Genomic DNA, 271,560 nt, shown 5'->3' with positions numbered 1-271,560 from the left:
GTCTTCAGTGTTTCACTATAAGCCTTCATTTAAAACTCTAATGTAGCTTTTGTTTGTGTTCACAGCCTTCAGCAGAGCCAAAGCCTCATGGGTTGCGGGCAGGACTAGACATTAAAGGGGTGGTATAATGCCCTTTTCACAAGATGTAAAATATGTCTTTGATGTCCCCAGAGTGTGTATGTGAAGTTTTAGCTCAAATACCCCACAGATATTTGTATATAGCATGTTAAATTTGTCACTTTTTGAGGGTAAGCAAAAACGCACCGTTTTGTGTCCCTTTAAATGCAAATGAGCTGCTGCTCCCGGCACAGAGGGTGGAGCTACAACAGCTTGTGTCATTTTACCTCACAAAGACATGCACTGAAAATTTCAAAAACTTTTAGCCTTTTATGTTCAAACCAGAGTCAGACAAAGATGGAGAGACTCAAGAAGAAGTGACAACAGAAGCAACAGGACATTTCTGAATGGTTAGTTGATGAATTTATGCATCTTATGTGTAGTTATCTTCTAGTTATAGATTAGCATTTTCTGTCTTGATAATCTATAAATCGTGTTCAGGGGGCGGGGTTTATGTAAATTTTAGGATTAGTGATGTCACTAACCCGGGAGGAATGTCCTGTAGTCCCAACCAGCCGTTTGTTGTAGTCCTTAAAAAGCAATTTATTTAAAAGCAAATATCTCCCTTTGCTTTGAACTTTGAGCGTTGTAACTTTGCAGATGTTGTTTATGCTCAAACAGCAACATTACACACTAACTAAAGTTAGAAAAGTGAAATCATAATCAACCACCCCTTTAAATTTTTGGTCACCAGGCGCTGTCGCTAGTGGTTGTTACTAGCCACATTTCACTGGCCACAATTTTGACATTGATACCATGGGGAAAAACTGCCATATAGATATTTTTAATATTAAATGGCAGCAGGTATATTAGGTTGCTGTCACTTTAAGACCTGACGCACAGATCCATTATACTGTTACTGTTACGAACTGCTCCGAGACAAGGTTGAGGATCCAAATGCAGTTTATTTAAAGGGTTATCCAGAATCGTAATCAAACACAAGCAGAGGGTCAAGCACAGGAAGGCAGTCCAAACAAACTAACAGGCAGGCAGGAAAAAGGGAATCCGAGAAACAGGCGAAAATCCAAGAACCAAGAGACAATGAAATCAGGGAGAATGCTCAGAGATGCAGCGCAACAACATACAAAACTATGCAGTGAGTGATGGGGTGAACCAGGCTTATATGGGGTGAACTAAACAAGATAATGAGACACAGGTGAATGTGATAATGAGTGCTGAAGAGTCCAGGCAGAGAATTATGGGAGATGTAGTTTTTGAGTGAAACAAGATAGTCTGCTGTGGAGTGCCCTCAGGTAGCTCTCAAGGGCACGCCAGCTGATGACCGTTACAGTTACAGATGCTTTTTCTTTCGCAACTATTTACGTTCACTTAAAACTGAGTGTGTTAACTTGAATACTCGCCAAGACCGGCATTTTGACATTATTTGAGTATTTGACTGTTTAAGCACAAAAATAACTCAATTTAGTACTGAGAGGTGGCTTTATGTGCCCGCACTTTGGGTGCGAGCACAAAATCTGCGGGAATGAGTAAAATTATGCGCAATACGAGCAATCCCACGTCGAAATTCAAGCCCTGTAACGCCAACAATATTCACCCGGAGCAAATGAAACGAGTGAGTGAAGGGAGGCGGGTTTGTGTGTCCCACGCTGTTGGAGAAATTAGAGAGCGAGAGAGTGCAGCTCGTATCGTGAATCTATTCTGTTGAAAATGAGTATTGGAAGTGTTTCAGATATCGAGATATGTCAGTATCGATATTTATTGAAAAATCTATATTTTGGACAACACTACATTGCACTTAGTTTATTATTTCAGATGCTTTTTTAAAAGACTACAACTGAAAAATATATATATATTATATAAAATTCAACCTGTGCTGCCATAGTGGCTAGTAAGAGTGACTGCGTTATACTCCTATGGTGATATCCACCCGCATTTGTTAGGTCGGCGGGTGTTAATGTCAAGCTCTGGCTGCGGGGTCCTTTAGGCAAATGAGAAATGCTCATGTGGCCTATCTGCTACTGAAAATAAACAGTAGTTCTGTACAGCAGCCCACACAGGTTCAGATACAGACAAATCAATGCAAATTCAACTAAAATGAAAGGCTTTTTATGATCTACTGTTTTTTTTAAAGTATTTTTAGGGCCCGAGCACCAATGGTGAGAGCACCGATGGTGAGAGGTAATTTAAATTATGTTTTATATATAATTTAAAAATAGGCCATTATTCTCAGTCGGAAAAGGGTGGCTTGCCCACTTCAGGTTGGTGGAGAGTTCCTGCCTCAAGTGGAGGAGTTCGAGTATCTTGGGGTCTTGTTCACAAGTGAGGGAAGGATGGAACGGGAGATTGACAGACGGATCGGTGCAGCTTCTGCAGTAACGCGGTCGATGCAAGGTGAAGCTCTCGATTTACCGGTCGATCTACGTTCCTACTGTCACCTATGGTCATGAGCTGTGGGTCATGACCGAAAGGACAAGATCCCGGATACAGGCGGCCGAAATGAGCTTTGTCCTCAGGGTGGCTGGGCGATCCCTTAGAGATAGGGTGAGAAGCTCGGTCAACCCCTTGTAAGACGCAACCAACAAATGCATTGACTACCGCTGTCATGGGAAATCTCGTTAACTGTTAAAAGATATCACTTTCCTCTGCAGACATTTAAAGTGATTTTTTTAAATCATGAATATCAAGATTGACCTGAAGAATATCAGATGCAGGTAATACACTTGCTTAGCCGATATCTATTCATAAGCTTTCGTGCCTATGACCTAATCACAACCATATAGTGCCATATCACACTCTTACTCGTGTGACGTTGCATGGGGAATTTCTGAAGAAGTGGACGTGCCTGTTATCTAATTGTAGTTATGCAGGTTTTAATGTCAGGATCGTGCAATGCCCTTGCTCACTTTAATCCCTCATTTTAAATGAATGGCTCAAGTCCAAACGTCACACACCTACGCTCCTTAAATACAGGTAATCTGTAAGCCTTCTAAGAAGAGGCTTTCCAAAGGAGGCCAGTTCCTACTGCTCATAAGGAGAATTACCTTACTAACCAGCTATATAATCATTCAGACTGCCATTTTATTATTTCAAACAATTTATAGCAGTGTTTACTTGCAGTGGATTAGGAGTGTTTGTGACAACATGTGGTTGTCATTGGCAGTTAGGCAATTAGCACATCAAAATGATATCTAAAATATTTTACACCGGGATAAACTCATGGTTTACAAAGAGGTGCGAAAAGTTGAACGACTAAGTGATTATATTATGTAAGAGGGCAACACCATCATACTTTGTATGAACAGGTTGTCCAGTATATGCAATTTGCAACATATTCTACATACACACTATTATTAAAACATACAATAAACTGAACATGAGCCAGTAATGCTAATTTCTAATATTGTATGCGAAAATCAAACTCATCCTGATGCTCATTATGAAACACTGCAGTTCATCTATGGACGGCAAACTAATCCAGGCACATTACGCAGTAAGGATTACATGACAGCATACAGACGACAGATGAAGGGAAAGATAGAACACTGTGTGGTGTCTGAGGATGAGTGAACATAAATAGATTAGCCAATGAGAACTGGGCTAGAGAAGAAACACGGCTTGGCAAAAGTGATAAACACACCCAGAATTCATAAGACTTGTCATTAGTGTATTTAGGACACCAAACGAATTAACACAACTCGGTTGTCCAGCAATTTTCCCTCCTCTTTTGGCTCCAACTCATCGAGAGGCACTGGATCGGCTTCGGAAGACCAGGAAGAGGAGTTCGAGGAACAGTAGGAGACTAAAGCGGAGGATTCGGGTCGCCATGAGAACTGCCAGGCGGGCCAGCACCATGGAGGTGCCCTCATTCCTGCGGCAGCTAGTGAAGGAAACCGAGAAGATGGTAACCTTCTTCTTCAAGGGTGGGCGACGGGAGTCGGGAGCTGATGATGACTACTTTGAGAATGAAGAGGACATAGGTAGACCCTACCTAGAAAGGCCCATTTTGGCGAAAGATATGGCAGAAGGGGGTTCAAAATGGGGCATTAACTACGCCATGGCCAGTATGCAGGGCTGGCGTGCCCAAATGGAAGATTCCCACACTTGCATGCCAGAGATGACAGAGGCCTTGCCAGACTGGAGCTATTTTGCCGTGTTCGATGGACATGCGGGGAGAATGGTGGCTCAGTACTGCTCCAAACACCTGCTGGATTTTATACTCGACACAGGTACTCACCGATTTAAGTATTACTGTCTGGAAGATAAGGGATGAAATTTGTACATGCAAAGAGTTAGTGCTGATGTGCTTTTATTCAAAGACGAAAACGTAACTGCCACCACAATATAGGAATTTGCCTGATGACTTTCCAGCTGTTGATGTTTATTTGTTTAGCCATATCTACGGTTTTCTAGAGGGTTTACTCTAAAGTAAAGTGCATGTTGTAATAATATTCATTACTTATTTGTATATTACATGGTAACAAAGACTAAATAAAGTGTAACCAATATTATTTTTTATTATACGTAAAACATGAAAAATCTGCCAGTGCAGTAAGACCAAATACAAAGATACTGTCTCTGAAAACAAGCCTTAATATCTTACGCAGTGTTAAGAAAATGTATGAGCAATCTTAATAGTGATGCTTACTGTAGCTAATTGAATAGCCATTTTTGTATTTTCAGCATGATAAATGTTATTATGATGATATTAATAAAACATATTTAAACAAACAAACTATAATTTTCAGCTTTTTAATACTGGGTGAATATATTTTTTTCTGGGAGAAATACAAAAATACAAAATAGTACTTTGAAGAGGCTTAGTTTTCTTCTAAAGCTAGTTTTGTGGGTTTTTCCAATGATAAAAACTTTTTTTTTTAACATTAAAGCACCTAAAGATTTTTTTTTTTAAATCGAGCATATCAAACAAAAAATTAAAACAGTGCATATCATCTTAACATGGAAAATTTTGGCCAATTAATAGGCCAATCCAATATATATTGGATCAAACAAACTAATGTAAGATTTTACAAGCGGAGCTCAGAGAGAAAAGTTCAAAGAAAGATTGTGAAAAAGTATATAAATTTAATAAGTTATTCTAAGCATTGTGTGTTACATAAATAATTTGATTCTTTTGAATGATAAAAATTGTCAACTTAATAGATAGTTTTTAGACAAAGTTTTACACACATTTAGGCCTATATTTTTATCCTTCACCGTATAAATGAGTTGGTGTATATATTAGCTATTATATTTTTGGGAATATTTTAAATATTAAAAAAAATTAATATTTTTATTAAATGGAAGTGAAAGAAATGTAAAAAAAATTTCCAATTGTCACAAGCTTTGCTCAAGTAGGGTAAAAGGCACTGCACTGGGCAAATAGAAAGACCTTGTTTAGATATTCCTGTGCTTGACCCTGTTCTATGATTGTATAATCAGGCTGTGTGACGGTGGACGAGGATGTAGAACATGTCAAAGATGGCATCAGAGATGGCTTCCTTGGCATCGACCGCCACATGCACACCCAGGTCCGCAATGAGAACTGGGACAACAGCGGATCCACAGCAACCGCTGTCATGATGTCTCCAAAAAACATCTACTTCATCAACTGCGGCGATTCCCGGACATTCCTTTGCCGTAACAGCCAGGTGGTCTTCTACACGGAGGACCACAAACCCTTCAACCCACGAGAGAAAGAGCGCATCCAGAACGCCGGCGGCTCCGTCACCCTGCAGCGCATCAACGGTTCACTGGCCGTGTCCCGCGCCCTTGGCGACTTTGACTTTAAGGAGGTTGAATGGAGGACTCAGACTGAACAGCTGGTGTCGCCTGAACCAGAGGTGTACGAGCTGGAGCGAACGCCAGAAGATGAGTTCCTGGTAGTGGCATGTGATGGTGTCTGGGACGCCATCAGTAATGAGGAGCTGTGTGCGTTTGTGCGCAACCGCCTGCAGGTCTGCGATGATCTGAGGGAGATCTGCTCTCAGGTCATTGACGTCTGCCTCTATAAGGTTGGTATCAGCACTGACAGGATCCCATTGGGTTGCCTAATGGCCAAATTTCGAGTTCCAGTCAGATTGCCTGATATCCTGGTGTTAGGGTGCACATGTTTTTATTTTTTAGCAAGGTACAGTACCAGCATACTAATGGATGTTCCGAGGAAGTTCGCAATTGGATAGGAAAAACATTTCAAATAATAGTATGCTTCATTGTTGACCAAATTAGATTGCATTGAAAATACACTCTTAAAAACAAAGGTTATTTTTTTGGCATTGATGTTCCATGAAGAACTTTCCATTACACAAAAGGTTCTTTATAGTGAATATAAAGGTTCTTTGGAGTTTTTAAAGGGATTGTTCGCCCCAAAATGAAGTTGTTCCAAATCTGTATGAATTTCTTTCTTCTGCTGAACAAAAAAGATTTTTTGAAGAATATTGGTAACCACACAGTTGATGAGCCCCATTGACTTCCATAGTATTTTTCAATGGTTTTCAAAATCAATGTCAACTGTTTGGTTACCCATATTCTTCAAAATATCTTAATATCTATTTTGTTTTCAGCAGAAGAAAGAGATTCATACAGGTTTGGAATAACTTGAGGGTGAGTAAATGATGACTGAATTAACATGTTTGGATGAACTATCCCTTTAAATGTTCTTCATATGAAGAAATGTTTTTTTCCTTTTAAGAACTGTTCACTGAAAGGCTCTTTGGCAAACCAAAAGGGTCTTCTAAAAACTTATTTTTGAAACTTTATTTTTAGTAATGTTCAGTTGTATCTCACAAATAAAAACTGTTTTTTTTAATCAGTGATCATTGATTTCAGATTTACCTGCCCCTAAATGTACACTAAAAACAACACAGACTGTAGTGGTCGCTTTAAATGTTTCTCGAGTGGGTGATTCTGGGTGAGAATAATGTACACTGGTCAACTTTAAAGTAAACTGGACTCTATGTCAATAGTCAAAAGTCTGGTTCTGTGAAACCAATCAGATGGAACATAAAACTAAGTACTCAACCAAAATATATCTCACATTATGAGAATCACTGCATCAATATGCTTTTACTTTATGCTAGTCATTAGCCCATGACGTCAATAACTCTTGACGAGTACGTCAGTAAGTCTGATGTCACGTCAATGTTGCCAGAAATACTGTCACCTTCTAAAACATTTAACTAGTTTAGGACAGCTTTGTTATTTAAAATGATTGAAGGCACTTGGGTTATGTAATATTATATAATGAGATGCCGCGAGGAAGGTTACACACAGATTCAGCTTGACCTGTTCAATGAAGATACTGTTCTTTAAATAGAATGATTACAAGGAAGACAAGAAGAGAGCGAGAGAGGATTACGAGTGACTCAGACTTCAGGTTAAGGGATATTCAGGGTTACAAACCAGCTGCTCGATCAGGCCAAGAGGTCCTTTGGTTTATAACTAATATTAGCTATCTGTGAACATTTATATGCATTGCATTATATGCATTTATGTGTATTAGTGTGTTTTAGTATTATTGATCTACTCTAATATCATTTTTATATTAGATTATATTATAAGGGTTTTAAATTCTTAAATGTCTTCGCATCTTTCAGGGAAGTTTAGACAACATGAGCATTATCATCATCTGCTTCGACAGCGCCCCCAAGGTGACACCAGAGGCACTGCAACAGGAGGCAGAGCTAGAGCAGCTCATCGAGCAAAAAGTGGCAGGTAATTTGACCAATTCATTCGATGTAAAATGTTTTACACTATATAAATAAGAGGCAATTATATTAGATTAGATGAAATAGCCATCTTAAAAGTCAAACGTTTTTATATAAAAGTATATTTTCTCTCACATTACCTAGAGATCATTAATGTGATCAGATCTAAAGATCAGGAACCTGACCTGCTATATGTGATGAAATTCCTGGCATCTGAAGGTATTCCCGGCCTCCCACCAGGAGGAGGAATCTCATGCAAGTGAGTATTACTGGACAGTAATATATGATATTAGGCCTACTATACGTTAAAAAAAAAAGTAAAAAAATTAAAGGGATTTTTCACCGCTAGAAAGTAATATCCTTTGTATTTAAAGTGGGTCATTTATGTTGTAGAAATGTGAAATTATTTTAGAAGTTGGTGCCTTCTAGACTGAGAAAAGACAGAAAATGTATTTTTGGCTCATGTGGATGAAAGACAACAACTCCCAGAATGCACTTGCTTTGCTGCCCTACGAGGCCACTCCCAAGCCACGCCTACCGGTTACAGAGGGCAGTATCGGAAGAAATGATACAACTAGGCTACTAGTCGACTCGAAACTGAAAAGACGCCGTTTTATCGTGAGATCCCCCTAATCCCCCTATGGGCGGGTTGAAAACATGCGGAACGAGCTCCTCCTACTGGCTGTAGTCTCTCGCCTCTGGACAAAAAAACCTCCGATGACACTAAATGACGATTTTTGTGTCATCAGAGGTTTTTTTCCAGACACACAATACAGAAATCTCTCGTCTCAGGGGGACATGAGGGAGGGAAGCACGGTCATTTGAAAATACTACCAGGTTTCTTCTGATACAAAGCTTAATGCTAATCGGTGAAGTATCCCTTTAAGTGAGTTTTTGCTTAAAACATGACATAATGGCCTGGTTTCACAGACAGGGTTTAGATTAAGCCAGGATTAGGCCTTAGTTCAATTAGGACATTTAAGGCTTTTATAAACATGCCTTGGAAAAAAAAACATTACTTGTGTGTGCATTTTGAGACGAAACAATGGCACTGATATATTTTAAGATATGTTAGTGCAAGTTACTTTCAGTTAAAACAGCATAACTATGCTTTTTAGTCTGGAACTAAGCTTGAGCCTCATCTGTGAAAACAGGGGATAATCTACCAATGGGGTCAGAAAAACAATCTTGTTTTCCGTTTGAATTAAGTTTATTTTTATGAACCCATTGACAGATATTTGTTCTTGTTTAAGCACAATTTTTTTCCCCCCGAAAATAAGACTTTATTCATTAAAGGGATAGTTAATCAATTACTCATCCTCATGTTGTTCCAAACCTGTAAGACTTTCTTTCATCTTTTGAACACATAAATGAAGATCTTTTTAATGAAATCTGAGAGATTTCTGTCCCTCCGTTGACAGCTTCGCATCTACCACTTTGACATTTCAAAAAGTTTCATAAAGAGATCGTAAAGAGAACATTTTAGTTGTGGTAAATGGAAGCTCAAGTATGTTCGCGTGACGTGCGAAAACCAATGAGGTTCATTCTCGTGTTACGCGGCACATTTGAGCTCCAGCAAGAACCAATGAGGTTTTTTTAACCAAAAAAAACTAAATTCAATCTGTTCATCATATAAATTGATTGTGTCTCTTCAGAAAATTTGGACTAAACCACTCTATTCATATGTATTAGTTTTACAATCTCTTTATATACTTTTTAAAGTGTCGAAATGGTAGTTGCGTAGCTGTCAATGGAGTGACAGAAATCTCAGATTTCATCAAAATGAGCCTTTTGTGTTTTGAAGATGAATGAAAGTCTTACGGGTTTGGAACGACATGAGGGTGAGTAATTAATGACAGAATTTTCATTTTAAGTCATTTTAACCCTTTGGGCCCTATCATACACCTGACGCAATGTGGCGAAAGGCGCGACGCAAGTGTTTTTTGCTAGTTTCAGCCCGACGCAGTTATCATTTTCACGTCCTGCGCCATGTTGTTTAAATAGCAAATGCATTTGCGCCTATTTGTGCGCCCATGGCCGTGCTGGTCTGAAAACTGAAACCTGGTCTAATATTTTTTTTTGTTATTTAAAGAGCGCGTTAGGAATGTGCGCCAATAGGTGGGTGCACAACGCGAGTACACTCTGCTTATTACACACATAGGGACGCGCAGCGGCACACAAACATGCCAAATATTAAAACCAAAAGAATTACAATGTAAAAGATTAATATTGTGTACATAAAGATATGGTGGAATCCGCTCTGTAAATTCCGCCATGTAAATAGCGAATCCGCCATGGCGCGAGCGCAACTGGCTGTTAAAGAGAATGGGAGATGAGACTCTGATTGGTTTATTGTACGTTACGCCCAAAACACACCGATTACTCATTAAGAGAACAGGGACAACCCTTTTAGACCATTTTCCCAGTCATTAAACTAGCAAAAGTGGATTCAGACATGCCCAACGTGCACTTTCGCCGTGCGCTTTAGACCATGCGCTTAGATCCTTAAAATAGGGCTGTTAAGTCATTTAGCTTCTTAGGTAAATGTTTGATTTAAGAAAGTTTCGATATTTTAATAGAAAACAAGTCAAAAATTCTAAGTAAGAAAATCTTTTTTTGCAATGTAGGAGAGATATGTGTGTGTTTGTGTTTCTCAATCTCTGTTTTTTTGCCTTTTTTTCTATATTGCAGGAGAGATTGCATAATTGCCGCATATCAGAAATATGCAGCAGCCTTTAGACCTCTTGACCCAATGGTATGTGTTTGAAATGCATACATATGTTTTAGCCGTACTAAATAAATTATTAATTCTCCAACATTTTATTTGATATGATTTTAGGTGTCTAAATATAAAAGGTTCATGTTCATTTTACAACCATCAATATAAATGCTGATATTCTCAAATACTCTTTCATCATTTAAGGATATTGCCGGTTCTGATGACTCCACCTAGTGGCCGTTACCCTGAAGATGGAATCAAGCCTTGAATCTCTGTAGATATAATCATTCATGGGAGGACGATATTTGTGTGCCACTTGCTTTACAGAGGTCAAACTGTTTAGCCAAACTGTTCCATTTTTAAATCAATGTTGTATATTGTACACACTGAAAAAGAAACAGGAAGAAGAGGTGTATATATCAAATGCTTTCATAAAAGGGGCTTTCGTACCAGAGGAACGTTTTCATAACTATTGCCGGAAAATTACCCCTGGGCAAAATTTAGTTCTTGGGAGACCCTGGTGGCTAGTTTCTATATCGGAGTCAAAACTACCCAGTGCAAAAGCCCATAAAGGAAAAGCACTTAACATTGACACCATGGAAAGGTTCTAGTGAAAAATATCAAGATTTCCCTTTTTTTAAAGGTGAAGTGTAATTTATATGCCTCTTATATGTAATTTAATGCCTCTCGCAACACCAAAGATAATGATGATTTTAAACAAGGTAATTAAACACTTCCCTCATTGCCATTGGTCAAACAAATAGATTTCCCCGCCCTAAAATTATGCCACTGGTTGAACCACTGTTGTCGTGTAAGACTATTGAACAAGTCAGCATGAAACGGAAGTTGCAACCATCTTTTCTTCCCTATTGTGACATATATCCAGGCTTAAAGCAACTAAAGCGGCTTCTCACATACGAAAAACAATGTAGGTCGGGCCTTGATGTTGTCCATCGGGAATTGATTGGATCGTTAGATCATTATCATTTGATATTGCAAGAGCACATGACTTAAGAATAATGTGCATAGATGAATCATTAATGATAAACACTTAAGCATTCCATAATATGGCTTTAAAATGCCACAGAAATAAAATATAAAATAATAAATAAATCCACTTGTAGCTGGGATAAGAGAAAGCATTACCATTTAAAAAAAATGACACAGATCATCTTTTAATAAATATACTGTTACTTTTTTAAATCTACAAATAAATCATTTTATGTAACATTGCAGTTGTAGGTCGTTTCACGATTAACTTCACAATTTACATAATATTTACAAACTACATATGTTTGTAAATATTATGTCAATTGTGAAGTTAATCGTGAAACAACCTACTGAAGATACTTCAATGTATAATTGTATTATACATATTTTTTCTTGTATTTATTTATGGATGTTAAGCTTTGTACTTACAGAGAACATGGACTTACATAACCGAACTTGTACACAGCAGCAGTAAAACTAACATCTGTAAAACTTTATAAAGGGTACTTGAACTATAAATTCAATCGTCTCATTTTATTTTTATTAAGTGCACCTCTGTCATTTTATGAGTCTATATTGTTATGAAATAATGATTGTTATGAGAATGTTTCTTCTAGGGCTGTCAAACGATTAATCGCGATTAATCGCATCCAAAATAAAAGTTTGTTTTTACATAATACATGTGTGTGTACGGTGTATAATTATTTTCTATATATAAATACACACACATGCATGTATATATTTAAGATATATTTGCATGTATATACTGTGTATATATATTTATATTATATATAATTTATATTATATATAAATATTTTATATATAAATAACACATTTTCTTAAATATATATATGCATGTGTGTGTATTTATATATAGAAAATAATTATACACCGTACACACACATGTATTATGTAAAAACAAACTTTTATTTTGGATGCGATTAATCGCGATTAATCGTTTGACAGCCCTAGTTTCTTCATAATGTCTGGATCTCTATGTGCAAAGGTTTGAGAAGTCTGGACTTTGAACACTCAATTCGATCCACTTTCAACAACGTTTTTCAAAAATCGCTTACTGCACCTTTAAAGCACTTTTGTAGCCAATCAGCAGTAGGGGGCGTATCCACTCAAGATTTACTAAAACATTATGAAAATCAAAAGTTGTATCTGATAATATGATGTTATGTACCTGAAGTAATATGAACTAACAATGAACAGTTGCATTTGAATTAAAGGGATATTTCACCGCTGGAAAGATGAATGTGTATTTAAATTGGGTCATTTTTTATGTAGTAGAAATGTGAAATTATTTTAGAAGTTGGTGCCTTCTAGACTGAGAAAAGCCAGAAAATGTATTTTTGGCTCATGTGGATGAAAGACAAAAACTCCCAGAATGCACTTGCTTTGCTGCCCTACGAGGCCATTCCCAAGCCACGCCTACCGGTTACAGAGGGCAGGATCGGAAGAAATTATACAACTAGGCTTTTAGTTGACTCGAAACTGAAAAGACGCCGTTTTATCGTGAGATCCCTCTAATCCCCCTATGGGCGGGTTGAAAACATGCGGAACGAGCTCCTCCTACTGGCTGTAGTCTCTCGCCTCTGGACAAAAAAGCCTCCGATGACGCAAAATTACGATTTTTGTGTCATCAGAGTTTTTTTTCCAGACACACAATACAGAAATCTCTCGTCTCAGGGGGACATGAGGGAGGGAAGCACGGTCATTTGAAAATACCACCGGGTTTCTACTGATACAAAGCTTAATGCTAATCGGTGAAGTATCCCTTTAAAGTTAACAAAGATCAGTATACTGTAACAAATGCTCATAGATAGTTAAAGGTGCAGGAATCGATTTCTGAGAAACGCTGTTAAAAGTGGATCGGACCGAGCAGCACAACACGCTTGTAGCCAATCAGCAGTTGGCATCCACTCATGATGGGGGAGGAGAGAGAGGGGGAGATTTGAAGAAAGACTGTAGAAAGAAAGATGGCTGAGAGACATTACAAAAGAGAAAAGCTCAGAGGAATATCACTGGGAAAAGAAGGGTTATGATCAGGCAAGAGCTTTAGGACACGCGTTAATTTATGAAAATAGAGGCCGAAGCGGTAGGCTAAGGCCTGAAAATGGACACAGAGAATGCATGTTTCTTCTCCATATGATACGTGTGAATAACATTGGTTTTGCTGTTTCACAGAAACAAGATATGCTGTTGTGCTGTAATGTTAGCTGTAGTAACAGGACAGTTTTGAGGGCCATTTGTCTGGAGCTGCTGACTAACAACCAACTCTTGCTTGTACTCTTGTGTGTATGTTCATTTTTTGTGCTTCCTTGTCATTTTCGCTTTATTATTCGCAAAGCAATATTTTGCTTCGCTTCAGCAATGATAAAAAGACATCCACTCTATATTCAAACGCACATAACTATTGAACCCGTTCTTAATGCGCATCTGAACGCCATCAGCGTTTCTCACAGGTTCGCGTTTAAAGTCTGTGTAGAGAGAATGGTGTCGTCTTGGCGGCCCTAATTTCATAACAAATGATCGTTGCGACGGAAGCGAATCAATCAAAACCAACTTTAGCTGGAAAATAACTTTATTAAAGAACCGCTATAAAGCCAAAACAATCTTACGTTAAATTATACATTTATCTCTGTAAAGCTGCTTTGAGACAATCTAAATTGTTAAAAGCGCTATATAAATGAAGATGACTTGACTTGACTTGACTCTTGCATTGCGTGTTTGTGCATTTTGGGGGCGGAGCAATGAAGGGAGGGGTGTGTTTGATTGTGCTGATTTAAAAAAACAGTGTTCAACAATGATTCTCGGAAATGGCATACTGCACCTTTAAGTGAACGTAAACAGCTGGGAAAGAACACTGAAGTGTAAATTAGATCTTGTTTGTGTGTGTGTGTGTGTGTGTGTGTGTGTGTGTGTGTGTGTGTGTGGGGTGTGGGGGGTTGGGGGAGGGGGATGTTTGAGGGGGAGCGGGTGGCCATCATGTACTTTGTGTCCGAAGGGAACTTTGAAAATCCATGCTGTAGAATGTGTTACTGAAGTGTTATGGATGGACCATGACACCTCTATACTAATTACTTAAACCTCATCTTTGGTGTTACTGTCAGTTTAATGTTCAAAGAGAGATAAAAACAAGAAGGTCAAGCTCAAGCGCACTGAAGTTTAACCTGTTTTTCAATGCAACAACCAGGGCAATGCTAATGGTGTGTTTACCATAACAATAAACTGAAAACTGAAACAAAAAGAACCACCAGAGCCTGAGAGAACTCATACTCTGCCAGACGTTCCCAACAGGTAAGTTCAACAGCCAAATATTTTAGCATGTGTGACTAGATTTCACGATTTTGTACAGTGTTCATCTTACAGTGTCATTAACAAGAAATGCTAATAAATAACCGTGTGAAATATACGTAACACTTTTTTAACGTTAGAAAAATGTTGTTAAATTTACTGACATGAGGACTAAGGTTGTAGCATAAAATAACATGCATTAATAACTATTACATTTGTGCTAATGAGTCATGAATCTGTTCTTCTGTTCTGAAACTTTAACCATTTCAAAGCTTTTGTCAAAGTAAAAAATAGCATTCCCAGTTTAAAATTTTTATTAAAATAATTTGGAAATAGGTATTGAAAATATTTGAATGCTACAAAAAATTTTTTTCTGTATTCATTTTGATATAAGTTAAAGGTTTAGCCATTTTTGTTGCATTTCTGTCATTTTTAAAATGTCGATATAGTTTATATTAAGTTTTAGTTTTTAATTTGAGTTTATTTAATATTAGTTTTTTTTTTAGTTCTTTAACTTAATCTAATCGGAAATGAAAAATGTGTTGGTAACTAGCAGTTATAGAAGTAATGACCTTTTGGTTTTAGTTACGATAATTACGATAATAACTTATAGTTATGGGAACCAGTCAATAAATATTATGTTCGTACGATTATGAAAATGTATATTCTGCATATACTTACAGTACTATTACTAATATTAATATTGCATAAATGTGTTTATAATTATATTTGTCTGTGTAAAATTAACGTTTATTTATTCACTCTTGATGTCTGTACCAACCAAGCAACCATGCAAGTCAAACACAAATGTAATCATTATTTAACTAATGAGGAACACCACACTGCATTGATTTTTTGCGGAAGAACATTGTTTTGGTTGTGCTTTGGCTACGACTGTGCGGATGAATATGGCTATCCCTACTGCTCATAAAACATTCACTCCTATAGGCTATAATCAGTTAAGATGGAAAGGATCTCAAGCTGACAAGCTGAAGACATGAAACTTTACCTATTAATAGACACGGTAACATTACTTCATTGAAAATAAAATTGTAGCACAACTACAACAACCATAATGAAACGACCCTTCACAATAGTCCTTTACAACTCTGTCAGAGAGCTACATATGACAATTTATCTGTTCAGTAAAAGACCTCTTACCTGATGAGTAATAAAAACGCCATTTACGCATCGTTTTTATAATATTTTAAATCCATCAGTTCTCTCCATCTCCGAAGCGCCAAGCCACTGAAGCCAGTTCTGATTCTTGTCTTATTACAAGCTCTGTCAGGTTCTCTTTTTGCCAGGAGACTTTCCTAAACGGGTGATTCCCCGGAGGTTTGAGATTTAACTGCACCATGTCAACCTTTCTCGATCGTTGTGACAACTAACCCCTGTCACTCACACCACGCGTCAAAGTAGCCGGAGCACCTTTTCTCTATTTACGGATATGACGAGACACGCACGGACGAGTGACGTATGTGCAATTTCCCGCGAAAACAATCCTGCCCAGTCTAAAATATAAACACTTATAACAGGATTTCCATAGTGGTAAGATAAAACACGTTTTGAAGAAGGACTAATGATGTATTGATTCTTTATTATGTTGTTAATTTTGAACAAAAAGCAAGTTCTAGACCTTTAATTAAGAAATATTTTATGATGTTGGTTTTGTTTGTTTTGCCCTGTAATTAAGTTTTCAATTGCACTTAGCATTTATTACACCAGGGATATTCAACAAAGAATGAAAAGTATACCAATCCTGGTCTCCTCTATACATCATATAACTATTGTACACTGATGGAGACATGTGAAATATGTGATAGTTTTAGGGATTCTCATCAGCAACAAAAATCAGAAATATTTTAAATTTGATGAAATTAGATAAGATATGGTGCTGCGGTTGTTTCTGTTGATATTTCTAACACACATCACATGCATAACTTAGTTTTGTTCAAATTGTTTTACATTTCAATGGCTCCTAACATTACCCAGTGAGACCAGATGACACTGAAGGTCGAAGGTGATCCAGGCTATGGCAGCGCTTCTGCTAGAGCTCCATTCACAGATCTGGAGGGGTCAGAGACCGTACCTCTCCTTATCCCAGAAGATCAGCCCCAGCAGTACACCTGGAAACCCCTGAGCAGAGAGGAACTGGAGAAGTGCGCAGGAGGACCGGAATGGAACAAGTTTCGTTCTCGTCTGGTACTTTGCTTCTGGATTGTTTGGCTGATAATGCTTGGCACTGCTATCGCAATAATCATTCAAAGCCCACGGACAGTGTCTCCTTCACTACACTGGTGGCAGAAGGATGTGTTTTACCGTCTGCAACCAGCACTCTTCATGGTTGCAGACAGTGACGAGGTCAGCCCCATCAGCAGTAAGTTAATAAAAACATCATTTACAGCAGTAACAATAATGCTAGATTGCATCTCAAAACATTCAATCCACTTATCCACCATCCTGGAGCCTAAAATTACACCCACATGTCAAAGTCTAAGTCAGTGTTGTGTTAATGAAATATCTCCACAAACCACATCACAGAACATTTAGCACATGTTGTGGCAATGTCTAGTAGACGGTAAATCAGACAATAAACACAAGGGTCAATCACAGGAAAATGTACAGTTTGTGTGGCATATTATGTGCTTTTTATTTTTAGGCTCAGGAACAATACATAACTGGTACTTTGTAAGGCTCTGACCACAAACGAATGGCTAGTTTAATAATCAGCCACAATTTCAACAATATTGTGTGGAAAGCATTTGCATTTGGTGGTAGTGTGAGATGGGAAAATATTCTTTCAATAATGTTAAAGTATGATGATAAATTATAGTCAATCTTTGTGTCAGCAGCACAGAATGTACTGTATAGTGCCTACATGTAAACTTGCAGTAGTGAAGGCCATCATGATGGTGTATGTCTCACATTCAGGGGTGTCCGAGCGGCTGCCGTATCTGAGGTCACTGGGGGCTGGGACAGTGATCCTGGAGGGATTCTTCCGGCATGACAGATCCCCAGCCAACCTGACAGAGATTGACCAAAGTCTGGGCACGCTTCCACAATTCACACAGCTTATCATAGAAAGCCGGAAAGCAGGCAGGTGCATTTTTATTATTAAAAAAAGTGTATTTCACAAGTGTATACACTGTATTTCAGTGTATTTGTCATTCACCCTATTATAAAAATGAAAAGTTTTCATTAAATATTGTCTCTGCATGCAGTTGGATCAGGACTGTGCTAACCTCGGTATTCAATAGATGGTGCTGTTTAACCATATTGCATTAGACTCACACACTGGACTCACTTAAAGGATTAGTTCACTTCAAAATGAAAATTCTGTCATCATTTACTCCCCCTCAAGTCGTTTCAAACCTGTATGAATTTCTTTCTTCTGCTGAACAATAAAGAAGATATTTTGAAGGATGTCGGTAACCAAACAGTTGATGGACCCCATTGACTTCCATAGTATTTTTTTTCCCTACTGTGGAAGTCAATGGGATCAATCAATTGTCCACTTTCTCTAAAATATCTTCCTTTTTTGTTCAGCAGAAGAAAGAAATTCATACAGGTTTGAAACGACTAGAGGGTGAGTAAATGATGACAGAATTTTCATTTTGAAGTGAACTAATCCTTTAAGCCATGTCTGAAAATCATTGCATTTAAATATATCAAAGATATTAATCACTTAAACTATGGACATGTTCCATGTTTGACAAGCATGTCCACATGCGTTTTGTCTTGATGTTGCACAGTATTTATTTTGTTTTATAATTTAAAACCTATCAAATATCTTTCGTTAAATGTTTGTACTTGAAATGTGTGCTTGGTTTACCATTTTACATTTTTTCAGCTGTGTCCAAATACTGCAAATGCACATGTGCTTGTGAAACAGCGGTAGTGTGAAAACAAATTGAAGTCGAATTTTTGTGTGCAAAAATTGTAGGCAATAGTAACTGATCCAAAGGATTTTCCATATGGTTCAGGTGTGAGAGTGATGCTGGACCTTTGTGAGCTGGATCTGTTTGAGCAGGAGTCGGATAATGACACTAAAGTTTGGTCTGGTTCATCAGAGAACATTCAGGTAATGAATCTTATTCTCAGTATGGGGGACTAAATCAGCAACTGCATGTATTTTTTCAACATTGGGAAAAGCGTGCCTCTACCTACAATTTTGCAAACCTCCAAACGTACCAACACATACGATTCACGGCATCTGGAATGAACAGAGGCAGTAAATCACCAATGACTTTTGTTAGGGGTTAACAGTTTAGGACCCAAGGACCAGATGTTTGAAAGAAGACCCGGAGTCAGAATTATAAATAACTGAAGAAAAGTTTTACTGAAGATAGTTTGCAGGTTCATCAGCAGAAGTCAGCTTCAAGACTCACACAGGAGTTCGTAGGCCGCCCTGATTACACTTACAAAGATCACAGCAGTTATACCATTTCCAAGGTCTAAGCTACGTCATTGCTTACAGGTTGAATGATTCTCATTGGCTAAGAAATAGATAAACATAGTAATTTTCCACACATATACAGATAGACTGAAGCATATCTCCATCTGATTATGCAGCTGACACTCGGACCCTGAAGTTAGGCACGTCCTGACCTTCCAGGTCGCAGATTTGGGTTGCTGGTTGCCAGCATGATTCGAACAACAACTCAGTCAATCTCCAATAATGCCAGTGGTTCCTTTACCTGTAACCAAGAAGACTAACACACACCCCAACACACAGCCATTTCCATGGTTGGATTTGGCCAGGCTCTAACTATAAACAGGAGTCTCGTCTCAAAACATCAAGATAATGCGTTCTTTCTCTCAAGGATAGGAAACTTTAGTCTAAATGGAAAGCAAGGCTTTAACTGAGAAATGGTCCCTTAAACTATAGACTTCAATGACCCCTATGTGTTTTAACACGTTGAAGACCTTTCTCAAGCACAACACCATTTCCCTATTTCATTTTCATTTCTTGAAGCCAGGTTAAATGAGCAAGCACTGTTACTGCATTCAGATATCAAATACTGACATTAAAGAATACACGAAAAGAACATTTCAGTAATCACACTGGTAACTTCTATAATAAAGTAAAATCTCCAGAGAAGTCATTCAACTCATACAATATTTAGAAGGAAAAATATTGATTAATACCTTGATTATAATCACTCATTACTCATTACATATACATTGAAGCAGCAGTGGATTCCAATCCACCCCCTTCACTTTTATTTCTTTTCACACAAATTATGATCACAGGAGCAGATTATTGATTAGCATATTTCCGTGCAGTTCCCTGCACAATTACTGTTATTATCTCATAACACTTTCGCCATAGTGCATGATTTGTAAACTAAAACAGTTTGACGTTTGCATCAGATATAATCAGCTCCATATGTTACCTTTTTTGATGTAATTACCTTGTTCAGTAGCTCACATGATACAGCACTGCACTTGTGATGTGGTAATTCCCGTGATGCATGAGTCATGATTAAAGAGCTCAAAGACTTGCGGAAGGAAAATAAAATGCTAAAATGAAACTAGTTGCTTTAGCGAATGTGTTTTATCAGCATCATAGTGTCGGCCCTGATCCGGCCCACATCTGGTACGTGTGGAATCCACATGTACCAGATGTGGGCCGGATCTGGGCCGACCCGCTTTTGCTGTCTGGGACCTTTGGCTTTGTTAACACGATCTGTTCGTTTTAGGGTAGGGTTAGTTGGGCACGTTGTTTTCAGCCGCGATAGAGCATTAACCTTTTAGGATATTTTATTTCTGAACTGCTGTGATTTGTACAACAACCAATTCAAATAAAACAGCGGCTGATTCATGGTCATTTGTTTTGGATAAAACTGAACATGATTTCGCTTTAAACGTGTCTCAAAACAGTGCAAGAAGCAATGTAAAAACATTTAACTGAAATGTCGCCACAGAAATATTTTGCAATGAACTTGGGTTGATTTTTTTTTATATATATATATATATATTACTTGAGATCATGCATACTCATTCATTTCTCTGAAGGAATCAAGTAGCCTAAATGAAACATGCATGGTTCCTCAATCATTCCACAGCAAATGTGCTGGGTAGATTACTTACAAATTGTAGTCCATTACTGAATATAGATTACATGATGAAAACTGTAGTTAGTAACGTAATCTATTACATCACCATTGATTACTTTTAGGTTACTTTTGACATTACTTTTAGCCTTAAATTGTTTTATTACATAGATTAGAATAGGATAATATTGGACTATAATGATATAAAATACAAAGAGGGGAAAAAATATGTTGAATGAAATTTGAAAATGAAGTGCATTAAACATTACATTAAGCCAGGGTTTGTGAAGGAACTGCCATTCACTTTTGTCTACTTGCACAAAACTGAGACTTTCTGAACATACATAAACAATAGGCTGTTTTAAAAGGGCAATTTAAAAGTAGGGCTGTCAAACGATTAATCGCGATTAATCGCATCCAAAATAAAAGTTTGTGTTTACATAATATATGTGTGTGTATGGAGTATAATTATTTTCTATATATAAATACACACACATGCATATATATTTAAGAAAAAATTGTTATTTATATGTAAAATATTTATATATAATATAAATTATATATAATATAAATATATATACACAGTATAAACATGCAAATATTTCTTAAATATATACATGCATGTGTGTGTATTTATATATAGAAAATAATTATACACCGTACACACACACATATTATGTAAAAACAAACTTTTATTTTGGATGCGATTAATCGTTTGACAGCCCTATTTAAAAGATAAGAAAAGAAGAATTAGTGAGAATAAATAAAAAATCTGAATCATTTTGTGAATATTAAGTAATCATGTAATCAATAAAAATTAAACTGTGGTCTGATTATGAGTATTATAAAACATAATATAATCTAATTACAAGTATAGGCCTATAATATTTGGAATCTGATTACGTAATCCAGATTACATATCAGTTACTACCCACCCAACACTGCAAATATAATTTTTGTATTCCCATTTGCTCCAATATCAAAAGAAAAAATCCATGATAGTGTTCTCACACGACTTTCCAAAAGATGGAAAAAATTATCGAGAGATTGATTATCTCAGTCATCTGACGCCACTGCTCATGTGTCCTTCATTTTTGGTTGAACTGTGTAAATGAATTATTTTCATTATTTATCATTTAAACGTTATTGTGTAAACAATTGCGGAGCGAAAATTTGGCAGCGTTAATACCAGTATATTTTGAACTTGCGTACCATACCGGTGTGGAAAGTTTTGATATTGTGGCAGGTCTAACTGTCACTAGATGAACAAAAGATGAATGTGGGAAGGATTATTGTTTAATGTCAATATTTCTATCTACCTCTTGTTTATTATTGCTCATGTGATATTATTTCCCCCTCCAGTACTCATTAAGGTATTGGCTGGAGTACGGTGTGTCAGGGTTTGGGATCTGTGATACAGACGCAGCCTTCTCAGCAAAGGTAAAACTGTCTGAAAATACACTGACGTGTCTTGTTTTGTGGAAAGAGTGTGTGGGTTTTTGATGATGCGGTGCAGGTGGTTAGAGGCCATACGCAGTGCCTGGATAAAATTATTGTGTATTTATGATTCACAGACCCTAATGGAGTGGAACGTGCTGATGCACGAGTTCAGTTCACAAGATGACGAAAGGTATCAAGTTTTTCAAAGTCAATTCCTGAAGGACAAACTCAAGTCTTGGTAAAAAAAAAATAAAAAAAAAACCTTAAAATGGGTTGCGAAAACCCTTTCATGTTGACTTTAAGGCCCTGTACCAAATGGCACCCTAAACACTCGCAGTCTTCCTCTGAGTCCGCACTTTTGTGACGTAATGCCACTTTGACTGTCGGGAAGAAGTCTGCTGCGGAGTCGCTTCAGTGCGGCTTTGGCAAAAGTGACACGTGGCAGCCATTATAAGTCCACAAGATGGAAAGTGCATATAAAGTGTGCCATTTGGGACAGGGCCTAACTCTATTTTCAATGTGAGCCTGTGCATTGAACTTGACAAATGTCTATTAACCTGTTAACTGCCACTCTCCCTTCCCCCCCGCCTTGAACATAGACATGGAAAATTAAATGACCTTTGGAAAGTTAAAGTTTGTACTGTACTGAACATCTCATTTTATATAAAATATATATTTTACAAAATAATTTGCAGTCTAAAACTGCTATAAAATCAAAGCCAAAAGTCAAACCAAGTTGAGTTCCAAATTTGAAGTTGATATCACAAAATTAAGGTAGCTTAATACCTTAAATTTAGGTATTACCTAAATATATACCAAAATATACCAAAAATATATGGGTGACACATTCCATTCATGTTTTTTAAATGTGCTCTCCAGTCACAAATTAATACATTTCTGTCACAATATCACTTCTATCACAAAACAGCAACCAAATCCGGAACCTTGAATCCTTTTCCAATGATATGTGTTTTGTCAATATTACAAAAAGATTTGATTATAAAATAGAGCTGTACTGTAAAATTTGAAACATGACACTGCCCATTAGAGGAGAAGCATTTTTATGGTAAAGCAATGTCCAATTTCAAAGGGTTTTCACAGGATACATTTTTAAGCTTTTGAATTACATCTAATTTATGATGATAACTAAAATATGTGATATGGGGGAAAAAGGCAATGTGTCAGTGTGCCAAGTGTCCCAGTACTGGGACAGTGACCGTTAACAAGTTTATTAATTTGTTAAGTCATGGTGACATAAATCAGGTCTTATTATCTCATTCTTGTAGAATATTGATGGTGAGGCAAACAAGCAACAGTCTTCCAGCGCTAAAGGTGTCCAACATCACTGTTAATGGTTCACTGGTGGAGCTGGTTACTAAGTCAGTGATCCCCCCATCACACCACCCGTTGTCTGCTGCTGAGGTGGCTGAGGCCATGGAGGCCAGTCTGCAGATGCCACAGGAACACTGGCCGAGCTGGACTGTGAGTGGGCATTACACAGAACTGACTTTAACAGTTTATCAATGGCAAAATCCACAAACGGCTTACAATATGATCAAAGTAAACATTTCTCTCTTTAGTGTTTTGACTTTGAGTTAGCATGCAAACATGTTTGACTAGTAAGCTAACATCCCATCATATTACTCTATAGTTAGCATGCTAGTCTGGTAAGCTATCATACCTAGTGCAAGTTACTTCATGGAATCATATGGCGTTGAAGGAGGAATGCCATATGATTCCAGTAAAGAATTTCTTAAAAATAAGAAAATTTAATTTTTTATTTAAAGTATTTATCCGTGCACATCATTATTTTTATTTTTATTTTATTTTTTTTAATTAATGTGCCTCATAATCTTTAATCAAAATAATTTCCCCTCCCTTCAGGGACATCTCTTTAATGATGTGTCTACCGGCATGAGGGCGGGACAACCTGTCACTCACATGAGATCGACCAATAGCAAACCACAACCATCCAATCAATTCCCCATGGACAAAATCAAGTCCCATGCTATATTTTTTTCTTGTTTAAGAAGCCGTTTTAACTCGGATATATATAACGTTAGGGAAGAAAAGACTATCCTAACTTCTGTTTCTTTCCGACTTTAATGATTCCCAAAACATACGCCGGATTGCTGGCCCTTAAAAAAATGTACTTTTATTTTTTATTATGGTAAACAGTCGTGACTAGCTAGTTAATTTTTCCAATGTTGCACTGTGGTTAAGCAGGGAGCTAAGTTTTTATTTAGGAAACAATGTTTACTCATGTTTGCTGTTTTTAGAGGGGTTTTGGGCCTGAACCATCTTAATACCAGCTTGGCTGGTTTTAGCTATTTGTTTAGCAGTGATTTGGAAATCACTAGACTGCAAGAGAATGTTCAAATAGACAATAGACACACTTTATTAGGAAATAAAACTGTGAGGTTGGCGACATACAGGAATCGAAATATAAGAATATAGGAAATCTGACAAAAACATGATCAGGGTCTCTTTTTTTTTTTTTTTTTTTGTCACTCATCAAACTGGAACACTTTCATTACAGTAAATAACCCTAAGGCAAAACATGACATCAGCAGCATTAATTAACTACAGAAAAAACAACTGTTGTTGGCAACCACTGGAGTTTGATTTATGGTTTAGTGAACTATGATAATATTTTCACACAGAGAGAAATGTTGTATTTCTACATGGTCATTAACAAAGTAAAAAAAAAACAAAACAAAAAAAACATTAAACCCAAGGTTTCACAGTGATGGAAACCTTGGAAATACCGGTGGAGATTTCAGTTGTGATTTCCAGGTCATGGACATTTAAAAAAGCTCCATATGTTTTACTTGATATGCTCATCCAGCAATTACAAACAAGAGGAGAAGCCATGAAAAAGTTATGGAAAGTAATTCATTCCCACTAAAAGTTTACTCTTGGAATTCTTGCACCCGGAATCAATACAAGTCACCTTTGTAACTAGGGGTGTAACAATATATCGCAAAACAAAACTGCAACATGTATCGTGGATACTGACAATCTGTATTTTGTAGTCCACCCAAAAAAAAAAAATTATTGTGTGAGAAAAAAAATCAAGTTTACAGAGTTTTAGTGGCCGGCATTATTTTAAACATATGTGTGCAAGCATATTCGTCTAAAATAATTCAGTTTTCAGCTTCAGAATCATTCATATTTTTATTTTGGTGTCACCATTGTCCTGTGCATTGGGTTATCAGCACCAAGTCAAAACCTATTTATTTACACCCCCAATGTAATACCAAAGTAGCATTTTAATCAACAGTACATTTTTTGTTAACCTTTTACCAAACTGTATGTCTTGGAGTATCGCTATAATATCGTATCGTGAGCGAATCGTGACATGAGGGTATCGTTACACCCCTAATTGTAACTAAAGTTTGATAAGTAGTATTTCCTACTAAAGCAAAGCAGTATTTGACTCTGGTCAAGCGTATCCATAGCAGACTGGTGTGACTGGCCTTGAACAGCAACATGCCCAGTGCATTATGGGTGTTGAAGTTTTTCTACATATTTGGCAAAAGGGAAGACGATAGCCTTTTTTCCCTCTGTTTTCTCTAATCAAGTTGCACCGATTTAAAAACAACGCCTTTCTACTTCATAGGCAGCCAAGTTTTATTGAAAGCTCATTTTGACATTGAAAGTCAAAATAAGGCAGTCTTGGTTGAATTGAAGTTTCTGAGAATCCTGTATGCTCTATGCAATGTCACAAGTGTTTGCACCATTCACAGGTGGGTGGACGAGTCCCGTGGGAGCTACAGAGAGCCATTCTTGTCCTGATCATGACTTTACCTGGGACACCCGTCATCAAATACGGAGATGAGGTCAATCCGATTCAGGTGAGATGACAAAACCATCCTCAACACACCATTGCTGTGGTCACAGTTTGAAATTTTTCGAATCTGTTTGATTGTTATGGGTCGTGACATTTCTATTAATCTGATCAAAAATACAGGAACAGCTGAATCAACCGCTAGCCCTCTTCCAGTCTCTGATTCAGTCGCGTGCTCGTGAAGAGGCTCTCCACTTTGGCAGATTCACTTTCCTTCCCTTCAATGACAGCATGCCATCCTCTGGCCTCAATTCTACAGTCACGCCTCCTTTAGCTTTCCTGCGCTCATGGGGCTGCGTTCACTTCCTGGTCTTGTTTAATTTGGGATCTGAACCTCACACTCTGGACCCAGACTGGGCTCCCAGCCTACCTGAAGGTGGGGTGTTTGTTATCAGCACAGGTCTCGACCGATTCGGCCCCGTGTCTCTACGGTCAATAAAAATGCAGCCACATGAGGCCATTGTCATAAAACTGTTTGAATCTGACAAATCTTCCTAAACAAAAGGCTTGTGTTAGCTTATTATTGCAACTAAGATCTGAATATGTTAAATATTGGTCAGTTGTAACTGAGAGCAAGTATTTACTAAAACTAAATTCATTGTTTTTAAAATAATAAATATTTGCAGTGGGACTGGAGTGCACTTTGTTTGGTTGCAAATAATCTAATAAAGAGAAACCAATGCAAATTTAAATGAGGTTGTTTTTTCCCCAAATAATGGGCACTTTTATCTCCTAGGGCTGGATTCTTATTAAAAACAGATTTGTTTATTTTTATACAGTATGAAATGGGAAACGTCTTACCATCTTACCTATTTTTTGCTACTTTCTAAAATGCCTTTTATGTTTCGATTTTTTTTTTTACTTTCAATGGGTCTCATTCATGAAACACGAGCAGAACGAATTTTTGTGTAAATCGGTTCTGGCGTAAATTTTCGGATTCATTAAAATGTTCGTATTTTCCAAATGTTAGTTGGTACATAAGAAATCTACACCTGCTCCCAGCCACGCGTAAATAGTGCGTTTAACATCCGAACGTTTTGCTCATTAATAAGGCTGCATTTTAATTCACCTTAATCGGGTACATATTTACACAGCATTTTGAAAAAATATTATATATAGTAATTACATACGTTTTTTCTTTTTACTTTTATTATGAGAGCCAGTAATAGCTCTCATTTATGAAAATAAAATGTGGCGTTTTGAATGAACTTCTGATAATAAAACTTCAATTTCTGCATCTAAGAAATTTCTCTTTTTCATTCGCTTTTGAGAAGGCATGTTGAAATCCTTCATTTGGTGTCATAATATGCCCATATATAGTTGTCAGTCGGATTTAATGGGCGGGATTTATGGTAATTGAGAATGAGCGTGCACGCGCGTCCCATTTACGACTGATTGGAATTCATTAACACACACACACATTTCACTATCACATCTGACGTTTACGAAGTATTTGTGAATCAGGAGAAGAGTTTTCGGGAAGGTCTCTTTACGCGCAAATCACTCACATATTTACTCGTATATTTACGAATGTTTCATGAATGAGACCCAATATTCTTACTTTCATATGTAAAAATAGATTATTACAATATTAATACATTTGTAAAAGTAAACAAAGAGTGAAATATAAACCTCTTCAATATTTATTGTGTGAAAATTTTTACATACGAGGCATGTCAGTGAAAAACAAGAAATATATGATTTGTAGGAGAGCAATCACAAGTTTATTATCTAAAATCAAAATAAAACTCTGGTTCTCCGTTGCTCTTACATCAACATCTTTATTCTATCAACAGGTCCCTCCCTAGACATTTTGTAACTCTAGATGTGTTTTCATGACCTCGCATATTATTTATGTGCAAATAGCCAACTATGTTCATTTTTACGGTAACATTGGTAATATGAGATTAAAATTGGTTGCATAAAAAAAATACAGTTGTTGTCTTGCATATTTCTTTTATTTGGGGTTTCTCAGTAACTGTCCCCTTGACAGGTGGTTCATGCTCGGAAATAATCAAATCAAATGTTCATAAATCAAATGTTGTAGCGGGAAGCAATTCCTCTGTGAGACAGTCATCAGCAGATGATTACAGACAGATTTCAAGGCTGAGAAACAGCGTACATTCATCTGATTGTAATGAATAAGAAACCTCTCCAGGGTGATACAAGACCCTAGTGTGAAATTATCCAATTTTTTTATGCAGCATCTTACCAAATAAGTAAAAAATTTAACACAAAGTATTAATTTGACAAATTCATCACCTAATTTTGATTCACAGTACCCCCTTGAGTGATGGCACGATTGAAGAATCAGAATTGTGTATTGCAGGGTGCCGTGTAAACATATGAATGATGCATGGTTCTGCGCTAAGCATGAACAAGTTTGTGAAAGGACTACCAATGTCAAGTAAACATAAAGCAGACGATGAATCTACTTAAAATGTCACAACTACCAAACAATGTGTCTACACCAGCTACCGACACGACAAAAGCAAATGAAAGCAGCGGCACTAAGTGAAAATAGCAGTGTTTTCTTTGCAATAAGTGTGATTTGTATAAATTATTATATTTATTAAAATTATTAAATGAATGCCACCTTATTGGGACAACAAAGCCCTCCTTACGCCTACCCCTAATCGCTAAATTATTAAACGCACATTAGACACTTTATTTACACTTTTTAAAATATTTTCTTATTTTTTTAATTGAAAATAAATGCCTTTCCAAACTGATATGTGATGGGAAAAGGGAGTAGAGTAGATTCGAACTTGGGTCGATTTGAGTCAAAACTTTCTGCTACGCGTCCTACCCTACTCTATTGATGCTGTTGACAAGTCAGCGTCTTCCATAGTTAGTGTAAATAGCCTCTGCCAACAAGGTGGGCTATTTGCACTTAGTGTAAAAGACACTCCGTAATTGGCATCAGTGATGCTGTCTACACTGGATGAAATGCACACAATGAGACACAACACGACAAATTCCTGACAGCAAACTGTCCCCCGTACTTATACCCCGTACTCCAAGCGCTCAAGCATTTCTGACACAAAGGACAAATGGATTTGCAATGTTAGCTTTGTCGCGTTCACAAGTACAACATTTCCACTTGGACTTACATGAAGAACACAAAGAAAAGCCAGCTGAAGTTGTAGTACTGTATTCATTATGTTTCAAATAAATCCTATAGAATTGTGCAAGCAAGGTCAGTCTGAGTGTCTTTATGTGGGTGCATGTATGTGGGGGGTGAAAACATTTTTTTCTAAAAAAAAGGGGGACAAGGCAGAAAAAGTTTGGGAACCCATAATGTGAATGTAGTTGCTCAGCTTTACAGTCACTGAACACACACGTTCTGACATGTTGTGTATTAAGTGCTCAGTGAGATCCGTTTGCAATTATTCCTGCACTCTGCCGATCCAGACCAAACATCAATCCAGATTTTCCTTGTAAATCAGTATTCCTTTGAAATGAAACATTTGTTTGTTTCGAAATGTTTCCAGATTCTCCGATTTTACTGACCCATCCCTAAACCAATGCGCTTCCTTATTATTCTTTCAAATGGCAATTTGTTTGCAATGTTTCAAATATGCTGAAACATATTTGGTCAGTTAGTGTAATCCTCCTGTGACCCAGATGATTGGTGTGTGTTTTTTTTTTTTTTTTTTTTTTTGTTCTCTTTATTTCTCTGAGAAGATACATGCAAGCTATGAGTGAATATTAAAGAGGACATCAGATGCTTGCCAAATGATTGGAAGAATATTCCTATGTAAAACATTCTTGTAAAATATTAGATATGAAACTTTGACAAGTCAATCATATCTTTATTACAATATATTTTGCATTACAATTGGGCCTATTAGATATATGTAACATTTTTGCACTGTACTCAGAAACCTTTTTAAAATGTTACAAATGCTACGTTTCATCTTCTTTTTTAATATTCAAATGGGTTGAGCATGAAAAATGTCTACAAAGTTCCAAAACACAAAGTCACTCAAAAAGCAGTTATTCTCTATATCAGTAACACTGTTTCTGAACTCCCTGAAACGCCTCCATTGTAGTTTTTAGTTTTCTTCTGGGAACGAAAACGTCACAATATTCCTCATTTAAATAATTCCTGTCAAAGGCGTATACACAAAAAAAGGGGTGAGGGTTGAGTTGCATTAGTAAAACTCATGGTAAGGGGAATAGCATTTTTTTAAAACATGCTCAAAGCGGTTGACCAATCACAACACTCTGGTCCAGCTGACCAATCAGAGCACAGTGTGCTTTTCAGAAGGAGGGGCTTCATAGAGACTGAAACTAAACAGGGGTTTGTTTCCAAAACGCATCGTTAGCAAACTATGCTTGCAAGTCACCATCATCACCAAAATAGAAATTCTGAAACCAAAATTTCAGAAATCATAGTTCCAACGAATACTCGCAAACAGCGTCATAAACAGCGTCATGTGGTTGGAACAATGGTGCTGCAACAATGTAAACAAATAATATTTTTCAAATAATTAAAGATAGAAACCTATTCTAGTCGACCTCCAAAACAAAATCAAGACTATAAAAAAAGACATAATAGGTCCCCTTTAAACAGCTATAACTGCCCATTTTTTGCTAAAAAGAAAAATAGCTATGGACATTGGACTATGGACAAAGTTTAACATTTTCATCTAAACATTTTGTTTCTTGGTTTTTCATCTAAACACATTCAGCTTTCGAGACGAAGCCAAACAGCATGACAAGCTATTGGGAAGGAAGAGTAATGACTTGCACTTTCATGCCTGTTATATTCTTTCCAATAAAGTTGGACACATACAAAAGAATGAGAAAATGAGCAATCTGGATTGTTGTGTCATTGACAGTGATGATTATTGTTGGCTCTCTACATGTTCCCAAACAATGAGACTGATCTATGATCCACATCCTAAAACTGTTTTCAATTACTTATTTGAAGAGAGTTAACAGCTTATTGAATGAGATAATGCACATGTTCAGGAAAGTTCATTTCAGCCAAAACAGAGCAATAAATCATATTGTTCACAGTGGAATTTTAATTACAGTAGCATTTTTTTTATTCAGATGGCAAGATATTGTAAATCTGTTTTTTAGGGGGAAAAAAACATTTGTCTCAGTCAGTACCAAAGAAAAGATAATATATAAATATATAAAGTAAATATTTGCATGCTGAAGAAATCTTCCATTAATCTGCACCTCATGAACGAAACACAGAAGCTGATGAGGCCTGTCTGAACATAACCAAGAGTTTGTATGACACTTGCCTTCAGTGTGTTACTAATACAGTGTCATGCATTTTCCCCTCTGAGATTTTCTCATTCATATCCGCTTTGCCAAATCAATTTTGAGCTTACTATTCTGCCCACAGAAAGACATTTCCATAAAGGCTTTAAGGTGAAGCCATGAAGAGACTGACAGCTTAATCCTAGATTTTTAGGACTGCTGAGATAAAAGTCCTAAGATCAAGCCATATGCTTGTGCATTAAGGTTAATTGCAAGGTTCCAGATATTCTGTTCTTTGCTGTTTTGTTCTGGTATGGTTACCAAGCAAACTGGAATCTGGTTTGTCAGTGCTTAAGCAGAAAGTCGGCTCAAGGATGAGGAGCCGTTGAGGGAAGCAAGGTTTTTTTTAAAAGTTAAACATTCCAATAAAAAGAATGAGAGAAAATGGAATCTTTTATGCACAATTTACTCCAAACATTCCAATACTGTTTAAAGAAATGAAACTTTAGTTACTTAGAAAGAGATTGTTTGGATTATTGTGAAATGAGATATATAGAGCCAAGGAACTGTCACCTCAAAAATATTTACCTTTCATTTTTGCAGTGACGTGCAGTCAGACTCTTATTCAATCCTCTGAGAGAAGAGGTGACAAAAATCGTGATAGCAAAAAATAACATGCATTAAATAAATTAATAAAATATGCTTTGCTACCTCAAATGTCATTCCGGAAAGTGCCCACACACTAGTTTCAACGTCATCCGATTGCTGTTCTTTTCCACACTACACAAGTCTCATTTTCAGTCACGCACGCAAACAAGCACTGTTTGCCTCTGATTTCTGGCTTTTGTCAATGATACATTAACTGACGGCGAGACTGAGTCAGAGCTAAAATTGTCTAGTGCACAGATATTGGTCTGTAATAACCAGCCGTGAACCATGCCTGCATGTTCACAAAATATTCAGAAGCTGTCATTTTGTCTGTTTTTGCTCCACCAATGAAAATAATAAGTCACTGCGTAATAAACCGGTATGTTTGTTTCCGAGCGACACATAGTGGTGTTTTGTTTTTAAAAGGATCTGTATTAAAATTTTGGTTGAATGAATGATTCAGTGACTCATAACGCCATTGTATTTTTTCCTCAGGCATTTCCTTAAAGTTGAAATATGTTTTTAAAAAACATGTTAAAATGCATTCTCTTAAACCGATTTATTGCGCAACAGTATATAAGAATGAATGGGTTATTTACTGTAATATTTAATGTTACCCAGGATCCTATCAGAGCTTTCGGAGTGCTGACTGCTGCTCTTCTGTTTATTTACAAGGGGTGGTTGATTATGATTTCACTTTTCTAACTTTAGTTAGTGTGTAATGTCGCTGTTTGAGCATAAATAACGTCTGCAAAGTTACAACGCTCAAAGTTCAAAGCAAAGGGAGATATTTGCTTTTAAAGAAATTGCTTTTTAAGGACTACAAAGGGACTACACGACATTCCTCCCAGCTTAGTGACATCACAAACCCTAAAATTTACATAAACCCCGCCCCCGGGAACGCAATTTATAGATTATCAAGACAGAATATGCTAATCAATGACTTGAAGACAACTACACATAACATAAGCTACATAACTTGATCAACTTACCATTCAGAAATGTTGTCTACATGTTGTCACTTCTTCTTTAGTCTCTCCATCTTTGTCTGACTCCGGTTTGAACATAAAAGGCTAAATGTTTTTTAAATTCTCAGTGCATGTCTGTGTGATGTAATCGAAGCTGCTAAGAACAAGCTGTTAAAGCTCCGCCCTCTGTGCCGGGAGCAGCAGCTCATTTGCATTTAAAGGGACACACAAAAACGGCGCATTTTTGAGCGCCCTCAAAAAGAGACAACTTTAACATGCTATATAAAAATATCTGTGGGGTATTTTGAGCTAAAACTTCACATACACACTCTGGGGACATCAAAAACATCTTTTACATCTTGTTAGCATTTTAAAGGGCATTATACCACCCCTTTAAAATGCTCACAGTGTTTTAGTTTGTGAAGCATGTTCTGGTAAAGTGAGCTAAGTGGATTCTGAATGCACCTTTAAAAAAAAAAAGAAGAAGAAGAAAAAAGAAGACAATGATGCAGTCTGTCTGGATTAATCATCATTCTTTTTCCACCTGAAAACTGTTAATGCTTTCCCAATAAAATGTGTTTGATTAGGCCTATTCACTGCAAATTCCTCAGAGATCAATCATAACACCTCCAAATGTGCATATGCTTTGCTAAGAGCAGTCTGGCAACAATAGTCATCTGAACTGCAGTGTTTTGTGAGTATGACGAGACGAAATTCCAGCCACATGTCTGTCGGGTTTAAACAGAAAAAAGAGAGATACATGCAGCAAAAGCAATGTGAATCAGCACCTGAAAGTGACTCAGTCTGTTAGACACATGCTTGATCTTAACAGCTGTGTTGGAACAGATGTTGTAAACTGTGGAAAAGTCCTCATTATTTGAAATTTTTAATTTTTTAATATTCTTAATAGGTAACAAGAAAAACAAGATTTAAGCAGATTTATTTATGGCCCCACTTAATATTAGGTGTATTTACTATACAATATATACTATTACAGCTGTAATTAATTTCTGTGATTACAATTAATACAATTAAGCACACTCACACTTGAAACAAACAATAAGATAGAAAACAGTAAAGAAAAGTAAAGAACAATACAAATGGAAAACCTATGAACTAAGGTTAAAAAACAAAAACAAATCATGATATATTAAAAGCAATTGAGAAAACACACACACACACACACACACACACACACTGCTAAGCCACAACAGAAGCACCAAAACATGATCTAATTTCACACTTGGAGAGTGGTTTTCAGTTGCATTAATGGATGATAATACAGTCTGCATGCTGCATATAGATCATGCAGACAAAAATGGAAAGCATGTGAGTTTGATGTAGGCTACTTCATTTGATTTCAGACCACAATCAGGCCGGTTATTTCAGTGGATATCCTTTTGCATAGCAGAGCCACACGTACCACAGGCCCATTGAAGCAGTTTACAAGCAAATCTTGGTAAAGTTGAGGAAAACAATATGATTCTTTCCCCTTCTACTTTCTTAAAAATAACAGTTCCATTCAGAATAAGGGTTTCACAGCCTGATATCACAGCCAAACAAAATTACCACAAAGAGCTTTTTATTTTCTAGTCTTATTATAAAACCATGTAGCCTATGTAGCCTATAACCAGTATGCTAATCTAAAAAACCTACAATAACATCAATAGATAGATAGATAGATAGATAGATAGATAGATAGATAGATAGATAGATAGATAGATAGATAGATAGATAGATAGATAGATAGATAGATAGATTAGCATCTCATTTTATTTTTAAAATTATTATTTAAAATGATTTTGAAGGTAGGCTATATTATAAAAATGATCTATTTCATGTATTCTATATACTTAACTCTTAATTATAATTAACATCTGTTTTCATGATCTTCATTTTTGTGCTGAATAATTGTCAAATGTTTCAATTTATTTTTTCCAAATAACATATTCGACGACGCGTCATCCTTATATAGCCTACATTTTAAACTCAAACTTAAATATTTGACTCTTTTTTTTTAGTAAATGCACTTTATTACACATCTATGCGTTTGATCTGTAAGTCAGTCAACAGCGATCTTGTCACCCAGACCACTCACGCTGAATAAGTGAGAAGCAGTCAAAGCTGTCTGATGCTCCTCCTATTTTTTCTCACGGCGACTTTTTCAACAGCAGGAGGGAAGTCGTATAAGAAGTCTTACTCTTACTAGTCCACCTTCACAACAACGAGTGTGAGGAATGAAGAAAGTCAACGCTTTTTCTTTTTTACTGTTTTGTTTGGTTTCAGGCGTAATTAACTAGTCTGAAGTTAGTTTGCGCGTTAAATTCAGTGGTTGGCCAGAACTGGATAGACTAACTAAACTAACAACAGTTTATGAATTAAAAGAGAACAAACGACCGAAGATACGGAAGCTCGAAGATATACCATATCGACGTCGCTTTGAAATATTATGTTTGGAGAGTCAGAAATACATATTTGTTGTTCAGTGAGTGATGTGGCTGGAAGGAATGGCCGCGCGCTGCAGTGATGGACACTCCGCGGACAGGTGCGTACTGACTGATGATTCAAATTGATGCTTTTTTTGCCATGACTACTTCGTTGTTGTGAAATTATTAAAGTGAGAAACAGCTGTCCAGCAAAGGAACATCTGTTATGAGCTGTCATAAAACATGACTAACGCTTAATAAATTAAAATCATACAAATGCACTCATTTGAGTCTGGAAGTAGACATACGGTTGTGCATTGGGCTTCATAAGTCTGAAATCACATGTGAAAAAGCAGAGCAGTTTGAGTGAAAAGTTGCATTGAAAAATTGACATGATTTCAGAATCTGTTAGTATTTGGTTTGTCCCTCTTTCTTCAACTTGACATGTTTGCACAAAACCTGATGATCATGTTCTCCAGCATGATTTGAGAAAACGGCATATATGCTTCAGTTGAAACAAATACCGTCTTTGAGAAGCTGTTTAATATCACAGATTTACCCATTTTTATTAATAACATAGAAATAGTACTAAATCCATATAATTTGTTTACCTCCAGGTCTAAATTAAAAAAATCTTTAAAATCCACTTTTTTTTCATAGACATTTGCACCTCTCCATACTTAAAATACAACAAAAACATAATGTAGATAATCACTGCATACAATAGGCCTTCTAAAATTGTGCCGTTGTTACCTTAAGGATCTAGTTCTATATAGTTTTCTATAAGAATGTGCTGAGGTTTATTCAGTCACATGAAAATATATTTGAATATGCACATTTTGTCTAATAACACTCTAAAATGTGAAACCACTCTGTGTAAATTAATCCACTTACCACTAACAATTGATAGCAAACCGATAACTATGATTCATGGTTGTGTGAAACAAAAGCCTACTGACTATTTGAAAACAATAAACCATTAGACATACAGTATCCTGCCACAATGTCCTGTTCCAGCAGGAAGTTTTTATGTGCTGCGGTTTATATGAAAATATATTTGAATATGCAAATTTTTGTCTAATAACAGGCACTCTAAAATGTGAAAACCACATGTGTATATCCACTTACCACAAACAATTGATAGCAAACAGATAATTATGATTAATGGCTGTGTGATATAAATAAAAGCCTACTGGCTTTTTAAAAACAACAAACCATTAGACTTACGTTATCCTGCCACAATGTCCTGTTCCAATGGGAAGTTGAAAACAGTGCTCATCAGCGTATTTCATGGGGTAGTTAAGCAACTATGGGTGGGATCTAGCATGAGACGTATTGATTCTGAAGAAATACTTTCTATTTTTAACAGATCCTCCAAGAGAAGGAACTACAAGTCTTTCACGTTAGACAAAATTGCCATTGCCCGATCCCTGTGTCTGGGCTCGGGGTTTAAGGGCAGGTCCGTCTGAACATGCTTTCAAACAAGTCATGCGAGAACATCACCAGAATCGATGTGAACGGGAATCCGGTGATGAGCACCGTGATGTTCATCGCCGGGGTGGTTGGCAACCTCATGGCTCTGGCTATCCTGGGTGTCCACCAGAAAGAGCGTCGAACCAAGTCCTCAGTTTTCTGCATTCTCGTGACAGGCCTGGCTCTGACAGATCTGCTGGGAACGTGTTTACTCAGTCCACCAGTTTTCATTTGCTATTCCCAGAGCAAATCTCTGGTGGGTCTGACTGGAGATCGGTGGCTGTGCGGACTCTTCGCCTTCGCCATGACGTTCTTCGGCCTGGCCTCTATGCTCATCCTCTGTGCTATGGCGGTGGAGCGGTGCCTCGCCATCAGTCACCCGTATTTCTACTCCAAACATGTACGCCGCAGCTTCGCTAAGATCGTCCTCTTCCTCATCTATCTCTTTACCTTCGTATTCTGCTTGCTGCCTTTCTTTGGCTACGGGCGGCACAAGCAGTATTGCCCAGGCACGTGGTGTTTCATCAAGATGGAGGCAGAAGGAGAGAGCGAGGATGAGGAGAGGAGAACACTGACCTTCTCGCTGTCCTACGCCGTGCTCATGGCACTGCTCATCGCTATAGTGTTCTTGTGCAACGGTTCGGTCATCGTCAGCCTCTGCCGCATGCACCGGAGCCAGCTGACACGTCGGGGATCGGTGGTGTCGGCTGGGCGCAAGAGGAGGCTGAGCACCTGGTTTGGACAGGGAGAGGAGGAAATGGACCATTTACTGCTGCTGGCCTGCATGACCTTCATCTTCGTCATTTGCTCCTTGCCACTGACTGTGAGTAGCATACATTTTCTATTGTTTTATGTCACCCTGAAGTGTTCTAGTACAATGTTTTCCAGCTTGTTTACTTAAAGGGATACTTCAGGATTTTGCATTAAGCTTTGTATTAGTAGAAAACCTGTAGTATTTTCAAATTACCGTGCTTTCCACCCTCATATCCCCCTGAGAGGAGAGATTTATGTATTTTTTGTCTGGAAAAAATCCTCCGATGACGCAAAAATCGTCATTTTGCGTCATCGGAGGATTTTCTGGCCAGAGGCTAAAGACTACAGCCAGTAGATGGCGTTGTTCCGCATATTTTCAACCCGCCCATAGAGGGTGGGATCTCACTCACAAAATGTACACAATGTCAGCCTGGAAGCTAATCTATCAGGCTCTTGTTCTGTGGAGAAAGCTGAGTAGTAGGAGAAAACTGAGTAGTAGGAGTTACCATCCTCCTTTTCCCGGACTTGTCCGGCGGGCGAGATTGTTCAAAATGTCCGGGATTCGGCTTTTGCGTTCTGCGGTCGCCATTCATTGTTTACATGCACTTTTGTTTCAGTCTAACTGAATTCATTCCGACTGGTGAATCTGAATGTAGTGTTTACATGAACGCTAAACAAGTAATCGGTTGATGTGCGTTTTACCATTGCTAAGAAAATTCCCGCTCCTCCGTGAGAGATGCGAGACCCGGCGCGTCTCAGTAATGACGCCACCGGCCTCGCGCCGTTCTCCCACGGCCCTCAGCCTCGTCCTGCTCGCCACAGTAAACACATAATGAATGGCGACTGTAGAACGCAAAAGCCGAATCCCGGACATTTTGGGCGATCTCGAAATCCAGGGCAAACTCGTCACGGAGACTCACTAAGTTAGTAGCCTAACCTTCTTGTTGTTTTCAACTGCCTAGGGCAGCGAAGCAAGTGCATTCTGGGAGTTGTTGTCTTTCATCCACATAAGCCAAAAATACATTTTCTGGCTTTTCTCAGTCTAGAAAGCTCCAAATTCAAAAATTTCTTCACATTTCTTCTACATAAATTACCTATTTTAAATACACATTCATCTTTCCAGAGGTGAAGTATCCCTTTAAGATGAGGATGTTGATGAGATTTTACAACAGTTAGTTCTGCTCCTGTGGTCAAGTGCTTCTCAAGAGCGCTGATCTTTTGTATAACTATCCAGACAAGAGTTTGTGAGTGGTCAGCGTTTTAGGAAACCTGTCTGTCCTGTGAGGCTTTACCGCTCTCATATAGGCATGCCAGAAAAGTAGATGGTGGCATTGTGCCATAAAGCATGTCAAAAACTACAGAAGAACATTTTGGGCTTGCTTTTCCTGATGTCAAACAACAATACAATGGTGAAACAGCTTTTAAAAACTTTTAAGGGATATCAGGCATATCAACTTCGCTCCTGGGGGTCCACTGGGAGCTCCATCCCTAATTAAACACACCTGAAATTTCTAACCAAAAGTCTTCAGGATTGCTTGAAAATTACAGGCAGGTGTGTTTGATTAGGGGTGGAACTAAATTCTCCAGGACGGTGGCCCTCCAGGACCAGGAATTTTTGAAATAGTTCAAAACCAATGTTCGAACCAGTTTAAAGCCTTGTTTGCTGAAATCATGTGACTTGGTGGTTTTGAAACAAACTCCAAATCACTGATTAAAAACAAGATTTGTAAATGTCTTAAAGCTTCATGAAACATGAGCGCCCTTCACTACAAAACAGAGGTGCATACTCATTTATGTTGACAGATTGCGAGGTAGAATAAGCACTTGTTAACCCATTTGATGTAGAATAACCCAATATCTATAAACAACTGTTTCCATGTTGCTGCTCATTTGCATAAAATGTAGCCTACATAAAATTGAGCTTTGCTCAACTTTGTTGCATCACCCACAGTCTGTGTCATGTGTGGCGCTGAAAATCAGACACTCATTAAAAACGATGTCTGGTTTCTTTGTTTCCCCTGATGAAAAATCCAGAAGAAAACAGCTGTAAACAGCATAACCCAGCCTGGACCAGCATGCAATTCCTGCTGGTTTATGCTGGATTTTCCTTTTAAACAGATGCGATATACTGGAAATAGCCCTGCTTGAACTGTAATTGCTCTTAAAACAAATGATTCGGCTTTAAAAGGGCATGGAGGTTGTCTTTACAATTTGGTGGCAAATTATTCACAGTTGTTTAGTCTAAGATCAGATCAAAATCTTTTGCCTTTAAATTGCCTCCTGCTAACACATACTTGCGGGTTTATTTACGTGATTGACTAAACATGAAGTCTGCATTTTACAAATCAGCCAGCCTCGGTGAAAAGCAGCACATATTTACCTTCTTCAACCCATTCAGTGGGCTGTAGGTGAGGTTTAGTTGTAGTTCTTTGAGTTCACTGGGCGTGTACAGTATGTGCTGTGGGAGAGCTGGGGTATGATGTATTGCATAACAAAGGCTATTCTTTTTGCATTGTAATCCCAAATGCCAGTTGATGTGTTATTTTACCAGTTTGTCTGTGTTAGAGCTTTTAATTTAGAAGCACGTTACAAACATGACAACCCTGGAAGACTGGATAGATGAGCCCTGTTTTTCCTCTACCCCTTTAAAATTGGTTTCTAAGTAGATCAGTTCAGTTCGAAAAACTGTTTTTTTCTGTTTTTGAACATACTAAAATCACTTTAAAAGATTCTACAAGTGTAGAAGTTGATCTAAATCCTTTTAGGAATAATAGCCCATTTTGTGTATTTTAATTAGCGATACTAAGCCTAGTTACTACTTAAAACAAATGACGATATTGCTCAAACTTTGGTTAAAGTTTTGAAAAAGGTTTTGTTAGTAACAAAAGTTATAACTAAGGCTATCAATCAATGGAAGATTTTAGGTTAGGGTAGGCTATATGATTAAATGTGTTTTTATTGTGTTTTCATAATTAATCACACTAATGCATCAAGCTCTCTCCATATTTCTCTCTTGTCTCTCGCTCTTGCTTATTTTTCCTCCCGTTTTTTACCATGACCTCTCAGCCGTTTTGTACACTTCACCATGCAGTCTCTACAATATATTGAAAGATGACACTAATGGTATTCCCTTTGTCTCATGAGATACTCTGTTTGTCGCCTGGAAATAAACCCTAGATACTTTAACCAAAGCAAATAGTTTACATAACCAAACCATTGTGATATTCTTTCCATACACACAGACTCAAAATCATGTGCATTTGCACCCACCCAAATGTCATATTTGACCTTTGTAATATTAAACGGTAAGGCACGTCTCCATTCAGAACAGGCACAGGGTACAGCTGGACTTTTAGAGAGGCTGTATGTATGCAGAAGGAGGTAAAGGAGGAAGGAACTATGTCACAATATTGGAAAAGACCTGGTTCTTGTTTTTTTTCTGAGAAGACAAGGGCCTATTTGTATATGATCATATTTCTAGGATTATTATATATCAGAATGTGTAAAACTGCATATGTAGGTGTTTCTCAGCTGCAGATAGACACTTCGGCTATATTTCAGGGGTTGATCGTATGTAAACAAAAAGATTTCAACTTTTTAACATGCCTTTATCATTTATTTTTTACTGTCTTTTATGTAAAGATTTAATAGTTTTTTTCTAGAAATGTGAAAATATTTCAAATATAGATTATTGCAAAATACTAAAAGTATGGTAATGTAATAATTTCAAGGTAGACCGAACTTTTTATTTTTCCGGGTTGTAATGAAGACCGTTGAGTTTGTGTGTGTTTTAATAAACAGTATTATTATAATGATAATAATAATTATTATTACACGGCAGACGTCAGATTTCAATAGCAGCTTTAATATTCACAGACACTAGCCTGTATCGATATCTGATTCATTGTACAGCCCTACTTTTAATTTATTCATCCAAAAATTGCAAAATTTTCAGCTTTATACAGGAAGTTCCATTTGTGACTGGATTCCGAGATTCCATCCGAGTTTTCAAATCAAATGGCTGTACATGGTATTTGCAGTACTAAAAAAAGTTAGTTTTGTGAGTATTTATTGTGTTATAAATTTGTTACCATTTGTGTAAGAAGGGTACTATGCAGTTAATAGAGGTCCGCTCTCAATAGACTCTACAAAGCGCTCTTCATGGTCATTGAATATAGATACAGCAGCTGTTTCAGCTATGCACCTGTATGGCTGTATTTGAAAAATACATATCGATCGTGAAATTGAAACCGGTTTACCGTCCAGCGCTACTAATCAGCAGACCAAACTCATTGTACAGCATCTCAAATATTGGCTCAGTCATTCTAAAATACCTGAGCCATAGTATGTCATCAAAAATGATTTGGTATAAAGACCTCCTAGAAGTGTCTCACATAATAATGTTCCTAAACATGAGGCTTTCAAACGCAAGATAACATGACAGCATTTGTAAATGCATTTCATCTGTGCACTTTGAGACGCAAGTCATTTATCATGTAGAAAAAAAAAGAGCCACAGTGGCTTTCCCGGTTGCAGCAACTTCCATTTTTTATTATTGATACTTTTTTGACAGTTTCCCAGGAAATTACACATTTGTTCTCTTAAGGACATGGGATAGAGACTGTGCTTTATTCTGAAATGTTTTTTTTTTTTTTTCTGTGATAGAAACATATCTAGTGAGGCACTTAGAATGGAAGGGAATATGGTCATTATAAGTGTGTCACTGTTACCCAGAAGAGGGATCAGTGGAAGTGAATATTTGTGGTGATCGACATTATGCCTCAAGTGCTGTCGATTGAGCTGGCATTGAACCAGGAATTTTCCTTTAAGGTCAACATGACATCAAAATTAATTTGATTTACTTTCTTAAAGGGATACTCCACTTTAAAATGAAAATTCTGTCATCATATTCTCACCCTCATGTTGTTTCAAACCTGTATGAATTTCTTTCTTCTGCTGAATAGAAAGGAAGATATTTAGAAGAATGTCAGTAACCAGACAGTTTTTGGTACCATTGACTTCCATAGTATATTTTTTTCCTACTATGGAAGTCAATGGTACCAAAAACTGTCTGGTTACTGACATTCTTCTAAATATCTTCCTTTCTGTTTTTTTCAGAATTTTCATTTTAAAGTGGAGTATCCCTTTAAAGGGATAGTTCCACCAAAAATATAAATTCTGTCGTCATTTACTCACCCTCAAGTTGTTCCAAACCTGTATCAGTTTCTTTCTTCTGGTGAACACAAAAGAAGATATTTTGAAGAATGTCAGTAACCAAACAGACTCAGGACCCAATTGACTTCCATAGTATAAAAAAGGGGCTAATACATGAGGCAGTAACATGTTTGGTTACTGACATTCTTCAAATTATCTTCTTGTGTTCAGCAGAAAAATTAAATTCATACAGGTTTGGAACAACTTGAGGGTGAGTACATTTTCATTTTTGGGTGAATGATCTCTTTAATACTTTTTCAAAGAAGAAAAAAAACATTTGATACCCTGAATTGCCTTATTTTTCTGGCTTTGCTTTTAAGTTATCAAACATGTAAGTTTATTGACAAGCCAACTTGTGTCATACCCAAAAACAGTCCTAACCATACATGGTTTGCAGACACGCATTCAATTTAAGAAAGACAGATTAAGCACATGGCCTTATATTTAATCAAATCAAAGTCGATTATTTTCTCATAAAAGGAAGGGAAATTAAAATAACACTATATAATAAAACGTACACTTGTTTCAGCCAGTTTCAGGCCTCTGCCGGGGGGGTTTAAAACTTATTGGATGAAGGTCAAACAGAGAACTCAAGCAAACACAGTCCGTCTGTTTAACTGTGTGACATTTCTACACGCAATAAGACTGAGACACGCAATAAGACTGATGACTGTCTGTAATAGATGTAAACAATAAAAGTTTTGGGAAAAAACATGTGTTATCCTAAACCTTATAAACAGGTGACAGATTACAGTTACACTGAATTAATAGTGTTGAAATATGGCCAGCAAATGCAATTCAAGGTTAATGTCTATTGAGCAAACACTTACGTCTGACAGCAGTCGTACAATAAATTAAATTCAGATGACAGAGTGATCAAAGACAGCGTGTCATTTCCTGCTCTGTGTGGTGCGCTAGAGATCCAGTGCCATGACTAGGTTATTGTCCAAGCTCGTATATTACAGGCACACTGGCTGTTTCTTCTACTATAGGATCTTTTGGCCCTGTGCACTTTTAAACTCTCTGAAAACACACTTGCACCCTCAGTAGTTTAATTTATCCACTAACAATGTTTATACATGAGTTTATATACATTTTTGGAAACGGGTGTGGAAACGGGGTACTTTTACATTTATTTTATTTTATTATTTTTTATTTATTTATTTATTTTAGAAAATGGTTCTATTTGCTAAGGCTAATATCATAGTTAGAGTCACGTATTCTTCAAAATTACATCTTGATTAATACAAATATTCTATTCTCAAGTACCTTCATTTTTCTTTTGTCTCATACTTTGTCAAGCTCTTTATTTAAACTATTGTCTCCTGGTAACTACTAACTAGTAAAAAAATTGTTTATAAATTCTTTGGCTGGAAATTATGCCATAATTGAGGCACACTTTTTTCACTTAGTAAATGCTAAATTGGTTTCTGATTATTAAAGTAGTAATTAAATTAAAATGAAATTTGATTGCATTTTAAACTAAATTGTTAGCTGATTTAACTGATTTGACTAATTTTTTTTTTTAAATGAATTTGTATTTGTCCTACAATGTTTTTTTTATATTCCCTGTACTCCTGACAGTAAAATAAGCCATAATAAAGGTCCAGTGATATAACGTGAAACCACCAGAATCTAGAAAAAAAACGTGATACAGATTTTTGGTCAAACGTCCGAGCACTACTGGTTAGTCTAGTTATCTTCTGTTGTTAGTCTACATCCTCTGTTGAGTCATGTGAGTTGTTTTGTTGCGCATCGAGGAATTTATCCAGTAAATGTGTCTCCATCGTGCCTCAGTTGAGCACTTTCTTTTTATGCACATTTTGCCGTTTCCATCCAGAGTTTTTTTTATGCAATTTCCCCAAAATGTGCATAAAAATATGTGGATGGAAACAGCTACTGTAGCCCTGTTTTAAAGAAAATAGGGACAAGTGGAAATCATTTGTTTGCGATTAGTCAACATTATGCCTCCAGTGCTGTCGATTGAGCTGAACTTGTATTGAGCCAGGAATACTCGTTATCAAAATGTCATGTTGACCTTAACAAAATATTACTTGTGTATTCCCAATATTTTTAAAGGGTTTAGGCGTTGTTGCCTAAAACCCTATGGTGAGTGTAAAAATGACGAGAACATATACCACTGAGTTTTAACTGAATATTAAGAGGTGTGTGTGTGTGTGTGTGTGTGTGTGTGTGTGTGTGTGTATATATATATATATATATATATATATATATATATATATATATATGAAGCATTTAAAGTGATTTAACTAATCACTGGATGTCCCACTTTAGTTAATTGCTGAACTTACCATTTTTGAAGTCTCTTTGTCTTTTGATTATCTGAGCTAAAGGAAAGTAATGGCCATCATGAAAGCACTGATCAATACTGAGATCAATAGTGAGGTTAGTTTATTCATTACCGAGTCTCCAGAGATGCTGGCCTGGTGTCAGTGAAAAACACAATGTTACCTGAGACTTGCTGCAGTGACCTTTTTAAACTAATTGAGAAATCTAAATCAAATAATAGCGTGCTCAAGCTCACCAAAGAGGGTCATATGAAACCCAAGTTATCAAAGATATTCAACCAGGTCTGAGATGGAACCATTGAACGCAGGCTCAGCGATATGCAGTATTATACAAACCGAAACGAAATTGATCGAAACCTTTGTGGGAAAAGTGACCCAAAGAAAATGATCACATCTCCTTTGGGAAAAGGTCTAGATTTAATAGCCAAACCAACTTGGATTACTTTGTAAGCAGCCCCCTTCAACATAAAGTGTTATTTAGGAGTGCCTATTTTCCACAGGAAGCTAAATGATGGAGAGATTTTGCATGTACACAAGCCAAAATATGCAGATAGCCATTGAGAAATTAATGATGCTGCATGGCTGAATTGGTCTGGGCTTTCCTCTTTATCTCTTCAGGCCTTCAAACCAGCCATTTTCTTAATAATCGATCATTAAAATGCCACAGGTATTAGTTTCCATGAGCTCATCTGACTCCTTCTGGTCTTTTTCACTAGAGATAAAATATATAGTCTTGCATAATTAAGAAACAAGATGATATTCAGATCATACAATATAAAAAGTTAAGTGTACGTAGAACTTTATCCCATGTTTCCTATTAGAAATACTGTACATGTCTGAGAGGAAACTGTCAAATATCCTAAAACTGCAACCATAATTATTCATTCCCCATTGCATGCTGGGAAGAGGGGGAGTGGGACTGAAAGACACAAAACTCTTTTTCAATGTTGGCTTGTTTGAACTCAAACAAAAGCAGCTCACCTGCTGTGTTCCTGAACTTTGTGAGTGGTTGGAACATCCTGTAAGTAAATCAAACAAAAAAGAATCAAGTCTTTTTTTTTTTTTTGTGCATTTATTTGATGAAAAGTCTCCTCACACTACGACAGATGTCAGGTCCAAATTTTTTTTTTTTTTTTTTTACATTGAACATCAACACAATCTCATGCCGAAGGACATATTGTCTGTATACAGATGTTTCCTGTCCTACCAAGCTGAAAGAATCACAAAGTGAACTTTATTGTAATGTATTCTGATTGAATGGGATTTTTCAAATAGTGGCTTGTGGTGTTGTGGCTTTTGTTAATAAATCTCAAAGGATTCATAAAATCTTTGCCAAACCCAGAGCCAACCAAACAAATGCCCAACTCCAGGTCACTTGAGTCTGTGTACATTGTATTTTGATTAGGTACATTGTGTTTGTTGAGCTAAACTTCTTCAAAACTCCAGAGACCTGCGAGTCTGAAGTGAGCAATATAAACAAATTACATTTTCTGTCAAAAAAATTACTATTACTGTCAGAGTATTATAAGACTGTCTGGTTAATATCTGCCAACACCAATTTTGATGCTCCACAGACATTCTCCTGACTATAACTATGAAACTACAACTAGCAGTCACTAGAGTATTAGTAGACTGTCTACTTAAAGGGGTGGTTGATTATGATTTCACTTTTCTAACTTTAGTTAGTGTGTAATGTTGCTGTTTGAGCATAAACAACATCTGCAAAGTTACAACGCTCAAAGTTCAAAGCAAAGGGAGATATTTTCTTTTAAATAAATTGCTTTTTAAGGACTACAACAAACGTCTGGTTGGGACTACACGACATTCCTCCCGGGTTAGTGACGTCACTTCTTCTTGAGTCTCTCCATCTTTGTCTGACTCTGGTTTGAACATAAAAGGCTAAAAGTTTTTGAGATTTTCAGTGCATGTCTGTGTGAGGTAAAAGGACACGCCCTCTGTGCTGGGAGCTGCAGCTCATTTACATTTAAAGGGCATGTTGCAGGTTAGAGTACCCAGTGAGCCAATGTAGAGAAAAATAATGTAGGAACTAGATTTAAATATAAACATATACTTATAAAACGCTATTTAGGCTTCTGGAGTCGTTTTTGTGAGAAAATTTTACTTCTGCATTTGAAAACCGCCGAACCGGAAGTGACGTAACGTGAGGGAGAGCGGTCAAAGTAAACAATAGGAAAGCAATGGAAGAGGGACTTTATAAAGGCTTTGAATTGACCCATTTGGTGACGATGAATAAAATAAATGATCACAATCACAACTGTCTTACTGTATAAAAACTTTATAGGCCTATGTAGAAACAGCCAACACAAACATTAAAGTCGGTTTGTACAGATTGAAAATGAATTATAGAACATAATATTTATAATAATTAATATTTATAATAATAATAAGTGTCGGCTGCAGACTAATAACAAACATATAAATGCATTACATTACAAGTTTATGTAGGATATGTTAATGAATTAAATTAAGACAAGGCACATTTTGTAAAACAGATGTACAATAAGAGATCTCTGACGGATCCGTGAGCGTCATGTTTCCTGCCGGCGGCCGAACCACATGCTGATGACAGACCGGGCGACCCGATGAAGGAGCCGGGACAGTGTGCACATATCGCCGGGATTATAATCATTCGGTCTATAGTGAACGCTACACACTACCGCGTTTTTCAAAGCAGAAGCAGAAGTGAAGTCCCGTCTCTTACCCTGCACAAAACGCACACTGGCACGGAAGATTGCACCGTCCTTTTTCTTATTCGGAAACCTGTGGACTCGATGTCCTGACAGGCCATAATTCACAATCATTTACCACGACGATGATTAATTGAAATACAATAAGCACCGAAAACACACTGAATCATGACCGCTCCAGCTGAATACCAACCTACTCCACACTGAGAGAACGCAGAGCCGGCAAACGACTCCCTCATGTGACGTCATATGACGCGATGGTGAAAAAAAGCGGTTTTTCAACACGGTCAAGGTCACGTTTTCTATTAAATTTGTGCCCTTATGTCTTGCAAAACAATTTTAATCCTGCATTTACTTTTCATATGGTATTTTCATACAAGATTATATTAATTTTGAAAAAAGAAAAAAACCTGCAACATGGGCTTTAAAGGGACATACACAAAAACGGTGCGTTTTTGCTCACCCTCAAAAAGTGATAACCTTAACATGTTATATAAAAATATCTGTGGCGTATTTTGAGCTAAAACTTCACATACACACTCTGGAGACATATTGTAAAAAGGGCATTATACCACCCCTTTAATATCTGCTAACACTTTATTTTTATGGTCCCCAACAGACATTCTCCTGACTTTGCAACTACATGTCAACTTATTCTACTAACCCTAGATTATCATAGCCAGATCTTCAGACTGACGGCAGAAGACCTGGGGCCTCATTTATAAAACTTTGCGTAGGATTTGCGTCAGAAGTGGCGTACGGATGAAACATAGGATGTGCGTACGCACAGAAATATTCTGATTTATAAAACCGTGCGCACGCACATCCTGCGCAGTTTTCCCTTAATAAATCACAATCAATTCTAAATGTAGCGCAGCTTTTGTGGCTTCATGTCACGCCCATAGTTGCCCATAAATAGTCTGTGAAACGCCCACAAGTTAATATTCATCGATTGCGAAATCATGGCAAACACAGAGAGGAAAACCAAGAAACGTAACTTCACTCAATGTGAAGTAGAAATTATCGTTGGCGAGGTAGAAAAGAGGAGTAAAATGTTGTTTGGAGGGCACAGTGTGGGCATTACTAATGCCAAAAAGGCACTTGAGTGGCAAAAGGTTGCAGACGCCGTTAATGCTGCAGCCTCACAACCTCGGACCGTGGCCGAAATAAAAAAGAAATAGTCGGACATCAAAGTCGATGCAAAAAAGCGTCTAGCGCTCCATCGCCAGAGTGTGTCTGCCACGGGTGGGGGAAAGGGGACACCAGAGCTGACCCCTCTTTATGAGAGACTGGCGGCAATTATTGGGGAATCCCTATTAAGTGGAGTGGTGACTGAGGCGGAGGGGGACACTGACGCGCCAGATGCACACACTTTCACATGTTTCTTCCATCTGCCGTCAGTGTCGCCATTTCTCATTTCACCCGTTTTTGTGCGTACGCCTGAGTTCAGTTTGCGTGAAGGACTGCACATTTTCCCGTCAAGTTTGCTTTTTATAAATACCAATTATTGCGTAGAGAGCGGCGTACACCATCTTTTGTGTGTACACAACGTTTATAAATGAGGCCCCTGGACACTATAGCTGCTTTCATTGGCCAAGGACTGTCCAGAAGCATCCAATCACAGTTTTGTTCAGCATCATGTTTAGGGGTGTGAAAATGTAAAGTCAATGGCTGGATCCAAAATCGCATACTTCCCTAGTATAAGGTATAACAGTATGTGACAAAAGAAGTATGTCAGAATTCACAGCACTCATAATAGAGTAGGCAAAAAGTACTCGGATGACCTACTCTGAAGTGTGCATATTTGATGGACACTTTACTATCCCATGAGGCCACAGGAGAGGATTTATGAATGGCAGTGAAGTGACGTAACTGACTCAGGGTAGATTCTCTCAGAGTTCAAAGTGCATTTCTGTGCACGAGTTTCCTAGTACACAGGGAAAAGCAGGTCTGTGGGCCTTGTCTTGAACAAAGATCGTGAGCTGACTCTCATTGTATTTCAAATGATTTACCGAATTAAAAACCAGAGTCTATAGCCAGCAGCCTTGTATATCTAAACAACAGACTTTTCAATAATGTGTGGTCTTTTGTTGAACTGGACCAGCTGTTTTTACAAACCACAACAAAAAAAGAGAGTAATGTGTGCTTGCTGTCTAACATGTTGTTCATGAATTTTGATGAATCTCAAATGTTTGATATTTGTCTTGGATTCTGTAAGGAGGATTAATTCATTTATTTTTAAAATCAATGTGAACATTTTTTGTTTAGTACTCTTTGTGTGGTGTGCTTGACCCTGTAAGATCATGAAAATATCTCATGAAGCTACAAGGGCATTGACTGTTTATACAGTTAATTTTTTTTTTTCTCCTGGGAGTTTCAAACATTTGTTTTGCTTTTCCTGTTTTCATGAATGATATTTTATGGTTTAAAACATAAACAATGGAGACCTATTTTAATGATATATTTTAAAGGTTTGTGATTTTCAGCCCCACATTGATCTCTGACTGAAATATTACCCAAAGCTCAAAATACGCAATACTCCCTGATCTTTATCAGGATGTTATTTTCTTTTCTTTTTTTTTTCTTTTTTTTCAAAATGACAATCTCAGTTCTTTGTAGAAACAAAAATAGACATGAGAAATAATATTGAAAGAGGATGTAAACTTTTTGAACTGCTGGATGTTTCCTTTTCATGTGATAACCTTAGGTGATAACATCTGTAGCAACATTTAAAGATAACCTTTGTTTTTCATGTTGCATCACCTGACCTGAAAACATTTGGGGAATTCCGAGATTTGAAGTTTTTACTGTTTTATACCAATACTTTTATAAGTCCAACAATATATTAATTTCTTATAAAACGTATATCTTTCAGTCTTTCAACTCCCTCACACATGGTTTCTCTTTCCATTGCAGCATGCCTTTCAAAAAACAGTTTCTGTTGGCAGAGCTTCCATCTGTTTTGACCATTATTATAAATGCCTCACAGAGAATGTGACCTTAGAAATTTACCATAAATTAAAATGCCAATGTCCACCATAGCCCCCCCTGTGGCAACACTGGGAACTCAAAGCATTCTTGCATTGCATTATAAATCACACTCTGACACATTTCAGAACACGAGAAGGCATGGAATTGAGAGCTTGTTTCAGGTCAACAGCAACAAACACACATAAATCCTGCAACTGTGGCTGCGTACTTGCTTTGATCTGATGTTTTTGCTGTCCTAAACCGTCTTCAGTGTTCACCATTTAAGACCTTCATACTTCAGGAACAATGATAACAATAAATAAAAAGGAAAGATCGTTTAAACAAACTTTGAATGTTGGCTTGTCTGAATGTTTAGAAAAGCATTAAAGGTTTGTGTGTGTGGTGCAGTATATCTTAGTTTATTTGGTCTTAGAAGCACATGTTTGATGAGAAATATTTATATTGAAATCTCCTTGTTTGACTTCTTGACAGATATGAACACATTTTGAGACATTAGCTATGTTTCCATCCGCTCTTTTTTTTTAATGCAAATTTTGGGTTATCGCATTAAATAAAACTGAATGGAAACACCAAGATGCACATCATTTCTGAAAATGCGCATTAAAAAACGTATGCGCTCGATTGAGGTGAATAAAAAGACATGCACATATTCAACAATGGAAACACGTTTACCGAATAAATCCCTTCATACGCAACAAAAACCCTCATGTGAGTACAGAGGATGTGATTGGATATAGACTAACCAGTGAACCAATTGCATTGCTTTGGTCATTCTGGAACGCTTGTTCTCTTGAACACATGGGATGGAAACCGTGCTTTATTTGCAAATGTTTTATGCAATATTCCTAGGTAAATTTCCAACTTTGTTGCAAACATATCTGTTAAGATCTCTTCTGTAACTCTAGACACAAGTGCATTGCTATCAAGGAGAAACAGTTGAGAGATGTTATTTTAATTTCTTATGGGAACCTTTTCTTTTTTGAGATGTTGAGGGTATATAAAATAATATGAAAATAATGTTTTTTGATTTATTTGGGCATGTGGTCAGTATGTAAAACGACTTCACTGATAAAAAAAATCTGTATAATGTATAAAGAGCACAGTGCGCCTCAGTGCATCCCTAGACATTTGGGGCCTGTGGTATTCTTTCTGCGGAACTTTGAAAAGCTTGTATTTACTGTACATCTGAGAGGAAAAGTTGATCCTCAAAACATATTATAAGATAGTTCTGCCTTTGTTTTCTTGTAAGTGACGAAAGATACTTGGGAATTCAGACTTTTCCAAAATACACTATTTCACCTACAACCTTTTCAGTTGTTGGGGGATTTTTCAAATATGTTTTTGATGAGACAACAGAATACCATGTGAAGTGCTCCAGAGAGGTCAGTCGGCTGCATGAATATTCCCATGCTTTCAGGGTTTGTAGTGACTTCAACTTTTTGACTTGGAAAAAGGAATCATTGATGTACGTCAACTTTGTTTAAAGGTGCAGTATGTAAAATTTACAGATAGTGGTTGAAATGGGCACTGTAGTCCAAATTCAAATGTTGGAGAAGATTGATTTCCCCTCCTCTTCAAACTTGATGCTCACATTGGTTGCCAGATTGAGGACGCGCAACAGGAACGAGCGCAATTGACAATGGAAAGCGACAAGCCTTACACTGTAAGTTGATGTGTTGATTTATCTTTGTTTTATTATGTCTCTGGTCATAGAGCATTTTAAATGGATGCTGGGTTTTTTTTGGTCTGGTAGAATCTGCGATCTCTTACCCAGTTCGTTCGCTGGCTTCCATGGCTACAATACGCTGTGTTTCCCACCAAATGGCAACCTGGGTGAAGTGGCAGTGGGCGAATCACACAGACAAAACAAAAATAGACATTCCGACACAGAACGCACATTTCAAAGTAGAATAACTGGCTGTATAGCATTGTTTTACGGAGAAACAAGTGTGAACTTAGCATGTTTCCTTAACATCTGCAAATGTTTTATGGTATTTTTATGCTTTAGTACAGTCAAAAAATATTACATGCAGCACCTTTAACACGTTTCTCCTAAATAAGAAATGTTCACATTGAGATTTTTGGCACTTTTGATTCCAGACATTTTGGCAAATCTGAGCACAGTCTGAGACATTGTTGAGATCTCTTCTGAATGTCTAGAAGAGACACATGTGAGTCAAGTCAAGTCACCTTTATTTATATAGCGCTTTATACAATGATTGTTTCAAAAGCCGCGCAGTGATAGCAGGAAAATTATGCATTTCGACTGTTGTTTCAGTTCCATTGTAAAGAACATCAATTATTAAATTGAGGCCTTTTTCTGTAACTTTTTCTTGACTGTTAGATTCAATTTCAATTATAACATGTTCAGCATAATGATCGTGTTGTTTTTCTCAAGTTTGTTACTTTTGCAGCTGGCAAGTCATCTTGTCTTGATATGTTGATATGTTTTGATGCTATCACACACAGGGTAAGGTTTCTCCTCTCGTTTGTGCCTGTGTGGTGAGAAACGCTGACTTCTCTCGTGTGTGTATCAGCTGAGAATTTAGGTTGCAGTAAACCTCAGCGCTTAATTCTTTAGTAAAAAAAAAACTGCTTTAGTAATTTCCTGCCTGAACTTTGTGTAGCGTGTCAGAAAATCAATGTCAACTCTTGCCCACATTTGGCAGATATTACAGTGATAATAACAGTCATGTAGCATACTGTACAATTTGTTTTGCATCAAGATAAGAAGCTGTTATATATTTACATTACTTCAAACATGTCAGAAGGTCACAAACTACTGGAAACCTGTTTCCGCTTCAGAGAAAAATAAGGTAATTGCGACCTATATCTTACAATTACGTCTTAATTTGTGACTTTCATTTCTTACAATGTGGCTTTATATCTCACAATGTTATTTTATTTCTCACAGTGTGACTGTATCTAGCAATATGACTAATATAATTTTGATTTTTTTTCTCATAATATCGACTTTTATCTCACAGTCTTAATTTGTGACTTTCATATCCTACAATTAGGGCTGTCAAGAAATTAAATTTTTTGTATATAATTAATTACATGATGTGCCAGTTAATCAATTTAATTAAGCGCACATCAGATTTGCTTTAAATTATTTTAACTCGTTATTTTTCCATAACTAATTAATTCAAATAACGCGTTAATTCAACAGCCCTATTTACAATGCGGCTATATATCTTGCAATGTGACTTTATTTCTTGTAATTGTAATTTTATTTCTCATAACCATGACTTTATATATCACAATGTGCTTTTATCACACAGTGTGCCTTTAAATCTTGCAATTGCGACTTTATCCACCGGTTTCACAGACAAGACTTAAGCTAGTTGGGCGGCAGTGGCTCAGTGGTTCATGTAGATTGTCTACAAACCGGAAGGTTGGTGGTTCAATCCCCGGTTCCACCTGACCAAGTGTCGAGGTGTCCTTGAGCAAGACACCTAACCCCAGCTGCTCCCGACGAGCTGGATCGCCTTGCATGGCTGACACCGCCGTCGGTGTATGAATGAGTGAGTGAATGTGAGGCAATATTGTAAAGCGCTTTGGTGGCCATTGGGTCTGTGAAAGCGCTATATAAATGCAGTCCATTTACCATTTACCATTTAGTTCCAGACTAAAATGCATGTTTGAGCTGTTTTAACTGAAAGCAACTTCCACTAACATATATATATATTAAAATATATCAGTGCTATTAATTTGCCTCAAGATGCACACCAGTAATGTTTTTTTCTAAGGCATGTTTAGAAAAACTACTTAAATATCCTAATTGAACTAAGGCCTAATCCTGGCTTAATCTAAACCCTGTCTGTGAAACCGGGCCTATATGTCTTAGTGTTTCTTTAAATATTGCAGTGTGACAATATCTTGCAATAGGACTTATTTCTTGTAATTGCGATTTATATCTCACAGTGTGACTGTATTTTAAACTTATTTTATTTTTTACTCTGGTAAAAATGGGCTCCCATAATGACCTGTTTTTTTTCTGGTTTCTTCTTATCTTTTAGTTGTTGTCCTGTCAAAACCACTGACATCTTTTAAAGATGTGTGAACTCTTGCAGCTGTCTACTCAGTTACACTGCATGAAATGGTCTTCATTTAAAGTCCTTTCAAGACTCAAGAACAAAGAAACAAACTAGAAATGTGTGTTCAGGTACATGCTAATGAGTAATAGCTATCCAAAACCACTTTCATGGTTGAGGTTTGTTTATTGGCTCCAGGTCTGTTTTGTGGAGATCATTCACTGTGTCGTTTTCTCGTGAAAGATGCATGTTCATTTCAGTCTTTCTTTTTCACACCGATCTCATGAAGACTGATTGATGAAGATAAAGAAATCTACAAATGAGCACATACAGTTTGATCTGCTTGCAGCAATAATTCAGAAGTGCTGGTTTTCCATTCCTGATTTCCATTCTCCAATTATTTTTTTGTTGAAAATATTTGTCGGGCAACGTCTGGCCATTTTTGAGCATAGGCCGACGTAGTTTTTTCAGTATGTTCTGCACCGTTGGCTCCAGTCGGACGCCGTCAGGTTTTTTTGGGCCAATTCGGCATGTAGACCGTCGGTGAGAGAGAGAACTCTGATTGGATGTTCAGCTAGTGAATGAAGTCAATGCACAAAAATAATAGCAAAACAGCACACAAAAATAGAAATATATTTTGTAATGGTGCCAAGAAAGGCTTGGTAGAAAAAAACAGAAGAAACAAAAGAGAAGGAAGAAAAATTGCGCAAGGAGTCGCAGTCAGGGAGGGTTGTTCAAATGAATGGCCATCTCTTTCTTCAATTTTTTTCTTTAGTTTTAAGTGGTCAAACAGGCCTGGGAGGATACCAGTTCCTGTTTTGCCGATGGCTGTTGTTGAGTTTGGTTTGTTGTACGTGTCCATTCCTCCACCTTCATTTGTGATGTATATACCTGAAACCTCACTCAACTCTGCAGTAAACGTCTTTCGACTCATTTAATTCCTTTTATAGTGAAAGACAATCTAATTATCTGACAGAAAAGCTTGATGTGTTATGTTACCCGACCTGCTTATGTAGGGAGCTGTGAGATGCAAACTGTGGGTGAGAAGTTGTGTGTGTGTGCGGTGCACTTCTAGGCAGTATGTAAAGGTTTTGACAGTTAGACAGAAACATGTGGTTTAAGTCATATTGACTTTTACCAGGCAGGCAGTTTCATTTTGTCTGAGGCTTTCCCAGAATAGAATAGTAATACTGAAGCAAAACATGTGCAGTCACTGCACTGGATAGACTGTAATGGATCACCTATATTGTTGGGATTAACAATAATTATAAAATGATTCAATTAAAAGTACATAAAAAGAAATTCTGATGCCCAGCAACCCCAAATGTGATGATCTCCTTGGGATATTATAATCTTTCTAATAAGGATCCCAATATAAAAACTGTTTATAACATAATTAAAATCCCTCACCCTGTATGTTCAAGATTGATAGTGCCTAAACAAGCACTACTGTAAGTGTCTCACTATGAGAGTATATATTACATTATGTCCATCACTCTATATTTTCTGAAAGCATACTGGCATTTTTCATTGTGTGGTGAGGTCAGCTACTGACACGTTTGTAATGAGTCTTGAGAGTACAGGGGAAAGTACACAAATGGCAGCAGGCAGTTGCAGAAGACAATGAAGGAAAATGATGACATCTGAAGCGAGTGATGGAAAAACAGAGGTGTGTGCGATGATGGATGACTATGGAAGGGGTGATGGAGAGTGCTGTGTTTTTTTACAGTATGTGAAGAGGAATTCAAGCATTTAGGGGTTATCTTTAGTAATGCCAATAAGCATGCTAACTTGTAAATTTCCAGTGTTTAGTTCCAGACTAAAATGCATGTTTGAGCTGTTTTAACTGAAAGCAACTTCCACTAACACATCAAATATATCAGTGCTATTATTTTGCCTCAAGATGCACACCAGTAATGTTTTTTTTTCTAAGGCATGTTTATAAAAGCTACTGAAATATCCTAATTGAACTAAGGCCTAATCCTGGCTTAATCTAAACCCTGTCTGTGAAACCGGGCCTATATGTCTTTAAATATTGCAGTGTGACAATATCTTGCAATAGGACTTATTTCTTGTAATTGCGACTTCATTTTCTGTAGTTATGAATACATTTTTTTTTTTCAGAATTGTGAGTTTAAATCTCACAGCTACAACTTTGTATCTCACAGTTTGTCTGTATTTTAAACTTCACCTTTTTTTTTTTTTTTTTTTTTTACTCTGGTAAAAATGGGCCCATAATGACCTGTTTTAGTTTTCTGGTTTCTTCTTATCTTTGTAGTTGTCGTCCTGTCAAAACCACTGATGTCTTTTAAAGATGTGTGAACTCTTGCAGCTGTCTACTCAGTTACACTGCATGAAATGGTCTTCATTTAAAGTCCTCTCAAGACTCAAGAACAAAGAAACAAAATGGAAATGTGTGTTCAGGTACATGCTAATGAGTAATAGCTATCCAAAACCACTTTCATGGTTGAGGTTTGTTTATTGGCTCCAGGAAATTTTTTTTTTTTTTTTTTTTTTTTGGATCATTCACTGTGTGGTTTTCTCGTGAAAGATGCATGTTCATTTCCAGTCTCTTTTTCTAATATTAGTTTCATAGTTAATTCTTCAAGTCTAACAATGCCCACACTTTCAGAACAGCTCATTTGCACTTTAAACTTCAAAAGAAGAGATAATAGATTTACAAACCATAAATATGTTTAAAGTAGGTCATACATAAATAAAACAGGAAATAATCTCTTGTGGGAGTTTTTCGTGGCTTGTCTCAGTGAAAGATGATTCATTTATATATATTTAAGTATATGAATGTGGTACTCACAAAAAACAGTTTTACTAGTTGCAACTCTTTTAAGGTCACGGCTTATGGGAATTCCTAAACAGTCTGTGCACTTCACCATTGTTTTACGCACTGATAAACAGATTTGATGTCGCCACATTCTGCCCTTTCTAAATCTGCACACCAAATACCTGAAACTCAAGTAGCGGATAAATAAATAAATAAATATGGTAACAAAACGCCGCAGAGGAGTAAAACGATGCAGCTGTTAACCTCATGGGTCTGAGAGAGGGCTGTATTTCTTATTATTTGATTCTCTCATGTAAGTGATCTTTGTGCTCAGGGTTTTATATTAATAGTTCAACTAAATATGGAAATCCTGTCATCATTTACTCACTCCGATGTCATGTGTATGACTTTCTTTCTTCCATGGAGCACAAGTTATATTGCAGATTATAATGTTACAATACAAAACATTTCTATTTCAAATAAATGCTGTTCTGTCATGAAAACTCTCTGAGTGTTTGGCAAGGTAATGGATATGACATTGTTGATATGTTTGGTCTTGGCAGAATAGATAATACACAGCTGCTGTTGTTGGTTATTTCTGCTGCTACAGAGCAAGTACGGGACTTGCTACTACGAATACACACACGACACGCTGCTGTGAGCAAGTATGATGCTGCTGCTGTACAATATAGCATACATTAATAATTACAAGTAACAGATCTATACAGGTGGAGCTGGGGAAGGAGGAGGGTTTCTGAAAGCATGTTGCAAACTGCTACAATAAATGCTGACCAAGTATTTGGTATTTGAAAGTTGAGCAGCGAGCTCATTGGCTACTGATACAGCAGGAACCAATCAGCTGTGCCCTATAGAGAATGATGTGATTGCTAGCAAATTGAGTTAAGGACTTATCAGCCTCAGCCATCTAGAGTTTCATGACAACATTTGGTATTTTTTTACTTTCCATCAAAGAATCAAGGCCTGTAGGGCAAGATGCGTCTATGTCGGGGGTCTGCTAATTGACACACCCTGAGTACGGTGGGGAATTTGTAATTTTATGATTGGTCAGTTTGAATGTCTCACATTAGGTTTCAGTCACATGGTCAAGGAAGGAATAAAAGAAGATTGTAACTGTTGCTCTGGCCTTTTTTCTTTGGCTCTTCTTTTCTCTGGGCTTTTCTTTTCTTCTCTCTCTCTCTCTCTCTCTCTCTCTCTCTCTCTCTCTCTCTCTCTCTCTCTCTCTCTCTCTCTCTATCTATCTCTCTCTCTCTCTCTCTCTCTCAGGTAACATTTTCATACATTCTGGGTACAATTTATGGTATATGATTTTATCATATCATACATCTATTTTGTAACTATTTCAAGTGTAACCAAATACAGTTATTAAACTATTTTAATTATAAATGATGTGCTAACCAGTTTTGATTCGGTATTGACAATATAGTCACACTATAGCAATACTCTCCCACATATTTTGCTATTCTTACTGCGCTTATTTCCATCATTGGTTTAAGTAGTAGTGGGTAGTAACAGACAAAAAAAAATGTAGTTTTACACCATCATACATCAACATTTCTTTCGTCATTCGGCAATCCTGCAACACTGTGGAGCAGGGATGGAAATTAGCACCCGCCACCAGCCAAATGCGGGTGATTTTGTGTTGTGGCGGGTAAACTCGCTTCACCTACCGGCCACCGTGGCGGGTAAATAAAGATAGCATACTGTTTCACACGGACGGCGGACACTTTTAGAGGAGGCACACCTTCAAAAAAAAATGTGGCGTTACATCGCAGGCGTTAAGAGGTCTGCAGAGAAAACATCTTTGCATTGACTTAACATTAAAATCACTCGCGCCTGACGCACTATTCACGTCCGGTGTGAACGCACCATTAGACGGGAACGCGACGGTGGAGCGTTTTTAAGATTCCCACTCTGGAGGGTTGTTTCACTTTTTTGCGTTTTTAAGCCCCAAAAACGCCGTCGCCGTCTAAACAAAAGGCACATCTGATAAAATATTTTTACGTTTTCACCCGCGAGCGTTCTCGTGTAAACAGAGCCTAATAGTTTCATTGTTGGGACTAAAAACCTAAAACTGGAAGCCATAAAAGACCACGAATCATCCAAATGCCACATCCAGGTAAAAAAGAGAAATATATATAAGAGAGGAAGAGTGTATAAGAGAGAAAGAGAAAATGTCAGTATTTCATTGACACTTGAGATTAAATAAACTGCTTAAGTATTGTAGATCTTGTAGTATTAATTTTCACATGCAGTTACACATTGTCGGTTAAAAACAAGAAAGTGGCTGGTAAAAACATTGAGTGGCTGGTAGATTTTGAAATTCACCAGCCACAGTGGCCGGTGGACAAAAAAGTTAATTTCCATCCCTGCTGTGGAGAAACCAACCTTACAGTAGTTTGTTTTGTTGTAAATTTCTCTTCTTGTGGACAAAGTAACCATTACTGATTACATATAATTTGCATTTTTTACATGCTCCCGTCTTTGGAGAGCAGCTCACATTCGCACAAACACAAATGTCGCTTTGTGTTTGAAAGGTTTGGGTGGTTAATCCAAAGGACACTTCAACATCACAGTCCAACTGGCGTGTTCTCTCAGACATCAGTCATTGCGTGATTTGTGGCCCACAGTGCTGGAGGACCATATAAGGTCTTAGGGACATGTAGGGGAATGCTATGGGGTGTGTTTGCAGAGGTGTTTTGACAACGAGACATCCAGAGCTGGCGGTTCTGGGTGGCAATTTATGTGCTCGAAGACGTGAAAACCTACCGTGAATTGTTTGACACATCAGTGACAGGGTCATTAGCAGCACTCATGGCTTACTAATGTTTTATATCATAATCGGTGGATGAAGGGCCACAGACAGCAGCCAATGTGCTGATCTATCACGGCACAAATCGTTTTTGGCTCCTTTTGGCTCCTTCAGCATCCAGGACACTTTGTACTTCAGTGTTGAGTCTCAACGTGCCTGTGATGATGGAATATAAACGATGACATCATCACAGCGCTGCAGCTGTGGAACGTGATGGAGAGTTCCTGTAAATACAGAACAGTAGCAGAAACTATGCTGGTCTTGTTCTCAGATCTGGTTTCATGCACTGTATCTGGGATCAGATATGATGTCTGTGAAGAGTTTAGGGCTTTTCACACTCAAAATTGTATAGTGTCATTTTAAACGTAGGGATGCACTGATATTAAAATTCTGGCCGATACGGATACAAGACGACGATTATTTTCATGTTGTGGCTGGGGAGGAAAAAAGATCAAATATTAGTCATTTAAAATTATAAACATTATTAGATTATATTGCAATGTTATTAAATTATTTTAAATTATGAACAACAAACAACAACAACAATGTTTAAAGATTAAGACTAACTTAAAAGGGAGTAGTCACAATTTTATGTATATATATATATATATATATGAGATTTATATGATTTATATATTTATTTAGTATCGGTCAAAAGTTCGGAAACATTTAATGAGCCTGCATTTATTTGATCAAAATTAAAGAGCAAAAAAAAAAAAAAACTGTAATATTGTGAGGATATTACAATTTAAAATAATGGTTTTAATTTGAATATACTTTAAAATATTATTTATTCCTGTGATCAAAGCTGAATATTCAGCATCATCACTCAATCAGTGTTATGATCCTTCAGAAACAGTATATAACAGTATATAGTGCATTTCTTGTTAAATGTCATCCCCTTTTTAAATGTATAAGTGTGAAGCTTTGCATAGCCCTGAGTTAAAAGGGGCCTTAACTTGGGGTCATTAAAGGACTTAACTCAGGATTAAGCATGTATGAGTAGTCACAGGTGTTGCCTGAAGCGCTTATCCGATAAGTGCAAATTTGTCCTGACAAAATGCATCCAGTAGTCATTCACACAGACACTTGCACCTTTAGGAGATCTGGCTGAATATAATGAAGCCCTGAAGCAAGATGTTGTCTCACTAAGAGGAAGGCATGCATTTGGACCACAAATATTAGCTGATACTTTAGTGTCTCTAATCTTGTTTTTTCTTTTCATCAGCACCAAAGCCACATATGGGGAAATTAAATTAATCTTAAATCAGTCTTTTCTTCTTTGGCAAGAAAAGAAAAATTAGCTTTTGTCTTTTTCACAATATGAGATAAATCTGGCCCTTTTGATAGTAATAAGTCGATTATGTCCTGTCAATCATAAGGGGGCAGAAAGAGATGTCAGACAGTTAAAAAGTAATTCAGTGATAAACTCCTACGGCAGAGTTGCAGTTTTCAGCATGAAAAAACAATAAATTATACACAGAAAGTGAATAAAGCACCAATACTAGACTAATAAGCACTTTTATTTTCAATATATCAACTGATCTTTAATTTAATATTGAAGTAATTGAGTTATAGAGAAATATTATAGAATAAACGTGATTAATTTATTAATTGTATTATTTTGAAAGAAAAAAATTAGATTCAGAATAATAATAACAATATTTGGCAACACGTTACTATAAGGTCTCATTTGTTAAAATGTATGTATTAAGTAACATGAACTAACAATATATTTGTTACATTATTTATTAATCTTTGTTAATAAAAATAGTCATTCGTAGTTTGTTCATGTTAGTTCACAGTGCATTAACTATTGTTAAGAAATACAACTTTTGATTATAATGCTGAAATGAACAAACTAAGATTAATAAATGCTGTAGAAGTATTGTTCACCTTTAGTTCATGTTAACTATAGTGTGAAACCTTATTGTAAAGTGTTACCCAATATTTTTATATATAATAATACATTTCAGTTAACAGTGTAATATTTTGTAATTAATGTTTTTAAAAAATAAAGATAACAATCAAACTTTCAGTATTGGTTTCAGCAGATCTTTATTGTTCTATGAATTCAAATCTTGATGTTTTCATATTGAATGTGTATGTGAGGGGTTTACATTTAGTTTGGGGTCATCTGAATTAACAGTAACATTCTAGCATCATGAATGTTGTGCTTGCAGCGAAGGTGTATTTATTAGAAAAGTTGGATGTGAAATTAGATGTAAATTTTATTAAGGAACGAGATCCGAATCCGAAACATGAAAAACACATCAAATTTGAGGAAATGGATCACTTTCACAAGCATTGAATGTAAAAAAAAAACAAGTTCTGTGCCAAAAGTGAAATGGCTTTTTAACATGCAGTGATTAAATTCATATCTGGTGAAATTGTGGGAATCGGAGCTCTTGAGAACAGAGGAACGGGACGCTCCGCATCCGCTGTGTTTCCTCTCATCTACAGCCATAGTGTCAGATTGAGATTTATTCCAAACGCTTGCGACACCGAAAACAAATATGCCAGCAGTCGTGCATTTGCAAAACACAGCCTTAATCACAAAACTGTTAAATATTTATTGCAGAATGTGGAACTAATAATGACACAGTCGTTCAGAGACGTAAATTCTTCAGGGATGTTGTGCTTCTCCTCGAGGTTTCTGTGAGAACTTGTTTTGTCTTGAAATCATGTCCTTTTGACAGTTCCTGACTGCAGAAACTATGCTACAAATAATCTTTGCTTTGTCTTGTTTTCAGCATCCACTCCCTGAAATCATATGGTTATTATTATTATACACAGAGTGCTGTCATTGTGTGATTTTTTTTTTTAAATACAAAATATTTGTAGACTACAATAGTCTGAGACTTTTGCCAACTTCAGCTAGGGAAAATAAGGGACAGTCCATTTCTCCACACCACATACCATTTGAAACGGAAAGAAATGACTGGTGACAGGTGACGATTGACCACACAAAAATAACACGGTACAGTCACAGTGTGTGTCTGTCGGCTATAAAGATGAAATGCAAAAGTCTTTTTTTTTTTTTTTGGACAAATTGACACAACTTCATTTGTTGAATTTTAAAACATAAGTGTCAAACACCATTATGCACACATCAATTTGGCTTTCCCCTATAGGCAAATTATAATCTTAGAGGATTGTGACTGTAAATCAAGTCAATATATACCGTATATTGTAATGAATTGTCCTGTGACAAGGCTTATTTCTATGACACATTTAAAAGCTAGTTGATTTCTTACAGATTTGACACTTGGACAAATTGGACTCGGCACTCTTTTATAAGTCCAACATTCATAATTTGTTTTCAATTCTGATCTGTCATTTTAATCTTTGCCATTTGTGAAATTGGGGTTTCAATTAAATGCTAAAGTGTTCTCAGCTGTTTGGGCGCAAGGCACGATTGGATATAATACTGGATGCAATTATGTTCCTGTATAATATGTGACTGTTGGAGTTCTTGCAAGTGGTTTGTTTATCTCCCACTGTTCTAATCTCTCTCTCTCTCTCTATCCCTCTCTCCCTTACTCAGATCTGTGGCTTTGTGAACGCTATTAGTCCGGTTGGGAATGATCAGCAGAATCTAATGGCTTTCCGCTTCTCTGCATTTAACCCCATCTTGGATCCCTGGATCTTCATCATCTTCCGTAAGGCGGTCTTTAACCACATCCGGGAATTCTTGCACTGCTGCTTCCCCAGAGATGCGGTGAAGACCGCAGCTCAAAGCTCTCTGTCCTTCCCCCTGGAGGCTGGAAACGTCAAGCAAAGCCCCAGCATCAAGAGCCAGATCTACTGCAGCCTCCCTCAGTGAACAACACCGCGCACTACAGTATATGAGATATATCATGAGACTCGGAAGCCTGGAAAGTCTGACTGAATGTGTCAAGTGGTACTAGAACCAAATAGAAAAGCATTGACAAGCAGAGGACCTGTCAAAATGTATGACGTTTCATGGTGATGGAGAGGAAATATTTTGTAAATATGTGAACTAGCGGCCATCGCTAAACAGGCTCTTCCGTGCATGTGGACCACAGAATTTGGGTGAACAACCAGTTGACATAGATGTTGACAAATGAACAGAATGTGAAGGCTCAAATAATAACTAATATTCATTTGGGGAACTGGCACTTACCACAAACCACACACATGTAGAAAACAGACCGTCACTTACATGCTTTCGTTCACCAATTATCACCAACCATAGAACATTTGAACCTTTCAAGCGTTTAAAATCGACACACGGAAATTGCAGTGTTAAAGATGTACAGCGTGACTAGAATGTTACAGGAAGTTGTTTAGCAGCAGAAAACCAATCATAAACTAAAAAGAGCTTGTCTCATTAATGCGCTTTGTACAGTTTCATTCGCTCTGTCTGTTTTCAGAATCTGAGGAGAGCAGTTAAAGCAATCACGTTAACTAAAATCATAAAGCTATTTCCACAGAAGTTATTAAACACTTTATTCATTATTATTAATTTATTTGTATTCAGATGAGCTCATTAGCCCATAGTTCAGAAATGTACAGTTTAAACTATTTCAGAACCCTAACCAGGAAGGGTAACATAACAGGCTATCAATTTCAGTTGTGAGAAGACCATTTGCTACGAACTCATACTAGTTAAAGTTATAATACCTAAATGGCTTTTTAGGGATTGATGTGTTGTAGAAATGTGCATTTATGTGAAAAATGCAAAATTACATTTCACTTTCATGGAGGTACACAAGAATGGATAGTTTAATTTAACTGTAATAACTTAATGTAAATAATACAAAATAAAAGGCATTTGAGCTGCGTTCTATCCAGGTGAGATATGACAGTTTGATCAGTATGATCAGAAGATATCTGGTGTTTAGTGAAAAGATGTTTGGACCGATAAGATTGCACTGTGTACGGGGCTACCCAGCTGCCAAAACTGAAACCAAGCGATCAGGGTTGGGTAAAATCAATTTTACATGGAAGAGATTTTATCTCTTCGCTTTAACACATCGTCTGGTTAGTACAAGGTGCAAGAGGAAAGACTTCTGTGTAGTGTAAATACATTTGACCATATAGTATGTTTACAATTCAGCTGATGTAGAAAGTTCAAACTATCATTACAAAATGCATGTGTGCTTTCTCAAAGCTACTTATATCACCTTAAATGTTTCATTCAAAAACATGGATATCTGTCTTTAAAATACATTTGCTTTTACCATACATATTGGTCATTGTAAAGAAGCATTTATAGACTGTGTTTGACGTTATCTGCAGCTAAAGACTTGATATTGATATCTACTGTAGACAGCAGTCTCATTATATGCTTTACAGGGTCACTGTCAGGAAATATTTCATTTCAAGAGGTTACTGCGAAAAATTCAACATTGGCGGGCCAATTTGGGAGGGTTGTCCCCTTAAATTGGCCCCCCAATGTTTAATTTTGTTGTGGCTTTAAATAAATCATACATTACACTGAGGAAAAAAATAATAACCCATGATTATTATTTTGCTTCAGCCCTGTTACACTGACAATGTTTCAGAGTTAAAATGTGTAATAGTAGCCTTAGCTTACCTAGCAAATATCACTGTACAACACCACATTATCTGCAATGCTTTATGCTAAGAGTAATATTTTTATCCAGGAACAGTTGAACTCTTCTAATCACTTGTTTAAAGGGGTATATTGCAGTGTAACAGGGTTGAACATGTGCAGGAAGAAAGACAAATCAGAAATTATTCTCAGAAAATACAAATAATTTAGCAAAATTATTACGCAGTGAAAGCATGACATTTTAAAAAAGCTTAATTTAAAAAAAAAAAAGTTCTATTAAAAACTAATGGTGTTGAATGGGGACATTCAAATTGGCTGAATTCAAAGCACTTCAAAATAGAATTGTTTAACGAATTACAGACTAAACCTAACAAATAATGTGAACAAATTCAGTATCTTGTCTAAGGATCACATTTTTCCTGAGAATGACCCTCTGACAGTCTGTATAATGTTCTGGAGGATAAGGAAGCTCAATTAACTAAGAAAACTCTTTGTATAGTCTGTGTAAATTCACGTCCCTACCATGTTCGCTTAAAAGCGTGCAGTGTCTGCATGCATGATGTGAATCTGATGCTCTGTCCTGATGTGATGTGATATTTTGTGTATTTATGTTTCTTTGCACAGTGTTGTACAGTCGATACTGCTTTGTGCTCATTGGGTTTGTTCATGCAGTGTTGACTCAAGCTAGAAACAATAGACACTTAGTAAAGAACACAACACCCTGTCCAAACAAACATGTGTCTTTGTCTGTTTCTTCAGGCTGTTATTGGGAGAATCATTATGACTTTCTATATTTAAAAAAAAAACATAGATTGGTGCACATTTTTGAGGTTTATAATACAATACAAGCACTTCTTTGGTTTCATATCACAAGAATAATACTGAAAAATACTGAAATGTCCAAATAAAGCCAAACCTGATATATAGCCTCACCTCTATATAAAGCCAAACCTCAAATAGCAAGGCAAAGATATTGAAGATATGATTTCTTATGAAAAAAAAATAATAATAGATGAGAACAAAATGGATATAGGAAGAAAGCATAATGTTATCATAAAGTTCAAACAGTGTTAAAGTTTAAGCTTACATATTTAAGGTAATTTAAAGTTGACATGAAACGGCTGTTATGACCAACACTACCATATTGTGACATATTTGAATTGAAATGGCTTATCGAACAGTGAAAAACTTCTGCTGCCTTGATTTTATCCATCGTTTTTGATTGGACTGTGGAAAATGGGAGTTGAATACCAGAATTGGCTTAACTCTGGCATGGCTTAAGTTGGTCACACAGATTCGCCGTGTTGAAAGCTGTTTGGTTAGAAAGTGACTTCTGTGGGACCAGTGCTTCATTATTGACAATAGACAATGATCTATGACAGTGGACCATTTTGATGACATTTCGCTAATGTGACTACATCTATAAAATGTCAAGTGAGTCATATAATTAAGACCAAATTATTCCATAGTGATTAATTATGTACTGTATGTACTCAGATTAATTGTTAATTAAGGATATGCACAGAATAATTGTTCACAATAACATGAGTAACATGCATTGAGAAGATAATAGTGTCACTTTTGATATCATGCCGACTTTAACGTAAACCCTACTGATAAGCTTAAATTAAAGGTGCTATAAGCGATGTCACACGTTTTTTGGGCCAGTTTTTTTTTTTTTTTTTGTCACATCCAGCAAACATCTCCTCACTATCTGCTAGCTGCCTGTCCCCTGAACACACTGTAAAAAAAACGCGGTTTGTGTAGACCGCCCAGGCTCCACAAACGGCAAGAAAAACAAACTGGCCCAGCCTGGACCACGAAACATAAACAGTGTTCCAGCCAATAACCGACAAGAATGATTTGGGGTTGGGGGGTTAGTGCGCGTGTACATGAAGGAGGGTGTGGGGAGCGGAGGAGAGAGAAGCATGAAGAGGGAAGTTAGCTACAGGGCGTGCAGAATTATTAGGCACGTTGATTTTCTTATCATTTTTTATTCCCAGGCACAATTTGCCAATTCCAAATCATATTAATCTTAATAACTACTATTAGTTTTGTATTTAATCATGTATAAGTGATATATAATTGTTCATGAAGGCTGGAAATGAAAAATGCCTTTAATTCAGGTGTGCAGAATTATTAGGCATGTTTTCTTTTACAGATAAAACAAGCCAAAAAAGACTGAAAAGTCAAAAATTATTTAAATGCCCATGAGGAGGATACGATACTAATGCAATACTATAAATGGCAGTTGAGGCATGACCATTGGACAGGGTCAGACAAAAACAGGTGGAGAAGAAAATACGCATGTTAACTGCAAAAGAATGAAGAATTAAGTGTGAAACCATCAGGAACCCTTAAGTCTCCAGCGCCACCATTTTCCAGAACTGCAACCAACCTGGAGTCTCCAGAAGTGCAAGCTGTAGGGTCTCAGAGACTTAGGTTAGGTAAAGAATCCTAAAAATGTACCCCCTCTTAATAAGAATCACAAGCTGAAGTGTTGTGAAGACTGTTTTTTTATAGGCTTTATAGACAGACAGATTAGCCGCTTTCCGACCGGAGGAACCTTTTCACAGTTCCTAGAACTATTGGCTAAAGTACCCGGATGTCGGCGTGTTCGCACCGCAGGAACTAGGAACGATTTTAGTTCTAGGAACTCCATTTGGAGGAACTAATTTAGCTCCTACTTCAGGGTCTAAACCAGCACTATAGGAACTACCCGTGACGTTAGTGTACGCTGATTCACCGAACACACGTGGAACACCAGTACCCGCCATTTTTAAAACAGCTAGAATGTAAACACACAGATTATAGCCTATATATTTACTCCATAAACTAACTTCAGGGTTGCCAGATTGGGCGGTTTTGCAATCTATTTTGCGGGCAAAAATGGGTTTGGGCGGGTGGATAAAAGTTGGGCTGGTTTCGGATCAGTTCGGCGGGTTTTTGTTCCCGAAACACCGGCACTTCAGATCCTTATTCCTGCGACCCAATGTTCAGCAGGCAGCAGTCTCTCACTCACTCACTCACACACACACACCTCACAACACTCCCTCCCACTACCTTAAAGTGACGCACGCTTACCAACACAGATTTGAATGTTGCGATATGATTTTGTCAAAGGTTTAATAGACAGACGAAATGGAAGAAGAACGCGTGAGTGTTTGAATCGAGATCACAGACTTTTAAAGAATGGTGCAGCTCTGTAACGACACATTTCATCCTCTGTTGAAACGAAAGTGGCTATAACTTCGGTCAACCTCATCTATAAGCAAGGGCAACAAAAAAAAAAAAAAAAAAAAAGCAATTTAATTTGAATTAATATCTGTAATAAAAAAAAATCGATTTTAAAATCACTACAAAAAAATCGATTTTTTTTCTCCAAGCCCTAATATGCATGTTTTATGTTGCCATTTGAAATAACTGAAATGTTAAAGTAGGTTATTTTTTATGTCCATATCCACTGTTTTTATGTTACTGAATGCTTTTTTCCCAAGTGACTTTTATTGACAATAAAGAGACTCATCGATAAGTTGATCGCATTATTTTCCGTAACATAAGCTTATAGTTTAGTAGAATAGTCTGATTGAGGTCAGTAGCCTACTTTTGCGTTCATTTGATTGAATGTTTCTAAAATTGGATAGGCTAAGTCGAAAAATGGGTCATTTTAAAGCTGGTTAATGATTTTAATGTGTTTAAACGAGAAACAAGCCACACAAAAAATTGGGCGGTTTTTTGGGCGGTTTTTGACGAGGAAAACCTTGCTGGCACCTGGCAACCCTGCTAACTATACAAAGTTTAAACATGGAAAACAGTGATAGATGGGTCTCTAAACCTTTATGCTGAAGAGAAAATCCAACGCAACTTTGAGGGGACCAAGCCAAACATGATTGTTTATCTGCCCAGCTAGCAACACTGGACATCAACCACACGGCATAGGCTAATAACCTTTTTTCATATACTGTCTACTTTCTATAACAGTTCTATCTGATAAGATATTAAACAGTACTGTTAGACAGATTGCTAACTAATAAACACAGAGAATGCGAGCATTGTTTGCTCTGGCGTTCTCAGCGCCGCCAAAATAAAGGTCCGTCGCGCCGTCAAAATTAAAGTCACCGTGCTTGCGTCACTCCCTTACCCCTCCTACCAGTTCCTATGGCCACTTGGCCAGTGCGAACGCAAACAGCAAAACCGAGTTTGGGGGAGAGTAGTTCTTAGAACTGTTTAGAAGTGGACAGTTCCTAGAACTAAGTTCCTGTAACTACTTGGTCGGAAAGCGGCTATTGAGAGTGACTCTTGAAGGACCAGCATCACATCCTCTTCTACCACTGTTTGAAGAATTCATCTTCCAGAATCTGACAGTACGTTTTGGGAGTTCATTTTTAGTCCATCTCTGCAAAATGGACTTCAGGGTAGAAGATGGACTAAAAATTAACTAAATATTAACTCCAAAAACTCACTGAAAGTCCGAAAGTCAACAAGAAGTGACGTCACCCAACATCGCTTAGAGCACCTTTAACTTATACAGTATACAGTAGGACTAATGATGGAACGAGCATCAAAGGCATTTTGGCATTGTGTGTTTATGAGTGCAATGTTTGCTCTGTGCTATCGGTCTAGGGCTAGGCTATTGTAATGCTGCAATGCTTCAGTGGGAGAATAAAGTGAGACAGATTACGACATTTACAGTCCCTGTCTGTAATGAAGTAATGAATGGACAGGCCGACGGCCTGTCGTTAAGGCTCATTAGTTTGAAGAAGCAGCTCGGGTGTCATTAAGCGCTTATAATAAACTAGCAATGAATTAGTTAATGGAAATTAAGCTAAGAAATATAACACTATGTAATCAAGAACTGAACTTTCAGGCAAACCTGACAATGCTACACATTTTAAACGCAGTAATGTTCATGTCCTTACACCTGAAAGATTCAGCCAAGTGAGTCTTGGCAGCAGGAAACATATCCGATTATACTTAATGAGAGACAAATTATAGGAAGTGTGCTATCTGGAATACTAATTAAAGCATGTGATAATTGCAGTTTTATTATGGATCAGTGATTTATTATCTTTGCGAAAGATGTGTTCACGTTTACAGCTAGCTTGAAAGCTGTTGTATTAAATCACACTGCATTTGGCATTATGGTCACTTAGTAACCCCTTACAACCTCAACAACAAAATGATACACAATTATAAAACTCTAGGCAACTAACTCCTGTATATCAGTAAAGCACTCACGCTAAACAAAAGTTCCGCCGTTTTGAGTGGATTCTGACTAAATGAAACATCTGATTGGCACACACTCAACAGATATGTCTGTGATTGGCTACAAAGCTAAATGCTGCAAAAGCACGCTGTAAATAGAAACCTTTGACGCACTACACAAACACTTGATCTGATATGTGATGGGAAAAGAGAAAATAAGTTTGGGAAAAGGTGGATTCGAAGTCGGGTCGGTTGTGTCAAAAGCTAACGCCACCCGCCCGACTCTCCACGCCACTTATTTTGTTGTCAGCAGGATTTCGTTTGTAATTTATCTCAGATAATGGTGGGCGGAATTAGTGTACATAGCATCTGCCATCAATATTTGTAAGACGGGTTCCCCCTTGGATAAAATCCCGGTGTGTGTGTGTGTGTGTGTGTGTGTGGGTCGGGGGGTCGGGGGGGGGTTGTTGTGGGTCACCCTCGGTAGAAATCGCAGGGGCCCCTAGAAACATCACCACTATTCGCTAGTGACGGCCCTGTTCATGATGATTCTGGGAATTGCAGCCCAGGAGTGTAATGCGAATACAACGCCAACCAGTATAAAGTATAAAAAAATCATGCCAGATTAGTGTGGGAATAAAGGGGAAGGGAAAATTGCACAATTCAAGCGAATCATTAACAAAAGTCCAGGAATTTGCATTAAGCAAGTAGGATCATTTTGGCTCCTTGTTGACCTAAATTCTTTATTTATAATGTCATGTTTCCAGCTCCTACATGGCCACATTTCCCACATTGCCAAAGCCTTTAGATTGTAATAATAGTTTAATGTAATGATTTTGTATTATTGTTATATTACATTATTATTTTTATTTCATTTAGTCAGCACAAGTAGCACTGTTTTTCTGAATAAAGATGTGAAAACCACTGATACCGATGCTGAAATGGATGAAAATGAGCCAAATGTTCTTGAGAATCGGTTTCATATTCTTAATCATTTTCTTCATACCAGATTTCATTTTCAAAATTGCAAGATTGTTTCACATAGTTTTTTTCACTGTTCCACATGAAGAAAGGAAAGATGAGTCCAGCGTCAAATGGGGATTTATGATAACAGGGCCTGTTTGATTGGAAGTGAGACACGTCAGGCACACAGCAGATGTTTGGCCTTTATAGAGTCATGAATCAAACTATGTTAACATTTCCACACCAATGACAGCAGCTGGTATTTACAATCGTATTTGTGTACAGTTTTTGAAATCTATGAAAGGTCAGCTAATTCTTTCCAATAGTAAACGATCGGTCCAGGTCAGATGACATGTCTTGGTTGGTTTTGCTTCCTTATGTAGGTATTCTGAAAAGAGAAGTGTTGAATGGGAGCATCAGTGAGGTTAGCTTTCATTTATATCATAATATAAAACAAATGATTTCTAATCCAAATCCTGATTGGATGAGCCATGCTCAAAGCTAATGTGCCAAGTCGCTACATTTCTTAAAAACTACAAATAACCACCATTACAGGCTAGAAAGTGGTTCATTTGAGATAATGACAAGGTAACTACAGTCCACAACATACATGAGTACACCCCCTCTGAATATTAAGATATATTTCTATTTCAAAATGATCACTATTACAAATTCATGGGGAGATGACAAGATTGAATATACTTAAAGTATAGGCCAGTAAAGCAAGTAAACTATGCAGTTTTGCATAAATGAAGGGTCACTGGCCACTGTTCTGGAAGAGGAATGGCTCAACATCCCAATTACCTTTTTTATTGTTTTAATCAGTGGCAGAAACAAGCTTCCATAAGAACAATACCACAGTACAGCAGCCTTATATATGCAATATAAATGTGAGAAAAGGGTTGAGGTTGGACACTGTACTAATAATAGTACAGTACTAGTGTAAATGAGCATCATATGGCCACCAAAACCGCTCCTCAGTTTACAATCAATATTACACACAGTGTGATACAGGGAGAAAGAAAGAAACCAGACGATGTTCTCCTCCATTTGCCAGTGGATCAATAAATACATGTAAGCTCAACACCGTGTGGATCACATACACTTTTTCCACAGGTCAAAGTGGGAGTGCTTTAGATTAACATCACAGTCGTCATCGCTGTTTTTCCATTACGACCCGGAATGATAGTGAACTAGCTTTTCTCATTAACTGCAGTTTTCTTGCTAATGTTGCTCAAGTGTGTATTATCTGCCAGACACATGCGATTTCACAACTGTATACAGGATACATTTTATGTGTATACTAAAGATAATAGTTATGCCTACACCATGCTGCATCATATCTGGAAATAGACCTATACAAGTATCTATGTTATACTTCAGGTAGGCTGATTAAACACATCTGGCACGTGAAAAGGCCGAGTAACAATTAACTGGCCTATCACACTCCTAAAGTTTAATACTTATGGTAAAGATTAGAACAAGCATTAAAACCCAAGTAAAAGCCATTATAGTGATGTCGTGACTAAGCTTAGCAATCAGGAGGACAAAAGGCAGGAAAATGCAGATCTGATAGGTTTCTTTCTTTCATTCTTTACCCTTCTAAAGGTCTGAATTTTTAATTAAGAGTTAAGGTGGAAGAGAAACATATTCAGAATATTTAAGAGTTTTCTTTTTCATTCTGTCAGATTAGTTCAATGTGATTTCTCTTATAAATTCTCAAGTAAATGTTTGTTCACGGAGAGAAATGCAAAATATTGAATAGGTGAAACAACGGCGCCATCTTCTGTCCAGCTTGAATATTTCACTCCCAATCACATCTATTAGCGTTTAGACTCCCAACATTGTCCACAACACTATTCAACACATTCATAGTTTCCGAAAATTAAAAACGTAATCAAAATGATTATGTAAATAATCAATCAAATTCGACGATTCCAGAAGATTTAGTTCCCGCTCATTGTAACCAATGAATTTACATCATAACTTTTCCAGCTGTTTGTGATAAGGTTTATATAAATTTATATATTTTTTTTTGCTCACAAAAATCTACTCGATATTTATAGGTTGGCTTAAATAGTAGGCTATTCGTTATAAAAAATACCCATGGATTGAGTTATACGATTTTACTGAAGTACATGAGTTTTTCAGGGCTAGAAATTCCACTTTTACAATTAGGCTACCTCAGTACTATCAAGGTTTTCCATGACTGTGGGAATCTTGGTTCTTCTTCTGAATAAATAAATAGAATTTCATTAAATACAAATAAAAATCCCACTAATCTAGTGATTCACACCAATACTGCACAAGGCCTCATGTCATATTAAACTTAAGATTCAGCTGCTTTTGACTTGTTCCACACGTTATGAAGCAAGCTGTCTAAAACTCATGCATTTAACAATGAAAGATTTTAAATTAGCCAAAGTGCAAATGAGGTCCTTTAGAGATGCCCTGAGTGAACATGGCAGCAGTGCCGGAGCACATCATTAAAAAGGCAAGTCACTCGGTGTCACACGTCTTATGCAAACGGGAAAAGGAGATGTGTCTCTATTTAACCCCAGATTATTTACAGCTCCATCCAGCACAATCCTTAGAGTTAAACCCAAATATAGGTCAGATTTGACTGAGACCTCTCGGGTGAGTGAGCGGATTAGCTTGGAGCTAATGACAAAACCCATCAAGTCGCAGTTACATCAAACACAGAAGTATGCATAAACATATACATTTATTTTTTTTATTGGAAAACACAGATACATATTTCACATATTATCCATACAGATTTCACATGTTGAGTATTCCCCGTCCTGTCGCTCATTTTCTAACCCAGCCAACATGAAACTCTCAAGACAGTCCAGAATAGAGTAAGATATGCTATGTAAAGCTCTTCCACAGGAGTAATATGTTTTGGCAAGGAAAAAAACCAAAAAAAAAACCATGAGACCAATAGCAAGCCCTTCATAGTCTTAACATAATTCAATACATCATCTGTCCACACCTCAAAATAACTCTCGTTCGACAGTTTCACCTTTATCCGTCGTCTCGCAAGCAGAGCGCAAATGAAATTTGGAGCACTTGACAACAAGAGGTGTGACAAACCCACGAGAGCAGGAGAAAGCAGCAGCAGCAGAGGGTTCTTCTTCTGTGGCTGAATGTATAATCTACACCAAAGTGCAAATATATATAGATATGTGTGTGTGTATATTCACAGATTGATAACATACTTAGTTGACTACAAGATCTCTTGCAAGAAAGTTGAGGCTTACGAGTAATATGGCACATTTCAAGACCATGAATCAAACAAAAGTCACAGACCTAACTAGAATAACAATATGCAATGCAAAGTTTACCAGACGTTAATATTGCAGAACGGTACATTTATAAAGCATAATGATTATCTAAGTAACTATATTTTTACAGTTATGCTATTTGCGTCATTCTGTCACATTCTGCTGTACATACTTTACATCTCCACGCTCCCACAAAGTCTGAAGTCTTCAGAGACGAAACCCACATTAAAATAAAGGTTTAAACCAGCTGACGATAACCACTGGCAACCAAGTACACTCCTTACAGCCCATAAAGACACTCTTCAAGTCGTACGGCGTACAGAGTATGAGTATGACGTCGGGTTTTTACAATATGCACGTCTTCATAAACATCCAGTTTTCGTTCCGTTCCGAGTCTTTAAAAGGAGAAGGCAATACACAAAAGCATGACTTCACCACAGGGGTCACACGCAAAAGTTTCCGCTCAGTTTAGATTGAAGGCAGCACTGTGACCCTGGACTAATTACCACAATGTTTTAGCATTATTATTATTATAGTTTTTTTTTAAAATATTTAGTTACTCTATTTTGGAGCGATGAAAGAACACTCATGAAAGGAGATGTTCTCTGCATTTTAAACGCTGCCGTACTAGGCATGGACTTCAACTCGTGTGCGACTAAAAGAGACGTTCTGTCCTCAAATTTTTTGTCAGGTCTGGAGACGTTTGCTCCAAAAGGGCTCATGCAGTTATGCTTGGTCCATTCACTTCTGCTGGGACAATTCTGCTAGTATATTTCACAAATTGTTTTTTTTTGTTTGTTTTGATTTTTTTGGTAAGAGATCACAGAATTTGACATTCTAATACTCTCTGAAGTAAACTTTAGATTTTTTTTCTTTTTAAAGACAGAGTGATCTTAGTAGGACAAGCAATGTAAGAGAGAAAGAGAGATACAGGATAAGACAATCCTTCACTTTGCAGTCATCATCTGGACAAACTCTGTGAAAAGAGACAGAAAGACAGGTAATAGTAATCTAATGATTCCTGACACTGACTGGATTTTTCTTTCTATTATGAAAGAATGGTTTTAGCAACCTTTGGCCAAACATTTTCTATGTTGCTTTTTTATTTGAAAGTTCATTTTCAAGTTTCTGTAATCACTTGGTAAAAAAAAAAAAAAAAAAAAAAAAAAAAAAATTTACATTTAAAAATTTAAAATACAAAATAATTATACACCGTACACACACATATATTATTAAAAACAAACTTTTATTTTGGATGCGATTAATCGTGATTAATCTTTTGACAGCCCTAATATATATATATATATATATATAACCTTTTTAAATAAATATATAAACACAACAAAAGTAAGATGTTTTAAATGTTTTTGGAAGAAGTCTCTTCTGCTCACCAAGGCTGCATTCATTTGATCAAAAATACAATAAAAACAATAATATTGTGAAATATTATTACAATTTAAAATAACTGTTTTAAATGTGAACACATTTTAAAATGTATTTTTTATGAAATTTATGATTATCAATGTTAAAAGCAGATGTGCTGCTTAATATTTTAGTGTATACCTGAAACATTTTTCAGGGTTCTTTGATGAATTCATCACCCATGTACTGTCACTGAATTACATTACACCATCACATTCTAGAGGTTATGTGTTGAACGTTCAATGCAGGTGTAAAGACAAAACACTTTCTCTGGAAAGCTAATTAAAAAATGAATTCACACAACAGTGAACAACCTCCATCTAAATAAATGAAGTTTGTATAAGTGTCATTCTGGTTACGCAATAAAACGTTCCTGATTGAATGGGAACATGCGCCACAGCTGCTCACCTTCATAGTTGACTTGACCGTCTCCATCGATATCCGCCTCTCGGATCATCTCGTCCACTTCCTCGTCTGTCAACTTCTCGCCCAGATTGGTCATGACGTGACGGAGCTCGGCTGCACTGATGTAGCCGTTTCCATCCTGAGAAGAGAATATTATGCCTCATCACACACCAGGTGCTTTTGTGGTGTACTATAAGTAAGGGCCGTCATGATTCCTCAATTAAATTAGAGTACTCGATTTAAAAAAAATCCTCATTGCAACTTACCCATGTAGAGTAACCGGCAAAATACCGTAAGTGGTGCATTCCACGGACGAGAATCCATGAACCGCATTATTACATGTTTTCTAAGGCTGCATGGTATCTTAAAACCATTTAAAAACCATACTTTAGCATATAAAGCGCATATGTGACCCTGGATCACAAAACCAGTCACAAGTCGCACGGGTATATTTGTAGCAATAGCCAACAATACATTGTATGGGGCAAAATTATTGATTTTTCTTTTATGCCAAAAATCATTAGGATATTAAGTAAAGATCATGTCCCAAGAAGATATTTTGTAAATTTCCTACCGTAAATATATAAAACATTTATTTTTGTGAGTGAATGCAGCACAATCGCGAACATAAATGGACAACTTTAAAGGCGAATTTCTCAATGTTTCGATTTTTTTGCACCCTCTGATTTCAAAGAGTCATATATCGGCCAAATATTGTCCTATCCTAACAAACCATACATCAATGGAAAGCTTATTTATTCAGCTTTCAGATGATGTTTAAATCTCAATTGCGAAAAATTGACCCATGTGACTGGTTTTGTGGTCCAGGGTCACATATATATATTTATATGCGCTTTAATTATTTACATGCGTGTAGGTTACCAGCGTCTCAGGCTACGTCTACATTAATCCAGATACATTTGAAAACTGCATTTTCATTTCAAAACACTTTCTGTCCACACTAGCTTTTTCAAGAGTTTTCCAAAAGTTTCTCGTCCACACAAAAATGTCGGAAAATGCTAAATTCACCTCACTGCGCATGCCTAAATCCTCAAAAAAGCTCACTGAGATGATATGCGCAAAAAGACATAATAAAGTTATCACGCAATTCTTCTGGCAGGATCATTTTATTTAGCAAAATATCTCACCATTCACTGATGCGTCCAGGTCGCACTCAGTCACCATATATTTGGTCTAAAACGCAACTACTCTCATATTTTGTCGCATAACAGCAAATGCGAGTACATTTTCATTCAACTTTGCAAGACTGTGATATGAAGAATGTGCAAAGTAACATATTTTACCAAACTGTGTGAAAGTGAATAGCACATTACGGTCACAATACCGGTATAAACATGAACATCTATTGGCACAATATGCGTCACAAACATGCATCATCGTTTTCAAGAACCTCCGTTTTCACGGTCCACACTACAACGTGAAAACGCCGTTTTCAAATTAGGGTTGGGCCGATAGACGATGCTATCGTCCATCGCGATGGCTGACAGACATCACGATGTTGAGCCGGCTTTATTTTTGATCAAAGCAAGAGGTAAAGCAATCAAGAGAACCTAAGTGCAACTGAAGCCGTTTGAAGCACGCTCTTATGCCAACGGCCTGAAGCAGCCTGAGCCCACATGGTGAATAATCTAACCCACTGTCTGGAAAACACACCTGCACAGTCCTTACGTAACACTCCATACGCTAGCAGCTTACACAGTTTTCCTGGATGATTAGTCCACTTGTCGTTTTTAAGAAAGCCTTGTATGCTGAAACCTGATGCTGCATAACGGCACGTTCTTGTGCTCAAAAGTATCTACCTTGTACATTCATTAAAATTCTTAATGATTACTATTCATGAATCGGTTCAGTGCTTAATCTGGTTTCAACTTCATGGCAGCTGCTGTTAATGGTGACATTTCCTCACCTTGTCAAAGACTCTGAAAGCTTCTCGGATTTCCTCTTCACTGTCCGTGTCCTTCATTTTCCTCGCCATCATGGTTAGGAACTCTGGGAAATCTATAGTTCCGTTGCCTGTGGACAGAAAGTACCATGTTGTTGCTATTTACCACAAGATTAAATAAAAAATAAAAAATAAAAATTTTATGTTCATATCCTTGCACCAGTGCATCTGCTTCAGGCAATACTCTTCAATATCTTTCAAAGTTTCTATGCCATGAGCTTTGCAAACTTTGGCAAGCTTATGTCGAGATCTTCCAAAGAAGTGCTTGTTCTAGAAGCCTGACAACTTCTAAACTAGGGCTAGAACGGCAAGACGACATAATCGATGACAGTCTACCTCCATCGATTTGGAACTTCAAAATGGCATCGGAAATTCCTCAAAGGGGAAGCACTTAAGGAAGTTTGCAAGTGTATGTCTGAAAGTGACATTAAACGCAGCCTTGGACTCACAGGACCATCCTCGCCAATGTTACTCTTCCCTCGTGAGAAAAACACCTAAAGCCCCGTTTCACACCGCCAGCGACACGCAGCGACAAAGTGACACGATCCCATTCATTTCAATGGAGGGCTGGCGGCATCCGGTGACACGAGCGACAGTGACCTGTCGACAGTCTCAGTGAGTTTGATTCATACATTGCTAGTTTGTGTATTGTAATTTTTTGATGCCAGTTTAGCACTGCAGATCATTTTACAGTTTCCCCTGCATTATGTTAAATAGTGGGGACAAGAAAATGTATTATTTGTCAAATTTGAATGACGTTTTAGTAATTTATGACAGTATGAGTGAGTTTAATTTGTTGATTGGTCGATCGTTAATCTAGTTAATGATTTAATCCACTGATCACTGCTGTGGTAATATTAATAACACTCTCCAACAGCATAATGTTACTTTTAATTCTTTTAAGCCTAATTCCAAGTCAAATTAGAATGATATCTTAGTTTTATATATCACTTGTGTTTGTATTTTCAATAGATATGGCCAGACATGCAGTCTACCAATAACATTAGAGCGACAGCACTACGAACGCCCACAAGCAACTCACAGTAGAGTCTAGCAACATGCAGCGACTAAGTCGCTGGCGGTGTGAACAGGGCTTAACACCTGCTTGATCTAGGACAGGGGTGTCCAATCCTGCTCCTGGAGGTCCAACATCCAGCAGAGTTTAGCTCCAACACACTGGCCTGGGAGTTTCTAATAATAATAATAATCCAGAAGACCTTGTTTAGCAGGTTCAGGTGAGTTTGATTAGGATTGGAGCTGAACTCTGCAGGATTGTGGCCCTCCAGGAGCAGGATTGGACACCCTTGATCTGCGAGGGTATTGCAATGTAAATTGATGTAGATGAAAAGCATCTGCTACATAAGAAGCCACATAACTTTAATGGACTAACATAAGGCACTTATCGTATCAAACAGAAAGAACAGCGGGACTGTGGAATGTTACAAAAGTGTTCCTGGTCTTACCATCAGCGTCGACCTCGTTGATCATATCCTGGAGCTCAGCCTCAGTGGGGTTCTGACCCAATGAGCGCATGACTGTGCCCAACTCTTTGGTGGTAATGGTGCCATCGCCATCTTTGTCGAAGAGTGAGAACGCCTCCTTGAACTCTGTTTTGAATGACATACATGGTAAGTACAGTACATGTACACTGCAGTGACAAAGGAGCTTTATTTTTGAAGTCTAACCCTCTTTGCACACTTTGGCAAGTAGGTCATCTTGGCACTCCTTGCATAAAGAAAATTTGCATTCTACCAACAGTATACTGCAAAGAGTGAAAGTAGCATGGTCAAGTGTCAATCAGAACATAATTTACCACTTATCCTCATAGTTACAGCTTACGACTTATGCACAGTTACAGCTTTAAACATATGAACATTAGAGGAGTGCAGAGTCTATTCTGTGCAACCACTGTAAGGTCAGCATCCCACTAGACCAGTGGCTTCGAAGGACAGGATATTTCTGGTACTTCTGCTGTGTTTAACCTTTTTTATAGTTAACAAAAACTACACAAACCAATATATTAAAATTATTAAATAAAATAATTCCAGAAGTTTCAAGAACTGCATGTTCTCCATGGTTCTTATCTTATTTTTATGACTAGTCAATTTACATGATTTTCCCAGTTGTTTCGGGAGACGTTTTTATTTTTTACTCGCAAATAGCAACTTCTCAGCAATTTATACCTAACATATTTCAGAGCTTGACAACTTATAACTTATGAAAATTAGCCTATACATATTAATTACAGAATTTCAGGTCTAGAAATTGTGCTTTTAAAATTCCCTCACATATCCAGGTTTTCCAAGTCTGTGGGAACACTGGTTTGAAATAAAAAAAAAAAATACGTTGCTAAGGGAATTAATTGAAATAAACAATGTCAGTTCATATGAATTTATATCGTTTAGCTTATTTAATATTTGCTTTGTCTTTTTAAAAATTATTTTAAGCCATCTTGCGACCCGGCTCCCTGATCGAAAATAACGGCACTAGACGTTTGTTCAGCTGATATTACTTGAAAATGAATCTCAAGAAAAAAAAAAAAATCAAGGGCAGTGAATTAGTCTGTCAACCCTCTTCCATTCTTAATCAAGTTGCTTGGAGTAGGCTAGTGGGACACCGTCTTAACATGTTCTTCAGGTCAGAGTTATATTTATAATCCCATTTATCAGCACAATCTTTTGCAATATAAGCTTCTATAGGCACGTGATTTGTCTTCTGCTATCTTGTGCGTGCTGATTATGTCGTGTAAGACAGCATTAGTGGCCTTAGTGACCATTTTGAAGATGACTGTCAGAGTTCACTCACCAGCAATCTGTTCCTCGGTCAGCTGATCTGCCTGCAATTAGAAAAGAGAGGAAGAGAAAGTCAATCAGCTCAGTGTCACATCACTACAAGACAAGCTCCAGTTTTGCAGTGCACACACACACCTCCGACTAAATGAGTATAATGAAGGACGTGCATAAAAATACTCTTTTAAAAATATCCACGGAAGTTATAATTAGACAGTGCCACTTAGGGGGTCATGAATGCGACACACTTAAAATGATTGCGCTTCTCTCTGACACGGAGTTCATTATTCAATTATTAAAGACGAGAGGATTCATCGGTGCACGTGCTTCACTCGGCGTGATTCAGCTGTGACTTTTGTGAGACGTGCCATCAGAAGAACATGCTGGCTTGCATTCAAAGACGGGTGATTCATAAAGCTTGGAGCTTAAAATGGACAGGGTGTAAAATGATCTATGAGAATACAGCGGACACGGGTCTGACTCATCCACATGAGGCATTGACTTTAGCTTTAATGCATTTGGCTTACCATTTGTGAGATGAGAAAACAGCTGATATAAATGGTTACCCCAATAACAGGCGCACACAAGCTCTAATCAAATTTTGTACTGTAAAAGCGGAAGAGGAACTAGACTTTTCTGAACACGATGAGTATGAGCTTCCTATGCAAAGCTCAAGTGCTTTATAGATCTCAAATAGGCATAGGGGTTAATGACACGATGCTAATGTTTTAATCTATTAAGCATTTAAAAACATAATAATGACTTAAACACACCTCTTCAATGATGAGCATGTTTTAATTTCTGTGTTTATCCATCTTGATTTCTCATAAATTGTGTGCTTTTTCTAGCAAGTGAGGGTGAACTGCGGTGCTAATAGAGTCTTTCATTAAATAACATAACATTTTGGTTTGTTTTTCACCAAACCCTATCGAATACACCCATGTACACTTGGAATATATGAAATGTCTCGCATGGGATCATTCTGTGATACTTCTGCATCTTTTTTAAAAGCTTGATGCTGGTCACTTATTCATTGCCACTATATGAATGAGCGCGAGAGGGACATTTTTAAATTTCTCCTTTTGTGGTCCGAAAAGGAACGAAGAGAATACTGCATTGGAACGACACTAGGGTGGGGTGAGTAAATGATGAGAGAAAAGTTGCTCCGGCTACTTTGACGCGTGTGTGGTGAGGGTGTGGCACGGGTTAGTTCTCACAACGAGCGAGAAAGGTTGACATGTTAAACATGCAGCCTGTATCAGACCTCAGGTGGACATGTCCTCCAGGACCAGCTACACGATTGGTTAAATGCCTAGTTTGGATGCGGGTGGGCTGCCGTCTCTGTTGCTGCCGGCTAACATATTCTGCGCAACGCTTCTCAGGACTGTTACCGCATTTCAATGACTGCAGCAATTACTGTGGATTAAGTGGAGCATGATGGGACAAATGTTTGTCATGCAACAAGAGTCCTCTCCGAGTTGCTTTCCAATTTGATGAGCAAGAGCGTGCGTGCGTGTGTGTGTGTGTACAAGGGGTGGACTTATTTTGGGGCCCTAAGCAATTCCAGGCATGGGTCTCCAACACACCAACTACGCACAAGTTATTTGACCTTTGTAAAACCTTATTTTGCTCTCTCTTTCTCACAACACTCAACTTTTTTCTACAATTGTAAATTAACCGTACGCCAAATCTTAATGTAATGTAATCTGTAAATGTTGTATTTTCTCAGTGTGAAATAGAATAATGAAAAATAAATTCACAAATTTAAAAAACTAAATTTACAAATGAACAATTAACACAATGCTTAATTCCAAATAGTTTTTCTACAGGCCCGATTGGCCTTGGAAAATTTTCACTGGCCCCCCACAAAAAAGTAATAAATATGTAAATAAATATGTAAATTATGATTATGATTCCAAAGCAAAAACAACTGGCCTAATATAATAATATAAATCTCAAATATTATTAGAGATAAGTAAACAGGCATTAATAAACTAAGAACAAATAATAGCCATAGCATTAATAAATACAAAGGAACAAATTAGATAATCAGTACTTTTCAGGATTTTCAGTGAATGTTGTGATTTCACCAAGTGGAATATGTGCCTAGATCAACATCCTTGTTGATCCTGGAACAACATTCCAATCAACCAATCAGATTTGAAGGACGAGTTTACAGTTAGTTTCAAGTTTAAGCTTATAACAAGGCTTAGGTGCTTCTACACAATTCTTACTCGCCTATCATTTCCCTCTGATTTTAGGGATAGGTTATAGGTAGGGTTAGGTTTAGTGGTGGAATAGAGTTAGGATTATGTTTTGCTACAGGAATGTTGATCCAGGAACATGTCTTGGCAAAATCACGGCGACCATCTAACAGTAGTTTTCAGGTATAGAAATTGAATAAAGTAATTAAATGTAAAATAAATCTGCACTGTATATTATATTTAGCAAAGTTATTCAGTCAAGAGAAGTGAGGGTTTTTTTTTCGATGTCCTTTGTTGTTAAAAACATTAAAAACATAGAGAGCAGCAGGAATATTAAGCTGCTGTCACTTTAAGAGCTAATGTCCATATCGAATATTACAGATGAGTTTTCTTTCTTGACCATTTACGCTCACTTAAGCCATAACCGACTGTTTACTAGGATACTCAGCAAGACGGGCATTTTCACATAAGTTCATGTGAATTTGTCCATTCACGTGTCCATTTCTTTCGTGGCAATGCAGCACTGGCTCGATTGGGTCAGTGACGTCCGTAAATTGTCCTGGGGCGGTCCTTATCGTTGAGCCCTGACCAACTGATTAAATGTCCCTTTCCTAGCTTTCTCAGCCTTAGAAGTCACACCCACTGACTGTTGACTGAGCATCTGATGCATAAGGCACAGACAATGATCAACTCTTTAAGAGTTTCAAAGTCGTCATCTGATTGGTTTAATTATACAGGATTTCCGTGAGACAAACACAACACACAGCAGGCAGTGTTAATGAATGACAACCCTGCTTTCTAGCCGAAACACCTGTCAGACACAGAGCTAGTCTCGCGTAGCCAGACCTTCAGATTGACGGGGAGAAGGTCTGAACTCCATATTAGATTTCGTTGGACAAAGACCCCCCAAGGGGACGTCTGACCGACGTATAAAGCAACCAATAACAGTTTGTTTTGTTCGGCGTCATGTATGAAAATGTAAAGTCAAAGTCCCTACAAAACCCGACCAGGGTCTAAAACTCTTGGACCTATTTTAAAGAGTCTATGTCGTAAACTTCACATACTTTAAAAAATCCAATGCTTAGCTGATCCTGATAAGCGTTATTGTCACAGCTGTAAATTATACAACGGCATTCTTCTTCCATTTGGCGTCATTAAGGCTTTGTTTCCAGGCGGTTCGTTAAAGAACGCGACACACACACACTTCTCCTGTAGAATTAAATCAGATGACGACTTTAAAACTCCTTATGCTAACTAGCCCAAAGCGATTTTCTCCAGTGAGGGGGTGGGTTAGATCGGCACATTTATTTGCTGAATTTTTGCGGCGGGGTCAGAGCAGCAAATTTGTATGTCAATGGGCAACAATTTTTCAACCTGCGGCAACAACTGAAAAAATTCCCAGGGAAATCCAAGCATATGCAGTACCAATGGAATGGTGCAATAATCCCTGATATGGGGGCCCCAAATTCGCGAAGATGTAGGCCTAATACTAACGTTAAAACTTCAATGATGACATCCTGAATATACAAATATATATACACATCAAAATAATGATATATTATATATAGGCTTCTGGGTATTTGTTTGGGCCCCCTGATTCCCTGGGGCCCCAAGCGGATGCTTACCTCACTTATTAGTTAAGTACGCCATTGGTCTGCACTGCAGATTTAGTGTCAGCGTGTTGCTGCACCAGCTATGATTTGGTTCAATGCAGGGGGAAAGGGGGAGGGGGACAACCAGGATCCTTCACTGCAGTTCAGCCTGCTGCAATATGCAACCTCACTGTGCACTCCATTCATATTTATGCCTTACACAGCTATGATCATTTGGGGCTGCAAGATGCTAAACTGCAGTTTTTTTGGCCAAGCAGTGTGCAACAGCTACCCTACATGTTGCAACTTTGGCCCATGCAAATGCAACAGCCAAACAGCCTCGTATCCGCAGGACGTTTGCAAACTTAGTGAACGTGCATGCAATGCAAATATTTTGAGGCAAAACAAGCTAAGAGCGATTCAGATTCTTCCAGAAATGAGGAACTTGAGCGCATATGCTTTTGCTGATGGTTATTTTTACACCACCACGCCCACACTTATCCTTCTGTTAAGGCAATGAGCTCAGCCCATGTAAAATTAGCAGCCAGTCACTGTTCACACACACCGAGATGAGCAGAAGCACTGCGTGAATTCAACACGCATGATGCTTTATATACTAAACTCGCAATCATAATGCATCTAACATACACTAAACAGCTGTCAGTGCTGTGGACAGACACCGTGCATGCTGTGCATTTCAGTTCACATATGCATTCGCAACAGCTAGAGCCTAATGTGACAAAAACAGCAAGTTTGTGTTCAAGAATATGCAAGAAACCTAATACAGAAACTGGTGCGCATGTGATTGACAGACTTCAGCTGGCGCGAGAGCAGCAGCGGGAACGCGCTAAAACGCAACGGAACTAATTTATTCATTTATCCCTTTGCAAAATCTCTTTTTGCCTAATTCGTATTGATTAATATATGGTTTTCTTATAATATAGATCACACGTTGATGTGCATCTGTTGGGTAGCGCTAACTGGCTAATTAGCAGTTTGTTTAAAAAAAATATTTAAGTATAGCTAAACATTCAGTAAAGCTAAAACACTATTAATGCATTTTATATTGTTAAAGACAAAGCGAAATTATTAGTAAAAACATAATTAGCTGTCAAACTCTGACAGGATGCTAAAGTGGCTAAACCGTTAGCAGGGAAAAAACCGACATAAATGTCAGGCTGAACTCACCATCGTTAAGCAATGTCCGTCCGGTAAATGTGTGTAAAATCAAATGCAGAGAGCTGGTTGTGTTTTATGTGTTGGCGTATAAACGCAGGACCTGTTCCTGTGAGTGAGCGAGTGACTGACCCACCGCGGGATAGAGGTGTAGTAATGCGCTGCCGCTGCGCTCTGGCCTCATTCACACTGTATCCCTCCGCGTAAGCTCATCTTATTACTGCACACATCACTATGGCAAGCCGGTTAAAAGACTTTTTTTAAAAAAATTTTTTTTATTTTTTTATTCCTAGGATATGAATGTGATATAAACGATTACATTTTCACTAGTTAAAATGGTAATTCTTGATATCAGGAATTAGATTTCTATGGCAATTTTTGATATCAGGAATTACTTTCCACGGGTAAAACTTGATATCAACAATGACATCACAGAAATACGAATTCTTGATTGGAATTTCAATAGTAAGAAATCAATTATTGATATCAACAATTGACTTTGAATGGCAGCCTAAGGTAAGGTGATCATCACCTTACAGATATCAATAATTGATTTCTTACTAGTTGAAATTCCAATTTCACATATCAGAAATACAATTCTAGTAAAAAACAAAACAAAAAAAACACACAAAAAAACATGGTGGTTACTTTGGCAAATGTCTGTTCTTGATATCAATAATTAAATTGCCAATAGAAAAATGTTAATTTTTGATATCAATAATTCGATTTTCACTAGTGACAATGTTAATTTCTGATATCCTGAATGTGATTGTTACTTGTAAGAAAGCCATTTTAAATATCTGAAATTTGAAATTACTGAAATTACTCTGCCAATTATTGATATCAGACATACATTTCAGATATCAGAAATAACAAATGGAAATGTAATTCCTGATTTCAAAAATTGCCATTTTAAAGTAGACTGGGTAAACCCAGCCCAATCTGCCAGACTAATTTTAAAGGGCACCTATTATGCAAAATTCACTTTTACATGGTGTTTGAACATAAATTTCTTTACATTTTTTTTAAATCCCCTTAAATCATAAGCACTGTCTCAGAACACGTTGAGAGTTTATGGATAAGACTTTAATGCGCACTTCTTATACAGTGTTTATTCAGCTCTTACAGTGATTTTCTGGAGTAAAACTAACGCTTCATCTTTTGTGTGATTTACAATTAACTTTATTGAACTCATCAGTATATGTTCGGCCATCATTTGGACGGGTCCGCTACAACAGGCTTGTATTAATAGAGGATAAAAGCAGATGACAAATACGTTATAACCGTAATTAAACTTAACTATACCTGTTCTACCTCCATACAGCATATATTCTCTGGCTCTGTAGGCATTATTGTCCGACTCCGGGTCGAAATGTACACGCTACTGAGAGTTTCTGTTTTAATATTATCATTATCATCGGCAGCATCAGCTCATTTGCATTTAAAGGGATACACACTAAAACGGCATGTTTTTCTGAGCCCCAAAAAGTGACAATTTAAACGTAAAAAATGATCTGTTGGGTATTTTGAGCTAAAACTTCACATACACACTCTGAGGACATCAGAGACTTATTTTACATCTTGTGAAAAGAGGCATATAGGTGCCCTTTAACTAGTGTGAAAATGAAATTGTTGATATCAATAACTCATATATTTAGAATGAATAAAAGTAAAAATGGCTTGCCACACGTCACAGGCTATGAGTGTGAGGATGAATCGCCAGTGCGATGCCACCCACAGACAGATACATTTTCATTGTATCTGATTGTAGTTGAAGAATTGGAGTGAGATGAAAAGTCTAAAAGTTATGACTTAAAAAGCCATAATTATGACAAATAGCCATTAAAATCATGACATAGACTACTAAATTGAAATTATGACAATCATAATTTTGACTTTATCTAATAATTTTTAATTTCATCTCATAATCATGACTTAAAATGTCATAATTTCATTTATTACATCATAATTTTTACATTTTATTTCACACAAATTATATAAACAATATAAACAGTTAATTTAACACTGGGAGTTTTGTTGTGAACTTGTAATCGATTTACTTTTTCTAAAATACACAATTCTGCCATGAAACTAGATGGCACAAGCTGATAGGTCCTTAACTCTACTTGCAATAATATCTTCCTCCATAGGGCACAGCTGATTGGTTCCTGCTGTATCAGTAGCCAATGAGCTCGCTGCTCAACCTTCAAATACTTAGTCAGCATTTACTGTTGCAGTTTGCAGAGCAGTTTCAGAAACCCTCCTCCTTCCCCAGCTCCACCTGTATAGATCTGCTACTGGTAATTCATGTATGCTATATTGTACAGCAAGAGCATCTTACTTGCTCACAGCAGTGTGTTGTGTGTGTATTGCCAGTAGCAAGTCTCGTATTTGCTCTGTAGCAGCAGAAATAACCAACAACAGCAGCAGTGTAGCAGATCTATTCTGCCTAGACCAAACATATCAACATTGTTATATCCATTACCATGTCGAACACTCAGAGAGTTGTCATGACAGAACTGAAATTACATGCAATCTTATTTGCAATCCAATAACTGGACATAATTATATTCAATCCACAAATAAGTTTATGTTAACTCAGGTTCATTAAACAATATTAACTTTTTATTTTAATAATGCTATTAGTAAATGTTAAAATTAACATTAACTGAGATTCTTACTTAGATATTTTTACTGTAAAAGTACACATATTAAATACAAAATATAGAGTTTTACCCAAAATTAAAAGGTAATTCACATATTACTTACAAGTACAATTAAATTCATTACCCTGTTAAATGAAAACCACATTTTCACATAGTAATGAAAAAACATTTACAGGTTTTTACTGTATTTCTCCATTCTTTTTACTTTAATTACCAGTATTTTTTGGCATTTTCTCTTGCTGCTGCTGATTTGACAGTGTTCTCATATCCTGACGGTGACAGTTCTTGCTGACAGCACTGAAAATGTCCTTCTCTGCATCATACTTTGGCAGTTTTTCCGAATCTCTGATTTCGTGTTCAACGGTTGGGCAGCTGTTCGCTGTGTCCAGGCTCTGGCACACAGTTTCTACTGCAGTGCTGGCACACTTACACTTGCTCTTGGAAGGGTGAGAGGCCTTGACCACATGACAGATGCCAGGATGGTTGCTTGTGTTCTGGATCTGCTGATCGGCCGGTTCTTTGACTTTCAGACCAGCGACGGAGCAGCAGCCCTGAGATCGACAGCAATGCAGACTGAACAGCTTAGACATAACCCAGTTCAACATCTGCTTGATGATGATGGCGGTGACGCTGAAAAGAGAGTAAGTGCAGCTCACACCAAGGATGATCATTAAAGAGTTGGCTATCTGGTAGACCCAACGTGCTTCATAATGGGCCTTCTGTCCGCTCACCATGTCCCCGAAACCCATTGTGCTGAAAGCCACAAAGCAGAAGTACATAGACTCTGGGTAGCTCCAATCCTCCATAGTCGAGTACAGGGCAGATGCTCCGCAGTTCACCAGAAGTGTAACTGTTGCCAAAATGAGGGTTACATAGTAAACTGAAGGTTTCCAGTCCTCCTGACGGTCTCCATTTTCTGGTTGTGTGTTTAAATGTGGGACCATGTGTTTTTTACTCAGCTTTGTCCTTTGTTTTTGCTTTCGACATCTGCGTGTGAGGAATGTAATCAGCGTTATCATGCGTTCCAGAAAGAGGTTGAAGAAAAGGATGGTGGTTGCGCAGCCTATCAGCCCATAGAAGATCAGGAAGATTTTTCCATTGAGGGTAGCGGGTGCTGCCATCCCAAAACCTGATATGGACACACAAGTGTATATTTATTTCTGCCATATAAAGATACCATGAGTAGAAGTAGTCCTGAATTCAATCTAAAAAGCAGAATGATAGCATATAAACAATTAATTTTGACATAGTGGAATTACAAGAAAGTGAAATTATAGTTCTACCACAACAAAAACAAGATTTTCGTCATCCTTGAGTATCGTTCCATAATCTTGAGGTGATCTTTTGTTGTGTTACGCAAGCAAGATGACGTGTACTTCATTTTGTATATTGACAGACTACACTTCACATTGGACATTGTACATTTTAAGATTTGCTTACGTGAATCCATGATTACAAAGCTATTATGATCTGAGCCCTGGGGATTTGAATCAGGAAATTGACTTTCCTGCTATTTCACCACTGAAAGATAAGCTCAGAGGCTGATAAAACTAGATTGTTGAAGATGGTTATCACGTGTAAACAGCCATTCCACCTTGAAGTGTGTGAACATGCTGTTTCTTTCAAAGCTAATTACTTCATGGAGTCTGTAAAGTGGAAGAAATATTAGTAAGCTTCTTCAAATACAGGGACAGATGTGTGGAGTAAAAAGGTTATTCAGGTTAGACTTTGTCAGTAAAGATAATTATGTTAGTGGCTAAATACCAAATTCACACAGATGTTTTAATTACTATTATGTTTTATAATTGCAATAATTATAATTTCAAGTTAAATGTATGTAATTTTATAGATACATACATACAGTAGATTTGCTTTGGCTGTTTTCCACTTGTTTCTCTCTCTCAAAGCCTAGTGGGGATGCACAATTCAGAACACTTTGTTAAGCTGGGGTGACAAGCCTTTTACATCTCTAAGTGTAGGTGTTTTAATACAAGACTTGTTGACAGTTCTGATCATTTTGTGTGAAAGCACCCCTGGTTTTGTCCCCAGTCTGAGCAAGTGTGAATATTAAAGAGTATTAGCATGGCATGCAGTGGGCTGGTATGTCAGTGATCTTTGTCCGGGTTTAACTAATTAAAATTAAGTACAGATTAAACGTACTTCAGTTTTTCAAGTGTTCTGCTATACTCAGCTTGAAAATAGCTGGTTGGCTGGTTGGTAGTTCATTGAAGTGATTTAAGGAGGAATTATTTAACCGAATCATCCAAACTAACATTCAATATTGTGTCTCTTCAGATAATTTGGAATAAACCACTCAAATCATATGGATTATCTCTTTATGATCTTTTTGAAGCGTCAAATTGCATAGCTTTCTATGGAGGGACAGAAATTGCTCAGATTTCATAAAAATAATAATAATAAAATCTTCATTTGTGTTCCGAAGATGAACGAGATGAAGAGTTTTATGGGTTTGGTAAGACATGAAGGGAAGTAAATGATGACAGAATTCTCATTTCTGGGTGAACTAACCCTTTAAGAAAGAAAAAAAAATATATATTTATATATATATATAGTCATGATTGACTCGAGCAGACATACCAATAGTGCTGACTACAGTTGCCACAAAGTAAAAAGCTCCTGAGAAATCCCACCGGGGTGTTCGTGGTTCCATTTGAATCCCGGCGGCGATGGCCCCTTCATAGTGTCCCAGGAGCTCACGCAAGTCCTCCAGAGGAACCTGGTGATCCTGAACAAATTCAGCCAGCTGTCTGTTCCATTTGCAATGTGCCTCCAGTTCTGAAGGTCTCTCGAGGGCCGAGAAGACAGCAGCCCCAAACAAGGTGTAGAAAACAATCACAAACCATAACAGGAATATTCGGACGAAGTCTAAGTTGATATGAGACCAAATGCAGCCACAGTCTTTCCTGCTCCTACCAGAATGATCTGACTGAACCATTAATATTGAGAAATAAAATGTAAAAAGATGACAAAACCAGCAGGTCTTCAATTGCATTATACCTCCAAAGAACAATCCAAACTTCAAATTGAATGTTTATTACCTCTATCAGAATATTTCGCATAAGTTTTGATCCAAAAACAGATTCAGATTCAGAAGCTGCTGCAGAAAATGCTGTGCTGAGTAGAGCAAAGGTAAACATGATCATCCTTGCCATCTCCCCGCTTATGTACACTTCATATATTGTGCTTTATTGCCCTGCCTTTATTATTGTCACACATACTAGTGTAGACTATGTATACAGATCTGGGCAAGAGGTTTGAGGTCTCATACTTTGCAAGAGGTTACTTATGAATCTTCACCATTGTGCCAAGGTTTTGGGGGATTCCAGATTGTCTCTTTAATACATACTAAGCTGCCAACAAGTATAGTAAAACAGTCAAATATTATTAACATTTTAAATAACTTTTTTAAATTTAAATATTTATTATTAAAATGTACTGTATTTCTGTGATGGAAAAGCTGAATTTTCAGCATCATTACTCCAGTCTTCAGTGTCACACTGATTTGGCACTGTAATTGACAAACAAGACACACCTGGGAACAATCAAAGAAGTAATCAACAAGAAAAACTTGTATTTCCGGTTCTGGTGCAAAACCGGAAATAACATAAAAGTCCACATAAAGGGAACACAGGCTGGGATTATGACAAGTCCTCATGTAACATTTCTTATATCAATGTTGTAAACAGTTGTGCTGCTTAATACTTTTTTTTTTTTTTTTTTGATAAATGGAAAGTTCTAAAAGTAACTTTGCAACTACATGTCAACTAACTCTCATTAGAGTAGTAGACTGTTAGTTTAGGGTTAGTAGAATAAGTTGACATGTAGTTGCAAAGTTACTTATAGCATCAAAATAAAAGTGTTAGCAGATATTAAGAGTCTACTAATAGGCCTACTCTAATGAGAGTAAGCTGACATGTAGTTGCTTGTAGTTAGTAGAATTTTTAAAGTGGACCATAAAAATTAAAGGTCCCATTCCATGGATTATTTTTATTATTTTATAATGTTTCCAGGGGTGCCCTTATAATGTTAGTATGTTTTTTAGATCAAAAATTTGTATTATTTAGAAATAAAAGGCATATTTCCTAGCCTGATTTCATTCCCTGGTTTGAACACTCTGTTTGAAGGGGCGTGTCTGCTGTGAGACTTCAGTGTAAACGCCCTCTGCTGTGATTGGCTGACATGCTTGCATATGAAATATCTGGCATTACATGTGGAACTATCTGGAAAACTTTTACTATTACAGCTATTATACGTTTTTACTATTACAGCTATCTGGATTAACGAATCGTGAGAAGTTTTTCAAGTATTCAGATCTATTACCATCACATAAAAGGTTGCAGTGATGATGAGCATTGAGCAGATGACAGTCTGTTGATCGCGTGAATAAAGATCTTATCATTGCAACGCAGTTTCTGCACTCTCACTAATGATTTCACCAATGCAAACATGAGGCATATAAATACAGTAAGAGATTTGTTGTGCAGTGTAACAGCGTCATTGATTTCATAACGAGTTTTGGCAAGTGTCCAGATAAACTCGCGCTGTGTCACCGACAGCAGCTTGGGCGATTGGAAAGGGATTGTTCTTTGATCGCTTTCTGTATATTAATCACAGTTTAAGTAAGATTATTTTCATCCTACTAAGAGAAACGATGAGAAGTTGATCGCTACTTCCATATTAAATCACTACTTACCGCTTGCTGGAATATAGCTGAAATAGTCCCCTTCGTCAGTATGAAACGCTGAGAGAAGCCTGCTTGATATTATCCCAGGTTAGAAAAACAGTCCGTGGTGAAATGGACAGAGCAAACTAACAACTTCGAATTAAACTTTTGCGGTATCCGATATATTATAGATAAACATCAACCACGTCTGTTGACATTTCGCCATCAATACGCCTGTGTTCCTGTGGGCGGAGGTTACGGTTCTAGTGATATCATTAATGAAGGAAGTAGAGGGGTGTAGTCCAATCCAGCCGTTTTTTGTAGTCAACTTCTGTTAAAGGGGGGGTACAATGGTGTTTCATGTATTCAGAGTTGTTTACAGTGTTAAAGAGATGGATTCTCATGCTTAACATGGCCAAAGTTTTTAAAAAATATTTTGGACGAATAACGGAGAATTTCTGTGCCGAAAATCTTACTTCCGGGTTGGTACAAGTTTCGGCTGGGTTTTTTTCGACCGTGGATCTAATGACGTAGACCAGAGTGGAACTCCTTATATGAGCATTTCTCCCGGAAAAGCTCGCCCGCGCACACGTCGACCAGAGGAGAGCGAGACCGCGCACATCAACGCGCTTCAACAGGAAATCATCGGCAGCACTGCATAGTGTCTCCAAAGTGTGTTTTTGGATGTGAGGGAAAGCTTACCAAAGAACCCAGCGTTAGGAACAGTGGATGCAGATTGTTGTGTAGACTGTTTGTTCCCTGCATTTCGACGATGAATGTTTTATAAACAAAGCCCAGATCGACGGATTCTCTCTATGGCTCTGGCTTCGCCCACACGGCCCGCCTCCAGACGCTCGGGTTTTTCCGGAAAGACTCGGTACAGCCTATCTTTCTTTTATAAATATAATAAAACTAAAGACTTTTTGGAGATATGAAGGATGCTATACTACTCTATAGGTACTCAAGATTAACAGGAGATTGAGTGAAAATGAGCATTTCACCCCCCCTTTAAATAAAATATCTCGCTTGGCATTGAACTTTGAGCTTTATAATTTTACAGATATTATTTATACTCTAACAACAACATTACACACTAACTAAAGTTTGAAACATGGGATCACGAAGAACGGGACCTTTAAGTGTTACCAAAATCTTTTGTAACATTATAAATGCCTTTACTGTCACTTTTGATTAATTGAATGCATTCCTGCTGTACTCCATTCGTAGTGTACATATTTTGTTTATAATTTCGCATTATCACTGATTATTTAATGTATCATTTTAAATGACACTATGTAGGCTAGCTTGTAAAAACAATTGCATAATTCTGCAATTGTAATTTCAATATTTGCATTTATCCCTCCTTGCCCAGCAGTATACAGTTTGTGTAAATCCACAATTCATGTAATAAAATCACTGCAGAACATTTGAACAATATGATTTTATTAGCCTTAATTTGAGTTGTTACTCTAACTCGTCCGATAGGTGGAAGCAATGGACTGAATTAGGCTACTAGTTTCACCAGTATTTCAGGAATTTACATTTACAGCATTTAGACGAGATCCACTAATGTCTGACTATAAGAAAAAACATGAACATTTAAGGATCGTGTGTCGGATCGACATGGTTTGGTCGTGGATAAAGGGTTAATGAAAAGTGTTTGCTTGCTGGAACAGACATCCGAAAGGCAACCTCTTGTTCACGGAAGTAGGCATGTTATTATTTTCATGATTATCAGTTATCAGATTTTTTTCCACATTACCCTTCTTGTACTAACCTAACACACAGAAACGACATTGTTGTAACTTGCAGGTTAGGTAATGGATGATTGTTGTACTGTGTGTTGCCACGTTTGCGAGCTGCAGTCTCAAAGCAGCTCACGCGCACTGAGCAGCAGCATTTCGCAACTTTTAACTATTAGTAGGACGAAAAATACCCGTATGTTGTATTACAGTCAGGTCTGCATTATGTTAAACACAAAGCATTTCTGCAAGCAGCAATGTGGCCATACATGTGATATATGCTACATTTGATTGAACATACAGTCCCTATGATTTTACATTGCTTATAACGTTTGGCCGATACGTGGCGCTGTTGCCAAAAAAAAAAAAAAAAAAAAAAAACGATATCGTGTTATAGTTCCAAAAACACAACAACAACAAAAAAACTAGGGTTTCGTTAATTCAAATTTGGTGGACAGGCTATATGAGTGACCAAGGAAAAATTTGTAGGCTATACTATTTTACATTATTATAAATGCGGACAGACAGTGTTAAGCAAAACTAATCAAAACGTACAATTTGGTTATATTTTTGATGGCCTCAGCACATGTTGCTAGGTTATGTGTTGATATGTTAAAATACAGCACTGAATGTCAAAATTCAAAATGTCGGACAGGCAGTTTTGGTGCATTCACATTCCCTGCATCTGAATTCCCTGCATAGTGACATAGTGCTTAGTGAGCCCAGGGAGAGGAGTTGTGAAAGGCAGTGAAGTGTCACAACTGATCCCATATAGGTCACATGACAGTGACAACAGTCACAAATCAAGTTTCAAACCAAATGTAGTTGCTACTGTACAGTATGCAAATTCGGATGCGGCTGAAATATCACAATATAGTGCACGTGCCATTCACCAAGTTGAAATTTTTTAAATGTGTGAACTGATTTTAGTTTCAGCATCTATTTATAATGTAGGGGGCGGGACACTTTAGATTCTAGAGAGCATTTGATTGGACAGAAAATCTAATGAGAGGCTGAAGTGAGTTATGTCATCAAAATCATTGCTCCATCTTGGCAGAAGACTGTAAGTTTTGAATGCTTATATCTTCTAAATGTGAATTTTGTCATTGTTTTGCAGCTCAATAGCTTATAGGTAACAGTAAGGCTAACATATTCATACTAAAAGCCAAAAAACTTCAATTTTAATTTCATGGGGACTTTAACGTGTTACATGCAAAAATGAGTGATGCAAACGCTAGGCCTATGAAGCGAATGGTGTGGCGTAAGCTTTTAAAATGCAGTCAATAATGCAAATTCGCTACATTGACCAATAGAAAGCTACTTCGTTTGAAAGCGACTTCTGTGTGACCTGTGCATCGCTGTACATATACTGCGAAATTTAACCGAAATGTTGCTAATGTGACCACTCCTATTATAGTGGTTTGACCAGGTTTTAGCTAGATTAGCCTGACAAGCTAAAACCTTCCTGATCATCTAAAGAAGAGGCTAAAACCAGTCTGCTAAACCAGCTTTGACCAGGCAACTTCTCAGACTGCAACATAGTTCGGCCCAGATCCGGCCCACATCTGGTACACACACATGTACCAGACGTGGGCCGGATCTGGGCCGACACTATGTTGCTGTCTGGGTTTGGTTGGTTTTTCTCAGCAGGGAAGTGTTTAAAAGGCTGTAAAATCTACTCCGATTCAAAGGAATAAATTTAATTCAGTGAGAAAAACATATTTCTTGACTACACAGTTATAATTAGACAACTTTGTGCTGTTGGTGGTGCACATTTGGTGCTTGACCCCTAAAGAGCATTCACAACCATAGTGCAATCTTACACAACACACGCCGCCGATAGTCAAACCTATAAACTGTCACATACAGACCCCCGCGTCAATCATTAAACTCCTCAGATTAGGGGATCTTCAAAAACACCCTCTTCACAACATGTTTAAGACAACAACAAAGCAGAAATAATAGAATAAATATTGGCTATAGTAGACCTGCTGCAAAGGAAACGTTTTAGTTCAGTAGAGTTCATAACAGTTCATCCCTTGACACAGTTGTTTGCCGGAGAACGCTCCAAAGATCTCTGCCAGGTTGACCATTAACCCTGCCATTGATTACAGCTCTTTCCCCGGACCTCACCAGCTCTTCATGTTCCACAGATCCACACTCGTGAGTTCATAGCCCTCAGATGCTCCTGGTAACTGTGTCGAGCTGAAGAAGACCCTTACGTTTCCTTCCTTATCGTTTTTAAAGTTGTGCCAACCATGGCGAAGAGTGGATATGGCTACTACCGAGCTACTATATTCCTGGCTATGTTTGTGGGCTACACGCTGTATTACTTTAACCGGAAGACATTTTCCTTCGTGATGCCCTCTGTAATGCAGGAGATCCCGCTGGATAAGGATGATCTGGGTGAGCATGTGCAACTAGTAGCTTGTACTTGTACTCTCTGTCATGTGCCCACTCATGTTTATAACATATTACACATGCATTAAATGGAATTGCAGTAAACGAGTATGATAAACAATGGCAGGAAGGCACTAAGGCAGTGATATTCAGTGCCCAAATCATCTTGAAAAAAAAAATTATTATTCAGATTTAGTGGAATATCAACAGAACATAATACACATATTTGAATAAACAGTACACTACCAGTCAGTGATAATGTATTTCCTAATAGAGTAAACATGTTTGAGACTGTCATCTTTTTTTGTTCTAATTAGAACTCATGTCATGAACAGACAAATACTATAAAATGACATTATTAAGCAGATGTTATAGATTGCATAAAAAAATCTCTTGATTGATATGTTAGATAAGTTAATTTTTTTTTTTCAATTTTTAAAGGGATAGTTCACTTTGAAATTAAATTTTGGTATGTTTTAGCTTACCTGAAGGGCATCCAAGATGTAGGTGTCTTTTTTTCCGCAGTAGTTTCAATTTTGATATTTTTAGGTCAAACCGTTCTTGTCTGTCAGTCATTTCATGCAGGTCTATGGTCACTGTCTCAAAGAGCATGCACAGAGTCCAAATGAAAACAATTCCCCATCGTCCAAATTAAATAATTCCCCATCGTAAGTACACACTGATGGCCTAAGACACGAAACGAGCGGTTTGTGTGAGAAAACGAACAGTATTTATATAGTTTTTACCATTTGTACACAGCGACGTCCAAGTGATCTGAGGGCGCGAGCGCTTCCTGCTGTGTGACGTGTACGCAGACTGGTGCATAGATATATATACACTAGATGTCACCTTGGCTATGGCAGTTCATTGGAACGAATGCCGTAGACATCGTTTCGTGTCTTAGGCCATCAATGTGTACTTACGATGGGGAATTGTTTAATTTGGACGATAGGGAATTGTTTTAATTTGAACTTCTCTGTGCATGCTCTTTGAGACAGTGACCATAGACCTGCATTAAATAACTGACAGACAAGAACGGTTTGACCTAAAAATATCAAAATTGAAACTACTGCGGAAAAAAAGACACCTACATCTTGGATGCCCTTGAGGTAAGCTAAAACATACCAAAATTTAATTTCAAAGTAAACTATCCCTTTAATTTTCCTCAACAGTACCTTACCTTTCAAACGTTTTTGTTTGTTTTTTGCTTGTTTTATACTTTTATTCAGCAAGGATGCATTAAATTGATCAAAAGTGACAGTAAGTATTTGAAATAAATTCTGTTCTTATGAAATTTCTATTCATTAAAGAATCCCCCCCCCCCCCAAAAAAAAAAAAAAAACTGTTGATAATAATAAAACAACATTGATAATAATAATAATAAATATTTCTTGAGCAGCAAATTCTGAATCTGACACCGAAGACTGGAGTAATGATCCTGAAAATTCAGCTTTGCATCATAGGAATAAATTACATTTTAAAATATATTACAATAGAAAACAATTATTTTAAATTGTAATAATACTTCACAATATTACTGTTTTTACTGTATAAATGCAGCCTTGGTGAGCAGAAGAGACTTCTTTCAAAAACATGTAAAAATCTTACCAAACCCCAAAAATGTTGTGCTAGTGTTCAGTATGTTTTCTACATATCTCAAATATTAATTTCCACCGTTAATGTGTATGAAATGCAGGTGTGAAAGATTAAACCAACACACTGTGACATTGCTTCCCCTGATGTGACATCTTATTTTGAGAAATTCAACATCTCATATGTCAATGCTGCTTTTTAGTTGTGATCTTTTTTGGTGTTTTATCAACATATCCTGTTTATTCCCACTCATACACATGCAAATTGCATCAAAGAAATCAATTAAATATCAGAAAGTATCAGATAATATATTACAGATTCACATATCTACGTGGCACCCTGTTAAAAAAAAGCTGTTTTATGTCTAACAGTCTAGAATATGCAACTGAAATACATGTTTAGTTAAATTTTTTCTTTCTTTAAATGTCAGTCATGATTATATAAACAGAATATAATAAAAGTAGCAACATTTACACTCAAATTTGGCCTGTTATGCCATATTCCATTATCATTCATTTCATACATATGGGCTGATTGAGCTGAACCACAGTGTTATTTTCTGAACAGCAAATAAATCCTTTTGCTGACAAAATGTTTAACATGTCATGAGATCGACCACATACAACAATATTAAAATGAGTGAGTCCGCATTTGGTGTGTTGCCCCGGATCTACTTTATCAGCACAGTGATTGGATTGCTCTTATCATAAGCCAATGAAGAGTGATAACGCATAAAGAATTTCTCTTTTGTCCAATCTTTGCAAACCCATATGTTTTTGAGTGATTCTGAACTGTAATCACTTTCTTCTGAAGTCTAATCAATGTTTCTTTGTGCACTGCAGGTCTTATCACTAGCAGTCAGTCGCTGGCCTACGCCATTAGCAAGTTCATTAGCGGTGTGCTGTCCGATCAGATGAGCGCACGATGGCTTTTCTCTGTTGGGCTGTTTATGGTTGGCGGCATCAACGTGGTTTTCGCTCAGTCCTCCTCGGTGGTGGTGTTCTCAGGCCTGTGGTTTCTGAATGGACTAGGTCAAGGTCTGGGATGGCCACCATGTGCAAAAGTACTACGCAAGGTATGGGTCCGTTCCTGTAGTCTATGGACGTGCATTGCACATAGAAATACACATTCACAGGTTCTTTATTGGCATCGATGGTTCAATGCAGATCCTTTAACATCCATGGAACCTTTCCTTTGCATAAAAAGTTCTTTATAGAGGAAAAATGTTCTTCAGATTATTAAAATGTTCTTCACACTAAGAAAAAAAATGGTTCTTTTAACTGTTAGATGAAAGGTTCTTTGGAGAACAAAAAAGTTTGGGGCTTAATGCTTTTGAAAGAAGTCTCTTTTTCTCATATATTATAATATGCTTTATTTCTGTGATGGCAAAGCTGAATTTTCAACATCATTCAGTGTCACATGATCATTCAAAAATCATTCTAATATGCTGATTTGCTGCTCAAGAAACATTTCTTATTATTATCATCAATGCTGAAAACATGTTGTACTGCTTCATATTTTTTGAAAGAGTGATAATTTGTTTTTAGACTTCTTTGATGAATGTTCAAAAGAGCAGGATTTATTTGAAATAGAGGTAACTCATTACAATGAGGTTAATTCACAAAACAATTGCAACAACTGTTCACTGTTAGCTCAGGTCCATTAAATAATATTAACAGCTAACTTTTGATTTTAATGTATTAGTAAATGTTGAAATTAACATTTAAGATTGATTTATGCTTTAGAAGTATTTATTATTGTTAGTTCATGTTAACTAATGTTAATGTGGATAGGCTAGTTCACCCAAACACCTGTCTTTTTTTCTTCAGTAAAACAGTAAAGAAGATTTTCAGCTGAAACCGTGGTCCTTGGTGATTCATATAATGCAATGGCTACCGTCACTTTGAGTAAAAAAAAAAACACTTACAGTCAAAACAAAATGAATACCCGTGGCTCCTGGTGATACATTGAGGTCTCATAGAGCGAAACGATCAGTTTGTGCAAGAAACTGAACATTATTTATATAACGGACATAGGCCAGTAAGCTGTGCATGTAAGCCTCAATCCCATGGCCTTAAGAGGCGCACTAGCGAGTGATGCTAGCAGCTGCGGTCTTTAACGTCCTTGTTAGCGCGCCCACCTCTCACGCTGGAGACCCTGGTTCGAATCCCGCTCGGGTTGGGTAGGGTCGGTTATATTTGGTTCCATGACCCGGATGGGAGTGAGGTTTGGGGGGCTGTGTAAGAGCTGTGTGTGTAAACCTCACTCCCCTGGTCTCAAGAGGTGCACTAGTGACTGGTACTAGAGGCTGCGGACTTCTGCGTCCTTGTTAGCACGCTGCCTCCCACTCCGGAGCCCCTGGTTCTGATCCCGCTCTGAGCGGGTCGAGTAGGACCAGAGACATTTATAATGTTGTTACCTGGCTATAATCCACAGCCTCGGCAAACAGTCCTGAGCGTGTTCATGGCAGTCGCATAATGACACCTACATCATGGATGGCCTAAAGTAAATTAACAGCAAATAAAAAAAACTTAACTATCCCTTTAACAAATGGAAACTTATTGTAAAGTATAGGGCTGGACGATTTTGGAAAATAATCTAATTGCGATTTTTTTTTACCAATATTGCGATTGCGATTTAATATGCGATTATTTTTTAAGCTCTTTATCTTTTCTATTATTCAACAAAAACAAGCAATAAATCATTGTAAAATAGGGAAGGGAATCTTTAGGCACCTCATGAGCCGATACATTTTTTTTCTTTAATTGATCTGATTAATAAAACTTTAAATATTTAATTACATAATTATAAGTAGGCCTACTTATAATAATTACACATTAAAAAACTAAATTAATACAATTACATGTTAATAATTTTAACAAATATAGCTTCAAAACTTTTTCTTCAGTGCTTTCAGTAGCCTATTTGTAGGCTGTCTGAACGTTTTCATCTCTTTTGAAATTATAAGATGTGGTTTGTCCTGTCTGTTTAATAACTGACTGTACGTGTCACATTCATTTCGCGTCATAAAAGCATTTTGAGATGCAAGTACATTTAACCACGTAGACAGAGTCGCTCACAGCCGCATGCTCAAACGCTCTGCGCAAAACGCACGTGAGTATTTGAAATTTTTAAAGCAGCTTCTGTCAGTGATTTTCATATTTTTAATATATAAGCCAACTGCATTCCAAGACATATGATGCCTTCGTAGAACATTTGTAAGTAAAATACCGGCGGGCGAGACCGCGCACTACAAAAACATCACGCAGACCGCGCGCGTCTCTCATATCTTGTGCGATGAAGCCCGCGAATGTCCTTGTAATTCGCTTCAACTTTTCCGAACTTTATTAAAGATTATTTCTCGTAAGGTTCAAGTGGTGTCGTGTGTGTGTGTGTGTGTGAGACAGAAGCAAGCAGATACGGTTGTTTATAAAGCACGCGCGTCGTCACGTCTGTGTTTAAAACTAAGCTTAGACATAAATCTGAAATTATCTTAATCAATACAGAATCGTTGGAGATAATCTATAACACAATATCACATAAATTAAACATAAACTGTTATTTCCTGTAGCCAGGTGGTCTATATGTCTCGCGTGCCAAGTTGATGCTTCATCTGCAATACAGACTGGTTTACTCTCGCGTGTCACGTGACCAGACTATAATCGCAGCTTTGCGGTTAAAAAAATCGCATTTCATCATATCGCGATATTATCGCAAATGCAATTAATCGTTCAGCCCTAGTAAAGTATTACCAAAACAGAAATTTTTGTAACTTATTGTCACTTTTGATCAATCTTGCAAGAAGTATTTTAAACTGCAGTGTAGTTTATATAATACCTATATATTTCCGATTCAGTACTACATATACTGTAAAATTGAATTGATTTGTTTCAATAGTGGTTTGAGCCATCTCAGTTTGGGACCTGGTGGGCAGTGCTGTCCTGTAGTATGAATTTGGCTGGGGGTCTGGGGCCCATAATTGCCACACTGATGGCCCAAAGCTACAGCTGGAGGTCCACGCTGTCCATCTCCGGCCTGACCTGTGTGGTCATGTCCTTCTTCTGTCTGCTCATTATCCGAAATGAGCCCAGTGAAGTCGGCCTGCCTAATATTGAAGCTGGTGCAAAGAAAGGCAAAGGAGGTATGAAGACTTCACAATCCTCATGCATGTGCATTTTATATCAGTAGGAAATAGATTACATTAAGGAATTAAAACGAGATGAGAATGCTGCTTCATGTTGTATTAATTCCCCATACTCCGTTGTCTTTGCTATGACTGGTTTTGCTTATATAGGTCATTGCTTTTCTATTACGTTGTGGAAGTCTGCATTAGATCAAAGGTTTCACTCACTAGTTCTTTGAAGAATGAACTATTGGACCAAAACAGAGTACAAAGGGGTGTTTTAATGTGTTAATTCATGTTTTTTTCTGTCGAAGGTCACTTGCGTTGAACCAATGGACTTTTCTGTCTCTCCTCCAATAACAGTTGTAGATTTGATCCATCTGGTCTCTACCTTTGATTTCAGGTTCCAGCAAAAATGAAAGCACCTTCAAAGAGTTCATCTTTTCTCCGTATCTGTGGGTTTTATCGTTGGGCTATCTGGTGGTGTTTGGGGTGAAGACTGCTTACACTGACTGGGGACAACTTTTCCTCATCCAGGACATGGGCCAGTCAGCACTAATGGGTACTGTGTGTGGTCCAAAGTATTTGGTTTTTAGGCTTCAGTGTAGGCTTCAAATGTGACCTGATGAGGGTCTTAAAGGTGTGGAAGCTTGTTTCCTCAATGGAATAAAAAACTAATAAAGGTAATTGCGACTTTTTATCATGCAATTCTGAGTTTATATCGCACAATTGCAAGATGTAAACTCGCAATTCTAAGAAAAAAAGTCTGCATCGCAACTGCAAGAAAAGAATGAACATAATTGTGAGATGAAAAAGTCGCAATTACCTTTTTTTAAATTTTTTATTTTGTGGTAAAAAAACAAAACAAAAAAACAGATTTGCAAGAAGTACACTTTGAATTCCGAGAAAGTCAGAATTGCGAGATGTAAACAGATTTATGAGGGAAAAAAAGTCAGAATTGTGAGATATAAACTCAGAATTATGAGGAAAAAGTCAGAATTACGAGATGTAAACTCAGAATTATGAGGGAAAAAAATTTGAATTGTGAGATATAAACAGATTTTTGAGGAAAAAAGTCAGAATTGCGAGATGTAAAGTCAGAATTATGAGGAAAAAGTTAGAATTACGAGATGTAAACTCAGAATTATGAGGAAAAACATTTGAATTGTGAGATTTAATCAGATTTATGAGGGAAAAAAAGTCAGAATTGCGAGATATAAACTCAGAAATAAGAGGAAAAACGTTTGAATTGCGAGATGTAAACAGATTTATGAGGGAAAAAAAATCAGAATTGCGAGGTATAAACATATTTTTGAGGAAAGAAGTCAGAATTGCGAGATGTAAACAGATTTATAAGGGAAAAAAATAAAAATAGCAAGATATAAACTCACAATTGTGAAAAAAAAGTCTGAATCGTGAGATTAAAAAGTCACAATGACCTTTTACATTTTTTTATTCTGTTGCAGAAACAAGCTTCCATAGATAGGTGCAGCTTGAAGACATTTTCAGTTCTAAAAGTTAAAGTATGTTTTGATAGATACTTTCATAATACAATTTTATTTTTTACTTTAAGAAATAGCCTGCTAATTGTGTGATGAGACTTTTGGGTTATGGACAAAAATGTGTACTGCTGCTGATTTTCACAGGCAGTTCCTTTATGAGTGCCCTGGAGATGGGAGGACTGCTGGGTAGCTTAGCCGCAGGATTCCTGTCAGACAGGGCCGTTTCAAAGGTGAATTTATACTACCAATATCTATTTAAATGAAATCCAAATACCATGCATGACAAACAATGAGCCATAAAGTACGACCACAATATATATATTTTTTCCCATGATTGTTTTATGAATAGAGAGTTCAAAAGAACAGCATTTATTTGAAAATAAATCTTTTGTAACATTGTATTTACTGTCACTATTGATCAATTTAATGTGTCCTTGCTGAATAAAAGTCCTAATTTCTTACTGACCTCAAACTTTTGAACAGTAGTGTATGTAAAGTGGAGAGTGGAGATTTTTCTCTCTCTTGTATTTGCAGCATGGATTGCGTCTGTATGGAAACCCTCGCCATGGGCTCTTGCTCTCCATGATGGCTGGGATGTGTGTCTCCATGTACCTCTTCCGCACTACTGTCACAGCACACAGCTCAAACGTAAGTTCAGTATCTTTACACAAATCTGACAGATAATATTGATGACTCATCCTGTACTACACATATTTTTGTCCAATCAAATGCCTCTAGTAGAGAATGTCCCTCCCCCTAGTACCACCTTCCAATGACTAGCAATTAGCAAATTATGTTGTGACAACAAACTGGTACTGGTTTCATTATAATTTTACACACAGGTCTGGATCCTTTTGTTGGGTGCTGCTTTTGGCTTTTCCTCCTATGGACCGATTGCCTTGTTTGGAGTTCTTGCGAATGAAAGCGCTCCATCGAACTACTGTGGAACCTCTCATGCCATTGTTGCCCTGATGGCAAACGGTGACCATTTTCTCCATTTTATTTCATAGTCCTCTGTCCTCACTGATGCTTTTGCTGCTAAATGTATTCTACAAGTATGTCTTTATCTGTCAGCTACTTGTAGAATACAATAACCAGTAATAACATCAGTGTTAGGACTTTTATTCTGTGTTTTCTAGAGTATGTATTCTATTAGCATTAGGATTGGGTATCGTTTGAATTCTAACAATTCCGATTCTGCTTAATGATTACGATTCCTAATTTCGATTCCAAACAACAACAACAACAACAACAACAACAACAACAAAAAAACAACATTTCAGTGTAGCTGCTGTATAATGCCTGGCTCACACTACAGGAGTTTTAGGCCGATTTATGCCCGATTTACCCCTCCCGAGAATCTGAGAAAAAATCTTGTCGAGGACCTTGATCGGTTCCGATGTTCGGCGCAGATTATCTGGTAATGTGAGGCGTTCACAGATCGAATCTTGCACCTCCCGATCTGCTCTCACACAAATCGGGCTCGCCCCGATCATATTAAACATGTTTGATATTTTAAATCGGGATGAGCAAGACTGTGATTACGTCAGTGCTGTCAAAATAGCCAAGAAACAAGTAGGGCTTTTGTGGTGAAGGAATTTCCCTTGAGGTAATTTTGAGTGACTTTTATTAATTTTATATTATCATCATAGTTGCTAATTTTGTGTTGCATTAATGTTGCATTCTTTATCATTAAAACATTAAAAATATAAAGGATCCATTTGCGATCCATTCCATTCTGAAGAAACAAACAACGCAGTTTACATGCTTCGTCGTTGTTGCATTATTCATTAAGATAATAATTAATAAATGCACGCACAATTATCCGTGAACTTGATAAATGTTGATAAATGTTTTACTATGAACAAACAAATGCATTTCAACTTATGTGTGCAAAATTCAGAATTAAATTAATGTGCAGCAATTTGTACAAATAGAGAGTCTGTAGACCTACTATACGTGTTGTAGCCATTAAATAAGCGTATTTAGTTTCATATTTGTTGAAATATTATAATGTTTTTTTTGTCATCTATGTTGATTATGAAAAGTGAACAGCACGAGGAAGATAGGATGCGCAATGTATCGGGAGACATAGAGTGGGTCAGACATGATTTTGACCACTTCATTAAGTTTTGTTTTGTAGAAAGCTTTTCTTTAAAGTGAATTTCGTTTTGTATAAATTGTTTCTTAATTTATATAATTTTTTAAATCAACCAATTGCCTGGATTTAATAAATAAGAAGCAAATGCGCTGGCGCGGTCACTTGCATTGCACGTGAACTGGAGCGCATCTCATCATAAATTAACCGAAACTCAGTGTGCCTCACAGATATGAGAAATACATCTAAAGAAAGCTTGAAATGTCTTTAAACGAAACAATTCAAACGTGCACGGGCTCGGGTAGGGTCGGGCTTGATTTTTTGGGCCCGATCTAAGCTCTACCTCAAAGTACCGGTAGGTTCAAAGTCTCTGTGCGTGTGTATGTGTGTGTCTCATGGCAATCCCATGTTGACTGCTTTAAAATGCAATGTTTGAGAGATGCTTGGTGTTAAATCTAATATGTTGTATAGTCAAGTGTTTTATGGATATTCATAACATTGCTTCTATGTAATGTGGTGTAGGCTATATGCTACCTGGTCATATTGCTGTTGTTGGTTATGTTTAACGTGATGATTACGTGCTGCGCGAATAGAGTATACGATTATTATAAATATATGTACTGTAGGCTAATAATTGTGCCCTCCCATGCATTTCATATACGACTGAAGTCTGGCGACGGCACTGTATGAAGGACAGATATTGTGTTTCCGCTTTTCCGCTTCAGATCTGCTGCGTGAGATCACGTGATTTTCAAATCTTGTAGTGTGAGCATGTTTAAGATTTGAGGGAAGAAAATCTGCAAAGATTCTCCTTAAGTGTGTGTTGCAACCAGATTTCAAAATCGGTTAGGATTTTAAAACTCCTGTAGTGTGAGCCAGGCTTAAGGAACTTTTGCCTATGGTTTAAAATTACCATAGCAAAAACAACTCGCCTAACAAATATAAATGTCAAGCATTATTAAAGACAAGTAAACAAATAAACAAATCAGCAATCGCACAATTTTAGGCTGCTGTCACTTTAAGAGCTGCACGAATCCAATATACTGTTACACATGCGTTTTTTCCCCCAGTTGTTTACGTAGACTTAAGACGCTGTGTTTATGAGGATATTTTGACTTGACTTTGTGTGTATTTGTCCGTTCAAGTGCAAAAAACCCCGGAAGAGTCAGTATAAGAGGCGGCTTTCTGTGAGCACGCTTTGAATGTGTGCAGCACAGAAAACAGTGCGCGGGTCTTCTTGCGCTTGAATGGTTAAAAGTCATGTTAAAGGAATCGATAAGATGAATCGAAATTATCCGATTCCCAACCCAAATTAGCGTTCCAGAAGTGGTTACATTTACATAGCCAGTTGCCTATTTCAAAGAATACTAATGTGCTTTTGTGTTTGTTTTGCCCACAGTTGGCGGTTTCCTGTCAGGGTTGCCTTTTGGCACCATTGCTAAACACTATGGCTGGAACACAGCATTCTGGGTAGCAGAAGTAGCCTGTGCCGTCACCACAGTTGGATACTTCCTGCTCCGAAATATACGCACAAAGATGGGAAGCATACCCAAGAAGGATGACTAAACATTAGAGTATTTAAATGTCTTTTCGCTTGTTTTTAAGATACGGTATAAAGGACACAATGCAAAATTGCTGAAAATGTCTAGGATTTAACTTTTGTGTTTATGAAAAATGGATGAATTCAATGTGGATATCTATTCACATTATATTTTTACCAATGTACAAAATAGGATACCATGTTGTGTCACTTTCAGAAGCACATTGTTATTTATTCTGTTCATTTTAAAAACGGATAACAGTATTTTACATTGTTCATTTTACTTGCATTCCAGAACTCAATAATGAATTGTTTAATAAGGCATGTTTAAGCTTTGGTTTTAAATGACTGCCATTAAATCAGTTAGAATAACATTTATTTCTTGTACTTTTCATCCGTTTCAGAGCTTTAAAGGGTTAGTCCACCCAAAAATGAAAATTCTGTAAGTAATTACTCACCCTCATGTTGTTCCAACCGCGTAAGACCTTCGTTCATCTTCAGAACACAATTTAAGATATTTTTGATTCAATCTGAGAGCTGATCACTCCTCCATAGGTTTCTATGTGATTGAAACTTGCTGGCCCAGAAAAGTTATTAAAGAGATCGTTAATATAGTCCAAGTGACTACAGTGGCTCAATCTTAAGTTTATAAAGCGACGAGAATACTTTTTGTGCGCAAAAACAAACAGAAATAACGACTTTATTCCAATATTCATTTCCTTCTCTCTGGGCCTCGTAGTGTTTTTGCGCTGCGCGTGTGTTACACGTCATCACGCATCACACACATGACCAGCGTCGGCCAATAGTGAGCCTACGCGATGACGTGCAACACAGACGCGCTACGCTTTGAACACGTGAACCAACTAGAGGCCCAGAGAGAAGGAAATGAATAGTGGAATAAAGTCGTTATTTTTGTTTGTTTTTGCGCACAAAAAGTATTCTCGTCGCTTTATAAACTTAAGATTGAGCCACTGTAGTCACTTGGACTATATTAACGATCTCTTTAATAACTTTTCTGGGCCAGCAAGTTTCGGTCACATAGAAACCTATGGAGGAGTGATCCAGCTCTCAGATTTCATCAAAAATATCTTAATTTATGTTCCGAAGATGAACGAAGGTCTTACGCGGTTGGAACAACATGAGGGTGAGTAATTACTGACAGAATTTTCATTTTTGGGTGAACGGATAATCCCTTTAACTGGTCCTACCTCTGTATCTGTTGTATTACAAAATCATGTAATGTGTATGATGAAATACGTGACCTAACCATAAGTTATATCATGTGACTTGTTTAATGCACAATGAAAGCACAATGAAATGAGTTTATATAAATAAAAATTTTACATATACATGATATTATTGTTTGACCTTCTTTTAAACTTTTGGACTGAAAGGATCCAAGATACAGTAGACTTTTTTAGATTCTGTTGACAGAACGCAAATTACAAGTAAATTTAATTTCATTTGGATAGACACCAATAAACATATTTCGAAGAAAAGTATTGAGCATGTTGAGCTCCTCCATCTTGTTTAGAAGTTCTGCGCAAGATCACATTCCAAACTTAAACTGTAAACATGTACATTATTTACAAAAGTTATCTCTCACTGTAAATGTGGGACTTAATTTCAAAAAAGAGCATAAAAGAGCCGGTTACAGTGGTCTTAAACTGAGTTAAATCATTTAAGCTTGAGAAAAAAGCCTGGAAAGGATGGAAATCCTTATGCCAGCAACCCAATCATTTCTCTGGACAGGTTTGACTGCAGAACTTCTGGAGATCCTGTCAGGAGGATGAACACGCTCAATGCAAGTCCAGTTCAGGATCCGGGTCCAAATGTCCCAGCTTTCTCTGCTATTTCCAGAGCCATCTTTAGGTTTTGGTCAAAAAGCTCACATCTGAAAGAAATCATGCATTTTTTTTTTGTTATACACAACCTTGTTGCATCAAATTGAACTGCATGCAAAGCTCATAAAATCTATAATGTTTGTAATAATAAAAAAACACCTGATAGGCATCTCTAAAGAGTAGAAAGGATTCTTCAGCGCAAAGTCTGAGTAGATTTCATAAATCTTTCTTAGGAGGGCATCGATGCCAGACTGCCGAGGGTCTGCCAATACAATGAACTTTATACCTGCAAAAATACAAACAAAAAAGTTCTGTCAGTATCACTGGTTTTGTTTGGCACCAAATTAACACATCATTCTATGACTTAAAGGTGCAGGAAGTGATTTCTGAGAAACGCTGTTTAAAGTGGATTGGACTGAGTAGCACAACACACTTGCAGCCAATCAGCAGGCGTGATGGGGACGAGAGAGTGAGCCAATCAGCAGTAGGGGGCGTGTCCACTCATGATGGGGAGGAGAGAGAGTGAGCCAATCAGCAGTAGGGGGCGTGTCCACTCATGATGGGGGAGGAGAGAGTGAACCAATCAGCAGTAGGGGGCGTGTCCACTCATGATGGGGAGGAGATAGAGTGAGCCAATCAGCAGTAGGGGGCGTGTACACTCATGATGGGGGAGAAGAGAGAGTGAGCCAATCAGCAGTAGGGGGCGTGTCCACTCATGATGGGGAGGAGAGAGAGTGAGCCAATCAGCAGTAGGGGGCGTGTCCACTCATGATGGGGAGGAGAGAGAGTGAGCCAATCAGCAGCAGGGGGCGTGTCCACTCATGATGGGGGAGGAGAGAGAGTGAGTTAATCAGCAGTAGGGGGCGTGTCCACTCATGATGGGGGAGGAGAGAGAGTGAGCCAATCAGCAGCAGGGGGCGTGTCCACTCATGATGGGGGAGGAGAGAGAGTTAATCAGCAGTAGGGGGCGTGTCCACTCATGATGGGGGAGGAGAGAGAGTGAGCCAATCAGCAGCAGGGGGCGTGTCCACTCATGATGGGGGAGGAGAGAGAGTGAGTTAATCAGCAGTAGGGGGCGTGTCCACTCATGATGGGGGAGGAGAGAGAGGGAAGATTTAAAGAAAGCCTGTTATAAGAGAGATGGCTGAGAGACATTACAAAAGAGAAAAGGTCAGAGGAATATCACTGGAAAAAGAAGAGTTATGATCAGACAAGAGCTTGTTAATATTAGAAAAACTTTCCAGCGCTGGAGAGACTGAAGTGGGAAGGCCTGAAAACGGACACTGAGGTTGTGTTGTTTCTTCTCCATACGTGAGTAACATTGGTTTTATGGTTACACAGAAACAAGATATGCTGTTGTTGTAATGTTAGCTGTAGTAACAGGACAGTTTTGAGGGTTATTTGTCTGGAGCTGCTGACGACTAACAACCAACTCTAGCTTGTACCCTTGTGTGCTGTATGTTCAGTTGTTTGTCCTTATCATTCGTTCATCATTTTCACGAAGCATTATTTTGCTTCAGCTATGATAAAGAGACACCCACTCTTGCATTGTGTGTTCTTGAATTTTGGGGGCGGAGCAATGAAGGGAGGGGTGTGTTTGTTTGGGTTGATTTAAAATATCAACAGTGTTTCTCAGAAATCGCTTACAGCACCTTTCATATCATTTTGTCATTTCAACAAGAGAGAAAAATAGACCTGTGAGTGTTTGAAAGCAGTGCAGTTTAAACATATCCGTCTCCAGCATTTCAATACCAGAGCTGCCAACTTCAGGCGACAACTGTGATCCAATGGCAAACAGCCTTAGAAAAGACAGGAAAAGACACATTAATAAAAACAAGTCAGTTTCAAAATACATAACAGCATTTTGATGAAAAATGTATGGTTGCTATGCTTCTGATTATGTTTTATCTATATGTCGCACTACTGTTCACAAATTTAAAGTCAATAAGTTTCTTTTAAAAAATCACAATGTTGCAAAGGACTTCTAAATGCTGTTCTGTGGAACTTTAAAATCATTAATAATGTATGAGTTTCCACAAAAATATTAAGCAGCACAACTCTTTTCAACATTGATAAAAATAATAAATATTTCTGATATTATGCGAATGACTTTTGTGTTTCAATGAAGAAAGTAAGTCATTCAGGTTTGAAACAACATTACAATAAAGTAGTGAAATATCTATATAAGGAAATATATATCTATATACTCTATTTCTATAGAAAGAAACATCTATATACTCACGAGTGAAACATTGAGGCCAGCATGAGTTTCTCATTGGACGAGAGTCTCTGTCGGCCAAATTTGATGGACACCGGATAGTTAGCAGGATCTTTCAGATATTCCTGTATCTCCTTCCCTTCAGCCGTGTACTTGCCATTCACATCCACTCCGTTAATGGAAAGAAGCGCGTGACCGACTGCACAAAAGAAAACAATTAATATAATTCACAAGAACAGAAGGTTACCTGACCTACAAATGTGTATTAATACGGGTGGTTTGCAGACACATAAACACGCACCTCTGATCCCGTCCCGCTGTCCGAATGACACAACTACCTTCTCATCATGAATCTTTAAAACTAAATCAAGAGGAAAGCTGAACGTTTTTTCGACTTCAGTTCGAGGTACATAATTATCGTATTGGTAGATGAGTCCACCAGCCTTATTGACAACATATACACTGAAGATCGCCATTTTCTTCCTGTCAAAGGGGCAGTCATGTGACTTTGTGGCGTGGGGAAATAAAGTAGAAACATTTAAAAAATAGTAAACAGGCAGACAATGCAAGACCGCATGCACAAATTATATTTTAAATATAACAATAGTATTATAATACAGTATTTTTTTGTAAAGGGTTGAATTAATGTGTTTATAGTTTGATTTTGGAAACTACATTTCCCATAAAACCCTGCCCACCGAACGCACTGATTGGCCAAGGCTTATATTTTATTTCCAGTATATTTCCTGCAATGATTATCTTATTTTAACGTATTTAATTTATCATTCGATTCCAGTATCATTCTTATTACGGTGTAAATTATTATCCAAACCGCTATTGAAGAAGATTAAGGGGAAAGCGCTGTCACATGGTACATGTTACTTTCCTCCGCGCTTTCAGGATGGACTAATCACGGTTGTTTCTAATGGGTCATAATAAAGATTTAATTTAAAATATATATTTTGTGCCCATTCAAATTTTAATTCAGTTGCCAATCTTTAATTCATTATTTTTTAACGTTTTAATGTTCACATGTTAAAGACTTAACACAATACATGCAGTTTGAATAGAGATGCCTGTTTCTGAGCTCCCACGCGCCCTCTGGAGGCAATGTAAACTTTCGTGGGAAATGGCGACGAACTATCAGAACATTCCTAACAGATAACTTAACTATCTAAGTGAAATATTTAAATAATCCCAGTTATGAATAGTTATATAATGCTTAGCTATAGTAATGCTACCTTCTTATTTAATCTTTTGAACATTCTTGCATCATTGTAAGTTCAGTAGGCAATAAAGATTTTGAATGGTCTTGTTTTTAAAGCAAAAGACCAAGGTCTACTCGAAGAAAGACAACAAGACACTCATCCGATGACCTCCTGTTCTTCATGCCCTGAATCGTGTTCTCTGAGCAGAGATAAAAGAGCAAATTAAGAAACAAACTTAACGAACAGGTACTTTTCAGGTAGGCCTACTGCAAATACAAACCCAGAAGAACCTGTGAAAATCACATTTTACATTAGTTAACTTATTACTTTTCATTTAAAATAATAATAATATATATATTTTTTAAACTTTTAACAAGATTATTATTAAAATGCTTTATAATCAGACTATTGCCATTAAAGGCACGGTATGTGATTTTGTTTTCATGTTGCTGTCTGGTTGAAAATCTGTAGCCTAGAAGGCGTAGGATCATAAAATGTTCATCCAATCATTGCATTCGGTCTGAATGTCCTACCTGCCTGTCAACATATGTTTTTCCATACCTCTGCGCACCTGCTCGAGCAGACGTCACACGTCATAAGCGCGTTTCATGATATACAGAGTTAGACAGACGTCAGTCACCGAGCACCGCAACTGAAACAGCAGCCACCTTTTACAGTTCCTCCTGAACCAAAACAACAAGTTTATGCTGTGTTCATGCCATAACTACTGTAATTTGTAAGAGACAGAAACCCGGGACGTTATACTCGGAGCAGTTCGTGACTCAGATTTATGCGTTTCAATGGCCAACACTATCAATGGCGAAATGAATCTGCAGGTGATACAGGTCAGTGCTCTTTAAGTTGTTTATGCTCATTATTATTGTAATGTTATGTGCTTTGAGATATGAGGTTGTTTAACGCAGTCTCTTGTGATGCTTGTTTTGGAGACGCTCTGAAGGGAGGGTGGGATCTTATGCTTTCAAAGCTAGCTCGCTATTGCTAGCCTCTCTGAAAATTGCCTTCCCTGCATTTAATGACCCATATCAGGTTAGGTACTACACTTAGGGTAAATTCAGGTCGATTGTGACACTTTTTGCCATTGAGAGGATAGTAAAAAGTGTCCTAAATAACCTGAATTCATCCTATTTTATAGAATACAATTTGGTTTAAGGTCTAATTATGTTACAATTTGCACATTTTATGCACAGTGAAGCTTGCAATATGAGGATATAAGCTGTTGTCAATGTCTTATTAAACATAAACATTTGTTTTCACACTTTAAAATGTCAGGGCTGTGCTCTTGGTATACTTTCAAGTCAAAAAGGGTTTAGCTTGAGCTTTAGATGTTCAGGTGTGGAATTATGTGGATACTAATTTTTTTCTGTGTTATATTTTCATTTGCTCTATGCTAATTTTCTACTTGTTTACACATTTACGAGAAACAGTCTTTTCCCTTTAGTCTATACAGATATTTTCCTTCTACAGAGCATTTCCAACACTGGGCTTAGTCAGGTCTTTATTATACATTCTGTTTGTTACAGACAGCTTTGAATGGTAAATAAAAGCGAGATGAAACCCGTCATTGTCTTTGCTGGCTGAGGGAAGTCAGGGGTCAGCTATTGATGGATGTGGTCAGCTATTTGCCTTCTTCTGCCTCCACCCTGAATACAGAAAGAGCCACAGGATGTGCACGATCCAGCGTAAGCTTTGACAGCGCTACAGTTTCTCATTCTGCCCATCAGCGTCCTTTTAAGATGCTTTTATTTTATCCATTCAGGATGCTTAATACTTTTATTCTGCGTAGATGCATTAAATTGATCAGAATTGACAATTAAAAAAAACTTTTAGAATGTAACAAAAGTTTTTTATTTCAAATAAATGCTGTTCTTTTTTATATTCATTGTCCTGAAAAAAGTAGCATTTTCCCAAAATGTTTGGTTTCCACAAAAGTGCAGCAGTACAACCGTTTCAACATTGATAATAATAATAATAAATATTTTTGAGCAGCAAATCAGCATTTAGATTGATTAAGAATGATATTAGTGAGCATTCTTTCAAAATATTTAGTTTTTTTTTTTTTTTTTTTTTTTGAAAATGCAATTTCACTCTCTGCCAGTAGGTGGAGCTTATGGAATAGCAGAAATATAGCAGTAACCCTGGTAACTCTTGTAGGCCTATAGCTGCACTTTTTAGAAATGCGATGATTTTGCATGTATGATATAAACAGTACCATAAGCATTGCAATAATTCATCGACAGTAGATCAAAGCAATCACTTGGCATAAATCTGCGGTGTTCACTGATTGTGCTCTGATACCGCGAGCCTGTAGAACGTGCAACAGCCTCGCGTTTTTACTTGCCGCTCACAATTAAATCTTCGCCGTTTGGGGTTTAATAATCACATTAATGGCCCACTAAAGTGCCTTGAAATGTGCAACGTTATTCAATGTGTTGACGTAATTTCCTCTGAAACAGGAAGACAGGGTGGGACATATCGCAGCACTCCTTCCCTTTTTTTAAATAGCCAATGGCGTTTAGTTTATATCAAAGCTCGGAAAGCTGCAGTTTCCTCCTAATCACTTTCTGTTTCTCCTCCTAATATCCTCCATATTGCTTTAAAATGTAACATTCTGTGCAGAATTCAAATGAGTCCGATCTCTGTTCTGCTCTGTGCTATCGTGTTTGTGGACCGGAGCAGACTGTGTGTGCGCAGCGGCGGTTCATGAAACCAGACTTCATTCTCCCCAGTGGAAAGCATATTTTACATGAATCGTTCCCTATCCCCTATATAGTGCACTATATGCCATGTAGAAATTCGTAAATGTGTGAAGAGTGAACTATTTTAGCTGCAGTTCCAGCGTCTATTTATAACGCAGGGGGCGGGACACCTAAGATTCTAGAGAGCATTTGATTGGACAGAAAGTCGAATGAGAGACTGAAGTGCAGAGTGATGTCATCAAAATCATTGATCCATATTGGTGGAAGTGAGAGAGACTGTAAGTTTTGAATGCTTATATCTTCTAAATGCGAATTCTGTCATTGTTTTGGAGCTCACTAGCTTATAGATAACAGTAAGGCTAACATATCCATACTAAAAGCCCAACAACTTTAAGCCATATCGCAATTCCTGTTTATCTGTCCTCAAATTTAAGACCTCTTCAAATTTTCTTTTCTTTCTACCGTTTAAGACTTTTTAAGACCTCAATTTTTATACAACTGAATTTATTTTTTAAGGACCTGCGGTGGTGGGACCCTGTTATAACAGTGTGGAGCTCCTATTTCCATCTCTGGATTAACTAATTTTGGGGTTTGTTTTATACCAGTTTTCATAAGGACCATTCTGACTCTTAATCTTTGCAAACTATGTTAGAGATACAACATAAAACTCAGTGCATAACAAGCCTGAAGCTGCAGCTGGCAGAGAGACGCATCTATTAATACTCCTTTATAGAGCCAGACCAACAGACAAGCTGATCCTCAATGAGCGAAGCCGCTAACTTTAGTTTCCTCTCCAGAGCTCGTGCTTACAAAGTGACTCACATGCAGAAAAGTCAAACAAGTGCAGAAAATGCTCTCTTGACAGTCATTTTTTCCTTCTTCCCGCACGCTCTACCCTTCCTCCCTCCCTCCCTCTCTCCCTGAGAAACAACACAACCAGCTACTGGTGTTTGAGTCTCGCTAATGAATCCATTATCAAGTGTTCAGTAAAGTCTTGCATGTGCTTAACGCGAGGTGTAGAGACCTCTGAAGGACATGTGAGATCCTGAAGGGAGGTTTGGGGAGGGTGTCCGCACTGAGACTGATCCAGAATCAGATTTATGGAAGGCAGCTGTTGAGGGTTTGACAGACAGACGGATCGGAGGACTCCAGCACTGCTGCGCAACACGAGCAGATTTGAGCCTGCAGAGGAGTGTGTCCGATCACGCTAAAACAGCAAGGGTAAGTCACACTTTAAGTTCAACTCTTTTTTCTTTTTTTTCAGTCAAGATTGACTCATGACTTGATCTTTTAAAACATATTCCTTGTTTCTCATCACTAATAATGTTTGAATGGCCAGAATATGTGGAATTGTTAGAGAATGAATGAAAGGCAAATTAAAGCTGTTTATGATCACAATATAACAGTATTTTGTCTAAACAATGACCATTGTTGTGTTAAATTATACAATCTTTACTCATTAATGTTATCCATGTATGTATCAAAATGGCCACTCATGTTTAACAACTTTTTAATGGGGTGCACTTACTTTTGCACAGCATTGTATTTTTCTCCCTTTTTTCATGTTGTCAAAATCATAACATCAGCCTATGAAATTAAGAAATATTCAGAGGTTGAAAAAATAAATTCTCAGTCATAATGTTTGTGCTCTGATCATTATTTCCAACACTTTGGCTGTTTTTCCCCTTTAAAATGAGAGCACAGTCCTGGGACCTATTTTTAGAGGGCCGAGGCATTACGGCGCGCTGGAGTTATGCAGACTGCAAGATTAGACTGAGTGGGGAGAACTTCACACAGCTTGTTATGTTTGCCCACAGCCTCTCTCCACACGCTCTTATCTGGGCTCCTCAGAGAACTGGTTTTCCCACCTTATAACTGTTTATCCTCCAGCACAACTCCACAGAAACAGCGCAATATCACGCCAGCTCAATCTTCCTGGGTTCGCTCGATATTTGATCAGGTCCGGCTTTGACACCACGAGGATCTTGGAATTTCTGTTTAAAACAAAGTCAGACTCCGGTGGTTTGGAAAGGCAGTGTTCTGCTGTAATTTCTTCTCTTGGCAGCTTAGATGAGGCTGGAAACAGTGAAAGAGCATCGGTAGGGTGGGTTAATGGAAAAAAGTCCTGAGGGAGAGACCGAGAGAGAAAGAGAGAGGCTGTCTGTGAACAACTTGTGGAGTCAAGATGTTTACTTTCTTGTAGGACTTTAATGATCCTCTGCAGCCATTGATATCATATAAATGTTTAATTTCTGGCTGGTAATTATGTTTTAAATGGGAGTAGAAAGAAATTGGATCATGCAAGTCCAAACCCAAGGAATGTTTGGATGAATTGCCATGGGGAGACATGAAGGCTGTGTCAGTTTTTCCTTCATCTGACAGTAGCATTTGATTCAAAGTAAATGCTGTGCTACACTTCCTTTTGACAAAATCTCAAAGATAACTGTTTTGACAGAAAACAGCATATATAATAACGAGATTTACATTTGATCAAATAAATGTGAGGCTGATGCTAAGCTGGTTACAAGTATGTCAAACATTTGCCAATGTGGTTTTAAGAATAAGATTTTCTTTAGAAAAAACAACAACTGCTGCATTACATTTAAAAGTAGCAGTAAAGACATTTATAATGTTACAAAATATTTATATTTTATATCTGATATAATATCACAGTTTCCACAAAAACATTATTCAGCACAACTGTTTTTAACATTGATAGTAATAATACATGTTTCTTGCAGCAAATCAGCATATTAGAGTAATGTGGAGTAATTATGCTGAACGTTTTATTTTATTTAGAAGGCGCACTTATTTCACCATGTTGAAGATTGCATTTTTCCCCTTTCATAAGTATTATGAGTGTACTTTCTTAGTATATCAAAAGTCTTTTCAAGCATACTTGGCATACTCAAAGGCCTCATTTACACCTGATATTAAGAGAATAAAAAGAGTTTTGTAACAAAACTGCCTCAATGCTTATTAATATTTGAAAAACTTTTGTTTACCAAAGTCATATGATGTGAACTACATACAGAACAAAAATCATGGCGTGTCAAGGTTACTAAGTTTCGGGAACACTTTATTTTACAGTGTCATTGTTACATATGTTACATGTGCTTACCATGGCAATAACAGTAAATTATGCATAATTACATGCAACTAACCCTCAACCAAACCCTAATCCTACCCTAACCCTATAGTAAGTACATGTAGTTGCTTAATATTACTCAGTACTTAAATATATAATTACAGTGTAACAATGACACCTTAAAATAAAGTGTAACCCAAGTTTCTTAATAAGACTTTTTAATAACAAAGTATGTTAGTTCAGGTTGTAAAAATTTCACGTGTACTTTCATGAATTGTAGTTTTAAATTTTGATAGAGTTGCATGACGTATTATTCAATCAGAATGATTCTTGACTAATGAGTTAAGCACTAATGTTGATTGTCAGATGGTGCGTGAGCAGTACCTCACCACCACAGATGACTCTGGGACCCTGGCTTCAGTCTCGGAGTACATCTACATGATCGGCATCTACGGCTGGAGGAAACGCTGCCTCTATCTGTTTGTTCTGCTTCTCCTGATCATCCTGGTGGTGAACTTTGCCCTTACGATCTGGATCCTGCGAGTTATGTGGTTCAATACAGTAAGATGACTTTACTCAAAGTACTTTAGATCACATATTTGATTGATTTTTAATAGAAATATGAATCCATATTTGGATTCCTACATATTTAGATGAGCATAAGTCACACGGATGTTGAGAGCTCTCTGTGTTATTGACTGTTTCAGGAAGGCATGGGATACCTGCAAGTCAATGCAGATGGGCTGAGACTGGAGGGAGAATCAGACTTTCTGTTCCCTCTTTATGCCGAGGAAATCGACTCTAGAGAGGTAAGAGTAAATAGAAAGATAGATCGATAGATAGATAGACAGACAGACAGACAGAAAGATAAATAAATAGATAGACAGACAGACAGACAGACAGACATATATATATACAGATAGATAGATAGATAGATATACAGACAGACAGACAGGTAGATAGATAGACAGGTAGACAGATAGATAGATAGATAGATAGATAGATAGATAGATAGATAGATAGAGTAGATAGATAGATAGATATATAGATATACAGACAGACAGACAGGTAGATAGATAGATAGATAGATAGATAGATAGATAGATAGATAGATAGATAGATAGATAGATTTAGTCACCCATTTTGCTCTTTCTTCTCTTCATAACAGGATTCAGCTCTTCTGGTGCACTCCTCTGAGAATGTGACGCTCAATGCCCGCAATGCCAATGGTGACGTAACAGGAAGTGTGTCCATAGGTATGAGACATTCAAAATGTATTATTGGTTATATATTATACCCAGACAGCAACAACGTGTTGGCCCACATCCAGTACACGTTGATTCCACACGGTCCTGATGTGGGCCGGATCTGGGCCGACACTATGTTGCTGTCTGGGTAGATGCATAATGTATATTTATTGGTTGAGTTCATGATTTTTTTTATTGAAGTGGGTCGCACAGAACATGCCTCATGTCTAATAGCACAGCCGCAACATAAAATAGCATTCACAACCCGTTTTACTTTTATAATGTGACCTATTTCAGAGTGAAATTGGACATTTAATGAAACTAAATGTCTGTCTTTTGGTAAAAAGTGTGATGTTTGTCTACATTCTCTCCTTTATTCTGTTCGCAGGTCCCAGTCAGGCAGAGGGTTTCGGCCAACACTTCAACATCAGTTCAAACCATGACGAAAAATTATTTTATGCAGATGGAAATGGAGCTGTTGTGGGAAAAGGAAAGCTCCGTGTAACAGGTGAGCCTGAAACTAGACATGTATAATGTACAATAAAAAAGAAAGATTATCTGCTCTGTGTTTTAATAGTATTGTTATAATGATAAAAAAGTACTGTTGCACTTTATTGTGTTACTGCAAATGTTCATTAAAATGTATGAAGAACCAAGTTAGTATTTAATGTATGAAACAGTCGCTTTAACACAGTGATTAAAACTGAGATTTCGCAAACAACAGCTCTGGCTTTAACAACACATATCCGCTATTTCATGATTCACAGTGGGTTTACACTTTAGATTAAATATTAATACTTCATCCAAACTAGCCTAAAGCGATTTTGGTTTTTGTTATGCTTAGGTGAATTTCATGAATCTTGCCAAGATCATTCTTTAAATCATATTTCACCCCAGAGTCAAAAAAAGAAATGATATTTTACTTTAAGAATGAAGGCTGTTTCAGGACCTTTGTTATTTTCTATAATTGAATTTTTTAATGCAAAATTGTGCAAATTTCCATGTCAAGTCTCATTACTGTGATGTGAAAAAAATTACATTATTATTTAAATTGTACATTGCTTACATTTCATGTAATACTACATACTACATACAATACTACATTCATGCGAATGTAGTATTTGTTCCACATCTTAAATATATGCTGATTTTAACTGAAAAATAATTGTATTGAATTTTATTGAAAATAAACAATGCAGAAAAGTATTGGTACTAATATATATATATATATACATATATACAGCGGGGGAAATAAGTATTGAACACGTCACCATTTTATCTCAGTAAATATATTTCCAAAGGTGCTATTGACATGAAATTTTCACCAGATGTTGATAACAACCCAAGGAATCAGTACATAGAAAGAAACCAAAACAAATAAGCTCAGAAATTAAGTTATGTGTAATAATGTGAAATGACACAGGGAAAAAGTATTGAACACATGAAGAAAGGGAGGTGCAAAAAGGCATGGAAAGCCAAGACAACAGCTTAAAACTATTAATAATTAAAAAGCAATCCAGCCCCCTGTCCGTGCAAATTAATAACAGCTGGTTCAGTCCCAACGGATGGCCTACAAAAAGGTCTCATTGCCAAGGTGTCACACAAGACACATCTCATGATGGGTAAAAGCAAAGAGCTGTCTCAAGACCTTCGCAACCTAATTGTTCCAACACATAATGATGGCATTGGTTATAGGCGCCATTCTAAGCTTCTGAATGGTCCAGTGAGCACTGTTGGGGCCATAATACGGAAGTGGAAAGACAATCATTTCACCATAAATTTGCCTCGACCAGTGCTCCTCGCAAGATTTCTGACAGAGGAGTGAAAAGAATAATCAGAAGAGTTGTCCATATACTGTGTGGCGAGAGAGAGAGAGCGAGAGATAATTTCTCTGAAATAATGACCTGGACATGTTTTCATTACACCAGTATTTGTCCAATGTCATAATCTGTATTCTGTTAAATAATTGCAATGATGTGATTATTCGCTCTAATGAAATGTCACATCTAATACTGAATGATTTTTACACTTTCTTTGTATGATTGTAAGTGTTCTTGTGTTTGGACAGGTCCAGAAGGAGCTTTCTTTGAGCATTCTGTTAAGACTCCTCTGGTCAAAGCAGTCCTCAACAAAGAGCTAAAGTAAGCATACACTACATAATTCATAATATCATCTCTTCCCATACTGATTGCCATTACTGTAAAAATAAAGGATTTTGGTCGTTAAACTTATTTGCTTATAAACTAAAACTAACTAGCTTACTTTAACTTAGAGTTTTATAATTTGCTCCAATTTTGTCTCTGCATATGCTGTGATAAATTTGTCTCCCCGCCCCCTCAAAAACATTATTGCTTAAAAATGTCAGGCCATTAAAAGTAATGGTACTGAGTATATTCCCTGAAATAACTTTTATAGAAGTTTCCAACAGGGGATTAACCAGCTGTGATCTTTGATGTCTAAGACCTGAGTCACGAAGGCATCTGGTTGTCAACGAAAGCTTAATTCTTTTTCTTCTCCAAAAATAACTTTCCCAAATAGGCCTAAATACAATGCAGTTTCCTTCCGATTTCCATGGATGAATTTGAGAGTATTTTGTGGCCATCTTGTGTCCAAATGATGTATTGTTCACCGCGGTAACTGCTCAATGCATTCCCCTGTCATTTAAGACTGGAGTCTCCAACGCGCTCTCTCAGCATGGATGCCCCAAAAGGCGTTCACGTCAAAGCCTTGGCTGGAAATGTTGACGTGACAGCACATTTTGACATTCAGCTACACTCGACTGCAGGACTGGTAAGCACACCTGCCTGTGATTTTCAACTTTTGTTAGATTTTTCATGGATGGAGCTACTCACCATTCCCTGATCTGGCATAACTCATATAATTTGGTTTTGAAGGAATTCGAGGACTTTTTAATTGCTGTTATTTAGCAACATTGGTGTTTTAGCAAATCTGAGCACAGTCTGACACATTAACATGACTACTTGTGTCGTCTTCTTAGGATAAACAGTAGACTTTAGCAAAAGTGTCTTTTTTATTCTTCCTTACTTTCTTTTAAAATGGTTGTTAATGATAGCAGTATTACTTTTATTTAAAGGGGTCATGACATGGATTTTTGTAGTATTGTGAAATATGGTCCTCGAGGTTCATGTAACCCTGGGGTATCAAACTTTTTTCAAACGGGGCCAGATTCGATGTTGTGGACACATGACAGATTTGACAAAAGCTTGAGCTGACAGTGGAGTAGCTTGAGATAGGAGACAAATGTACATTTTATACACAAACAGTATCTGTAAAAAAATTGAAAGGGTGAAATTTTTATATTCCTACTGAGTTAGAACTCTACTCTTATTTAAACGAACGAGTTCACCACAGGTAAAATATTGTAATATTTTGTGTATAATAGTGAAACAATATTAGAAACAATGAAACTTTCAGGATATGTCAAAAGATCAAGGCTAATTTGATTTCTCATGTCATGAACCCTTCAAATGAATTGTACTTAAACCCAAAGTGAATATGAAGTGTTCATCCTTATTTCATTGGATGCCTCATTATTGGGGTTTCTGTATGTTTCAGCTGATCTTAGATGCTGAATCTGTTCGTCTGCCGACATTACCTGTGGGAGAAGCCCGAACTTCAGGTGATTCTCAGGGAATGTACGACATGTTTGAGGTGTGTGTCTGTCCCAGCGGTAAGCTGTTCCTCTCCAGAGCTGGCGTCTCCTCGACCTGCAGCGAGCACCAGGACTGCTGAATGAGCTTCTGTCTGTCACACAAACAGTAGTAACAAATCTCCCTTAGAAACAAGTACAGGTACTTGTCTCTGAGCAAGGTAAAATTTAGTTACAAAATGTATTATATGTTACTGAACAGTTGTTCCCAACCCTAGTCCTGGATTACCACCAACACGGCACATTTTTGTCTCTCTTATCTGAAACACTCATCTGAGGTCTTGTTCTGCGTCCAAATTCGCATACTATTCGTCCTAAATAGTTTTTAAGTCAGAATGAATTTGTCGCAAATCGTAGTATGTTGAAATGAGGATTCCAAGGATGGTCTACTTTTTCCGGTTAGAATCCGAAGTGCAGATCCGTGCAAGCTCTTAACGGCTAATATTGCCCACAACCCATTGCATGTTGGACGAGGATTCAATTAGACAAACACAAATAAAAAGAGTTAAAAAACTACAAACACGGCGGATGTGTTAAGTAGAGAGGTTTAGATATGGGGTTTGAATGATTAATATTCAGTATGTAACCTGACGAAAAGATGTGTTATCCACATTATATTTCATCTGAACTTTGAAGATACGGTAGGTCATTATCTTTTAAATGCATCGTTATGCAAACACGAGGAGAGTTCTCCGCATGAAAGACCCACAACTGGCAGATCAGATGCTAATATATTTCTCACTGATGACTGACAGGGCAGTTTTAATGGTGACAGGATGCATGTAACTTGAGTCTTTACTTGCGTGCAGTGCTGAGGACACTCCAGGAACAGGGTTGGGAACTGAATATTAGCCTGGAGCAGAGATGGGCAACTCTGGCCATAGAGATCCACTGTCCTGCAGAGTTTTGCTCCAACCCTAATCAAACACAACTGAACAAGCTAATCAAGGTCTTCAAGTCCTACTAGAAAGTTATAGGCAGGTGAGATCCACTTTGCTTAAAACTTTCTAGTAGGACCTGAAGACGTTGATTAGCTAGTTCAGTTGTGTTTGATTAGGGTTGGAGCAAAACTCTGCAGGACAGTGGATCTCTAGGGCCAGAGTTGCCCAAGCCTGGACTTGAGGGTACGTTTAACTGTTTGGTTGGGGTTTCATCGTGATAGGGAAAGTGAAATGTGTAGTATAAACAACACACTCTCATAGCAATTCATAACTATTTTACATTTGGTGGTTAATTCGTATGAATCCATATGATCTCATTTGTATGTTTCCATACGATCTGCTTTCGCCCTCCTGACTGGTAGGTTTAAGGGTGGTCCTTCGTAAAAAAAAGAAAATAAAACATGGTTCCGTACAAATCACGTTGTAGGAATTCATGCAAAATCACCACCTCATAAAATAGTTACATTTTCTCATGAGATTGGGTTGGTTTATTCTGTAGTTTATACTGTAAATGAAACAAAAGGATTGTCTTTTTTTCTGTTATGTAAAATTTTTCAAAATTAGGCTGGGCAATAAAGGGGCTGGTCAACAGCTGACATCCTATGCAATATAATTTTGAGGTGCAATAAATAACCAAATTCTGTGTGTTGAATATCAGCTAGTTATTGTTTAAAGATGCACTCGTTAATAGATAAATTGATAACATAAAAACAATGATATGGTCGTGCCTTGAGCTCCTCTGAGGGTGATAATATACTGTATGCTTCTGTAGTCAGTTTGATTTCAAGAATTCCCACTCAAGAACTACACTACCCACAATCCCAAAGCATTGAAGCAGCAGAAGCACCAAATCCCACTTCGATGAAGCATTGTAATATTATCAAATTTAATTCTCTGGTGTGTGTTGTTGTAAGATATGAAGTGCTCTTGGATTTTGAATTTTATATGCAATGGTTTGATATCAAATTTGGCATCTCCGTTTATTTAGTTATCAAGAATGCTAAATAATCCCTATGGCAGCTTGAAACATTGGGATTTGCGTTTCTTTTTTCCAGAACTTTTTTGTGTATGTACTGTATGAAAATGGCGAGAGTGATAATTTGTATATATATATGTGCAGGGGATCTTCAGATTTATACATCAGTTGTATATTATACTTTAATTGGTGTATTTTTTTCAAACAGGTAAACTTTCATTTTGAGATTTACATATTTCAAGTGAATTATTGCCGTACTGATTGTTGAATTATTATGGTTTACTATCAAACATGCATGAACATGTAAATTTGCTGTCCACATGAAATGTTTCAATGTTTGAAATGTAATTTCATTCAAACCAAAGGAATCATTAAACTTAGAATGTTTTATGTCCAATAAATATATAAAAAAGTATGTTATATGTTGTATTTTGAAAATAGATCATTATTACCTGATACTATGACTTGTATGAACAGTAGATTTATTCAATGCAGGAGTTTTTTAAATAAGTATTCGTGCATAACTTATGAGACATAGCAATAAATATAACTTGATTATTGAACATGTTTAAATATACACAAACCAATATTCCCACTGTTAGAGGGTCTCAGACTTACAAATATGTAATATGAAATAATGAGACAGAGACAAATGACAAAATGTATTTGTCAAAACACAGTAGCCAGTGTTTAATTTCAGTCATTCTCACAGTTAAACAAAGGAAATGGATGAAAAACATCATTGACATTGAGCACCATATGAGCATCTACACTACAGTATGTTCCTCTTACACAAATTTCTGAGAACTTCATGCAAAAAATTCTCATCAGTAGAGGACAAGAGGTTCCCATTGTAAATAATAGAAAATACATATTTAATCAACACGATTCTGAGGAAATACGGATGATGTATGTGTACAGCCACAGCAGTTAACTGAAATGTCAAGTTTCAAGAGAAAATGTAATTTTGAGTGTCTCTATTTTATTAAATGGTACATTTTTTTAAATAGTAATATGTGCCGAAACTAAACCCACCAATATCCTCGTATGGGAAATAAAAAAGTGTTCCGTTGCTCCCCTAGCCAACAATGTATGCATATATGTTTAGTTCAGTTGAGATAAAGGTGATTGTGAAATTATGGAATAAATTTCATTCTTGCATTCTATAAATCTTGCAACAAGACCAATTCCACCGGTAAACACTTATGAACCTACAGTCATATTATATCTTATGATGTCTAGGTTATGCACTGATATCAATATCACACTTAGATTGAAATGTAAGCATACATTGAATGTCAATTACCAGCTGAGAAAAAGTTGTATGCACAATATATGAATTACTGGCACTGATAAAGATCCCATAAAGGAACTGTGAGCTGACTGACCTGTCATTGCTTGATTGCACATGATAACTTTTCAGGTGCCATTCACTCAAATTCCTACAATCACTCAAGTGCTATTTACATAAAAGTGCAGTGCAACTCATGCTAATAAATCACAATACCATCAACTTAATGACTATGGCAGGAAAATACATTTCTAGAAAAGATAAAAAAGCAGCATCGGTATTCATTATGTACAAAGGAACAACAATAATCAATAAATGTAGTTAAAATAATAAAAGGTATTTCTATGCTTTTGAACATTATGTACACTGCTGCATGTTAAATAGCGTACACTTTTTTTAGGCTCAGGCAACCTTTCAGAGAAATGGAGCAAATGTACGCGATAATAAGCATGGGTCACAGCATCAGAGGTGGCACTGTTAAAATAAAAATGCCAGCTAGATATCATTTTATTTTTAAAAAGTCTGTTATAACTATTATAATATTTACTGGTCTATATTGCACAACCACCGCTTTGTTGATTTATCTGTTAGTGTTTTGCATTGTCTGATGCTGACATTCAGATTTTTTGCTGGACAAATGTCTCAAGTTTGATGATTATCCGAGCTGTACATTCCATTACTCTCATTGCTACTTCCGAAGTATACCTGTCATTGGGAATCTGAGGGAAGGGCAATAGGTCAGGGTAGCGAGTTCTCAGGCTGTCCACGCCATAACCTTCCAGGATGTTTACATCCTTGGCCAACCCTGTCAGCTGGGAGTTGTATTCCTCTACCTTCTGGGCAAGTGCTGTGGGCTTCACATCTTTGTCTGATTTTCCTCTGACTGCATAATCTGCTGCAATTAATGCAAGCTTTGTTGCCAGGTAGCATTTGAAACAAACCCATTCATTGGCATTTTTATGAAGGTCATTTCTTGCAGCAGAAAAGTTGGCTCTTGCTTGCCTTAACCACCGCCGTGCCTCCACAGGGTTACCAACAGACTTGAACGATGGTGGTACAAAGAAGCGATTTGAGTGCGATGTGCCTGAATAGCTAGTAAACTGTCCTCGGAAATGGTGTTTTTCTGATTTATGGCTTGTTGCTTCTTGGTTCCATGATGTGTAAAATCGTTGAAATGAGAATTTCTCTGACTGGAATCGTGTGGAAGATGAAGAGTAAGGTCTCCTTGATCCTCTATCAGTCGTCTGCTCTGCTTGTGTTTGCTTCTCCATCCTGCTGATCTCACTCTGTAGGTGTTTGAAGACTTCTGTAGCGATGTCAAGATTCTCTGCATTTTTGTCAGGGTGCCACTTCAAGTATAAGCGCCGGATAATCTTCTTGCGTTCAGTTTCAGAAAGTTTCCAAGCTTGTTCTATTACTGAAGTAACTTCTTTTAGAATTTCTGGTAATGCATTGAGTTTTATCTTTTTGGGGGACGCCTTTGTTGGAGGAGCCCTGTGATTTTCCTTTCCAGGAAATATTGGTGGGACCATTCTGGAACGAGGGGAATGACCCTCCGAGGGGCTTGTTGGAGTTGGTGTGCCATCTCGAATATTGGTGCTATCATCCTGTCTAGAAAATTTATACAGATCAAGAGAGCTCACAATTTTGTACTCACTGTACCCAATGTCAATTTGAAAGCACTTGCCGAGGACACTTGGACTTTCCTCCTCTTCTCGTTCCACTTCTTGAACTATGATAGCGTATGTGTAAGTTGGCTGGTAAGTGCCTAAAATATCACCTCCCTCTGAATCTACCAGGTAACCAACATACTCTCCAGGATAAAAGACATTCATGGGGTCCATGAGCAGTAAATGATGAATCTCAGCAGGTATGGGTGTACCAGGTAGTGGAAGCTCCAGCTTTGAGGGTTCAGTTGTGTCATACTTGACACCAAGGTTGTCTAGCTTCTCTGTTATTCTATAGATGTCATTGCAACCCAACATAGCAATAAGATAGGAGGTGTCAGAAATCAGGTTGTCTGTAGCTGACTTGAGAGTCATTGCCAAGGCAAGAAGAAAATTAATGTCTTTGCTGTCAGAATGCTGAATGTAGAGGTGGATCACAGCTGTTCCATATCTTTTAAGAAAGGCAAGAGTTTCACTACGGCTGTGGAGAATTGGGCTGCAGCCTTTCACTCGCAATGTAGTCTGTAGTTTCTCAAAGCAAGACACCTTTAAGCCCTCACACAGTGCTTTGCATAACCGTATTGCTTTCTCCTCATTCACCATGTATGCATTCTCATTCTCATGTTTCATGATTCGAATTAATCCAGTGATAAACTGCTCTGAAGACAGAAGCAATTGAAGCCGTCCCTGCAGGGAGCAAAGGGCACCAAATTGGCACATTCTTGGTGAGTCTTCATCAAGTTGTTCCTCCAAGACACTACTCAGAAGCCTGGGCCTCAGTTTTTGCGGAAGCAACATGATCAGCTTTGTGTGAAAGGCATGGTCTTTGCCTAGGTAACACTGGCTCATGTCAACTAGCATCTGAACACCAACATTACCCTGAATTCGGCTCTTGAAGTGTGGTGCATCGTCAAAGACCAATGTGTTTGATTTGGCCAATCGTCCATCATGACTTGGAAGGTAAAATGTCAAATCTCTGAGATTCTCAAGGTCTTTACGGATCTGTACTGGGTCATTCTGGAGACTTTTGAATAGCCCTGAGACAGTTCTTTTCACTGTTCTCATTTCATTTGGGTCAAGCTGCTTGCCTTCTGAAATTCTATAAATCCGACACAAAACTTCAACATATTGTTTTGTTGAAACAATGTCCTCAGTTCCCAACAGTTTGAAAAGTTGGTGAAATGTACCAAGCTCGAGGGGAAGTTTGTACAAGTAGGGTTTGAAGTCAGATTCATTGTCCAAATTAATGACAACCTCTTCTGGTTTAAGGAGTTTCCAACCCTCCTCAACCATGACGAAGGCTACTCCTCGTAACTGAAAGCGGAATTCATGTTTATCTGCATTCAGAAATTCATAAATGCTTCTCAAGACCTTGCTTCGTGTTTTCACTGTGTCATCATCCAGGTTTGTAATGCTACATATATTTTTGCAATTGCTAATGACTTTTTCCAATGGTGGGTCCACATTAACATTTAACATGGTCAAAATAAGATCAAGTTGCTCTTGGCTGGTAAGTGTGTTTCCTTCTTGGTCTTTTATGCTTGCTGGGGTGGCCCTTTCTGGTAGTATAGGACAAGATGTCCACAACAACTGCATGATATCAGTTTGTCTGAACTTTGGATTGACTTGTGATCCATTGAAGCGAATTAGAGGGACGGTGCCACTCATTTCTTGGTACTGAACGTGAAGACGAACAAGCTCGGCTGGTGCACGCTCTGGGCATAGGAATGGTATCATAGAGAGTTCTTTGAGGAATGCCCCATCAAACAGATCTGTTCTCTCATTGAAAATGTGAGTTAGGAGTACATCTACAATGGTCTGAACTTTTTCCTTTGACCAGTTCTCTGTATGAGCTTTGATGCTGATCTCTTTCGCAAACTGTAGAACTTGCTGTTGAGATACTACATATTTCAAGCCAATGTTACGAAGGAATGCTATCCATGAGGGTAAAAAGGATGTTCCGCTTTTTGGCTTTGACACCTGCTCAATTTTTCTGAAGAAATCATTGGGAATAAAGGCTTTTTGTGAAAGCATTACTTCAAACACTTTAACTGTTTGATCGAAGAAGGCTTTGGCAGGTTTTAGTCTACTGGTGGAGTCATGAATGAAGGACAGAGCTTCAAGTTTTTCAAAGAGTTGATCCTTGATGCTGAATGGCTCCTCCATTGCCAATAACCTTTCCTTTAGATAGATTACATGTTGGATTTTGGCATCATGTGATAAAATGTCAAATTTTGGAAAGATATGATTCAGGTACACCTCAAGGTCATCAATTGGTGTGACCCCAAGAAAGCTGTAGAGTTCTTTCAGCTGTGGACTGTCAGTGAGAAAGGCTGAGGATGTATTGTGTGCCCACTTTTCAATGTCGGCAGAGGGAACGGTCTTTGTTAGAACATAGCATGCTCCGAAGTTTGCGATGCAGATGTACCGCCCACTGACAGCTTTGTAACATGGCAACAGTTTCAGACATTGTACATCATCCTGGGTCAGATTAGTCAAATTGCAGTTGAAGTACAACAACAGTGCTTCAAAGTCTTTGTCTGTCAAACTTGCTGTTTTGAACGCTGATATTTGGATCATGTACTCAAGTGCTCGAAGTATGCTGGAAGGATTGTCTATATTTGCTGTATGCTGGGCCAACAGAGGCAAGACAGGACTCTCTTTGGCACATATTTTATTCACAGCCAATTGAAAGCATCCTCCCTTCATCAGGGTATGAAAGACTTTGTCATTTTGTCCATTTGGAAAGATGGCTGCAAAGATTAAGCTCAGGGGTAACAAAACATCATGATCTGGCACAACCAATTTGTTTCCTGACACCATAAATTTGATTCCTGGAAGAAGTGCCCAATCCTTCAAGATGTCCAGAATGGTCTCAAATGTAGGGTAGATCTCTGTCTGGTCATCCTTGGTTGCAAGTTGTTCACTGATAAAGTGCCATGCACTTTTAAGCCAAGATTCTGTAGGAAAGTTCTCCTTCCATTTTACTGAGCTCCTTGTTCTGCACTCTCGGGGAAGTGCAGATCCCAGAAGATCTCCAAAACTGCTTATGTCAAAAGTCTTAGCCACACCTGCCTTTAGAAGGATGTTACTGTACCTTATGTACAGTGTGTGCATGAAAAGTTCCTTCCTTGATGCAATAAGCTCATGATGATTGCTCAGAAACTTTGGATGTCTGGAGTCAAACACTTGCAGAACGTTGTCCATTGTCATCAGTAGTGGCAGCCCCTCTATGTTTATGTCATTTTCCTCCACATCTTTGAAGCAGTAGTCAACCAGCAGTTTCAGACCATGGAACAGCTTGAAATTGGACTGTTGCAGTCGACATGGTAGCTTTCCAACTTGGCAAGATGTGTCTGGAGATGAGAATGTCAGCAGGAAGCTGCGAACATCCTCTGGTGTCACATAGTTGACTGAAATCCCAGCATCTTCAAGGCAGAAGAACAGACTGGCTGTCTCATCACAGCTGTAGATTAGGTTGAAGCCAACATCCAGGAGCATGGCCTTCATTCTGTAAACATTTTCTGCCACAGATTTTCTTGTGGTTATGTTATACTCTGTGTTTTTAAGATGCTGCAACTCATCCTGAAGTAAGTTGTCAAAGAAAGCTTGGCCTTTGGTTGAGGTGGATGTGTTTACCCAGGAGATGTATACTGCAGAGTGCATATCAGCGTTATCAACGTGGGGTGCTCTAACAACAGGGAGTAGTCTTTTCAAGTCTACATGAATGCAAAGGTAGATTGCCTTTACCAAACAATACCAATCTGGTTGAATGTCCAGTCTGTTTACAGGAAAGATAGACAAAAATTTTCTCAAAATATCCCTGACAACATGTATTGGAGTTCCTTGAAATATTGTCATAGTGGGGTCAGGGCCTGGAAACAGTCGACGTTTCAGCTGAATAAGCAGTTCTACACATGCAGGCGCGATTAGCACTTTCATTAGATTGTTGTTCCAGTCGCTCCTCACACCAACTCCATTGTCATCCCTCCACAGATTTCTTCTGGCAGAGTCTAAAGCAAAATGGCCATTCACATGGAAAGGCAGGCCAGTCTCCAGAGAAAGAGGAAGAAAACAGAAGGCTCTGTGTGTTTTTTTGTAGTTGTGGCTGGTGCATGCTGCAACACCACCACGTGGAAAGAGTGTTATGTCCTCATTTTTGTGAGCTGAAATTACACTCTTAGATACCTTCTCCATATCAGAAAATCCAGATCTGTTGCATATCAGCCAAGTCGTAGAATTACCATCTGTGTCTTCTATGTCCATTGTGTAGGTAATCTGTTGCACTGGAATTTGAGCCAGCTGTTTTTTCTTGGAGACACTGTCCAGAACTGAGGCGTGAAATTGTTTGCGTTTTAGTCGATCACCATCTGAGATTTTCGCTGTCACAGAATAAATAGTTTTTAAATCCCCAGTCCCATTCTCAATTTCACATATGGAGATTTTCTCCATGTGATTCAAAAACATGAGAAGTTCTGCACCATCTGTTCGTATTTTATCAAGGAAATTTTGAACCATTCTGTCTGAAGCAGGTGCTGAGCTGATCTCTGAGATTTTGGCCATTTCGACATTTCGTATGGGAAATCTGAACATTGTGCTGCGTTCCAACTTGAAGTGATTTCCAAGGTATAAGTTGAGTACATCAGAAAACTGGGATCTGAAGTCTGAATCCAAATCTCTAAACATTCTTCCTGGACTGACAGATGTTGCTCCAGGTGCAAAACGGGCATGTGGATCGAAGATGCAGAGAATGTCATTATTTGAGATAAAAGACGGACAGTCAGTAATGTGATAAACTGAGTTAAATCCAATGCCATATTGCCCCGTTTTTCCAGGGTTTGCCTCTTTGGTGCCCCTTCCGAGATTCTGGATCCCCCTAATATCATCCTCTGTAAATGGTTGATTGTTGTACACACAGAGTGATGGGCCTTGCATGGGAACCCATTTGTCATCAAAGACTCTGTCAGTTGGGTGGGTCCTGGGATCAAAGACAAAGTATATTTCTGTGGCTTTTGCATCATCTGCATTCTGTAGGAGCTCTTTCAACATCTCCTTTTCTGATGGATAAGCGTTGAGGATACTTTTTATTCTGCTGGTAAGCTTCTCCTTCTGCCCAAACTCACTTCCAAGGGTAGTGAAGCAGATGTTTGAGGCGTATCTTTCTAAGGCTTTGTGACGTTTTGGAACGGTCCCCAACTTTACTGCCACCTCTCTTGGAATATCACCATGGCAGTATTTAACGGTTGTGTCCCTGACTTTAATCCAAGGACAGTCATTATAACAAAGTGATTTTGATGGCTGTAGTGTGAAATTGCCATCAGGAAGAAGAATCTCCCCATAGTTGCTTAGGCAGAATTCTTGATTTTTGTCTCGGATCAAGCTCCATATTCCCTCACTAATTATTCTACGAGACAGCTGAAAGTTTTCTTCGGTAAGAGGTTTTCTCCCACATTCATTCTTTATCAGCTGTAAAACTGCTGAGAATGTTTCAACAGTGAAGCTCGGGTGAACTCCAACATTTTCAAAAAGTTCCCGACAACTATTTCTGTACTTGTTGGGAAGCTGATAAAGATATGGAGCAGCATCAAAGTTTAAGTGAAATGCTACCTTTGATGGTTCCACGTATGTGTTCTCGACTAGAATTGAGGAGAATGTTTTTAGCTCCTCCGTGATTTCCTCTTTCGCAGCACTGGACTGTAGCAACTCTTCATAGAGATATTTGTAGCAAGCATTGGTTATGTTCTCTTGATACAGAGTCACACCATCAAAGGATTTTGAGAGCTCTTTCAGCTGGCTGATGACTAATGAAACCATTGGCTTTTTTATCAATCCAAGAAAGTCTTTCACAGCCAGTGAGATAGGACCACATCCTTTAAAGGAAGGGGAATTTTCATTCAGAATAGGCTTCATTAAACACACAGTGTCCTGATGGTCTGTTGTAAAAAGCTCTTTTGCCGAGAACATGGTAGATTGGGAGAAATTGTTTCCATGCCATGGAAGTGAAAATCCAGCTGGCTTTGTCAAGAATGGAAGGAACTTGATATTTTGTAATTTGGCAAGATACTGATTTGCTGCTGGATCTCTCATTTTTAGTTTTTCATCAATGAGACTAAGGATTACACTGCTCCTATGGCATGCAATCGTGTGGTCATTTTCATTTAGAGCAAATACAGACTCAGCACGTTCAATCAAGTCTTCCCAGGAAAGGTCATCCTTGACCATACCCAGCTGCACTAACTTCACCAAGCATACTGGATTGGTATAGTCTCTTAAACTTCCTTCAGGGAACCTTCCATCTTCACTGTTGTACAGTTTGGCTACTCTGCCCTCTGGATGTATGAGTCGAGATGGCAAAACAAGCTTCTGTGATGGTCCTGAACATGGAATGCATGGGGTTTCCCTCAGTATGGATGCAAACTCCTCATGTTTTTCATTGAGTACATAATACATCAGAGGGTCGCGTAGTTCCTTATCTATGTCCTGGATATGGGGGAAGAACACTTCTGAGAAAAACTGTGTCTCTGTCAGGGTGTTCTCCATCAATTTTCCTTTACAGCCAGCATCATCAAAGCCTTCCTTGACCCAGTCTGGCAGCTCAACAGCACAGAGATCTTGGGCACCACACTTTCTGAGGTATTTTAAGAATATCTGAAAAGCAGCAGACCCAATGTCTGGTCTGCAAAGCAAAGTGTCATCCAAAAACCGGACATCCTTGATTGACACCCAGGTTTTTCCATCAGAAAAGACTTTTGCACAGTCATCACCAACACCTTTTGCTATTTCTTGATAAACCCCTTGACAAATCAGACTGAAATCATCATGGACAACTCCAGGGTCAGGCCAGGCAGCATAATAGCTGTAGTCCAATAATTCCCCATTTTCTGACATTGACCTCAGCATATTAAGTGCAGCCAAGTACGCTTGGACAATCACATGTCTCATAAAAATGGAGTTCCATTGTCCTTTTGTGTCTGTCTTCCAGATCTCTTTGCGATTTGATGTGACAGCAAAGCAACCATTTATGTGCACAGGTAAGCCAGTTTTGATTCTAAGGGGTAAGTAGCAGAAAACTTCCCCAATTGGTGTTGCACTTGTCTTTACAGTCCATTTTCTATTGTCTTCTTCAGAGAGCAGCACTGCTACACCTCCACATGGAACCAGACCAAGGCGTTTTCCACTATCACTCAAGGAGAACTTCAGAGCTTCTGTAACATCCATGCACGAACAGATAAGCCAGTTTGTATTTTCCACTCCCTTTTGTGGCATGTCATCTGAAAGTCTCTTAGTTTGTGTGCCTTTAGCTGCCATCTCAAAGTAGGACGATGGATCCTCTTCAGAACCTCTGAACAGTGGGGACTGAAGGTCAACAATGCGTCGGAAGACATTGTGGAACTCCTCCACAACAATTCTGATGATGCAACCAGACTTGGGGACCTCTGCTGGGACTCTGCTGGTGGCTGCAACTTTTTTCATGACTTTGGCAGCAGATTTCAGAACACTTAGTGGACCATAAGCTGATTTGGAAGACCACACACTCTTGTTTATCGTGACAACATCCTGCGCAGCAGCAGGGTTTGGCTCCTCACATTTCAAATATTTCAAGACCATTGTTCCAACATGCTGTGTGAAGAGAATGAGCCGGTGACCACAGATACTAAATTCATCTACAAGAGAGTAGATGTCAGTGGTATTGTAGTAAATACTGCTGATTTCACTTACAGATGCCTCCTGCTCAGTTCTGAAAGGAAGTCTGAAGAGCGTCCCATCATACTTGTAAGGGCACTCTAGTGACAGTGGAAGCTGACAGTTAAATACATTGATGAAAGATTTGAACTGATTGGGAAACTTCCGTAGCCGTTTCTGCTGTTTGCTCCAGTTGATTTTGATGCCTGGATTTGACTTGTCTCTAATGTGTTTGCTGATGTGATTGATGTTGGGATCAAACATGATCATGAATTCTCTACTCATGATAATGGGTATGTCAGTCACATGATAAACAGAGTTGAACCCTAGGCCAAATTTGCCCACTTTGTCAGCTTCACATCTTTTCATGGACCCCCCCAGCCTGGTTATATTAAGGAAGTCTGTATCAGAGAAAACAGAATTGTTGAAGGACCACAAAGCTGGGCCATGACAAACAATCATGCCAGGGTCGAGGAGATTCTCTCGGATTTCAAGATTCTTTCGCATGTCAATCAGGAAACTACATTCAGTGGCATTTGCATCGTCAGCATTCTGCAAAAGCTCTTTGAAGATATCTGCCACTGATGGATACTCTTCTAGAATGTTCTTTATTCTCACAGTTAGAGGCTCTCTTTGGCCTGACTGTTCAAACCCAAGATTCTCTGGGTTAATTAATCTTGTGCTCAAACATGGAACTCTTAACCATTCAGCAGTTTTCATTGGAATGTCATCATGGACAAGGATGATGGGCTCTGAAACGTCATCTAGTAAGTCATTCAAATCCTCTACTTTGATGTCACAGTATGTGCATTCGTGGATAGGTCTCATAACCAGTTTGCTTGGATCTTTGTGGTAAAGAATGGGTACATGCATGTCAGTATCTACTGATATTTGACTGCTGTATAGCCACCGTAAAATATTTATTAGAAGTAGGACATTGCGTTTGCTCTCTTCTTTTGTCATCTCATGCTCACTCCTTTGCCTGATCGTTTTGATAACTTCAAACACATGGCTGGGAACAACTTCTTCGATAGAGCCACATAACTTAAAAAGCTTGTTGAATTTTGCAATAGTCTTTGGTAGTGAGTACAGGTAAGGCTGGAGGTCCAAATCTGATATGGGCTTTAAAACTGTGTGTCCAGGGGAAACAAAGGTCTTCCCTGTCCAAACCCAGTCAAAAGGCAGAGACTTGACAGCTTCCCTTGCGTCCTCCAAATGGGCTTGCATGAATTCATATATCTCAAACAAGATCTGCTGAAACTGATACCAGTCCTCAGTGGTAAACGCTTGAGATCTGTGCCAGTCATTTACTGCTTTCAAATGCTGGAGCACTTGCTCTACTTGAGGCTCTAATGACAACTTCAGGGCTTTTTTCATGCCCGCAGAGGTACGTTCCACCAGGGAAACCGAAGAACCAACAAGCACAGCATGAGAAATATCACACATTTCTGAAAGAGAGGAAATACTGCAAGAATCACCTCTCCAAGCAAGTGACTTTGGGTAATTCAGAGGTCTGTCTTTACAAACAGGTACCCATTTCAATTTTTGCAGGTTTGTCTGAACCTCAGAGGACTTCACCAACTTTGTCTGTTTGTTTAGGATAGTAAGGAGTGTTTTTGCCTTCATTAAAATGGGATCCCATTCTGGTTTGCTGTTTCCTTGCAACTCCTCAATTTTTCTGGCAACCTGAAGCACATCCTTTTCACTTAGCTGAACCTCATTTTTCAGCCCCAGTTGCCTCAGTGAATGAAGGACATCAGGAGATGATGTATACTCATCTGGGGGAAACCTTATCTTTTCTTCCATGAAGAAAAGGTTCTGCAAAATCTCCAACTCTGGATCAAAAAAGTCTGTTGGTGAATGTGGTTTTTCTGAAGAGGTATAAATAAACTTCAGTGAAGAAAGCCAACTAATTACTGCCTTGTTTTCATTCTTCAGAAAAGACAAATGAGTGAGAGCCCAGAGCATGATTTTTGTGACTTCCTCTTTTGTGTAGAATCCTTTCTCAATGTCCTGAATTATCACCTTCAGGCATTCAGTGCTTTTCACCTGCTCAAAGTTCAACAGCCGTATTAGACGGATGGTTGCCTCATCACTGCAGTCAACTACATTTATGGACAATTTCACATCTAATGGATGCTTGGCGGTATGATGTAATACTCTGGCTCCTTTCAACAAGGTAAAAGGTGAAGGGTCTGTTTTGGACTTCTGTCCAACTTTGTCAAAGATGGGAAGCTCTTGGATTATACGTTTCTCTTTTTCTGTGACATCAGTAAGACTGGCTAAAAAACCTCTCAATGCAATCTTCTGCTTTACAGAGAGAGATGCAACTTGGCTTGCTAATCTCTGGGATGAAGAAAATCTGTCCATAATTTGCAGTAGGGTGCTTGGTGATAACTGGTGAATGTAATTTTTCAGGAGTGGATGCTGTAAGCAAGGATCAAGCTGCTTCAGGATAACACAGCCAAGCTTCTTCATGACTTCAAGTAAGTCTTCCGAAGGAGGGCCCTCTTCCTCATTTACAAGAAAAATGGGTGATGGAATTTTCAAGCGCAGTAGCTCTAGAGAATCCAAGGTGTCAGTCAGTGGCACATTTGGAATCAAAGGCAAATCTTCAAAGACACTAATGTCATCTGCAAAGTTAATGTAGAGATGCTTCCAAATCATTCTGAGCCAAGATGCAGAGGGGTGATTCTTCTCTTGATCACAAAGGTTCCACTGAACTGCAAAATCTCTAGAAGGCCATGCTGTGGTAAGGACTTCTTTAATTAGCCGTGCTGATCTCTCTGGGGTTAGCACTTGAACCTGAGTGCAAGGCCTCCCTGAAAGCACAAAAAATATGATGTAAGCTGCGCTTGGTTTTAGACAAAATATCAGACTGTATATATAGCTTCAGAAAAAACACTATGGAGTCTTGGATTTACCTAGATTTCTCATAATATTTGATTACATAAATAGATCAACACAGTCTACATAAACAACTGTGGCTGTTTGTCTTCTGTTGTTCTATTAACAATTTATGCAGAAATGCAGGTAAATCCAAGGTTTCAAATACTTTTTCCTGCAACTATATATTCTATAAGACACTTAAAGCTTCAAAGAACACTACTGAGAGACGAGACACATTAGGTAATTCAAAACATTCAAAAACATTTACAATCAATGCACATTTCAGAATAACTCATTAAAATGGCTTGCATGCTAGAAATAGTTGAAAATATTCTAATTAGAAGTTGATATATCCTATTTTTTTGCTGTTAAGGTTGCACAAATATATGGAAAAAAGGCTTCAAGTAATGAAAAATTCTTGATGTTCGCATGCATGTGCATGTGTGTTGCAATGTTAGTTCTTGTAAACAATTATCAGTTTACCACTTGCAACTGATTGATTAAATTGGTGCATTTAAGTTTTATTTCTTTATAAATTTCAAAACAAACTCCATCTATAAAACAAAAACATATTAACACTTTAAAAGTTTATAATATAAGCATTTTACATTATTAAATGCATCAGTACAGTATGTTTTGTTTTGATATATGGTTAATGGGTTATTCAAATACACAGATGTTAGTGAATAAGTAGTGTATCCAGAAAAGCCAGGGCAACTACAGCTCTACAGGCATTAGACAACACATTGTGCACTTACCAGAACAACCCCAAAGATATTGTTGAACTGGAATTAAAATGCAAAAATAAGGATAAATGTGAAGGAAAAAAAAATTTGAGAAAATAAAAATGATAAAGCAAATAATGACATTCTATAGAAGCATACATCGCAATGCATTTTGCTGATACTGATAAAATAAGATACGTTTTTAAGATACCACCTCTGTATTGTAAAGTAATATGTATGGCTACAATGAGGCAGACACTCTTTATAAAAATTATTTAAGGTAGTCCTAGTTAAAAAATACACACAGTATCTGAGGGAGTAGCACCTTCAAATATTATACACAACAATAATGGTTATGTAATAGTAATTAGCCTATTACTATATATGATTATAATAGTAATAATATTGGTAATATTGTTACAGAATATATCAGTGTGTGGCGAAAAGGCAGCATGAACATTCTGCTAAGAGTGTCCTTTTATGATGTGCAGAACAGGTCTGTGTGGATGTGGAACAACATAGGATTTTTGGGTGAACTATCCCTTTAAAAATGCAACACAAGGCCAGAGATGCTGAACAAAATGTGAGACACGACACAACCAAATGCAAGAATGCATCCTGTGTAAATGCCCTAATCTTGTAATGTCATGCAAAGAGAGGAAGAAAGCTGCTTCCTGTCAACAGTCATTTTAATGTCCTTGTCAACGACGTCCTATAGCCAATTGTAGCATAAGCCGTAGAAAGATGTAAAGACAAAGATTTTTTATCCTTAAAATTATAGAAGAAAAAATGTACTCTTCACTATTCTCAAATGACTAAATACACTAAGTCAAGCTAAAATAGATGCCTAAGGGCAGAACTCATAGGTTCTGCTTATTTTATGGACAGCGTTTCATCTTTTTTCGGCATGTACTAGGATGAAAAAATGTAACTCAAAATTCTGACACCCGTAATAGCAAGCAATGAAGCCCAAAGATGTTACTCCCTGCAGCAAACTAAGCATTAACAAGATTACATTTTACAACAGAAGAATGGAATTGTGAGCAGATGCTCTATATACCCTGGATAAGAGTATGAGTGGCATTATGAGCAGGTGTCTACCTCTGCTTTTGGCTGCTTCTTTCAGGCTTGTCATGACATGTGGGGCAATGCTTTCTAAAACAAATCTTCCCTCCAGTCCTGGATAAAGGGACCTGCAAAGAAAAATCAAGCTCATAATACTAGGTTTATCACATAATGTACTCTTATTTACAAGTTTTGCTCAGGATTCAGAAATAAATGTTATTCAGAATTGAATCAAGAATGCTTTTCGTGAATTTGAGAAATTAAGGAAATTAAATTAATTTCATATTTTACATTTCAAGTTCCATAGTAGAAGAATGTCAAATATTTGTTTTTAAAATGTTTAGTTTAAGTTTCTATAGTATTTATTGTTATGTAAGACAACGCATTTGACGTTTTTGAAGCTGTATGGCAAAATGATTAAAAATTCTATTAAAATACTATATTATTAAAGAAGAAAATGGGCATGATTAAGGAAAAAAAAAATTGGGAGTATTGTTGTGTCTGAGTTGGAATTAAGGGAATTCCATTTGTCATTCAAATTTAAATTCTACATTCTGTGGTGTTTGGCCAACTCCATTTAAATTCCGACTCCAAATTCCAAATTTTGCTGAATCCTGTTTTGATGTGATAGCATTTAGATAGCAATGAAATAATGCTACAAATGAACATTACCAATTCCAAGTACGTCAATTCAAATGTTTCCCCATACCTTGGATACTCCTGTGAGGCAATGTAGACAGCATCTTTGTCATTCACAGAAGATGAAAACACAGCAAATGTCTCATCCTGCAAAGGCAGAAGTTCCAGTCCAATGAGGTCATTGTAGCAGGCATCGCTTAGGATAAACTCTAGCAGGAGCAGCTTCTCGTTGGAGGGCCCTCTATGGCGACATTTTCTTAGAGTCTGACGCACAAAAGAAGGGGTCACTCTCCTTAGGCTACCTGGCTTGGAGACAAACATTGTCAGTATTGCATCAATGTAGGCTGGAACCTGAGCCAGCATCATCCCTGAGCTCTGGAGGTATTTGATGACGGTCTCTGTGGTGTCCATGGTGGAGTCCATGTCTGAGAACACCGTTTCATCCACCTGGATCCAGCTTTCGCTGAGCGAGTAGATAACCGGCTGTTGAAGCAAGTCATTGAAGAGGGGTTCAAGAATAGGTTTCCAGCGAGGTCGAATTCTGTTTGGATCAGGCCAGGCTCCGTAAATACCTCTTGGGGAAAGGGGAAAATCTTGGTCCTTCTTAGTTTGGATTCGTCTGAAGGTCTCCATTATGAGCGTGAAGTAAGCCCTTGGAATGACCGTGACTATGAGAAGCTCGTTCCAAAGAGCTGCCGGGTCCCTCCACTGGTCCACCTCCCGCCATTTGATGCTCCTGCGGTTGTCCGTGAGGCCGAAGAAACCACTAACATGGACTGGCAATCCTGTCGTACTTTCTTCTCCAAGGGGCAGTGGGAGGAAACAGAAAGCACGTCCTGAGAAACTAGAAGTTGCCCCCTTGTCCTCATCAATTAGGGTGAGGGGCAAGGCAATACCAATAGTTGGGATGAACTTCAGATCATCAGCAAGAGAATCCAGTTCACCGCACATGCCTCGCCCTCCCACACCATTACACACCAACCAGGTGGTTTTCTGAGTCTCTTTGGCAGTTTCATCCCGCACTTCAATGGAGTGTTGGTAGGTAGCGCAGGTGACCGAACTGCTCAGGACACCATTACTGTAGCTATCTATAGCCTGTCCCAGGGTTTTCAGAGAGTTGGGCCTCTCCACATCATCTTCTTGGATATCGCTTGCTGTGACCTGGAAAAGCATCCGCTCTGTTCCATCTGATTCTCGTACATGCAGAGACACCTTCTGCACGCTCTTTAGAAAGAGCAGCACGGTGTCTGCATCAACTTTGAAGGATTCAAAGAGCTCCAGAACCTTCTCTTTATTGTAGATGTTGTTACTTAATTGTGAGGGTTTCATTCGGAGTGGAAAACGAAAGAGTGTCCCTGGAAAGTTGCCATCTCTAATGGTTTTCTCTGAGCTACCGAGCAAGCCAAAATAAGGGGCAAACTGATCGTTAAGCTCGGTTATTTCCTTTATATCAGACTTCAAATTCCAGCACTGGCCAGACTCATGGACTCCGAACAACATCTGATGAGGGTCCAGCATCGCAATCTGATCCCCACTGAATATACTAGGAACATCTACAAAAAGATGGAACATTTGTAGAATAGTAAAACATTAAGTTTTAATTATGTAATGAACTTTATAAGCATATGCACATATATAAAGATATATGGGTACACAAAATTATGGATATAGGGTGGCCCTACTTTCCATTAGGTCCTTAATTTTTGCCAACCCTGCTGAACTGCATATCACAAATTAGAAAAAATAATTTAATTAGGTGACCTAATTTAGGTTTTAAATTGACCTTTGGAGCACTGAACTTCCGTAAAATGACATGATGTACTTCATCTAAAAAGATTTCAAATCACATTTTGCAAATTAATTTATGATTATTATGCATGCAGATTTCATGAACTGATTTTTATTGATAGACTACATGGAACATTTGTATTTTCAAACATTCATGTGTCACACCACACCACACCAAAAAAAAAAAAAGAGCAAGCGAGAGCAAGAAAGTGATTATAAAAGATGAAAAACGTCATTAGGCACCTAAAATATACATTTTCTATTGTACATTAATATAAATGTTGATGTTATGCATCAGCTATCATAATAACATAATTTTCTCACCTGTTATGTGGTAGACAGAGTTAAACCCAATACCAAATCTTCCCACTTTAAGAGGGTCCTCTCTTTTTCTACTCCGTGCAATCTCCTGAATCCCATTCCAGTCTTCAGTGGTGAAGACAGCATCATTATAGACATACAATGATGTTCCTGTAGAAGAAAAGAAATCAATGTAACGCTGTATTTCAAAATTATTAACCTGTTTTAACTACTCATTCTGTTTATTGCATGTTGTCAGAAATAATATTGAACATGTGAAGGGACATGTTGCAATCGATCAGCATATTTGCATTACCTTGATACTGAGCCATATCAGGTGACCACAGTGATTCCACTCCATACTCCGTCTCATCATACAAGAACTTGACCTCAGTGGCCCCAGCATCCTCTGCATTCTGAATCAGCTCCTGTATAGACAGACACATCATACAGCTGTTCACATAAATTATTATACACCGCTTGTTCAACAGGATGGAGAACAGTTAAAACCTGAATCAGAGGTAATGACTCAATATGTGCCTCAACAATCCTAAAAATACAAACAAAATTATAAAAATCCAGACAAACAAAAAAAATAGTACAAAAATAAAACATTAAATGACTACAAATACAGTACATACTGTAGAAGTTACACTCTTCAGTTGCACAGTTTTTAGCAGAGCTTTAAACTCTCACATGGATAACAAATAACTTAATATAACTTAATAACACATGGATAACTTAATAACAAAATGATTAAGCTGTAACATGTTCTGAAGGTTATTCCATGATCAAGGTGCAAAATATGCAAAAGCCTGATTTCTCCTGGGTACCTTTGAAAGTAACCATGATAAGAGGAGCAGGAAACTTTTGAGGCTGGATATAATGACAAATGCCATAACTTGATCATTTACGGTGACCATTTACATACATTTTTAAATGTCATATATTCTTACTTTTAGAATTTGTCCACCCTCTGGATATCTTCTCAAAATATCTTTCAAAAAATCAACCAACGGTGGTGTAGTCTGGCCAAACCTCCCTGCAAAAGAGCAAATGATGAGAAATTCAGCAAAAGTAACTTTCACACATTAATGCAAGACTATAAAACTACACGGCCAAAGTCATGTGGATACGTGAACACCATTCTAATGAATGCTTGTTAAAGGGACATTTCACCCCTAAAAATATTTCAACAATAATCCTTCATCCTATAATTATATCGTTACAAATCTGGAATAATTTACTTTTTTACAGTTCAATGAATGGGGACTTAAGTTTACAAGCTTTCTAAATTTATGTCATTATTAACTGACAATCTTCTAATCCAATGAGCCGTTACCCGCTTTGACTGGATCACTCAGTGAGTTGAGCCTGAGGACTAGATAAACTCCAATTTGTGAACAAATCATTCATACTTTTGTGAACTAGACTGACTGGTTTGTTGAAAACATCTGACTCAAATGAATGATTCATTCACAAATTAGACCTTTCTGCTTCTCTAATGAGCCTGCCAGGGGGAACTGGGGCAGATGTCAAGATTTTTAGTGAATAACAACTTCTACTCTTCTTGAAAGTCTTTCCTCTAAATGTTGGGGAGCATCTGTAGGGATCTGCATTAGTGAGTTCACTAATGTTGGGTGATGGGATCTTGCTCAGGTGTTCAGTGGGGTTCAGCTGTGCAGACCAGTCAAGTTCTTCCACACCAGACCCAATAAACAATTTCTTTATAGACTTGTGGCCTGTTGCAAAAACTGCTTAGACTAGTATTACACATTAGTTATATAATTATTTTTTTAAGATTGTTCATAATGTCTGTTAAATAAAAAGTAGATTGGTCTAATTTGAATCTGAAAAGAAAGACTACCCATTGATAAACTACTAGATGGTCAGACTAGTTCTTGCATGCAACTGGCCACAGGCTTTTTGAACAGGTTTGATGTTATGTCTCTGCTAGCAATGGGTGCTATAGCTGAAATAGCCAAACTCATTAACTAAAATGGGTCTCCAAATGCTTTAGTCCATATTGTGTTTTTAAATGTCATCCTGCAGATTTTCGTGTGAGAGAATGTCAAAAAAACTGGAGCAGCAGACATTCTTGATAAATAAAGTGTCCCTGCACCTAAACTGTCTCACCTCCTCCTCTCGGGCCTCGTCCATGCAACGTCATGATTATTTCATGGCTCCCGTGTGGCACCAAGCTTCTAATCTCAACCAAATCCTGAACCTATACAAGAAGGAAAAACACATTTTATGTAAAATCTGGTTAATCATTCTTGGGGCATTTTATGAAGAAAATGGGAATGATGCATCCAAAAGTCACTTCCACAATGCTAGGGTGTTCTGGGTAGTTGCTTACTGCCCCAAACTAAAATAGCCCACCGATCTCTATGATAATCTGGTCTCTATGGTCTGGTCCCCTCCTGGAATACCGGGAAGTCCTTTTGTTATCTGTTAGGCAAAACATTGTAAGTCCGACCACTCTGAGTATTAAAAGAACAACTTTCCTAAACAATCCGCAATATTTGAGGCATCATTCATGTGAGTTATGCACATTAGTTTAATATGGTTAGTGGTTTGTCTTAGAGTACATTTACAGGACAACGATGTCCTAAAAACTGAAAAGATTTTCTTTTGCGTTTTTTACATTCAGACAACGTTGTCAAACCAATCCCCTTTTACAAGGATCCATGAAAAGACTTAAACGCTGCCAGGCCAGTAGATGGCGATGTCACTACGACTGAACACGTAATACGAATGTGGATGACATCACCGTTTTCACAAATTCGTGTTTTTGTAGTTTACAGAGATTATAATAGTATCATTGTCAAAAACTTGCACTTTGAAACCTGGTTTCAAAAGTTTGTATTTTCTGACCCCCAAAACGCTGTTATCGAGTAAATATCCGGCTAAAACGCATAAAAAGAAATACATTTTTAGTTAAAAACGGTGTCATGTAAAAGGGCCCCTTAATCTCTAAGCCTGCTAATAAGCAATTGGTGATATAGGCAAAGAAATAAGTGATATAGGCACAACTAGATTAAATTAACTTTTTTGAGCAACATCGTGAAGAGCTGTGCAGAAGCATGAAGCCAGGAGCAACAATTACATCAGAAAGGATATGGATTATTCCTTTCTCGAGCTTTTCACCCTCCATCTATCAAACTCTTAGCCCGCAATGCACCTCTGTAAACTGCACTGAGGTGTCCACATAGCCTACCCATAATTCACTGAGATATACCACCGTTTTTAGTTTATTAAGAGATTGATTATTCAAGGCTGAGATTGTGCCAGTTCAGACAGAGAATGCTGTCTTCAGCTAATCATGGTGGAATCAGCTTTTGCAAACACACACTGATCAGCACTTCTGCTAACACACACTGATCAGGTATATGCAGAGACCAGAAGAAAAGACTACCCGGCAATTCAGAGCCCTGAGCTTCTGTACTTACTGTATAACAGTAAATTGTGCATAATTACATGCAACTAATCTTTAAACCAAACCAAAAAAAAGTATAATTACACTGTAATAAAGACACTTTAAAATAGATTGTAACCAAAATCACATTAATTAAACAAAAGACTGATTTTGTTAAAGGGATAGTTCATCCAAAAATGAAAATTCTGTCAGTAATTACTCCCCCTCATGTTGTTCCAACCCCGTAAGACTTTCGTTCATCTTCAGAACACAATTTAAGATATTTTTGATGAAATCTGAGAGCTGTCTCACTCCTCCATAGGCTGCAAGGTAATCGATATGCCATCCCAGAAAAGTTAGTAAAGACAATGTTTAAAACAGTCCAAGTGACTACAGTGCCTCAACCTTAAGTTGATCAAGCAACGAGATTACTTTTTGTGCGCAAAAACAAACAAAAATAACGACTTATTTCCACTATTCATTTTCTTTTGTGAGGGCCTCTGAGTTTACATAGTGTAACAGCGCAGCGCTTCTGGGATGTACTTCAGAACGTAGGCTCACTATTGGCGACTAATAGTGAGCCTACGTTCTGACGTACAACCCAGAAGCTCTGCGCTGTTACACTACGTGAACTCACTCAGAGTCCCGCACAGAAGAAAATTAATAGTGGAGTAAAGTCTTTATTTTTTTTTTTTTTTGCGCGCAAAAAGTATTCTCGTCGCTTGATAAACTTAAGGTTGAGCCACTGTAGTCACTTGGACTGTTTTAAACATTGTCTTTACTAACTTTTCTGGGATGGCATATCGATTACCTGAGACAGCTCTCAGATTTCATCAAAAATATCTTAAATTGTGTTTTGAAGATGAACGAAAGTCTTACGGGTTGGAACAACATGAGGGGGAGATATTACTGACAGAATTTTCATTTTTGGGTGAACTAACCTTTTAAATCAATCAAAAGGTTTTTTTTGTACAGAGCCCAGCACATGACATGCAGGAAAAAAATTGCATTGCTAATGCCATTAACTGCAATTTGTTCCCCCAAATTGTTAATTTGTTCCCTCATTTTAGGTAAATCGTGGCCACATTGTGCTAATTTGATTAAACTAGACTAAAAAAAAAGGGGAAACAAATTGTGGTCAACGATTAAACTAAATGAGGGATCGAATTAATAAAACGCAGCCACAAATTATTAAGTCATGGGATTTAATTCTTAATTCGTGGCCACAATGTCTATTTGTTTTCTGCATGTTGTGTGCAGGGCTAACTGGCGAGCTTGCTAAGCACAGGCTTAATATGTTTATGTTGACCATTTCAGTCACATATAATTGATATACCATTTAAAAGCCATTCACTGATGTATTGTGAATGTTAAAACATTGAGGGTACATTTACACGACAACGATGTACTAAACACGGAAACGTTTTTCCAACAACATTAATTGTCAAAAAGACAGATCCATGAAAACGACTGAAACGCTGTATTATGCATGCATAAAAAAAATTCTGTTTTTAGTTGAAAGTGGTGTCGTGTAATAAACGATGTCGTGTAATAGCCCCTGATAAACAATATTGTAGTATTGTAAAGTTCCGTCAGTCAATGAATTCAGACAGGGAGTAGAGGTCATTAATTGTGTGAATGTTATATAATCTGACCATCTCGAAATCTCACGTAAAGAAATGATCAGATTTCTGTTGTAAACACACACTCAATAACATGCTGTCTTAAAGATAATTTGTGAAAACATATATTGGGCAACTAACCCCTTAACCAACTATAAGAGCAATTAATAAAATCAAATGCATCATATTTTCATGCAGTTCATCTTCCTAGGATGATTTGTGGGGGAAAAAATGTAATTCTTTAGGAGGACATTTGGAAGAAACCAACTTGTCATGGCACATCCAGGAAGAATTACCAAAAGCTAAAAATTCCCAAACTTATTAGAGACGCTGGACTGATTCCAAGATTAGCGATCACAGTTTATGATCACACAAAATCAGACTATAGGTAGATACATCTCAACTAACCCATTACATTGGCACAGGAAATTTTCACTAAATAAATGTGGACCAGGCTGTATGGTCCAGTCCGGTCCTCTGGGGTAGTGTGAATGTTAGCTGAGTTCTGAGAGCTGGCTTTCTCCAGGCTATTTTCTGAGTCTGACATACTTAGAGTAGATGAATAATCTCCCACCTGCTCCCATCATTCAGGGACGCTTCCCGCTTCAAGCTAAGAGAAAAGGCTCTGAGGCCTGACCTGGTCATAGGAAAAGTAAAAGAAAAACTTTGGCTTGTGCATAAAGCTTCTGATTCCATTTACCAGAGAATACATTTCATCTTATGTGATTTTCATCATATTTTCTGATTTATATTTGACTAAATATTTGGAATCCAAGGGGCAATTTCACTAAATAGTTGCACCACTTACACAAAGTCATTAGCTGGGTTCACAAACACATGTTTTATGGGAACTTTGGGATATCATAAATAACAAGATTTGAAAGAATATTTCAAAAATATCCATTTTTATATTTGGAGATACTCTGATACTGTATTGCAGGTTTATGTTCTGTTTTATTGGCTTTTAGTTTGTATCACCTTGTTTTCCTGTGTTCTGCTGCTGTTTCCTGTGTCCCCCATGTTCCCACTATTCATTGGTTGTCATGGTTACTAATTATGTTGCACAACTGGTTCTGGTTAAGTTTGTCATATCTTGTGTATTAAGGAGCCGTTTACACAACAGTTTTCAACTAAAAACGTTTCATTTACACGACAACACCGTTTTGGGGGTAACGTTTGCAAGTTGTGCAAGTTTTTGAAAACTATTACCATTCATTTCTCCATGTAAACAACAAAAATGTGAATTTGTGAAAACGGTGACGTCATGCGCATACGTATATAACGTGTTCAGTCTATAGGCGCCAACTACTGGTCTGGCTGCACAATACAGCATTTTTAGTAATTTTCACGTATCCGTGTGAACAGGGATCGTTTTGACAATGTTGTCATCTGTACGCAAAAAAAAGCAAAGGAAAAACTTCTCCGTTTTTAGTACATTGTTGTCGTGTAAACATGCCCTTAATCCCTGAGTTTAGTTCTGTCCATTGTCCTGTATTTTCTTTGAGTTTAAGCCAAAGTTGTTACGTTTTGTACTCCTACAATTCCTGTATTTTGGACTATTCTTCTATGTTTTGTTTATTAATAAAGTTTATCGGCTGATATTAAAATCCACCTCTCCCTGCTCCTCCATCATAAGACATCTCGGACATAAGGCATCTTCCACATTTCCTGTTCCTGAACGCAAAAGTAGAAACCGCAACATAAAAGTAAACCCAAATAGATTTGACTTATATGTGCAGTTGTATTGTGATCCGTGCAGTGGAAAGGCACAAACATCGCTGTGGACTTGGCTGTGTATACAATGCAAAACACTGGAAACTATCATGAGCTCTTACCCAGGGCTGCACACAGATTACAGCACAATGGAGCACATTTAAACAATCTGGCGTCTGGCCTGTTTCTAAATCAGTTTCTTTGGGTGAATTATAAACCTGCGTTTTTCGTGGGGTTGATTGTGATCACATGAGATAATAATTTTACAAAAGTTTCCAACTCACCAGTTTTCCATTGTGAAACAGCTGCTGCTGAGACACAGGATAGTCTGTTTCTTGATAGATCAGGGTCTTGATGTACCTGATCACTGTAGACGGGGGAACGTGGAAGACCCTCTTGCCTAGATAGTCATGACAGACTATCACCGATGGCAACCTAAAATCATAAAGGAAATATTGTAACCCATAACTATTCACAGTCTTGAATCCCACAAAACCTTTCTTGTTCAGGTCATATTTCACCTCAAAATTAAAGAAAAAAAAGGTAAAATAAATGTTATTTTTATGGTGCATTGTGGTGTTGTCTTTAGGCTATATATTAAAAAAGTGCATTTCCCCCAAATTCTCTTTAAAATAATGGGGAAAAAGAAATAAAATTACAAATAAATTTTTTGTCATTATTGCAATGTGGGAAAAAAACTATTTCAAGTATAAATTATTTATATATCATGTTAGTATACATAGTTCATGTACATTGTGACTATTAGGCTACAGTATTTTTATCTTATATAGAAAATAACTATAAAATATATTAAAATAATAAAAAACTCATTAGAATATTATAAAGTCAATGTTACAAAGCAAATATGTTAATGATCCTTGATTTTTAAAATGAAATGCGAACAGGACATCCATAGAGATCCATCTGGGCATCATGATAATAATACTAAAGAAAAAAATTACATTTTCTATATTTTTTGTCATTCCAAATTCTCAATGTGGGGTCAAGAGTTTCTGTCTTAAGACAAAGTGGGTCTGACAAACAACACACAATTACAAAGATCTCTTTATTTTTGTTCTTCCAAAGGAGAAGCAAGGCTTTGTCTTCTTGGGAACTTTTTTTTATGGCCTAGACTGATGATACTTTCATGCACAACAACAAACCCTAATAGAAATGCCTGGATCCTGCCACGTCACCTCTGCAGTTAAAAATCAAATTACACCTATTAGGGGCTATCAAGTTTGAGCTGTATCCAAATGCACACCTAACAGGCAGAACTTGAAGGGATTTGTATTTTGCCCAGCTGAGACAGATTATGACATTTTACTACAGTACAAGAACACAAGTGAGTGACACATATGTCTAGTTTTAGATCTTGACCTGTTGTCAGACAACCAATGAAAGTCCCAGCGGGCCAATGACTGTATCATGTATTTGTGTGCTAGGGTGGGGCATAATATGTACCATGCACACTATCTAGTGACAATTCACATGCTACCAATTGAATGTATTAGATAGGAATATCCAATTTAGGGGTTCATTATCGTGTTGAATTTGTTATTAATAACAATAGACTATGATATAGTGTAGTTTTGAATAGTTAACGGTCTCATTCAAGTCATAAACAACAACAAACCGGCCACTAAACTAACGTTAATTATTCTTAACTTACCACGGGTCGTGAATGGTTGCCATTGCTTTTCAGCCAAACTGCCGTTATTCGCGTGCGCAGACATTCATCGATCACTCCGCATGGAGCGTTACGCTAATGCCGTACTGTTATCTTCCGGAGAAAATCCTCCGCATTGGGAATTCATTGATTTACTCCGACCCTTTTGGTCTCAGTCTCAAAGAATCATCCCATCCTGTGCGTTATAAGCTCAGTTTGGCCGTGTTTTGCGCTTGGACCCGCCTTCTCCTCCTCCTCCTCGTCCTGAGAGGTATTGATGCGGTTTAATAAACGGCTCGCGGTGTTCAGGCAACGGTTTGTCCCAGAGAGATGTTGCGCTTTGCCGCAGTGGTTTAAAATAAGGATTCTGGAAGAAAGAAAGTAGTATATTGTCATAAAACAGCATCATCTAGTATAACGCCTTCTTAAGAGCGTTTCTATGAATGTCTAGGATGTATGTGTTTTGTGTATCTGCGGATTTTTTGACTCTGACTGAGCGCGCCATGAATGCTGGGAATTGAAGTCCTCTAGTCTAGTGTTAATGTGTTATGTACTTGATATGGGCAGAAAACTCGTCCTACGCAGCCTACTATACATTATACACTTCGTACAGGAACACTATAATAATAAGAAATGACATTTAGCTCATTATTATATTATATAGCAAACTATAATAATAAGCACATAAAACATACAAATACATAATTTTTTATTCTTTAGGTTGACATTAAGAATATATCTATGACCAACCTTTTGAGTTTGAAGGGTCTAAAAAATTAATTTATGTATTTTACACAGAGTTAAACAACTATAGCCTAAATGAAAGTTCAGATTATCTCAGAACATGCAAGGTAAATTCTAATTTGAATAAATAACCGATCAACCAAATTATAATATTGGGTTAAACTTTTATAAGGTATCCTTTTTACAGTGTAAATATACATTTAAGTACTGAGTAATATTAATTAACAACATGTACTAACTTACTATAGGGTTAGAAATAGGTTTAGTTGCATGTAATTATGCATAATTTACTGTTATTACTAAGTAACCTGTAACACTAAAATAAGGTAGGCCTACCTAATTTTGTAAAATTGAAAGCATTGTATCTTTCCCCTTTTCTAATTATATATATATATATATATATATATATATATATATATATATATATATATATATAGCCTAAATTATTAAATTAGGCCTATGCTACTTTATTGCTGGCAACTTGGGTCTTATTGAGCCACTGAGTGATTGTGTACTGTTAAGTGTCACATTAGTTACAATTGTAAACATAATAAAACACATACTTTCACAAACTCTTTTGAAACTTTTTTTTTAATTTTTTTTATTTAAGAATACAGTTTGTTTAATAGGCCTATCCCATTAGTTAAATAGCCTACATATGCACACTTACAGTTGGGAATTAAATGTTGAATGCATCTAAAGTCAGAGTGAAAAAATGTCACCATGCAGCAGTTTTTTGTTTGTTTTTGTTTTTTTTGGCAGAGAATGGGAAAATACAAAAGAATAAATATACATCATCATATATAAGAAAAGGAGTAATGACGCAGTATTAGATATACCGAATGACGTCACCGAACCTCATTGCACCAATATACTAACATTAGCCTACTAAACATTGGTAAAAAAAAAAAAAAAAATTTTTTTACATAAATTAAAGGAGATGCCAACAAATGACAATTAAATTTTAAAACACTGGCAATTTTCCGAACATTTAAAAATATATTTGTATCACGTTATCCTCCTAGTGTAGGCTATTTTGTTACATTATTGCTGGATATAGCTTACTGAATGAATTCGTGAAGTTATAAAAATAAAAACGTACCTTTTATGACCTTATTTAGTTGTTCAGTTGCTGAAATCGCGCAAAGTGAAGTAGATGACATTGAGCAAATCCAAAGCATGTCTCAGCATGTTTTCCTCTGTAAATCCAGTGCTGCAGTAGACAGTTCCTCACGGGACAGTCCGAGGGTCAGTGTGATTTGATCTGCTGAACTGATCATGTTCTTCAGACGCATCCCTGCAGCATGCTGCGGTATCTTGTGCTTGTATGGATGTTGTTTATGGCACTTGCAATATCATTTAATGCATAATGCCCACTATACACTAGACTAAATCAAGCAGTTCTTTGCGAGTCACCGTTTCATCATTACTGCATCAGCTGTTTGAGCAAACCAGAGCTCTTAAAGCTACAGTAAACACCTTAGCCAGGGAGGGTAGACGTTGAGTAGATAGATATAATGAAAACGAGGCTACGAGGGATATAGCTAGTCACTGTAGGTTGGAATGTTTAATTTAAGTGGATCCCAAAATGTAAAGAAAAGAGATAAAAAAAAAAGGAGAAACAGACACATAAGAAAAAGGCATAGGCTAGGTAGAAAAATAAATCATGATTTCACAACAGTCCAGTAGGTGGCGATATGAACGATGATTTTTTTTTTTTTTTCTTAACTCAATGCAACAGTATGTTAGTGAGTATGCATAGTGAGTTCTGAAATAATCGGTTTTGAGACTTTCGGATAACTGCGTAGAGCATGTTAAGCTTAGGCCTATAGCCTAAGTGACAACAAGTGTTTAATTATGCACACCAATTTATAGAATGTGTAGCGTGTTCTGTTTGATTTGACGATTACAGCTTTGCCATATGGAAGCAAGCAACTTTATTTATATAGCACATTTTCAAACAACAGACTTGCCCCAAAGTGCTTTACAAAAATGAAAACATTAAAATCATATAACAAATCAAACATAACTTATTCGAAAGCTAAAGAAAATAAATACGTTTTTTAACAAGACTTAAAAGTGGCAATTGAAGGAGCTGATATGGAAGACATTTTCTGCCAATTTTGAATCAATCAATTAAATGATAAAAATTTAAACCATGCAGATGAACCATTTCATTATAGAAAACTGTAAGCAAAATATAGGCCTATGTGACAAAATTGAAAATGTAATTATTTAATTTTCATGGTCACAATGCATTGTCCCTGTCAAATTCAAAAATAAAATGCATTTGGTGATTTGAGTTTGTAGTTTTGAGACTACACTGAAAATAAGTCACTGAAATAAGGCCATAAAACCCATACTGAATATTTGCTCACAAGACTTTTGAGAACTGGATCTTGTAGCCTAGAATTTTTGCTTCAAAATGATGTGAACATCATCCTGCCCACTCATTCACATAAAAACAATATATTGATTTAACAAGTTTGTTTGCCCATAAAATCTTTAAGATATTAGGTTAAACTTATTTGGCTTGCTGTCCACTGAAGAGGGGCTCGATGAAGCAGCTTCAACTCGAGCTCTGATATACCCCCCCCCAGTGGCTAAATGTAGGATATGATAATTGAAGGGCAAGGTACCTGAGATGAAGGTGGAGTTTGGGGAGGTGGAGGGATACTGGAACAGCTGATGCTAGAGAGAGGTAAGCGGCTGCTTATATACTCAGGCTGTTGATTGAAAGATTAGATGGGCTCACTCCTCCCTAACTTGCGTTTAGGAACTTCATTTAAAAATTGTGAGAAATGTTTTTTGTTAGAAAGGCTGTATATGAGGAGGTGTAAATGCTCATTAATATTGATGCGTTTCACACTTGGGAAGACAATTCTATATCAGTATGACTAATAATAATTCTTCATCTGCCTTTCTACAATCCAGCGTGACACTCAGGAGGTTTTAATTACAATGTCGAAATGAGCAGCAACATGTTGAATGAAGACAGTACGGTAGAAAACGGAAAATAAACAGAAATAAAATGAAACGGAACAACAGAAAGTGAGCATCGCAACTTTGCAACTTTGCACAGCAAAATTAACAGGTAAATTACCATAGACAGTATATAAACTGGACACAGCGACCCCATAGGTTTCAATTAGAAAGCTCTCACTTCCTGATGGTCATGCGTACTGCGCAGACTCAAACTGAGCTTGACGACGTAGATGTGACGTGAGCAACCCGTCTGTCTTCTAGTAGCTGTGCCAAGAGAAATCTGAATCATTCCCTTCCGAAACTTGCAGAGACGGAGAGTGCGAGTAGGAGGTGTCCATGAGCTAGGAGCAGGAGCAACTTTTGCTAAGTATTCTGATTAATTACTTTGTCATTTTGCCTCCACGTCCCCCCGATTGCGCGCGAGCTTCTCCTCCTGTCCATACGGTAATCTCTCTACTGTGCGACAGAGAGTCGTGTGGTTATGACGCAATCGTTAGCCTATTTTTACAAAAACTGTATCTACGGGGCCATAACGTAAGATACAAGGTAATGGAGCCTTTTATACATTTTATTACAGTTTCTTTAGAAATAAATAATGGACAAATGGAGTCTTTAAACGCCTCAGATGTAAAGTTATTCGCTGTCAAAGTGACACCAAAATGAATGGGAGTCAATGGAATGCTAACAGCAGGTGGGGGTCTGCTAATCAATGGCGGCGCCCAGGGAAGCTTCAATATTTTATGAAACCCTGCCCCCCTGTAAATTACACCCAACACAATAAACCGGTGTCAATAAACCGGAAGTGACCATTTCAAAATAAAAGACATTGAACCTTTGTTGCACCTACATTATTATGTGTGACCAATATTGCAAATTAAAATCATTCTCTTAGTCTTTTATAAATGATTTTCTTTACGGAATTAAATAAGAAATAGGTCAATGTCAGAATTTAAAGTTAGGTTTAAGATTAAATTTAAAGAGTGCAAAATGTCAATTTTCATTATTCTCTCTTGAACTTCTAAGACTGAATCTTCCATCTTGTGATGTAGAAAAGTTTTTTTTTAAATTGATCAATTAGGATTAATTACATGTTACCAGCAAAACCATGTCTTTCATTCTGTAAATATGTAAAATATACAATTTTATACAATATAGTTGAAGGCACAGTATGGTAACATCATGTCTGATCACTTTTTTGAGTTGACAGTAGATCTCTGTTAAGCTCTGACAGGAACCTCTGCGGCTGTTCAGAATAACTAATCAACTCTCAAATTATTTACAAAAGGATGTTTATTTATTTTCACATCCTTCTGAAAGCAACTAATGTTGCTGCTTCAAGCCAAGATGCAAGAGGCTAAAGCGGATGATGGAGAGAACAGTCGATTCAGTCCGCCGGACACACAGCTGAACAGAAGACACTTTTCTGGAGTAACTGTCTTACACCTGGAACAAATGAAACACAAATGAGTTTTATTGCATAAATTCATTACTCTTAGAACAGGTGAGAAAAGATCCAGTTTCCAGGTGTAAGTTATGAAGTGACTTTTTCATGTAAAGATTTCCAGGAAACTACATTTTCAATACTCTCATAACATGGTTGTCATTTACCGTCTGTACTTCTCCTGGATGTTTCATATCTCAGGTCCTTCATCTCATCCTGAGCTCTTGTTTTTGGTGGATTTTTTCATCAAACGGAAAGAGACCTTCTGAACAGATGACTCTTCTGGAGTGGCTGTGACTGGTTTTACACCTGGAATGAAAAACAGAAATAAGGGTGCTAAATTCATTACACTTAGAACAGTGAGATTTTCAAAATATATCTTAAATAGTTTTTAGCTCATGGCTCAGTACCTAAAACCATTTGTGCTGAACAATCCTGCCCAGATCAAGCCGACGCTCTGGCTTCTGCTGCAGAAGAGAGCAGATCAAATTACAGCATTCTGTGAGAAAGACGTCTGATTATTACCACAAACTTTACATCCGCTCTACTTTCATTCTTCTAAGCTGTGAGATCTTCAGGTCAGTTACCCGGAACAAATTCCTGCGTTATCTATACAGCCATCTCCTATAAAGCCTATGAAGTTTTGCATTAGAATTGTACTTGAAGTAATAAACAAATCACCTTCTGTCAAGCCAGGTTTGTACCAGGTGTTCATATTGATCCTGTAGAAGTCGAAACTATCTGGAAAGATTCCACACAGCATTCTGAACAAGAGGATCCCCAGAGACCAGACCGTCGCCGGCTTTCCATGAAACTCGCCCTTCATTCTGTGTGCGGGAGGGCAGTACAAAACTGTGCCTGGAGGAAAGAGAGTTTGTCTGATGTGTAAGTCTCTACCACAGCATGTCTTCTCAGCATCCATTAGCATACGAGTGTTGAGTTAACTGATTCACAAGAGTTTTTAGAAATAATACACACCAGAGTAAATCTGTCAGGAGATCGCCGCATCCAAAGTCAATGAGTTTGACATCGAGTTTCTTAAAGTTTATCAGCAGGTTCTGTAATTTGATGTCGCCATGGTAAACTCCACGGCGACAGCACGCATCAGAGGCTAGTGTTGCCGACCACATGATGAGCCGCGCAAACTTTCTTTCTTTATTTCTTTCTTTCTTTATTTTTCAAGGATAACCCCTTGAGATGCACCATCTCATTTTCGAGGGGGTCCTTTACATTACAAAGAAACCAGCAACAAAATGGAAAATCATAATTAAAGTAAATACTACACAAGACTATAAGAAACATTTAAATACAGTAACATTCGTACACACACACACACACTAACAATGCTCCCACAAACCTAATCCCCCCATTTTTAGCCCATACCATAATCGAAGAAATCAATGAGCCATCTGCGAACATGCAAATACAAAAACAAGGTATAAATATGCTTACACACTTCACTATACGCATACAGGTACATAAATGCAAACATGTACAATATAAACAAAAATAATAAATAAAATTAAAATTAAAAGAAAGAGAGATCAGAAACAGGAACACGGTGTTTGAAAATAAGTAAGAAGAGATGATTTGAAAACATATAAAGTAGTTATAGATCTGAGCGAGCAGGGAAGATTGTTCCACTCTGATGGAGCTTTAAATTTGAACGCACGACGACCTACTTCTTTGCAAATTCTGGGTACATAAAAGAAGAGCTGATCCGTATGCCTTAAATTGTACTGTGTATTAAAAGAAATTAGGTAACATTTCAAATATGGAGGGAAATGCAAGTGAATACACTTAAAAATAAGTAGTAACCAGTGAAATTGCCTTCTTAACTTGGGAGCCAGGACCATGACGTAGAAGTCCTGCTGGTCCTGCCAGTCCAGCAGCTTGATAATGTCCATCGCTGGACCTTTTTTGGCCAGGATTGTAAGAGCGACTTCTTTGGGAAGGGGTTTGGGATGATCAGGCTGGAAGAAAGAAACATAATATGATGTCAGATGGTTTTAAAAAGGGATTTAATGTGTGTTCCATCTTTTGGATAAATTTCACTGCCACCTGATGGACAAAAAAAGAAGCAATTAATGTGTGTAGAGGTCACATCATAAATTCCAAGCAAGAATTGAAATCCTGACAGGTCAAGAAGAGCCCTAAATACTGAATATATGATACAGTAAGATGGCTTTCATAGGATATAACGTGAGATATCAAAGGATGAGAAATAATGCAGATCAAAAACAATTTTCTAAACTAGAAGTGGTAAATAAAGAGAAAAAAAGTCAAACCTTCTTGCCATCCGCCAAACGAGTGCCTTCATAGACGGCACCAAATCCACCTTGCCCCAGCTTACGGCCAATTGCATATCGGCAGCAAATGTCGTCAGTTCAAAGACGATGTTTAGTGGTACTTTGCAGATATTGTGAGATTATTGTTGGGGACTGTGGCAGAAACTCACCCTCAGGTCTCATGTTCACTTGGTTGCGGTCCAGCTGTATCGTCAGAGGAGACCTTTCACCTGCTGTCAGACGGACTGGAGCGTCGTGGACTTGAGTTTGAAGCTCTTCTTGCACCAGAGGCTCAGCAGCGGGAAGGACTTCAGGATCATCGACAGGAGGTTCCTCCAGATCAATGACCTCTACAGATCTAGAGATGGACTGTATAGACTTCTGATCTAAAGAGGAGAATATCAGCACAAGAAGTTAGCTAGCAGTCCATTAACTGGTAAAAGAAAATACTGATTATTGGAAACAGCTATTCTTTGATATCAAGTGATTTGAAGTGATTGATTTTTAAAGTGCAATGTATAATATTACAAATTTGTACACTTTTGAGGTTTCTTAATTTATTTATTATAGAGAGAAAGTTAAAAGGTCTGTTTAAAACCATCAATTAGGGGGCAGAAAAGTTCCCGTTACTCACGGTCACTCATTTAGGTATAAAATGTGAAGTGAGTTTTTCATGTAGGCTATTAAACATATATTCTCATAACATGTTTGTCATTTACCGTCAGTACTTCTCCTGGATGTTTCCTTCTCTTGATCCTTCATCATCTCACCCTGATCTGAGCTCTTGTTTTCGGTGGATTCTTTCTTCTGTCTGAAAGAGAGACTCTTAAAGAAGCTCACTTTCTTCTCCTTCCTCTTCAGAAGAGAGATGGGAAGCTGGTCTCCCTCTCCCTCAGGCTTCTTCTCGTCAGGCCGATGAGGAAGATGTTTCTCTGCCGTGCTGCTGCTGCTGCTGCTGGGGTTTGAGGGTTTGCAGTCACGGTGATGGAGGTCTCAGTAAATAAGTACATGTGGAAAGTTACATGGCTTTAATAATGTACTCGGTTACTAACGTAACCTCGGTTCCCTGAGATAAGGGAACGAGTACTGCGTCTTGCTAGACGCTAGGGGAAACTCCTTTCTCCGAAATACTGAAGCCTTTATAAAATAACGCAGTGCTTACTGCACAGCCATAACAGTGCTGAGGCTTTACTCACATGCTATTGGCTGGTCAGTGGGAACTGCGAGAACCAATCGGTGCGAAGCCCGCCAAACTGAGCGCAAAGCCCGTTAGAATGGGCGGGGCATACTTATAAAAGATGCTCGAATTACCATGTTTTATCGACTGAAGCGACGATCGCTAGTCGTTTGTGGCCGTCTGCGCAGTACTCGTTCCCTTATCTCAGGGTCGGGAACCGAGGTTACGTTAGTAACCGAGTACGTTCCCTTTCGAATAGTCAGGACCATTGATAGGACCCAGAAGGGCACCGTTGGGGGTTTAGCCTCCTGGCTCCCTTCAGAAAGTGGACAATCATGTTGTTCCTGCCCACCGACTGGCCAGCCATCGGTACGTGAAAAACTGCGATGACTGCCACATAGACTTTAAACGTGGATGGAGAACGGCCTGCATCCAACAGATCTTGAAGAAATGAGAGTATCTGCGATACCTCACACAAGACTAGGTCCTGGTTTCTGGCTGCGCACCAGGTAGAGAACACAGACCACTTAAGAACATAGAGAGGCGCCTGGTAGACGGAGCTCTAGCTTCGCTGATAGTCCTCAGGACGCTCGCTGGGAGTCCCCATTCCCCAGGGGACACCTGGCCCCTGGACAGCATGTCTGCACCCTGGTTCAGTCTGCCTGGCACGTGCACTGCTCTTAGAGAGCACAGGTTGTCGTACGCCCCTGGATGAGATCTCTGGCCAGTTTGTACAGCCGCCTCGACCTGAGCCCACCTTGTCGGTTAATGTAGGAGACCACTGTCGTGTTGTCCGTACAGACCAGGACGTGGTGACCCGAGAGACGTGGTAGGAAGGTCTTGAGGGCTACCACTACTGTGATCATTTCCAGGCAGTTGATGTGCAACCGTGTCTCCGTGCTTGACCATGAGCCGAAGGCCGGTTCGCCCTCGCACAGAGCACCCCAACCCCAGTTGGAGGCATTCGTGGTGACCACCATTTGTCTCGAGACTGTCTTCAAGCTCATGTCGACCAGGGAGCCAGGGCTCTGATACAGCCATGGCCCACTCTGAAGGAAAGACTGCCAGAGCACCCCGCTTGGGGAGGAACCCGAGGTTTCAGCCAGTAATGCAGGGGGCGCATGTGCAGCATACCCAGCGGGAGTACTGATGAAGCTGAGGCCATAAGACCTAGCATCCTCTGAAACGTTCTGAGGGATCTGTTGGTTCCCGTTCTGAACGAGCATGCGAGCCGCTGGATAGTCAGCGAGCACTTGTCTGGGTCGAAGAGACAGCATGACAGCTTGCGGGATCACGGGCGATTGAGTGCGCTGATCAGGCAGGCCGTTGGCTCGCTACTGGATCAAGGCCGGCTGCTGGCTCGCTCACTGTTCCGCTGCAGGCTCTACTTGACTCTGCGAGAAGGCGTTGGCTTCGAGTTGAGAGGATCAGCAAGGTCTGAAGATCGTCGCTTCAGTTGATTAAACCTGAATCTATGGCAATTTGAGCGTCTTTTATAGGCATGCCCCGCCCATTCTGGCGGGCTTCGCACCGATTGGTTCGCGCAGTTGCCCCGCTCTGCCATTAGTTTGTGCAGTTCCCACTGACCAGCCAATCGCGTGTGAGTAAAGCCTCAGCACTTATGGCTGTGCAGTAAGCACTGCCTTATTTTATAAAGGCTTCAGTATTTTGGAGAAGACATAGTACGACTGACCGTTCGAAAGGGAACACGCGCGGCATTCTAAAAGTCACTGTGACGACATATCTAGTTCATGTGGCTGAGGAATTTAAAAAACAACATCAGAAAAATGTGTAATATTATATCATCCATATGATTATAGAATCACATTTTAATCTTATTTCTGCAGAATTGGCCTACATAAAAAATACTTTGAACACTACTGCTTTGACCCACAAAAATCTCATAAAACAACAAAAACTAAAAAAAATTATTCTATACATGTAACAGTTCAGGGCTGCCAACTCTCACGCATTGAGCGTGAGACTCACGCAATTGACACTTTTCACACGCTCTCACGCCACACATCCATTTTCTCACGCACAGAAAAATTGCGGAGCAAAGAGGTACTTTTAATATTAAACTAATTCTCAGCTCTTAGATTCCGTCAATTTTATTACGAAATCCAGACAAAAATACGTTTGGCGCTTGTAAATGTGACGTGACAGATCGCTGAGCGCCTCAGTTCAAGTGCACGTGAACCGATCATCTGTTACTTTTTTATTTAAAGATGCAGTACAACTTACCGAAAGACTTTCGGCGAAAGTATACATAATATCGACCAATTAGTGTTTTTTAACCACGGAAAGAGGTCAGTATAACAGCAGTATAACAACAATTATGTCACATAACGTTACATTTACCTCAGGAAAGCCATTTAATGACCATAGCATGTTAATTGAATAGAAAAAAATAGCTAGAGAGGAGATTTTGCTGAGCACTATATGACATATTTATTATATTTGTACTTATGTCATTAAATAATTGTTATTATAACAAAAACTGCATTATATTTAATTTAATTTGTTATTTTTAACCTTTAATAATACCAGCAGATTGATTTGTTTACTAGTCGAATGTGCACAAGCATTTCCGCTCACCTGAGGTTGTCAAACCACTGCAGTGAATATTTGTCATTGATTCATTTATGAGGACATTATGTAAAGAAAAACAAAGCTATATTGGCTACTCAACATTTCCACCCCTATTGACCGTATTATTTAATGAAGCAATGAGTCATAGACTGTTTAAAGACACGTTCCCTTTGTGAAAACGTAATCCATATTTAAATATGTAATATAATCATAGGTTATTTACCTAGCATGAAGCGCGTGTATAGCTGATAGTAGCAAGATCCTGCATGACGTATATCTGTCCACTAGATGGCGTGTTTCTCAAACTAATTCATACTCGGTAAAGTTCGTGACGGCTGTTTCTAATCCTGGGAAAACACTCAGTGCCATCTGCTGATGCACGTTTAATAACATTAGACATATCCCTTTAAGTAAATTTGATTTTTTGACAGATGCTTTCAAACTTTATATAGACTTAAAAGTGCACAAAAGTGTGCAATCTAGTACTATAAACTAACCAGCCTACAAAAGTGTGCAATCTAGTACTATAAACTAACCAGCCTATATGTGTGAGCCGGCATCGGCACAGTGAACTCCACTCTTGTGGTTCATTGTCTCTCTTCATCCCTACAGTGTGTGTGTGTGTGTGTGTGTGTGTGAGAGAGAGAGAGAGAGAGAGAGAGAGAGAGAGAGAGAGAGTCCCGTCCCTTCAGTTCAGTGGGCGTGGTGTGCGTGTGTGTGAGTGGGAAAACAAACAGCAGACAAACAACAGTACTTCCTACATATTCGTACTACTCGAGCGTTATCTCGCGTCAAGCGTCTCTCTCGCGCGTAGTGTTTACAGTGAGTCCGGCTGAGCTCAGAGGACGCGCGTCCCATCATCACTAAATGACGCGCCGCAGCGCTGCAGATTTACATCCACTCCACAGTTCGACACGCGTTCAACATAGATGGACCCGCATCATCTGAGGACTTCAGAGTGATAATACTGTTGTGCTTGTGTTTTTCCCTTTTCTTTTTGTAAAATGAGCGGAGGGGAAATCATCTGTCAGGGATGGTTGAGAAAGTCGCCACCCGAGAAGAAGCTGCGGAGATATGTAAGTGTTTGCGGAGCTATGTTCTTATGTCAGAATGTTGTGCTTTATATTATGTAGGCTACATTAACAGTGATGCAGAAAACTTAACTTTTATTAACCAACTCTCTGATTGCAATCTATTCGTCCTCATGAAATAAATATCAATGGTGAACATTAGTTAACAAGTCAACAAAATGCACTTCACTGTGTTTTTATGACAGTTTTGTTGGTAAACAAAATAATCCTTAGATGGTTTGCTGGTCTTAGCTGGTTTAGGCTGGACTAGGTGGTCGAATTGCTTGGTTAAGCATGCATTTAACTGGTCGGACAGCTATCAAGTTTCAAAAACCCATTTAAAACCTACAAAAACAGACTGGTCCAAGGTTATTTTTTTTATTATTATTATTATTTTTTTACTTTTTTTTTTTTAGTAGATGAAGCTGATATTTATGATCATCTGAATATCATATTTAATAGAGCAGGGTGTAATAATAAAGCAGGGTCTCTGATTGCCACTATATTGTTATATAGTCATATAATGATGACATTTGAGATTTTGACATTTGTTCACAGTTAATAAAATCAAAATGCGGCCAACTGATATTGATTATTAATGCAGATTATGATTTCAATATCTGGAGCAGGGCAGCAGATATAAAGTTGATTTATACATTACACAAAGGTGCAGTCAGTAAATTATTGGTAATGGTACACAAAGAAAATAAATTATCAGCATTTCACCACTTCTAAAACAAAAAAAGGAAGCCTTCTATGGCGTGCAGCGCCTGCTCGTAAGTCGTGGGTGATGCCATGTCATGCAATTGACAAAATGTTTTCCTTTCAGTCAGTACTCATGGTTTACAAAGCATAACATTAATGTCAAGTATAAGATGAAAAGGAACAAAACAAAAGTGTGGTATGAAACTGCAGCAGTTAGTAAACATAGCAATTGCTAAACAGACTAAACTTCATGCATCCAGACCAATAGGTGGCAGTGTAGTCCAAAACACTTTGAGACGAATCTAGCTATCTGAACGTTAACAAAATTTACTGAGTGCATTTTTTAATGATGACGAGTGAAACACAAAATTGCTAAAAATCGAATAAATACTTATTTTACACAACATCAGTACATTAAAAGTATTGAAACCAAAATGCGCAGTCATTACATTTCAGAATTGACACAAGTAGGAACTAACTGCTATTTATTGGTCATGCTGACATGTTTAGTTGCCGTTGCTGATAATAGACCAGCATACTGTATATCAGTCAGGACTTGATTATTTGCCAATGCATATCATTTCAAATTGGCCAAATATTAACCGGCCTGGGCTGTGTTTCCCAAAAGCATCGTAAGCCTATCGTAAGTCGATCGTAGAACCACTTCCACAAATGGTCTCTATGATCCACTTAGGCTCATGATGCTTTGGGGAAACGCAGCCCTGGTCAATGTAGTCTTTATTGTTGTCCTTAGCAGGTGCAGCCTGTTTTGCACTAGCATCTGTCTTGTAAAACATACAACCACACACATTTATTATTTCGGATGACCACCAATAATACCTGCTTTATAATAAGATTATGACTAATATAATCTGGACTTAATTGAACTAAAGAAGCTGAGCACAATGGGGTTTGAAGACACCACGGAGACACCGTCTGTCTCCTAATTCTGTTTTGGACAGCTGTCTACGCAACTGTTCCTATTAAAAGGGCAGAAACTGTTTACTGCCCCTCTTTCATCTGATGTTAGTTTGCTAGAAGCCAGTTGCTGGATTACTGTAAACTGGAGACCTTGGACCGTTGGACATGTGGAGGCCTTACATCTTTCTTTGGTGCCTGAACGTTGGGGACTGTTGCTTTCCGGTTTGCCAGAGCAGATAATGCGTCCCGCACAAAAGCTGGGACGGCCTACGGTTTAAGATCTCATAAATACAGCTGTCTCATGTTTATCTACAGTGTTGCATTACAGGACTTCTCCATCCTCCTACCTAACTTTGCCATGATGTCATCTCATTCTCCCGCTCTCTCTTTCTCCTTCCTTCTCTCTCGGTTTCATTGGGAGAGCCCGTATCTGCATGTCCTCAGATGCACACATGCTAGGTCATTTCCTCATTGTCTTCCACATAAAGCAGCCCTGTCTTATGTGGAGCTGTACAGGAACTGCTCATGTCAAAATAAGTGGGCAGCTGGGGCTGGGAAGAGGAAAAGCAGACACATGTTTACCTTATAAGTGAAGGTTACTCCTTGAATAAAAAAAAAAAAAACACTGTTAAAGGAATAGCTCGCTCAAAAATTCAACATAGGCTCATTGAAAAAACTCCAAAAAATAACATGTACGTACAATACACTGCAGTTTCCTGCTGAAATGAACACTGGCTACAGTTAGGCCCTGTTTACACCTGGTATTAAGATGCGTTTTGGACGATGGGGTCACAAGTAGACGAAGGGGACACATTCTCGTTTACACCTGGTGTTTTAATCCGTCTCTTTTGTCCACTTTCAACCACTTCTGCCCTGATGTCTTCGAGGGGAGGGTCTATGGGTGGATAAATATATGGGCTTTTTCAGATCTTTCGATCTAATGGATGAAATAAGCTTGTGTATTTTACACATGAACATGCCGGAGATGACAGAAGAACATACGGAGAGCAGCAGCTTTGGTTTCTGCTCTGACAGACGCAAGACCAGCCGAACACAGTGAGTGGGTGAAATCAGGAATGATGAGAGAACATTGTGCTTGGTGCGTTTTTTTGTCTTCTAACCAAACTTAGATCTTCAGTTGACAAAGTTTAAATCTCGTCTGGCTAGTGCGTATCCCATTATGTTTACTTATCAGGTCAGTAGATGGAGATCAGGCGGTCTTTTGTGGCTGTTCGAACACATTCGATCACATGAGCGTTTACACTACTAAAGCAATCTGGTCTAATGCGTTTTCGACTACCTCTGGAAGTGGACAAGCTCAAAACGTTTTAGACCGCGTTTACACCTGTATTTAGTGTCGTCCACTTGTGATCCGATCGTCCGAAACACATCTTTATTCCAGATGTATACAGGGCCTAAAACACCTACAACATTTATTCATTTTCATACAAATTAATATTACTGGGGCAGAATATCTATTAATAAAGACATATTTTTGCACGGTTTCTTGCACAATAGTATGTTATGATCTCAAAGCACTTTTTCCATAGCGAATTATTTGTAAACTAATACATTTTGACACCAGCTCCATATGTATACACTTGGTATTTCAGATGTAGTAAACTTGCTCAGTAGCTCACCTGGTACAGCGTTTGCGATCTAGAGTCAGGACACTCTGTGAAAGAGCCCAAACACTTGTAGAAGCAAGCTAAAGTGGCACGGTTGCATCAGCAATTGCATTTTTATCTGGTGTTTGCTTTTGTTAACATTAGCGGTTAGGTTTAGTGTAGGTACTTCCACTATACTTCCACAATACAACAAACAGATTCACGGTCATCTGTTTCGGCTAACACTTCAGGTAAATGCACTTTTAGCGCCACCTCACTGGACATTTCAGTGTCGTGCAAGAAGCTACATAATATCATTTTGCATAAATGTTGCCACAGGTACGTATTTCCAATGAACCTGGGTTGCAAACATGATTATTTTTCAGAATAATTGGTAAGAATGTGAAATATTTGATGGTGCTTTATTGATGTTTTTTTCTGTTGTTGTTTATCAAGAGTTGCGTAACCATCTAAAAAATATTTCTATTTTTGTCTTTAATAAAAATTAACAGCAAACAAGTTTGCCGCAACATGACGGTTAGTAAATAATGACACTTTTGGCTGAACTATTTCTTTTTGTCCACGAGCTGGACATCATGTTCTTGAGGTCTTGCATCCAAAAATGTTCTGTCCACATAGCAAAAGGCCAAAAAAGCCAGACATGGACATTCTGTAGACATTCTCCAATCAGCTGGACAGGGAAAAGCCTGTGCCAAAAGGACTAATTCTCCCATCTAAAAAAAAAAAAAATTCCTTCCACTTAAAGATGCATGTGCTGGACAATGACAGCCATTAAGGGCACTGAATTGCTATCATCTGACATTACTGACATCCTCATGTAGAGAGATATTTTAAGCAGCTGAGTATTTCAGCATTCCTCTTGTAAGGTGTTTTTTTTAGGAGAAAAAGAACTGGACAGTTAGAGCTGGCGGTTAATGATTGATTGGTTTAAAGTCTTCCACATGCTTTTGGATTGATGAAGAGTTCAACTCATATCATTTGTCGCTGGCTTATACGTTCCTTGGGTTCTTTTGAATCCACAAGGCAAAATGCATTACAAAGGGAATTTGACTAATGCATTTGCAATAGTGATTGTGATGTTTTATGGAAAGCTTAGTATTTCCTTATTCCGTTCTTTTAGATTTTTCTTGCTTTTCCATTCTTCAAACTGGTTTACCTCAGTTTCAAATAAAGATTCTGTTTTCATAGTAAAAAAAACAAGCTTTCCATGCGTTCTGTGCAAGTTCAGCTGTCCTTAAAGTGGAACAGGTAAATACACGCTTTAGAGGGTATCTCCTTAACGTCAATCCTGTCATGTAAATAGTATGCAAATACACATGGCAAACACCCTGGGCAGTTACAGCCTACTAGCAACAGTTGAAAACTGATGTAGTAAGTTTGCTGATAGCTTTTATGACCTTTTTGGCAGAGCAACCTATGTGTTTTTTATGATATTTTTCTTCATTTAATTTTTTATCAAAGTATGTATTTGCAATAAAAGTATGACTGAGATAATGATATCTCTGTTTATATATCTGGAGAACGCGATACTGGTGCTTGCATTAGAGAGAGCATGAAAGCAAATGAGTTAATGAACAGCAATATCAGTCTCAGCTCCTTTTTTTCTCTTTTATCAGATGGAACATTCCGTATTTTATGATCCTAAATAGCCTCCTAATTCATGATGGGAATACTGCATACCAAGTGAATCTCATGAAAACATGTCCAGGTCATATTTAACCACAAAATCAATAGGAAAAAAATAAATAAAATTTAACCACAAAAAAGAAAAATAATATTTTGCATTCTGACATTCATTTCAATTGACAATTAATTTGCAGTGTCAGGACTTTTTAATTCTTTCTTTTTTAAATTAAATATAATATAGAGTGCGTGTACATGTAATCAGATTCCAAAATTGTAGTACTTTTAATTAGATTATATTACATTTTAAAATGCTCATAATCAGATTACATTGACTTTTTTATGGATTACATCATTAAATATTATTCACAAAATGGCAGTAAATTATTCATAATTTACTGATTCTTTTTACTCTTTTAAAATTTCCTTTATATTGTGTGTCATGCTGTTTAGCTTTGATTGTATTCACAATGTAGAATGGCCATGTAAATGTCATGTACAAACTAAAGCATCTCTCATTTAAACCATGTATGAGATGAATAATTAAGTTACTAAACACTGCTGATATATAGCTGTGAAACACTGTCTTTATCATATGCAGTGACCTTCACTAATTATTGATCAGGAATAAAAGTCTGGACAAAAATATTTCAAACCTGGAAAACTTGACCTAAAATATTTACTTTTAGATTTTAAATGTGTTAGGTCAAACGTAATCTAAAAGTAATTAAAAAGTAGTCAGAATACATTATTTAGATTATTTTACTAACTACAATTTTCCTCATGTAATTTGAAATCAGTAACAGACTACAATTTGTAATCTTCCCAGCACTGAATATACATAAAAGTATTGTTGTACCATGATTTTTTAAGTATAAATGATTATTTATTTAATTAAAATTTTCATTCTTTTCAATACAGAAATGAGATCAAAGTATCCTAATATAATCCAAAAAAATAGACCTAATTTTCAAAACACTAGGTTTTTAGGTGAAATATGCCTCGGACATGTACGTACTTGACAGTACTTTTTGTGATATTCGCCCACGTATATTTAATATGTAAGATTGTCCCACTTGCCTGTCTAACCTGTGAAGCTGTGCCAAAGGCTATGTCACTACTGACTACAATAAAACTGAAGGTCGGAAATGGACAATTCTGGCATTTCCCACCACAGCTTCTCATTTCCTTTTCCTACAACTGCCATTGGCTTCCTCTGTGTCCGCTCTCATTTGAATCTGTGGATCATTCGTAGCCATTAAAAGCACCTGAGCAGAAAGAGGTGAGAGTATCTCAACTGCTTGTGTAACATGAGCGTTTCGGCTGCTATAGCAGTAGTTGGTACCACCCATTCTCCTGGTCCTGATCTGACATCATCTCCCAAACATGTCTGTTTGCATAATCCATCGCTACATTCCTGCATGATCATATCAGGGGAAGGTGACTGCAGTGCGCTCTCTCCCTACTCCAAACGTCGTCTGGAAAGTGTACTTCATGTGCATTTGAGGTTGTTTGTGTGTCTGGGTGGGGGTCAGCTGCCGCCTGTGCTGTTGTTTTGCAGAGGAGCGCTGGGAAGTCCTTGCCCTACGAGGTCAGCGGCGAACACCTCCCAGTTCCTGCTTTGACGGACAAACCAACGCTCAAACAGGCATTCTCCTTGTTCTACATCATCTGACACACATTGGATTTGCTCTCAATACCCAAATTGCAGACAGCTGGATGTCCTTTTGAGTGCTGGGAGACGCTCAGCTCAATCCTCTCGGGATGAGTTAATGAGCCTGTATAGATTACTATTCCATGCCTGGGACTTCAGCAATACTCAGTTTCCTCAGCTAGTGGTGCTTTCTAGAGATTTGAACAAACCTTAAAGGAATATTTCAGGATTTGCACAACTTAATAGACAGCATGTAAGGCATAATGTTGATCACCAATACAAACATGTATTTCCAGTTTTCTTTAAACAAAATCAAAAATATTGGTTGCAGCGAGACACTTGCATTGCAAGTGAATGGGGCCAATCCTTAAAGGGATAGTTCACCCAGATCTGAAAAAAAATGCTGTCATCATGTTCTCCTTCGGAACACAAATTAGGATATTTTTTATGTAATCTGAGAGTTTCTGTCCCTTCATTGAAAGTCTATTCACCCAAAACTCTTGATTAATACAGAGATCTTAAAATGAATCCATATAAATAGAGCAGTTTAATCCCAAGTTCATTGGCTTCAAGCAAGCATGCTTGAGCTTCGCTTTATCAAATTTGAGTGCTTTATGTACATTCGCTGATCAATGTCTCTTCAGAAGACTTGGATTAAACCACTCAATTCATACGGATTTATTTTACGATCTCTTTATGAACATATTGAAGCATTAGAGTTTCAATGGAGGGAGAGAAAGCTCTCAGAATTCATTACAAATATTTTCGTTTGTGAATGAAAGTCTTACGGGTTCGGAACGACATGAGGGTGAGTAATTGATGACAGAAATGTAATTTTTGTGACCCTTTAAATGTTGTAAATACTCAATGGGGCAGTAGTATAGCCACAAGATGTAAAGTTTAGTTTGAAAATCACTCACTAAACATTTTATCACATTTTAAAAGTTAGATCTCATTTTAATAATTTGTTGCTGTGATAACACAACGCTGTAAATCCTTAAACTTAAAATAAGCTGTGTTTCCATCCAAAGGTGTGAATTTAACTTATGCACAAAATTGGAATACCGCATAAAACATTTGCGGATAAAGCACAGTTTCCATCCCATGTGTTCAAGAGAATAAAATCATCACTTCCGGAAGTTGGTGCAAAAGATCTGTAGTAAAAATAGAAATTGCTACAATCAGGGAAGCCACTATTTTACTCCATCATAAATGACTTAACGAAACGAAATAAACGCTGTCATGTTATCTTGCGTTTGGATTCTGTTGTTTGGGAATGTAATCATGTGAGACGCTTCTGGGAAGGAAAGGAATTAAACCAAATCATTCTGATTACAGATTTTAGCTCGGGCGTTTCAGAATGATCAAGCCAACATTTGAGATGCTGTGCAATGTGATTGGTCCGCTGGTTAGTCCATTTATCCAATCACATCCACCGCTGCGGAAAAGTCATGTGAGTTTTTTTTGTTGCGCATCGAGTTTCCATCGTAGTTCATGCGCATGTCTTCTTTAAAAAAAAAAAAATAAGATTTATATTTGGTGTTTTTGCCTTTATTATGATCAGATTGTATAGACAGGAAGTGAAGTGGGAGAGAGGGGGACGAGATTCGAACTCGGGTCGCCCGAAGAGCAACGGCGCTATATGTCGGCGCCAACAATGCGCATGTCTTCTTATTGGATAAAAACACCCACCTCAAATTATGTTTTTTAATTTTATGTGCATCTTGCTGTTTCCATCCAGCATTTTTTTTACGCAATATCCCAAAATGCACATAAAAATAGGAGGACGAAAACATATCTAGTGATGATATTAACAGTTTTAACAGAAGAATTAATGCACAGGCTTTTATAAAATTGTAAGCTTCACATTACTGCTTTTAACCCTCCAAATATTGGCCCCATTGACTTCCATTGTAAGTGTCTCAGCGCAACCTTGACTTTTGCTCTTTTAAAAGTAAACATGGATTGAGTCAAAATAATTTTGGGGGGTGAGCACAAATTCTTTTTGACCCAAAATATTTTTGAATAAGTATTGAACTTGAAAGTTTTCGCAACATTTCTGCTACGAACAGAAAAATCTGAAATGAAGAGAAAAATACATTTACATTGAGGAAAGAACCCAGGACCAGTGCCCATATCTATATCATTCATATCATAACACCTGCTGGGCGATAAAACAGTAGGATGACGATTGTTTCCTTCATGTCGCTAGCTTACTTGGTTTGAGATATAAATTACATAATTTATCCACAATGGTTTATGGCTTCCTTTATTTAAGCCTCTTATTTGACACACTTTTTCTGACCTCTCTTTAGCCAGGAAATTACAGTCGAGATGGAGGATCTTTATATAGTAAATAGCCTGGCCTTCAGCATGTCCTGTGGAGCTAGAGCTACCTGTTTGTGTTATAAGCTGAAAGCTCAACAGCAGCAGTAGCATGTTCCAGACTTCCTCTGATGGCACCTACAGGAAATGTTCAGCCCGGGGTCTCATGAGGAGGGGAAATGAGTGGGACGTGTTTGGGGGTTCTTGTCTGCTGTTTTTTAGAGTACTAAATTAAAGTGTGTTTTCATCATAGGAAATCGAATTCCACTGATAGTGATCTTCTGACTCAAATAAGTTTGAGTCCCTTTTATTATATGTGACCCTGGACCACAAAACCAGTCACATGGGTCAGTTTTTCGAAATTGAGATTTATACATCATCTGAAAGCTGATAAATAAGCTTTCCATTGATGTATGGTTTGTTAGGATAGGACAATATTTGGCCGAATCTGAGGGTGCAATAAAATCGAAACATTGAGAAAATCTACTTTAAAGTTGTCTGTTTAAGTTTGCGATTGTGCTGCATTTACTCACAAAAATACATTTTTATATATTTACGATAGATCATGAGATCATGATCATGGAACATGATCTTTACTTAATATCCTAATGATTTTTAGCATAAAAGAAAAATCAATAATTTTGACCCATACAATGTATTGTTGGCTATTGCCACAAATATACCCGTTCGACTTGTGACTGCTTTTGTGATCCAGGGTCACATATATAAAGTGCCTTTTATTATATACTGTATATATGTCAAATTGGGGCTTGAAGAAGTTCGAACCCAAGAGAACTCGATGCCAAAATAAGGTCTTTTCTCACTGTCTCTCAAAACCTCTATTGTGTCTTGCTGCCTTTTTTAGAAGCTAATTTACGACTGGGTGACATTAATTTAAGTCTTAGGCATGTGTCTGTAGTCTTCCAAATTTGCAAAGTACGCTGACTAATTATGTAGACTGGTTAAGAACACGCTGATATGAAATGAACAAATGAAATGAACATCTATATCATGTTTGTCTCGTGAATGCTAAAAGATTAATCGGATTATGGAAGTAATCGTGAAAAAAGTCTTTGAATTGTTTTGCTGATGTTCTTGTGTAAATGATGCTGACGTTATTTCTAATTCATTTGGACATTCATACATTTTTTGGTCAGATATTTGCCTATGTGTGTTTCAGTATTCAGACAAACATTATGAAGATTCTTTGGAAGACGACCTCGTATTTATGCATTTTTATTAGTTATTACCATTAACTTAAAGCCGTAAAATAGCAATAAATATTTTATCTACGTTGTCCAGCCCTAGGATACAAAGGCTTTTGGATGCAATATGATGATGATGCCACATGGTATCGATTGATATCTGAAATGACCCTTATAACCTCCATATCACTTCCCAGAAAATTGTTTATTGAAATTGACAGAAATTCCCAATGTTCTCTGTGTCCTAATGCTCCAGTGCTCAAGGGGTTTGTCCAGATCTATTAGTCGATTATGCTTGGAGATGATGAGCAGTTATTATGGAAATTGATCATTAAAACGGTCATCTGTTTTTGACATCTGAGGGCACCCGCACAGGTGATGTCATCGTATTAAGGATGACGCATGCGATTGGATGAGCTCCTGTTTGGTCACATGGCACACGGAGGGCCATGTTTGATTAAAAGTGCTCTGTGCTGCTTGGTCATAATTGGAGAGGGGAAGCACAGGCTTTGTAGCACATCTACTTTAGACGCGGTTCCAGGACAAAGCATTCTCTTCCTAAAGCTACTTATCACAGGCTTGCATGAAATGTAACCCCCACAAGCAAATGACTTCAGCGTGATCAAATCTAAAAAGGTTTTAAGCACAACTAGGGAAGCACAAATAGGTTAAAAAATGTCCTATTCATTCTTCCTCTTCCACAAGTAAAAAATCCCATTCATTTTCTCCATAGGCAAGCTGATTTTTAGAGAAAATGATGTATAAACCTTTCAAGACACAGGGTGATTTTGAAAATTTAGACCATGCGCTTAGATTGCTAAAATAGAGCCCCTAATCTTGAAAATGTAAAAGTTACTTGCACGCACCTTTAAAACATCTAATATGTTAGCAGCGTGTGCAGATTTGATGTGTAAATGTGTGCCTGTGTAAAAACAAAGCACCCTGTGAAACTCCCCACTGATTCTGTTAAATCATTATCACCCACCATTGAAATGCAGAGGCAGCCTGTTGCATTTCTCCCTGTGTGGATCAGTTCACACACTCCTGATGGACTGGTTAATCATTCTTGTTGTCTGTGAGCAACCTGAATTTCAAACGTCTTTATCTGCATCAAGAATCAAGCCAAAATGGGGTGTGAAGTTCTTCAAATGGTTGATGCTTGCTGTTGCACCACTGCTGTATTTTGCTTGCACTTAACATGTAATATATGAAGCTTTATGTATGGCAGCTAATACCACAAAATGGAGCTCTAATCGATGACATTTAAAATATCAAAGTTGAAAACAAGGAGAAAAAAAAAACCAGACTGATATTTGACAGAAGTGCTGTATTTTCTTTCATATAATACTATTTTATTGCCTTATACCACACTTATGTTGTTTTTGTCAGCTTTTTGTACAGTGTTTAGTTTAATATTAAAGAATTAGGAAAAAGGCAAATGCAGCAATTTGTTCATATGTAAACCATGGTCCTACTCCTAAAATTAGGAGTTAGTACGATTTTTAAATATGTGTGAAAACGATATATGGATGCTGGAGTAGATCGAGTCCATCAACACCGCAAAAGCTTTACAGTCCTATACCAGTTCATGGGTCGACATTTCATAGGCAGTTTTGATTTATATGTAGTTTAATGTTTGACGGTCGTGTTAGATTTCATGTGCGTAAATGCTTCTATCGCTTGTTTCTGCATCTTCTTCGCATGTTTTTGAAGACGCATAATAGCGCCCCCTGCCTCATAACAGTGAAAACATGGATTGGCTGAAAAAACGTCTCGTCGATGTCGAGGAAACGTTGTGTCTTAAGTGATGGAAAATCTCATCAGTGGCGGCGAAAGATTAAACAAAGGGCCAAGTATATGGAGCATAACCGTGATTATCTGCATGTTGTAAGCATCTTTCCTCAACTTTCAATGCGCGTCAAAGGTGTGCTTGGTTGCAACATCTCCTATTGCACAACATGCGGTTTAAACCAGCATGTACAGGTCAGCCTGGTTTGTTTATGTGACTGAGGATGTGGTCCACTGTAACAGTTAAGCTCAACCTTTTAAAGTCTAAAGTGACAGTGTCTCTCTCCTCAGCAGGCTTGCGTCAGTCGACTGTTCTCTCGGCAGGGCAAATTAACGTACGATACAATCTGCCTCGGATGAAGTCAACCTGACAAACGAGAGAGATTTCAGGCGGCTGTTGTATGCACGCACATCTTGTCCTCATTAGAAAGCTGTCATGCTTTGAGTCGAACCCAACTGAAGTGTGCCCTGCTGATTCTAGTTCAGCTTTCAAACACAAAAACAGCACAGATGGCAGAGAGCAGAGGAAGTGACACAAAGAGTTCTGATGAGCCAGAATGCTTTGCTGTCACTCAACACTCTCATGCATGGCTTTATGAATTGATCAGGGCGCGCATTCAACCCCAGCTTTAGAGTTTCAACTCCTTTTTCGAATTCGAGTGGGAGTCGACTAAATGCGTTTGATTGGATCTAGCTATCAGCATCCAATGGCTTCATTCAGAGGTGACGCGTGTGTCTTTTGCTCATCAGGGCTCAATGTTTGATATGGTTGCTGGCGCTCTGCGACTTGTCGAAGAGACTATTGGCCAGATGAATGCAGAAGGTTGCAGTTGCAGCTCGGCTCATCAAGCAGAATAAGACTAATCAGCTTAAACGGTCCTCTGTCTTTAATCTGTCAGTCTTTCGCTTCTCGTCTCGCTCTCTTTTTCATGTGCACTTCTGTCCTTCCCTCTTTGCAAGAGCTATGAGATTCTCTTTCAGTAAGTTAATGCAAGCACTCTTCATTTTGTCTGCTTATCCCAAGCGTCATGACGCAGTAGAACGCAACAGCCAGAAACGCCCTTTTTTAACTAAATGTTTTTATTTTTAATACATTAAAAATGCTTACAAGATGAAACCAACTGTTCAACATGATTTTACATTCGGAATAAAAATGTATTGAATTTTTTAGGAGTGTGACGGGGGTTAATTATGTAGAATGTAATCTTTGTATTTTTATAAAATTTTATAAAACTTTGAGGAAAGGTTTTGATCCACTTCAAATGTTTACTACTGTAGATAATATATACATATATAGTACCAAAACTTTGGAAAGTACATTGACTAATTAGTTTGTGAAAACATTTTTTACATGGTAAAACCCCCGATAATTCATGATGTGTGTAAAAATGTTTATTTTATCTCGAAAATTGATTTAAAATCATTTTTTTTATTATTATTAAGATGTTTACACACATCTATTTAAGATGTAAGAAAAAAAAAATATATATATATTTTATTATTATTATTATTATTTTTAATTACTTGTCACTAAATTTAAACTTTTGTTAAAAATGGTAGAAAATGTCCAAAAACTGTTGAAAGCAACATGAATACAAAGAGTACATTTCTAAAAGCTTGGTACATGCATTCAAACAGAATTTTGTACACTTGCTGGCTTATTGACCCAGATATGAAAGCTTGGCCATTGGCTTGCAAGTCAGGATGTACATACATTGCATTACATTGCCAAATTAATGTGAACACCTGCTTTCAGTTAATGCTTTCGGCTATTTCAGTTACATCCATTTCTAACAGGTGCATGAAATCAAACGTCCAACTACTGCAAGCTCCTTAGTCAAGCATTCAGACTTGAACGGGGTGCACCAAATTGACACTCATAGGATGCCACCTTTCCAAACAAATCAGACCTTCCGTGGTCAACCGCAAGTTCTGTTATTGTGAAATGGAAATGTCTAGAAGCAACAGCTCGACCACAGGACCGCTGTCTGCGTAAAAATCAACACTCACTCCTGAGTTCCAGACGGCATAGATTTGTTGGCATAGATGAGCTGGGTTTCTATGGCTGATCTGCTGTAAGCAGGACTTCCTGCTCTTAAACCAGCCTAAGCTGGTTTTCTGGACTCCCAACCTGGTTACGATGGTCTGTTTTGCTAGTTTTAGAGTGATTTTGGGGACTAGCTGAGAATAACAAACCAGCTGAGTCTGGTTTTAGGCAGTTTTTTTCCCCCCTTATCAGTAGGGCTCACATTACCATGCATGATGTGAAGCTTTGGCGGGAATGGTGTAAAGTGCGCCGCCATTGGACTCTAGGGAAGTGGAAAGGCATTCTCTGGTGCAGTGAATCACGCTTCACCATCTTGTAGTCTGATGGATGAATATTGGTTGAGCGCATGCCAGGAGAAAGCTATGCCTTCTTGAACGCCTTCAGTTTGGCCTAGACCCCATTATTCCAGTGAAGACTAATCTTAAAGTGCCCATATTATGCTTGAGCTCTGCTAGAATGCATTTACATGATTTAAAGTTCATAAAACACATTTTTATCATACTGTACATTTCCACAGCACTTATTTTCACCCTCTGCCTGAAACACTCGCTTTTAGTTCCTGCCTCTTTAAAGCCCACCTTTCTGAAAAGCACTGTCTTCTCTGATTGGTCAGATGGCCCAGTCTGTTGTGATTGGTCTACTCTGCTCTGATTGGTCAGATGGCTCAGTCTGTTGTGATTGTTTTACTCTGCTCTGATTGGTCAGATGGCCCAGTCTGCTGTGATTGTTTTACTCTGCTCTGATTGGTCAGATGGCCCAGTCTGTTGTGATTTGTCTACTCTGCTCTGATTGGTCAGATGGCTCAGTCTGTTGTGATTGGTCTACTCTGCTCTGATTGGTCAGATGGCTCAGTCTGTTGTTGTGATTTGTCTACTCTGCTCTGATTGGTCAGGTGGCTCAGTCTGTTGTGATTGGTCTACTCTGCTCTGATTGGTCAGATGGCCCAGTCTGTTGTGGATTGTCTAACGCCTAGAGCGTGTGTTCAAAATGTAATGCCTCTATAATCAAGTTAAATCTCCTGAGTCTTCTGTAAACAGTAGCTATTATATCTGGCTTCGTTATTGGAAGTTTATACGTCTTTTTCGCCTCACAGCAAGCTAAAACAGCCAGTAGACTAGCATTATGTAAATGTGTAACATGGTAACATAGCTGGCAGGACTACAAACAAGGTGTTTCAAGCAAGTTTTTTTGTTAATAACTCTCTTTGTTATGAACTCCCTTTGGCGAGGGTTTCATGTTTTGCAAATTTGCAGATTGTTTACATGTACAAACAGTTATATTACACACTAAAGGAAAGGTAAAATAAAAAAAAGATGCCCTTTAATTTATTATAATAAAGTTTCTGTAATCATGTATCACGTCGTTCTAAACCCAAACGACTCCAGTTCGTCTACGAGACACAAATTAAGATATTTGTAACGAAATCTTTTCTGTCTGCCATTGAAAGTCCATTCCACCACAACTTTCACAGAGATTGTAAAAGTAATCCATATGAGTCGAGCGGTTTAATAAAAGTCTTCTGAGACATGATAATATTATATGATAAACAGAAGCCCTACTGTACTTGCTTGGTGCACCAACAGTGAGCCGAAGTTAAAGCCTTGACCTGTATGTTGGTATCTACTGTGATAGATGTTGTTGATATCCTTATGAGGTGCTTATGAGCAAACGCCTGAGTGTGTGAGTGTTTTATCTATTCATGGTACGCAACACAGCTGCTGAACCTTAAACATTTCTGCTTTGACTATTAGGGAACTAGAGAGTTTTAATCTGAATGGCAGTGAAACTCTCAAGCATTAACTTTAGAATCCTGACATCTTCAGACAAATGTTTAACTTCCTCTTTGCTTCTCCGGCTATATGTGGGACGGGGGCCTGTTTCCACATTGTATTATTTTATTTCATTTCATTTTATGGAAAAAAGCTGCTTGGACATTCTTCCTAACATTTCTTTTTGTGCTGTTTGGAAGAAAGTCAGTCTTTGGGTTAAGAATTACATTGACATTGGGTGTCAATGTCATAAATGATGACAGAACTTTCATTTTCGGACGAACTATTCCTTTAAAAAGGTTTGCGACCACATACACCTTTTTAATTTCAAGTACTGCACTGAATTCTTAATTTTTTTTCCACCAAAATTAAAGTTTAGCCATTTTTTGGACTTTGTAATCCAAACTTTTTACATATTGTGCCTTTAATAATCAACACTAAAAAAAAAACGAAGTTGTATATAATCATTTATATTGCAAGCAATTTTTATACCAAATTCTTAATGAAATAAGGATGTTTCTACGCCATTTTGTTGTTGAAATATAAACATTTAAATGGTGGCTGTAATAACTTGTTTTCATGACAGTTACACTAAATAAAGACAACAGGTTAAGTTCAAATAGAATGTATATGAAATATAGTGCATATACTTATTAAAATGCCCTTGTCTAGAGTTATTTTTTCTAGCTTATTATAGACAATGAATGGCTTTTCGGATGTACACATAACATTATGTGACGTTGTTTACAAGAGATGTTTTATTGACGTCTTATGTTTTATCGATGCATGTGTACAGTAACTTTCAGGACAATATGTAAATGATGAGCCATCTTTAGACTGTACAGTCACACGCCGAGACATTGCTGAGTTTATTTTAACGACTTTCCAGTGTCATAAACTGATGTCACTTGTGTAAACACAGAGATGTGACACCTGCTCAGCATGCAGGAACTAGCCTGAATCAGTCACATCCAGCTGTATGTGTGTGCGTGTGTGTGTGTGTGTGTGTGGTTGCCTGTAGAGTAAATGTCTGTGGTGCGCATGCAAAACATCTACTAGACATGTCTGTTAAAACAAGTGTGAAGGGGAAAGTCCAGTACAACAGATTTTAGCCACAAATCAATGCTTGTTCCTCGTATGCAAAAAAAAAGACACGGAAAAAGATGAGGAAAAATATCAACTACTGAAAAGGCAAGACTAACTGCCTGCTGCCTCCGAAAAACAGTTTGTTCTAAAGCAACTGTCACATGTATCTTGTGCAAAAAGGGAATCCCAGAATGCATTTCGACAAGCTCGGAGAAAACTTAAATCCAAGATGGCGGGTCAAGTCAAGAGAAACGCTGATTATGAATCAAATTAAAGCAACACCAAAGAACTTTTCCTCTTCGGTCCCCCTACAGGTTGGAAGCGGAATTGTCCATTACCGCTGTCGTAATAAATAATTTAGCCTACCGCAGCCTACTGTCGCACGCACGCTCGCTGCTTATCTAGCACCGGCTTTGGAATGAACCATGTGATGAAAGTATGATGTATTGCGACATCAGAAACAAAGAAAAACAAAATAATGACTATTGTAACGCTTGCCGTAAAGCAAGTCAAATTTGTAGTTTCTTATGTCTCATTCGAACTACAGAAACGCTACCCAGATAGCACACGTACATCACGGAGACGTCTATTTGATGTGCGTGTTTACATCTGGATGATGTATTTTTTAGAGTGTTTGCTCATCAGCCATACGTCTATAGCAGTGGCGGCTGCTGGTCTTTCAAAGAGGGGAAGCTCATTTTCGGCCTACATCATAAAAATTATTAATTTATTTATACATAAATTCTACGTTCCTTTTCAAGAAAATGCTCTGTGAAAAATGAATGTAATAATATAATAAAGGTATAAATAATAATATAATAAAGTATAATAATAATTCTAATAATAATAAGATATTTTTTGAATTATTTTAATAATTATTTTTGAATTATTACTAATAATAATAATAATATAAAAATATAATAAGTAATAATATAATAAAGGTATAAATGTATAATTGTGTGAAATGTATTATAAAAATTGGCTAGCAATTTCGACAAGCAAATACCAAGAAATAGGTTGCAGCAGTTTGTCTTTGAAAAATCCGCGATGGGACTGAGTTCGAACAGCTTCAACATCAGCGACTTTTTATTGTATGAAATCGCTGTCAATCAAAAGGAGACACAGCCTTTCGACAGACCCTCCAATCATCACGCGGAAGCCCGGAGTCCAGGCCAGCCCACTCCCCGTTCACCCCCAGAGAAGCTGAGCTTCCATGGGCGGGACATAATCGCAGCATTTATCCAATGACCGTCTAGTTTCGAAGTGCTGAAAAAAACTGTTCGAAGCAGCCCCATTGAAGTCAATGGACGCTGGGCTTCAACAGGGAAATGCACTGTGACGCTACGGGAATGTATGAGAAGGAAATCGAGTCAGCCGACCTGCTGTATGTAACTGATTCTGAACGAGCTCGTCTTTGAGACGAACGTTTTCTAACGCATTTTAGTCAATAAAATGTTAATACAATAGTACACATTTGACCATTCATTTTTTGACATTATAGGGGAAGCCGAGCTTCCCTTGCAGTCTTAAACAAATCGCCACTGGTCTATAGGACATTTCCTTTCAGATGTCAAATAGATGTTTAGAAAATGTCTTAAAGATGTAATGATTTAGAATGTATGTTAAACTGACATCTTAAAGATGTCTATCAGATGTTAGTAAACAGCAAATGCTTTCCAGATGAAGTGATCTTTAACAGACATCTTGCAAACGTACGTGTACTATCTGGGTACCCGATCTGGCAAACTTTCATAGTGCGGTTATAGCAGATATAGGGCCGCAAAGCGAATTCAGAAGTGCCTTTCATCCTGTTACGACTTGATGAACCTCTGATACGATTTTGGAAACATTATTTTAAGGTAAAAAATAGTCATTAGTCTTGCTTTAAAGACTTTTAATGCTGAAAAGTATCACTAAAAAGGTTCAGTGTTATTAAATAGTAGTTGGCTTTCATAACATTGGTTTTTATCCTATTGTTAGCTTAGCAACATGCTAACATCAGACCCTATTGGAATCAATTGAGAGTCAAGTGTGCAGATGTTGCCTATGCAGAGCTTATATTATTCATTTATTTTACTCGGTAAACAGTTAAAATGGTCGGTATTGTAAAAACGTTTGCATAAGAGCGATAATATAGTCATTAAACTTCCTGTTTGTGGGTGTCAGGTGTGACATTATACAATGCATTAATACAGTAGGCTACAGGACAGCTTATCAGGCAGTGTGATTTGTGTTAATTCACACTTAACTGTAGTGTTCACACTTCTGAGGGATGCATTATCACTGGCCTCAGAAATGCTCCTGGTGATATTTTAAAAATGCTTTTAACAGCCTTGCATAATGTAGACAGACATAAAGTGCATGTTTCCTCTTTCTTCAAGAAATACTACGTGGGAGTTTGGTGTTTGTTTTAGTGACACGAGAACCTTTTGCTTTTCTCTTGAAACTTTTTTTAACTCCCTCTTTCCCTAGAAGTTAGAATCCAGGCAAGGGTGAACTTATTTTTGATCTGGTTCTTCACAGCTTAGTTGATGTGGTAATGATGATGGTGAAACTCTCGCAGTCTTATGCTGCTATTTATGTTATTTACATAGAAGTGTTGTGGAAGAAACATTTGTTCGTGCTTACCTAGTATTGTTTTTATATTCCTGGTAGAGCAATATGATTTTGAATAAACCAGTGTTGTAATTGTTATTAATACCAAAAACCTTTACAAATTGTTTTCTTAAAGATGAAATAAAATAAAATGCAAATATATGACACAAAACTTAAAAGGCTTAAATAAAAATGTGAAAAGTTGCCATGACAGCTCACTGAAATAAGTGAGTTTAAGGTTAAGTACTAAAATGAATAAAACCAAAAAAATGAAATAAAAAATAAATAGATATTTAAACAAAAAAAAATGACCAAAACCCCATAACAAAATTATTAAAACTTAGAATTAAACTGAAAATCTATGAAAGCTAATTTAAAATACTAATAAATACTATAGTATAAAAAAATAGTATATAGTGCATACAAATACTAAAATAACACTATATTTTAGCGTTTTTTTCACTATTCATTCATTTATATTATTTAACTGTCAGTGATTTTTCAGATATTTGAAATTAAAATTAAGATTTTTTTTGTATTTATTAATTGATTGATTTGTTTGTTTGTTTAACTGGCTGATATAATTTTATATGGAAATACATATTTTGAATAAAACATTTATTTAGTTTTGCTGCTAATGCCTGGCAGAGTATGTTTCTGACATTTTCATTTATTTGTGAATTTGTTCATTTCTTATGAATCTCTTTACACCTATTTGTGGTTGACAATCACATTGGAATTACGATACAATTTTAACCCCATACGAATTCATGCATCCATCTGTGTCTGCAATTTCTTTAACATATCTCTCTTTCTTTTTCTGTCTCTCATTCCTGGAATGTGTGTTGTCATGTGACCCTGTTATCGATTAACCGTTGGTCACAGAGATTCGCTTGCTGCATGGACAATGGCATGTCAGATGAACATTTTAAGGAATTATGAGTGAACTTCAGTAATTTTAACTGATTTTGTTTCATAACTGATTCTGAACAGAGTATGGAGATGACAATGAGACAGAAAGATATGCAATATTGGAGTCAACAGGATTTACCCATGTGACCTACATAAAAGCAGCTGCTCGTCCGAAGTGTACCTGTCCAAACCGCCACTGTCTGCTTTAAAACAAAGCCCCCAACCGCCCTGTGCGCTACTGAGGCCTGACCTTTATAAGTAGAGTCGAGATGAGTGACGCAGCTCAACGGACATGTGTTTGCTCAGCTGTGAGTGTGTGTGTGTGTGTGTGTGTGTGTGTGTGTGTGTGTTTGCATGTATGTATGGAGCAGGTACAGGTGGGACACTTCAGGTAGATTGTTTCCCTTTAATAAGATGAAATGATGTTGATGACTGTACTCTTTATGGTGCTCTTTGTTTGTCATGCAAAAATACATGACAAAATGTATGTAACAAAAATGTCCTAAAAAAATTTAAACCAAAAATGCATGTAATAATAATAATTATTATTATTATTTTAATTGTTTATAATCAAAAATTTTTTTGCGATAATGCGATTTTTAAAAAATATCCAGATTTGCTGTGCATGTTTGTTGGGCTGAAAAATGTGGCCAAATTTTTTTGTCTATATCAATATAGTTATTAAATAATAATAATAATAATAATAATAATAATAATAATAATTAGGGCTTAAAAAATCTAATTGCATTTTTTCCCCCTGAAAAAATTGTGATTGTGATTTACAATGTGATTTAAAAAAAATCCATTAATAATTACTTCACAATTTGTAGAAAAGAAAATATATATATATTTTTTTTTTCTTACTGAAAATAAATTGTGATTGCAATTTAAAATGTGATTTAGAAAAAAAAATCCAGATTTGCTTAGCTTGTTTGTTGGCCAAAATCTTGTGATTATATCAATATGGCTATAAAATAATAATTATTTTTATTATTACTAAATAAAAAGATAACAATTGCTAAAAATAAATATTACTATTGTAATATTAAACTGTAAAAATTAAAAATATAAAATATTTAAAAAATAATAATAATGTATTTTAGATTGCAGCTGTAAAATTACAATACAAATTAATATATTGTTATTAATAAATAATAATAGGAATGTATTAATCTATTGTAGTAAACACAATCACAAAACACTTTGTCGCCAACACAAACATTGTTGCATATGAACCCGTATTTAATCCTCACATATCATCAAAAATAAAATACTATTTATCTTTTCATCACCCTCAGTGCACTTTTGATCTGCTCTTGATTTGTTTCCCATCCCGTGTGTTAGAGCTTCCCTTAGTTCCTCTTTAGATGACCCGAGTTTGTCTTGTTTGTTTGTTTCTCCTAGTATTGTTTGGTTTCCCTATAAATAGAGTTTGTGTGAGTTGTCGGCTCAGAAAAGACAAAGGCCTTTGGTCAGAGAATAAACAAATGCATCTAATTTTAGAAGGTGACTCTTTCAAAACAATTCAGATTTTCCCTTTTCTTTCGATGTTTCCTTTACACAAATCTGAAATAGATTTCGCTTGTTTTAACCTCGGTGTGGGGTTTATCGAGCATTTGCATGACTAAGAAATTATTTTGTAATGTATCCCACATAGAGAACCGATTTCATGATGAGCCTCAGATTCCATCTAGTCTCATTAAGATGGCATGTGTGCCGAGGAGTGTCCAATCCATTATCCATAATGAACCTCTGGATTCATGCCATTACATTTCCCACTGACTGTCACCTTTAGTAACATGCCAAACATCAGTCATATGATCGCTATCATCATTCTTTATAATATTGCTTATTATAAGCTATCATCTGCTATAGAGCACGTCAGTGACTGTCCTCTATTTCAATAGCCTTGGTTCCGGAAGTATTTTCCCAGTCGTTTTCTTCATAGGGCAGTTCTACAAAACACTACAACCTGATTTTCCTCAAGTGAATTCCATTTTTAGGACTGGATTCTGCGATCTTGTCCACTTTTTCCGTATTGTGGAAATCACAAGACCCTATACTTAAATTATTTCATGAATTTAATAGGGCTGTCAAACGATTAATCGCGATTAATCGCATCCAACATAAAAGTTTGTTTTTACATAATATATATGTGTGTACGGTGTATAATTATTTTCTATATATAAATACACACACATGCATGTATATATTTAAGAAATATTTGCATGTATATACTTTGCATATATATTTATATTATATATAATTTATATTATATATAAATATTTTATATATAAATAACACATTTTTCTTAAATATATATGCATGTGTGTGTATTTATATATAGAAAATAATTATACTCCATACACACACATATATTATGTAAACACAAACTTTATTTTGGATGCGATTAATCGCGATTAATCGTTTGACAGCCCTAGAATTTAAGTAAAGCATTGCACTAATTCAAATATAGAACATTTCTGTCTGAAAACGTAGTCCTAACCCTATCCCACCACACTGTAAACCCGAATAAGTAAGCAGAACTTAAAAAAAGTGAGGCAATCAGTTGCCACAATTTTTTTAAGTTCATAAACTCAAACATTTGAGTACATCATCACTTATATTTTTGGAGTTTATTTTAAATATAATTTTAAATTATAATTAACTTAAATTGACTGATTAAGCAAACTCAAACATTTTCAGTTTCTGCTACTCAGAATATTTATTCATCTTTCTCATTGCAATAATTCAAGAGAACTTAAACATTTCAAGTTAAGAACAATTAAAATCAGAGTACACTAGTTCATACATTTAACTTAAAACCTTAATGTAATCTCAATGAGAACACTTTCATTAGTATTAACTTATAGTTTTAACAAGCTAGTTTGCTAACATGTTATCATGCTAACAATAGTATGTTATACAGCACTTGCTGTATGAGTACAACAATATAAAGATTTTATTTGCTCTCAAATCAAGCCGCATGCACCACTTGTCACCATGATGGTAACTATCCTAAAACCAACAATAACAGAAATTCTACTAAATTAGCATAACAAAACATTAATCACTACTAAATCTCCCACTTAACATTAATATTAAAAAAAAACAACATTATATTACACTTAATTTTAGCATTAACTCTCCCATTCAAGTGACATCGGCAAAGCATGCTGGGAAATAGACATCCCAGCCGTTTCAGTTAAACTTAAGTTTGTTTAAATTAAAATAAATCATTTCATAAAACTCAAAACAATGAAACAGTTCAGTTTACTTAAAATATATCAGTTCTGTGAACTTGAAAGAAAAAGAAAGTGCTAAATACTCATAAAAGTTAATTTGACTGAACAAATTAGTTTAATTTAAGTTTGTCCTACTCAAACCAATTAATTATTTTGAGCGTTAGGGTTTACAGTGCACTAAACCTAACCATAACCATAACGTATCCCTAAAATCAGAGGGAAATGATAGGTGAATAACACTGATGTAGAAGCACCTCACCCTGGTTGTAAGCCTAAACCTGACATAAACTGGAAACTTGTCCGTCAAATCTGATTGGTTGATTGGAATGTTGTTCTAGTTGATCCTGGAACATGTTATACTTGATGAAATCCAGTTCACCATTCCATCATTCCTCATGGCTCATGGGAGGTCAATGTTAAGCTCTCGCTTTCAAGGTAACAATGACTTGATCCAGGGAGGATCAAACGAACACATTCGATCACATGAGCGTTTACACTACGAAAGCAATCCGGTCTAATGCGTTTTCAACTACCTCTGGAAGTGATTGAAAGTGGACAAGCTCAAAACGTTTTAGACCCCGCCCGTTTACACCTGAATTTAGTGTCATCCACTAGTGTGATCCGATCGACCAAAACAAATCTTAATACCAGGTGTACACAGGGCCTAAGATGCTCTTTTACAGTGACAGTGAATGGTGACCACGGCCGTCAAGCTTGCTTTTCAGTGAATAACAACTTAGATTTGGTCTGTTTGTAATGCAAAGATATTGTTTGGCTCTAGAAGACTTGGACTATAATGCATGTTCTGTAGTGTTTTTGTTGTCCTTTTTTTGGAGCTTATCACTCCTGAGAACCATCACTTTAATAGGGAAAAGAGCAGCAACATGAATGAACATCCTTCAAAACGTCTCCTTTTGTATTTCACGGTAGAAGAAAATCATATGGGTTTGGAACAACATGAGGGTTGAATAAATAATGACAGACCTTCATTTTTGGATGAACTATCCCTTTAATATGAAAGAAAAAAAAACTAAGTTTTGTTTTGGTAACGATTAAAAATGGAACAAATCTCAGTGCCTGTAAAGTACATAAAAAAGGCTCAACTAATCTGAGACCAGCAGTGACATATACAGTAGGGCTAAATTTGGTAGTTGTAAGCCAGCTGGGTCATGCAGACCTCCTTCAACTGATCTGGGCGTCGTTCCAAATCTCATTTAGTCATGTTACAGCCATGAGAGTGCCATAAATTCAAATGAGGAGAGGGTGAGATGCACTAAAGTGATTGCATCTCCCTCTCCACATCCCTGTTTTGCACTCACTTGCTCTCATGTAAAACAAATCAATCGGTTAGAAGGAACAAAACTGGGATGTAGAGTGTACAGAATTAATTTAACGGCAAGGAGCATGTCTTTGGGTGTATGTGCGTGTCATCAGGCGAATGTTACGTCGTGTGGGTACATTGCGCCCTGCTGAGAATGGGTTTGGCCAGAGATGTTTTTGAGGGCGGAGCTTCTCAAACCACAAAAGCTGCCACACCAAAAACCACAAACAAGGATCTACTACGGATGTGTTCGAACAACAACAAAAGCCCATCACTAATCTACCAAGTCCAGTTAAACTGTCATTATTTAAGAAAGATTAACCGAGCTGAGGCATTTCTAGAAAATCCGACTAAAATTGATTTTAGCCAATCCATACAAATGACTGATTGAAGTGTAAGTGAAACTTGTTATTCTGCGGATACAGTAAACAACACTATCCCAGTGAAGATCGTTTCTCTTCTGTCGTCATTTACTCATCCTCATTCCATTCGTTCCAAACTCGTTTGACCTTTTTATCTGTGAAACACAAAAGGATAAAATTTGAGGAATGTCCTAGCTGCATTTTTCCACATACAATTAAAAGGTGCTCTCTGACCAAAAAAAGCTACATAATTGTATCATAAAAATTACAATTACATTACAACTGGTGACCTATATTTAATTTTTCTGAAGACATACCAATGGTCGCAAGACGTCTGCATGCTGTCACTATGTTCTGTAATATTTAAATATTAATTGCAATTTAAAATAATTATACCATGACAAATTTGTTGCACCTGGAGTAAAATGCTATATACAGTATATAAAAAATATATATTTTAAAGAATATCACAGTATCAGAAAATAATGTGATCTATTCCCAATATCTCAAAAATTAAATATATTAGATTACATTTTAAAGTACTCGTACGCAGACTACAGTTACTTTTTTATTGATTACATAACTACATTATTCACTCAATGGCAGTAAAGCATTCATAATTTATTGATTCTCCCAAACTCTTGTTTTTCCATCTTTTACATATTCCTTGCTAAAAAAACTCTTTTGCTTATATACAGTACGTACTGCTTATATAAGATTTCTAGTTTTGTTGAAATCGACACACAGACCAGTCATAGTCATGTGGCTAAAACTACATGGAAAACTGAGACTCACACAGCATTTGACCTCTGGATTTACAGAAATCATTTCACTTTAAGAAGTGTTTTCACAGAATTGCAACATTGCATATCTGACGAACACAGTAATTATTATTTGAACCATTAAACCTGTATTGTGATGTCTTTTGAAGGCTTTTGTCTTATAGTTTTAACACTCTTCTCACATACTAAAATAATTTCAAATCGATATTTGATTTCCATTGTTTCCATTTATTTGGTAAGTCGCCATTTATGTCAGACTTATGCAGTTATACAGCCATTGTTGCAAAATGAATCCCTAGGGTGGTTGATGAAAATGTCCATTGTGAACTTCATCATTGTGTTATATTTCTGTAGCATGTGGTTACAGCAGAAGAATCAATTTACATTCAAAACAGGGAAATTCCCAACTACTAGGCATGAAGCACCTGTGTGTTTATACATGAGTGGAAACCCTTGTGTATATTTGCTGAGGAAGTGTGCATGTGTGTCTCATAAAATTTCATGGATCGTCAAACAGAAAATTAGCAAGCATGCATACAAGTGTAAAGTAATAAGTAAATCTTGTTTTCCGAAATCACATGAGAGCAGAAAGTACTTCAGTTCTCAGATATTTACAACTAAACTGCATCTAAATCTGGAGGCAGTGTTAATTTCCTGTCAGCACATCCTCACTTCTGAGTGATCTGATAGCGGTCATATTCAGAGGATACAGCAGAAAATGAGTGGCAGGCAGTGATGTTATAATGCTCATATTGTAGTATGCTATAAAACTACTATTTCTGTAGTATACAGTGTGTTCACCGTACACAGTATGCAATTTGTCTGTTGGACAACCAACTAAAATCCTAGTTTTCCTCATTTTTTTTTTTTTTTTTTTGAGGTGTCTTTTACATTGTAATTATACATTTAAGTACTGAATAATATACTTATTATAGGTTTAGGATTAGGGTTTTGTTTGGTTTAGGGTTAGTTGCATGTAATTATGCTTAATATATAGTTATTACTACAGTATGTAATGTAACAATGACAAATGTTACCATTTTTTTAATGGTGTTCGCAACCCATTTTTGGCACTCGCTAAACATGATTTACATTTAAGAAATTACAATTTACAATAATAATAAAAAAAAATTCAGTGGAACACTTTTTTTATTTTTGCATTAATTTACATTGATCTGATTAAAAGTGACACTAAAGACATTTATAATGTGACAAAAGATTTCCATTTCAAATAAATGCTGTTCTTTTGAACATTCTACCCATCAAAGAATCCTGAAAAAAGTATCAATGTTTCTGCAAAATATCAAGGAGAACAACTCTTTTCAGTGTTTAAGGCATTTTCTGTTGGATGACCAACTAGAATTCCTATTTTTCATAACTTTTTTAATGGTTCGACCATTGCATATTGCACACTTTTCCACATGCTATTTCAAAAAAACAAATACTAGCCAGTGTGCTAGTGTACTAGGTAGTATGCAGTAAGCGGTGCGCCAAGTGTTCTGTTCTGTGAGCGACAGGCCGAATGGAGTGAGAGGAGTGATGTGAAGGGTAGGTCAACAGCAGGCTTGAGAAAACACAGGATGTGTAGTGGGATCCATTTTCCGCTTCCTGTCGGACAGTGAGGCTGGATGCAGGACCGGGAAGAGCGGGGGTGTAGTGGTTAGTGGAAACAGTGTCCTTGGTTCCCTGGTTTGGTGGCGGAGGTGGCTCTCTCTCTGTGTGTGTGTGTGTGTGTGTGTGTGTGTGTGTGTGTGTGTTTGTGTGTGTGTTGATGGAAGAAAGAGAGCCTGTGGGATCCTGTGTGTCAGCAAGACCCACTGAGAGAGAGAGAGAGAGAGAGAGAGAGAGAGAGAGAGAGTGAAAGAGACAGTGAGTGAGTGATATGGGGCGGAAGAAAATTTCTGGCATTGGTCCACAGAACCTCTTTCCATTATCCGGCTGTTTCTTTCTGTACTTGGTTCTGTCAGTGCCAAAATAACTCTCTACAGTGCACAACATCCATCTATCTATCTATCTATCTATCTATCTATCTATCTATCTATCTATCTATCTATCTATCTATCTATCTATCTATCTATCTATCTATCTATCTATCTATCTATCTATCTATCTATCTATCTATCTATCTATCTATCTATCTATCTATCTACAGTAGGCATTTAAAGGAATAGTTTACAAAAATAACATAATTATTTAATATACAGTTTTACAATATTATCATTTATACTAGGGGGCTGTTGAATGCTTAAATCTGATTGGTTGACGAACGATTATTTTCAGAGAAATACATGAATACATACATACACATGTCCAAGTCACTTCGCCAAATGATTGCAGTTTGTTTCAAATGCCTTTAAGCCTACATCAGCTCCCGCTCTCTCTCCCACTCAAACACACACATACAGTACTACGGACACACACTCACACAGAAACAAGTTGTCAGCGCTGATCTGGTGATTTTTTCAGTAAAATTGTTTAGCAACATAAAAGCTACATGACATTTTTTATAGCAAGGTAACAACGGCGCTGTTCTTGAAGCAGATAAACATACAGTTTCATATATATATATATATATAACTCCCTTGAACTGCATTAATAACTGCATTAGTCTGCTATCAGTGGCTCAAGCCTCTGTTACTAGCTCTAAAATGTTCTGGAATCAGCAACGGAGGCGTCGGATGAGATGCGTAAGAACTTAGGCCTACACACGAGCGTTTCAAAGTCAAAAACCTGACAAATGTCTTGAAATACAACATCTGAACATTATCTTGAGGTGTGGCAACTGTAGTATAAGCTTATGTGTGTATATTATATATTTATATATTTATATTTTATTCCTCAATAAATCTTTAGACCTACAATGTTTTTCTATTTTACGCAGTTACAGCAGAAGAGTCCATTTACATTTAAATTAGGGAAATCCCCTACTACTACAAATGAAGCACCTGTGTTTGTATGAGTAGCAATCCTTGTATTTGTATTTGCTGAGAAAGTTTTTGTGTGCATGTGCGGCACGTAATATTTCATGGATCATCAAACAGTAGACTCAGTCGCAGGAGTGTGCATGCCATTATAACTGGTGTCATAATGGAGGTTATGCAGTGTGTGTGTGTGTGTATCAGGTACACCCTACGTTATCGGGACAAAATGTCCCCGTAAAGATCCGAAATCCTTGTCCTTGTGGGGAAATGTTTTGGTTCACATGAGAAAACAGCTTATAAATCATACTAAGTGATGTTTTTTGTAAATGTAAAAATGAAGACAGTTTTCTGTGATGGGTAGGCTTAAGGGTAGTGTTAGTCTAAAGGGATAGAATATACAGTTTGTACAGTATAAAAACCATTATGTCTATGGAAAGTCAGCATAAAACATGAAAACACAACGTGTGAGTGTGTGTTTGTCTCCCCCTCAAAGCTCGATCTGAGCAGGAAACTGTGTGGGAGTAGCACCTGTCTCAAATAAGCCACTCACACACACACACACACACACACACACACACACACACACACACACACACACACACACACACACACACACACTGAAACACACTTACAGCCCAATCTTGGTTTTGATCAGTGACAACTATAAGCTCAAACTGAAGACTTTAACTGAATTCACTTCAGCTTCATATTTTGAACAGTAGTTCAATATTTCTGTATTATTACTGAAATTAACAGTACTATGAGACAAGAAATTGCAATGTACTATAATGGAAAAAGAACATGATAAAACAAAATAATAAAAGTAGATACCCGTAAGAATTTTGTCACTAAAAGTGAAATACAGTGCCTATATCTTTAGCTCTGATTTTTATGCCACAATTTTGTTATTCACAGGAATAATTCAAATGAATTCACTCACTCTTATGAAATTGAAACAATACTTTAAGCTGTTTTTTAAAACATTGTTTTAAAATCATAATTTTTTTTTTTTTTTCCCAAATCTCTTTATTCAATTTTGAACATGAAACAAGAACAAACAAAATCCCTCTACACATATAGAATACAGAAACTTAACACCCTAAAAAATATATAAATAATAATAAATAAAAAAATATATATATATAATAATAATAATAATAAATAATAATAAATCATAATTTTTTTTAACTGTTGTTGTATATAATGTAGACTTATAATTTAAAACTGTATTTTTGTAAACTGTTATTTAATACAATTATTATACATATTATTATAATTAATTAGAATGGTATACACTAAAGTTTGGGTTAAGTAAGAAATGAATAATTTTATTCAGCAAGGATGCTTTAATTTGATCAGATGTGGGGGTAAAGACAGTTATAATGTATCAAGTTCTCCACAAAAATATGAAGCAGCACAGCTGTTTTCAACATTGATATAATAATAAATATTTCTTGAGCAGCAAATCAGCATATTAGAATGATTTCTGAAGGATCATGTGACACTGAAGACTGGAGTAATGATGCTGAAAATTCTTCAGCAAAGGAATAAATGACATTTAAAAAAAATATTCAAATAGAAAACAGTTTAAACTGTAATGACATTTCACAATATGTCTGTTTTTAGTGTTTTAATTACTGTTTAAATTTGAATAGTTGGTTAACCACAAACATGATTAAATCCTGCATCATTGTTCTTGTTGTCTCTCCAGGCCTGGAAGAAGCGTTGGTTTATCCTGCGGAGCGGGCGCATGAGCGGAGACCCGGATGTTCTGGAGTACTACAAGAGTGACCATGCCAAAAAGCCCATTCGCATCATCGACCTGCACTGCTGTGAGCAGGTGGACGCGGGACTCACCTTCAAACGCAAAGAGTTCCAGGACAGCTTTGTGTTCGACATCAAGACGGCCGAGAGAACCTTCTACCTGGTGGCAGAAACGGAGGAGGAGATGACCCGCTGGGTTCGCTCGATCTGCCAACTGTGCGGATTCAACCAGTCAGAGGACAATCATCACGGTAGGAGAATCATTTTGAATCACTTTGGGGTTGACTCTGATCAATACAGCTCATGTATCCATGTTCACCTATAGGCAATGTTACCGTAGTATATTCATGCCATTATCTATGTGGTTTTACAGTAACAGTGCTCTCATCTGGAGCAATGTGCTATTTTTCTTTCCCCTCTGAGCTGATGATACGACAGATAGAATACGATCACAAGTAACCTGATACCATTTCTTATTGCTTTCCTTTTCCCACCCACCACCACCTCTTTTCTCTGTCATTTGAGAAAGTCGGGATGGACCAGCCCTGCCAAATGGATGCAGTGTCTGAAAGGTTTATTGATTTTTTTTTCTCCTTTTGTTTTGTTAAAGAAAAGGGAGTGAACGCTGCCCATCAACGCAGGAACAGCGCTGGTGTTTATTCTAGAGACAGTTGTTTTTGACATAAAGAGGACTTTGTGTTTGTGATCCGGCTGCTTGTGGATTACAGTCAGTGGATTACACCTTTAATTTACAATAAAAGACAGAACTGTAAATTCTAAACTATACAGTATGTATGTGTGTGTATATATATATATATATATATACACACACACACATATATGTATCTATATTCTAGAGACAGTTAAATGATGATTGTTTTTATTGTAAAGAGGAATTTGTTTTTTTTGTTAGATAGATAGATAGATAGATAGATAGACAGACAGACAGACAGATAGATAGATAGATAGATAGATAGATAGATAGATAGATAGATAGATAGATAGATAGATAGATAGATAGATGGATGGATGGATGGATGGATGGATGGATGGATGGATGGATGGATGGATGGATGGATGGATGGATGGATGGATGCATAGATACATGGATGGATGGATGAATGGATGGATGGATGCATAGATAGATGGATGGATGGATGAATGGATGGATGGATGGATGGATGCATAGATAGATAGATGGATGGATGGATGGATGGATGGATGGATGGATGGATGCATAGATAGATAGATAGATGGATGGATGGATGGATGGATGGATGGATGGATGGATGGATGGATGCATAGATAGATAGATAGATAGATAGATAGATAGATAGATAGATAGATGGATAGATGGATGGATGGATGGATGGATGCATAGATAGATAGATAGATAGATAGATAGATAGATAGATGACAGAAGACTTTAAATAAGGAATTTAACAAAATATTTTTAATTTGCTTGTGTATTACAGTCAGTTCTTGTGTAGTTTATATATCACTTTCTATTGAAATATTGTAAATATTTCTATTAAAATCTTTCTATTAAAATAAAATACAGAATTGTAGGCGGGACAATTCTTAAAAAAATATATATTCATAAAATAATATATTAATGAATAATAAAAAATAAAGAAGTTGAACGATGTAGTAATAAACAAAACATTGTTTAATACACCGGAAGATTTTTCAGTTTCCAGGGAATGCACATTCGGACAAATCTTAATAGTCACTTTGGATGACGTCTACAAAATGAATAAATGTAAACATAACTGAGAACTCCATTCATACAGGAATATGGTGTTTTTCTCTCTTTTGTTCACCAGCTCAGTCGTTTCCATCATGGATGTAATGTAAAGTATAGATTTCTTATTGATTCAGTGCAGTGCATATAGTTTTGTAACTATCCTGTTTTCCCCAAGATAGTTAAATCATGCTTTCCATTCTTTTGCTACTCTTTGCACAATTAAAGGAATAGTTCACCCTAAAAATGAATATCTGGTCATCATATACTCACCGGGTTTGAAGTCAGTGATGAGGTCAGTTTCTCATCCAGTTATGACGAGATGTCAATATTTATAGATGTTAATATTTATATCTGGGTGAATGCTTCCTTTAATAGGTTCTTTCTCAGAAAGCCTTGTGTATTTCTGATGTGAAACTGAATGTGTAATTTAGTGGAAATCCAGAAGTAAAAAGGTGTGGGAATATACACAATTATGACTTAAATTATATGTCATCTTTATTATCTAGGGCAGTTTCTCTGATAGAACAGCCTGTTCTCTCTCTGCATTGTGTTTTAAAACAGATTCTCCCTTGAATTAATTTCACACGATTTGTATTCTTCATGTCTGATGGTTGATACATGGTCTTTAGGGGGTGTGCATTAACTGCAGCCAGTGTCCTAGATGTCATTGTATTATTTGCTCCATGTTTTCTTGTTAAAAAGATCAGTTTCCACCCACTGAGGTGTGTACATTTTCACTCGATGAGCAATCGAGGTCGACGGTCTTGGTAATGAGAAAGTCATGCATGGTTTTTGGCAGTCACCGTCCGAAGCATGAGAACCTTATCTGACCCTTTTCAACAGGCCAGCCAGCAGCACTTGACTTGTGGGTCACACGAAATCAAATACACCCTCACACTTTTGGTAAAAGAAAATAATAATGATTATTTGTATATTTTAATATATTGTAATAGTTTTACATTGTATTTACTTTTATACATGTAAAAAAAAAAAATATATGGATCACAAAACCAGTCTTATGTTGCACGGGTATATTTGTGGCAATAGACAACAAAACATTGTATGGGTCAAAATTATAGATTTTTCTTTTATGCCAAAAATCATTAGGATATTAAGTAAAGATCATGTTCCATGAAGATATTTTGTAAATTTCCCACCTTAAATATATAAAACATTTATTTTTGTGAATGGATGCAGCACTATCGCCAATAGAAATGGACAACTTTAAAGGCGATTTTCTCAATATTTCGATTTTTCTGTACCCTCAGATTCCAGATTTTCAAATAGTTGTATCTCGACCAAATATTGTCCTATCCTAACAAACCATACATCAATGGAAAGATTATGTATTCAGCTTTCAGATGATGTATAAATCTCAATTAAAAAAAAAAAAAATTACCCATAAGATTGGTTTTGTGGTCCAGGGTCACACACACACACACACACACACACACACATATATATATATATATATAATTATATACTTTCGAGTTTTTTTTTTTTGTTTTGTTTTTTTGAAGAAATGGAAATCTAAAAATATAGAGAGAATAAAGATAAAATAATTAGATATAAAGATAAAAAACATTAAAATGACAAGAAAAAAAAAATACTAGTACTAATATAAAAATAGTATAAAATCATTGAAAGTCCCTGTGAACTGGAAGTTGCAACCGACTTTACTTTACAACAACAACTTTACAGTGTTGTGATGTATTTTCAATTGAAACGGAATATTGAATAGAGGGCGGGGTTTTACTATAGCGCATTTTTTCTGTGTATTAACTTGCACGGATTAATTGTTCACCACAAGACTAGTAATGTGCGCTAACAAAGTAAATGGGGTCAATTTTGATTTCATGATGAAACAGCAAAATGTTGCTGGGTTTCTTTTAGAATGACCTTTGTCACATAACACCCATTAACACCGAGTTTTACAAACACACACATTTTTGTCCATAGATCTATGGGTGAAAACTCCAGCCGCCTCATGACCTTCTGTGCTCTTACACACACACACACACACACACACACACACACACTGTGTCCAGTGATGTGCTCACATCCACTTCCCTCTTCTGGCAAATGGTAAAGGCTGATTTGAAACAGAACCATTTTTTATGAGATGCAGCCACAGTCTCTTAGAGAATAAAACACACACCGCAACTGCACTATAGATCAGAGCGGCTCTCCTCCCCTCCCCGGATAAAGGCTGCGCTCGACCTCTCTTTTCCCCAAGCAAGTATCAAGTTGTCAGCTGCGCTGTGAGCATGAAAAATGGGAGAGCCCAGTTTGCCTCAGAGCAAGTTAGCATTGATAGTCGGCCCGCAGCGCATTGTGTCTGTTTGCCGGGGCTTTGGGGACTTGTCTTGCTCGTGTGGTGCTTCAAGGGGATGTGTCAAGTGCAAATAGACTGTATGTGTGTGGCTGATCGTTGAAATGTGTATTAAGCGTAGCTAATTTCATATCACATGACTGAAATGTCACTTGACAGCCATGACTAGATAAAATGGAAATCAAATGAAACTGTGGCTTTCAGTAGTACAGAGGTCAACTTATCTACAGTAGATCTATCTTTATTTGATTCAACAAGGATTCATTAAATTGATCAAAAGTGACAGTAAAGACATTTACAATGTTATAAATGATTTCTATTTCAAAAGGACAGCATTTATTTGTTTTTGTAAACATACAAAATAAACTTACTGTATTTTTTTGCTAGTTGTAAGTAATGTTGTATCTTTACCATAACAATGTAATCAGAATTGTATTTATTAAAACCAGTATTTCTCCTTGAGTTTTAAGCATTTTTACATTTATTACAAAATAATACCTATAAGAATGCAGTTACAAATTTATGATTACATCTAGTTTATTCATGAACTGATGTTCTGCTGCCATTTTTTAATAGTCAACTTATTTTAAGATGATCAGTCGTCAAAGCTCAGTAAACACTGCAGGTGTCATGATGGTCAGAGACACACAAGGAGATGCACCTTTAATTTCACTGATTTCTCACTAAAAAACCCCTCAGATTCTGTTTTCAGTCATATCAGGTTTGATTTTGACGTTACATAAAGCGGTGATATCTAAGTGGGTTATTTTTTTTACCTACTTTTTAATTAGTCTTCCCATTAACTCTATTATTTGACGAATGTAAGGATGCAGAACACCAAGAAAAACAAGAGGTGTGCCAATCATAGCATGATAGAGGCATTGCCTCCTATCACATGACTTTTACCCATTCATTCTCTATTACCACCATCAAACCAAACCCACGGCACACCTTAGACCTTTTTAATGCCATTTTTCATAATATTGGAGGGGTCTTGTGTACTTGTGTACCAATTTTTTATGGAGGCACTGCCTCCCTTGCAGTGGGGAGGCAGTGGGAGGGATATAAAACATATAGCTAGACATCTTTAGAGAAACATTATACAGTGCATGCAAAGAATGTACACATAAAGCTTGAGTGAGTTTCTTATTTCATATCATAAATCCATCTACAATACATATTCACATTGTAAAAGTCTTTTTTCAATATCCTCACCCCTCTGTGTCCGTCCAACAGATTGATTGGTGTCGGTTAAGTGTCTGGCCACTGGAGAGAATGGACATCTGTTCTCCTCATGTCACTCCAGCACTCACTGATTTTCAGTTGTATGTTGGTCTTCTGTTTATATAGAGTTCTGCAGGGAAGATGTATTTTTGTAGGCCAAAACCCAGAAACGATAGCATTTTAGCTCTTCCGTTCCATTGTATTTAAATCAATAGGCTTTTTGAGCGGGTTTTTGGTTAAATGCCTGAAATAAGGTCTTTGGAGAACACAAGATAACGATATTTTCATGTTTTATTCTGACATAAAACACATACCCCCTAAAGCTTTTACTTGTCTTGACAAGTGGTTAAATGGGACTAGCACAGAGGTTGTCTGGGACATTAAACTACATTAAACAGTTAAAGTTATAGTCCGCTTTTACAGCCTCATTGTGTTTACAATCATGCTTTTGCAAACTATTATAACTCAAACTTTCAGGGAAAATGTTTATTAAATAAAGACTAAAAGAGTTGTTTGAATCTTAATGGTGGTGACGTTGAAGTCATGCTTTAGTTAGTTTATAATCTACGGTACATTCAGCTTTTTACTTCTGGTGGATGTATTTAGGCTTCATAATTCATAAAAGTCGTGTTCATTCGTGAATATTATCATGATGAACAAAACATGTAAGAATCAAACGTTTAGGTTTGATTTTCTGCAATAATCCAAAAGCCAATGGACATTTTTTTATTGTCTTTTTGTTGAGGGAACCCGGGGTGATGCTGACTTATGGGTTGACCTACAAAAAAACATAATCTCATCAGCACTCTACTGTAAGTGTCCCAGCTGATCTCTGAGGATCTCTGTAGTAGCTCAACAGCGGGAGATCTTTGAACTTGTTCTTACCAGTCTCATCCATGCCAACTATGAATGGTGTAGGTGGTACAGCAGACATTGGTGGAATTTTTAAATAGACTTCATTGATTTGATCTTTGATTATAACAGTGAAGGAAAAATGTTGGAATTTTTAAACAACCTCCATTTTATCTTGTCATGGCTCTGGTTTTGGGAATGGCGTTAAAGCGTTAGTCCACCCACTCACCCTCATGCCGTCCCAGATGTATTGTAAGATCTTCAAATGGTCCTTTATTGGCATTTGTGGTTCTTATATGGAGATGGTTTGGACATGTTTTTTGCAAATGACTTACCTTGTGCACTCCAAATTCACTCACATTAGAACGAGATTAAGAATAAATTCATGTGCGTATGTGTGTGTTGTGAATTAGGCAGAGATTTTTCATGAGAAGTTCTTCTGTGTGTACAAATGTGAAATAATCCATGCAATTATTATTGAATGAAGGCCAATGTCTACTGAAGGGAAACAAAAGATGCATCTAAGAAAAAATAGTAAACTTTTATTCTTTAACTAGAAACCATCACTACTGGCCAACTGTCATATGCACGGTTATGAGAGGGTCGAGTTTATGCATTGTTATGCTTGTGCGAGAAGTGACGATCCACAGTGTTTCCGCATCACTTCTCACATAAGCTTCACAATACATACAAGTTGAACGCACTTTCACAAGACGATCAAGGTTACATTTGACGTAAATGTAAGTGCGTTGTATGATACAACACACTTACATTTACGTCAAATGTAACCTTGATCGTCTTGTGAAAGTGCGTTCAACAGTTGACTGAAGTAATTAATTAAAAAAAATATTTTTCTCGCACTTCTGTGACCAAAATATTTGCTTTCTCTATTTTTCAACCACACCGATCTGTAACGCCCACATTTCACGATCTAATCAATTCCCAATGTATAAAATTAAGTCCCATTTTTTTCCCTTTAAATAACCTGTTTCATCCATAAACACATCAGATTATGCTAGTACAGCTGGTTGTGAACGGCATTTGACTTTAATGCTACATAGGGATACACCGATACCCCCTTTTCCAGAACTAGGCCGATACCGATACCTGTATTTTCATTGCATTTGTAATTTTTAAATATATTGGGTATAGAGAAACCAAAAAAATATGATTCAAATTCATTGGTTTAATTTGTTTAGCAAACAAATATTTCCTTCAGTTATTTTCTTGATTAATTATGCCTGTTAAAATGTATTGTTCAAGCTTCTGTTACTTTCACTTTTCATTCTATTGCTCTGTCTTATTTTATCTTTCATTTAATAGCACAGCACATATTTAGAGCTGCTTCAGCAGGGCTCAATAAAACAAAGATACAAATAAAATAAACTGTGCTTTTCAGGTTTTCGGGTAGGTCTAACAGTTGTTTTCAGGTACATCATTTGAATAAACTAATCAAATGTAAAATAACTGCATAGTCTTGTATATACATTTTTATTAAAGTTTCAAAAGTCATTCAGTCAAGAGCAGTGACTGATTTCTTTGTCCTTTGTTGTTTGATTAACATTAAAAACACAGCAGCAGGAATATTAGGCTGCTGTCCCTTTAAGAACAAATACATGGATCCAATATACTGATACACATGCATTTTATTTCACAACTGTTTATGTTCACTTAAGACATAACCAACTATGTTTACTAAGATACTCGTAAAGACGGTAGTTTTTTACATCATTTTGTGTGAATTCATCATTTCAAGTTCGTTTGTTTGCGCACAGCAAACTTCTTGTCTTCCCTACTTCATAGATATCCTTCTCTGAAACATCCATTCTGATCTCTGTTTCCTCTGTTGTTGTGTTTCTTTGTCACAAGCACTGTACTGTACATGCTGTGTGCTATCGGTTGTTGTTATCATAGCATTTTAATGAGTGCGAGTACATAAGCACAGTATCAGGCCCAATACAATATGGTATACGGTATCGGTATCGATGCATCCCTAGATCTTACAGATGAATAATGGCATGCTTCAGGAATGTGCCTTCAGGCATCTTGCATAACTTTCTTTTTACTTTTTGTTTCATACACACGTTCAAATATGTTAAAAGGCCACTTTTGTTGTTTAAAGTATTGTTATGTCTGTCCCTGTTGCGTTTTATCAAGATATATCACAACTTGAACATAAACAAAAACTAGTTGATAGTCTGGGGTGACATGGAGAGGTGATTAAACATACAAAAACAAAAACAGTTTTCCCCCCTTTATTCATAGGAGTTTTAATTCTAGCATTAAATCAAAGGGGAAAAAAGAACAACAGTAACATTTCAATCCCTGCCCATTGGGAAGCTTTGGGGATTCCCTGGATGAGTAAGGTAGTAAGTTATTTTGCCTAGCAGAAGTTATTTTTCAAGCAGACACTGATGGTTGAAGTTGAAGACTGCAGTGCTGTGCCCTCTGGATAGTCAAAACAATGATTCAGCGCTTAAGTGTGACGTGACTTATCTGTCTGCCCGAGTGTCTGCCTCCAGGTTTCATTTTCTCAGTATGTGTTTACCGAAGAGCTTCTGACTAATGTAGAGCCATATCCTCCCTGTGCTGACGCAAAGAATAGTATGTCTCTTTGTTCATGCGTTTCTGAACAAGCATGCGTGTGTGTAGGGTTGGGCGTTATGACAGTTGGAGGAGTGGGGTAAGATGTGCCACTTTTTACTTAAAGGGATAGTTCACCCAAAAAAATGAAAACTCTGTCATGATTTACTCACCCGCATGACGTTCTAAACCTGTATGGCTTTTTTTATTCTGAAGACAATATTTTGAAGAATGTTTCCGTTTTTGTCTATACAGTAAAAGTCAATGGGGTCCAAACATTGGACCCCATTGACTTTCATTGTATGGAAAAAAAACGAAAAAAACAACAAAAAACGATTATTTAGACCAAGATATAACATTTAATATATAAGATACCTACTTGTGAGCATATTTGTTACCGCATTAGTGTTTTCAAATACATTTTACAGTATGTGTGTGGTTATGCATTTACAGGCTCTTTTGAGTTTGTGTGTGTGTGTAAGGTTGTGTGCTCCAGTGGGGGATGGTGTGGCAGCAGAAGGCTGTTATCGATGCTCTGATCTGTCTGTCAGGGTTTGGTTGGAGTGCATGGGGATGGGATGGCAAGCTGCTCATGGGACAAACACCAAGGTTAGACAAGGGCAACCCAGCCCAGTGCAGCATGAGGATGGCCCCTCCCAAATACACACACAAAATGCCCTTCAATCCTATCGATTTTTGTTGAAATAACGAGACGCCATGCTGCTTTGGGGTCAGATTGCTGATGCCACTCAGTGCTCTGCCGGGGACTGCTGCTCAGCATCCCAGAATCCCCATGCTCATCGCCATAGCAGCATACTTGAAGTGTGTTACCCGATCCAAGCCTGATGGGACCCGATAAACCTTTGGATTGCGGGCCGGGTTTTCATGCCTCAGGTTGTAATTAATCAAATAAAATGATTAACAAATATATAAATTTGATTGTAATCCTTTTTAACAAATAATTCTAATAACAATAACTATATAATAAAGTATTCCTTAAAGTTTTTAAGGAATATCACACATTATTTTTTTTCTTTTCTTTTTAACAATTTTGTGCAGCACTTTGTTTGCCAAAAATATACAATTAATTATATTTTAATTTGATTACATTTTGAAAGTTTAATTAAATTGTTAATGTTTTATGCCTTAATTGGATTATTTTTGATAATTTTGTGTTAAATCATAAATCCAGGACAATTAAGGCAGACAACACAGAATTTCTGTAAAATTAAAACATTTCATAGGGCCCTATTTTTGTAAAAATGTTAATACATAATTAAATTATTAAAGTTTTATGAATTCAATTGACTAGACATGCTTTTTGATTATTAACATTTAATGAAATAATTCAAATGGAATCAAGAAAAAAAAAAAAAAAACGGAAAACGGATTTTATGGGGCCCTAAAATGTTATTTTTATAAACTATTAATAAATTGTTGTTAAATTAAATGTTTCATTATTCTACTTAGACATGCTTTTTATATATGTATAATTTAATCTTTAAATCCAGAATCTGTTAAATATGGGGTTGGTGGAAACAGATTTTGAGGGGGAAAAAAATTGGGGGAAAATATGGTTTTCATAGGGCCCTATTTATAGATGATTCTGCATATTAAGATGAGGTAGGAGAAAGTATTCACATCGAAAAAATGCACACTTCATGTTTAATAGCTTTTTATGGCCACAGTTGGCCATGTTATAGTACAGAATAATTGTAAGTCACAATTTTATAAGCATAAAAGCCAGAGTTGAAAAATCACCGTTATATGACAGTCATTTGCTGCATCCAAATTACAGCCCTACTACAGTGCTATGCATAAGTTTAGACACCCATACTAAAGTTGACTAAAAAGAGGAATAAAAAATCATCTTTTGGAAACTGAACTTAATGCCTTAATTTAAAACATTAGGAAAAATCCAACCTTTAAGGACACCAATTTTCTTTGTGAATGAATAATGTATCGTAAATAAATAAATGTTCTTCCTTAAAATACAGGGTGCATAAGTTTGGACACCCCTATGTTAAATTCCCATAGTGGCAGGCAGATTTTAAGTTGTTTTTTTTTTTTTTTTTTTAGGATACTATGCATCCTGATAAAGTTCCCTTGGCCTTTGGAATTAAAATAGCCCCACATCATCACATAGCCTTCACCATACCTAGAGATTGGCATGGTTTTATTTCAGTTAGCCTAATAGCTAGTTTGATTTGCATTGAGAGATGATCTTATGGAAAGTACCCCATGCCAATCTCTAGGTATGGTGAAGGCTATGTGATGATGTGGGGCTATTTTAATTCCAAAGGCCAAGGGAACTTTATCAGGATGCATATTATCCTAAAAAAAAAATAAAAAAAAAATACTTAAAAATAAAAATCTGCCTGCCTCTATGGGAATTTAACATAGGGGTGTCCAAACTTATGCACCCTGTATTTTAAGGAAGAACATTTATTTATTTACGATACATTATTCATTCACAAAGAAAATCGGTGTCCTTAAAGGTTGGATTTTTCCTAATTTTTTAAATTAAGGCATTAAGTTCAATTTCCAAAAGATGATTTTTTATTCCTCTTTTTAGTCAACTTTAGCATGGGTGTCTAAACGTATGCATAGCACTGTATATACAGTAGGCGAAATCAGTATGAGAAAATAGTCTGTTTTGATTCAGAGTATTCATAAAACAGTAGGCGAAAAGTACCCAGATGGCCTACTATACTACAAGCTTATGAGGTGCACATCCACTGGACACTTTACTATCCCACGAGGCCACAGAAGAGGAGCTGTGAATGGCAGTGAAGGAACACAACTGACAACGTAGGTCACAAGATAATGACAACATGACTGATGCAGTACATCCGGATTACATACATACATTCATACTATATAGTATACTTTTTTAGCGGTCGTGAGGTATGCACTCAGAGATTATGCAATTTTAGACAAAGCAATTGGGATATTTTTCAACTTTGTAAAGTCTTCGTAGAGCCTTGACTAGAGTCCACCTTTTCAGGAATATTACCTTTGGACGTTAATGCCCGATGAGATCATCCGCTCAAAAAATAGCACCGTTATCGCATTTATGTCACTGACGAATGAAAAGAGGGGTGTAATTTTGCTCTGTGTGTGGTGTGCTCGTAGATCTTTATGTAAATCTGTCTTGGCCACCGGGAGTGGATGAAAAGTGAGTCAAAATGAAAATGGAAAGAGCAGAGAGCCTCGATCAATCATTGTGTCATTTACGTCACCAAGCTCTAGCTATTCGCTTCTCCACGAAAGAGACACCTGGCCTCTTACAGAAGGCTGAATAGATGAGAAAACAGCAAAATCCTACATCAAAATGTATGTTTATCAACAGGTGACTTCCTCTTTAAGTTAAAAGTAATGGCCTAGCTATTAGTGAACATGATTCAGACACATAAGCTGTGGTTCTCAAGAGGGAGATTTGGGTTCATTCCCAGCTATATTGTGCACTGATCCTCAATAATGGACTACCCAATAATGTCAAATCTCAGTTTAACTTTCTCTATCCAATAGAAGTGGTAAAAGAAATAAAAATAAAATAAAATAACGTATTAAAGGGTTAGTTCACCCCAAAAAATGAAAATTCTGTCATTAATTACTCACCCTCGTGTCATTCCAAAACCGTAAGACTTTCGTTCATCTTCAGAACACAAATGAAGATCTTTTTAATGAGAGATTTCTGACCCTCCATTGACAGCTACGCAACTATCACTCTGACGCTTCAAAACGTTAATAAACAGATTGTAAAACTAACCCATATGAATTGAGCGGTTTAATCCAAATTCGACTCAATTGCTTTATATGATGAACAGATTGAATTTAGGCTTTTTTTTTCACATAAAAACATTCATCAACTCACACATCAGTTGTGGTAAACAGAAGCTTAATCATGCTTGCTTGAAGTGCGAGAACCAATGAGGTTCATTCTCGTGTTACGCAACACGTTTGTGCTTCAGCAAGAACCAATGAGGTTCATTCTCGTGTTACGCAGCACGTTTGAGCTTTAGCAAGAACCAATGAGGTTCATTCTCGTGTTACGCAGCACGTTTGAGCTTCTAAAGAACCAATGAGGTCCATTCTCGTGTTACGCAGCACGTTTGAGCTTCAGCAAGAACCAATGAGGTTCATTCTCGTGTTACACAACACATTTGAGCTTCAGCAAGAACCAATGAGGTTCATTCTCGTGTTACGCAGCACGTTTGAGCTTCAGCAAGAACCAATGAGGTTCATTCTCGTGTTACGCAGCACGTTTGAGCTTTAGCAAGAACCAGTGAGGTTCATTCTCGTGTTACGCAGCACATTTGAGCTTCAGAAAGAACCAATGAGGTTCATTCTCGTGTTACGCAGCACGTTTGAGCTTCAGCAAGAACCAATGAGGTTCATTCTCGTGTTACGCAGCACGTTTGAGCTTTAGCAAGAACCAATGAGGTTCATTCTCGTGTTACGCAGCACGTTTGAGCTTTAGCAAGAACCAATGAGGTTCATTCTCGTGTTACGCAGCACGTTTGAGCTTCAGCAAGAACCAATGAGGTTCATTCTCGTGTTACGCAGCACGTTTGAGCTTCTAAAGAACCAATGATGTTCATTCTCATGTTACGCAGCATGTTCGAGCTTCAGCAAGAACCAATGAAGTTCATTCTCGTGTTACGCAGCACGTTTGAGCTTTAGCAAGAACCAATGAGGTTCATTCTCGTGTTACGCAGCACGTTTGAGCTTCTAAAGAACCAATGAGGTTCATTCTCGTGTTACGCAGCACGTTTGAGCTTCAGCAAGAACCAATGAGGTTCATTCTCGTGTTACGCAGCACGTTTGAGCTTCAGCAAGAACCAATGAGGTTCATTCTCATGTTACGCAGCATGTTCGAGCTTCAGCAAGAACCAATGAAGTTCATTCTCGTGTTACGCAGCACGTTTGAGCTTCTAAAGAACCAATGAGGTTCATTCTCGTGTTACGCAGCACGTTTGAGCTTCAGCAAGAACCAATGAGGTTCATTCTCGTGTTACGCAGCACGTTTGAGCTTCAGCAAGAACCAATGAGGTTCATTCTCATGTTACGCAGCATGTTCGAGCTTCAGCAAGAACCAATGAAGTTCATTCTCGTGTTACGCAGCACGTTTGAGCTTTAGCAAGAACCAATGAGGTTCATTCTCGTGTTACGCAGCACGTTTGAGCTTCAGCAAGAACCAATGAGGTTCATTCTCGTGTTACGCAGCACGTTTGAGCTTCTAAAGAACCAATGAGGTTCATTCTCGTGTTATGAAGCACGTTTGAGCTTCAGCAAGAACCAATGAGGTTCATTCTCGTGTTACGCAGCACGTTTGAGCTTCAGCAAGAACCAGTGAGGTTCATTCTCGTGTTACGCAGCACGTTTGAGCTTAAGCAAGAACCAATGAGGTTCATTCTCGTGTTACGCAACACATTTGAGCTTTAGCAAGAACCAGTGAGGTTCATTCTCGTGTTACGCAGCACGTTTGAGCTTCAGCAAGAACCAATGAGGTTCATTCTCGTGTTACGCAGCACGTTTGAGCTTCAGCAAGAACCAATGAGGTTCATTCTCGTGTTACGCAACACATTTGAGCTTTAGCAAGAACCAGTGAGGTTCATTCTCGTGTTACGCAGCACGTTTGAGCTTCAGCAAGAACCAATGAGGTTCATTCTCGTGTTACGCAGCACGTTTGAGCTTTAGCAAGAACCAATGAGGTTCATTCTCGTGTTACGCAGCACGTTTGAGCTTCAGCAAGAACCAGTGAGGTTCATTCTCGTGTTACGCAGCACGTTTGAGCTTTAGCAAGAACCAATGAGGTTCATTCTCGTGTTACGCAGCACGTTTGAGCTTCAGCAAGAACCAATGAGGTTCATTCTCGTGTTACGCAGCACGTTTGAGCTTCTAAAGAACCAATGAGGTTCATTCTCGTGTTACGCAGCACGTTTGAGCTTCAGCAAGAACCAATGAGGTTCATTCTCGTGTTACGCAGCACGTTTGAGCTTCAGCAAGAACCAATGAGGTTCATTCTCGTGTTACGCAACACATTTGAGCTTTAGCAAGAACCAGTGAGGTTCATTCTCATGTTACGCAGCACGTTTGAGCTTTAGCAAGAACCAGTGAGGTTCATTCTCGTGTTACGCAGCACGTTTGAGCTTCAGCAAGAACCAATGAGGTTCATTCTCGTGTTACGCAGCACGTTTGAGCTTTAGCAAGAACCAATGAGGTTCATTCTCGTGTTACGCAGCACGTTTGAGCTTCAGCAAGAACCAATGAGGTTCATTCTCGTGTTACGCAGCACGTTTGAGCTTCAGCAAGAACCAATGAGGTTCATTCTTGTGTTACGCAGCACGTTTGAGCTTCAGCAAGAACCAATGAGGTTCATTCTCATGTTACGCAGCACGTTTGAGCTTCAGCAAGAACCAATGAGGTTCATTCTCGTGTTACGCAGCACGTTTGAGCTTCAGCAAGAACCAATGAGGTTCATTCTCGTGTTACGCAGCACGTTTGAGCTTCAGCAAGAACCAATGAGGTTCATTCTCGTGTTACGCAGCACATTTGAGCTTCAGCAAGAACCAATAAGGTTCATTCTCGTGTTACGCAGCACGTTTGAGATTCAGCAAGAACCAATGAGGTTCATTCTCGTGTTACGCAGCACGTTTGAGATTCAGCAAGAACCAATGAGGTTTGTTCTCATGCGGCAAGCAGGTTTAGTTGAGCTTCTGTTTCTATGTGAATATAAGCCAAAATAAATCTGTTCATCATATAAAGCGATCCAGTCTCTTCAGAAAATTTGGAGTAAACCGCTCGATTCATATGGATTCGTTTTACGATCTCTTTATTATCGTTTGAAGCGTCAAAGTGTCAGTTGCGTGGCTGTCAGCGGAGGGACAGAAATCACTCAGATTTCATTAAAAAGATCTTCATTTGTGTCCCGACGATGAATGGAAGTCTTACGGGTTTGGAACAACATGAGAGTGAGTAATAAATGACAGAATGTTTATTTGAACTAACCCTTTAATTAAAAACTATTTAAAATGAATTTTAAAATGCTTACAATAGTAGTAGTATAAGTGAGCATATTTAAATGACATTAAATTATATTACTGCAAATTAAATTCAATTAAATGTAACTGAATTAAACAATTTAATTGTTAAAATGAGTATGTCCTGAGCCTGTTCCTAAAAACATTCTTAAACACATTTTTAGCATTATTAGAGACTAAGCAACCCACAGTAAGTACACACTGAGAAAGTTCTTTATCCACACTATAATCTGTTTCCTCTAAAGGCACTTCATGTCAGAATCAGCTCTCACGTTTTACACTGTTTACCTTTTCATTCATGAGCTTATGCATAGTCAAAACACACTGTGTGTGGCATGGGACGTCTCTGTCTGTTGATACTCTCACATAAACAGTTGCCTTTTTTAGTTGCCAAGCATCTCAATAGTCGCCTTGTGTTGGAATCAGTTCCTAACGTCCTTTACTTCTTTTCTCTTTTCCTTTATTTTGTCCATGTTGATTAATTACCCCTCGGCTGTATTGCTGGCCAACCAAAACGCCAAAGAGAACCCGAATGAAATCTGTCCAAAGCCGCCACCTCAGCACGAAGCCTTTGTGTTTCCTGACCAAACAAAGATGAGATGAAAGGAGATTTGTTCAGACAATAACATCTGAAAACAAATGCATCTCTTCTGATGACGATGTCCTAATGGGAGCTGTAGCATCTGCTCGAAAGCTTACTTGCAGTAGTCGTATATGCATTGTTCAGCTAACATCGTGGGCTTGTTATTGTGGAACTCGCACTGTTATGCTGAAAAAAGGAGCTTCTGGTTTTGCTATTTGATGATGTTATGCCAGGTGTCAAGATGGCAAAACAGGCAAAAGTCTCCCACTCAAGATCATACTTAAGGGATGATAGAGTACACTGTTGACTAGACTGAAGTTCCTGTCAAATTACTGCTCCCTTGACTTCCAATTTCCAGTTCTCTACTTCAAGAGTGTACTTCAAGTCATGTTGTGTGTAACATAGGGTTGCTAGGATGTACCGCATACTGCTGAAAACACTATGAGATCATCGAAACCCGGGCCACAGTGCATTCAAATAAAAAAGATGAGACAATTGAAATGATGCTTTATTTTTCGGTTCTTCTTAAATCCAAAGAAAAACTGTTTTTGCAACATATTTGACTTCCATAATGTGACCTAGTGTAACAGAGAGTGATTCAATGAGAAAAATTTAGGGCCGACTTGTTTTTATCTATGTGGATTTGATCAGATCTTAAAAGGGCTCTATATTACAAGTGGTTGGAGGGTATGGGGTTAAAAAGTAAGAGGGATTAGTAATGTCAACCAAAAAGTAGTCTCAGATATATTATTATTATTATTATTCATATTATTTATTTGATTTATTTATTTATTTAAAAAAAATTAAGTTCTTATTTATTTATCACTGTAAATATATGTAGCTTTTTAAAAAATTAAGTTCTTTATTTATTGCTTTAATAATATTTTGCTTTTTAAAATTAAATTATGTATTTATTTATTGCTATAATTATATTGTTCTTTTTTAAGATTATATATATATAAATTATTAATTATTTTTATATTTATATTATTGTTAAATTTGATTATTTATTTATTTATTATTATTATTATTATTATTTTGCTGTACAGGGTGTTTGGGTAACATGGAAATAAAACAAAACACAAAATACAATAATTTAAAAATAAGAACAGATGTCTCAAATACTATGGGAAACAAAATCTTGAGATGTAATTTTAAAATGGAAATAGAGGATTCTAAAAATAATCAAAATCAAAATAAAAGTGTGAGTTTGATAGCTATGGCAAATTGTTATTGAAAAATTATGGTTGTGACATTTGGAATGGTTTGCCTTTAAGGGACATTGTAGATTAAATGATAAATTAAAATTATAGTACAGATTATTAAATGACATGTTAATTTATAATCGAATAGGAAATTGCAACGTTAATTGCAGATGACAAATAGTACTGAGTTATTTTGTATAAATATATAATATATATATAATAAAGTGACTAATATGTCTCATTTTCATAGAAAATGCAAGTACAAATGGCACCTTGCTATACCAGCATTGATGGCTCCTGGTTAAACTGGATTATGGTGGTTAGTGAAAAAAACACAAGCAATAGTGCACCGTTTAGTGAATTGACCCAGTGCGTGTGCTGTCTGTCTGTCTGCGATGCACTTGACCAGTCGTGCACTTTGGCTCTCACCTGACCTCTGTTAATCTCATAGCTTTAGCACATGCTGCTACTGTAACTACATCTGCAGGAAATGCAGCATAGACTACAGGCAGCTCCTATAGGAATGAAATCACCCCAAACCAGATGATTTATTGGGCCTGACAAAGCACGGCTGTCCCGCCAATTGATCAGTCAAAGCTACTGATTCTAATTAATGCTGCTGTGTGGTCAGAGGCACGGCTCACATGATGCAGAGAGGCATGAGAGGGGGTTGGGGCAATGTGATCAAGGGTCTAATACTGGAACATGATGCTCATTTTAACCCCTCTGACGGTTCGTCAACATATTTTCTTTCATTTCCTTTTTTTGCAGCAGCATATGTTTGAATTATTGTGGATATTTCTGTTATAGCTTCCCTGTTCCCCATGACGTTCCCCATGATGTTCAACATCCCGAACCAAAGGCATAGTAGCATAAGGTGGTTTTTGGCACATTGGTTTATGGTAGCTGATTGTTGTTGGTCCGAGGTGGTTTACCAGCCCAACTCAGCTTGACCAAAATGGTCAAACAGGTCGACCACAGCCCCACCATATGGTAGTCCAGCTGACCATCTGGACCAACTTGGACCAGTTAAAGACCATAAATGATACCATTTAAACCAGCCGAAGGTTGTTTTTAGTCAGATTGAAGTCCTCTATAATAGTCAGCATTGTGCCAGTGCTGTCAGTTGTGCTTAAGTTGTACTAAATATACCTAAATACTCATTTGAGTCTATGGTACTGTATTTTCGCCCGTTTGATTGTCCGCCAAATCTCTTAGAAAAGCAATTGCACACCTCTCTAAAATGTCTGTACCATAGACAATGTGCAGAAGTTGAATGTTTTGGGTTAGAACAAATGTCAAACACCAAATATGAACAACACTAATTCTGATGCATTTTGCAGCATAGATTTTCCTGTTCTTCGGTAAATGGATTGGATACAGCTACTGAGATTCCTCAAATGGGCACTAACATACTAGAAGGCTGAATGGATGAGCACATATGAATCATAACACCACCAGTATTGTTGTTCCCTGATAAGCCATTCCATTATGCTGAAGAGTAACCCCAAAATGACCAGAGATGCTATTAAGGGCTGACGTCAATCTCATTAAGGAAAATGGATTCTCCCAATTTAGGGAATGCAAATGGTTCCTGGCATGCCATTTGGGATTTGACGTATTGTCTGAGTGTTCATGGGACCCGGGAGACAATAGCAGCCTGTTTTGTCTGGCCGTAGGTTGTGGTGCAGAAGTCAATTTTCTGGACTCTGCCCTCGACCCCTGAAGGCACTTTTCCTTAAGTACTGTCTCTCACAGACACTGTTAGGGAAATTGCTTTTCACTTTTAACCAGCCAGGCATAAAGTGAGCCGGTCACTCCGTCCAAAAGTCCTTTTATTCATATCACTTGTGGAGAGATAAGCCTTTTTGGTTTTGATAGTAATGTGGGTGTTTGAAGGAGCACAGAAATCATTCAGAGATCAAAAGGCATTTCGTTTTTAACCTCTCGCCTCTCTGAGCGTGTTTTCCTTTTTCTCCCCTGCATCCCCTCCTACATTGAGAACGAATTTTATCATTAGGTCATGCCTAATTTTGTATTCAATTTATATCACATTATCCTCTGTCCTTGGACGACTTTTGTAGTGAGGCAACATGGACAGGAAATGAGATCAAGATAAAGGCTGCCTTGTCCCTCTGTCCACACCGGGCCTACTAATTTTGGACTCCTGAGACCCAGCAAACTAATTGTATTTGATTGTGAATGCCCTACGAATGAGACAGAATGTGGTGTATAGGCTACACTGGGGTTCAGATGGGGAGATCTCTAATGAACAACTGAACATGTCTGTGCATTTTTTGAAATGTAATAAAATCTTAAATGATTATAAATCTAAACAATAAATATGTAATATTTATTATATATATATATATTATACATTTATTAAATACAAAATCTCCCAAATTTAAGTTAAGAAATAAAATGCTTTTTGAATGTGGTCTTATGTGGTATAAAACATATGTCCTATGTTTTAGTCTTGGACAAGGTTTCATTAAGGTTTCAATATTATTTAATATTCACATTTCTGCTCATTCTGTATGACTGGATGTGTTTTTGCTTATTGTCTGCATATTAGCATTGTTACCAAAAACGGTGCTTTAGTGTTATGATTGAAATACTGAAGAGTATTTAACATTTACCTGTATGGCTATTTGAATAAATAATAAATTAAAATATTAATGACGTTTAAACGTTAGAATATACTACCTACTCCACGCTTCTAACCAAAAGTATAGATATAAAAGGTTTCATTTTTCCCCCCTTCTTTTAAAGTCAGCATGAAATAAAAAAATCCCCTATTTTCTAAATGCATGTTTTTATGCTTTGCATTTTTGATGTTGAGGGTTTCAATCAAAATGTCATAATTCAATATAACGGTGAAAAATATTGGTGACATACACAGGACTTATTTATTCCACTTAAACCCCACCCTTTTCTTACAAGATCTGCCTTTATCCAATCAAAAGTCAATGAATATAACCAAGTCCCTCCCCACCCTACCTTTTTTGATAATCTATTTCACACAGTTTTACGTCACAAAATGGAAGAAAAGATATGTTGTGACTTCCATTTTATCGCGGCTTTAAAAACCACCTGTTTTTTGTTTTTTTTCGCGTTTTTTTTTTAAATGGAAGGGAATAAACCCACAGGGCCCAAGTTATGCTAGGTTCAGACTACACTATGTTTTCGTATGTTAAGATAGTCACTGTGTCAGATTATACGATTTTGACTCCTAAATTCATGTCGTGTCGTGGATAAGAAACATGTCAGACTACACATTGCTTCCTGACCAGTCATCGTTTGCCGTCTTTAACGATGTGAGTAATGTCATCGAGAAGGCGGAACTAGCGGCTGATTTCTGGAAACAAAAGTGTAAAAAAACAATGGTTGTACTAGCTAAATGCTAATCCCAGTACTCACTGGGTTGCTGAAGCGCCTCCGCTAACATTCGCCAGCATTTATCTTTTTTCATTCTGTCATGGTAGTCCCTCGAGTAACCATCATAAAGGTAGGAGTATTGTTGCCATTGCCATAGCTCCACGAATCTTTCCTCAGTCTATTGCATAATTTCACCTAGCAGCACCAATACCATCATGTTTGAAAGCTGTGTTGGTCAACATCACAGATGTGATGAAACTCGTTATGAAGGACGTAAAAAAACATTCTGTCATGACAATGTGAAGCGTCGCTGACTGACTGACACACTATACGAGATGAAATGGTTGATTATTGCGTCTCGACGGCCGTTGTCATTTATGAATCACCACGACACTCTACGTCAAGCGGATTGTGCCAAAATCGGGCTGATATCGTGTAGTGTGAACCCGGCATTATTTGGTCAAGCCGATGCATAACAGAAGGCCTATTACTCATCCTAATTCTATCTTTGAGCAATCATAGATCCTTGATGGGTTGGGTTCCCTATACCTTGTCATTCTATTTGCCATTAGCTTCAAGATAATCAAACACAACACAGCCGTGTGCCATTCCTTTCTCTAAAATGCCTTTACCTCATTGCATTAGTCCGTATTACGTGACAGATGCAAACCATCTCAATCGGAGCACCTCATTCCCCTATCTCACTTTCCCCTCTCTCAGAGGAGGGTCACAGAGTGCTCTCCTTCACCAAATCAATACAGTAATGGCGGTTAGAGGACTCTGAGCTCCCGGTCATGGTTGAGCGCGTATACAGAGCACTCTGAAGCAACTAGAGGAGCGCTGCGCCATGTAGCCCTGGGAGCTTTGGGCTCCCGAGAAACAATGGGCTAATTGAAGACCTTCAGCAGACCCCTGACACTGTGGCCAGGCCTGGTCATGCTCTGTTGTTCAAAAGACAGGAAAAAAGAAAGACTATCTTCTGTCTTCTCTCTTTGTGCATCGCTTCCTGTGCCCCAGGCAGTGGTGTGACCTTATTTATGACACAAAATCACTCCTATCCTCTGTACCGAAATCTAAAGCTGTCTCAAACTTTAGACAAATTATGCTGCATTGTAAGACCTCATTTTGGCCAAATTGCCAGTGTGCATCTTTACAGATAATGCAATCCCAGAATGCACTGCAACATACTCAGTGGAACAAAATGGACGACAGAGACGAAGGAAATATCATTTAATAAACATAAGCATTAAGGTTAATTGGGACACTTTTTCCCCATTCATCTCAATTGCAAAAAGTGTCCCAATCAACCTGAATTCACCCTACTTGTAATATATCAATTCCTACAAAGTATCAATACATAGTTCAACCTAAAATTATGCAAATTAATGCAATATTTGTATGTGCTATGTATTTTATGTGCTTAGAGTATCACAATAACTATGCAACATGTAGACGTCAAACACTTGTAGTTCTATATTTTTGTGCTATATATTTTTGTAGTTATTAGAGTAACACGTTAGCTTTGCAACCTGCAAACAGAAACACTTTGAAAGTCAATATTTGCGTGTACTATGTAATTTCGTTCTTATTAGAGTATTACTTTAACTTAGCAACATGTGTACATCAATCTCTTTCAGTCTTTCATCATTTCAGTCTGTGTTATGTACAATATTTTTGTGCGTATTAGAGTATTATGTTAGCTTAGCAAGGATATTTTGTCATCCAGGATCAGAGTCTCATAGCTCCTCCCCTTTGGCTACATAAGGAAAGATGCAACATTTGAGTGCATGAACTCTCCACATTCCACACTTTGTTTTTCTTATTTACACTACAGAATGGCTCAGAATATTGTACAAGTACACAGATTGGGACACACTTTTGGTGTTCCATATTTTTCTGTGTTATGTATTTTTGTGCCTATTAGAGCCACATGCTAATGTCAAACTATATTGAGATTAACCATGTGTCACTCATGCACTTCAAGGAGTGAAATTTGCGTGACGAATGTTAGCCGAGTTAGAATGCTGCCTTTGTAATCTTAATTTTAAAACATAGAAGAATAGTTCAGTGTCTAATGTGCCCACCAATTCCCAGGATATATGGATAGAAGTTTTGCAGCAAGAATGCAGTTCAACAGTGCAAGTGCAGTAGACCTGCTCTTCCGCCCACTCTACCTCCTCACTCTGTCTCCCTTTCTTTGTCTGTATGTCTTTCTCTCTCCCCTCTTACTCTCTGCCCTTCTCAGGGGCAGATCGGAGTGGTAGTAGGAGGAGGGTCATATGCACTTCCTGGTTTTGGCTCACCGCCTGGTCTATTTTAAGTTCAGAGGCCTGAGATTTTTCTTTTTAGCGAACCCATACAGTACAAATCATGGATGTCACAGAGAAACAGCCCAAAGCAAAGGCCATGCTGTTCACATAGCGCTGCGATGACGTAGAAGAACAGATACTGATTAAGTGGCTTAACTTGCAGCTCATGATCATTTCTGTGGTCTTCTGTACGATGCTGTTCCTGCTCCTCGTGAAACCTGATGGAACATATTGAATACATACATGGATATTACTGCCCAAAACCCTCAATAGACTTCTTTTCCTGACTTCATTGATCAATGCGGGAAAATAAACGAAACGTGGCTTCTGTTATTGGACTTCATAGATCTGAAAAAGCAGCTGGTCAATAAATCAAATACTGTGAAAATCTCATGTTCAGATGATGAATGTCCTGCTGCTTTTGTGCATTTGGTTTCGCCCAAGGGTTGTGAGGTGACTTACAGTAAAGTGTCCTAAAATGAAAGCAAAACTGGTTGTTCAAATTCCTAAAGGTTTGTTTTTCTTGTTCCTTCTTATAGAGGAGAGATCATCCACCACCCACATTTCCCGCTCCTTGGCTAATGATCTGGGTGGCTCTCTGGCTCCACTGATTGGTGAACGTAAAACGTCTGTGCCCGCCCACTCCAGCCAGCCAATGCTGTTCACATTCGACATACCTGTACGCCACTCCCATAGTCCTCTGTCTAACAGTGCTCCTCAGGACTACCTCTTCCTCCATCAATGCATGAGCCGCAAAAGTGAGAGTGCACGGTAAGAGCCATGATGTCTGGGGATGTGCTCATGTTACACCCCTTATAGCTTACAGAACAAAAAAAAATAAGATATTGTGTTCAGTACTGGAAGTACCTTGGCATAATCTGTATTAGTATTTATTATAAAAAAAATATGATTGTATTAAAATTAAAATGCTTATTAATTAATTAAAAAAAAAATATATATATATAGCAAAATCAAGTGGTGCAACCAACAAAGATTTCAACATCAATAAGTCTCTTAAAATATCAGTTCTTTTTTAGGACAGGCATAGTTAGTTCAGATTGTAAAATGTCATGTGGTGTGACTCCCTTAGAACAGAATATACATAAATAAACAAGCGTGTTTGTTAAAAAAATACTTTTTACCTTCAAAAATATATTTAAAATTAAAATAATAATCATGAGGATGATGATGCACATCAGTCACCTGTGAGATGCTCGTCAGGTTCACTCAAGCATCTCAGAAGAATGATCTGACCCTTCCACTCACACACATATTCATCCATGCAGAGTGCAAATCATCCTTCATATAAAGAGCTGTCATGTACTGATGTATGATTTCTAGAGAACCCTGCATAAATCAGAAATGTCATGAAAATTATGCAGGATATTGATAAACCATTATGACAGAAAATAGTTGATGTCTCTGGTGGTGGGCATATAACAGAAAGAATACAATGTTTGTTAAATGCCTCTATCTCACAAAAACTGTCAGTAAATTACATAAAATGTAAAAAAAATTGTATATGCAAAATCGCAATGTTAATGTATTTGGTCTTTGCGGACTAGATCTGCTATACGCTTGCTGCTGCTGTTATTACTGCTGCTGTAGAGCAAGTATGGACTAGCTGCTGGTAATAGATCACACTGCTGTGAGATGTAAGATATGCCGCTGCTGCATAAATAGACATACATGAATCCCATAGCAGATCTAGGCAGGTGGAGCTGGGGGAGGTGGAAGGTTTCAGAGGAACTACAGCAAACAATGAACCAGACTATTTAAATGTTGAGCAAGCAATCTCATTGGCTGCAGGATTTGCAGAGGCCAATCAGCTTGTGCCATGCAGTAATTATGAGATTGCATGTAAAGGACCTATCAGCCTGCGCCCTCGAGAGTTTCATGGCTGAACTATATGAAGACTTCCGATGCAAAAGCCTCGAAGTGAAATCTGAAATTTTCTTCTAGAGTGATCATTTTTATCAAGCTTGTATGTTTATGTTCAGTTATTTCGCTTTAATGGCAATGAAAATTACCTATTAATTGTCATTAAAGTGAAATTACTGAACTTAAATATACGAGCTTGATAAAAATCCTCATTTTAGAAGGAAATTTCAGATGGCACTTAGAGGCTTTTGCATCTTAAGTCTTCACATATATATATATATATATTAGGGCTGTCAAACGATTAATCGCGATTAATCGCATCCAAAATAAAAGTTTGTGTTTACATAATATATGTGTGTGTGTGTGTGGAGTATAATTATTTTCTATATATAAATACACACATATTTAAGAAAAATTTGTTATTTATATATAAAATATTTATATATAATATAAATATATATACACAGTATATACATGCAAATATTTCTTAAATATATACATGCATGTGTGTGTATTTATATATAGAAAATAATTATACTCCACACACACACATATATTATGTAAACACAAACTTTTATTTTGGATGCGATTAATCGCGATTAATCGTTTGACAGCCCTAATATATATATATATATATATATATATATATATATATATAAAAGAATATATATATTTTTTTTTTTTCTGCATTATAGTAATTTCTCACATTATGAAATTATATACCGGTAATTATGCTTAATTGCCATAAAAAATAATATTACAAGAAAAAACATTTAGCTTTGGGGTAAAATATGACCTGCATTTAAAACCAGTACAGACATACCAGTCTATACTGGTTTTAACTCTGTAACTGGGATTTAAGATGGTTTTACAGTGATATTAATGTTATTGGGTCATAAGCAAAATCGTTTTCAACCTTAAACAAACACCTATGAGACCTTCTTACAAATACGGTGACGTATTGTAGTGTTTGCAGAAGGATTCACTTACAGGATGTGCTCATCAGTCATTTCACCCTGATTCTCTTCCTTTGATTATAATCCCAGTAAATGAATAATGCCAAATGAAACAGTTGTGCTGTAATCCCTCTCACTAATCAAACCATGTTTACTATACCTATCATTCACAAACTAAGTCTCTTCACACAAATATTTGACCTATTCCATAAGTTCAAAACCTGTAGAAAGTAAACAAACATTGTTCTATTCCATGTGTACTAGCCATGCCAGTTTTACTGGGGGAATGTCCATGATGTTCTTCACTACCCAATACAGAGTGTCATAAACACTCTCCATCATTTACAGACTGACCGTTCAATAGATTCACAAAAAAAAAAAACCTCTGTTTGAGCTAGGCAGAGCACATCTGTTATATGAGAGACTGAGAATCACTGCCTCCAGTGGTTGAATCTTAACATTACACACATACTTTTATGTATTCTTTACTTATATCTGTATACAGTTTACAAATGTGCTGCATGGGATACCCTTATGGCTTTTCAAAATATGCAGCATACACAGCACATTGCATGCAATACTGTATAATGCAATGTGCTCAACTTGAACTTCCATTTGTAATGTGATGAATAAAGTGCATGTACATATAGCAAAAAAAAAAAAAAAATCCCTTAAAGATAATAACTGGATGTCATGCTTAAAGCAGCATAATGAAGTCATGTGACCTCAAAGCAAACAGACTTTTAAACTAATTTTTTTTATTCATTTAATTAATGAGATTTTGAAACGTGTAATATTGGGGTTGATATTAGAAGATTCAACCTATGGTCATTTCATTGTCTTAAATATACAGTAGTGGCCAAAATAGATGTCCGGAGGGGATATTTGTTTTTAATGACCCTACAAGTTCGATTAAACCATCAAAAAATGAGAAAAATACCTTAAATTTAATATATTTTTTTATGTGAGGGAAGAACAAAACACTAAACTTGGTTAAATGCAAACTACACACTGTAAAAAAACAACAACAAAACAAAAACAAAGTTGCAGCCTTAAATTTTTAAGCACAGTCAACTTGGATGTTTAAGTCATTCCAACTTACATTACATTAAACTGACTTAAAAAATGAGTTGAATCTTGTATAATAAAAGTTGCTTAACTTGTTTTGATGAGTTGAAGCAATGTAAAAGCATTAATAACTTATTGATCATATAATTTTGAGTACAGGTTGTAAAAAATGCATAGTAAAACAAAAAGCTCACAGGAAAAAGCATACATTGACTACAACATAATCAGTTATATATATGTTGTTGGTTCTCTCTTGCAGTTCATAATGTCTTTGTATGACAGCCTGGTCATAAACTATGTCCACACAGTTTGGCATGTTTCATTGGCATGTTATCAGTAATAAAACAATTGACTCCAAGCACAATTATGCAATATGCTTATGCAATATTTTTAATAATATTTGATTAAAGGATGAAGATGTCAAACTTTCTATCACTTTTGGCCATTACTGTAGTTTGCCTTGTCAACATTTGAATGATTAATTAGCGTTATTTAATAGTTTGGCTATTATAGATTACATTATTCATTTGTTTGAGCTGTGAAGAAGTTATGGATGTGAGAAAAATAATGTTTGACTGTATAAATATGTTCTCATAAATAACTAACGGAGGGCTTTTTGGTCCCGTAGGAGTGCGAGTTTCTCGCAGGCCTCGCGCAGCAGTCTTCTGGTGGGCAGTGACTCTGCGGTTCAGAGACTCTCTCATGGTTTCTCTCACTGTCTGAACGGGATGGGCGCCCAGCTTCACGGTTTCTACAGTTTACCCAAACCCGGCAAGCATCAGCAGGCCCCCTTGCGGACTGACTTGCGTGACGCTTGCTATGTCCTACCCAGGGGTTACAGCTCCGAAGGGCCATCAGAGCTTGAATCTGAAGACGTCTACACTTATAAGACCCCCAATAACACTCTAGCAGCCCCTCAAACCAATGAGCAGCGGGCCCTCGACAATTATGATTCACCCAGCAACCCTGGCTCTGTGTACCAGATCCCCCGCACGTTTGATAAGAACCACAACGCCCTGATGCCGTCCAGTGCTGACTCCACAAACGCACCTCCTCCCAGACCTCCCAAACCCAGCCAGGGCTCAGAGTCACGGTGGGGCGTCCCGCTGTGTGTGGGGGCTCAGAACGGAGAGGTCTCCACGGTGTCCGTCATCCCGAGGAGGAACACACTGCCGGCGGTGGAGAACATCAAGCTTCACAGGGGTACTACAGTTTTATTAAATCTGTATATTTTATAGTCGTGTCTCCTCTCATCTCACCTTTCTTCTTGCTTCGTCTAGTATCTCCTGTCATTTTGTCTGTTTGTTTTAATCTGGTATTATTTTGTCTCCTCTCATCTCTATTTTCCTATTCTCATCTTGTCTCTTCTCCTATTGTCTGTCCTGTCGGTTTCTCTCTCATCTACTGTAATTTTGTCTTTTGTTTATTTTAGTTTTGTCTCTTTTCTCATCTCCTTTCATTTTGTCTAGTATCCTTTCGTTTTGTCTGTTTCTTTTTTGTCTTGTCTCTTCTTGTTTGTTCTCTTCATTTTCGTTTCTTTCTCACCTGTCCTCTCATTTTGTGTCTGAGACAAGAGAAGATTGGTGAGACAAAACAAGAGACGAAAAGTGACATGAAGAGAACAAACGAGAAGAGACGAGACTAAAAGAAACAGACAAAACAAAGAGATACTAGACAAAATGAGACAAAAAGAGACAAGATTAAAATAAACAAAAGACAAAATGAGAGATGAAAGCGAGAGGAAAGGAGAGACAATGGGAGAAAAGACAAGACAAAAAGAGAAAAATAGAGATGAGAGACTAAATGAAGCAATAAGAGACAAGATTAAAACAGACAAGATAAGACGAAAGCAGAAAAGGAGAGATTAGACAAGACTAGGTTGAGACAAGAGAAGATTAAATCAAACAATCTAGTCTTGTTTCATTTTGTCTCCTCTCATCTGTTTTTCTGTTTCAATCTCATCTCGTCTTTTATTTCCTTGTCTCAACTTTCCTCTCATTTTGTCTCATCTCATCTCGTCTGTTTTGATCTTGTCTCATTGTTTCATTCTCATCTTGTTACTTTCATCTCTAATTTTCTCTTTTTGTCTTGTCTCTTCTCATCTCGTCTTTTCTCCCTTTGTCTCTCATTTCCTCTTGCTTTGTCCTTCCTCTCATCTTGTCTCATCGTCTCTCCTTTTCGTCTAATCACATCCTTTCTCTTTCTGTCATTTCTCTTGTCCTCTTCCTCTTGTTTTGTCCAGTATCTCTTTTTTAGTCTTGTCTTTTCTTTTCATCTCTTCTCATGTTGTCTCCTCTTGTCTTCTCATCTCTTCTTTCCTCTCGTTTTCTCTTGTCTCTCCTCTCATCTACTGTTTGTTAACCTCATCTCTTCTCATTCTCATCTCGTGTCATTTTGTCTCCTGTCCTTATTCTTGTCTTTGCTCTACTCTTTTCGGCTGTTTATTTTAACGTCTCGTCTCCTGTCTCTCTTCTTGACTTGTCCTCTTCTCAAATGCTCAATCAGCTTTATGAACTCATTACATAAAGGCTGTAGTCTCTACACTTTGCAGCTGGCCAATTTAATCTTTCAGTTCGATTAATATTGTTTTTACCTCTCCGCTAACTTTCATTCTTGTTCTTTTCTGAATGTGTACGCCTGATTTGAAACCAAGAGGCAATCTGGTCAGGGTTTATTCTGCTCTGCTAGGAGGCTAATGAAATTCAAGCCATGCAGGCAGCCCCAGAATGGCTTGTTCCGGCCTGATAAGCAGAAAAAAAAAAAAAAAACCAGCAGACACAATTCAGTGATTTCCTAGTGGTTTGCGCTCGGACTAGTGTGTCTGCAGGAACAGGAAGTGACCTTTTGACCATCCTCGCCTGATTCCCACACCTGCGCTTGGTAGCCATGCTCCCCCAGAAGCAAATCGGGAGGTAACACGACATATGAAGAAATGGCCACAAATAACGCATTTGTGTGAAATCAGAATTTAAGTAGGAATAAAAAGCTTGGTCTGATTTGAACAGAATGAACTGCTCAAGGGTTTTATGACCGTCCACCCCCCCTGAACTGCTGATCACATGGCAGACTTGTTTTTACATAGATTTTTTTTTTCTTTTCTTTCTCATACCCACTCCTGTGTTTCAGGATCTTCTTTTGAGACCAGCAGTCACCAGAGGCCAGTCTACTTCAACAACTCTGGTCAGTCAGTGGAGTCTGTAAATGATGGCTTCAGCTCTTACCTGGTAAAGCAGCTTTTATAACATTTCTACTTCTTAGGGTCATTCACAAGAAAGTAGTGCCATTTGAAGGGTCACTTAACCGCATTATTTGATAGATTTGAAATGTCCTTATTGTGCCTTATTTTCAAAAATTAGGAAATTTAACTTAAAATAATGCGATTAAGTTCAGTACTCTGTTAATTATATCCGTAGTAAGTCATAAAGACACAAATGGCACCATTTCCTGATAGTGACCTCATAACTCACAGAGTCACAAACTGACAATAACAAGTCTATTCAAACTACACAAGAACAAACGGTGTGTGTCACAGTGGTTTCCACCACTGATCTGGAAACTGTGTAAGCTGGATTGTTCTTCTTTCTTTTTTTTCAGAGAACTAAAGCCCCATTGACCCGCTCCGATAGTGCCGGCTCTGAGGATAACTATGTACCCATGAATCCCGGCTCGTCCTCCTCCCCTCTCAGTGCCGCCCTGGCAGACAGTCCTAAAAATAATTACATTCCCATGAGCCCAGGTCCTCACCATTTTGACTTCCCAGGATTCTCAGCAACGTTGCCGGCCAGGAAGGGCAGCACAGCATCACTATGTCTCCGACCCGGCCGACTCAGTGACGTCACACCGCCACCAATCAACCGCAACCTTAAACCTAACCGGACAGGTGGGCGGCACAAGCACAACTTACAATGTTTATTTTCAGTGTTCGGTTAAAACCTGTAAATCTACATTACAAGAATAGATTAATTAATTGCACAATTGTTATGGACAAATAGTTTCTACATAAAACAAAGGTGATTGTTTGTCTTGGTTTGCAGCAAAACCAACACCTCTTGACTTAAGGAACAATGGCATCATTGATGAACTTCCCTTCAAGAGCCCCGTCACCATGTCTTGGACAAGACCAATGTAAGTGTGTCTCTCTGTTTAGAACAACATTGCAGTACTATTATTAGGATTTGCAGTAATAAATTAAATCTTCAAGCAAACCCATGATATAATTATTAAAAACTTTATTTGTTGTTATACTACAGGCCTGTTGAATGCTTGAATCTGGTGGGTTGATAAACGTTCTAAGATGTGCAATTATTTTCAGGGAAACCTACGGCAAAAGTAGTTCCAGGCAGGTTTTTACCGCATTACAGTTCCATATCAATTCGCCAAATGATTTCAAAGGTCTTTACAGCCTACAACAGCAAAAGAAGCAAAACCCACTATGACACTGACCAAGAAAATAAATTTAGGAAACAATAGGAAAAAATGACAAATTATATCCATGTTTTTTGAGTGACAAAATTACGTTTTATTATGTACGGAAAACACATACTCTCTTTATCCCGCTCTCTTTCCTACTCAAACGCACACACATCCAGTACGGACACACACTCGCACAGAAACGTGTTGTCAGCGCTGCTCTGATGATTTTATCAGTAAAATAGTTTAACAACTTTGACTATAATGACATTTCTCACTAGCGAGGTAATAACTGCGCAGTTGTTGGAACAGATACGTTTACAGTTTCACTATTAGTAGAGATGCTGCTGCTGAACAGACTCAGGTAATTCACACACACTTAATCTCTCTCTCTCTATAACTGCATTAATAACTGCATTAGTCTGCAATCAGTGGCTCAAGCCTCCGTTACTAGCTCTAAAATTATGATTTGAAATTAGCAACGGAGTCTTGGGATGAAATGCGTCAAAAATTAGTCCTACACACAAGAGCTGTAGTAACCGTAGTATAAGTGGAATAATGACTCCAGACCAGTGAATTACTATAAAAATAATACACACCCGAGGTCTAATATGTTGTGGCCGCATTACCACCTCGGGTGTGCATTATTTTTCTAATAACTCAACGGCCCGTCGTCAATTATTCCTTACATACCTCATTTTGGTCAGTTATATTGTTGTCTTGCATAGCTTTTGCCTGACATAATGAGGTCTGGGCTCCATAGTCACTTTATATGGCCAAAGACAAGTAAGAGGTCGTCTGACTGACATAAAAAGTGAAACAACAACAGTTTGTTTTTGTTCAACGTCATGGCAATGCACGCCATGCAACCAATCATATGCCATTTATTCAATATCAGCATAAAAGTTAAGGCAAATAGTGGCACAACAGTATGCATTAAAACACCTAAAAATTAGATAGAGATGTCTATAAAGTTTGTTCTCAGAATTTTAACCCATCTGAAATGAAAAAGCGAATAATGCTTTCATGCAATCGATCTTTTAAAGATTAATCGTGCAGCTCTAACCAAAGGAAATGATTGAGTGATTCAGTTTTGCTCTCTTTACAGGCCTTTGAACTCCATCTCGTCACAGCACTGTCGGCCCATCTCAACCCAGAGCATCACCAGCACTGATTCTGCAGACAGTGAGGAGAACTATGTGGCAATGGTGAGCGAATGACTTCAGGTTTAGCATTTTATTCACTCAGAATTAGGACTAAAACTTGGTACTAAGTACCAAGTTATTTTTCAGCCTCGAGCTATTTCTCAAATAACGTCTCAAAATGTTTTTTTCTGTAGCAAAACCCAGTGTCTACCTCCCCAGCGATGAGTGGTACCAGCAGTCCTGCACCCAGGAATTGTGGTAATGTGGACTATTTGGCCCTGGACTTTCAGCCTGGTTCCCCTAGCCCACACAGAAAGGTATGTCTAACACACTGAGTTTATATCAACTAAAAAGGTCATCATCGAGTGCTCAAAATGAGTCCCCTGTGGACACCTTCAGTATGCGAAGCCAAAAGCAGAAGAAAACATGATAAAACTGTTTCCTGTGCGCTTACGAATCTTTTGCTTTAGAATTGAATTATCTTTGCCACATTGTCAGAAGTTATCAACTAATCAGAATAGACTTCCACGATTGATAGATGTTACCTCATGAAATTTTATTGGTTGAGATTGAACTGTACCTGGAATTATTTGACAATCAAAGATGGATTTTTAATTTCTTTACAATGTAATAATAATATTAACTCTTTCCCCACCTGCGTTTTTTAAGAAGGCCCTCAGAATATTTTGTTGTATGAATATCTAAACATGCAATATATCAATAGAAATAGCAGACCCTCTGCTTTTAAACGAAAAAAAAAACTGTTTTTTCTAGCTTCATTCATTCTTTTTTATAAACACTTGAATGCGGGTAAAAGCAAAGAATACATCTTGATCAGATTCAGAACAATCATCAAAACATAGATGGAGTAGATCGAGTCCATCAAAGCTTCACAGTCCTATATCTCGTCCTGAGTCCACATTTCATTCAGTAACATTAGACAGTTTTGATTTATATGCTGTTTAATGTTGATGATCGCGTTATTTTACATATGCATCTGCTTGCATATTATATGACTTGTTTCTGCTTCTTCTTCACATGTGTTTTGATCCAGAGATTCTGTACTCTTTCAAAAGATACGTAATATTTGCCGCCTACTGTATAACAGTGAAAACACAGAAAGCCAGAAAATTCCATCAGTGGCGGAGAAAGATAGTCTGGCTATCACCAAACCAAGTTCAATCTTTTAAGACTGAACATTAGTCTGGGGAGTCTGCTCTGTATTTTCTACTGCACCAGAGGCGTGATCAACAGGCATAGTTCAAATGACTCTGTACGCAATTGGATAGTCCTTTAACCAATCAGACCAACGATCCGGGTGACGTACTTTGCAGAGCGACGCGAAAACTCCAGACAGAAAACGTGTCAACAAACATGTTGGTTTGTAGCATTGATCAGCGGTTTGCAGAAGCAGCAGTGGCATCGAGCGATTTTTGCAGGTTGTGCAAAAAAAACATGAAAGTGAGTGGTATTTACACCCACTCCAGCGATTTGTTTGCTAAACTAAAGATGCCATTGAGCATCATCGAGAGGTTAAAAGGAATTGGATTGACGGTCGTGCGAGAGCCAATAGCGCACCAGGTGGATAAGCCAGTTTGTGATTGGTCCCCACAGATTTGTAACAGAAGCAGGATAGAAGAATGTACAGGTTTCCAGCCTGAGCTGCAGGGAGAAATCAAATCGCCAGCAGATCGGGCTTGGTTTACCCAGTCTAGGGGAAAGAGTTAATAAAATGTATCTTAGAAATAGCATCACTTCACATCCTTTCACAATCTATAACATATTTTATCTTTCTTATAGCCGTCCACCTCTTCAGTGACCTCAGATGAAAAAGTGGACTACGTCCAAGTGGACAAAGAGAAGACACAGGCCCTTCAGAACACCATGCAGGAGTGGACAGATGTGCGACAGTCAACCGAGCCGGCTAAAGGCATCAAATCCTGATGATGTTCAAATGTTCACACCGAATGTGTTTCTCCCTGTCACTCGAAATGCTCTTATACCGTTACACCGTGATCCAAAGTGGTTTGCCTGGGACAAAATAGCGAATGATGCACCAACTAAAGCCATAGATCCAATTCATTTGGTCTTTTGAAGACAAAAACCCCACTGAACCTCCTGGACTGTCATGCCATGCATGTTAGACTTTTCAAAGTTCAGTGCAACCAAACTTTAGCCACTTGCTCTCTGTGAGTGTAAGCGAAGAACTATATGTAGTGAATCTTCTGTGGTATTTGACATGTTGGAAATCGTATTTAAAACTAGTTAATGGTGATGTGTGCAAAATAGTCAATGTTAAAATACTTTCATCACAGCTTAAAAGTCAGAGACAACTAAAGTTGCTTTTCCATCCGTTGGGCCGAATGGTTCTAAGAATGGTAAGCAACGGTTATAATTCCACTTGAGCTTGGTTTGGTACGGCACGATTACGAACCATTCTCACAAGTTCATCATTCTAACAAGTTTAAAACAGAAATATCTGATCATCCTCCATGTGGTTGCTTTTTACATCTCATATCGTCGGTAAACTCAAGGCAACGACTGACGCATTTGTATTAAATTCCAAAGATCTCTGCTATCAGCCCCACAGTGGAAAATGAAACCATATCTGTACCGGCGGGCCGGATCGGCATGGAATGGAACGGTTAAGCAACGAGAACGGTTTTGCCCGACGATGGAAAAGCGGCTTAAGTAAGCCATTTGTAGTTTGACCCCCCCCTGAAAAATGTATACTCTGTGACTCTATCATTGCTCTGTTCAGTATCCCAACCCAGCCTGACATTGCACCATTGGCTCAACCAATGGCGTTAGTTTGAGGCCAGCCTGACCAATAGCATTACACACTTCAACTTTAGCAGTGTTACAAAAGCAGAATAGCACTTCAAACAAAAGATTTTCTGAAATCATGGAGGTCTGCCTTGCCATTGCAATTTTTTATAGATTCATCAAAGAGAACTATCATTGTTTTCCAATTTTTAGTCAAGCAATGTAGGAAAATTTTGAAAGAGATTCTTGTAGTTTTTGCATTAAAAGATTTGGGTGTTTTCACACTTGGTCTGGCAATGGTTCACATGAGTATTGGCCTATATGTGAATGCAAAGCTAGACCCCTTTAAATCAAACCAAACTCAGATCATTTTAGGAGGTGGTCTGAACGTGTAGAGTTTGCTTATATTATGCATTGTCAAATCAAAGGTAGCATGCAACAACTAAAGGTGTGTTTCTTTTTTATTAATGGGGTCTTTAAAAAGATAGTTCACTAAAAAAATGAAAATTCTGTCATTCCAAATTCTTATAACCCTCTTTATTTTCTTGCATGTAATGTACTGGTGTGGATAAAAAAAAAAGAAATATTCATGTTAATACTGCACATATGAGGTTGACACTCCAACACAGTAGGTGGCAGTATTCCACATTAATGCTGGTTGCCACCCGTCACGAAACAGAAAAAAGAAGACGACAAACACTCTCAAAAAAAGTTAGCTCACCAGTGTGGGAGTTTTTGGGATTGCGGAAAAAAGAAAGTGCCGATTAACAGAAGTTCTTCCAGATCATTTTCAGATCTTTGTACGCATTTGTATAGTTATTGTTACAAACTCTCTCTGCTTCCCTACACTCATATTTTGAGTATGATTCATTTACCAAAAAAGAGAGAACACAAAATAAATATTTAAAAGATGAAAATATACTGTAGATATCGCGAAAATATTGTGATTTCTTTTGGCCACGATAATCTCATAATGTGACTGGCCTAAAGGCCCGTTCACAGCAAGGACGATACCAGCAAGAACTATAACTATACAGTTTTAATAATCGATTTAATTCAGGGAGAATAGGAAAGTCTGCACCATCAATGACATTGTTGGAATCACTTTCAGCTGATGAATGATAGAAACACTGACAGCCAATGAAAATACAGCCGACTTTAAAGAGCTTAAGCATTTAAAGCGTCAGACGCCAATATAGTTATTGTTAATACTTACCTTTATGGTTATCGTTCTTGGTGCGAACGGGCCTTTAGTTCATGAGCGTGAATAAGTGATGTCAAAATTTTTTATTTTTGGTTTAACTATTCCTTTAGGCTTCCAGCAATGTGTCAGAATGGTTACAGATCCTCCTTAACTAAAAACTTTTTTAAGACAACACGTACTAAGGGCACATTTACACGACAATGATGTACTAAAAAATGGAAACGTTTTTCCTTTGCTTTTTTTTGCATGCAGATGACAAACATTGTCAAAACGATCCCCGTTCACACAGATCCGCGAAAGCGATTAAAAACGCTTTATTCTATTATTTTATTAGGCCAGTAGTTGGCGATGCCACTGAACATGTAATACGCATGTGCATGATGTCACCGGTTTCACAAATTCACGTTTTTGCATTTTACAAAGAGACGATAATGGTATTGTTTTCAAAAATTTGCATTTTCAGGCCCCCAAAACGCTGTTGTCGTGTAAATGGCCACAACACAAAAAGTTTCCCGATTTTAGCTGAAAGTGGTCTCGTGTAAACGGCCCCTAACAGACCACTTCAAAGAATTTAGTGAACAGTAGCCGCATTTCCATTACCTTCAAGTTGTGCAAATTGAAATTGTGAATTGAAAATATGCCCAATGGAAACACGTCAATTTCGCAAAAACTAAAAGTTTAACTAAAAAAAGATTCTGAACCTCAAAGAAATGCCACAATCAAGACCTCATATGTGCCGCTCTCAAGTATAGGCTAAGGGTCTTTCCTTGCCATTAATGACTGGATAACACACGTCTCCTTCGATTAATAATAATGGCCAGTGCGGTGGCTGAGATACATAAACCTACCAACGTCCATTGCTATGATTTTTAGAATGACTTATTGCGAGAGGACAAAATTAAGTTTTAGTCGCATAACATCGGTTAATGGAAACGCCGTCACTTCGCAATAGTTTTTTGTCGACATTTAGAAAAAATCTGCAAATCTGTAATGGAAACGCACCTGGTGTTTTACTTGGCTTGCAATCTGATAAGGGATCATGTGACTATCTTTCCCTATAATACATCTCTTCCTTGGCTGTCATTTTGTAATAGGTTAGAGCAAACTTACATATAAAAAATATGTATAATAATACATATAAATTTGTTAATCTCCTTTATGTGTTTTCGTCAGAGGGGATGTATGTATGGACGGGTAAAAACGCTCACATTTATCTGCAAACGCTCAGTTATTACAGCAAAAAGGCTTCCAAATATAAACTTTCCCTAGTTTCAGCAAACCTGGCTGGTTAATGTGAACAGCTGTAGCTGTAAATCAGTCCTGATTTATGCCTGTTGAGATTAGTGGAAGGACTCATGTTGTGTTTATGGTGGACACATTACATGTTTTTTAGGCTGGACTAGCTGAACAATTTGGGATAAGGGAGCATAATGGAAGGGGCACAGAAATGACACACTTCACTGTTAAACTGTGATAATTTATTTCATTGTAAACATTGGTTTAGCCGTGGAGTTGGAACACTGTTTTGTTGGACAACAGTACTAATTATTTATGAACGAGTATGATGGCATTTCTTTCAGCAGCCTAAATGCGTGATAATACAACAATATTAGCATCATTTAAGGTTAGGGAGATTTTCTAGAAATGCAATTATATTTAAATGTGCTTGCTGAAGCATAGGGGTAAAAGAAAAAAAGCGCCATATTCATTCTCAGTCAGGAAGACTGTAGAATTTGTCATTTCATTCAGTATTTTATGGTGGGCTGGGACCTCCGAATAATACTCCAATTCTAACAGTTTAGGAGGGTTTTTTTGCCTTTGAACTCGACATCATTTCATATTCCAAAAACCATTTTGTATTAAGTTTAAACTTTGCATATGAGGTTGTAAGTGGTCTGGACTTGTTAAATAAACCTTGCGTAGATTGTCTGTTAGATCCAAATCCTTTCATCAGTTTAAAAATGTGCTTTACAAGACTGACCTTATTTTATGATGTTAAACTTTGTGGGACATTTAGTGGCACTGGCATTGGCCTTAACGGTTCATTAACGTTTAAGTGAACTTACAGGCTGAAATTGGTTTCTTAATGTCTTTTTCTATTCTGAAAATAAAATGTAATGTATTGTTATGGGAGAGTACTAGTAAATGAATATAATACTTGTGTGTGTGTGTGAGCTGTAGTGGAACTTATGCTGTAGTTTAAGGGGCCAAAGCAGGGCAGATGAGAAAAACTATACTAATGTCTTTCACTGAGTGGATTTTTCTGTATAGCATTTCTGTTCAACTCTTTGTCGCTTGTGAATTAATTTATTAATTTATTATGTGTTTTTGCAGGTGGACGAAAGATGTACAAAGAATGAACTTGTGGCTCTACTAACATTAATTTATGCTATGTGTGCTGATTTTGTGAAGCAATATGCCAAGCAGAGCCAGTAAAATGGTCAAATGTGGTACATTTGAGATGTCTGTCCTTTGTGGTGTTGTTCTATGATATTATACTTCATTTTACTCAAATGAATTCAACTGCAAAAAATGAAAACACATTTTATCAAGCGGAAACAATTAGACCATTAATTATCTCAATTAAAAATAAGATTTAGCTTTTGTTTCTTAGGCATTTTCTGGCAAACCTTATTTCTATTCTTCATCAACAGTACACAAACTGAATCATACAAACAATTACAACTTATTATAAACAATATCCGTTAGCTTGCAAAGTTAAAAATCCAGAATTTCCTACTGTTGAGTCATTGCACTTGATGCTTCAATACGATCATCCTTACATGGTGTGGAGACTGATGTCTATGACATTACTATGGCAACTGATGTAGATAATGGAAACTGACTACACTCTCTGAACAAAAAAGATCCAATTTAATCACTTGACTGATAACAGCATGAACAGTCAGTCCTAAAGATCAGATCTGAAAAACATGCAGTCTGCTGTATAAACAAAGTCACTGACTGAGATCTACTTCACTTGAACATCATTCAAAGCTTGTACACTTGAATACTTCCAAAGTGTTGATTAGCAAATGCTTTCAGTTATGTCTGTAAACTGTCCTATTTCCATTCCTCCTATATTCCTTCACATTCCCCTCCAATACAGACACTAGTATGGAGTTCTCAAATGGTGTTTGAGATTAGCCTGCTCTGCTAATGAGCTCTGGATCCTACTATGTTGATAAGCCTCCTCATGCTAAGCGAGCGCTAGTCTCGTGTAGCAAAACCTTCAGACTGAATCACAGTTTGTTTTGTTCAGCATTATGTTTTAGAGGCGTGAACATGTAAAGTCGATGTCACTACTATAACAGACCAGTGTGTAAAACTCTTGGACGTCTTTTCATCACATACTTTTGAAATACCAACATTTATTTGATCCTGATAAGCACTCATTATCACTGTTGTAAACGCAATGCTTTCTTCTTCCATGAGGGGGTTTGGCGTCACAACAACGGGTTTTGTTTCCAGGTGGACCGTTAAAGAACGCGACACGCACGTCTCCCAAAAATCCTGTAGAATTCATTGACTGAAATTACTGAAACCGTTTCCAATTTTGTGTGTCTTGTGCATCAGACGTGCCGCCAACGGTCCGTATGTGTAATGTGTGAGGCTGAGACTGAGGGCATGTTTACATGCCAACGATGTACTAAGAACTACTAAAAAGTTTGCTTTTTATGCATTCATTGTTTTTTTTTGCATACAGACGACAACATTGTCAAAACGATCCCCGTTCACGCGGATCTACGAAAACGACTAAAATGCTGTATTCTGCTGCCAGGCCAGTAGTTGGCGATGTCACTTTGTAAAGAAACACGAGCCTATAGGCTGAACATGTAATATGCATGCGCATGATGTTTCCATTTTCACAAATTTGCTGTTATGTAATTTACACGGAGAAGATAACGGTATCATTTTCAAAAACTTGCACTTTGATACCTGTTTTCAAAAGTATGCGTTTTCAGGCCCCCAAAACGCTGTTGTCGAGTAAATGAACGGTCAAAACGCATAAAATGTTTTCCATTTTTAGTTGAAAATGGTGTTGTGTAAACGACTCCTAAGTGACCCCAGTGACCCTGGTAATGGCGTACTGGACACAACACACACATTTTTCACTAATCACCATGCCACGTTCAACATGTAATAGGTGCGCCAGTTAAGGGGGTGTTTACACAACGGCCGTTCATTTACACGACAACATTTGGAGGCCTGAAAAGTGAAAACGGGTTTCAAAGTGCACGTTTTTGAAAACGATACCATTATCGTCTCTGTGTAAACTACACAAACACACATTTTTGACATCATGTTCATTACGTGTTGTCTAGAAGTGCAGTGTTGTTTTTTTTTTTAAGTGACATCGCCGACTACTAAAACACAACGTTTTAGTCGTTTTTCTCGGATCCTTGTGAACGGGTATTGTTTTGACAACTTTGTCGTCTGTATGCGAAAAAAAAGCAAATGAAAAATATTTCTATTTTTAGTACATCGTCGTAAAAACATCCCCTAAGAGAGACATCCAAAATGTCCACTGTTGTGGGTAGGGAAACACTGGAATAGACTGCAATTGTTTACATCCAAGTTATGAATTTAATTTATGCTAAAACAAAATTTTAATATTAAAACAATCTGTGAATACAGTAGTCCTTCCATCTTATGTCTTCAAAATAGCAAAATATTCTTGAGATTTTAATATAATCTACTATGATGTCATGTGTGATAGTTCAAGGTGTTAAACATGAAACTTGCACCTTTTGAGCTACTTGCTGTCAGTTTGTTGTCCCAGGGCAGTCCAGTGCTGTTGTGATGAGTAACAGGCTGATGATGTGAGTTATTTGCCCACACTATGACAGTGCAGATAGTGGGCCACTCCCTGTGACTCCTCCAGTCTGAACATCCCCAAAGCCCCACTGACCCCTTCTGGCAGAGGCTGGAATGACTCATTCTGTATTAGACCTATAGACATTGGGTGCGTGCCAATTAATCAATCGATCCCTATGGCTCCCTAGGTCGTGAATAGTAGGCTATATCAAATACACAAATTCGGGGTGTGGTAAGTACCCTGACTCACTACACATTGATGACTCCATTTCCGGTGACTTGACAGCGTCCTCATTTAACTAGTATTTATGAACAACATCAGAACTGTGCCCAGTTGCATAAATGTAAGCACCTTAAGTGTAATTTTCCCTTAAGATCGCCATTAAGTTTCCTTACACTGCGTTGCGGAAAATAACACTTAAATGGATTAGTTCTCCCAAAAATTATTTTTTATTTATTTATTACTCACCCTCATGCCGTTTCAAACCCAAGACTTTCTTTCATCTTCGAAACACAGATTAAGATTTTATTTTTTTTAAATATCTGGTGGTATAAAAATCTGAGCGATTTCTGTCCCTTCATTGACAGTCCACGCAACAACCATTTTGTCACTTTAAATAGTTCATCAAGCTAATATGAATTTGTTTAGTTCAAATTTTCTAACGAGACTCGATTGCTTTATAGGCTGAGACACTGAGTGGTCCAGAAAGGCTGCTTGCTTCTTTTAGCTTGCTGTTTAATAATCATTTGAAACTTAACAAACTAGCAGCTCCAGTAGTAAGATGAAAATATTTATATTGAACCCTGTCATGAAAACTAGCATGTAAACCGTAATTTAACAATTTAATAATTAAAAAGGTTTAGGCTACTAAGTTTACCGAGAGTAGCTTATTCATTTCTTTGAGAAACGCACCATCTAGTGGACAGATGTAAGTAAGACTACAGACGATTTACTGCAGTGTTTTATGACAGACCTGTATGTGATTGTACTAATTATGCATTTATGTTATATATAAATATGGAGAAAGTTGTCAGAAAGAGAACATACATTTAGACAGCCTAGACCTCTGGCACCTGTTTGCTTTATTGGAAAAAAATATATTATTTTTTATCTTTGTCAAACGTGGAAAGGTTGAGTAAGCCATATATTTTTATTTGTTTAAAACTGACTCCTAAATTGACTTTATACTCATAAATGTATAAATTAGAAATATTAATAGCAGATGAGTAGAAATGCAGTGAACATTTTGCAGTTATAAGATATTTATTCAAATGCCTCCGCAGCGCCATCTACAGACTGTTACCCATAACACAACAAGAGTTTCGCCTCTTGGTGATATTTTGTTTAGAATAATTTACTGCCATTGTTTGATCGCATGAAGGCTACAGTTATTGTCTAAAACAGCGCAGTGAGAATATTGTTTTTTTTTAAAAATTGTATCTGAATTTGTAATATTTAAACACAAGAATTAAAGTAAATAGCCTAGCTAATATAAAACTGTGATGCGACATTGTGTTGTAGCCAATGAAAATGCTTTATATATTATGGTTTTGATCGTGTCTTTGTAAATACAAAATAGCAAAATAAATATTAATATAACGGAAAATGTGCTTTGTTAGGCTATTTTCTTGCTGCTGCAGCAGTGGCCAGTGGCCACTACATTTGATTAGGAGATGCACTTGTATAAAGATGTGTTCACTACTTCACTTCAAATCTTAATATTTCCAACAAAATGTATTTAACAAATAATATTTTTACTAAAATGTATTTCTAACAAACATGTTAACAACATCAGTAGCCTACAATGCTTAAAAATATTTCAGCCGTTATAGGCGTTTGATGCGCAGTTCAATTGATCATCTTTTTAAAGTTATGACAGTCATTATTCAGATGTAGGCTAATTATATTAGCATGTGGATGCCGTGAAATTTTCATATCTAATACATTACACAACATAACAGACGATTATTTTTTGAACGTCAACTCACCACACTAGCCTACTCATTTACTGAGTTTGTAGCTGCTTTAGTGTGATTGATACACAACAGCGATTCATCATCATGGGACACAGAAGTTCACGAGTACAACTGTTGACGGATAGCGAGCAGGTTCACGACCTCCATCACCGTGACCACAAACCCTCAAACCCCAGCAGCAGCAGCAGCAGCACGGCGGAGAAACATCTTCCTCATCGGCCTGACGAGAAGAAGCCTGAGGGAGAGGGAGACCAGCTTCCCATCTCTCTTCTGAAGAGGAAGAAGAAGAAAGTGAGCTTCTTTAAGAGTCTCTCTTTCAGACAGAAGAAAGAATCCACCGAATACAAGAGCTCTGATCAAGGTGAGATGAGGAAGGATCAATTGAGACAGAAACATCCAGGAGAAGTAGGCCTAAATGACAATGTTAAGAGAATATATATTTAATATCCTACATGAAAAAGTCACTTCATATTTTACACTTAAATGAGTAACGGGAACGTTTCTGCCCCTATAGGATGGTTTTAAACAGACTTTTTAACTTCGCCTCTATTATAAATTAATTCAAAGGTATAAAAAAGTTATACTTTGGACGTAAATCAATATTACAATTCGTAATTTACTTTAATATCAAAGAATAGCTGTTTCCAATAATCAGTATTTTCTTTTACCAGTTAATGGACTGCTAGCTAACTTCTTGTGCTGATATTCTCCTCTTTAGATCAGAAGTCTCTACAGTCCATCTCTAGATCTGTAGAGGTCATTGATCTGGAGGAACCTCCTGTCGATGATCCTGAAGTCCTTCCCGCTGCTGAGCCTCTGGTGCAAGAAGAGCTTCAAACTCAAGTCCACGACGCTCCAGTCCGTCTGACAGCAGGTGAAAGGTCTCCTCTGACGATACAGCTGGACCGCAACCAAGTGAACATGAGACCTGAGGGTGAGTTTCTGCCACAGTCCCCAACAATAATCTCACAATATCTGCAAAGTACCACTAAACATCGTCTTTGAACTGACGACATTTGCTGCCGATATGCAATTGGCCGTAAGCTGGGGCAAGGTGGATTTGGTGCCGTCTATGAAGGCACTCGTTTGGCGGATGGCAAGAAGGTTTGACTTTTTTCTCTTTACTTACCACTTCTAGTTTAGAAAATTGTTTTTGATCTGAATTATTTCTCATCCTTTGATATCTCACTTTATCCTATGCAAGCCATCTTACTCAGCATTTAGGGCTCTTGACCTTTTATGATTTAAATTCTTGCTTGGAATTTATGATATGACCTCTACACACATTAATTGCTTTTGGTTTTGTCCATCAGGTGGCAGTGAAATTTATCCAAAAGACGAAACACATGGAATGTATCAGCATTGTGAGTAAGTGATTTTTCAGCAGACAAACTGAGTTAAATCCCTATTTAAAACCATCTGACATCATATTATGTTTCTTCCTTCCAGCCTGATCATCCCAAACCCCTTCCCAAAGAAGTCGCTCTGACAATCCTGGCCAAAAAAGGTCCAGTGATGGACATTATCAAGCTGCTGGACTGGCAGGACCAGCAGGACTTCTACGTGATGGTCCTCGAGCGTTTCTCACACTGCATGGATGTGTTTGACTTTGTGGGACACAACGACGGCAGCATTGACGAGAAGTTTGCGCGGCTCATCATGTGGTCGGCAACACTAGCCTCTGATGCGTGCTGTCGCCGAGGAGTTTACCATGGCGACATCAAATTACAGAACCTGCTGATAAACTTTAAGAAACTCGATGTCAAACTCATTGACTTTGGATGCGGCGATCTCCTGACAGAATCTGGATCATTTGAGAGCTTAGTTTATCTGAACAGCCGCAGAGGTTCCTGTCAGAGCTTCACTCTTAAATAAGAGCCTCTGATATACTTGTCCTGTTGTTGTGCATGTCTGTGCTGATTAGAACCAGTTTGATTATCAATAAATGTGAATAGAATCTTGATGAAGAGTGCTAAAATATTAGCTGACCACAGGAGAAAAATACCCATTAAAGGAGGATGCAAATTGCCTGTATCACATGACTGATGAAGAACCTCTTGATGAAGAAAGGACTCTTGATTTGAGTGGTGTGTTGTTGCAGTGAGGCAAATCTGCTCAGGGCAGCACTTTATAATAACTCTTGTATCATTAACTCTCTTTTATTTATTTTTGTTTTATTATTTTCTTTATATATTTATGTTTGTGTATGTATTTGTTTTTTATGTGTCATTTCTTTTACACTGGTCAGGAAAAAAAAAAAATTGTAATATTGGCAACTCTGTATAGAATGTGCAATAAATTGAAACATGAAAAGTGAAAAACATTCATTTAACCTCAGTAATGGAAAAAAAAGAAAAAAAGACAAAAGCACATTCAATCATTTTTTTTTTCTTTTATTTCAAAGCAGACAGGAGTGTGAGAACCTTGCAAATGGAATCACATCTTTGATATTGTGGAGTCCCAGAATGCACAGCAAGTACCTCTCAAAGCCCATCCCGAAACCACCATGTGGGACAGAGCCAAACTCTCTCAGCTGCAGATACCTTTCAATCACAAAGATGCTCTCTCAGAGGGCGTTCACACGACAACGTTTTCAACTAAAAACTTTATAAGTTTTGACAGCTCATTTACACAACAACAGTGTTTGGGGGTCTGAAAACGCAAACTTTTGAAAGCGTGTTTTAAAGTGTACGATTTTGAAAACTACACCATAATCATCTAACATAAATTTGTGAAAACTGTGGCGGCATGCGCATTACGTGTTCAGTCTATAGCCACGTTATGTTTATTTACAAAGTGACATCGCCAACTACTGGCCTGGCAGCAGAATACAGCGTTTTTATTTGGTTTTGCAGATCCGTGTGAACAGGGGCCAATTTGACAATGTTGTGGTCTGTACTTGAAAAACACAAAGTGAAAACTTTTTCAGTTTTTAGTACATTGTTGTTGTGTAAAAATACCCTCAGTTTGGAATAAAAATATGGGTCAGATGCAAAAATTGACCTTCTGAACCTACCATTCATATGTGTCCTTCAATCCAGCCCTGTGATGAAAGGGAAAATATGCAGGAGATGAGAGTGAATAGAACCTAGTAATACATCTGTGAAAGTGTGCATCATCTGGAAAGCATCATCAATACGTTTTGGGTATTTGTGTACAAAATTCAAATAAAATCTCTTTAAAAAACCCCAACCATTTTTAACATACAGATAAACAGTGCTCATGTATGTTTCTGTCGATGGATACACATTCTGGATACACATGACTTTCCCAGGCTTTTCATGACCGTATGAACCATGCATATTTCAAATGTTTATGTGATTCTGTTCTGTTTCTTTTTGTTCTTGACAGCTCCATCACCTTACCATCTGAATAGGATAATAATAATAAACGTTTCTTGAGCAGCAAATCCGCATATTAGAATGATTTCTGAAGGATCATGTGACCATGAAGACTGGGCAGTTATTTTATTTTAAATGATTTTTTATTGTATTTTTGATCAAATAAATGCAGCCTTAGTGAAAAGACTTTCAAAAACATTAATAAATCTTACCAACCCCAAACTTTTGAACTATAGTGTCTTAAACATTTTCAGCATTTGTTATATCTTATTACTTATATCAATGCGAAGAGGAATTGTTTTCTAATTCTTACTGTGCTAGCCGTTGGCTCAGAACTTCTATTCTCTCTTCTCTCAGGGATCCACCGCAAAGCTCCCCGACTCCAGGCACCAAGAGGTCTACGGCAGCTGCCTGTCCAAAAGAATCATCAGGAATGATTGAATGAGCAGTGAGCGCATGGAGGTGAGGAAAAGAAAGAAGAAATAGGCCTCATGGACAAGCTGAATTAAAAAATATCTACAACTCAACATCTTTACCCCCTTTGATATTTAGCATTTAGGCTTCAAACACATAAAATATAATCATATTTAACATTTTTACACATATGAAAAGTCTTTGAGTGAATCTTTGAGAAAAGACTGATGGTAAGAGCTCATTCTTACAGTGTGCTTGGGCTGGTCCTGGTTGTCTCGGGCATAGAAAGGCTTTAGCTCGTAGGGATAGTTAATGACAAACACTGGGACGTTTCCACAATGTTTCACTAGGAACTTCTCATGTTCTGTATGAAGATCACCGCCCCACTAATGTAACGCATATGTCAAAGACAAAGACAGAATAGATAGTCTTAAAACATCTATATAAAAAACATAAATATTCTCAAACTGAATTATACACTACCACTAAAAAGTTTGGGTTGGTAAGATTTTTTTAACATTTATTAAGTCTCTTGTGCTCACCAATTTGATCATAAATAAAGTAAAAACAGTAATATTGTGAAATATTATTACAATTTAAAATATTTTTATTTTTTAAGATGGCAAAGCTTTCAGTTTTCAGTGTCACTTCAGAAATCATTCAAATATGCTGATTTGCTTGAAAACAGTTGTGCTGCTTCATATTTTTTGTGGAAACCGTGACACAGCATTTATTTGAAATAGAAATCATTTGCAAAATTATACTGTAACTTTTAATCAATTAAATGCATCCTTTCTGAATAAAAGTATTAATGGACCCCAAACTTTTGAATGATAATGCACATTGTTTTACTTCATGCATTTCATATTTGGTGCATCTCTATGTATAGTAACTATTTTAAACACAAACATACAGTATGTAATTTACTTGCCTCGGTACTGAATGTAAAGTTCTGTGAACTGCTCTTCAGAATGTCTATCGCCTCAGTGTAAGAAATGCTGTAGAAAGCAAATACAAGTCTATTTTAAAGAGAGAGGTAAAAATGTATAGTTCACAGAGCACATGTTTACACATAATTAAAAAATTACAAATAATTCATTCTTTATTTTCAAGATAACTCTTACTTGTAACAGCTTGTATTCAGCCTAATCCCAAGCTCAAGGCCTATTTTAAAAAGTAAAAAGAACTTAAAAATCGTGAAAAGCCGACTGAACTGAAATATAATACATACACATCAAATTTTCTTTTCAACATGAGATCCACTTGGTCCTGAGGATGTTCAAAAGAGTTGAAAGAGTTTATTACAGCCATTATGGTGGAGAAACTCTCAATGCTCTTATTACAGTTCCTTGCATAAGAAACATTAGTATTGTTTGTTCTACCCTGTGTCCTGGTGCCATATATTTGTGGAATAACTCAACATCCTCTGCGCAATGGGACAGCACATGCTCTGTGGTCGCCTTGAACAAATTCTCCATTACCTGGAAAATAAGAAACAGGCTTAAAAAAGAATGCAGCTTCCAAACGACAAAACATTTGATAATTAATCCGTACGATCACACCGGTGTCATTAGAACGTTCAGTGCATCACGTGATCATCTGACTAAATTCAAATCTGCGTTCGCTCTTTGCCTGGAGCTGAGCCAGAGACGGAAGCTCTCAGCGCTCATGTAACACAACAGTGAACATTTCAACCTTAATGTTTATTTTATATTTCTGACATTTAAATACAGATGAGTACTAGAAAAAAATAATTATAGTTTGTAAAATAAAATGTATAGTTTTATCTGCTGTCAGACTGTCTGAGACATCATCGCCATAACACATTGCTATGGGTTGCGTCTTGCTTCGGACTTGACTGACAGACCGGCATTATGACACCGCAAGCATCATGCTTCCTAACCTTATAACCACTTTTTTTTTCTTTTTGTTGCAATTATTCTGCTTATTGTACATATAAAATAAAAAGTTTATATCAGTAGTCCCATATTAATAATTGTGACTGCACAGTCTTTTTACAATGTTTACCATTGTAACAGATGTTTAAATCTACCAATGTCTTTAGGCCTATAAATAAAATTACTATAGTAATTGTTATTTATATATATATATGTATATGTATATATATCCGTAGTGATACAGTAGATGCCCCTTTCTAACATTTGAGCACTGCACATCTCTGAAACTCTCTGCACATCCCTGTATACATTGGACTGATTTTAAAATCTTTAATATGCACCAAGCACTAAAAGAATACAAGTATCAGATCAGGATCGGCAGATACTCAATATTCAATGACTCTGATTGGATCGGGGGCACAAAAAAACACTTGATCAGGACATCCCTACTGTACAGAGTCTCAAATCCATTTAAAGCATAATCATTTGCTTGACAGTGCATGTAATTCAATGAGTGAGGAGTAGAGCGTTTTCTACCTTCATCAGGTCGTCTAGTGACTCAGTGAAGGCAATCTCTGCCTCTACCATGTAAAACTCGGCCAAGTGTCTCCTGCTTTGAGAGTTCTCCGCTCTGAATGTAGGACCGAATGTGTACACTGCTGAAAAAGCCCTGCAACAGACAACCAGCAATCACAAAATACTTTAGCTAAAGGTTCTAATAAAGCTACAGATCTGATTTATCATAAATACATTTTGCAATGACTATTCAATGCTGCAATAAAGTAATGTTTTTAATTTATTTTCATTTCTCAGCAAATATTGATATGCAATACAACAATTTAACTTGCTAATCAACTGACATCCCTAATAATAAAACTAAGATCAACGTTCGAATATTGATACATGGTGTGTACGAGTGTTTAAAGTGTTTTTGGCTTTACCCTGCCATCACCTCCAGGTGTAGCTGTCCTGAGACTGTTAGGTAAGCTGGCACTGAGAAGAAATGTGGGTTGGGGTCATCTGAGTCTTTCTTATCACCTGCAGGCTTTAGAGAACACACAGAATGATCATTTACTGTAGATTCAAAGAGGAATCAAAAGTATTCATGTACCATGTTTTGAAACAATATCATTTTGCTTGCTGCTACATCTCACAGTCCACTCTTTAACTAAGCAATACATACTTAAATATATAAATGATGTAAATCTGAGATGCACCTCAACCTGGAAGAGTTCTCCAGCTCCCTCACAGTCATTTGAGGTGATTACTGGTGTGTGTATCTGCACAAAACCATTCTCCTGTAACAACAATTAACACAATGAATCTATAAGAGAGGTGTTGACATACAAGCTGCGTGAGAATTACATTTTCACTCATTTGCAATGTATATAAATTATATAGGATATAAATGTATGTAGAATAAATTAAAGAATGATAATTAATTCTGTATGAAAATAACTTCCCATTTGAAAACTTTAGTTAATGCATTAACATTAAAGGTGCAGTAAGCGATTTCTGAGAAACACTGTTGATATTTGAAATCAACCCAATCAAACACACCCCTCCCTTCATTGCTCCGCCCCCAAAATGCACGAACACGCAATGCAAGATTGGATGTCTCTTTATCATAGCTGAAGATGACATACAAACGACAAGGAAGCACAAAAAATGAACATACAGCACACAAGAGTACAAGCAAGAGTTGGTTGTTAGTCGTCAGCAGCTCCAGACAAAAGGCCCTCAAAACTGTCCTGTTACTAGAGCTAACATTACAACAACAGCATATCTTGTTTCTGTGTAACCGCAAAACCAATGTTACTCACGTATGGAGAAGAAACAACTCGACCTGTGCGTTCGTTTTCAGGCCTTCCCGCTTCAGTCTCTCCAGCGCTGGAAAACTTTTCTAATATTAAACTGTGTCCTAAAGCTCTTGCCTGATCATAATTCTTCTTTTCCCAGTGATATTCCTCTGACCTTTCCTCTTTCGTAATGTCTCTCAGCCATCTCTCTTTCTAGAGTCTTTCTTCAAATCTCCCTCTTTTTCGCTCCATCTCTCCTTGCCCATCATGAGTGGACACGCCCCCTACTGCTGATTGGCTCACTCTCTCTCCTCCCCCATCATGAGTGGACACACCCCCCTGCTGCTGATTGGCTCACTCTCTCTTCTCCCCCATAATGAGTGGACATGCCCCCTGCTGCTGACTGGCTCACTCTCTCTTCTCCCCCATAATGAGTGGACATGCCCCCTGCTGCTGACTGGCTCACTCTCTCTCCTCCCCCATCATGAGTGGACACACCCCCCTGCTGCTGATTGGCTCACTCTCTCTTCTCCCCCATCATGAGTGGACACGCCCCCTGCTGCTGACTGGCTCACTCTCTCTCCTCCCCCATCATGAGTGGACACACCCCCCTGCTGCTGATTGGCTCAATCTCTCTTCTCCCCCATAATGAGTAGACACGCCCCCTGCTGCTGACTGGCTCACTCTCTCTCCTCCCCCATCATGAGTGGACCCCTACTGCTGATTGGCCACAAATGTGTCTTGCTGCTCAGTCCAATCCACTTTCAACAGCGTTTCTCCGAAATCAATTACTGTACTTTTAACTATCAATGAGCAATCCATATATTACAGTAGAATGATTTCTGAAGGATCATGTGACACTGAAGACTGGAGTACTGAAGCTGAAAATTCAACTTTAATACCACAGGAATAAATTACCTTTTAAAAAAATACTAAAATAGAAACCAGTTATAGTGTAATAGTAATAATATTTGCAATAATCAAATGCAGCTTTGGTGAGCATAAGAGACATCTTTCAAAAACATTTTTAAAAATCTTACTGACCCCAAACTTTTGAATGCTAGTGTGTTTAAAGTGACTTTAATACCCTGAAGAACGACTGGATAGCAGTTGTAGCCTCACTGCGAATCCTGAGCAGAGAGCTGAAGGCATTTGTTCGGCATCTGAGGTGAGGAAACTGCCTGGTGTACTCCAGAGAATGACGCTCCTTGATCTTGAAAGGAAAGTCCTAGAGCAGACATACAAAGTCACTAAAGCAAGTGTGACCTATTCATGACTTTATATAAAACACTTTTTATCAGTTTTATCTGACTGATTCAATTTAAATGTAAAGACTCACCACAGGATTGCATTCTCCAACCACTTCAATGCGCTGAGCTTTTAACTCCACATTCTGTTTCTTATTTGGGCTCTTCTCTAAGGTGCCAGTGATGTCAACAGCACAGCCGAACGTGAGGTCTCTTCACAAGAAGGGAGGATATATCAAGAATACACATCTACATTGGCCCAAAAAAGCATTTGAACACATGCAAATGTCATTTTCATATTCATCGCGCAAAAGCCGAAGCACAACCAAAACAATGTTCTTCTGCAAAATGCATGCAGTTTTGATTTTTAACCACTAGAGGGCCAAAAGTTACCTTTAAATCAAAACTGTACTTATTGTTTAAAACTTTAAAACCTAATTTGGTGAAATTTGTTTGAAAAGTATGCTTGTGCTTAAATGCAATTAAAATAAATGTCACTTGGATTGATATTTTACTGCAATGACATTCATACACATTTGTGTGGCTTAAGTGTCTAAATAACCTTTTGAAGTCGCTCGCTGTATATATCAAGACTTTCATGACATTTGAAATAGTAATTCATATTCATTCAAGAGTGTTAAATACACAACTGCACATGAACAGAATAGCACCTGGTATTCAGGTGCGAGCTGGCAACAACCTGTAGAGGTTGCAATGAACTTCCATCGTTCACATGTAAGAAGAGGTTGTCTTTCTGTGGCCTGACGGATCGAACCCAGCCCTGCAGGAACAGCACACACGTTCACATACAAAAAAATGATCACGTTTATTCAACTCTGGGCACTTTCAGCCCTGTGGACTTTTTTTTCAGCCTCTCGCTCCATTAACAATCTCCAACAGTGTATACCGGTGTTAAAATTATTATTTTTAATTAGTTTTCATTTTAGTTAAAGTTTTAGTAAATTTGTGGGTTTTATTTTTTTTCTTCATTTTTCTTAGTTTTTAAATTATGTCTATATAATTTTTTATTTATTTCAATTTTTGTTATTTTAGAGCATCACATAGATTCAATTAAGAAATGCTGCATTGTTAACTAGGTGCAATACGCTTCTTTTATTTAAATAAAAGTTAGTTAACTGAAATTAATTACCCTGGTTTATGCACACACCATCAACTTTCTACCACATCTCAAATTAATTTTGTTCTGTAGATATAATTTGTTGTGGGGTAAATGACATTATAAACATTTCTGGAGTAAAAAGCTTACTCTGTCTTGTTAGTATGTATCCTAAATATACACACACATAATATTTTACATTTTTGCATAAGTTTGATTGGAAATAACATAACATTATGTTCACAATAATATTTACCTTTATCTAATATTTAATATCTGCTGTTCGCTGATCCTTCTGTTTTTTTGGTAAACAATCACACCAACTTTTAAATAATAATAAATAAATAAAATACTTTATTAGGACCAAATAGGCTTTATGCCCAGCTCCACTACTTCCTGAACTTCAGCCAGCTCCTTTGTTTCCCGTCTGCCATTATTGGACAAACTGATTAATCCAGGTGTGTCTGATTATTGTTACTGAGGTCAGGCACACCTGGATTAATCAGTTTGTCCAATAATGGAAGACAGGAAACAATGGAGCTGGCTGAAGTTCAGGAAGTAGTGGAGCTGGGCATAAAGCCTATTGATGTTAGTAATGAAACAGACTGAAGGAACAGCCATTCACACAATAAATATCGAAATGGATTTCTGTATGTGCATGCATATGAAATAACTAATATTGTAATAATAAAAAGTAAAGTCTGGGTCTATTAAAACAAAATCGCTACATAATAGTCAAAATAGCGAAAATAAATGAGAGGATGGTATAAATGTTTCAAAGATAATTTTAATGTGATCTTCACATAAAGGGCATGAAAAATAAACTGTTATCTTGAATTCAAATGAACCCAAGTTGAAGAAACACCTTAATAATTTCGGCTACTGTTCTTCTCACCTGTATTCTAACATGTGATCCCGTCTCTTTGCTTGCGAGCGCCTCGGATACTCTCGTTTTCTTGGACAACATGCGACTGCAGTGTCGTTGAAGGAACTTTGAGCTACATCTGCAGAATAATGATGTGGTGACAGCAGGAATCCGCGGTAATGTGAGCGACAGCATGTCAAACGAGCGAGAGATTCAACACAGCTTGATGTTCTCTGCCTCTTCCGCTTTGAATAACAGTGCAGTTCACGTCCTGTAAATGGGATATGATGTTATTTTTGTTAATGTGTGGTGATAAAACTCATGCACTTCTACAACAGCTCGATTGGTAAGTCTCGTCGGTCTCTGTTTTTGACATTCACTGCTCTCCATGCGCTTCCTGAAATCGAATCGACGTCACGAGGAACGAAACATGTACGTAGAATCCCATTGGTTGAACTTTGACATGCGCAGTAAAGTGTCCGAATCTGTTCAAAAAATATTTAGCAAGAAAAAAAAAAAAAAAAGCTTTACTGGCTTGTTTTGTTACATGAATTACATATTACTAACCAGTAGCGCCATAGCCACATATGGCTGCTTATTAAGGTTTTAATAATAGGCTACAGTTATTGTCCTAGGAATGTCGCGACTGACAAAACAAAAATCATGAATTTCAGAAGGTAACAGAAGCTCAGTCATACATACTTTATAGCAACATGTTTAACAGGAATTACAATTTAAAATTAATACAATTTAAATATCCCAGCACACCTAAAGACCCGTTCACACCCGTTATCGTTCTTGCTTGCAGTGAATAAGCCTTAAGTCATAGGCTACAATAACAATCTTTTAAAGACTTTTGTAAAGGTCAGTGCAACTGTGATGTAGGCTTCTAAATAGGCATCATCAGGTACTTTAGGGGATTATCCGAGATTATCCAAGTTCACACTAGCTGTCTGGGAATGCTTTTCAAGACAGCACATTTAGGCTACTTGTAAGATTAATTGCAAATGTTAAAAGTCTGCACACTTGAAAAAAAAAAAAAAAAATTCTGTAGTGAATATAATTTTTCCAGGTATGCTTGATGTCTTTCAAAAACGTATACAGTAATCATAAAATACTGGAATGGTCATGGCAATTTATTGATCATAACAAAACAAAAAAAGGCAAACAAACATGGTGCATCATAAGCCATTCCATGTAAACTAGCGATAAATTATACAAATCACTAGGGTTTACTCAGGTTTTATTGAATCTATTTTGTATGTATTTCTTTATTTAAAATCATTATACGGCACTTAACACTTATTCCTGTGTAGTAGACATGACTGTTTATGCACACTCACACGAAACCATTTCTATTCCACACGATGGCGCTGTAACTCCATCAGTCCGCTGTGCAGGGAGTTACAAGAGCAGCCATTCACAAGACAAATCTATTTAATTACTTATTTATTAGCTCAGCATCTTCAGCAGTGAATTATTAATGCATGTTTAGCGTCTGAGGTCTGAGGACTGCATCTCACCAAAGGCAATGCTAATGTTATTTTTACAACATGTTATATAATTGTATTTATCTGAGCCTTTGTTTGCTTTTTGGTGCTATTCAATCTGCCAGAGATTTGATGAATCTGTGATGCATTAGCTAAAGTTGAACCTACAGAAAAGGATTGTGTGACTGTCAGCTGTTCGTTCCTTTCAGCAACAGCCCTGTTTATTTCAAATATCTAGGAAATATTATCTCTGTATTTATTGTATATGCATGCAAATGATAAAGAGAGACATTGTGTAGTCAAGTTCAGGGCATCATTATTTCTCTGTTTCTTGGCCTGAATCAATATGTGATTAACCAACACAAACATGGATCTTGTTTTAAAAGCTGGGAGCTCAGCAGTGTCCTCGCCTCTCTCCTGACTGACTCTACAAGCTGTATTGACCCTTAATTCAAGCGGCTTATCATCAATTCCTGCGGAGCTCACGATATGCATGTGCACCGTAAGCAGCATTGATTTCACGTCACGCTGTTCGTTTACTTCTGATATAGCCAAAATAGTGATGTCAGCCAAGCGAAAGACTTCAGATGCCTCTCGCCCCACACCTGACAGTGATCAAAACAGGTCCTGCTGAGAGAAGCCTTTGTAACCTCAGCGTTTGATGATGTTCTATTGTCCACTGCACTGACACCGCCTGAGTCTGACAGTTTTGTCCTTAAGCACAAAAAATGTGTGCACAAAAAGAGTAAGAAGAAAAAGGAATGAGTTTTGAATGTAGTGAAACATAATCAATGACTACAGGATTGAAGTTTTAAGTTTTAAACTGCAGTTTTGTTAGCTTTGAGACCATGGCTGCGTTGGAAACCGCATACTCTCGAATAGGTAGGCTACTTCATTTGAATAAGTAATTGCTTCACGACTGTTAAAAAAGTATGTTCTAATCTAATAGTATGAATTTGTGTAGTAATGCAATCTGGACAGACTACATGTTGTCATGATCATGTGACCTACCAGGGTCACTTCACTGCTATTCACAAATCCTCTCCCGTGGCCTCATGGGATAGTAAAGTGTCCATCATATGTCCATCACCACAATCTCACAGGAAGTATGTCATGGGTACTTTTTGCCTATTCTTTTATGAGTACTGTGAATAGGGCTGGGTTCCGAGTTTCGATACTTTTTAGGTACGATCGAATTGCCTCGATACTATCGAGTATCGAAAAATGACATGTTGTTCGGCACCAGATTTCGATACCTAAGGGGTTAACTCGTCAACGTCAGTGCTCAAACAAATACATATGAAATGCACAACGACACACATAAAGTCGCTCACGCACATACATGTTTGCGTAACTCTACACACACGAGAAGCGCGGAACTCTCCGCGCACATACTCATATGAGACGCGCGCGCGCAAGCACAAACTTTCCACGCGCTATACGAGACGCGAGCACACACACAAAACTCGCGCACATACTCAATGAGACGCGAGCACACACACAAAAACTCTCCGCGCACATATTCATGAGACGCGAGCGCGCACACACATAATACCTTAAAGATGTGGAAAAGTCGATCAAAAGTGTGGGTACATTTCTCCAGGCTCGATGCCAACAGCGCGCGATGCAGTATTTGCGGTAAAATAATTGCTGCAAAGACCGGTACCACGACAAATATGATGAAGACCTTGACAGTGCACGGAGTAAACATAATAGCAGCAGAAAGTTGCTTCGCCTTCGACTGGTAAATGAAGAGATACCTTGTTGATCACTCTGACAGTGTTTATATTGCAATAATGACCTTCTGAGTGTACAAAAATGTTCAAAAATGTGTTGGTTAGTCAGAATTTTTTTCTCAGTAAGGGTGCATTAAAGTAATCAAAAGTGACATTAAAACGTGTAATGTTACAAAATATTTCTTTTTTAAATAAATGCTGTTCCTTTGACATTTTTATTCATCAAAGAATCATGAAAAAAATGTATCATAGTTTCCAAGATATTAAGCAGCAAACTTTTCATATTTCTGAAGGATGTGACACTGAAGTAATGATTTTGAAAATTCAGCTTTGACATCACAGGAATAAATTACATTTTGAAATATATTCAAAAAAGATTTTAAATTGTAATACTATTTCACAATATTACAAGTTTTACTGTATTTTTTTTTTTTTTTTTTTAATTCAACTTTGGTGAGCATGAGCTCTTTATAAAACCTTTTTTATTCCTTTGTGCTTTTTTTGTTCCTTTGTGCACTGGTTAAGGAGCATGAGTCAAACTGAAAAAATAAAACCAACAGTTTCTGAGGTAATGTGTTATGTAATCTTGTTAAAATGGATTTCATAAAATTGGTATCGAAAAAAGTATCGTTAGGAACCGGTATCGAAACTGAGGTATCGAAAATGGCACCGGATCGAAAGATTTTGAACGATACCCAGCCCTAACTGTGAATTCAGACATAGCCTACTTCTTTTGTCACATACTGTTATCGCCAAGTAAGGAAGTATGTGAATTCGGATGCAGCCCATGTATATGAGCTTCCCAACTTTTTTGTCAATCCCCACGACCACATAAAATATGGCTAAAGTAAGCTACCCCTTCACTGACACCCAACCAGAAATGTGTTTAAATATTAAATTGTATATTTTCACCATTATCATTAGAATGATCAAAACTGCCATTATTACAATGACTTCATCTAAAAAGCCATTGATACTGTGGATACAAAAGTTGTATCTGTTAATATTATTTAATGGATCTCAGCTAACAGTTGTATTATTATTAACTAATGTTAACATACAGTAGATGAATAAATACTAGAACATATTAATTGCTCATTGTTAATTCCTAAGTTAAAGGGGTGGTTGATTATGATTTCACTTTTCTAACTTTAGTTAGTGTGTAATGTTGCTGTTTGAGCATAAACAACATCTGCAAAGTTACAACGCTCAAAGTTTAAAGCAAAGGGAGATATTTGCTTTTAAAGAAATAGCTTTTTAAGGACTACAACAAACGGCTGGTTGGGACTACACGAGCTCCTCCCGGGTTAGTGACATCACTAACCCTATAATTTACATAAACCCCGCCCCCGGGAACAAGATTTATAGATTATCATGACAGAATATGCTAATCAATGACTAGAAGATAACTACACATAAGCTACATAAATTCATCAACTAACCATTCAGAAATGTCCTGTTGCTTCTACATGTTGTCACTTCTTCTTGAGTCTCTCCATCATTGTCTGACTCCGGTTTGAACATAAACATTGACATTTCCAGTGCATGTCTGTGTGAGGTAAAAGGACACGCCCTCTGTGCTGAGAGCAGCAGCTCATTTGCATTTAAAGGGACACACACAAAAACGGTGTGTTTTTGCTCACCCTCAAAAAGTGACAATTTTAACTTGCTATATAAGAATATCTGTAGGGAATTTTGAGCTAAAACTTAACATACTGGGGACATCAGAGACTTATTTTACATCTTGTGAAAAGGGCATTATACCACCCCTTTAAAGTTATAACACTTTATCCTGATAGTCCACAATTCTACTGACTATAGGTAACTATGAAACTGCATCAACTAACTCTCATTATAAAGTATTAGTAGACTGTCTGCTTAATATCTGATAACTCTTTATTGCGATGATCCTCCAACAGACATTCTCCTTTGCAACTACATGTCAACTTATTCTAACTCTAACTAATCTTAACCTAGACATATACTCAACTAATGAGAGTTAGTTGACATACTTATAGCCAAATATATAGTCATTATAATAATAATACCCAATAATGATTTATTCTTTTGACAAACATCATTTTCTTTTCTGTTTGAAAGCAAATACAAAATCTTTCCTGGCTGAATTCACAAGAATAGTGCACTTACTCTTTCTAAACCAGATAAAGCTATATGATACTAAAATTGTACAAAACTAAACTTTAAGTTTATAAAGTATATTAGTATAAGGTAATTGTGACTTTTTTAAATGTCAACTCTGACTTGGAATATTAGAACGATATCTGAAGGATCACGTGACACTGAAGACTAATGGCTGATGAAAATTCAGCTTTGATCACGGGAATAAATTATATTTGAAAGTATATTCAAATAGAAAACCCATTATTTTAAATAGTAATAATATTTCACAATATCTTATTTCTATATTTTTTTAGAAATATTTCTATATTTTTGAATAAATGCAGGCTTGATGAGCATGAAAGTCTTCTTTCAAAGACATTATAATTAGGAATGTTTCTATATTAGATTAAATGAATCAAAAATATACAAAAATAAAAAAGATGATATCTCAGATGCATTTTAATGAAAATTAACTGAGACCTGACTTGGTTCTGAAGGAAGTTTTTGTAAAATGGTAAAAAACACACATCCTGAGACAGAAAAGAAAGGAAAGAATAACAAAGGCAGCAGAACAGTGATGCGCTCTATTGATCTTATGGAATTGTCACTGCTTAATGTTTCATGAGCTTAACTGGACAAATCCTTCAGGAGCGGCCCAATATCTTTACAGCAGCACCTTAACTCCAACATATCAATTTGTCCCTTTTGTTTGCAAGAAGCTGATAAGGGAAAGTGGGACTTCAATTTGCCGATTACACTGCTTTCTCTCTGCTGCGTCTTGCTCTTTTTCCTGTCAGCTTTTCATCATCGGAAATAGCTGGATCGAGCTCACATTATCATGTGTTTTAACCCACAGCATTTGAAACATCTTTTACATGTAAGAGTGGTAAAATTCAGATACTCAGCTTGTTATTCAAAATATCATGGGATGAAGGTTTAGTACTCAGAGTGTGGACAGGGTTTGCACCATAATGCATACTAACTGATGCATATCATCTAACCACAAAACATCTTCCCACGTAACTTGGTCATTATTATGCAAAATCTACTTATGCTTTATCACATGGATCTCTTTGAGAACTGGCTTCTTTTGTGCCGCCCTCCCAAACAGGTCAGTGTTATGCAGAGCTCTTGATATGGTTGACTGATGCACCTTTACTCCATTCTCTGGAGAGCCTGAAGAGTGACCTTTGACCTTTCACAAGTCTCATTTGAGATCTTTTTTTTGTGGAAGTTCTGGTACTTTCTTTCAAATGCTCTTCAGTTCTCGTTTTCACAGTTTTCCTGCAGGTTACACCCTTTATAATGACCTCAAAACTTAGTTTTTTATATCATACTGTGATGGTTATTTTAATAACTCACAAATAGAGGTCAAATGTAAGGCAACTGTACCCTCATTAAGGCAATTTTTCATCTGTGCGAAAGCAGTCCTTCTGCAAGACAGAGACAAAATACTTTCACGAACAGCAAATGGTATACAGAGGGGTTCAAACGTCTATAATGAAATTTAGTACAAAAGTTTTAGTAAAAAAATTAAATAAAGCGACATTATTGTGTAAATTGAATGAGATTTTCAGATTTCTAGGTCACTATTGAAATGTAAATTAGTGATAGATGTTTTTACCGAAGGTCTGATGTTCTTGGTTCCACTCAAGCACAAGATGCTCTTTGAAACTTTCTCAAATGATTCTGGAGAACATGATCATCAATGGATTGTTATGCTGGAAATAATGAGAGAGAGAGAAAAAAAACTGTTCTAAATTAAATAAATGCAAAATAGCATTCAATTTCCTGAAGTGGACTGAAATGGAAAATTATTTGAATGTGACGCTGATTTATGTTCTAACTAAAATCTGTATAATTTTGTGAATGTTTTTCAAGCATTAATCAATGCCACATTTAATTCATTTAGCATTGCATTATTTCAAAATAAAATTTTCGTCCAGGATTTGTAGTTCAGTAATTGGCTCTGTAGCAAGTCACAGTATATAAAATACTATTTTTTATTACTAACAAACGTAAGTTGTGAGGCTTTAAAGATTTACTGAAGTGGCTTGATGAATATATTTTCTTTCCTGCATTTCCTATTGAAACAGCCATTGTTAAAAAGAAGTCCACTTAACTGTATTGAATTTTCACTTGTAGTGTAGGTAGGCCACTTCAAATCTTTAAAAAAACAGTACTTGCAGTCAGAGTGCAGTTTTCATATATTAATTAAATCAAATGCCTTAAGTGTTCTTAAACTGTTAGGGTACGATATACAAATGCAATAGGCTTAGGTAAAAAAAAATTGGTATGTTTTAGCTTACCTCAAGGGCATCCAAGATGTAGGTGTCTTTTTTTCCACAGTGATGTCGCTTGGCTACGGTTTCGTTCCAATGAACTGCAGTAGCCAAGGCGACGTCTAGTGTATATATCTATACCCGCCCGCGCCCTCAGATCATTTGGACGCGGCTGTGTTCAAGAGGTAACAACGATATAAATACTGTTCGTTTTCTCACACAAACCGCTCATTTCGTGTCTTAGGCCATCAATGTGTACTTACGATGGGGAATTGTTTTAATTTGGACTCTGTGCATGCTCTTTGAGACCGTGACCATAGACCTGCATGAAATGACTGACAGACAAGAACGGTTTGATCTAAAAATATCAAAATTGAAACTACTGCGGAAAAAAAGACACCTACATCTTGGATGCCCTTGAGGTAAGCTAAAACATACCAAAATTTTATTTCAAAGTGAACTATCCGGTATTTAGCACTTTGAGTCTATTTTCTAGTTTGTTTTGGATGAACTAGAAAATAGACTCAAATTTCTGTGGTGGACACAGAAATTTTGACAATGGGTCCTGTCTCGACTTTTTGACTTGTTTAGAATCGCCTTTGACCGCTTCAGAGTGGCTGTCTAGGGGCATGCACGAACATGTCCTTAAAACAACCCTTAACGTTCGTTTTCAAAACTGTGCAACTCACCGAGTGGTTAGTGGTGTTCGTTGATGAATAAAAACAAATATATCGGCACAATGTATGATTTCAATCCGTGTTATTTGCTATAGTGGAACTATTTTTTCGGATACCTCACAACCGCATATAAACTTCCGCTCGATATTTGAGTCTGAAGCGTCTTTTCCGTTTCCGGTAGCGCAGTAATATCAACGAGCAATGAGTCCTCCAACAGAAATCAATGGGATTTTACAAAATGACAAATAAAACACGACAGAAACTGTATTTCGCTACGCTACTTGTTTTTAATCATCAACGAACACCACTAACCACTCGGAGAGTTGCACAGTTTTGAAAACGAACGTTATGGGTTGTTTTAAGGACATGTTCTTGCATGCCCGTAGTCAGCCACTCTGAAGCCGTCAAAGGCGATTCTAAACGAGTCAGAAATTCGAGACAGGACCCATCGTCAAAATTTCTGTGTCCACCACTCTAGTTCATCCAAAACAAACCAGAAAAGAGACTCAAAGTGCTAAATACTGGAATTATCCTTTAAATTTAATGTATTATTTAATGAAAATCCTGACCGCAAGTCTCTAACTCACTCTGACTCACCCAGAAAAGCACACAAGTTGTGAGGAAATCAAGACTAAGAAAACCGTGCCATGAAATACAACGCTCTGGAAATCCCCAAAAAGTATCCGTATACTTTCTTCACAGAGTTGAATATCTCCAGACCGGAACTCCAGTTGTTAGATGACACAACGGACCCAGATAGCACATGTACGTCTGTAAGATGCCTGCTAAAGATCTGGAGATCTAGAAAACATCTGCTTTGTAAATACATCTGATAAACATCTTAGAAAGAGCAGTTTTACATACATTCTAAACCATAAACATCTTACAGACATATTCTAGATGTCTATATGACATCTGACGGGAGACGTCTCAGAGATGTATTGCAGATGAGCAAACACTCTAAAAAATACATCTTGCAGATGTAAACGCAGACATCAAATAGACGTCTCTGAGATGGATTGTATTTCATGTCATGCTTTTCGTCATGCAGCCGTACACAGAAGACCAACGGCCAAGGTCAGGATTTTCTTTAAATAATGCATTAAACTTTGGTTTATTTTTCTTCAAACCCTATCATATACCCCCAGAACAATTGGAATATAGGACATGTAGCATAGCATATAGCATCGGACCATTCTGTGATACTTTTGCATCTTTTTTTAAAAGCTTGATGCTGGTCGCTATTCACTTCACATATTCACATATTATTTGGGTGACCTATACTTTTATGTCAAGGTCAGGTCATTACCAATCACTAAAATTTAAAATTTGCATTTTGATTGGGAAAAACTATATCCTGAAAAGCCAAAGTTGTTCTTAACATTTCAGAGGAGTTCAAGATAACATATGCGTCTGCTGCTGCCAGCCCTTCACAGAGAGTAAAGAACAGATTGTTGCTGCTGTCGGTTTGCTTAAAGCACAGCACTGTGGCATTGCTCTTATTTACAGCAGCATCATGCTCATAAAGCAGGCCATATGCCCTCGTGTTAGACTGGGAAAAATATGCCGTACATAACGCTCTGTGAGCTTTTGGCAGAGGGAAGCTTGAACAAGGTCTTAAGGTGAAGGAAAAAGACAACGCCTTTAGAAACAAAGCCTCCGAGATAACAAGGTCACAACAATAACGTCAAAGCAATTAGAATATTATAAATGATGCAAGCACTATTCAATTCTCTAAGGATAAAACTTTGTTGATAAGGGAAAATATATTGCAGATTTCAGGAGGGGCTGAGATGTACGCCTATGAAAGCTTGTTTCCGCCACAGAATAAATAAATAAAAAAGGTAATTGATACTTTTTATCTCACAATTCTGATGTTTACTCAATTGGGACTTTTCATCTCATGATTCTGACTTTTTTTTCTCAGAACTGTGAGATATAAACTCGCAATTGTGAGTTATAAAATTCTAATTGTGGTAAACAAGTGCGAGAAAAAAGTAATAATTGTGCTTCCCTTAAAGTTCCCCAGTCAATCCCTTAAATCTCATCTTGATCACCAAAATGGCATATTTAAACGTGTTTTTCTTCAATCTGCATGGGTTAAAATAGATTGAATGTAACTCTACACCCTTGCCTCATATAGTAGGCTATACGCGGTTCTATGAATAGGCAAATTATCCCCGCCTCCACTCACTCACAGCAGCTCAGAGATCCACTCGTTGACGATCACACTTTGATCTGATTGGTTTCTTGTGACGTCAGAAACACACGAATTTCATTGCGTTTTTGAGTGGTGCTGACTTATGAATTTGTACATGGTTTGTTAAAGTATATTAAAAACACCACATACACATATAAACAACACTGAAAGCTTGATTTTCACCGCAGGGGAACTTTAAGGGTGTGTTCACACTTGTCATGTTTGGTTCGATTAAAACGAACCCTACTGCATACCAAACAAGTAGAGAGACCGCTGAAACGATGAGTCTCGGTCCGCTTCCAAAAAAAAAAAAACTCTGGTGCGGGTCGAATGAAATATGAAAGCAACACACCACAGGCATGTAAACGAACCAAAAACAGGACATGATGTCACAAGATGAGAGCCTAAAAAAGACAGAATGCTCAAGCATACCGCGATGTTGTAGTCGATCACAGTTTGGTACAGGCATCAGAATCGCGTCTCCTCACATCAGATCTACATTGTGTGTGTGACGGAGGAACTTCTGCCGCTGTTTTGACTCCTTTACACATTTTATAAGCTCTTCACGGGTTCTCAGCTGGTCAAAAATCCATGTATGCTTCGCACATATAGTACAGAGAGCACATTTAACCCAGCACACAGCATTGTTTTGGACGTTCTGTAAGTTCTATCGCAAAATATATGTAATAAAATCCGACCAATCAATCAGGTTCTGAACATATCCTTATGCCTTTAGGTTCGGTGTTAAAAACGGCCATGCGAACACTAAATTGGTATAGGCTACATTATTATTATTATTATTATTATTATTATTATTTTGGTCTAGACCAAATGAACCAAGCGGACAGAACTACAAGTGTGAACGCACACTAAATTGTGTATACTATGTGGTGTATACTATACTATGAGTGTATACTATGCAGTGCCCAAATGCTTTTTTGAGGCCACTGTACACCACACACACACACAGAATTTTCATAGACATAATTATTTTTATACTGTACAAACTGAATATTATCTCCCCTTACACTAATCCTACCCCTAAACCTACCCATCACAGAAAACTTAACTTGGTTTGTTTATTAATCCATTTTCCCATTTTCACTGGCTGGTCCTCACAATGTAGGTGATCTCAGGTTTTAACCTTGTGGGGACATGTCTTCTGCGGGGACATGTTATGTACACACACACACACACACGCACACACACACACACACACACACACACACACACGCGCGCGCGCACACACACACACACGCGCGCGCACACACACGCACACAGACACACAGACACACACAGTAAGCAACATCATGTATACCGAGTGCTCACCCTCAGTGGACAGCCCCACACATATTCATGAGTAATTGCCTCTATTTATAAGACAAGACCCACACCTCACTAATTAGCCCAAATATAAATTACAGAGCTTTGGCCTTCACCAGAGCTTAATTTGAAGAGTACCCTCAATACACATGTGAAATATGTTAACTAAAGGTAGAGCTGTTGGCAAAACTGCATCATGGCCCAATTTTATATTTAGTAATAGACACAAATATATTTTTTAGTACTGATATAGGCCTAACAGTAACTCATTCAATTATAATTTAAGTGTTGTGTGTGTCATGAATCAATCAAATGTTCCAAAGTCTAGTGAGCTTTCTAAGAAACATCCAAACTGAACTGGAACGCAAGTGACTGATTTGGAACGCTCTATATTAGGTTCATACAAATGGCACACCTCACCCGAAGCACAAGAAGAAGACTTACAACAGATTTCAGTCGAGTGCAACAGTGCCCGGCCACCTTTCTACAGACATTGGTTCCCATAGGCATTGAAAACAAAACAAACTAACAAGCTACAAGGTTAATTACAACATTACAAAGTTTGATTTGAATAAAAAAATAATTAGAAAATCAGACTAAAGTTAAAGACTCTGTAGAATGGTGTTAATGAGGAAAAGAAGCATTGTGAGCGACAAATAAAAACAATGGAAATGTTATGATGACTTTAGAAACAATGCATATTTTATGTTTATTGCAAAATATGCATTTAGCCTACATACAAATTTAATTGGTTTATTTCAATGGGAGAGGGCGGAGCTAAAATACTCATTTGATGTGATTTGCTTCTTTTGATTATCTGATTGGTGAAGATGTCTATGCAGAACCATGGATAATAGCTTTTCATCAGAAATTATGCTGTTAAACAGTTTAAAGAATAAGAATACATTTCAAGAATGTGCAGATGGCTTCAACAAAAGCATATACCACCAATTAACAACCTTTGTTGAAAACATTTTTCAAAATCAATTCCCCTATGGAGAAAATTAATGAGATTTTTACTGTGTTCAACACAGTCTCATGGCAATTGTAGCTATTTTACATTTGGCTAATTTGTATACAACAATGTTGTTTGTATGTTTTCCAATGATTTGCTTAAATCCAGTAGCAGTTCAATTTAAGGGAGGAGCTTCATGCTTTAAAAAAAAAAAAAAATCGTAAATTTTCGCATGATTCACATCGTACAAATTCATCCAAAATGCCACCTCGTAAAGTAGTTGTGTTTTCCTGTGAGATTGAGTTTTTTTGTAGGCCAACCCGGAAGTTTGCATGATCACACTGGTTCCCTCAACAAAAACCCAACAGATTTTTTTTCCATTAGCTTTTGAATTATATAAAAAAAGCTCTTTTATGAACTTTGAAGCCCAAATACAATCACCAGAAATAAAAAGCTAACCTTAGTCTATAAACGAACTACACAACAACCTCTGTAATCCCATTTAGCAACTTGTCAGCAACCGCCTTTTCAAGACATATAAAACCTTCAAAAATCACGAGTTTCCAGGTTTTGGCCAACAAAAATACACCATCCCTGCAGCACTCTCTAGAGTTTGCCGTTAGCCTGTTGCTAAGCTAATAACATGATAATCTAAGAAGCATAAAAATAGATTGCACATAGAAATCTGGGTATAGCAGTCTATGTTGTAACTTTATTGAACCTCTATGAATGTCTTTTGTACAGTTTGTAGTGGTGAGAGCACACGTTCCTGTACAATAGGATTTGGAACAGAACCTGAGGAAATCCCTGAAAAATAATCCTGAAAACATTTTGTGGCTCGCTATTGACATAATAAACCAGCCCAATCAAATTTGCATAGAAAAATGAGAGAAACAACCTTAGTAATGTCTGAATCTGAATAAGGCTTTGTTCCAAAACCTTGTGAACTAGTGATTTACACTTAAAATGTTTTTAGCTTAGCAATATGCTAACCACCAACTCAACTGAAATCTGTGAGTCTCTTGTGCGATTGATTTGAAGAGCACTATTTGTGTGATGTGTGGGTGATAGATGAGTTGCTCAGTAAGAATGCAGATGCCTCTGTAGGCAGCAGACAGCCGGGAAGCTCGCTAGGTTTTGGAACGGAGCCCAAATGCAGTTAAAATTCAGAAGAACTGGGTTTAATACTTAGAAGAAACCATTTAAATGACAGAGAATGTAACTCCAGAGCTGCCCGGGGCCTTGTAAGGCTTTATTATTTATTCCTATTTTTATTAGCTATATTATATTATTTTATTAGAACTGAGATAATATATTCTATAATAAAAATCAGATCAAATTTCAAGGTCTTTGCTACAGTTATTCATTTAAATAACCCTATCCTACCATACCCTATATAGCATATAATAAAGGATATGCTATGCTTGGAAAAAAAGTGTGTCTGAATTTTTTTCATGCTCATTGAAATTGAGCTTAATGGAGACTGATAGGTCCATTTCTGAACTGATTATGAAAATGCTAACTGTATTAATAGTATCATATTTTAATCTCACATACGCACTGAACTCAGCTCTGAAGTTGCAAACCGCTCATACTGGTGTATCATATGAGCGTAATGGGAATTTGAAACCCCTGTGATCACGGACAGCTTTTCATCCCAAACTACGCATGATTTTTGACCTATGCATATTCTCAAATATGCTGTGCTTGGAAATTAGTGCATGCCAACCCTGACAAGTGAACATGTCTAAGAGGACAAGAGTGTAAAAATGAATGGCAATTACACACATAGAAATGTAATTCTGGTAGTCTTACTGGATTCAGAATGCGCATTACTGGATGCAACTCACTTTACGTCTATCATGCCAGTCACGTAGAAAGCTGTTGAAAATAAAAAAGGGTTGCACCAAGAATCCTTTTAAGCCAGTGCAAAGATTGGACTCATTTTCCAGGAGCCATTTAGATGCGGAAGTACATCAAGAGTGGAGCTTGTTTTTTTTAAAGCACAAAATTACTGGATTTTCATTTTATACAAAAGGTTAGCAGAAGAAAATCTTCACATTTATTACATTTTCAGATAAAAGAAATCCAGCATCTTGATTAGCACTTACGAGCAGGTGAAAAACATTAAAGGGGAAAGTTCGCACAAAAATATCCCTTTCAAACACGTATTTCATTTTCTTCTGCAGAACACAAAAAAATATATTTTGACACTTTTTTTTTGGGGGGGGGGGGGGGGGGGGGTCTATCAGTCTATGGCAAAAACAGCTGAAACATTCTTCTAAATGTCTTTTGTTTTTCTTCACAGAAGAAAATGAGCAATTTTTTTTAGAGATTTATAATGTGAACCAAACCAAACTGTTATTTAATACATTAAGTCAAAATAAAAGAAATTGAAAAAATGTCTCCTTGGCCACTAGCTGAAATAAATGTTTCTATGTGAATAAAAGCCTAAATTAAATCTGTTCATCATATAAAGCGATCGAGTGTCTTCAGAAGACTTGGATTAAACTGCTCGATTAATTTGGATTTATTTTAAGATCTCTTTATGAATGTTTTAAACCGTCAGAGTTTTGGGTGAATAGACTGTCAATGAAGGGACAGAAATCTCTCAGATTTCATTAAAAATATCTTCTACAAAAATCTTACGGATTTGGAACGACATGAGGATGAGTAACTGATGACAGAATTTTCATTTCTGGGTGAACTAACCCTTTAAGTACCAAAAATGAAATTAAACATTGATAAATGATAAAATGATCTTTATTAAAAGTACAGGCTCTAAACCTTGTGCTCTCTCTTACCAAACTAGTTTTCTCCTTTACTAGAGTCTAGCCTTGGTGCCAAAAACAGAAATGACCTTAAGGCTAATTAGCTTAATAAAAAGCATTAGCTATGCTGTCAATATGATTTGCGTAATGTGTGAAGTCGGTCTTACTGGCGAACACACACAGTGTCAGTTGGGTTTACAGACATGGCGCAGAGACATTTCTCGGGGCCCTGGCGTTGTTCGCACCTGTCATGAGGAATGTGGGGGGATTGGGGACAATAACACACAGCTGAGGACCCTTCACTGTCCGTCTGTCCAGATGTCCGTCAACATCAACAACCGCTTTAACACTATTCGTCCCTTCTTCTTCAACATTCTGCTGAACTATACGTCTTTTGTGTTCCCCTGAAGAAAGAAAATCTAAAAGGTTTTGGAACGACATGAGGGTGTGTAAATGACGATCATTTTTGGGTGAGTGGCCCTATTATGCTTTTTCAGATATTACCTTTCATGTAGTGTGCAAAGTGCACGATGAATGGAGTTATTAGCTGGGTCCGAAACCGTATACTTTCAAGTAGATACTTATTTTGAATAAGTAATTACTTTGCAACCGCTAAAAAGTATGTTCTATATAGTATTAATGTGTGTAGTATGAATGAAATTCGGACGTACATTCGCCATGTGAAAAAGGTACAAAAGCTCTCACTGGGACAGTACCCTTCAAAAGGGTTATGTACCATTTAGGTACTAATATGTACACTTTTGGAACCAATATGTACCTTTGAGGGACTAATATGCACTCTTTAGGTACAAAAGCCACAGTGACAGCTTTTGTACCTTTTTTTCTGAGAGTGCATTAGCATGTGACAGTGTCAGTTGCGTTGCTTTACTGCCATTCATAAATCCTCTCCCGTGGCCTCATGGGATAGTAAAGTGTCCATCGAATGCACATTTCAGAATCTCACCGGAAGTACTAGGTCATCCGGGTACTTTTTGCCTACTCTATTATGAGTACTGTGAATTCGGACACACTTCTTTTATCACATTTCGCCGACTATATAGAGAAGAATGCTTATTTGGATGCAGCCATTGTCTTCCGAAACAAAGAACTGATTCTGAACTGCCTGAAACGAGTCGTCAGTAATTCCAGTCTTACTGTCTGCTTGAACCTACGTAGATCTGTAACAAATTTGCATAATTCCCGTCTATGGTCTTCATTGGCTGCCAGTGAACAACGTCTACTTTGACCCGCCCTCAAACACTAGTTATAGCTGAGGAGTGGAGGAGTTTTCATCATGTCGAGAAGATGCTGTTTTCTGCGCTGTGAAAACAAATCCACTTTGCTGAACTTCCAAAGAATGAGGACTTGCACTCGAATTAATACGATGTCATCTTACGCCATCGTTACAGTTCATATCACTGTGTATCAAGCGCTGAGGAAGCCTCCGGAGATGAAATTCAGATACGGTAATGCAATGTAAACAGTAGGGCTGTCAAAATGGCTGAAAAGCTACATTTGCTAAATAAATATGAGCATAATTCTGAATTATATTAGAATTATATTCAGTTTTTTTTATCTCCTATGCAAATGAGCAAATATAAACCAAATCAAGCATTGCATCTTTTATTGAAATTAAATGACACACTTTTTTAAAGTGCATTAACTTTTGAAGCAATTGTTCTTAAATAAAACATTCTTTAATGTGTGTGCAAGGAAAATTAGGTTACAATAGTGCATAAAACTGTAAGTGCATCAGTAACCTGAGAAAACACGCGTCAACAGACAGCGTAATGTCCTACATGAACACAAGATCGCAAACTGCCATTCAGAAACAATCCACTTCTACTCACTACACATTGTTTGTCAAAAACACCAGGCGCTCAACTTGATCTGCAGCGAGTGCTGAGCCTCTTTTGTTGACGATGTTTCCAGCTGATGAAACACACACTCAGCTCTGACCGATGTGCAGGTTTGGTCGAAGTCGTAGCATGATTTTTGCCACCAACTGAGAGGGTTTTCGTCAGCAGGAAGCCTTTTCTCGGCATTTTTCAAATGAACAACGCAGCCGCACCGTGCAGTATACTGGATAAGCTAACAAAAACAAACCGCGTCAGTTACATCATCAACATGTCTCGTGCGCATCTTGACACACCAAAAATTCGAATGCACGTTTTTTACATTCGAATGTGCAGTTTTTTTTTTTTATTCAATGGAAATTCGAATTTTTATTTGACAGCCTTAGTAAGCGGTCGACCAATCACAACAGAACAGACTGGTTCATCTGACCAATCAGAGCAGAGTAGGTTCTCAGAAAGGAGGGGTTTAGAGAGAATGAATCCTTTATAGAACCGTTTCAGACTCTGTGAGGAAAGAGGTAATGCTGCACTGTATATTAAAGGTGCTCTAAGCGAGGTCACATGTTTTTTAGGCCAAAACATTTTTTGTCACATACAGCAAACATCTCTCACTATCTGCTAGCTGCCTGTCCCCTGAACACACTGTAAACAAATGCGGTCTCTGTAGACAGCCCAGGCTCCACAAACGGCAAGAAAAAGAAACTGCATGGCCCAGCCTGGACCACGAAACATAACAAACAGTGTTCCAGCCAATAACCGACAAGAATGATTTGGGGGTGGGGGTTGGGGGGTTAGTGCGCGTGTACATGAAGGAGGGTGTGGGGAGCGGAGGAGAGAGAAGCATGAAGAGGGAAGTTAGCTAGAGGAGAGATGTCCTAACAACGACTAACGTTAAAATGATATTCTCTTGAATTTTGATATGGCCAACACACGACCAAATTGACGACGTTCCAATGAACAAATAACAAAGAAGAGGGAAAAGGAGAAGCAACGCGCAAAGTCCCGAATTTACATCGGGAAAGCCTCCGACTCGTTCATGACTGTTTCAGGAAGCACGGAAGGGAGGGGGAGGGGACGGGATGAGGATGAGGGAGGGTCGAGCTAGCCTCCGTTTTGTTTGACAATACTTTGAACGTCAACAAGAAGTGACGTCACCCAACATTGCTTAGAGCACCTTTAAAGTGAAAATTCAAATGTTTTTGCCCTTGCAAGCATGTAAATCTATTGTAGGAGATCTCCAAAACAAAATTAGGAACATTTAAAATAGCATAATAGGGCTTAATTTAATGATATAATGATGGGTATGCATGTAATTTGAATCCTGCAGTGCTAGTTTGACATTCACACAGACAAACCTCAGGCAACATCTTTGTCAGGGAAAACGTGTCCCTTCTTGCAGGAACATCATGTGACTTCATGCTGACCTGTGAAAACTAGACAGCAGGAACAAGAGAAATAAAGAGATGAGAGAAAATGAGTGTTGACATCTCCCTCCCTCCTTCCGTCTTACTCCTGTTTTACTCGTCTGGACACAAAGCAAAAACACAAGTTCTCTTTGGTTTTCTATTTTTTCTTTCTTTCTTTTCTCTCTCGGCTTTGTGCTTTTCAGTGACAGGTGGCTGATTGGCTCTTTCAAAGATCTCAGGTTACATTTTGTCTTCAAACCGGCATGTTTGTACTTAAGTTTAACAAAATTTCTGTTTACATTTCATCAAGTGCATTGTGGGACAGCACAGCAGTGGTAAGGAAACATCAAACGCTTGCAATAAAGTGAAGATGTATTTGATGTGTAACGGAAAATGTTCTCAAAGTACTTTACTCTGATAAGAACTTGACTTATAACTTGACTATGACTTGGCTATAAGCCAGATTCCTTATCTAAGATACTATACTGTAGGTCACTGAATTTTATACAGAAAATTTTGCATCATATTTTAAATATTTCTTTATCAAGTCAAACATGAAAATGGACTCTAGTTCTTAATACGCATAATTATTGTAGATTAACCAGAGCACATTATTCCAAAGACAAATGTTGTCTTTGTAATATTTAATCAAAATCTAAATAACTTGCTTTGCCTCTTTCTAATGGTGTCAATAGTACCTCTACAATTCAACCAATTCCCTATGGATAAAGACTTTTTCTTGCGGACTATTTCACTACACTCGGGAATTAGATTACAGAAATAAAATGGTTTGTGAACATTGTTTCATGTTGACTTCAAATTCTTCAACTTTCTTTTGAAAGTGAACAAATCAGGTTTATGCAAGTTCTGTATTTATAAAGAAAAATAAATGAATGCCTCTCAGTGCATGCATATGGAATCAGTTCTTCACTGATTTTAATAGTACCCACTTGTCTAATGTTTTCTCAACACTCTCTCAAGGTTCAATTTACAGTCAAGTAGGAACAGATGGATAGCAAGAGGAAGTCCTGGAGTAATACTATATTTCAGCCTTGAGGCAGGACTTCAAAATCATTTCATTTATGAACAAGTTTCTGACTAAGAGCTTCAGAAATAATTGTCAATCACTTGAATACCGCACTTATCGTTTTAGACACATACGGCAATATTTAATATAAATATGGAAAGTGACACCTTATCCATTCTTAATGTTGTAAGGCAATCTACAATTCCATTTTATCACTCTTAAATATAAAGGTTCTTTAATGGAATCTATGGTTAACAATCATGGGAGCTTTCCATTGCAATGCACTAAAGGTTCTTTGGAAAAGTTTCTTCTTCAGATTATTACATTGTTCTTTACAACAAGAAATAAATGGTTCTTTTAAGAACTGTTCACTCAAAGGTTCTTTGCGGGAGCTAAAATGGTTGTTCTATAGCAGTGGCTCTCAAACGGTTTGGCCATGGGACCCACATTTTCCCAAGGTCATTAAAGGCAGGGTAGGCAATTTCGGAGAGGCTAGCATTAGCAAGCTAGCTTTGAAAGCATAAGATCCCACCCTCCCTTCAGAGCATCTCCACAGCCACGCCTCCTCCAAAACACATGAATGCGTACAGTCAGATCAGAGTCTGCAAAGCATCACGAGAGACGCCGTTAAACTACCTCGTGTCTCAAAACACATAACATTTACAATAATAATGAACGTAAACTACTCACAGAGCTCTGACTCGTACCACCTGACTGCTGCAGATTCATTTCAGCGTTGGTAGTGTTGACATAGATACACATAAATCCGAGTCTGAGGACGTGAACAGCTTCAGGTAGAACGTCACTAGTTGCCATCTCGTAA

At 37.5% G+C, this 271,560-nt stretch overlaps 10 protein-coding genes across 23 annotated transcripts; 6 read left to right on the top strand and 4 right to left on the bottom strand.

Moving 5' to 3' along the window:
* The first annotated feature begins 3,591 nt into the window (after positions 1–3,591).
* Positions 3,592–12,168, top strand: ppm1na (protein phosphatase, Mg2+/Mn2+ dependent, 1Na (putative)). Of its 2 annotated transcripts, XR_013822648.1 has the most exons (7): positions 3,592–4,304; positions 5,518–6,089; positions 7,671–7,788; positions 7,926–8,040; positions 10,473–10,536; positions 10,705–11,738; positions 11,822–12,168. XR_013822648.1 is itself a non-coding variant. In XM_079884959.1 (6 exons), the coding sequence occupies exons 1-6, from the start codon at positions 3,902–3,904 to the stop codon at positions 10,732–10,734; spliced, it is 1,302 nt and encodes a 433-aa protein (XP_079741085.1). In that variant the 5' UTR covers positions 3,592–3,901; the 3' UTR covers positions 10,735–12,165. The 2 variants fall into 2 exon arrangements, 1 of the variants encoding a protein (XP_079741085.1); XM_079884959.1 differs by having other exon boundaries at positions 10,705–12,165.
* A 2,193-nt stretch (positions 12,169–14,361) lies between these two features.
* On the top strand, positions 14,362–28,065 carry LOC307167653 (amino acid transporter heavy chain SLC3A2). 3 transcript variants are annotated; one of them, XM_079886906.1, is made up of 9 exons: positions 14,362–14,796; positions 16,789–17,173; positions 17,728–17,892; positions 18,780–18,877; positions 22,215–22,292; positions 22,427–22,482; positions 23,579–23,774; positions 26,042–26,149; positions 26,266–28,065. In XM_079886906.1, the coding sequence occupies exons 2-9, from the start codon at positions 16,798–16,800 to the stop codon at positions 26,638–26,640; spliced, it is 1,452 nt and encodes a 483-aa protein (XP_079743032.1). In that variant the 5' UTR covers positions 14,362–14,796; positions 16,789–16,797; the 3' UTR covers positions 26,641–28,065. The 3 variants fall into 3 exon arrangements, with proteins under 3 accessions (XP_079743032.1, XP_079743031.1, XP_079743033.1); XM_079886905.1 differs by lacking the exon at positions 14,362–14,796 and adding an exon at positions 16,266–16,344; XM_079886907.1 differs by lacking the exon at positions 14,362–14,796 and adding an exon at positions 16,349–16,419.
* A 7,134-nt stretch (positions 28,066–35,199) lies between these two features.
* Positions 35,200–66,773, top strand: ptgir (prostaglandin I2 receptor). The gene is made up of 3 exons (XM_079886086.1): positions 35,200–35,526; positions 36,777–37,703; positions 64,052–66,773. The coding sequence occupies exons 2-3, from the start codon at positions 36,879–36,881 to the stop codon at positions 64,328–64,330; spliced, it is 1,104 nt and encodes a 367-aa protein (XP_079742212.1). The 5' UTR covers positions 35,200–35,526; positions 36,777–36,878; the 3' UTR covers positions 64,331–66,773.
* Positions 66,774–76,273: 9,500 nt separating this feature from the next.
* On the bottom strand, positions 76,274–87,243 carry calm3a (calmodulin 3a (phosphorylase kinase, delta)). The gene is made up of 6 exons (XM_079886912.1): positions 87,065–87,243; positions 82,097–82,127; positions 80,755–80,898; positions 79,256–79,362; positions 77,332–77,467; positions 76,274–76,477 (listed from the first exon to the last, which is right to left on the bottom strand). The coding sequence occupies exons 1-6, from the start codon at positions 87,065–87,067 to the stop codon at positions 76,449–76,451; spliced, it is 450 nt and encodes a 149-aa protein (XP_079743038.1). The 5' UTR covers positions 87,068–87,243; the 3' UTR covers positions 76,274–76,448.
* Positions 87,244–95,903: 8,660 nt separating this feature from the next.
* slc37a4a (solute carrier family 37 member 4a) lies at positions 95,904–109,534 on the top strand. Of its 7 annotated transcripts, XM_079885435.1 has the most exons (10): positions 95,919–96,113; positions 98,259–98,307; positions 98,392–98,550; positions 100,980–101,212; positions 104,035–104,278; positions 104,664–104,822; positions 105,907–105,992; positions 106,297–106,410; positions 106,605–106,743; positions 109,260–109,534. In XM_079885435.1, the coding sequence occupies exons 3-10, from the start codon at positions 98,403–98,405 to the stop codon at positions 109,424–109,426; spliced, it is 1,290 nt and encodes a 429-aa protein (XP_079741561.1). In that variant the 5' UTR covers positions 95,919–96,113; positions 98,259–98,307; positions 98,392–98,402; the 3' UTR covers positions 109,427–109,534. The 7 variants fall into 7 exon arrangements, with proteins under 7 accessions (XP_079741560.1, XP_079741561.1, XP_079741559.1 ...); XM_079885434.1 differs by having other exon boundaries at positions 95,904–96,113; positions 98,298–98,550; XM_079885433.1 differs by having other exon boundaries at positions 95,919–96,109; positions 98,298–98,550.
* Positions 109,535–109,602: 68 nt separating this feature from the next.
* trappc4 (trafficking protein particle complex subunit 4) lies at positions 109,603–113,958 on the bottom strand. Of its 2 annotated transcripts, none has more exons than XM_079885437.1 (6): positions 113,764–113,958; positions 113,487–113,661; positions 112,940–113,043; positions 111,404–111,530; positions 110,467–111,294; positions 109,603–109,944 (listed from the first exon to the last, which is right to left on the bottom strand). In XM_079885437.1, exons 1-5 carry the CDS (start codon positions 113,936–113,938, stop codon positions 111,216–111,218), a joined length of 660 nt encoding a protein of 219 aa, XP_079741563.1. In that variant the 5' UTR covers positions 113,939–113,958; the 3' UTR covers positions 109,603–109,944; positions 110,467–111,215. The 2 variants fall into 2 exon arrangements, with proteins under 2 accessions (XP_079741563.1, XP_079741564.1); XM_079885438.1 differs by having other exon boundaries at positions 109,603–109,977; positions 110,658–111,294.
* Positions 113,959–117,570: 3,612 nt separating this feature from the next.
* Positions 117,571–126,988, top strand: sgcg (sarcoglycan, gamma). Of its 2 annotated transcripts, none has more exons than XM_079885436.1 (9): positions 117,571–117,665; positions 117,904–118,608; positions 120,842–121,036; positions 121,183–121,284; positions 121,644–121,731; positions 122,111–122,230; positions 123,791–123,863; positions 124,389–124,512; positions 125,299–126,988. In XM_079885436.1, the coding sequence occupies exons 3-9, from the start codon at positions 120,842–120,844 to the stop codon at positions 125,473–125,475; spliced, it is 879 nt and encodes a 292-aa protein (XP_079741562.1). In that variant the 5' UTR covers positions 117,571–117,665; positions 117,904–118,608; the 3' UTR covers positions 125,476–126,988. The 2 variants fall into 2 exon arrangements, 1 of the variants encoding a protein (XP_079741562.1); XR_013822692.1 differs by lacking the exon at positions 117,571–117,665 and having other exon boundaries at positions 118,081–118,608; positions 125,299–126,033; positions 126,476–126,988.
* On the bottom strand, positions 126,022–155,937 carry sacs (sacsin molecular chaperone). 2 transcript variants are annotated; one of them, XM_079885416.1, is made up of 11 exons: positions 155,625–155,937; positions 153,782–154,145; positions 152,394–152,544; positions 147,493–147,583; positions 146,313–146,398; positions 145,673–145,784; positions 145,381–145,527; positions 143,339–144,821; positions 142,666–142,757; positions 141,598–141,624; positions 126,022–140,772 (listed from the first exon to the last, which is right to left on the bottom strand). In XM_079885416.1, the coding sequence occupies exons 2-11, from the start codon at positions 153,802–153,804 to the stop codon at positions 129,218–129,220; spliced, it is 13,767 nt and encodes a 4,588-aa protein (XP_079741542.1). In that variant the 5' UTR covers positions 153,805–154,145; positions 155,625–155,937; the 3' UTR covers positions 126,022–129,217. The 2 variants fall into 2 exon arrangements, with proteins under 2 accessions (XP_079741542.1, XP_079741543.1); XM_079885417.1 differs by lacking the exon at positions 141,598–141,624.
* A 9,758-nt stretch (positions 155,938–165,695) lies between these two features.
* Positions 165,696–234,076, top strand: gab2 (GRB2-associated binding protein 2). Its single transcript, XM_079885381.1, has 10 exons — positions 165,696–166,081; positions 196,676–196,979; positions 220,527–220,758; positions 224,521–225,095; positions 227,019–227,116; positions 227,487–227,772; positions 227,927–228,017; positions 229,411–229,510; positions 229,642–229,764; positions 231,248–234,076. Exons 1-10 carry the CDS (start codon positions 166,010–166,012, stop codon positions 231,389–231,391), a joined length of 2,025 nt encoding a protein of 674 aa, XP_079741507.1. The 5' UTR covers positions 165,696–166,009; the 3' UTR covers positions 231,392–234,076.
* An 8,532-nt stretch (positions 234,077–242,608) lies between these two features.
* nars2 (asparaginyl-tRNA synthetase 2, mitochondrial) lies at positions 242,609–251,326 on the bottom strand. Of its 2 annotated transcripts, none has more exons than XM_079885428.1 (14): positions 250,924–251,326; positions 249,612–249,692; positions 249,004–249,124; positions 248,752–248,892; positions 247,083–247,163; positions 246,807–246,910; positions 246,403–246,535; positions 245,350–245,448; positions 245,199–245,236; positions 244,899–244,965; positions 244,216–244,353; positions 243,867–243,964; positions 243,229–243,255; positions 242,609–242,755 (listed from the first exon to the last, which is right to left on the bottom strand). In XM_079885428.1, the coding sequence occupies exons 2-14, from the start codon at positions 249,635–249,637 to the stop codon at positions 242,611–242,613; spliced, it is 1,218 nt and encodes a 405-aa protein (XP_079741554.1). In that variant the 5' UTR covers positions 249,638–249,692; positions 250,924–251,326; the 3' UTR covers positions 242,609–242,610. The 2 variants fall into 2 exon arrangements, with proteins under 2 accessions (XP_079741554.1, XP_079741553.1); XM_079885427.1 differs by having other exon boundaries at positions 249,583–249,692; positions 250,924–251,324.
* Positions 251,327–271,560: the final 20,234 nt, after the last annotated feature.

Source organism: Squalius cephalus, assembly GCF_949319135.1.
Source record: "Squalius cephalus genome assembly, chromosome: 11".
NCBI classification, from domain to species: domain Eukaryota; kingdom Metazoa; phylum Chordata; class Actinopteri; order Cypriniformes; family Leuciscidae; genus Squalius; species Squalius cephalus.
The sequence above is the reverse complement of the archived record's forward strand: the minus strand, read 5'-3'. Positions and strand labels throughout refer to the sequence as shown.

Bases quoted from the DNA above. Each gene is read 5' to 3' on its own strand.
- ppm1na (XM_079884959.1), top strand. From the start codon at position 3,902: ATGAGAACTGCCAGGCGGGCCAGCACCATGGAGGTGCCCTCATTCCTG. The intron at 4,305-5,517 runs GTACTCACCGAT...TTGTATAATCAG, and splicing joins GGATTTTATACTCGACACAG to GCTGTGTGACGGTGGACGAG. The intron at 7,789-7,925 runs GTAATTTGACCA...CACATTACCTAG, and splicing joins CATCGAGCAAAAAGTGGCAG to AGATCATTAATGTGATCAGA.
- LOC307167653 (XM_079886906.1), top strand. From the start codon at position 16,798: ATGACACTGAAGGTCGAAGGTGATCCAGGCTATGGCAGCGCTTCTGCT. The intron at 17,174-17,727 runs GTAAGTTAATAA...TCTCACATTCAG, and splicing joins CGAGGTCAGCCCCATCAGCA to GGGTGTCCGAGCGGCTGCCG. The intron at 18,878-22,214 runs GTAATGAATCTT...TTCCCCCTCCAG, and splicing joins GTTCATCAGAGAACATTCAG to TACTCATTAAGGTATTGGCT.
- ptgir (XM_079886086.1), top strand. From the start codon at position 36,879: ATGCTTTCAAACAAGTCATGCGAGAACATCACCAGAATCGATGTGAAC. The intron at 37,704-64,051 runs GTGAGTAGCATA...TCCCTTACTCAG, and splicing joins TTTGCTCCTTGCCACTGACT to ATCTGTGGCTTTGTGAACGC.
- calm3a (XM_079886912.1), bottom strand. The intron at 77,468-79,255 runs GTGAGGAAATGT...TTCTCTTCTCAG, and splicing joins CTTTCAGAGTCTTTGACAAG to GATGGAAACGGCTACATCAG. The intron at 76,478-77,331 runs GTGAGCAGCTGT...CTCTTTTCACAG, and splicing joins CGGTCAAGTCAACTATGAAG to AGTTTGTCCAGATGATGACT.
- slc37a4a (XM_079885434.1), top strand. From the start codon at position 98,403: ATGGCGAAGAGTGGATATGGCTACTACCGAGCTACTATATTCCTGGCT. The intron at 101,213-104,034 runs GTATGGGTCCGT...TTGTTTCAATAG, and splicing joins GTGCAAAAGTACTACGCAAG to TGGTTTGAGCCATCTCAGTT. The intron at 104,823-105,906 runs GTACTGTGTGTG...TGATTTTCACAG, and splicing joins GGGCCAGTCAGCACTAATGG to GCAGTTCCTTTATGAGTGCC.
- trappc4 (XM_079885437.1), bottom strand. From the start codon at position 113,938: ATGGCGATCTTCAGTGTATATGTTGTCAATAAGGCTGGTGGACTCATC. The intron at 113,662-113,763 runs GTGCGTGTTTAT...TCTTTTGTGCAG, and splicing joins ACAGCGGGACGGGATCAGAG to TCGGTCACGCGCTTCTTTCC. The intron at 113,044-113,486 runs GTGAGTATATAG...GTCTTTTCTAAG, and splicing joins CTGGCCTCAATGTTTCACTC to GCTGTTTGCCATTGGATCAC.
- sgcg (XM_079885436.1), top strand. From the start codon at position 120,842: ATGGTGCGTGAGCAGTACCTCACCACCACAGATGACTCTGGGACCCTG. The intron at 121,732-122,110 runs GTATGAGACATT...TTCTGTTCGCAG, and splicing joins AACAGGAAGTGTGTCCATAG to GTCCCAGTCAGGCAGAGGGT. The intron at 122,231-123,790 runs GTGAGCCTGAAA...GTGTTTGGACAG, and splicing joins AGGAAAGCTCCGTGTAACAG to GTCCAGAAGGAGCTTTCTTT.
- sacs (XM_079885416.1), bottom strand. From the start codon at position 153,804: ATGGCAACCATTCACGACCCGTG. The intron at 152,545-153,781 runs GTAAGTTAAGAA...TTATGATTTTAG, and splicing joins GCAACCATTCACGACCCGTG to GTTGCCATCGGTGATAGTCT. The intron at 144,822-145,380 runs GTGAGAAAATTA...ATCTTTTTGTAG, and splicing joins CTCTGTCTACCACATAACAG to ATGTTCCTAGTATATTCAGT.
- gab2 (XM_079885381.1), top strand. From the start codon at position 166,010: ATGAGCGGAGGGGAAATCATCTGTCAGGGATGGTTGAGAAAGTCGCCA. The intron at 225,096-227,018 runs GTACTACAGTTT...CCTGTGTTTCAG, and splicing joins GAACATCAAGCTTCACAGGG to GATCTTCTTTTGAGACCAGC. The intron at 229,511-229,641 runs GTGAGCGAATGA...TTTTTTCTGTAG, and splicing joins AGGAGAACTATGTGGCAATG to CAAAACCCAGTGTCTACCTC.
- nars2 (XM_079885427.1), bottom strand. From the start codon at position 251,088: ATGCTGTCGCTCACATTACCGCGGATTCCTGCTGTCACCACATCATTA. The intron at 243,256-243,866 runs GTAAGAATTAGA...CTTTCATCACAG, and splicing joins CTGAGCCAACGGCTAGCACA to GGCTGGATTGAAGGACACAT. The intron at 242,756-243,228 runs GTAGGTTCAGAA...TGTGATTGAAAG, and splicing joins TTGAAGGACACATATGAATG to GTATCTGCAGCTGAGAGAGT.